Source organism: Neodiprion virginianus, chromosome 1 (assembly GCF_021901495.1).
Source record: "Neodiprion virginianus isolate iyNeoVirg1 chromosome 1, iyNeoVirg1.1, whole genome shotgun sequence".
NCBI lineage: Eukaryota > Metazoa > Arthropoda > Insecta > Hymenoptera > Diprionidae > Neodiprion > Neodiprion virginianus.
In genome coordinates, this window is record NC_060877.1 from 33,415,084 (window position 1) to 33,647,278 (window position 232,195).

Sequence of the window (232,195 nt, forward strand, 5' to 3'; positions counted from 1 at the left end):
TTTCCTCGGCGTGGTGAGGCGACGCGACGCGATGCGGGAGGAGCGATCGGTCAGACATAACAAGGGATCGAAGCTTCGGTCTCCGTACAAACGCGCGCGCGCTTTTCCCGCGGTCAACTGATAGCCGATAGGCCGGCTCCCGTGCCTCGGAGGAAGGAAGGGTGAGTCGCCGGTTGTGTGTATGTATGTACTTTGGCTGGTTCGGCTTCGGGACGCAACGCGGCGCGAGCTCGGCTCGCAGCTCAGTTCGCACTAGTCGTGCGTCGCGTGCGCTTCTGTCTCGATGAACGAGGCGCGATCCTGCCATACGAGCCGAGCGTAGGTACCGAGACTGATCTCGCATTCGCGTAGAGTTGTACGAATTTGTTGAGAGTAAACGAGAGTAAACGAGAGTAAAACGTTTCTCATTCGCACGCGTCGCTGAGCCGAAGAGCAGCGGAACTTTCTTTACTTCGGGAAAACGGTAGGAGACAGCGGAAGAGCTGCGAGGGCGTTGAATCCCCGACAGCGAGCGTGAAGTTAGCCGAGAACGAGAACAACGCCGATACCGAAACAAGAGCGCGTCGTCGAATCGAGAGAGACTATTTTCACGCCGAGGAAGATACTGGCCTCTCTCTTTCTCACTCTCACTCTCTCCGAGGCAAAACAAAAAAGTGAGCGACTCTTTTCAGCCCTTGTCACACATCGACGATGATTTTTCGCCGCTTCGACGTCAGCCGACCCGCCGTCGGGTTAACGACACCGCGTTTTTACCGCAGCTTGACAAGCCTGCCGCATCTTCGCGCCCCTGCTGCTGCTGCGTTGCTCTGCACAGAGTTCCAGTGAAAACGGACGCACGCAATCGTCGTCTCAACGAATTCTAAAGCTTATCGTTGGCCCGAAGGGTTAAACACCGGAGAGTGAAATACGAGGAGGCTATAACAGCGCGGAGAGTTGAATAAATTCTTAACCTAAACACAACGGGCGCGTATGCGTATTTTTATTCGTTATATACTCGGGTATATGCGGACGTATCCGACTGAATAGCTCGATACCTGCCTTCCTCTTCCTGCCTTTCTTTCTTTCTTTCTTTCTTTCCACTCGACACCCGGTCAACTTTTATGCATAATATTACTACGCACTTGTTTGACACGGATTGTTGAACCCCCGGTTCGAAATTACTTCGCAAGACGACTTTGTTACTGTGCGTGTGTGTATATCGTAAACATTTGCCGTACATACACAAAATCGTGCGCGTGTGCGTTGTTGTTATGTATACGGCGGTGGGAGGGTACGCAAGGAGCTGAAACAACGACCGAGTGTTTCGATCTTAGGCGCCTGGGCCGAGAATATTACATATTTACAGTCGAGCGTTTGTACAAACGCGTGAGAATCTTGTTGCATGCGTGTTTGATACTCTTTTTGTTAACACATCTGGCGATTCAACCTGCATAAGATACGGTGGAGTCTTGTTGTTGTTCTTCGGGTGAAGTGAATTTTGACGGAAACAGCAACGCGTCGAGTTTAACAGAACAAACAAGAAAACAAACTGAATAAACCAATGACCCACTGTGCCACAGTACAATCTGCATCTTCGTCATTTTACACCAGTGTTTAAAACGAGGCGAAATAGGTCAAGAAAGAAATAAAGATTAATATTATAAAAAAGTCAAAATAAAAAAAATTATACACATGAAACCAGCCACGGATACGAGACGAAAAATCTAGTGCGTTTAGGAGTAGAACGTTAAACCTTTAAAACTCCAAGCATCGTCGGTTCGTCTAGTCGCCGGCTGCGTCTCGACGACACGACAACGCGTAACGTAAACGCAAGGATCTTGTTCGGTCAAGGAGAAGAAGACGAAGTCGGAAAGAACGAAATAAAAGACAACGAAAAAGAAAAACGAAACAAACAATAAAGAAAAAGACTAAAACGTGCAGACGAGACATCCTGTGGCAGGAGATCGGAAGAGGGAATCCCCCCCATTTCCCACCACTTCCGAACCACACGTTTCACCCCTCGACGCCGCTCCTCCTTGCACCTTATACTCCTTACAGCGAAGTTGTGTTTGACGACCGGCAGACGCTGTCTCTATCTCTATCTCTCTCTTCTCTTCTCTTCTCTCTCGCGAGCAGAGTTTTTCCGGTATCTGTGACCGGCGCCAGCACCGATTACATATATCGGAGTGGTTCTACGGCCCTCGGAGGGTGCGGCAGCGGTTGGCTGAGAGTATAGAAGAGTGAAGTGAGGAGGAGAAGCAGTTTCGACGAGGGTTCTTTTCGTTTTCGATTGAGTGAGAAACGGCGCGGGGTGGCGGCGACTCATAGACGGTTGACATGATTATATCAAAGGATCTCTTCCTTCTTGGCGACCAAGATTACCTGCGGCTTCCCAGCAACGAGAAACGCCAGCAGCGGGCGATGGGCAGGCCGGCGGTCGTCAACACACCAAGGTAAGAAAAGAATCGGATCACGATCCAACCTTCCTCGATTTGTCTACCGTTCGTCGATACTAATTTATCGACCATTTGTTAAAACTATAACTTCTTTTCTATCGATCAATTTACTGACTCCGATTGTCGAAAGTTGGCTTGAGACTTTCGAGCTTAAACTTCGTAAGATTTTACTGACGATTCGATATGGACGGTGTTTGAATACGTACTTCGATCAGTGTAGATCGGAAATATTTCTAATTTGAGGGTCACGATTGGGACGGTTTTTATTGTGTCGTTTGTTTGAATGATATTTCGTATGTTCGTGGTACATGTTCGATTATAAGATTTGAAGCGACGAATATTTTACCAGGATGTAATTGCTAACTAGTAACGTTACCGTAACGATGCATATATGTTTTGGAAACATCGCTAATTCGCATCTATGTAACTTGCCGAAATTTAGTGAACCGTTGTAAAGAAAATATACACTGATTCTGAAAAGCCAATTCCTTGAAAGACATCCTGAAATTGCCCAATAATTTTTTCTCCTCGTTGGTGTATCGTTACGTTGACTTTACTAACCTCACAATATTTTACGATCTATCACTGACTGCTTGTATATCAAAATCGTGCTTAATTAACGAAACTTGACGAATGGGCTCTGAAAAAAGTTTATATAACAGTAGATACGCCCCTTCCGGTTCCTAATCAACTAAGTGAAAGGACCGGTATGTATTTGATTGTGAGTTAACTTTGTTAAATGAGGAAAATTTCGTATGTACCGATTCGGTTGCGTCTCCTGTAATTATCATTCGTAAATGGCAAATTCATGTAAATAAAAATGAAATCTAATTTCTTGGAGTAATGACCGAAATTCGGTGGGCTTTCTGAAAAATTCATTCTCGTTTATTCGTCATCGACGATTTCGGTGAGACTTGTCCGAGGCTTCCAATTTAGTCCAATACCAATTGTAGGAGTTTTGAAATTTTTAGAAAGGAGGCACCATCGTTTACGTAACAGAAATGTGTAAAAAATTTCGCATTGAAAGAATTATTTCTTAGAAAAATAAAAACCGCGATTCTTCCTTCACATCTAATTTAACGAAGCGTAACCCGCGTAATTACCAATCTGTGTTTTTCAGCAGGCCCATTTGTCAAACTCAAGTCATACTCAACGTCGCTTTAATTAATCGTCATCTTATTCAACTTGGACCGAATGTTGTATTACATAGGAACAACGGGTCCCTTTTTCATATCTTTCATAACTTGGCGGGTTAAAATTTTTAGAGCTTATGAAAGAATTAAACGTGGGAAAGTGTCGAATAAACTCTTTATTACATCCCGTGATCTCTTGGCTCGTACGACGTTAGTAAACTTGAGAGTATAATACATTTTCTTAATTGCTTACGGTATCGTTTAATTAGTACAAGAAATTAATTGCGTGTAAAAGAAAAAACAAAGAAAAAAAATAACACAAGTCGGATTATAATCATGGGGTAACGCTATGCATGTATTATATCCTCGGCCATGCCATACGAGCCGATAGAAGTTTGGCTCCGATTTTTCGGCGCGCCTCTGCACTCCGGACACGATTCGGGACGAACGAGCGCAAAGTCTGAATAACAATACCGAAGGCTTTTGTTGATCGTAAGGATTTTGACTCGGGTGCATAGGCTGCGCAAGGTAAAAGAAAAAAAGAAAAAATTGCCGAAGAATTGGATATTTCGTCGAAGTTTGATGTCCGTGCAGGTGTTTTTTTTTTTTTACATCATCCAATTCCTGTAAACGGGATCATCGATGGGGAAAAATTAGAGTAGAATTTTCGTACGTTATCACGCGCGTCTCGTGACTAGATTTGGCATTTCAGACTTCCCGTTTATCGGCAAGTTCGATGACAGATTAATGAAATCTAAAGAAGGAAACAAATAAATACCGTACCAACGTACGTACGTAGGTACGTGTTGCGTTGCGTTGCGTTACACACAGCCGCTTCTCGCTCTTGTGTCATCAAAACAAACGCGCGTGTAATAAGCGAATGGTTGTTACACTATAACGTAATATTATACGTAGAAGTATATCTCGCGAGTGAAGCAGCAGTGCTAGCAAAGTGGCACGATATACGCGCGACTTGCTGTGAAGGAATGCGTGCCAAATGGGAATTGACACCGAGACTCGGTGTCTCTCCCTACGTATCTTGCACACCCCCCCCCCCCCCCCCCCCCCCTCCAACCTTCACCCTCCACCCTTGTCGTATACCCATATTACATATTAAATTGCCGTTCGCGTCAACGATTTTCCTTATTGACTGCATTGTTCGCCGTTGTCGTCGTCGTCGTCCGATTATCACTTCCACGGATGCACGGCACGGCATGCATTCGTGCATGCGTATAAAAGTTGAAATGCTCCACTTACTCATCGACGGTGCAATATGGCATCTCCTCGCCTCGGTTCAGAATATGTTAACGTACAGAGCGGTGATGGAATTTTACTCTTCTCTTAGGTTTCAAGTGATTCCGTTATATCATTTGCCATTAAATTGAAAGCGTGATTTCAACGATTTCGTGTCATTATATTTTGCAACTTGAATCCAGGGGTGCGAGACAGTGATTTCACGAAGCGTATACAAGTTGTATGTATATGCAGTATCACGGAATATACAATATACAAGTATAACTCTCACACTCTACGGAGGAATGTTTATTTGACACAAATTAATTTTCTTGTCTGTATTGTATATTCTATAGATTAAACTCACTTATAATTCATATGTATGATATGAAAGAAATGATCCAACAGGCGCAAATAAATTAAGCAATGAAAAATTCTTTTATTAGCGATACGTGTTTCGTAGATAGAAGTCAGAAACAAGACTGTTTTCACAATAATGTCGGTTGACGCAGCAACCTTATTCATTTTGTGACATATGAAAGCTGTTATACGTCTTTTATCTATGATGTCTACTAGATCGGGGGGGCAAAACGAGTGATTTCACCCTTTGTAAGAATATCTTAAAATGTGTAGTTTTATTCCATTTAAGTAAAACTGGCTTGCCGTTGTAACTGAGCGATCACACAAAATGTCGTTCAACCGTTGAGCTTGAATTTATAGGTCGATGAACTGTTAATAGTTCCGGACATAATATAAGTATCGAAATCGTTGGAAATGTGATTAAAAAAAAAAAAGATGTTGATAGTAGCAGTATGTAATTAAATTGAAATGTTTGTCAATTTAGCAATGAAGATTTAAAAGAAAAAGCAAATGAAATGTTTCTTTCCTCCAGTATCCAACGTTATCAGTTTTTACACAAGATCAAAGTTAGTAACGTCAACGTAATAACGTAGCATGGAAATAATAACCATTGATTTACATTTTACAATTTTCGAACGATTTTGAAAGAGTTGCTTCCGTAATACGAGTCTCTACAATAAGTTCTAAATGCACCGTTACATTAACGACACAAACATCAACCTCCTGTTTTTACGAGACTGAAGTTAGTAAACGTTAACGTAACGAAACATCAGTAAAAGAATCATTATTACACAATTTTAGAGAATGCCTTTCAAGGAGTCGGCTTTACAAACATCAGTATATTTTCTTTATCATTGTTTAATAAATTTTAGACATTCCTAAAGGTGCGGAGTAACGCTTATTCTTGATATTTTTTCTCAACATGCATCGTTACAGTAACGTTTCCAACTTCGTCCTCACGTGTTTTTACAATTGTACCCTCATATCCCCGATCACATATAACGATACCTTCTTTCTTTCGCTCTTCGTTATTTTCTTACACATATTGCGGCGCGCCGAAACTCCGAATTGCGGTCCGTTGCATCGTAAAGTCCGATTTCAATCGTTGGTTAGGTAAGTGTACGGACTTGTTGCCGCCTGAGAGGCGTTCCAAAGTATATAAATATTAACGCGGCGGGTCGGCGACCCGCCTTTTCTACGCTCCTGCCCATTTGCCTGCACCGGGCGTTCTTGTATGCGTCTACATATGTATATACGTATATGTATAATATATATATACTTATATATTATACGTGTATATATATATATATATATGTGTGTGTCTGTATAAAATACATCGTATGCATACGTCGATAGTAGCCACGTTGTTGTTTATTAAACTGACGTGTTAAGGGGCACCCACACCGGGGGCTCAATGGCCCCGCGTAAGTGGAGCAGTCCATGCATATAGGCGCGGCCATTCGCGTGTCCGCGACCAGAACCTCCACTTAGATACGCAATTTACCCGATATTTCGCCTAAATCTTGCACTAGCTGTATATGCAGACACGCTCTTTTAACCTGAGTGCTTCGCAGTTCGTCAGTCGGTCGGGTCGATACGCAAAGCTCTAATATCGAATATAAAACTCACGGCTGTGCTTGATACGCATGTGTAGGTATATACGTGTACATATGTGTTCATGCATATGTCGTGTAACGCACTTACGTCAACGTGAACTCTGGCTGGGCACGGATTGAATACATGCACGTGTATTAGATACATGTTAAATACGTTACATGTAACTTATATGTACACGCGCGGTTGTTGGAATGAAAAGACGTTTAAAAAAAGCACGATATTGCGCATGATGATCGAATCGCGTGGTTCTAATTGTTTCAAATATAGATGATCGGTAATTCTTTAACTTCGTACACTGTCTCATTGATTTGTCTCTTTTTTTTCCCTTCATTTTCCTCGCACTGTAATGTTTTGCATGTAGTTTTGTATTTTTTAAAAATCCTTTTTGCATTTAATTTTCCTTCACACTCTTTTTATACATACTTAAGAAACTTAATGAGAAGTTTGTTCACGCGCAAAGTTGGCAAAGTTATTAGGCTACAAAGTTCAGGGCCGGTTCTTCTCGCTGCGCATTGGCGCACGATGCAAGATAAACGACGACTCGGTTAACGTTGCTGCACCAGGTAATTTTATGCGCTAGCTGAATCGCCCTTCTGGCTTCTTTAAATATGTTATGCATGTACCACAATGCGTGTGGAAAACTAGGAGATAGTTCTGTTTCTCTATACGCGGATCTTTGCAACTGTTACACACGTTTTATACGCTTTATAATACACGTATGATCTGTGTGTTGTAAAAATTTATGCAAAACCATGCGAACGGAGTTTTGAAAAATATTGAAATCATCATTCTCAAGGGTTTCGATATAATGGATGCCGGTGTGTTTCGCGAAGTTCCTTATTATAAAATTATCCCGATGATTCACAAAGTATAAAAATCTTGGGCTTCTTTTTGGTCTCGCTTTAATTTTTGTTTTTCTCTTTTTCCTTCTGTTTCTATAATTGTCACACGTGATACGTTTTGCGGATACGATTTGAAATAAAGTGGTAGGAAAGTCGTACGGTTATTTTAAAAGAAACTGCGCCACGAGGTACAAAACAAACAATATTCCCGAGGTAATAATTTACGTTTTCTTCAACGCTACGATCTTCGTCAAGAATGGAGAAGGAGTACCTGTTGGATCTGTAGATTACAGTCAACGTGCCAATTTCCCTGCGTTTCGAAATCGCGGTCGATAGGATGTTAACCCTACGCTGCATGTCGGCTTCAGTAGCTATATCCAACCCAGAAATCATAATCGTACGGAAGAGCGGAGAAAAACAAAAGAGAAAATTATCTTCTCGATGCAGCTGCCGGTGTTTTCACCGGCGTTGAAAAATGAGCGCTTTTCCGTTCGCCGCGCGGCGCGCAGTAGCCGAGTTCCACTTCCACTTCCTCAGACGAGGGTTCGGGGTAGAGGAAGAGGATGGATGCTGCGCGACATGGTCGGTCCTGAGGGCTGAGGGGGAAAGAGGATAGGGAAGAGAGGGCCGGGGAAATGGAGCTCGCAGGAGAGAACACCGGTAACACCGGCACACCTTTTCGCGAATAACTCGGGGAGAGGAGAGGAGAGGAGGAAAGGCAGGCAGGCAGGCAGATCTCTCGACTCGCGAAAACACAGAACCGGTCCTCCGGTCGTACCGTGGCACGCATCTGTGTATACAGTGTGCATAACCACCTCATCGGGGATGGATAGTAGTAAGTGCGTATATCCACCGGCATTTCGCTCGTTCGTGCGTGCGTGCACGCGTGCAACGACGAATCGAACGCCAGATGCAAAGCTCTTCTGGGTCTAATATTCCTCGAAGGGTTTTCTCCGTATACAGACATGCGTGCGCACACGCGAAGCCCTGCGTCGAACGACCGTCGATCGGTCTCTCTGTGCCCCTTATCCGGTTTAATCGCGATTATTTCACGAATCGTCGCTTGCATTTACAGCGCTACCTCGTTATAACGCGGTCTTCGGGGCTGTAGAGGGGGAGAACCGCGATATAAATAGTTCTCCCACTTCGCGATGCACTGCCGCCGTAACGTAAGCCAGTACACCGGTTGTTCACGCAAAGTCGCGTAGTATGGGTGGGGCCGCGTAGTAGTCAAGCGAGTGAGATACGAGTGGCTGGTGGGGGAATATGGGCTCCGAGGAGAAATTTACCAACCGCGATATAACGAGGTGGCACTGCTTTAGGTACTACAGATGGTCAAACTCCGTCACGTACGGCGTTGGTTAATTATTTTAGATGAATAACTAATCGGGCAGGGTGTCGGCTCACTGAATGATAACGGACTGAAAAGAAACTTGATGTAAAAATTTGTTTCTTAATTTTTTACTTTGTGAATCGAGAGATGAGTTTCAACGAAAAGTGCAGTATCGTCACTTTGTTTTTTTTTTTTTTTGTCGAGAGTTTATCGAATACAGATCGGCAATTCTGACGAAAAGCAATCCGATAATTCACATGGTATTTTATTATTTATCGTAATTTGTCATGTAAAGAAAATAAATAATTGTATTTTGTAATTCTGTCTAGCTGCTAATCGGTTTCGGTATAAAAGAATTATATTTGAATTTGGATTTTCTTCTAGTCGGGACTTTGTGTACCATCGTGACTGGTTGAAACATTTACTGTAACATTTATTTATTTTTGAACTTTTCATCTTCGAGGGTTTGAAATTCCTCAGATCTACGAGCAGAATTGTATTGCTTTGTCGCATAACAGAGTTCGACAGATGAATCTGTTTAAAAATGTTTACAGAAAGAAAGAGTCAGACGAAACACGTCAACCTGCAATCGTTAGATGTGGTTGTACCTACAGTCGGGAATCCTTTATAATTCTAGAACGTACGTCACATGTATTTCGTAATTAATTTATTATTAACACAGAAGCTAGAATAAAGATTTGATTCTTTTACATTCGTATTCTCATAGAGAGAAAAACGACACCTTGAGATCTATAATACGTTGTTCTAATCCAGCGAATTTAAAGTCAGTCTCGCGAGGCAATACGAGATCGTAAAAAAAACAATAAAACCTGTCCATTTTTTTATTTATTCTCTCGCAGTTCCAGGATATAATAATCTATACGTAAGTAAATAAATTATTGGAAAAGATAGAGAAAAAACATTTCCTGGCAACAATTGCCGCGCGAAAGGCCGAATGAGTTGAAAATTTGATATAAGTTAAAAAAAGGGTATTATATGTATTACGATTTATTAATTATAACGCGAATCGGCGCGACTTGTGATAAATTATGTGCATGATTAAACTGCTTTCGACGCTACGCCTGCGATTCGCAATCAGTTATTGCGAATTGAATGAGAATATTTTTCGCGTTGCAGGGATCAGGTGGGCGGTGGGATAATCGGGGGTGGGGGGCGGGAAGGAGAGGAGAGGGGAGGGGAGCCTCGACCTGGAATCCGTAGTCGGAGCAAAGCGAAAAAGACGAAAATCTGCGCACTGCGCGAACTGTGATACACGAGACTATGCTAATAGAAACGTAGTATTTTAACAACACTGAGAGCGGCGGGTACCTAATTGGTTCGACGCCAAAAAGTGCTAGGCGTACATTATTTGCCTTCCTTCACTTTATTTTTAGGTTTTAAAGGTTCGATAACTCTCGTTACTCCCACTACAAAACGGAACCGATTGCAGTTATTATAGTAGCCTGGCTATGATTTTTTTCTTTTTTTTTTTTTTTGTCGACAGAATCGCTCTCGACTTCGGCATATTGTGTCATATTGTTATACCTCTATATATATTACATGTTTGTACCATATGCAGATTATACGTGTAGCGTAATTCTTATTCGCAATAAAAGCAGCACGTGTATTTTTCAGCTTGCAAAGCCTTACGAACAGATTTTATCTCGTAGTTTAGTAGCGTGCTAGAATTTTTCCAAGATATTTTATAAACTCGGTTCTTGTTCACTGTTTTACTCGACAAAACAGCCCCGGGAGTTGAGAATTTTCTTATTTTTATTTTCACAGTTTATCTCTGCTAATAAAAACTCTATATGCGTGACGGCGAAATATGGAACGTAATAAATTATACTGCAGATTATTTTTAGAGTCATCACTTTGTAATTATGAATTTTATTTTCTACTTGCTAATCTTACTTTTTCCATCGAGACCTAGTTCGAGAATTACATTTTTTTGAAATTCCAACATCTCAACATTTGAGCTCACAGATCAAGGTTTATAACTTGGCAACTCGACTTGTATATATATACCCTCTAATTTTGGATTAACAGCTGAATATTTTTCTGCAACGACTCTCAAAACATCAACTAGCGCGAAAATCTATGACTTTGGGTCGAGTTTTCAACCACATTACCAACCGTGACCGGCAACCTCTAACAAACCGAACCGTCGAACATGTCTACTGACTATACAGACACGACTATTCTTTGGTGTACATGTACATCTATCTATTGTAAATACGCGTGTACGTAAATCGTAATAAAAACCGTCAAACTTGATTAAAATTTGAAATCACTCTTGCACGGGTCCCGCCTAGATTAGATTTCGTAGTATATACGATAGCAGAAATATGTAGATGTATCGTAGAATGTATTTGCACACGCACACACACATATATATATATATATATATATAGATAAGCAACGCTCACCGGTTTATTTATTTATATATTACACAAAGCGCATAAATATCGCAACGCGCAGCGCGCGAATTCGTCGCGATCGGCGTGTGCAAAAGAACACATATCCAATATATTATCTATAAATGGCATGTGTCGGTGTAACAAAACCTTAACGCGCCGCGAAATATCCGTATAACGCATGATTTGCAAACACTAATAATATAATGTACTGTATACAACGTACCGAACACGGATATATTATTAAATATTAATTTGTCATGTGTAACGCCATTTTTTCTCTCTGTCTCTCTCTCTCTCTTTCTCGCCCTCGTTTTTTTTTTCTTCCACCTATCGCACGCATCGGTGCCGAGGTCGATGAAGTTTTTGCGATTCTCACGCTGCGAAAATTATTCGAAGGTACACGTGTCACGTGTAGGTAGAAGTCGAAAGTTTCGCGATAATGCCCGAGAGCGTGATGAGGGGAGGGGGAGGGGGGGGGGGGGCGAACTTCTTTCTTCTCCCTTAGTCGCAGCGGATAGGGAAGAGGAAGCGCACGCGTTGCGGTCGGTCGGTCGGGCTTCTGTATCCCCTTCCGCAAACTCTACACACGTCGTCCTCGTCTCGCCATCTCGCCATCAGCTATTTCCGAGCTGTCAGTCAAAACCGAAGGTTATACCTCCCATTGAGCTGCTCAGATCGAGTTGTCCTCCTCGTCTTCCCTCCTCTACCTCCACCTCTTCCTCGTCCTCCTCTATCCAACCCATCCCGTTTATGCGCTAGCTAGACAGCTGCGTCACGCGATTGATTCATCGGCGTTTCTCCCTGCAGCGGAGGAAAGGCAGAGAGAAAGACGCAGATGGAGATGGAGAGAGAGAGAGAGAGATTAGAGAAGAAGAAAATTATTTTCATAGCACAAGCTTGTGTTTAATTTTTTGGAAAGATTATTGACACTTCGTGTGTTGTACAATTTTTGCAGGCTTATTATTTTACTACGCAAACACTCCAAATTGTTCTCTTGGCAATGTAATACTATTTACGTATACCTACACCATGTGTGATCGCCACTGACGAGAAAATTTACAACATTTATCCGATGATTATTCAATAATATGGATTGATTCACGCAGTCTAGTTTTGTTATACCATATCTGTATGTTCTGTACAATTATAGGTCTGGTGAAATATAACAATATCGGGTGGAATAATGCAAATTAACGTTTCGCTGCAGTCAAAAAAGGAACAATGCGTAAATGCACTAATTAGAAAATGCTTTGTTCATTGCTATGACGCGGGTACCAACGAATCGATTATTTACACCTAATTTTATGCGTTTTTATACGGACAGGTCTATTTATGTTAGGTATTGTTTTTGTTTATTATTATTACTTTTGTAATCACTTGCCTTGTGCAAACTCTACTTTCTGTGCAATTACAAAAATCCTGAGCGGTGCATGTTTCGATGTGAAATATAACTCTTTATTATTACACGCTTATACCCATTCGGCTTAGATGTCAAAGAACCAGAGTCCGCAGTTCAGGGAGCTAATTTTGTCACAAAATTCACGGCGTTGGATTCGACATTTAGAAAAAAGTACTAAGTATATATGTCTAATACCTGCGCAGTTCGAATTATATGGCTGAAAATTTCTTAAATTATTCGTCTTCATCGGCATCGTCGTTGTCGTCATCGTCATTATCATCATCTTTTTCTATGTCGTAAACCGAGCTGCAGTATACTTCCGCCGTAGTTATGATCTCTAATTTTAGATTGAAACCCGGAGATGGTTGGGGGGAGGGGATACTCCGCGCACTTGGTAATGTCATGGCTGACGTTCTCAAGGACCTTTTGGCGCAGCGGCAAGGAAACTGTATGGAGATGAGAGTAGAGAGAGAGTGAGAGAGAGAGAGAGAGAGAGGAGTTGGAGATGGAAAAGGAGGATGCAGGACGCAGGGTCCATGTTTTCGAAACGTTTCTCTCGCAGCGAGGATAGGAGTCAGACTGTACCTCCTACCTACTGCACTGCTGCAGCCTTACAGCAGTCTTCTTTTCCTTGCCGTGAGGCCGAACGCTCGTTAAGAAACGGACGAGCCTCGTCTTCGGACCTCCAACTCCTCCTCCCCGTGTGCAGTATAAGCGGTTCTCGCAAATAACGTCACTGACCTGCCTTACCTGCGGCTTGATGATGGTTCGTCTTTCCGTAGGCAGCGGCTTCGGCCGCCCTCCGTGTGCCGTGTCTCCCTCTTTTCACCGGCTGCTGAGACACGGACGTGAATCACTAGGAGAATATGTCGGAAGTAATTTTGGATTATACAAAATTTGTACGCACGTGACGTCCTAATTATATATAGTATTTGATTAATGTCGGTGGTAATTTTGACAAGTCTTGACAAAGATGAAACTTTCATCGATTCGATGCGAATTTTGATTTACGTACATTGTAGTTGATCGGTGACTGTAATATCTTCTATTTTTCCTACACTTTGACGATTGATTCGCGCGGTTTTTAATCACGTCAATTTTCAATAGCCAATTACACGCGGTGTAATTGCCTTTATATTATTATACTTACACAGTGTTCGTGTGTGTGAGCTGTGCAGTACCTATAATAAAATTATTGACTTCTCATATCTGAGCGCCCGCAGATCTTAGTTTTAATCGTAGAACGTTTTATTGGCCTTCCAGAAGCACCGGCAGCTTTCAACTCCCGTACAATTAATACACTATTCATTTTAATTGGACACACGTGAAAGTATACAGACACGTGTGTCAAGAATACAAGCTCCAGATATAAACGTTCTTTCGGCGTTGTTGGAAAATTTTAACGAATTGGTCAAATCAGCGTTCGTCGATACGGATGGGCAAAGGTCTCGATGATGTCGTTTTAATTCCGTGCTTATATCTATTGTTCAATAATTGTCTAGGTACACAAGTATGTTTGTTATACGCAGTATGAGCGATGTTAATTTTGTAATGTGACAAAGAGAATGTAGAACTTACGGTTATTTCTGTTCTTGCTTTTCTTCTTTCTTATTTATATTTTAAGAAGTGATAGCCGCAAGTGCGAACAGTTCAAAGAACACTGTGTTCAATGGAGATTTACAATAATTATTGAAACGAATTCGCGCTCGCGGTGAACTTTTTGATATAATTTTCAAGCTATTTTTTTTTTACTTTTTTTAAAATTTTATTCCTTGGCGCAAACGTAATGATTTATTCTGATATATATAATAAGGAGAAGAAAAATCTGCAAAGGGTTTTCTTACAGTGTGCTCGTAAGCCTTTTTAATTTTTTGTCGGTGAAAAAAAAAAAAAAAAGAAGAAGCACCAACGGCCATGTAAAAATACCTAAAATGCGTGACTGCAACCATTTCGGGTAATTACACGTACTTCGCATATGCAACTTACATATATGTATATTCGCGTGCAGCTTTTTAAGTTTTGCTTTATGGAAATGGCAACGGTTTACGAAAAGAGAAGACAAAAAAGAAGAAACGCAAATATATCTTCATTGTAGTCTTCCGACGACGGGATGAACCGTTGCTTTGCACTCTCTTTCCTTCGCCGCTGCTGCAAGCAACGGTAAGGTTGGTGTCAGATTTGGGTCAGGGGGGTCGCAAGGGTCGGGCAAATGAATCCTGATTGATGTACGACACAACTGCCGCAAGTAATATGAGCCTGAATGATCGTCGTACGAGCGCCAGTTAATAGCCGAACCCGCACTGGAGACGCATGGTTTTTTTTTCCCCCATTTTTATCCTCTTTTTGCTGAGAAGCCGTGCTGCTGCCATGTTCGGAACATCTCAACCGCGTGGGAAAGTCTCTTTTTCGTCTTTACGATTCATTAAATTATTATTGTACGATTGGAACCCTTGACGAAATAATTTTCACAACGGTTTCTTCTCTTTTCATATTTTAGTCCAGAACGTACCATCACGCGCAAGAGTACCAAAATACACACGTGAAACGAATATATGTATAAGATGTAATGTTCTATAAGGTGTACGATGCGTGAATTTTGACCCAAACCTCGACCCCGATTCGCGAGTGATTTTGAGGGTTATAAAAAAAGAAAAAATATATGTATGAGGAGACGCTGCACGATATCGGGATATTCTTTTGTGCTTGTTAATATCACGGCAGGCACTCGTCCATATGGGGCTGGGTTGAAATTCCGAGTTTGAAAAAATCCGACAGCGCCGAATTTTTTGGTAGCGAAACTTGTACTTTGTCGAAACATTTCGAAGTTTCGAATGGTCCGAAACCCGACGTTCGAAGCACCGACAAGTCAAAGTTCCGAAAGTGCGAAAATGAGAAAATTTAAAAAACGGGTACATCGAAATTCCGAATGGTAGAAAATTTTTAGTTCTGTGAATTTCTGGCTTGTTGAATTTTCACCACTTTGATCATTCTTTGTTTTGGATTTTCGATATTTTTACGTTTGAAATCCTGGTCATTCTGATTGTTGGAAATAATTCGGAATTAGGCGCTTTCGGAACCTTTCAAATTCGCAACATCGTTTAACGGCTTCGATTGTGTTTCGTTCGCTCATAATTCGAAGGTCACGCGTAGAAGAAGGGAGGTCTTCTCGCCTAACCCTTTCGTCGTCTCGTTATGTCCACCACCTCGTCACTGCAGTTTCGTTGCATTTGCAGGACATTGCGTTTTATCCACGCCCTCGCGCCTTTATTTCGGCAGTAGAAAAGCGTTGACGTCGTGATCGTCGTCGTTGTTGTTACGGAACCGCGCGGCGATTATCGCCACGCCGTTTAAAATTCACCGTAAGTACAGTAACAATAAGTCGAAAGGTGTGCAACTAGGGTATGTGTACGCCGTATACGCGAAATGAACCGCGTGCACGTGCGAGCGAGACGCGGCCCGTTATATCTATTTGCAAAGAAATGCAAATCTCGAATATCCGCAAGCGAAAAGCGAGCCGCAGCGCTGTTGGCGATATTCTCCGGCTGCGTTTGCAGGAACGGCGAAATCGGCCACGTTCGGATAAGCCGCGAGGCCTGAGCGCGCACCGTTTTGCCTTACAGCTGCACGCGTGTTACGTCGTGCCTCCTTGCCGATCGCGAGTCTCGTCGAGAGCCCCTCGAGACTCTTGATTCTCGCCCCAGAAGCCACAGCGGATCCTCGGGAGAGCTGTTAATTGATAAAAACGGTGATTGGTGATTGTTGATTTAAATTGCGGGGAATCGCCCCTCGGCTAAGAGGCCCACTTATACTTGCGAGCTCAACGTGCACGTCGCATATCGGGGATGCGCCGTGCGTGTAATGCACTTTTCGCCGCACGCCCCCCGGCTCCGTAAATAAATTTATACACGCGGTATAAAGTACAATGGTGCCGGGTTGCAGGCAACGCTGCACGTTCGTTCGTTCCTGCAACGTTATCGCTCTTGTTGCCGTCCCAGTTTCTCCGCTTTCATGCACGCGTGCGAGAATCCCCCTCCCGCCCCTCCACCCCCTCCTGTCGGTACGCGTCGTCCGCAGCTACGCACCGTCGTCGTCAACGTCGACGTCGTTGTCGGAGGAGTCACTCTCGTCTGTATAATGCCGTTAGGTACGCGTAATAATTTGTGTTATTGGAGATTAGTTTGAAACGAGGTGATTTATATTTGTTGGTTCGTTTTACTTTGTTCCTTCGACGCTACAATTTTTTTTCTTATCGAGGTCTCGCGATGCGCAATCGTGCGTGCGTGCCTGCTAGAGGTCTCGGATTAACCCGATTTAACTCTTCTCGAACCCCTTTCACAGCACGCGTTTTTTTCTACCGCAGTTTTCTCGAAATTTCGACGTAAAACTCGGAAGAGACCTGCGTGTCTTGCAGTTTTATTGAGCGCTGTAGTTTCGTCAATTTATCCGCGGTTTCGCGCAACGAGTAGAAGTTCTCGGATCGTGAGAAACGGCCAATATCAGTTTTGAAAAAGGCCAAAATATTCGCAGAGTCGTCGGAGTCTGCGGCACAAGTAAAATTGTCGACGAAAGTTGGGTTTCGGTAAAAAAACTTGACTTTGATGTAGCTATTGTTAAGCTTTTAATCGTGACGATGGGGAAATTATATGCACCAGAGTGCGCAAGCGGCTCGGTGTTTCGTTTGCTGCTGAAGTTGAACGAACCCCTTAAACCGCAATTTGCCAAAAGTTGCAAGCAAGCTTTCGTGTAGTTGCGTTGAGTTGGGAGTGGTGATTTACGACGGGTTCGTTGAAGTTTGCTGCAGGGTTAAATCAATTTCGGAATTTAACAGATCGCCTGCCGTAACGTTTTATAGGGGAAGCCGACGATACTATCAATCGACTGATACTCCAGACGAATTATTAGGGCCCTGTTGAATATGTATTTAAAATCGCAAAACATGTACCTACGTGTAATGTAGACTTAAAAAATTGAAACATGGAAAAAAATATGGAAAATAAAAAGTGCATTTTCTGGCTCCGAACATCATACTTTATGTAGATAATCAAATAAGGAATAAAAAGATTTGAATGAAAAATATGTATTTACATATTAATCAGGGCTCTACTAATCACCGATAAAAACGAAACAAAATCGTAATTATTGCTTAGTTCATTCGCCGAAGATCGGAATAAACGAATGTAGGCCGAAGATGAGTTTATCGATATAGCAATTAGCCAGACGGGGAAAAATTTTAGCCATGTTCCTTCACTCTGACTTTATCGCACCGTCGTGCTTTAAACAATTATAAAGCCAAAATATTACAAGTTGGTTTTGGATATATCAGCCTTAATTGTGACGCAAAAGGCAATCGATATGAGTTTGAAACTTATCTATCTATAGGTAAGTACCACTTATTCGTAAAGCCGGCGGTTAATAATCCAATGTACAAGCTTTGCTCAATCCTAATTGAGTAACAATTATAGACTTACCGTCGTCAGTCGTCGCGCGGTCTGAGTTATCAATTTGCCCATGGTCTCCGATATACCTTACGGCTGCAAACCATCATCTATTTTGGCACAATAATTCTTACGCAATCAAAGTTCAGTGTCAACGGTATGATGTACTATGCTGCAATAAAAATTGGCCATCGTTTAAAACGATTGAAATTACAGTATCACTGTAAGATCATCTCATTAAGGTTCTACTTCAATTACTGCACGTGTTTGTGACAACGATAAGCTATTTTTCAATTTTTTTTCGATCTCATTCTCTCCGAATTTTTAGAATGTTGTCAAAAAACTGTCTCTGGTTCCTAGTTGCGACAACGTCGCGATCGTGATCGTGCAGCAGCCTCGTCGCAGAGAACAACGGGTAGCTATGCTGGGCTATGCTGGGCTATGCTGGGATATGCTACGCTACCCAGCTCGAGTGGTTGGCTATATCGTGAAATTTTTCTTAACCTAGTCCCCACCGCGACTGTTGTCGGCCAGTCGGGTAGGTTAAGTGATTTTATCCTCCAAGGTCACGCCGGTTATGAGTCAGTGTGTCTGCGCCTACCTGTCTGTCGGTCCGTCCGCGTGCCGTGTCTGAGCGCCCGTGACCAAGGTGTACGCGTCTCTCTCCCTCTCCTCTCCTCCGCACTGCTCCCTTCTCTCTCTGCCTACCTCGTCGACGCCGCCAAACTTCGGAGGCAATGACTCCCAGTTCCGAGCCTGTACAGCCGAAAGCGGTCCTATCCCACCTACGGGAGAGAAAGAAAGAGAGAGATGGAGAGAGACGGAGAGAGAAACCAGCCGACGCCGTTTCCAGTCTCGGACATACAGTCAAATTTTCGCCACGGTTTTACACGTGGTGCTCGTGCCGGCATTTTCCCAGGGACTGTTTGTGCAACCGTCTTACAATTTACATTCGCTCCTAATTTTTACTACGGATATATGTTACAACGCATGCCGCAGAGGCACATCGCGGGAGTGGAAAACCCTGAGAAGAGAGACCAGCAGCCTCTGGTCTCTCATCTAATCACGAGTCGAACCAGCTCGTGACGCGTCATGGCTATTCTTGTCATTCCGTTCCGAACGCAGACTGCGAGCCGGTCCATTGCAGCCTCCGCTACCATTTGCAGAGTTCATGCTTCTTCGATGACGATTTTTTAACTCAGGGGACTCTTGATACTCTTTAACTTTAACTTCCAAAGATTCCTGACGTAGAATCGAACCAACCTCGTATCTCGTTGTTTCGATCAGTGTTTACTGTTCGTGCTGCGGTTTTGTACTAAAAATCAATTTCTCCGTTTTTACGTATGTGGTCTCGTTTCCAGACGGATGATCGTTAACTTCGAGATGTGTAATCCTGCAATTAGGCTGTTAATTCATCGGAAATGAGCCGATCATTTTCTACACGATCCGTCGAGCATCTCTCGGAAAATAATTACACCGTGACTTTACAAATTCGCATTATTTTCTTCCAGCTCGTTCGTCGAATAGTCAGCTCATAAACCCTGCAGTTTCCTTAATTCGAATGAAAAAATAAAGAAATCGTTGAAACGCGACTGCAGTGCTGCGTGAAATGACTGTAATACGCATGCCAAGTTACGTCGAGGTCAAAGTGTCGTTGGTTGGTTAGCTTGTGCTGCAGCACGACGACGAGTGCAGCTCAATTGCTTTATTCCGTTTAAAATGCACTTACCCCGGTGTATTGTGTGCCGTGCAACAAATGTAGCGCATTCGCACACTGCACGTACGTTACATGTGCTTTCGTTATACATACGTCTGCGAGGTATGTAATTTAGTTGTTGCGTGCAACGTGGACGACGAATTAATACAGCGAAATTTTCTGGGGCTTACACGTGAATTTAAGTATTGTCTGTTTCAAGGCGACCTGACCTTTTCTCCTCTCGAGGTGCACTTTTAAAAAATCCCGCATCTTCGAGCCCGGCTGCTTTTTTTAGGCAGGAGATGATGTACGAAAATTTCTCAAGAATATCCGTAGCGCGATATGTTTCACTTAATAATTGACTGCAACGTTTGAAGAACGATCGTGCCAAAAAAACATCGTTCTAATGCAGTATTCGGTTCTCTGGAATGAACTTTGAGAGTTGTAACAAATGTTTTGAAATAAACAAATATTCTCACCTTTGTATACTTGTACTTGTACTGCAAAGGATGTGAAATAAAGCTTGTTAAAATTCCAGTAGACATATTTCATATAGCACGGGCAACTTTTGAGAAATTTTTAATACGCACGAAGTTATGAATATTTTTTATTATAACTCGGGCTCACTTTGAACTAACCACATCAATATGTTCTACCTACCCAGCTACACGATGACATTCGAGGGTGTATCGCGACTCGCGGAGATCCGACCGTGAAATTAAATTGAAAATCGAGACGAGTATTAATCCACGTGTCATTCTTTTGTACGGAAGCTTCCGGTGCATCAGGGCCAATAATCTTGAAACCGAGGAGAGGCTCGTTAGAGTTTTCTGCAATCGAGGGCTGTGATATATTAAACCGTATTAACTTAGCTGCCTGATTTTTTACACCCTACACACTCGGCGGCGAAAAATTCTTACAATATTTTTCTCTTTCCGTGCTTCGACGTTCTGGGTATACCTCTACCTACGTGAATACGAAGAATTCAACGCTTCCAACTTACATATTCATGATGAAGAAAAACGGCGGCAGGGGGGGAACCAACAGACGATTATAACGGAAACTGACCTGAAAACAGGAAAAAAGGGCATCCAAAAGCAGCCATTGCAGCAAGGGCGACACATTTTCACATCTCGTTACAACCTCAAAGTATTTCGGTTGAATTACGCTGTATTGAGGGAATTATATGTACCTATATAAAGTTTCCGTATAAAAGAACTTTGCAATCCATTGAAATCGAAAAAGAAGCTTAGTATTATTTTATCCCTTCGTGGTTGACAGGGCGTAACTAATTTTCGCCTTCCAGTAATTACATAATTCCAGTAATTCGGAAAGGAAAATTTCTACGCGATTTTGTCAAAAACAATATTTATATATTATATATATCAAGATTATTCCAAGTTTGTTCGCGGCCCAGCAACTGGGACTGTGGACCTGCTGTGCTGCTCATTGTTGATAGTGTTTTTCACGCTGCCAACGATCAGGATGGAAGGACGGACGGACCGGTGGACGGTCGTCTGCCTTTCTCGAACGTTCGCTCACAACTGACCGTTGTCGACCCCGTCTGCTGAGCGGAATTTAGTTGGGCGTCTTTTTTCTTGTTTTTTATTTATTTGTTTATTTCTTTGACAATGAAAAATTAATACCTTGTTTACTGCCGATGGAAATTGCGAAGTTTTTGGTGCACGGGAGAACTTTTGCTTTTGAAACACGTGTACACATACATTACGGGTTTCTTTTTATGCTTTTGATGGACGTGTGACTGTAATTTGTTGTTGGAAATGACACGATATAGTGAAATAATGCGAAAATAATCGGTCAACATTCGTATCAACGAAATAATTCAACTTCGAAGGAAGTTGTAAGTTTAAGTATAATTCGTTTTAAACGTTACTTGAATTTGATGCCGAATTTCAAACGTGTTATGCGTCTATTCCGCATTATTTATCGAACGTCTGTATAACTTATAGGTATCATAATAACTGGTCGGGCGTAAAAATTTTCGTTTGTAACCAGTTGTATGAAAAACAGGAATAAATTCTTGGAATTTGATCCTCGATATTCGATCCCCCTGGCGCAATATATAATATTAAATGCCCGTGCATCGCGATGCGTCGAACACCTGGAATTTCGTAATATCATAATTTCCATACGACGAGATTCGGTGTCAGGGACCTGCAGGTATAATAATCCGGAATAAAATTCCGTGGAAATATCATTCACTCGAAAGTTGCGAGTAGCGACGATACTTCGAATCACGTTACACTTCACCATCTACAGCTGTACAATATCCTCGGTTTTTCACACGCGTGTATATATCTGGCCAGATCGGAAGAAAAATTTCCAAACGAATCCCGTCTCATTCTGAAAACGTAGGGTCGTCGACCTTGATAATCCGGCGAGGATTGAGCCGGAGCGAGGTGATCGACCATCGATAACGATCGATCCTGCGTTCGTCGTGTGTACGGCTCGTTCGTTTGGAGGAAGGTTCTTCTCTCTCGCAGGTAGGTAGGTAGGTACATAGGCCAAGTCCCGGGTCCCATTGAACGCGGGATATTATACTAGGTACCTACGCTCGGCTCTTTTACGACTCGGCCTTTCCCCCGTTGGCCGTCGAGTCGAGTCGAGTCGAGTCGAGTCTGCGGCACTCTCACTCTCACTCTCGGCGCTCAGTCTCAGCCTCAGCCTTAGCCTGGACGCTCCGAAGTGAGGCTGTGCAGCGCAGACCGGCATCGAGGAGAAAGAGAGAGAAAGAAGATTAGGAGAGAGAGGAGAGCGTTGAACTCCGACGCCGCCGCCGCCGCCTGGAGAGGAGAGGAGAGGAGAGAGCGGCGGGAGGCGCGAGCGAAGCAAGGGAGAGTAAAGCCAGGCCAGTCAGTAACGATGCCATTAGTTTAGTCAGTCAACGAGTCAACAACTGCACCGTTTCGCCCATCTACTCGAGAGAGGAGACGCGGCATCATCCCCGATTCCCCTTGAGCCGCAATACCCGTTTTTACAAAACTTTGGCGAACCGGCAGCTTCTGTTCAACGTTTCTTTATTTCTTTGTTTCTTTGACATTTTCGTTTTTACTTTTCTTTTTTTCTTCCTTCGATACCTACCTTTACGATTAGAACGTCGTGTCGGGTTAGCGACCAGAGTCACTGTACGTATTTTTCCAATTTTCGAAAGATGATCGATCGCTCGCTTGGCTCGTTTCTTTTTCTTTTTTTTTTTTCTTTTTTTTTTTCTTTATTTCCTCCCTCTTATATGCCCGTTGTTGCGAGCATGCCTTTTTCGTTGTCTCGTTCGACCGCGAATGCGACCGTCAGACTCATTCGATCCCTACACGAAAGGATTTGGTACGAGATATTTGCGGTGCGAAAAAAGTACCGCTGCAGTTTTGTCTGCGGTTTCGGGTTTAATTTTGGCAGTTAATGCAGCCGCCCGTACGAACGCGTGCAGCACTGTTGTTGCGGACGTTATTTTTCACTGTATAACTGGTTTCAAAACTGACGGTCAGAACTCGGAATTTGCCGTTAAAATGTGAGATCCGCGTGTAAAAGAGCACGGAAAAGGTCACGTGATGATTTTTATACAAATAATGTTTCGTTTGATACCTCGCAGGGTAAAAATGTTCGCCATTGCGCACCTTGTACTGCGATAAAACTACCGGCGTACGTAAAGTTCTATCTTATCAAAAATAAAAGATAAAAAATTGAATTTGTCATTGATTTAATTCAAACTGCGAACTTTGCATAGTGAAATTTTGAACTCTCACGGTTCATCAGTTTTCATCGGGTATTATACACGTTTGTTTACGTGTGAAATATTTTGCGGTCTGCTTGTTATTGTCTGCACTGATTCGCGAATTTTACCGGGAAGAAAGACCGCGGATACGAGGCCTGTTACACCGGTAGCGGCTTGTAACAGCAGAAGCAACGACAGCATGGCAGCGGCACCGGGCGACATCGTTCGTTACATGCCTACAGAGCTCCGTGGCATTGAACGCTAGAAGACATTTTTGGGAACTAAGGTCATGGTCGAACGTAAACGCCGATTTGTTTGCTCGTGGTCAAGTGATAATTATTCATAGGTGTCGTTTGCTACCGCTCTGCCACGATGCTCGGCGTTATAAAGAGAGAGAGAGAGAGAGAGAGAGAGAGAGAGAGAGAGAGAGAGAGAGAGAGAGAGAGAGAGAGAGAGAGAGAGAGAGAGAGAGAGAGAGAGAGAGAGAGAGAGAGAGAGAGAGAGAGAGAGAGAGAGAGAGAGAGAGAGAGAGAGAGAGAGAGAGAGAGAGAGAGAGAGAGAGAGAGAGAGAGAGAGAGAGAGAGAGAGAGAGAGAGAGAGAGAGAGACAGACAGACAGAGAGAGAGAGAGGGAGTGGGAGAGAGAGAGAGAGAGGGAGAGAGACAAAGTTTATGATCCTACGTAGAGGTTTTTTTTTTTGAATTTTTTTTATTCGTTTACTTCTCTCTTTATTCTCATTCAATCTTCCTCCTTTTCTTTTTGACCATTAATTCCTACCGTGTGGCTGCGTATTTAATTTGTTAGGGAAAATTACAACGTACCGTCAGCCATTTCGTGATTGTTCTCAACGTGTGTACAATATTTGTTACGAACACTCGCGTTGGTGTTACACTTTTAGTTACTATGCCTGCAAGCTGGATATGACAGACGGTTTAAGAGAGCTTTTTAGATTGAGGTAGGTCTGACCGTGTATCAATACAAGTGGATCGTACAACTTTGTCGCGTATGCTTTGATGAATGAAGATTAATGGAATTTGGGTTAATTTCGAAGCAGGAAAGGAAAACGTTGAACGTATCGTCAGAATGATGAAACGACGAACGGAATTGTCAAAGTTGGCGAAGAGAATGAATGCGCGAGAACTTCGAATGGAACGATAAACAAAATCTGTACCATTCGAAACTTCTGCCGCTACACCTGTGGAAATATTATACATACTATAATATTTTATATAACGTATACATATATATCACACTAAGGTACACACAATATATTTTTGACAAGCGTATAACCGGTCTCAATTAATTGCTTGTGGTACAAGAGGTGGGAATATTTTTTTTTTTTTTACGATCATGAGAGTGAAAAACATTTGAGCTATTTTCATTTGGTTTTTTTAATTCAATTATATTATCCGAAAATTTTTCTGAAAGTGGGTTTTTCGCTGTTGTTGCGCATCGAGCGATTCATACCTGCTGAATTTTTAATTGTCCAGCTTTCGTTCCACGAAATGCAGTAATGCCGGTTTCGTATATTCGACGTTTATTGAATCGATCTAATTCTAAGCGATCGCGTATACATTAGCTGCATAATACAGAGATATGCGGATCAAGTACCTGATAAAAGTTCAAGGAACTCGTTTTCAAATCCGTGTAGTATAACAGTCATCGAATCGAAAGAGTCGTCAACCCGATGGAATACACTCTATTTCTACACATGTTCAATTGCAGCGATATCGACGTAGTAAATCAATTCATTCTGTATTCCAAAGACCCTTCAATTTATTGCAGCCAAATAAGTATCTGCCTGTGTGTTATTCGGAAAGAATACCTAACAATAAATGACAGGATACAAAAAAGTTGACGTAGATGTCAGAGGCAACGACTTGGTATTTGATAGATCAAGTAAATTGTCAGCGAAATTAGTAGGTGTATGGTACTGTATCGTACCTGGATAAATGTAACTCGTATTGGTATAAGTCTGCGTTATGCTTTGCATACTGTACATAGAATAGGTGTATAATTTGAGAAAAATGAAATGATTTGGCTAAGTTGTTTTTATTACATGCACATACGAGCGCGGGCTAATAGTTTTCACAGAACGACGAGTAATCAATTTTACGGAGATAATAATGATTTGAAAAATAACAGTCTTACTTTTATTCTTATAAAATTCTCGCGACGATGCAAAGCGTTGCACGGAATCCCAGCTGATAAATGTACGCTTCTGATGCATCGCATTATTCATCGCTGATCTTTGAAGTATTTTTCAGTATACGCGTTTCACGTTGTATAACGTGTGGGTGTATGTATAGAGATAGGTATATAATGTACGGATGAAAAACAGAATATACATGTATACGTATATACTAAGTATGCTTGGTTTTTTCGTTTTTTTTTATTTTCATTCTTTTCTTCTTCGAGTTCAACACATGTTTATAATTAGAGATGAATCTTCGCGTCTCATCGTCTTCATCTTGACAGCTGCTAAAAGCACCAATTCTCCTCCCGCGTTCTTTTCGCGTATAACCCGCGATACGACCAATAACAATTTTATAACGTGTATGTATATATATATACACGTATTTAAACATGTATTATTGATTGACCGACCTGCTTAGCCCGGAGCGATCAGAACGCGACTTACTCACTCGACTTTCTTCAATTTTAAGAAAAAAAAAAAATTCACTCGGTACATACATGTTGTAGAGGAATAAGCATATATGCGACGTTCCCTTAAGATCATGTGGCAGTCCTGCCTTTACCGACCGAGAAGACTCACCCTTTTCTTTCTATATTAAATCTTATAATAATTATAACGAATGGTAAGAACGATTTTCAAATTCCCCGCACTTCAGGGACAAAAAGTGCATAGTTGAGATACTTTCCACAATTCCGAAAAGAACGATGAGTAAAATGAGCCGTCGTGAGACTATGTTCATGCAATATTGAGGTCGCTAAATGAAAATTAGAAATTACAATAATTTCGTAAATGAAAGATTCTCGGGATACGAGTAACTTTTCTGAATTTCGCTACGAAATTTGAACACTTTCCATTCGTTTGTATATTTGATGGTATGAAGAAAAAGGGTGAGTTTGCTCGGTCGGTAAAGGTAGGACTGCCACATGACCTTACACGTAGGACGAAGAAGACAAAGTTGGGGAAAAAAAACTACGATATGCACATTGCCGTAACGAATCGATTCCGACACTCGGCGCAGTCTAATATAAATTAAAGCAAAACTTCCAGACGTTCCTTGATAGTCGGATAATTCCGGCGCGAATATCTAATTAATTATAGGCAAGGCTGTTTCGTATTCAGAAGTCGAATAGCTGCCTGCACACGATGCAGGGTCCTATTAAATTCGGCAATGCGTATTCGACACCCGTCGTATTCGAACTATGTTGGTAATCATGTTCATTACTGCACAGCCTTTGACTCGCGTACGCGCTGATCGCCGAGGCCGGATCCACACGCGTGCTTACCAACTTGACAATTAGTAGTCTTCTTTCTTTGCACGGCGAAAGCACGCTTTTGGGCTGCGATCGTGTATGCGGTACACGTTGTCATTACGAGATATCTCCTCGAGCGTAGGAGTGCAGGCGATAACGGTCCCTTTGCACCGCGATTTGAGGATCTACAGGCGTAAAATGGTAGGCGTGTAATGTGGGGTGCTAGGTCGATGAAAATCACGCACAAATTGTTCTCGCTTTTATTTTAACCCTTCGCTGACACCCCTGTGATTTTGACCCAGACGAATTGTTCAATGTACGCCCAGTTTTCCATAGTTGAAACTTTTCAATAATTTTTTTTTAACGCTTCAAGTATACTATACCTGAATTTTTAAATTAAATTCCGACCAACGGGTTTTTATTGACAGGTGGACGAAGCACCATTCGAATCAAATTGACCGGTGTTTCAAAATCGTAGCCAGAAGTAAATGGGTCAAATACCTGTATAATATTTTACAGCAATTGACTAAACCATACCGGGGTTATTTTACTATTAATATTTCGTGATTTCACCCAATGAGATCCTGACACTTTCCCTTGATAATCAAGGTAAAATCACGAAAAATTTCAAGTAAAATAACTCCGGTGTGATTCGTAAAATTGCTGTAATATTTTACACAGGTGTTTGATATAAAAGCGAGAACAATTTGCATGATTTTCATTGTCTTGGCACGATTCCCACCCACACGCCTGTACATCCTTAACTAACGATGACGATGACGATGAGCCGGATGTGGAGTACAGGCAGCGAGATAGAAAAGAAAGTGATTTTAAAATTGGGCTGCAGGGTGGCGGCGTTATTTCATGCCGTTTGTGCATACCCAACGTTTTTTTTAAAAATACTACTACACTACTGCTATTCAGATTTACCTTACTCACTATACGGCGCTTCGTTAAACATATTTTTAGACTCGTATTATACCGGCTAAACGTAGTCGCGATGAACATGTTGGAGCTGCTGAGCTGACTGCACTCGCTGTTCGTTCGTTTACGTTGTGTAACTAACCTTACCCAATTTTTTGGTCCGATTTTTTGTCGTTACCTTTTTTTGTTGCCCCCTCGATTTTCTTATTTCTTGTTGGTCTCGTCGCACGGCTGACTACATATGTATATAATAATACAATTATACGGGTGATCGACTTGTACGAGCGATACCTGCATTCGGTGATGTGCGTAAAGAAACAAATAGCAATAGTAATGATGAAAAAAAAAGAAAATAAAAAAAGAATACACACAGTTTTGTATAGATACTCGTGACTTTTTTCTCTCTACTACGATGTGTTTCTTATTTCTTTTATTCATTTTTCTCTTTACAACTACAGTATATACACGCTGCAGTTACGACCTTCACGAATCCCTCGCTGTTTGCTGCTTCCCCCCCCCCATTCTCTCTCTCTCTCTCTCCCTCTCTTTCTCTGCGCATAGACGGGGCCTCTCCTTCGCTGGACAGGCAAACAGAGGTATATGTATCTCATACTCTACCTACACCTCGTCACGTAAACGCCTAGCTCGTCTGGGAGAAAAGCAACGAGTCATTCTCTCCCGGAGTGAATGAATCCCCGATGGTATGAACAAAAGAGTCTCCGGTGATGTTTCGGGATGTGCGGAGGCTCGGCTTCTGACCCGGCGACTGTATACGCGCAGCATGTGACGTGTATCAACGCCTGCGTGAAAGTGATGCGAGACGAGGGAAGAGAGAGAGAGAGGGAGAATGTGGGAAAAAATGAGGTCTTCCACCTCCCGCAATGAAAGTGAAAGATAAATAAAGTCGAAAACGGTGTAAAAATAAACATTTAAAATAATAAACGTAAACACGCGTGCATAGTTGGGTAGGTAAATACTAAACGTTGTACGTATGTTACACGCATACGAATAAACAAACGTACACGCATGCGTACGTGCATACATATTATACATGCGACGGAGAGACGGTGTTGCGCGGTGCTGGATTCAGGGTAATAACCGACTGCGTGAACTCGAAATGACCAGGCTTCGATACGTATGCATTCGTAACGACTGTTAGAGATAATCTTTGATAATGTGTTAGTTTTCTCTCTTCCTCTCTCCCTCTAATATCTCTCATACTTTTCCTGTATAATATACTTGCGATGTTTTACCATTATACTACGCGCGGCATAGACACGACTGGCGCCGCGTCGTGGCTCCAGATTTTCTAAACTGTCGCCAGATAGCGGCGACGATTAAACGTCGTCGCCTCTTCTCCCGTATTTATGCGGCGCAGTTGTTGCAGGAACGTCGACGACCGCGATGTTCGACTCTGGAGAAATGATGCAGCCTGCTCTTGGACTCCGGAGTCCAGCGAGAGCGAGGGATACGCGTGGTGCATGCGGCTGCCAATTATTAGAATGTATTCCTTTTTCCTCCTGCAACACCCCCCCCCCCCCCCCCACCCTGTTTCTCCAACGCCAACGTGACCTCTGGACCTCCTCCCCGGAATCATGACCGATGTTTGCAGACTCGACGAGCATAGTGCGGCAACTAACCCACCCTACAACCCTCGAATTTCATCTTGGGTTCTTGGCTCGGGTGTCACAATGTACGGGTGTAACACCCACCTGCAAACCTATCCTTTTTGCCATTTGCCGGGATACCTGCAACCGTGGGGACGCCCACGCATCAGATAAAGATTGTTTACGATAGAATCGTGTCGGTAAACCCAACTGTGTGAATTATAACCTAACGAGACACTCTTTTCGTGGTAATTAGATTCGCGATTTTGCTTTTTTATCTCCAGTAAACCTCGTTTACGCATTAGTCGGATTACGAACAAGTATTTAGGAAATTTATTCATGCTAATTATAGATGCACATGTGCAAAATGATCGTGTTCGACTTTTCTTGTTCGACTGCATGCTTTCGTGTGTTTTATTGGCATTCGATCAGTTTTCCGATGATACCGTGAAGACTTCGCGTTATTTTAGGCGATGACACGCTCGGTTAAATTTTAAGATTTTTCTTATCCAAAAATTTTACTATCATGAATAATTTTTCAAAGAATGTTTGTAGATTTCCAAATGTACAATCATTTCACACAACCTAATCACCGATCGAAGTGTACAATCTCATTTATTCACAAGCTTATGCAGCAGAATGCGGTGAAGAATTGCGGTTAGAACAATTTCTTTCGCTGCCCAAAGTAAAAGTAACAATCGATTTGTTTGTTTTGTCCTTTTATTTTTCCACTATGTATTACAACGACGCGGAGTGGTGGAAACCTTCGGCGATGACTCACGCAGCGGCGGCATCATGACCCTCTTAAAGGTTCTTATAAGGTTATGGCGGTGATTCGTGGGGCCGCGGGAAACGGAGAAATTGCTTTTGGTAGCACAGCGTCCAACGTCGAGTTTTAAAAGATTAAATTCACAAAATCGCGCGTAGGCTGGTTAACGCAACGTAACCTATCGGTGTAAGGATTCAAATTAACACCATCGTGCAGATATTTTAGTATTGCATTGCTATTTTTGTCATACTGGCATTATACAGCATCGCTTTAAAAGCTGAAAATATATATGGTCTACACACCCTGATCAGTACGATAATTTCTTTACTTTTCTCATTTTTCCTAGAACGCTATACGACCTGTATTACATTATACGTTTAATGCATGAGTTCTGCGAAATAGTGAAAACGAGCATCGTATTGATAGTTCGTTTCAAACAATGTCACGCGTTACATTTTTTTGATCATTTTTCCATTTTTTCCCATACCTTATGCTTTGATTATCGATAATTTTATCAGTAAATACTCGGAATTGTTGAAACGGAACCGAAAATTAGTCCTTGAATCACGAATGCGGAATTTATTTTATACTTGACTCGCTATTTCCAACTGTCAAATTCCGAGTATTTGATCAAATTTAATTTCACATCATATCATATCGACGAATTGAGATCACAATATATCCGGCTGCACTACCCGCGATGGAAAAATTCTTTTGAAATGTATTTGAATTCCGATGGAAAATTGAATTCCGTTGAACGGAACACGTACACGTGTATCCGGTGTACACGAGATGAAATTTCTCTCGTGAGGATGTTGAAAAAGAAATGAATAAAACGGAGGAAGAATCGAAAGCAAAGAAGATAAGCGAGTAGACGAATAAAAAAAAAAAAGGAGAAAAGGCAAAATCGAATAAAGAAAAAAATAACTAAATACGTTGCAACTTCTACTGTGTACGGCAAATGCAAATGCGAATGCTGGTATCGCAAAAGGGAGTTGCGGTGTGCAGTTCGAGTTCTACCGAGGCGGTAGGCATATATTTATCGAAGGGTTCGAGGCTGCACTTCAACACTTGTGTATATCTATACGTACGCGTACCAAACCCATGCGGCGAGTTAATTAAGAGAAAACTGTAGTTGAACCCGGCTTCTCGTCTCTCGCATGCCGCGGGTTCCGCACACTGCAGAAATGATACATGTATTGTTTCGCCCTTTCGGATGGCTAGTTTTTCCCGAGGCTTACTACCGTAGCACACCGTATGTGTGATAAAAACGCAAGTTGCAGGCTGACGCGTAACACATACAGCTGGTTATACATACAGATCCTGGTGAATACGTGTCGCGTGAAAATACTGCACGCGGAGTGATTCCGTATCTAGACGCGCGTACGCGTGACGTTTGATTCGGTGGGCTAGGTTTCTCGTTTGGGAAATATATTACCAAATCGTACTTATATGGGCGGCTGTATCGCGCGTGGCGAAGCTCGTCGCAGGGCAGCGTGACATCGCGTACTTCGTTCTGACGTGCTTTGAATTTACGGGTCGTCGGGCCCTTTCCCTTAAACGTGAGTTAAAGTTCAAACGATTTCGTTTGCGCCAGACCTGCTGGACGGGAGGTCTTGTTACCGGTGAAACTAATGCCCGATATTTAGGACGTGAAACGGTCGTCGACACTTGTCGTGTCCTCACTGCGAACAGAGGCAACAAACTAAGCCTCACGAACTACGGAGATACATGACTAGACTTCTTATACATAGATCGTCCTCCGAATATCACGCGGCGGTGATGAAAAAACCGTTTTCGTGACGGTTCCAATTTCAACAGGGCGTACGGATGTCTTTTTCCTTGATGCAATTGGCATCACTTTAACCGTTATTTATCCGTTTGGATTCCGAAGCTTTATTTCTGCCAGCGAGACCGTCGCGATCTTAATCAAACTCCAGTTTATAGTATAATGCGCAACGATCAGGGTCAGGTCTTCGATCATCTCAACCATGTATCGGTAGAGGAGTAATTTTGTTCGCAATCATCGTAAATCAGCGATTATTCTAATCGTAATTATATTATAAAGTTCAACGTACTCGATCAGCGAGTTAACGGTAAGCCGATTAATTATAAGACTCTTAGCGATGTTTTGACTGATTGAAACCCGGAGAGTGGGTTAATATTTTTTTACCGCGAATGGAGTCACCCTTTTCGACCTTAATTCCGACTCGTTTCCAACATCATACCTCGTTGAACCTTCTGTGAAATTCTAAAGTTTGAGCAGAGATGCTAATACCAGCGTGTCGAAATGATTTTATGAATCGTGCAATGGGATTGGTCGAGGAAACGACGCACAAACTCCATGGTTTGGGGAACTCTCGGGCTGGACGATCGTCGCACGAACTTTATACGCGCGGCTTCGAGGCGGACACGTGTAAGCACACGTAACGTCGACTGCGAACGTACCTAGGATCCTTAAAAGTAGGTTGCACGCGCGATCCCGGCGGATTGCATCAACTGCAGTAGCAACAACAACAGCCGGGTGGATGGCGGAGGATGGAATGGAATGGGATTGGATAGGATAGGATGGGACGGGACGGGTTAAGTTGGATCGGGTCAGGCTACCGCAGGTTAGAGACCGCCGTTACTTTAACCCTTAATTAACCGTACCTCGATGACTGACTGACTGATTGAGTGAGTGAGTGAGTGCCGAGTGACAGCGCTGAGAGAAGAGAAGAGAAGAAAGGAGGAAAGAGCCGAGCGTGTCTTAACGCGTTGCGTTTACCAGACTATCACAATCCTCCCGGGCAATAACAATTACGGCAGAATTCAGCAAGTCGACGCGACGGGGGAGAACTTAGTCAACGGATTGTGCAACGACCCCGTCACACTCCGCGTGCAGCAGCAACGCTTTTTTAACGTCCCGCAGCTGGTTACAGTCTCGGTCTACGACTACGCATCTCATGGCGTTTTATGCCCCACGAGGGGTCAACGACTCGGCATAGGTGATGGCCTCGTAGGCTTGGAATCGTCGTCGGTTTGTCGTTATAGTTGTTGCGCACCGTGTCACCGGTAAGTTATGTTAATTTATTAACGCACGTCGTGTGACTCAATAGACCATCCATCGACTCTCCTATTGTCATATCGATTTAGGTCCGATGCGCCGTCTTTGCACCACCCTCCGCACCCTTCCCTTCCCTTCTCTTTTCTTTTCTTCTTTACCGCTGTGCTCGGCTCGGCTCGGCTTGGCTTGACTCGTCTTGGGATTGCCTCACCTCGTTCTCATTCCCCTAGGGAACCAGTACGACTTTACCTGTCGTCCGACCGAGCTTCACCTTTCGTCTAACGGGTAACGGGTCCAAGATTTTTATATCCGATATCCCCACGCCCTGCGACCATCAGCTATGCATCCGTATCGTATCGCGACGCACTCTTCCTGGCTTTGGATATAATTTGCCCGGATCTAGCTCATCTCGGAAAACCACCGCGGTGAGCGAGGCTGCAGCACGCACTGTGTCGCACCTTCCGAACGTTTTCGCTGCATCTTTGTACGAGGCAGCGTAAAGACCGGTGACTCCTTCACGGTGCTTGACTTCAATTATCGTCCCCATTGTATTGCAGCTCGTCTTGGATTGCGAAATTTGCATTTTCCTTCTTAATTTCATTTCATGCCGCGGCATCAAGCGCAACCAGCCGGGTCGACCCCGGGTACGTATTGCGGTCTCGTTCTTACTAAACGGACTGCTAATTCAGAAGACGTTTTGCAACCTCCTGCAAAGCCCCGCTTATTTAAGGATCGTTGCACTGATCTCATCTCTGTCGTCAACCACTGCAGACGGCGGTTTATAACGCTTATATCTAGTTGAAAGACGATTTTCTCTCGAAAATTCCTGACGTCATTCGAGCAACATCGCCAGCGTCTTTCGCCGTTCAACACCACGTGCAGATGGTATTTTAATCTTGTTTGTTTATCGAACCGGGGCGATTATTCCTTCCCGTTCTGCCAGCTTGAATGTGCAACGCTTTAAGCTTTGTAATATATACACCGATAAACTGGGGCAAACTCGGAAAGACTTACAGATTCGTTTTAACGAGTACTTTGACTGCTAGTTATATAATTGCGTAGCTTATCGCAGAAATAAAAAATACGATTTGCCAGATTCGTCAGTTGCGCAATTTATCTGTAAACACAATTTGATCTGGATTTCGAACGATATTCGGTAGTTTGTTTTTTTCCGCACGGGTTTTGTTCGCGTACTTGTATGCGGTAATTTGTTACCGACAACTTTCCATTCCGTCTCGTCCCTAAACCCTCCTGTCGTCGCTTCGTAGTGACCGACGTGATTGACGTTTTTGCCAATTGAATTCACGCACCGTACACAATTGTATTAATTCGATTGCCGCATTGCTGAGTTCTGAAAAAGGCTTGCTTCCGATATCTAATCGCTTGTATGCATTTTTTAATCCAAATTTGGAACAGCCTTTGTTGCGCAATAATCAAAGGTCGATAACCGACTATCTACGGCTGATCCGGTATATGGCAAAATTTCCAATGTTTAAATTGGTGCGCGAGGCCGATAAGTGATGAAGGAAGCGCGAATCCACCACGTGGGGGGAGAAAGAATCGGGTTTATGACTTTGGACGGAACAGGCGACATGGATCGGTCCCGGCTAACGAGCCTGTAAAATAAGCCTCAGCCGCAAGCGGCTCCGCCGATTCTGTCAAAGAGTGTAAAGACGTCGAGGGACGCGAATTATTGCGCGGTTAAACCAATTTTTCCATCGCGGATTCAAGGAAACGCGTTTCGCCAACACCCGCGGTATAACCCGGATTGCCGTTTCACCCACACGGCCACAGCTGCCGATCGGTGGAAACGAACAAAGACAAAAAGAATCTTCAAGGTATCCCAAGGAAGCATAATTCGAACGAGTTTGCAATATTCTCTCTCACGTTTTATCGCGGGGTCCAGTGATTCCCGGGACCTTGAATAATTATCAGGATTGTCAAAAACCTGGGCCCAGAGATATTCATTTTTAAACTAATACCACGACTATCGTACACATTTCTCATCACAGACCTGTTTTCTGAATAATTTGTTCGGAAGTTCACCTATCGTATTTTGGGCTCACAGACAAACGAAAATTGAAGTTTGACGCGAACCACATTTTTCTTTCACAGTGTGAACCGCAAAAGCTCTCCGAAGCACGGGTTTGAAATGAGTTTCCGACAACGACGATCGAATAATTGTTCAACAAAAACTTTGGAAGACCTTCGCACTGTTCAGATGATACCTGATGGCATTACTGCGACCAACGCCATGAGCCGGGATCGATTTCCGCATCTAATTGCGTGGCACGAAATTACTCGGCCCTTTTGACAAACACCCTAGAGTTGTGCACGCGATTCCCGCGCAAGGAACGTTCAACCGCTGTGTATAAGCAGGAGACGGTGGTACAACGATTATACCTGAACACACGCACCCACACAGAAGCGAAGGCTTGCGTAATTACACTTCCAAAGTTTGTTCAAGGTCGACGCTGGCCGCCGCGCGTGCAAAAAAGCCGGGTTAGCCGCCCTCCCGGACGGGGACTCTCGCTTCAAAATAACACTCGAGTTCTTATCCCGACCCTGAACCTTACAGTCACACCGCCCCGTATGTTCGCCCGATGATAATTAATCCTAGGGTGATGAGGACAAGCTTTTTGATTAGAAAATTATCTCACGACGACGAGAAGGCTGAAATTAGCAGACAGATATTCCAATGTTCATTTGAATAAGGTAATGAAGTACGAAAATGAAATTTTTTTTGAAATATCTCGAACCCCTCATATTTTAACAGAATTATGAGGATAAAATTGAACCGCATATTCCTATTTTCAAAAAGCTTAACACGTCGAGCTGCTGGATTCAGCTTCGTACGAAAGAAGACAACTGTCTAGTCGCACCGGCAACGCTCGTTTTTTGTGATGACCGCAACTTTAGCACCGGAATATGTACGGTATTCATGCCGCGGCACGCCTAAGTCAGATTTCTGGCGATAAGGTCAACGCCTGGAATACCCATTACAGAATTTTGCGGGGGTGGTTTCGCCGTTTCGTGAGGGAAAAATGGGAAATGGCACTTCGCTCTTTGCCGCGTTGACGTGTTCATAGCGCTCTACGACGGATATAAACCTTCGACGATAATATAAGGTAGGCGGTGCGGCTACGAGGCGTCGTTTGAATCTCATTGTCAGACGGAAAGGAGACTCGCGTTTTACAGGCTCGCTCGGATAAGTCCTCCTCCTCCTCCTCCTCTACGAAGAGAGGAAAGAAGGGGTCGACGGACCTGGCGCTATGCGCCCCTAGCCTCACCCTCTACTTCCGCTCCGCAGTCGCTACTCGAGTGTGTGAGCATCCTGACCACGACACCGATTCTTACATGCTCACGTCTGCACCAATCACGTAGCACAACCAACACTCAATGTCCAATTGCCGGTCCATCATCCCCGAGGCGTGGAATAAAAAATAGCCTTGGATATTTTCGGGGAGGTTGAATTCCGAGAATAGAATTCTATTATACTCTGTCAAACAATGCAATCTCGATTAATTCGTTATCGGTGTACGTTATCTCGGTTTTCGTACTCGCTCTTTCCTCAAAATATGACAATCGTTACCGTACAACCCTCCACCAGGATTCTTTGTCAGAAGCAAACTTCTCACCCGGTCTCGTCGAGCGTCAAGTCCTGGACTTTCGGAATGTGGAGGTTTCCAGTTCAGGTAGTCCGGCACCTTTTCTACCGTGAGGTCGCCGAGTCGAAGATCTTCCGTGGTCCGAGAATCGGTTCGTCCGAAATCTAACGTTTCGTTTTGCCCGACGACGCCGGATACAGGCATGCGGTGTATCTGCTTCTGCGAAACGATACGCGTTCGATTTGGCACGAAGAATTATAATGTACGGGCGTATCCGCCGGGTTACGTCGCAGCGACGACTTCTTTCCTCCGTCCGCATGTAACATCCAGGAGGATTTATTTTAACGGCAGCTGTTGAACCTCTTGAGGTAGGTCGCGATTTACTACATCCTTTCTCCTTTAACCGTGCACGATTTACGTCAGGACACACATGCCGACGCGAATAATTCTACAACGAAATCGTCGCACACCGGCCGCGAGACATATCGCGCAGGCCAATGCGACTGTGCGTACGGTCTGCCTGCCTGCCTGCTTCCTCTCAACGTGCGATGAAACTTAACGCGGTTTTACTATGTTTTCAAGGTCGGTATAAGAAAAAGAAGAGAAAAAGAAAAAAAAAAAAAAATCAGATCCGGCACAAAATTTCAATTTATTTTATCATTCCGACGAGAAACTTTTGCAGATGTGGAAGTATTACGTAACTGGTGCTTGATGCAAGCGTATGCATCGGTAAGCTTGGGCTTCTTCGGACATGTTTGGAAAAGAAATTCACGAATCGCGTCGGTTGTATTAATGCAAAAATCCAGAGTCACGCGTCGCAGGGTTTCCTTAATTTTGTTCGTGACAATTTGGCACGGATCGTAGGGTTCTGAAAAAAACAAAAAACCTCGCGCCGTGGGAAATGGGGTTAGTACGTGGAGTCCGCACATGACGAGGATAAAGTCCACAAGGTATATAAATTTATATATGCATGAATACGTATGCAGGGAGCGAAGCGTGTGGATCGAATTCCGAGGAGTTTCGGAGATTTACGAAATTGTGAAACGGCATATAGCAAACAGTACCGTATAACGACCGATCGTACTCGTAATACACAGCCCTCTGTACTTTACACAACCCGGTGTTATTCTCATCACGTGGCATCGGGTATACAGCTATACGTAGTATACGTCAGCTGGTGCACGGTCGTATTGTGCACTTTTTTATTATACAGGTACCTACGTGAATTTGACGTGTGTTCACCATTTCATTTCTCCATTTTGTAACCGGTTTAAATGATATTAATGTATCCACATGACTGAGTACTCAATGACTTGGCCTACGGGCTTGTAGACGACGACAACGCATAAACGCACTGCAAACATGCGAGAATATAGTTAGAGAAGTTTAATTAATCAACTACCGAGTCAATTTGTCACGCTCTTAATTGAGTCACGTCATTCCGCTTCGCGACGATAAATAACATACCTTATAACTGTGCCCATTATGTTACACCGTCAACTCTTCAACGTTTTGCGATGAGTCTGCAGTCCTTTTCTTCCTTGCATTTATAGCGCGGTTCGTCCCGTTCATAGGTTCATCCAGCCAACGATATAGGCACTTGTTCAGAGTCGTCAATGTTACACCGATCATCGGCGCAACGTCCGCCTAACGTCGGAAATCCATCTTGCGGAAGTCGACGCTGAGTGCCAATCCTGGAATGCTCGTTCAGCGCTTGTGTATTGCCTTCGAAAGATGGCACGGCACCGTCTCGACTTCGCTCACGGGTGACCCTAGGGTGATAAAATTTACGTCGTAGACGAGTCGTTGTCGGAAAGTTTAACGGAGATCTCGAGAAGAGAAGGAGAGGAGAGGAGAAGAGCTTGGGTCGATCGGCGAGAGTCACGCGCGAAGAAACGCGAATCGCGATTAGACGAACCGCACGGAAGCCGTTCGAGACGGGAAAGTCCGAGCCGAGTCGCGATAAGAATTCACGTCGAGTCGGGAGGGCGCAAGGCGTGATTACGAAACGTTGCCCCTCTTACGAAGCCCAAAAATTTTATTCCTCGGTGGGCACGTGACGAGAGGCTTCGATGCCGAGGCGACGGGTTGCATTGAACGAACGTCCGTCTCTGCAAGGCCAGCACTCCGTCTATAGGCACGTACATGGCCTGCGGATTTACGTGCTCGTCGCCATAATTCGTCCCCCGTTAACAATTTTGTTTTTACACTATCCGCTCCCCAAGCTCGTTTCCACACCGGGGCATCACGGGTTGCAGCGGTAAAAGTCTGGTCTATGCTCGGTCGTTTTGGACCGCCTGACAAACAAGTTTTGACGCAAAGTAACGACGCGTTCGTCCGACGAAGCGACGGTTTAGTCGTCTATCATTTTTGACACCGCCTGCAAACCGTTTTCCACTTACGTACATCCATCTAATGCCTACTTACGGCACTCGGCATCATCCTTCTAGCCAGCGGCTATCGTATGGACCACTTGATTGTAAACAGTAAAACTGTTGTGACAGGGACGTTGTAGCGAGTAGCTATTTCGACCCCCGGATGAATTATGCAGGATTGATTGGCCCGAGGCCGTTTTGCACCGCGTTTATAGTTGCGGTAGGGCTACGCCGGCGAGCATTGTGTCAAGGTTAAATGATCTTTTTTAATCCGTCGCACCACGTGCCGCCTTTTCAAGTTCATCTCGTCTATATAACTCTGCAACAACGTGTAAGTAAGCGTTTCGACCGACCCCACGCGCCGCGTGCCGACGACGCCTAGACCACCAATCACGTCAATTTGATACACCGGTTGTACCCTTGGTTCAATTCCATTCGGAGTTATACGCGTCGTGACCATTCATGAATTTGACCACTTGGAAATTCGACCCTTTCAACTTTTCGCCAAACGCTTCGGCCGATGATCGATGTTTACGGTTAATGGCTGGTCGAACGTGACGACCGTACAGTCGATTACGAAGATTGCTATTGAAAAAGCGAACGAGACCGTAAGTGTTTCCAAGTTTTTGCTTTCTTTGACATGTTTTCCAATCTATTTCGGTATCCTGCCGCTGCCGCGCTTAAAGTCCACCTTCGGTTGAAGGCTACGCAAAATTTCCAAGCTCGCACTTAATACCGCAATTTCAATGCCACGACGTACCCACGGGAGGACCGAGTTGTAATGGCCAGAGTTACTGCCGGCTTAAACTATTTTTACTACCTACTCTCCTAGAGAACTATTCATATATATGCGTATACCTCGAGGGAGTAGGCGAAGGTATATAGATGTATATATATAACCTGTAGAAGACACGCGAACTCCTCCGAGCTTGGATCGCAGGCTTGATCTTTTTTTCACCCGCGGGACTGGCGAGAGATGCGGGCACTAAAATTTCTCGTCTGTGCACCCACAGCTTCGCGTTGCTCATCTCTGCTATATAATGCCTCGTTGTAATATATTTCATCGGGGATGTTTACCGACGACGTGGCAATTGTCCGCGAGATTGACTTTGAGTAGTATATTACACACACGCATACACGCAAACACAAATTATATATATTATGTACATATTATTTTGAAAACATACAGGCGGTGTTCGATGAAAATATGATTTTTTATTCTTACGCTCAGGTTTTATAATTTCATCGGGAATTTGACGACAGTTTTTTCTTCTTTTTTCTTTTACGTTTTTTTAATTTATTTATGTACGTTTGGCAGGATGATTCAAGGCTCTATTTAAATTGTGCGCTCGTATCATAGATTCGATACTTGTTAATTTTTTTATTTCCACTACGCATAAAATTAAGCCTTGAATTTCGGAGCTTTTTTTTACTTCTACCTTTTCACGGAAATGAATTTTCGAGGGTGACAAACTGCTGTGCCGTCGTACACAAAAGTAAAAATAATATCGTGTACCTGTCTGGATGTTTTAGAAGCTCCGTAGGGTTATTACGAATGACAAAAAACTCGTCTAGCGCCCTACGTATCGGCGAAGTGTCGATAAATTGATAAAAAAATAAGAAACATCAAGCCGCTCTTATTCCTCTAAACCCCGTTATTATTTTTTTTTTTCTGTTCATCCGATGCGTATGTATTACCTAATGTTTTTTTCTTACTTTTAGTTTCTTTTTTTCATCCGATTATCCAACAGGCCAGGCAGAAGAGATCGACGAGGGGTTCGGAAGGACGTATAACTAATCCGGAAGATTGAGTTTGTTCGATAAGATCTTTCACGATCTTCGATCCTTTCGATCTTTTTTTTTTTTTTATTATTATTTCCTCGTGAAACGCCGGGGGCGTTGACGCGTGATCGCGTGCGGCGATCTATGAATCAGTAGGCGGTTATATTTTTCCCGTGTATGACTTATAGGTATTCATACTTGTGCGTACGTGTATACACGTACGTCATGTAATACCTCATCGCAGGCGGAACTCGCGCCTTTTCGGTGAAAGTGAGAATTTTAGCACTCCTCAAGGTCGCAGAAACGTACACACGGATATACATGCATACGTATATGTCACATGTATGTATGTATATACAGGTTAGCGAATGAATACATTTATATTTTAAGGAACAATTACTTATGCACGGTGAATAACCTGACGTCGAGGAGTTGTACCAAGAAATCTGGATAAAAAAAAAACTTGCTTTATGGCGGAAAAATGTTACGGCAATAGTAAAATTGCCTGTGGGCGAATAAATCCGTTTCTCATAAAAAAAACCTTCCATCTCGATGTGCTTCATTAAACCCACTCACCATAGAATCTTAATTAGCTCGCGTACTCACTCCTTATCCTTGTATAATATGCGTACATACTCGCGTTTCGTATCGTCGTTTTACGGAGAATTATTGCTCCGTATAATTTAACGAAGTTCGTTTTCTTTTTTTTCCCCCCCGTCACCGCGATTCGAGTATGCGCGTAAAAATTGACAAATGTAATATCTGTGCTAAAATTCCGTTACCGCAACCTTGAATTTTTTTTCTTTCTTTTTTTTTTTTCTGTCCCACGCCACGCTTCCTCTCAATTCCGCGTTCGTCTCGAGTCGCGTGAGTAAGCATAGTAAAAATCTAGTTCGTTCCTGGAAAAATTCTCGTTGGAATTTTTACCACAACTTACACGTACCTACCAGCTGGTCTTGAAATATCCGCCAATATAAGTATTTTACTGATCTGCGGCCATCTTCTTCCTTCCTGCCTCTACTTTTCTTTCGCTACCTCTTGCACGCTTCTTACACTTGTCTAAGGTGTACGACCTGTTCTCGTCACGCAGGTAATTACTCTCCGTCGTCGGTAACAACGGTCTCTGCTTCCGCAACGCTTTCGAAACATCTTTACGAATCCATCACCGTCGCCCTTCAGACCGTTGCTAAAAGTATCAGAGGTCGCAGTGGTTGCACAGTAGCTTCACAAATTCCTGCAAAGCTGACGCAAAGAACGTTACGCTGCAACAATAAATTCAAGCTCTGTGAGCGAAGACCGATCCTTTCCAGAACTACGTAATCCAGAGATGACGGGACGAAGAGGAGGGATTTCGTTATTCGGGAGAAAATCATAAAGTCACGATGAATGGAGAACCGAAAACGGATTGGGACTCGAGTGGTATTCTGCCCTGGTAGAACGGCGGGGGATCGTGTTGTGTAAAAGATTTTGCAGGCTAGCCGTACACACTAGTGGTTTATTTTTCAACTTTTTTTCTTTCTCAACGCGCCACTCGAAAAATTTGTGACAAATAGTGAGACAAACATTGTCGTAAAACCTGAAGGAAATAGGAAAATATTTATATCAATATTAATAATTTATATCAATCATTGTTCATAAAAATCAGTACTGAAAATAAAATAGGGACATTAAGGTGATGCGATACTTTTCTTTCTTTCGGATAAAAGGCGACAACAGCCGACTGCAGAATCGTTATACGTGGTTGGCTATTGTTGATTGGCGAACGATTAATTAGACCACGATAGGAAGAAAATAAATTAATGCAAGCCGTAAGATGAACACATTAAAATAAATGTCAAAATATTACAATAATTGGTAGCGACCTGTAAATATTTTCCTATCTCCTTCAGGTCTTGCGACAATTTTTTTTTTTCAGTATTTGTCAAAAATTTATCGAGTGCAACGACTGCAGGTAGTATCATGGATGAAACGGCGAAGGAGTCATCATCTCCGGGTCACGTGCGGGAGTCGGATGGAATGCCGGGAATATTCAGTACGAATCGAAGAATATCGCGTCGATGTTGGATCTCGAGGAATTTGATCGCACGTACGACCCTCGCCTAGTGGGTGGGAAAAAAAGGTGCAGCAGGAACTTTGCTCCGCGGTTATTATAAACTGCAGGATGATAACGCGCGATATGAACGGCGCCTCGGATCGTCGCGATTATTAATAATCCAAAGCCGGTCCATTACCAGTCGAGTTTGCGGTTGGCTCCGCGGTCGAAGCAGCCATAATTCAGTGTCTCGTTGACCGCGCAACCCATTAATCTCGATATTTGGGCATAATTCGTTTTCCGAGTGACCTTCGCCTCTGATCTTGAGTGGCCGCGTCATCTTTTGCCTAATTTACGCATCTCGTCTCGAGGGGATGGAAGCGAAAGTGCGGGAGAAGACGCCTCGGTGTCACTCTCCTAGTTTTCTCCCTTCCAGGCGTTCCTTCCGCAGACTCCGGAAGACCGGACACAGAAAGAACGAGCTCTACCATTTACTCCGGCAAACCGAATCGCACTCCTGTCCGCTACCTACAGTCCATCGCATTACGAGGTAGCAACACGATGGTGGCGGTACCTGCAGCGGCGAACGAGGCACGTAGGTATAACGAAACGCGTTCGACTCCTCGGTAAATGCGTCAGTCTTGTCGGCTGTTGCTGCATGTGCGTGTGCGTAAATCTTACACCGTGTAGCGGACGCGTTGCACACTGAGAGAGAGAGAGAGAGAAAGAGAGACTGCAGCTCCCTTCACCTCGGACCACCTCCTCCATACGTACCTGCACTCGGAGTCGCGCCGGTCTTGTCTCTTCTCTCTTCTCTCTTCTCTCTTTCGACGTAGGTGGCAAAAGGATCTTCCGTGCTTCGTCGCTCCCGTACACGTCGATTTGCTCGTCTTCTCTGCCGTTGCCGCTTCTCCAGTCTGCCCCGGAGTCTCCGGCCTGCTTCACCCTTTGCACCTGCACCTCTCTCAGTTCTTCGTTCTCCGTTGCAGTTAGTGAGATGCAGTCCGTGCCTTGTTTGCACCGATTTACACGCGCATACTGCCTCTTTACTCATCTCTTTCTCCCCCCTCCCCCTCCCCTTTCTCGCGGATCAGACGCAGAAGCGGCAGACTTCCTTCTCCGTAATCGACAGTGCCTAATTCACGAACCTGGGCCAAAACTACTTGGCGCCCCTTGAATCATCGCTATTCCTCGCAGTAGCACGTTTCTCGTCGCTGTAACTTCAAGTCGTTTTTTTCACCCGTTGTTGCAGAATTTCACAAGGAATCGGTCACTGCCTGACATCGTTTAATGGATGTCGTTTGATAGAACACGCAGCTGATTACGAGTTTAGAAATGTTTTTCCAGCTGCTGAATTCGGGGGGGTGAAATCGCCTTGATGTAGCGGCACTGAAACGACGACCTTTCCTGGGAGTCCTCAGAGCCGTTGAGACTCCCGGCCTTTCGTGGCATTTCTTGGGCCAGTCATGCCCGCAATCTAAGGTTGTCTTTCTCGCACTCCGCAGGCTGCTAATCTGCGACACTGACCTTGGCAGGTAACGGCTGCTGCAGGTGCATTTGCAATCAAAAAATCGTTACACCATTGTGTTGGTGCCCCGAAGCGCTGGCTCTCTTCCCCCACTCCGAAGAACGAGAGAGAGAGTGAGAGAGAGAGAGAGACCGACCATCGCGTCGACCTCTTCCTCAGCTTCGCCTCCTCCTTTTTCATCCACCGCACGATCGAATCGGACGGATCCTCGTTGCATGTATTCTCATGGAAGCGAAGGGATTATTTTTTTCGCGAAACTTCCGTCATCGCGGCGTATGAAAACATCATACCCCGCTCGTAGACAATCGCGTAGATTGCGCGACGGTGTTTTCAATTTTCGATATTATTATCAACGATAACAGGTAGAGCCTGTGTATCTGTGTCGGCCTACTCGCGCTGGTTCAACGCTCGACACTAAATCACACAATATATGTGTGTCGATAATCTGTTCCGATGAGGACGCCGGTTGGTTTCAGGGTCGCTGAACCTTAGAATCCGTTTTATATCTCACAGTCAGCTTTTGTCCGCGATAATCGCCCCGTTATCGCAAAGGTAACAATATCACGTGTTGGGGGAAAAATCCCGCAATACATACATACACGGAATCACACCACCGATAACGTTTTCGATCCCCGGTGTCTGAACCGTGTCAGAAAAGTCTCCGTCTTGTCGGTGATGTCGGCGGAGTTTGCCTCGTCGTTTCTGCAATCTCAAACTCTGCACAACTCGTTCGTCACCTGCACCGTATATGTACCTAAGCGATGTTTCACGGCAAGTGCAACGCGGTTCAACACCATTGCACGGCAGGTTATACCTGCCGCAAAGTGCACGTAACAACAAGATGTCGATGTTGCGACGTCACCTGCAAGCTCATGCGCTCGAAACGTCATCGAATAACTTTCGATCCACTTGCTTAGAGTTTGGCTGACGGTAATTTTACGCGATAGGTAAAAAAAATTCAATTTCACGGTGCGGTCTGTTATTTCCGGAGAAAGTAACGAACGCCCTCATCAGCCGAGTCTTTGGACCCCCAGACTGCGGAGCGGCGGTTATTGTTAAGGATTGGCCGCTGCATTGGCTCAGGGGCGGCTCGCTTGGCAGGCTTAATTTAAAACTCGAGCTTCGTTTTGCTCCTTTGGATAGGTTTTTTTTTTTATTTTTTATTTTTTTCTTATTTTTGTTGTTTTCTCATATACCCCTTTCTGTAGCATGGCTGGGATGAAATTGTTTAGAATACCGGGGCTGCGGTGGTTATTAGTATTCCATACCACGTTTCTCTCGTCACGCGGGCCTTTGCCCTTATAACGAACATTCGCACACGTCCGCGAATCCCGCGTAGGTACGTACGTATAACGCGAAACTCTCGACGCATGCGAACATCGCGCCAGACAGAAATCGACCATGAACTATAACCGAGCATCTCTCTCTTTCTCTCTTTCTCTCTACGCGAAGGCGGTTTTCGCCGCAAGGTAGTTCCACGACATTGGTACAATGACACGCTGCGCTATTGCATCTGAAAATGAGGACTTGACCTAAAAGTCGTCTCGGTCGTGTATAACATTATTTACTCGTACCCATCTATACATCAGGCATGGGAATCCCCGTGACACAACGATCCTCCTTATTTTCAACGTAACGTCGAATCTTGCAGCCATACATTTGCATAAGCTGTATAAGTTGTAGGTGTTCGCAAGAATTTGCGAATCTTCGGAGGTTCACGCGTGATTCACGTCAAGGTATCGGAAATAGTAAGGCTGAATTCACACCGACTAACGCGAGTGTTTATCGCGCGATCGCCATTAGGATTGTTGGCTCGGATCCATGGGAGTAACGTGGACGGACTCGTCGAGTTTTCACCACCGTGTAAAACACGAGAGGCGGTTACAGTACTCCCCGAAGCCAGAGGCCGAACAGAATTCTTCGAATCATCGCGGAGCCGATTAATCTTTAACGATATATGTATTAATCGTTGTATAATAGAATTCAACGTTGACCGTTCCTTCATACCCGGGTTAATTAGCCAGCCAGCAGCGGGTTTTAGCGAGCAATTTGCGCCGCGGAGGCGCAGGAGGACGACGATCCCGCTCGCATGCCGCGAGTATCTACCACACAGGTCTTATTCTCTGCGTCACCGCATACGTGCGGTGCGTCATTGGAAGAAATCATACTTTCCTGCCGGCGCCGCGTGCCAGTTGCGGTCAGTTTTTACTCTCGATTCGATTTATTCTTACTTTCGTTTGAGCAGCGTGGCTGGCAGCGATCGGTGGTCACTGTTTTGTTTTCGTCTCTCGTGCTCACGCGGTTTTAGTCTTGGATTTGGGGCAAACCAGTCGGAATTCGCGCGCCTCTGATCATCGCCAAGATCGTCGGTGTCGCCAAGATTCGCGATGCACGATTACTCGAGACGCGTCGTCCAGGTCCAGGTTCACACGTTCGTCCTCGTAGGTACATCCCTGAGTTAACCTGCCCGGATTACAGCTCGTTCTTCGGTAAAAACGAGTTTAACGCACCTTGCCGCGGCTGTTCTCGATAAGTCGACGACACACCCGGATCGAAAGACGTTCGCGCAAACCATCCGGCTGATCCGTTCTCGCGAAATTCGAAATTCAAATAACCCAACGCGACGATCGTCGTAGCGGAGAGGGAAAGAGGGAAAGAGAGAGAGAGAGAGAGAGAGAGAGAGAGAGAGAGAGAGAGAGAGAGAGAGAGAGAGAGAGAGAGAGAGAGAGAGGCGGTCGTCGCAAACTAGCTGACCTTGACAGGTGGATGATACCTTCGAATACACGGTACGCTAGGTGCGCGAATCGGCCAACGTCTCTCATTTTGCTAATTCGTAATCTCGCTGAGAGAGACGAGGAAATTTCCTCGCGATTATACGTTACCATCCACGTGAAAAATATTTCCGAAATTTCGAAACGATCATCGTGCGTTTCCTGTATTATTATCGACGAGGATAAAGTTAGTAACGTCGATGCAACGAAACGCCAGTAAAGACATCATTATTGCGCAATTTTAGAATCACTGTCAAGGAGTTGGATTTGCAAAATATGATTATATTTTATTCGTCATGGTTTATCAAATGTCAGACGTTCTTAAAGGTGCGAACTAACGATTTTTCCTCAACACGTATCACGTGTTACGGTAACGTTACCAACTCCGTTTTCATTATTATCGATGATTCGTCATTTCATCGAGAACGCTGAAGCATCAGGGATATGCAGACGAATGTTTCGCGTCTCGAGTTTGTCAGACGTCGATATCACCGCACGTGGTTCTATGAATACCTACCTACGTATTCATAGACTTGTTAAATGGCGATTTGTACGCCGTGTGACGGCGGGTTGGGCAGACATGCACTTTCGTTCGTGGCCGATGCTTCTTCATCCGCGCGCGGTAGGTAGTAGAGAAATTTTCATTGTCCCTTCGGACGGTTGGGAAATAGTTTCTACCCGCCGTTTACGGCGATGTATCGCTGTACCTGTGTTCAAAGTTTCGTGACAGTTGTAACTATACTTACTGTAACAACGAACGTGACAGCCTAAAGGCCTTCAACTTTTGTATACCCCGCAATGCGGAACGCCTCGCGCTGTTGCGGATGTAACGATTAAGACTGACGCGACACATTGTGCGTTACACGTATTTCATGCAGATTAAGATACCAAATCGCCGTTCAATCTATTTTGCAGAGACACGAAGCGATACGATTGTTTTCCTCTTGTAAATTAATCTCCCTTCAAACGTTAATCGTCTTTTTCTCTTCTTCTGATTTCAGGTACGTGTCGTTGTTTTCTTGCATCAGCCTTTTCGTCATCCCGGGCATATCGTATTATTTCTGCCCGCGATGAATCGCCGTGGCAGCTGCCGCCGATCGCGAGCTCTACTGTAATTGGGGAATTGGTGAGTTCGTTGAATCTTAGAATCGGCCTTAATTAAATCTTGGCAATAACCTCGAGCTGATCGTGCTGCAGCTCGAAACTCTGCACACGCGGCATACCTACGTGTATTCGACGTACACGCATGCTTCACCTGCGTACAGCTGTCGGGATATTTCGCCGCAAGGTTAGCCCGAGAACTCGGAGGTTGTAATTTATTCCCTCCTTGGCATCGATGGTCCCCTCGTCTCTGTCAAATATATCTATCTGACACGAGGATATCTCGCCGCGCTCTCGAGATACTCGGCTTTAATTGATACAACGAACCGAAACGAAGCAAAATTACGGAACGACCGAATATCGCGTCAGTCGAAATTATTCTAGCCTATATCGTCTATGATTCACGCTTTGGGCTCGATGTATGATAATATAATTTTATCCTACGTAACGGCGTACGGCGATTGATACAATTCTTTATTCGGCCTCAACGAGACTGAACTTAATCAAGTCGGTAAGTTTTTATGGCGGTATTATTTTTCAAATCGTATAGCGTGCAGCGTAGTTTCAGAGGGGGTGAATAATAATAATAATAATAATAATGATAATAATAATAATAATAATAACAACAACAGTAGACGAACGCTACGCGTCGTCTACAAATCTATTCGATAATACCTTGTCTCGTACCTACACGTTATCGATACAATATCAGGCGCGATATTCGATTAGCTTAATCGCAAGATAATGCGCAAACCGCAACTGCGTATCGACCGCAACGGTGATAATTTTAATTGAATAACACCGCGTCTCCTTTGCCACTGTACTTATACATACGTGTCGATAATTATAATGTATTTATATAGGAATTTATGATCGTTATATTGTCGTTTCAAATAATTGAGTAAGACCGCGCACCGAGCAACAACATAAATCAACACTGCACGCATTCAACTCCATGATTATAATTGTGTAATAACATCTTTCTCGAAGAGACTTTCACGGCTTGTAAAATGCGCGGCTTGGATTATATTCGTAATTCCCCTTCTCGAATACAACGTCCGGTACAACGATGAGATTAAATATCGGTGTAAGCAATAAAGTTTAGCGAATAATTTCGAGTCAATCTGCACATTTGTTCCCGCATATCGTTGCAGCCGGTGAGGTGAGTAGGTAGTTACCAACACAGCTTCCTAATTATAGTTCCGTACGCTGGGTCAAAGCTAAGAGCCAGGCAGGTTTGCACAACCGGCCAACTTGATCCAACCCCCCTTTAAGCCGGACACGTGTCTTATTCGCGATGGCATTCGGCCAGTATACGAATGTCAACAATTTCAAACGCGTTCCGGTTGAATATTTTCTACCTTCGTACGCATGCGGGAACCGTTGCGCTTCCTGGTATAGCGCATTGCTGCGCTGCGGTGTATCTATAAACGTTCGAACGGACGCTGCGATCAGACGACACCGAGATCGACGAGGATTTTTTAAAAAATTTGATAATCAAAGTTATTGAATAAAACGCACTCGCAGCTTCGAAACTGGGAGTTTGAGTGTAAAAACATGACAATATTGAGTACATTTATAGTTGAAAGTTGTTTTCGTGCGTAGGTCGAGTTTCACGAGAGCGATAACGTGATCGCTTACAATGTGAAGTAAATGGATGATATATCGTTATTTTCTCGCATTACAAATCATTCTTTTTTTTTAACCTCTCTTGCAAAGAAATAAAATAGACAACTTATGAGAATAGAAATTTTTTTTTTTTTTGAGAATCATTATTGTCCCCCGCAGGCGCGAATCGAATGAATTTTTCTTTCCCCGATTGACCCAGCAGTCTCGAGCGGACTTGACGAATATGCGGTCCAATTTCGGTACGTGAGAAAACATTTTGGCTGTACGATTTATATCGGCAGTGTATCGCATGTGCTTATATATCATGATTACTGCCGTTCAGTTAGTATATACATATGTATAAGGAGATAGAATGAAGCGAAATCGAATTTATGATTGTCGGTTATTAAGAAGAGTCAAAAACTAAACAGCGAGAAGAATTGATCGGCACTTCGTGCGAATTGGCTCGCCGGGTTGCGTAAGGAGGAATTATTCGCCAAGGGCATATCTAGCGTCTAGTGTGCTGCGCACAAAGTGCCTCGTCGTCGTCGTCGTTGATCCAAAAAAAAAAAGAAAAAGAAAGAGAGATGAAAATAAAAGAAAAAAGTACCGACCAAAGCGAATAATTAGTTGGTGCACGTTGACGGGAATGTGGGACACGCGAAAATTCTCGTTTAATATTTCTGCCCGAGTTAATGTTGCATGCAGGCGACGCAGGGTGGTCACAACTCTGAGTGAAATTATTCAGATTAATTGTATTTTAACTTCGTCCTCGATATTGTATCGCTGGAGATCATGTACGGCAAGAACAACGCTATTCGTATCGTGTGTCGAGCGTGACATTGTGCGGTGCAACCCGTGACGTCAACTATGTGTGCGGACACGCGGACACGTCGCAGCATCCGTATCATTAATCGTAATTTTGGACCAGGCCTCAAATGGATTCGGCCTGCTGCAGTCCGGCTGATTTTATTACATAGATTCGCCTCGCGTGCGAATTTACTGCGTAATTGTCTGCTGCATGTCAATTTGTCGCTAATGTAGCGTAGTACGCTTTGCAAAGTCGAATTTTGCAAATATTCTTTCGCTCGTTCTTATTGTTAGTTCCTAGTTTTATTCGGTGTAATAGTAGTTTTGCAAAAAAGGTATTGTAGTGACAATTGAATCAATCGCTGTAATAATACGGTGACCGACGTATATGGTGGAAAGTCAGCGCTCAGGTCAGCATCGCATCTGCTATTTGTGCACCGGCTTCGACCTCGCAACGTTGGCCTCGCAGTGGCGTTGAACTCTTTTCGACGAAACTGGAAAAGAAATTAACAACTATTCTAATCAATTGCTAAACTTCTTTTATACACGAGCCGTTCTCAATGGAGATTAAATTTTGTGACGAGTATCGCTGCCCGGATTCATATCCATGCACGTGTCGCGTACGATGCAAAAGACAAAAATTTCCGGTTGATCAACAAGCACACCCAATGTCATCCGATCGTTTGTAATTAATGATCGTTTTAATTAGCAGCAGAGGTGTTGCCGATTATCGTGAGAAATCTTTACGGTTATTCGAACGAGGCAGTAATATCTGTACGCCTATTTTACACGTGAAAGAAGTTGGGTGGTTATCGATCCGCGAGCTATTTGACGACGGCAATTTAAAAAAAAATTTATTTGTACTTTTAAGCAGCTTATAATATTCTTTTTTTTTCAATCTTTCAAATTGGAGCCGACTGATCAACGAAGTATAATTAATGAGCCAGTTCGATTTCTCTTGACATATCAGCGGATCAGTCTATCATCGGTGAAAGTTTGCAAAGTTGTTCTTTGAGCTGAAAATACGCGGATAATCGTATGGGTATGAGATACGTACGTACAATACCACGTGTAAATTGCGAATACCGTATTGAGTTATACCTTGTACGTGATAAAGCTCACGAGGAAGACGCGTCAGTTTCTGAAATCGAGCACCTCGATCTTGATTTAAACCTCTAATCGTGCAACACGGAGTATCGATTTCATGAGCCTGTAAACATACGTTTCACGTAACAGCGAAAGTGCGAACTTTACTCGCTAAAATATCAGGAATTTTAATAAGAAAAACAAATAAGAAAGAAAGAAAGACCGGTGTGCGTAGTGAAATGAAAATAAACGATATGCGAAAGATGCGATGCCGAACGTCGGTGGAAGTATGGTTACGATACGCCTATTCGTTCGTTCAACTCGACCTTACAATTAGGAAAAGAAAGAAAGAAAGAAGCAAGAAAAAATAAATAAAAATAAAAAAACACGTGCTTCTCTTCAACAGCCGAGTTTAATTATCAATGAAAAAAGTGACTGGGCGTGTTTTCATCAACTGGTGTTATTAATCTGCAGCTACAACATATCACGTTAAAGAGGACGAATGAATTAGTGGGATTCTCTCTTCACCGAATTAAATACGTTTAGCAATTCTTTTCGTTTATTCGCTTCGTCGTTCCCGCAGCTGATAACTTTTGTATTCGAAATCAGACACGTGACTTCTTAACGGATTTGCGAATATTTATTTCTTCGGGACAGGCGTGATAAACGGTGCGAAAATCGACTGCGTTAGCCTAGGAGGAACTTGACTAGCCTACCTGTCCTATGTCATCGACGTGCCACACCGAGACGTAGCGAAACGAGAAGAGCGAGATTTGTGGGGACAGGTTCTCCTCTCGGCCGGAGTTCCTCTTCCACGTGCTCCTTGCGATCGGCGAACGGTGGTCCGCATGGCTCACTCACTCGCTCAGGATTGCCCGGCTAACACAGTGCCACACTGACGCCGACGGCGACGACGACGCGATCTTTCTTCCCCGTCTTATTCCACGCGGCCAACGGTATCCCGTAGCTTGGCAATGATTTGCGAGTTTCTTTCCCCGGCCCGAGAGACAGGGCAAAGTTGTCTTGGATCAATTCTCATCCGAGGAAATTTCATATACGTACAATTTTAATTATATTTCAATAGCGGATAGTTCTACTCGGTTATTTATAAGTTTCTGTCCCGGTCACTGACGCCATATTTGGTTTCAACGTACTAGCATCGACCACGTCCATGAGTTACGTACTTCGTTTTATACAAGATTAAAGTTAGCAACGTTAACGTAACAATGTAGCGTAGAAACAATAACCATTGATTTAGAATTACAAATTTTAAAACGATTTTTAAAGAATCGTTTCCATAATAAAAAAAGAAAACAAATTTCAACCTCTTGTTTTCGGTTTTTATTGTCTCGTTATTAGTAAAAACTGACGAGTTGCCTCGTGCAGACTAATGAACAGTGCCATCTTTTCAAAAATTGTTAAAAAACTGTTTTATATGTTCGCTTTTGGTTTTTGACGGACGAAATTCCAGATTACGATTATACAATCAATCATGTCTAAGAAATTCTTAATTTTTCTCCGTCGTTTCTACGCCTCTTGCGGCTAAGGAACTGCGCTTCGGTGCGATCAGTGCAGCCAATTGCGCCAGAGTCGTGTACGTTACTTTGTGTGATGGAATCTCGTGTGAACGACCTCGGATCAGCGAGATGTTGTGTAGTATTTCTTGGCATAGATGTAATTTGCCAGTAAATACAAGCAATTACCGCGAACTCCGCTGAGAGAGAGAGAGAGAGAGACAGAGAGTAAGAGTAAGAGATTAAGAAAAGTATGCCTTCTGTTCGTTTTTACCCTATTGATAATGTACGCTCCATTTTTCTTTTTTTCTTTTTTTCTTTTCTTTCGTCTTCTTACTCATTTCTTCCCGCTCGCATTTACTTATTGTTATATGAGTCGTTGTCGATACATTTGCGGAGATACGATACGTGCAACGTTATGTTACGCGTGCACCATTTGCAAATAAAACATCGAGTCGACGCTTAATGCTCCGAGCGTGTGTTTGCGAAAAATTTCGTGCGAGTTGAAACATATTCTATCGAATAGTCATCTTCCTCGCTAATTATACGTACATAATGGCGTCTAGATATCGCCTTGAACCAACCCGTGATGATCGCATGTATACCACGCAATGTAATTACGGCAACGGATACGTCGCAACAATTCCAGATGCAATGACGCTAATGGTAAAAGCAATCTAGATTTTTGCCAAGCCTCCGCGTTCATTGTGTGTGCGGTGAAGGAAAACAACAGCTGACAACGAGTCTCAGGTGTACGGGTATGCATACGAATCTCATATGCTTAAATGTCAGCCGGCAGCAAAAGCATCCTGCGGAGAAGCGAAGAATGTTGAGGCCGTTGTGGCAAATAATTATCATTGTATATTATAATTAGCTAACGATTGAGCCGAGCGTAGAAAATAGAGAGCTAATATATCATCGTCCAGGCCAAGAGTCACGCGGTGGAATCTAATTTGCGATTCGTATAAATAAAGTGATCGCTGCAGCTGATTTTCTACGGGAATGTCGATCCGGGTAAGAAACTTGGGATCGGGTTTTGTATCCCCATTTGGAACTATGTATTTATCTTCAACGCGGTTTCATGTACAACAAATGATTATCACGCACGTGGAACTTGGAATATGACTGACGTCTCGTTTTAACCGCGGTTATTATATGTATACCTAGGGGTTCAATTCTGTGGGTTCTAAGATCAGACTTACGAGGTTTTAAACTAATGATATATCGTTCACAGAACTGCTCGTCAAGACATGTGTCATGTGAACGTTAGAACTTCGTCTATTTTTTTTCTCTCTCTCTCTCTTTCCGTCTACTTTTGCTATGTTACTTCTAGTTTTTTTCATTTCCAAGCAACCTTGACATTAGGTCAAAGAATTTCAATGCAGGTGGTGATTGGTGGGAATTTTTAACCGCCCGTTGTACTTAAATTGCGATTTTTAATCAAAACAGATATATGTATAATAGGTACTTCCTCGAAACTTCCAATCGTGAAATAATTATATAGCTCTAACATATTATTATACTGACGAGACGCCTTCCTTTTGGGACAAATTTGCCCCGTGCCCTATTCGCAAGATTATTTTTATTCTCAGTACCTGTAACTTTGAATTTTTGACTGTCGTGTGAGATACGCCTCTGTCGAAATAGTATTTAAATTTAACACACTTCGTTTTATTTTCAAATCAACTTTCCATAATCATATTTATCACGTGCCTTATATTATACATGAATAAACGATCGTGAATTTTTCGTATCATCGACCGTCCGAACGTACCTCGAATTTCATTTTTGGACACCCGCATGCTGTGGCGCAAAGGTGATTATCTTTAAAAGTGATCTTTTTATCGTTCACGTTTGCAATGTTACTTATAAATTATGAACGTCTTGTGCTAATGAATCAGCCGAGAAACCCGTTAAATGTTCGAAGCTCCCTTCCGCAAAAGGTGTACGAAATTGTGCGGCTCGTTGCTCCGCGAATCATGGCAGAAAGTCGCAAGAATGCTTCGCCTGATCAAGTCTCTTCGTACCGCTGCTCGACATCAAGGATCGCGGTAACTCGATATAAATTTTTTTAGCCCAATGTCAAAAACAAGATTTCTTCTCAATTCAATGAACGGACAATTGTTCCTAATATTTACTAAAACAAATGAAAGAGTGCACTGCAATATTTTGGCAAATTTGCCGATGGGACTGCATCGTTATTCTTTATACTCATATGTCAACGATTCGTCAGGAAGGTGAATAGATTTTCAGAAAATTGTCCGTCGAGGCGGTAGTCGGAAGGCCAGGTTAAAGAAGTGAAAATAAACCTGTCGTTTTAAAGTTTCTTGTTGCAGCAGGTCGTTAAATAAACTCAGCGTGACACCGAGTGACCCAACCTACATATGCGTTTGTCATAAAGTACCCGATAAGTAGAAACCTGCGGCAGTCCGCCATCGCAACTCCTAGGACTTTATACTGGCGTCGCGAGAAGAGAGAGCGCGGCACGAGATATAAGCAGTAATTTTCACAGTACGTTTTAGTTCTTCACGAATCGTAAGCATTGTTTATTTATTCTTTTTGTAAAATGGTATACTTTTCCAATTGTCGTTTACATCCAACTCCCATTGTCAATCCGTGTTTTTCTACTTTTTCTCCTCTGCAGATGGTCTGAATTCATCGAAGTGAACGCGTAGGAAATGGCCCGTGAAGAACAGGCGAAGAAAGAAAGAGTCAGAAACTTAGAACGACCGTATACTCTAACCGAGATGTAAAATTTCGTGAAACCTTCTCGTTTGACTGAAATTGACAATTTGAAAAACTTTGAACTCCGTTCGTGATCCGTTTTACAAAGCATAAAGGAAACTTTTATACCGAGTAAAAATCATCACGAGCTTTTAAAGAATGCTGTTTCCAATCGCGAATTGCCGGTAGAATATCAGCGATAGCTCGATTATTGAATTCGCTCGAACCTCGATCGCTGCAGCAAACTTAACCCTCTGGAATTTCGCGCGCTGCAAGAAAATTCTGTACCTCGAAAAGAATTGATTCTTCCACAATTCTGCAGGCTAAGAATCGCGTGGGTATCGAGTGACTTGTCGGTTCTCCGTTTTCGAAGTTGTTTCTTCTCTTACCACGTATAAATTGTTGGACCGATTTTGACATTCACGATCTCGTGGGAGTTGGTCAAGTATCGTAAAAAGGTTGAAAAAAATCGCCTCCTGCAGGCAGTTTTGACACTCGGCATTTGGCGTTGTTTCGCACGCCTCCGGAGTGCATCTCACGTCGAGAAGTATGCGGACGATCATTGTGAGCTGCATTCGGTTTGACGGCGATTCGATTACCGTACCTACGTCGTGTGTTGGAACACATGTGCCTGCAGCAGCAGTACTTTCACACTGAGGTGAACAACATCGGGACGGTATCGAGGCCAGGGGTGGCCAACCGGTGTTTGCACAAGTTATATGACCCCTCGGAAAAGTTGGTTGTAGTTAAATCATCCGCATGTTTACGCCGATCGACGTTACTCATTTTTATCATTGTCACGCGCGGTTCCGCGCTTCGGGATTGTATGGATCAGCTTAAAACCCCCGACTCCCATTCTATTTCGGACCGGTGAAAGAATTATTCGGGAATTCGCACACGAACGCCCGCTGATTTTTTAATGCCTTGAATGATTTACCGACTTGTCTTTTTTTTTTTTACTTCTCTTCCTACCTTCGCTACATTTACGATCGAACGTTCACACGTTACAACCTTCAAAAGCAAACGGCTGTTACACCCGGGTCGGCTAGTTAGATAATACCGGAACTGCGGATGCAGTGTCGTAACGAATGTATAAAAAGTCTCCGAGTTGAGTAAACTCGCTGTTTTCATTTAAGTAACGAATTCCGATTAACTTTTGCACCGTACGCCTGTCTTTTACACATGCGCTTGGTGTGTTATGATACACGTCGAGGAATTGTCTCTCCACGCGGTATACATTTCAATTCCATCATCCTTTCTTACTCTTCGACGCTGCTGCAGTACTGCAAACTTATCGTCGTCATTTGCCACGCCATTCGATCACTAATTGCGACCGGCACGTATCGTCTAGATTCCGTATGGGAATTGGGATACAAATGTTTGCGTACGCAGGAGGCGGTTCATTTGATTTGGCAAATCGTCGTTTCCACTTTGGGCAATCAAGCCGCGAAGAAAATTCCCTCGAAACGTCGAGTTGTAGTCGTTGCCCCGTTTTCACTCGCCGCAGCTGCCGTTTTATATGCTCAGGAATTTTCGGCGAGTAATGTTTTGGCCGAAAGAAAATTCCGCAAATTCTTTGCTTATTTATTTATTTTTTTCCATCTCTTAAACGATTTACCTACATCAGCAAACTGAGGCGACTACGCTTCAGGTTTAAACCTGACACCTATCAGATCCCGGATAGAAATTATTTGACCAGGTTATCCCCAAGCGATTCGTCAACAATTTCATGTGTAACGTAACACGTGTCTACTTGGGTTTCCGATTACATAGGCAAAGTTATTCCAATTTTTTTGTTGATACCGAGCGAGATATAATAGCTCAAGAAGTATACAGAAACGATTAAAAATCTTAGAAATCATGCGATGAATAAACCGCTGACGATGAGAGAGATTCAGCGTCCGTTTTTGTCATATTTCAGTTTTTTTTTTTTTTTTTGTTATTCGAAATCTTTTTGTTTTCTCCGACCGAACAACGCGTCGAATATTTTTTTGTTTCGGCGAATCTTTGTTAATTATCATTTCCATTTTATTTCGTTTAATTTTTATTTTTTTTTTATCCTTACAGATCTATCGCGAGTATCTTGTATTATACGTATGCACGCGCGAGTAATCACTCCACACGTGTCTGTTACGTGGCAGTCACGTAGCTTGTACAGAAATTAGCAGTGTTTACTAAACGTTTGGTATTACGTCAACGTATACAGAGTGGTCGATTTCATCTCGCGGACTCGATTCGCTGAAGAAATCGAAATTTTTAGTCAGTTGCGAATAAGGGGGGGGGGGGGGGGTTATACGGTTCTCACTTTCGTAAGGCATTCGTCACTTCGTCTCATCTTCGGTTCACCGATGGTTGATATCTCGTCACTTTTTTCTTTCACTATTGAAAAGAAAACCACCGATACCGTGTCACCTCGATTTAACGTACACTCGGTATAAGACATTAATTAGTTGGGGGTTATTCACGTTTGTGCCGTAGTATTCCAATGTGTAGGTATACATACATAACGCAAGCATGAAACGTATACACGTTTTGAGCTCGTTGCGTGTTTTGTTTCCTAACTTTTTTCTTGTTAATTTTATTTATATTTCTGTCTTTCGCTCTCTTTCGCTTCCTCTTTGCCTCATGTGTGTATAATAGGGTCTCTAAGGATACAACATTTTGCCATTTTCGTTCATGGCCTCCTCCCCTCTAAAAAGTTTATTCAGGTTGAAAGAAGGGTTTTGTTAAAAAAAAAGAGCATTCCACGTCATGTGGAAGATCGCGCTCAGTTAATTTTTTACTTTTATACATCGTTTTGAATTTATTAAGTATCGTGAAAAAATTTGCTTTTATAAGTCGTTCTCTAAACTACGTATAAATGTATAAATATTGTATTATATCGGCACAAAAGCGCACGCACGAGGGATGAATCGTATTACAGCACCGATGCTTGAGTCGTGACATTTTCTCTTTCTCTCTCTCTCTCTCTATAAAAAAAAGAAATTCAACTCACCGTCGAACGATGATGACGAAAGCATCAGCAGGCATGCAGAAAAATGCGATGCAGTAACGAGAAGCGAGATGTTTCTATGGAACGAAAACGTTGAGATACCATCAATTCACTCGACGAGTATCGTGATTTATCGATGTTTAAATTTGGCAGAAATTTGAATTTTATTGACCAAACAATTCGCAGTCGCATTGACGCGGAGAAATATACAACAGCATAGACAAAAGTGTGCGGCATTTGGTGTGTCGGAAGTTTCGTACTTCGGCAGAGCTCTACATTCATATCCGTCCCAGTGTTTGCTCGAAGTGCACGGTGGGATTCGAAGCTGCCAGTTGCGGGGTTGGATGTCATTTCTCAGCGGTCTTCTTTTTCTCATGGGGAATTTTTGTAAATACTTTGGGCACACGCGAGAGCGTCAATCACTGTCAAGACCTAGCCTACGGAAAAAGATCCACACAGGTCAACGAACACCCGGTCGTATAATTTAGGAGATATTGCCGGAGTCGGTTCCCCGTCTAACTTTTTCTTCGCTACGTCTGTAAAGCACGTCTTTGCGCGTGCACGTCTATGACTAACACACAAATCAGAATCAAAAGAGTCGACCTCGAGTTACCTTCCGCCGAAAAACGCGCGCCTTTGAGTCGTATAATTGTTGAAACCGTCGAGGAGTCCGCTGTTGGTTGTCGCACGTATCCAACACACCGCGACACCTCTCCGCGTATGTTGCATACTCCATTAATACCCGTGCACACACGACGTATATCGTAGGCGCCGTTTTTTATTTTACCTAACAGACTCTGTTAACACCTCCGGCGTTGGTTTTATTTATTTATTCTTTTTCTTTCCCCGCCGAGACGACGGCAGCGTTTTTATAATAACGTCTCTACAGCGACTTCATAGAAGAAGAAGGTTTTTTCCCACCTCTCCTTGTACTGTATACCTATACTTGCAGTATAGCTCGAACCTGCAGCATTACGGTTAGATACTCTGCAACACCTTAATCAGAATACACGTGAAAGTTACCAGATACTCGGACTCGGTTTCTTCTTTTAGAAAAAGGTAAAGATGGAAAAAACGAGAGATGCTCCTCTTGCTTGCTCTCCTCTCGTCTTCTTCTTGTCGCGGTGAAACTCCGCACGGGTAGAGGACGGAACGTTGTATACTCGACGCGCGCAACTCGTGGGTGTATTTTCCATTCTAGTCAATTGCAGGATGATATAGTAGTGTAGTTGCACTTACCGAAAAGAAAAGAGGGAGAAGAAAAAAAAAATAAAAAATTCATCTCCCACGTGAAGGTATAATGTCACGAGAATGACGAGAAAGCCTGGACAGACAAAAATGTTTACGACCGGTCGGAGCTATCTTCAGGTCATATATAGCTTATAGAACGAGAATCTGAGAAAACTAGCTGTATAACAGCAGATGAATTGAAAGAAGACGCGGACGACGCTCGGCACGAAATCAGACCTTCTCTACAGGTATCGTATAACAACGGAGCTACTTCGTACGGTATCGTAAAAAGAATAGCAGTACTCTCGAATGCTCGCATCATTCAAGGACGTACGTAGGTAGGTACGATGTACCGAGTTAAAACCGGATGAACCGTAAAGGGGCCATCGGCCTTCGGAGACAATCGGTGCCTGTAAGCTACGTAGGCTGCACTCGCTGCACCTCCTTCCTCCTGCGTGTATCTTTGTCCCGGAGCCCGGAACGGAAGCTGTGCCCTTACCGCCGGACCAATCAAGGGGTTTCCCCTCTTTAACAGGTGTCTCTCTCTCCCTCTCTCCCTCTCTCCCTCTCGAAGACTGTTGCGGTGACACCCGTTCGCGTCACTTCTCGCCCGTCGGTGCAACGTCCCCGTCACGAGGATGAAGATAGAATCGTCTGCAACCACCCTTCGTCGGTCCGGGAGGCGAGGCGCGCGCGTCTCTCCCGCAAACGGTCGTTCCAGCACCGACGCGGCGTGCTATCTTCTTTATTGTATGATTATACCGGAGCTTACGCTGCTTCACGCTCGCTCCGCTGTTGATGCAGAGGACCAGTTCGGCTCAGGGCCTGATAGTTTAACGTCCGCGCCAGTCGGCTTGTACCTGTAGCTGTACGATCTCGCACCACGATTGGGCAAAAGTTTATACCTGTCTGTGAAGCTGCGCCGATGCTGCACCTTTTACAGAAGCGCCAAGGCCTCGCTATCGCTTTATGTCATCCTGCAACCGCACGGCTCGGCGCTGCTCTCATTCGAACTCAGCTATGCAGAATCGAGCCAAACCGCAAGAATGTCGAACGCTGCATGGGCGTGCACGCGTTTCTACCGTAGAGTTAAACTGTACGGGAATTTTCATCATGCCAGACAATTATCTCTGCTATGTTTATCCCCTCGTGTTTCTACCCGCCGCTAATAGAAATTCGATATTCAGGAATTTCATGATTTTATTGGTTGAAAATTTTTTAGAAAAAAATTAACCGCGTGTATTGAAATTCTTCGTAATTACGCGTATATTGAAATATGCGCAGGCTAACGAAGGTACAGCTATAGAATGATAATGTAATTGATACTTTTTGCAGGTACCAGTGAATTGAAATGCTAAAACATTTTACGAATATATTACTGACGGTTGAAATTGCGCTTTCGGGTAATTTGACGGTGTTAAAAAGAAACGACAAGACGGAATTAAAGAGAAAAACTTGCAGAAAACATCGTCTGCGTTTATGATGAATCCTGCAATATAGTTTCTCGCTTGCTGGAACAATTAATATTATGTATTCATGAAATTCATTATTCGATTCACATATATGTGTGGAAAGTGGTGGCTGCGACGGCGATATTCGTGAATTACGAGAAAATCGAGACATCGAGAAATTCTGCAAATTTTGAAAGCTTCTCTTTACGTTCGTTTTACGTGCTTGTATATCATGTACATTACACATACCTATACGTACAATCGATCGTACTTACAGAAACTCTGTCGTTACTTCTTTTTTCTCTCGTAATTCGTTCTTGTTTGCTTATGCCAAAGTGCAGGTTTCGATAAAATTCAACTCCTATATCCGCAAGCTTTCAAAAGTTACCTGCTCGCATCCTCGTGACAAAATTTTATACTTCCATCGCTGCACGTTTACCCTTCATCGGCATATCCGTGTCTCGACATCCGAAACCGACATCCGTACCGAAAAGTTACAACGAAAGTCTAAGATGGTTGAAGAGAAGAAGGAAGAAGAATTGAAGAAAAACGTAGAAACGAGCTAATTGAAAACGAATCAAAGAGCAAATGAAACTTGGCACTTACCCTCCGAGATTTCCTGCTGACTACGAGCTAGATCTCGGTTATGTATTCAGGGCTTAGTTAGCCTGCGGAACTTTGCTGACTCCGCGGTCGCTCGGTACCTACTAATCAACCCCTTTTCTTTCGCTCGCTCTTTACCATTCACCACTTGGCGGACGAGGCTCAATTCGAATTGCTCGACTCTCTCCGGTATAACTGAACGTGCAGTACGCGCTTACGTGGGGGAGCGATGCAGCAGCGTCAGTCTAGACGGAGAAGCTTGCGGGGACGGCAGGGGGGCGGGGAGGGGGGGGAGAGGAACCCGGGAATAATTGAGCGGACAGGAAATTCAATATTACTACCGATTTAGCAAACGCACCATCGATTGGTCCTTCGCGAGGTTGTTTGCACGCTGCACTGCACGCCGTTGCTGCAACTTGTTGTGGGTGGGGAGGGGGCAATAAACGCAAAGGCGGGTAAAAAACGAAAAAAAAACAAAAAAAAACGGGGCGACGTGTCTACGTATTTTCTATTTCCATTCCTGCTCAGGTACAGAGAGTTGGAAATGTACCCGATGGAACGGATGCGGATCGGGTTTGGCTGGATCAAATTACGCTTTCGCCTAGACGTCAACACCCTTCTCGATTCGATCTTCGATTGCGAATGCCTCGGGGTCGTTTTCGCGATACTTCTCAGATGCTGCATCGTAGGCAGGTTGGCAACTGATACGCCACCGAGTGTATACCAAGGCTGCACCCTGGCTTCTTGCGATCTCGTCAAATGCCAGACAGCGTGGCGCTCTCAAATGTCTAGCTGTGTAGGTATAGCTCTAATCCTTGTACATACATATGAAATTGTAAACGGGTGTTGGACTGCGTCGAGCGAAACTTGCAAAATTAATGACGAAGTGACAGTGAAATTTTACGAGTGCGTACTGTAACTGAGTTTCAGGTTTATCACTGTCTGGACGAATCTGGCATTTATTGTACATTTGATGTAAAAGTTGAACGCGCGTATTCCATATCAAATCAGACTGCCTGGTAATCCGAACGTAAAAATATCAAAAATCCAAAACAAAGAAAGATCGAAAGTGCTGAAACTTCACCGAGATAAAAATTTACAGAACTGAAAGTCTTGGATCATTCGAAATTTCGTTGTTTCAGATTTTTCATTTTTGCACTTTGACTTGTCAGAGTTACCCCCTTTTGGCATTTTGTTCTTTCGGAATTTCACCCTTTCAGAACTTTGCACTTTCGGAACTTTGAGCGACGGGCATCGGACCATTCGAAACTTTGACGGTTCGTCAAAGTTTAATTTCATTACTTCAAGTTTCGTTACCAAGAAATTCAGGAAGCTGAAGTTTATAAAATTAACGTATCGAAACGTTGGAACAAAAATTACTATTTTGCACCTTTATAGTAACTCGAAAGATTGAATTTACAAAATCTGAGTTTGTTCATGCTTCATTAACGGTTTCATAAATCTCAGGTAATCTTATGAAGTTGTAAAACAACGAGCTTTTCTGAAGATGCATCATTACATTAACGTTACAACTTAAGTCTGATAAAAATTCGGATTTTAGCATTTTCGGAACTTTTCAAATTCGGAATTTCAACGCCCTCGCACATACGAGTACACCTGTCCGACGTAATAATAATTATAGCCATTTATTTTCGCTCTGCGTCAAAGCTTACTTTGCACTGTGGAAAAACGGACGTGCAGACCAACGGGCAAGCACAAAAAAAAAAAAAAAAAAACCAACAAAATGTTCGTTACATGTGCATTCAACTTGCGAGCAACGGTAACAGATAATAACAATATTATTCCCATTATCATACGTAAAATCTGCATACGTACCGCGCGTATAATATATTTTACGATAAGCCGTGGTTATACGCGACGTCAGGCCAGTGCAAAGGGCTTTCGGACTTAATCCCGCGCACGCGGCGCATATTTAAACGAACAACGACGATGACCGTCGCTGCAGCAGCCGTGGAACGAACGGCCGTTCCCTCGTCCTCGTCGTCGTACCTCGTAACGTTACCAATTTTTTTGCCAATTTTATTCCGTTTTGTATCGCGCCCCAGCAGCCCCCCGCTTTCTCTTCTCTTTTCTCCTATTTCTTTCGGACTCGGAGACGAGACGAGGCGAGAAGGGACGACACGACACGAGACGAGACGACGACGATGTTGGTGGTGGTGGTGGTGGTGGTGGTGCGAGATCGAGCGTCGGTGTGCTTCGAGGCGGGAGTGGCAGGCGGCGGCAGGGGTTGATGCCCGGGTCCACTTCCTAGTCTGGCTGCCTGTATCGACCGCCGGCGCGGCGTTCCGTCCCCGTCGACGACCTCCGCACCCTCGGCACCCTCCGTCGCTCCGTCTACTCGACGACGACGACGACGACGACGACGAGACGAAGCTGCACACGCGAGCGCGGGATGTTCGCTCGCGCTTCTACAGCTATAATAATAATGATTATCGCTATTGTTATTATTATCATTGTTACCGATGCACTCTCACCCCCGCCCCTCCCACTCCCACCCTACCTATCCTCCGTCTTCGTTCCTCCCTTGCGTCGTTATTATTGTTTTATTGTTGATACACCGCGTCGATCGTTGGACATCAACCATTCCGCATATATGCACTTAACGAAATTGCGAGTAATTGCTGCGCACACTCGAAGACGCGACGAATAATATTGTCTGTATATGCGCATATTTGTTAAATATATATTATATGTGTGTGTATGTACACGTGTAATACAGACGGTATGTGATGGGGAAAAAGTTTTAGCGATGATTGATTCGCGAACGATATTTAATCGGCCTTTCGTCGCGATGAAGTCGACGGTTAGAAAATTTGGCGATGCTAAACGAAATATGATGAAATACGTTTTTTTTTGCTTTCCGTTGTACATCCACCTTCTTCATTATATTCCTGAATCTTCTAAATTTGTACAATCGCTTTCGTGTACATGTACGTAAGTAAATGTTACGTAACACGACGCGCTCTGAGTTACCAAATTTTCTTGAAATTTAATCTACGTTTCTTTTTATTACTTTCATCGCATCGGTAGCAATGTTGCAGTGGCGGTATTTTCCTGACGACTGAGAGGTAAATTATACTACTGAAGAAACGAACGAGAATATCGTGAGATATGCATAAGAATAGTAAAAATTGAAATAAAATTAGACAAACGACGTATTCAAATCTTATCAAGTGAAACGGTCCGATTTAACACGATTATTGAATAACTATAATGAGTGAATCTTATTGTTTTTGCGACTTTTGTGATTGAACATTTTTTTACCCAGAATCGTTATACATTTTCGCGCTAAATGGTTAACATTGATACTTGGCATGTGAAACACGCGTTGATTACAGCTTTTTTCAAAACCGGTCGAAACTTTGTCGAAGATCGAAACGTACCTATTTAAGCAGAAATATGGTTTGGAAAATCCATAAGTTTGTTTTTGGTTTTCATATGCGGGTGACTGCGAGCGTGATTGTTGAACTGACTGGCAAAATAAGTTTCATGATGCAATATACTGCAAAATTTTATCTACTGTCTTCGTACCTGACGCGGTTACCGTATAGCAATATCCTACAGCGTGCAGTGTACGGCGGATATTGTCTATTACGGTGTGGTTTTTTGCTCCTTCTGGGGTATGCTTACAGTGAATATTTGATTGAATTGAATTGACTCGCCGCGAAATCTAGTAAACCCTGAATAGAGATGCTTTCATGATTGCATAAGCGGGCATATAAATTTCCTTCTGTCCTTCACCCATTTACTTGTGATATACGACGTCGGAATAAACTAAAAACAATTTATGGTTTTGTTGTTGAGGAACGAGCTTCATAAAAATATCGATATTGAATCCTTTTTACCATATGGAGTTCACACAGTTCTTTTCACAAATTTTTGGTTCTTTGGTTGTGAAACAGCAATAGTTATGCCAGACGTGTGCGGACGTACTAATTTCGGTAAAAATTATGTATTCAATTCATTTCCACCTCATAAATTTTCACTCAAGCCTACAACCGCACTATTCGCTGGGAAATTAAATTATGTATACCGGCAAGTCTGCAACACTTCCTGCATGCAGTACAGCACCTACCAACAAGGGTTTAAATTTTCCGTGGAAGACAAGAATAGAAAAAAAAAAAAATCGTTCCCACAAATCCGGTGAATCAAAAATTCATAAATGGCGGGTAGGCATCGTTCCGTCATCCGTATAACGAAGAATTCGCTAGCGTGCGATCGTGCAAATTTAAAAAGTAAACTCGAATAATTACAGGCTGACTCGTGTCGAGCTTTTGACGTCGAAACGAAGCCCGCGCCCCGAAAGCTTCCTCCACGTTGGTAGGCGAAGCATCCGAAACAAGCTTGCCGGACATTTTGACAGACCGTTCAACTTGGCCGGTTGCGTTCATTGTCCGGTTAGTTTTGCAAAGCGTTGATCAACATCCTTTCGCCGCGCCGGTCCCCCATGTCGTCGTAGCCTCTGACAATCAGCCGTCGTGTGCGTGCGTAGGCGAGAGCGAATCAGTGCGACCTGTCATGCAGCGGCGTGCTAATGTTCTCCAATTGCGGGACGCAGCAGCCATAATGCACGCCGTGTACGCCGGCACTCGCCCGGTGCACTTGCATCCCGGGTAGTAGGATGGATATGCCCACCTGCACGTCGCGTAGCGGCCGCGAGGGGCGGACGGGCGGGGTTGCAAACGTCGGCGGCGGGCTGCAGAGGACGCATGGACCGCTGCTCCAGCGGCGAGAGGAGAGGAGAGGAGAGCAGCGAAGCGCGGAGGGTCGCCGACCCCCGGGTCGATAGCCGACACGGCAACTACCCGCGACCAACTAAGCAGCCAACCACCCCGGACTCCAGACAACCGCCGTCGCCGCCTCCCCCGACCTTTTAGATCCAGCGTGAACTTCCTTCCGTGCGGGACGACGCGATGTGCTGCAGCCTCTGTGCATCCAGAGTATAGTAATGGTACAACGTTCAAGGGTTACAACCGCGTGTCTCTCTGGCTATATCCGACTCGCCGTGTGCATACCGGGTGTTTCTCTTGTACGGGTAAAAGGGACCATCGAATATCGTCAGGTTTAAGGGTCAAACTTCCGGTTGTTCGGCGAATTTCGATCATCGGATGATCATGCTGATCAGGAAGATTGCTGTGACGACGATCGGTTGTGACGATCGGTATATGTACGTTAGACCTGTTCTTAAGAAGAGTGAAATCGAATTTCGATGGTCACGTCTCTCGCATTGGTTAGAAATAATTTATAAAAAAATTGCATTTTTTCTTTCGTCTTTATATTTACCCACCCCTAGAAAGCCTTATTTTTTCTCATAAGCAAAGCATCGGTTTTGCGATGGTCTTATTCAAAAGTATGTTTTTCTTATGAGACAAAGTACGGCTTTCTAAGGTGGTTAAATATAGAGAGGGGGAAAAAATTCAAGAATGTTTCTAAATTATTTCGAACCAATTTGAGAGGTGCGACCATCAAAATTTCATTTCACTCTACTTAAGAACAGGTATAATGTATGTACTTATACTTTCACAGAGTGAGTATTCATCGAATTTATATATACGTAAGCTAAAGTAACTCTTCTGAAAACGCAAGGAACGGTAATAGGGTAAAATCTTTAACGAGAGTTCGGATAGCAATTTTTCACTTCAACTTGTTTCAATGTCGTAAAAATTTAAAACGATTTGTTCCATTGCAATCTGCGATTCATTATTTTATTCGGAGTACTGAATTTTCTCCAATTTCACTCGGACCTTTTTTCTTTTTATTACATTGGTATCGCGAAATATCTAATTTTTCGAGATTGCACGGATATCGATTCCGACGGAAAAAATAGCAGTATTGAATTAACGATTGAAATTGAAGTCGTCGTCGAGTGAAATTCAACAAACCTACCAGATGTTTTACTATTTTAAATGGATTCGGAATGAAAAGGCGATATTTAATTTTTTGTTATCAAATCTTAGTATATTCTTGTTTGTGCATTTTCAGGAAAATCTTTGTAGCTTATGAATACATTATTAGATAAATACTCAGTGTGCGACTATATGGCAATAAAACAAAAGAACTTCTAGGAATCGGAAATGTTTCGAATTTCAACGTACCCACGTAATCTCTAATCAGACTCACTTGCGAGGGCTTATTTTCCCTTTTACCCCAGACGAATGGTGCAGACGACCAGTCAATGGTTCTTTAGAACGCGCAGCCTGGACGCCCACGTTCACCACAGTTTATAAGATAGTCACCCTCAAACTCAGACAAGGATCTTTTGAAGGAGCGTTTCTAACGAGGCGAAGTTTTCATCTTTACCAAACCAATTTGTTCAGGACAATTTTTATTTCGACTTTACGGTTTGAGGCTCGAGGCAATCCTTCAGTCCTTAGCTCCTCTCAATTGAGACTTTCGCAAGAAACTAACCCTTAAATTGACCGCTGCCTGCGTTGAACTTGTTTTTTATTTTATTCGTTTATTTGTTTTTTTTTTTTTTTTATACGAAAAATTCAGTATTTTCAGCGTTGAAGTTTGACAGACGTGTAAGCTCCATATGACGTCGTTATCAAGCTTAATACGATCGACTGCTAATTCTATAGCTGTTATACCTTAAGCTTTAATCGAAGATCCATATTCGTCAATCTCGGTATTTCACAAATCGGTCTGATTGTATGATCTACTGCAAAAATTCTGAAACGGCTGCAGTATTTCGGTTCAACACGATAAACCAAGTATTAGCGATTTATCATATTTATTAATTTACATAGTTTTATACAGATGCAAAGAGAAGGCTACCACGAATAAGTAGCTCACAATGGCAGGTAGATATCCGTAATAATAATAATAATAATAATAATAATAATAATAATAATATACTGCAAGGATATTTAGTACAATCGTGCAGGTAAATGATCACATCTTATTACAAGTAATTTGGTGCTTGTATCACGTGAATGCCAAGGACTTCCATGGTGCCTGGTGGCTGTTCGCAGTACCTGCAATGTGGCAGGTTGAGTCAGATTCAAATCGGTGCACCCTAGTCGAATTTTCCTGTGTTTGTGCAGGACCAGATCAGGCATGCCTCGAAGTCGATTATGTAATTTCCCACTATCCAAGCATCCTGATTGGTTTTGCAAAGTCTAGTAGAAAATCCGGCTTTCCCTATGAAATTTCTTCTCGGAAAAGGTTTCGAGGTTTCGAAAGACTGCATTATTCCGTACCATGTGAAGTTTGAGACGTGATGCGAAATCTGACCGCTTGAGATGAAACCCTGATTTCTAAAGTTAATAACACCCGACTTGCTGGCTCGTGAATGGTTTTCCTTGATTTTATATGCGGCCGCTGATTTCAGCTGTGCGGAATCGGGCTCGTCCAGCTGTGTTGCGTGCGTTCGTGCGTGCGTGCCTGGATGCATTTTCGCACGCATGATCTCATCCGTCTTGCCATCGGCAGGAGTCTGCAGCAACATCCACAGGCGGCGGAGGACCGTTCGAAGTTTGCGGAGCTCGCGGTGCAGAGATGTAGCAGTAGTAGTAGTGGTGGTAGTAGTAGCAGTAGTAGTAGTAGTAGTAGGAGCAGTAGTAGTAGTAGTAGGAGCAGTAGTAGTAGTAGTAGTAGGAGCAATAGTAGTAGTAGTAGTAGTAGTAGTAGCAGTAGGTATAGAAGTAGTTAATTCCTACGCCTTATCCCGTTAGCCGAGCTGTACGCATGAAACAGTTAAGGTACGTTCTTACAAAACGGGGTTCGAGCGAGCGAGCGCGCGCCATAGTATTCGTAGCGGCGAATGTAGAGCTGGAAAGACGAAGATGGAGAAGAAGCAGAAGAAGAAGAGGAAGAGGAAGACGAAGACGAAGACGAAGACGAAGACGAAGACGAAGACGAAGACGAAGAAGAAGCAGAAGAAGAAGAAGAAGGAGAAGAAAGATTCTAGCAGGGCCGTTAGGCCTCGAAAAAAAATTCCGATCCTCGAACCTGAATAGTGCCAAATTTTTTTTTCTTCTCTTTCTCATCCCTTTTTTTCTCTCTCTTTTCCGCCTTATTCCTTTTTGTTAATTTTTTCGCCCTGGCGCGCGTGACGAGCAAAGAACCGTAATATCGTATGAGTTTGGAGAATTTGTCTCTCGGTGAGTCGGTGGGCTGGTATAACACCGCGGCATGGGATGAAAAATCGAAAAATGTGAACGCGATCTCGGTTACGTGTCGCAAGTCGGGTGTGAAACATAATTCGGGACCGTAGCTGGACCGAAACGTTCGTTACGGTATCCATCTCTTCTCGGAAGGTTCGTCTGTTGCAGTGGTTTGGTCGACGACCGGGTTTTTAAAATTTATGCTTATCCTCATCCGGGAGAAAGGCGGTCTGCAAAACCGTGGACTTCCTGTGCAGAAATAGCGCGTTTGTTGAGCCCGCAGGAAGGTTGATACGCAAAGGGGGAGGGGGGATGATGAAATATTTGACCTCGATTAATTATGAAAGGCATCCGGAGACCTGGGTCTGAACCCTCTGCTTCATGTTGTGTAATTGTGTACCGTTTCCGTCTTCACTCAGACCTTCGGCTTCATATTACCAATGCTTCGATTAACGGTTTTCACAAAGTTATTCAACGACCAACTTTGTATACGAATTGCATAGCTTCTATTAGCATTCAGACGGCGTCGACTTTCCGACGGATAGAAAGATTCGTTCAAGTTATTATGTGTAATACATGCAACGAGATGGAGGATAATCTCACGACAAATCGCAACGAACTTGCCGCTGACTCGGAATCAGGCGAGGCGACGCGACGCGCATCCAGTCAATTTTAGAAAATTGCGAAACAGTGTATTGAGTAGGTCGCGTGAAATAATAGTTCGGATTGAGCTCGGTAATACCTACATATACATAAAAATTGCAAGAGAAGAACCGAAATAACTTTAATGTATATACTGTAAAAGAACACGGGGTGAATAAACTTTTCTGGTAGTCGGCCAAATAGAAAAGTTTCAAGTTTTGTTGCTACAGCAAACTATCGGGAAAACGAATGCCGAAGGATCGGAAATGAGCAGCTCATTGCCTTGTTTCTCTCTCCAAATTTATACAAGGAATTTATTTTATACCTAAACGAGTATGTGGAGCACAGAAATAACAATCATGACTGAAACTAGATAGCTATGTGTATAACAAATACCATAAATTGTTAAAGAATCTTCGCACGTAATATTCACCAATGAAATATACATTTTCAGACGTTTAAGGACATGAAATTTCCATGTATTTTTTTCTTATCTTTCGCATATCCCACTTTGCCAGCGCGTCGCGAAGTAAAGAAAAAATAAAAGAAAGAAATAAAAATCAACAAAGAGAAAAAAACAGTATAGGCGCTGACCGCGGAACAAATTCTGAATCCTCGGTCTAGTGTAAAAAAAAATAAAAAAAAAAATAATAATAATAATTCAACCGCGTACCCGATATGTATCTATGGATCAGTAGACAGTTTCTTCTTTAAGAGTCAAACGTTGCTGGTGATTCGAATGACTTGGCGGTTTAGCTTATCGGGTCAAACTTGAATCGGTCATTGACCACACGGTCCTAGAGTAAATTTTGCAACGCCTCGCCAATGCCGGCGTCACCGGTCCGCGGCGAACGATGGCAAAACATTTGTCAGAGATTTTTGCAGATTTCACCGGTCAATTGTTAAATTTTTTTCTCAACATTTTGCAAACTCTACGGTAGCAATTGCTCGCCCGCAATAAACTCGTTTTCATGCGAGCTGTGGCGAATCAGCTGACTTACAGGACACGATAATCCTAACAGTACTACACGTATACTCATATGCCAGCGAACCTATTCAAACCTCCGGGATGTATGAAACGGGATTTCAGAGATTAAGATTGGAGACCTAGTCGGCGGGCGTAATCACAGGGGGGAGAATAACACGATTAAAACGTTGTTCCTCCCTCCGTTATCGTCGGGATAGACGGCGACTGCAGTGTGCAGTACGTCGGCCGCGCACCGCGGAATGACGGTATTATACCTACACAGAAGCTTTATCCGCAACGCAGATACGGGATATTACATTATTATAGGGCAACGAGGCCCTCGGCGGTAGCTCGGCTCTTATGAATGGGGCCATCCTGCACGGCGCACGCTGATTCAGAGAGCTCGTGACTCGTCGATTCGAGATCGCGGAGTCTCGGTGCCGCGGTGCCGGGTATGAAAAACCCTGGTCAATTTAGCAGAGAGAGAGAAAAGTGATAAGAAACAACGTGGAAACACAGCAGCGACGGCTTCGACGTAGTTGACCATTACTCAGGTATTCGGACCGGCTGATTAACCCAGTAACGTTATACCTGACGTGTTCCCTCGGCGATGCAACTTTTTTCGTTTAACCCCCCGTATGGTACGGGTTCAAAGAGGTGTACGAGCTGCACGAGCCTTGATGATTTACGGATGACCGATGCCCGCCGGATTTGTGCCACCACGCTTCGAACCTCGCGTCAGTCGTCGGCCTGCCCTGGAAGATATTATCGGATTCCGCGTGGTATATTATAATCGCGAGCGGCTGAGAGAAGGCGGCTGGACGATATCGCCGGATAGAATCAAACTTTGGCTATAAACGAGGAGTTATAAACCGTTACGTTAGGTTCGCGCGAACCGGGACTAAAGCTCAAACCTGTAGAACGGAGGCAAATCTGCAGCTCTCGTCCCACCGATCTTCTTGGGTTTGCTTGCTCGCAAGGCCGCGACACGAACTGCCGATTTTAAATGATTAAAATGATTACCAGTTTGCGTAACGGTTCACCGAAACGCTCTTGTATACAATCAGTCTTCGCGCTGTAGGTGTATCCAGCTTTTTGGATCAGGACTAAATTGAATCGTCGTTTAAATAAGTCGACGTGCTATGCCGCGAAATGTACCTGCGGCACGGAAATCGTACAGACGATACGTACACGCGTCCAATGTTCGTTGAAATTTTTAAATAATCCAACGGTGAATTAGAAATAACATCGACATTCCCGTCTTCGTATCCCCGAGCTGTAGAAGGCTATCAGCCGTTATAAGAATTGGGATATCATAGTCTCGGTACGTAGTTATGCAGCTGATTTATTATCTCGGTTTCGTAAATTACGTGGATAAGATCAAATCTTTTCATTATACTAACCGAGAACCCATTACCTACTTATTATTCCGGGCGCCGTCGGATCGACGCGCGGAAACCGTTACAGTTATTGAGCTTGTGCGCAGAAACCTTCTACATTAACTTACACTCTGGATGATGATGATGATGCTGCTGCTGCTGCTGCTGCTGTTGCTACTGCTGTTGCTGCAGCAGCCGGTGAAATCAGTTTCTTTGAATAATCAGCTATAAGGTTGAATCCATTGTAACAATCCCGATATTAATTCCGTTACGCGGCGCGTTACGTGATCGGCCTAATAATACAAGTTACTTGTATATTCGTACTTTTGTTATTCGATTATTACCAAACATCCGGCTTTAAGGAGTTTCCCTGGTTGATTTCGACGTTGATGTATATGTCTCCAAATATCGAAAATAGCCTATCTCAAACGCGAAAAAGGGTTCAACACACCCATTTTTGTTCAGAATTGCGTATCGAATGGGGCTGTTGAACCCTTTTACGCGTTTGAGATACGCGGACGTCGATATTTGGAGATATGTACGTCAACATCGAAATCGACCAGGGATACCCCTTAAATGGGCGGATATGTTTTGGAATTACATAACTCGGAATTCTATTTCGCGATAGCATGGAATTGTAACACCAGACGCTAGTGACTGAGCAAAAAAGACGTTAATTAAGCTTCATTTCTCGGCGTTTTTTCGATCTTAAATTTAGTTGGAGAGAATGGATTGCCACCCTTAGCCTTCCGTATCTGGTGTAAGACACAACCTGATTGAACGAGCAGCATGACAAGCGACGGCCGAGCGTCTCGAAGCCTGCAATCGTGAAACCTGTTTGTTTAATCGTGTGTTTTCGTGACCTGGAATTACGATATATTATAGCTATAACGTGTGCCTGATGAAAAGAAAATAAAAACCCGTCAAACACGATTGTCATAATTAGCGTGGCGCTGGCTCGCTCATGTTTTAGTACTTAAGAACGCGTATATATATATATATATATATATATATATATTCGTGCGAAGGAGAAGAAGAAGAAGAAGAACAAGAAGAACAAGAACAAGAAAAAGGGGGTGAAGACGAAGGCGAATGCATAGTAGTTTTGACGCGCAGTGCTTATATCGTTCTTCTTCCCCTTCATCGGCTTCTGCTTCTTCTGCTCCTTCTGCTCCTTCTGCTTCTTACCCGAGGATAAGCTAGAAGCTACCGCAACGATCTCGCACACGTATCGCGTGTCTAAATGCCTGAAACGCACGACGGTGTGTATGAAATCGGTACCGAGAGAAGGAGGAGCGCGCGCGTAAGAGCGCGTAAGAGCTCCGAGGTCTCTGAACCCAGAATGCGCCTCCCTGGTATCTTCTATCTAGCTGGCAACCAACAACCAACCGTCTTTTGCCTCCTCTCCTCTCCTCTCCTCTCCTCTCCTTTCCTTTCCGCTCCGTTCGACGTCAGCCGCCTCGCTCTCACCTCCTCGCAGCTTCCAATCACGCGCGATCTTTCTACCACTTCATCCCCCTCCTCGCATCCCTTCCCCTTCCCCGGGTGAAACTAAACATTCCGAATAGATTTGGTTTTCGTTGTTTTAGTGATAAGAAGCAACGGAGGAGTCAACGCACGATTTTGGAAGGTCGTCTACCTAACGGCTCGCCTCTCGGTTCGCCACCAATCGGCGATCGTTATTCGCACACAGGCCAAACGCTATCGGTCCGTGATGTATGTCACGTCCGTGATCGTGTGGTTATACGACAAGATCCGTTGACGACGAGCGAGAAAAGAGCGAAAACTTTGGAATCCTGATCTGAGTATACAGACGGATTGATGAGATCATTGTAATGGCTCGGTTTTTGTTTTTTCGACTCTTTAAGGCTGCATTTGGTCCGAAGGAAGGCCATCTGCTATTCTCACGGACTAAACATGTGACTCAAACCCCATGACTGCGGGCCGAGAGCATCCGTGGGATGCGTATTATATACATACGCGTAGTGTATATAATATGAATATATACGTCCGTGTGTGTGCGCGCGCGTGTATATAATAGCTAAGAAATCGGTTTCTAGAAACTTTCTAATTTCAACGCAGTGTGTATAGGAGCGAAGGTCCTTTGTGAGAGATTCTAGAGATCAACGTACGGAGTAAATGCGTTGAATAATTCCACGCCCGGTATTCTTGAGAGCTCGAGGTGCCCGCATATGAATTTAACGCTTTAAACGCACACACGAGACCTACAACCCATACATGCTCACGTGTTGTTTTCGTTGTGTTTCCTTTCGGCGCCTCCTGTGTTTTCTTTCTCTCTCTTTCTCTCTCTCTCTCCACTTCCTACTCTTCTTCTTCTTCTTTTCTGTACACTCATAGTAAGTTACTTCATCGATTTGCTTGTGTCATCATCGCCAACGAGATAACAGCGCAATGCAACTCGGCGGTTGTTGTTGGTATTGAAAGAAAGAAATAATAACTCCATCCTTTACGCATAACTCGTGGGCAATGTTGATCTGACTTAATGACAGGGTATTTCCTCGTTTGTATGTTCCAGGTAAATACTATCTTCATTATTCTACCCCCCGAGAAACATACCGGGCACACATATGACCGTTGGAGTTTTCTTCCCCCCTACCGGTTCTCCGTGTCTTTTCGACTTATTCAGGTAAGTCCGTTGCAAATGTTGTTGCATACTACCGAAATGCAAATATGTCTGTAGACCATGCACATCGAAGTTCCGCGAGGCTGGTGCACGGTGAAAATACAGGTCATTCAGTGTTGCTGAGGGCACATATCAGACCTGGCGTGCGGACGCCTGTATTGTCAGCACAACACCGTCGTAGCATCGTGTCAGCTCTGCAGCCACGGGACACAGACATGAGATTGACAAATTTGAACGGCCAACTCTCGACTCCCCGTAAACAACTTAACAGCTACCCAACCTCTGGTGAGAGTCTCGTTCCCTGCGTGTAGCCTGCATGGTGCAGGCCTTAAGGTTTGCTTTAAGCCGTGGCAGCGGGGGAACGAGGAGGAGAGATAAATATGTGCGAGTCGATGCGCTGCGTGAAGCGTTTGCTCGGTCTGCAGCGGGATGACGTCGATGATCGTTGGGAAACGCGATTTCACCGTCTCTGTTTCTCCCATTCGTCATTCTTACGCTCCTTATAATTTTCCTGCAGCAGGCACCGTTTTACTTGTTCTTTTCCAATTTCGTGTACCAACGCCCGCCGAGGCTCCATGCATTCACAGCGGCTATGAAAGTACGAACTTTGTGCAGTAAGAACGGTTGCGTACTTTTGTGCCGAGAAGATATCGAGTCGAGTCCGGAAAGATGCAGTTACGCGGATCGCATGCGGGCTGCACGAGGGGCAGGCAGTTTTCAGCGTGAACGATACGGGGCCGAGCAGCCGCATCCTGGCTGAGAGGGCGTTAACATTTGGGACAGGGACCGGTTTGGTTTGGCGGACCCCATTAAAGAACCGTAACTTTTATATTGTTTCGTCCCGTCGTCGCCGCGTCGTTTCCATCCGTCGGCCGAGAAGACAGCTTTCGAATATTTTCACCCGCCAAGTTCGAACCGCGGATCATGGCGCCTCGACTTTGTCCGGAAACCCGTTCGTCGGTGAGTCGAGGACGAGGGCGGATCAACGCGTGCCTCGAAGATGAAATTTACGATTCAACCCCTGCTCTTCGATTTTCCCGGCGTTACGCCACGCCGACATTACAGGAGAACCTTCCTGGCAACCGGGTCAAGGCCGTGACCTAGTCCGAGGCCATCGCCTTCGACGCCGCTCCTTCGACGGCCCCACTTTGCTTCCTATGCCCGTCGCCCCTCCGGTTCCTACCCCTCGTTAGGTGAATTCCGTAATTTATAGATCGCACGTGCAGCCGAGGTATAAGGCGTGTATCTTACGTCGGCCGTGGTGGGGATCGCCTATCCCGAGCACAGACTGCAGCAGGGAGATTGGAAATTTCTTATTATACGTTGATAGGAGATCTTGAATAACATTTGTGTATTTTTTACGCGTGGCAATGAACTTGGAAGAAAGCTGAAGAAGTATTTATACGACGCAGGCATGGCCGTAGCGAGTTTATTAGAAATTTCTCACGATTTTATAGGATTCTTGCAAAGCCGTTGTAAAGAAACGACGAAATAATAGAAGAGAGAGTCTTTCGGATGAATTTTCTTTTGATTTCTTCAACATCACCAAGTCTGAACAGCGAATCAAGTGTACACGAGTTATTTGACACACCATTTTCGGTTCAACTGTTCTTCAAATCGTACTCTCATGGCAAAGTGCGATGCACACGTTTTATCGAACAGTTGTTTTCTTTAAATTGAATTTGTAGAGAAAAATCAACGCGCTTCGTAGGCGGGAATGCATGGGCGGTATTTCCGATGGAAATATCGACGATCATTCAATAGCTAGGCGCGTAGAACCGTGTGACGTGTTTGATAGGCGGTTTTGAGCGAATGGTCAGTAAATACTTTTACCGCGTTGGAGTCAACGTGAAAAATTAACCGTGTATAACCCATATCGATGTGGATGGTCATAGTGTGAAACCGTGATCTCTCAACGAATGGCGTATAATTTGTTAGAAAAGAGAGCCTCGAGCGTTATTTGCCGATACGAAATTAGCTAATCGGTTTCGACAAAAACTGTATAACAGTCCTACTTATTTGTGAAGCTATTAACATGACGGAGTGCTACATAACTTACATTACGGGTGAGTATAATCTCTTTTATCACGTTAGTGTGAAAGTAACCATTTCCCGCCTATGTCAACGAGCAAAGCAGTCGATTCTAAAATCTAACACGTCCTGAGAAAGAAAGCTAAAATCAAATTCTGATGATAATTACCGGCCATTAACGGTTACCCCATTGAGTTCATCGCTCGCCCGCTTATTACAAATTGAATAAAAGAAAACAAAAGAAAAGAAAATACCTACGACGTTGCCGTCAGCAGTACGTATCATGCCGCAACGGTGGGTCGGCTTACCTATTGGTGTCAGATGTGCACCGGATAGCGTGCCTCGCGCACCTACATTCTATCTCCGGGGGCTCGATGAAAAATCCGGAGAAAGGCGCGAGAGATCTGAAACATCGCATAGCTACTGTGAAACGAGACTCTCCCGTCCCCGGGGTTTTCTCTGACTCCGCATATTGACTTCGGGCCGAAGAAGGATGCGGCAGGGCAGGGGTGCGGCTGCAGCAGGAGCTAGAGGCAGAAGCCGGCGACCGGGTAATTGGACACTCCCTGGAAGAACGAACGTCTTTCTCAACTAGTCTAAAGTCGTCGACCCCTGCGCGTGACCTTAACCGCCACTTTCTTACGAGGATGGATCCACCGTCTGGTCTCCGCTTCTGTTCTCTTCCCTTTGTCCCTCTCCCCCGTGCATCCACATTTTATTCGCTTCGCCTCGGCTTTCCTTTACGTTACAGTCAAATTTCCCGGAAAATAGTTTTAATTTTCCTTCATAGACTCGCCTCGGGCCGACCGGCGAGCCGATGCAAGGCCCAGTTCGTAACCCCAACGTAGGTCTTTTTCTCAATGTCAGTCCGCGCCTGAAGGGGAAACGGCGGTCGTAGGTGCCCGATAGGTACCCGCGTACCTACCGCGTCAAGACCTGAACAGGCAACGCACCTTCGGCACGCAGTGAGCGCACCCCCGTTGGAGAACGTGCAATCTTACAGGGTGCAACAACCTTCTGTACATCGCCAACGGGGACTCCGTTTTGTGGCAGCTTCGTGGCGGCGTCGGCGGTTGAAAATTATTCCGAATTTTCCGAGAAATTGGTTATGGAAATTCTACCTGACTATGACATGAATTTTCCAGGCTGGTAGCAGGTTATTATTATACACTCGCCGCTTCGTCGCTGCGGTGAAATTGCTGTATTCAAACAATCTTGGAAACATGAACCGAAAACTCCTACTAAACTTTTTGTTACGTCCTCTACCGGAGTTTATGCAGACATCTTGTAATTGGGAAATTTCATCAGAGCAGTGTAGGAGCAGAGCATCCCGTAGGATGATCAAATGCCGACTTCATTGAAATTGACTCGACGTAGATATGCGAAACTTTTACTGAACTGATCTTAGAACGCAACCTGAAGGCATACTAGTTTTGAAGAATACTCCTTTCCAAGATGTGCACAGCTATCTCTGGACTGTTCTCGGAATTCATTCTTCACGAGAGAGTGCACGACGTATATGTAGGTATGCGGCATCGGATTGCAAGGGAAAAGAAGACAGCGAGAGAAAGAATTTAACGAATAGAACGATGCTCGAAGGTAATGGGACTCCGTTGCATCGGTGCATCAAATTGCGACTGTGCAGCTTCCAGGTGGTACCGTACCGTTTCATGTAAAGTTGGACAAATTGCTCTTGGGTATACACAAGACGTAGAAACGATTCTTGGCCGAGCGTTTCGCTGAATACGCGGCCTGGATCGAGAGGACGATTACGCTCACCGTGGAAGAAGCAGTTTGTTTCAATCAACGGTGCGGGTTTCCCTGTGTTCGCGTGTTTGTCTGTGGAGGTATCAGAAGCATACGTGAGACGCCATTATACCTGGGCAGTAAGCCGTGCAGGGGCTAAGCAATATTTACCGGTATTTGGAAGGAACGTACGCCTCCTGGGACCTGCCCTGCTTCCGTGACTTTAGCCGTTGATTGCTAGCAAGGTTTCGCTGGGACTTGGGCGAACAAATGGCAAGGTGGAGGAGCGCGGAGATGGCATGAGCCTTGAACGAAATCTATTACGTGCTGCGGAGATATTCCTGCTCTCTGAATAGTCGTGAAATCATCTTAATTCAAGACGAGTGCCCATCAACGTAAGTAATAGTTGTAAAGAGGCTGTTGTATATACGTTTGGAGGTTAACGAACCTTGCTCGAGGACGACAAATAACTTCACTTCTTATTTACGATGTTGCACGTGCTATTAATAGCGTGCAGGGACTCTATGCATCCAAGATTGGCCACGAAGTCGAGTCACCTACTTATTCGCGTCAACATTTTTTCAACATATTATTCCGATTGGAATGTAAAATAAAAGTTGACCAAATTCATTGGCAACATCTTCATTATTCGTGTGAACCGATTTTCGATCTTCTTGAATTGTTTCACACGGATTTTTACAGCTAGAACGGATCGGTTTTGTAGGATAACGAAACTGCCTCAATTCTCGTACAGTATTGCGAAGGTCCAAAAACAATTTGATTCTTCTCTTAACCCCGATTAACCTTGTCCTTGGGTTAGGTTAAGGCCAGCGCGATGGTGTGGCTGACTTACGCAACTCTTATAGATTCTATAGTTCTCTTACAACGCTATTCTACGCGGTTCTAAAAGCGACCTCAACAACGCACTAAATTGGTTGAAATTCAGTGCCCAGAGTCACTGCCCTCTTGTCTCTAATAACAATTTCATCTTGAGGATTGAGATTCCTAGACGGTGGTTAAATTCTGCTGCCTCCGTGAGTCTCTCAAAATTACGCGTGACTCAGCCTCGGTACATCGCAAAGCCTCAAGAGTACGAAGGACAATTTACTCTTGACTTACTTCAGCTTCTCTTTTCTCTTGTGAATCGATATTTTCTCACGTCTCCGTCGACTAGTCTCCGTTCCTCTTTGCATATACCACTTTTTGCGCGACATATTTAACCAGTCCAATAAGAACAAGTTGAGATATTTAACGATGTTCAGTCATCCGGAGCTCCGAAGCGTAATAGCGTCGCTTGGCTTCTACAAATCCTCGACGCCACGGGTCCACATCTGACGCCAAAGATGACATTCACCAGGATTTTGATTCTTCCTGCGTGGATATTACACATGTATATTCCTTTTTCCCTGACGTTGTACGGTGTTGATAGGTCGCGTGCAACGGAGATCGGTTAATTTCATATTATCAGCAAATGTTGTATTTTGAAATTATACGTCTTTCATCCTCTAGAGTAATACGATAGGTATTCTTAGGAATATCAATTTATAAGACTACGTGCTAGTTTGGATTCCTCTTTTGTTTCATGTTTCGCCTAACTGGGTATCTTGTAAAAGTCGGATGGCAGGACTGTCATTACTCACCGATGAAAGATACTTTAAATAATAGTGAAAAATCATTATCCTGATTGGCACGTATCATAACCAGGGACGACGGATGAGTGGATCGCACTCGACCCTTTGCCGACGTCCTTCGAGGTACAGCGGATAACGCAACGGACCGCAAAGTTGGAAAATTCCACTACTGCCTCCTTCTCTCTTCGCTTTCTGGCAGGCCAATCATACAAATATTGCACTTTTACGTGCACGTGTACAATGTATACCCTTTTCCTCTTTTAATTTCGTTTATTGAAATGTGAGGCATGGGTCCTCTTCTCTTTCCATCGCGTGTCTTTCCGGACTTCGACCTTGACGCGATTATTGTAACTATTGCGCCGCAGTCAAAGGGAGAAACAATTAAGCTGAAGGCCAATACCGACAAGTTGCGAAATCAGCGAGAAGGAAAAAGCAGCGGATTGGTACGTTCCCTGGCTATCGGAGTGTCGGCGGTGGAACGGAAAAATGGCGTTAAAAACAGTATGATTTGATTTCACCTCAAGTACTTTTTTCCTCCATTGCTTTTCCTCGTTCGTTCCTTTTCTCCGTAATATTCAGATCGCTCGGCGAGGAGTAGGGAGACAGGGCAGAATGTAGTTGTGGCCCGGTACGGCCGATTTCTCCGAGGTCAAGCACCGCTTGGTTTAATATGTTGTAGGGAGTAGCGACCGTAATAGGCTCTGAACGCCTTCGTACGCAGCGGAGAACGCCAACTGCATCAGGCCTCGTTGAGATGTATTCACGTTGTTACTGGGTACTCGTCCGCTGCACCCGGAGGGAGGGGGGGAGGGAGGGCCAACGAGCATTAGTATTGTTTGTTCATTTTTCAAGCCTCGTCTAATTTCGGCCCTCCGTCTCCCCGTCGCGCTTAACAACATCGGTATTCTCTTATTCGTCCGAGCGATCGTCAACGGTCAAACCGTCTATCTCCCTTTCTCCGAAAGATGTATCGTGTAAGAGAAAAGCTCGGAGATAAATATAATTCGTCAAATCACTCAAACCATCGTCTAACGTCTGTCAGATCAACGCAACGTACGACTCGATCGTGTATCCAATTTGCAAATGTGCGAATAATAATTACCAAGGAATACCCGAAATGACAGGTGTCCTTTTCCTCTCAAGGTCGCCGGGCCGCTTGTACTCCGGGCATGCACGTTGAAACGCGGTTGGTACCTTCTCAGACGTAAGATGAGGCCAATACCTGCCTGCCACCCCACCAACCAAGAGTCGTCCTGCTTGGGAGCATCGGCAGCCTCGGGGGAAGTCGCGGCAGTAGGGAACGAACCGGAGCCAATAAGATCCGAAGAGGAGGCCTCTCTGGAATTATTTTGACCCAGTGTATATAGTTTAGCGGCAGAAAGGCGAAGCGTATGCATCTTACCTGCAACCGTCGTTGGTCGGTGCCGGTGCAGCGAGCGAGAGCGAGTCGGCATCATCTCGCCGTGTTGCTGCCGCGCACAGAATGTAGTCACCGAACTGGTTGCTCTCCCATGCCAGTTTCTCCCGCAGCTCTTTCATCAGGATGCAGTTCTTTTGGCCGATGCTAAAACTTCTTCTACGTCGTTGCTGCTGCTCCTGTAGGTGATTTTAATTCTTATTATACGTACTGCCTACTTGCAACCCTCGAACGAAGTATCCTTTACTTGTTCCAACGCAGACCTGCGCCGCGTGTAGAGCGTCACCTTGATCGCGCGAAGTGAGCTTTGTCTTCATCGAAAGCTCGACTTGTTCCTACGGACAATGACTTATCCCGCGGTCTGACACACCCGGAGAAGGAATCATTCGCAGGAGACACTTTCCAGGGTTTTACACGCGGCATTGACCACGAGGTTTGCGTTATTCATCGCGGTTATTATTAGACTACAGGCCTATCTTTCCTGCAAAGACGGTGCTGCCTACCTCCAGTCCGCCTGCACACCGCGTTGTTTGTTATTTTTAGCGATTCGTCTGAATTGTGGCTTTTCCGAAAGTCGGAGGTCAGTGTCGCCAGCTGTGAGTGAGACTCTCCTCGATTGCCCGAGTAAAGTCGGCGCCGGTTTATCGCATCCTCATGATCCATCCGCGAACCTTGTTTCACTTCGGGACGAAGTTGAGAACTGCGTTACTGCGCAAGGTCCACCATGGAAATGTTTTGGCGATGACTCACTGTTGTTGCGGCAAACGTTGTCGTCCACGGTCAGACTCGTTCGGTCTCAAGTTGGCCATGCACGTAAGAAAACCGAATCTCTGCTCAAGACTCTTGCTTTCATGGAAGACCGGGCTCATTCCACATAGCAGGGGTTGAATCTATCGATCGCGGAAAGGTTCTGCAACTGCTCAACCACTCTAGGTTCACTGGTCCCTCTCGACCAGCAAGGGGAACAGCTCCGTGCTGTTATGCAGGTTCATACGGGGTGTCTCATCCGAACAGACCACACCTATATCTCTTCGTATTAGGTACCGAAATAATAGAAAGCTCGTTGCTCTCATTGCGTAATCTGCGATGATTTTCTGGAAAAGCGTTGAATTGTGTTGAAGAAACCCACCGTTGGTGTCCACCTTTGTTTGGCAGTTACTCAGGGTATTTACGACAACGTTTTGTTCGCGTTAATTAAATAACGTCGTTGAAGAGGCACGATGACATTATAATTCACAAGAAAATGTTCCCGACGTCAAACATGGGCGTTCAGATCTGAGAACGAAAAAATTTGATAGTTGGAACTTAGATATATGCAGCTCTTTCCTTATTTTAGGATTGAACACTTTTGATTCGAGTTAAAATTACTCCTCAACAAATTCGCGCCGATTTGCCAGACAAAGAGAGAAAGAGAGTGAGAGAGAGAGAGAGAAATCCTTCTAAATTATAACGCCGAGCAGCCGCTGCCAAGACGCGATAAATTTACTCATATGAAAGTTTATGTAACGCCCTCCGCGCGTTCCGGGGTACCAACGTTGAGTTATGTGTTTCGATGGTCTCGGTTATTCAGCGTAAAAATCTTCAATAATGGACTGGAGAAATTCGGTGTACTTCAAGCCTCTTTTTTCTTGACCAAGAGGGTTCATTCGCTCGGAACGTCAAAAAGCCGTCGAAGAAATGAAAGGTGGCCCGTGTTACCTTGAAAAGAAGGAAGCGACGCGTCGGTGAAGGGCTTCGGTTTCTCACGTCGTCTTTCGCGTCGCATTGAATGTTATAGGACGAAACGGGGGCGTACTTGTTCGTCTCCGCATTCCAACTAGTAGATCCATTCGAGTCATAGTTTCTCTCAAAGATTCCTCCCGCCTCGAACCGACGACGGCCAGAGATATTCCGTTCGCTCCGGGCGACTCGCTTCGTCTTTGTCCGTCCTCCCGTGCAGAGGGGTCATTCAAGGTCAAAGTCAAAGTGGGACAACGTATCGAATGTATTTAAAGAGGCATATCGAGTTGCCAAAACAATAGTATAGCGATCGCCGAAAGGTGCCCCTCATCGAATCAGCGTTGAACGGGTTGCGGAGAAGGAGTGACGAGTTGGTAACGCGGAGCATGGCAACATGATTTGTATGTCACGTTCTTTTATTGTTAATAAATAACATTGGCTCAATCTGTCGAGGTTCTTGAACTCTCGTAGAACCATTTCTAATCTCCGGCAACCGTAAGTAGGAGGCGGTAACTATATGTATAGACGTGTAGTATCGATCGTCCGAGGATCGCGATCAATCATCGTTTACTATGAAGTTTGCTCACGATACTCTTTACTGGTCTGGCAACATGTTTTCAACACCGTCAAGGAATGCTCTGGACCATGGAAACTCGTCGGAGAGCAAATTATTTGCAGGACATTCAACATTCATAAAAATCATACGCTTATATGGTTTCTGTGTGAATTTAATCGAAGATTCTTCTTATACGGCGCGAAACGAATGATTGTAATGTAACGAGAAGAGCTAATAGACAAGTTTCATGTACTACGAGATGGCATCTGTTCGAAATTTTTATTGCAACACGTTATATAATCAGGATATGGAATATAAAATTTCGCAACATTTGGCGTATACTTTATTCAGTTCTATACGCAGAGCTGGCGGCATCTCTCACGGAGGCCCAATTAGCGGACGTTACATGTCACCGAATCGTGTCCTGCATCACAACGACCCGTGAGCGTCGGGAATTTTTATTTGGCGGAAAGTCACATTGTACCGAACAGATTACGCGTTACGTCTTGCTTCCTGCGCTTCGGTGAGCGGGGGTGGGTGTACGGACAATGAAGCGAAACAGCTGCTCGAGGCAATCCGAAATCAAGAGACGCAACGAGAGTAGCGGCTTGATCTTCTCCGGTATCGTTCACGATGATACAGACAAAGCGGGCGAACGAGCAAACGAGGGAACCAAGTAACGAAGGAACTTCGGACCGACAGACGACGGGACGAAAGAGATTCACTACGCTGCAACTGAAAGTATATTTTTGGCGCGTGGGCCTCTTGTGGTAATAGGCGCGAGCTCGCACCAGGGCATTTTAGCGAGATTACTAGAGCGTTGACCCCGTCCCTCTTGTCTCTTTCCAACGCTAAGCCCCGCGTGAACCCCCGTCACAACTGCCCTCTCCCTCCCTCTCTCGTCCTCCCTTCTTCCTCGCACACCATCGGGTGTTAGCTGCGGGCCGAATGCACTCCCTGCTGCATGCACGTATTGCGATCGTCAGGCGTGTGTGCGGTAACGCAACCCAACCACTTCATTCCATTTTGCCTTTTCGTCGAGATAGAGATCCCTGTGTGTAGGTACCTTAACGCGGAGAGTATAAGAACGACTTGTGTACAGGAGTCGGACCATCTCGCTTTGCGACGCAGATGCACCCGGTGGATAGATGGACGTAGTTCATTGGAGTCTTGCACCTATGCTACCCGGCACTCCGTTCGCTGAGGGTGCAGAGCAGAGGGAGACCGAGTTTCAGGGAATCCCTGCTCGTGGAACTTGGCAGTAACTCAAAGAACCGTGCTCCTCGCATGGTCGCTGGTAGGCCCTGGCAGTTGAGGGTTGTGCCGTTGGTATCGATGGATCTCTCATAATGTTCTTCGTTCCCGATGTACCACTCGGGACTCGGGAGAAAGCGTCGCTCAAACACTCCGACTCAATCTATACGCTCAAACACTCCGACTCAATCTATACGCTCGTTCAGTGACAGCTGCTGCTTCTGCATGGATGTAGGTAATTGCATATTCTCTGTGGCGTGTTATGCATGCGCTCACTCTTCAACGTATGATTTTTTCGGACAATCTGTGATCCGTTACGACCTAGTTGTGGTGCAGTATACGTCTCACCGAAGACCGTTCTACTTCACAACCATTGAAACCCTTGTGATATAATTTCAGTGATTTCGATGACCAGATAACTCGTTTGAACCAACGCATCGGCACTAAGAGATCTCCGACAACTGAGCGCCACTGTAGCGGTCTTTGACTGGACCGACGTCCGTGACGCAAGTCGAGGTCATTCGATCTACCCAACAGTGTAAAGCTTTCATCAATTTATTCCTACAGCTCTGAAAGTTTGAATATTTTTTATTCGCAAGGTCCAGCGATGTGTCTATCCGGTAGTACTTGAGTGGTTGGGAAATATTCCTTCTTATGGATTTGTCTCAGAGTATAATCTTTGAGTTCGACCATAAAGAGCAGCGACGAGGAAGAAGCAGACATTCCCGGACGCAAACGTATTGAAATTCTATATGGAATAAAAATTGTCGAAGCGTGTTCAAAGTGTAGTCGAACGGAGCTCATTCGCTTTACTTCTTTCCGTTAGTTTAAAATTAGACCCTTGCCCGTGTCTAAGTACCTGCTAATTTACAACAGATGACAGTGATTAATTGCGAGCGGTTCGCGGACCGGCTCGTTCCTGTGTCAGCTCGTATTCTTCGGTCGATTCCATTTTTCAACTTGGTTCCAACAACCGCAGCCGACGAACGAAGAAACGAACAAAGTAACAAGACGATGCGCTTCATAGAGTCTCTTCGGACCAGCCTCGGCCTCCGTCGTCAACTCCACACCACCTTCGAATTCTTTCTACCGCAGACAGTCCGACTCTCTACTCCGGTAGGCGGTGTAAAAAATTTCTCTAGCGGATGCACGAATGGATTTTTACCACCACCAGCGACCCGTGCCCTTGAAAATCCTGCTTGGATCATTAACTAATTCAAAGTGAAAGAGCAAGACGGGATGAGAGAGCGAGAGAGAGAAAGAGAAAGAAAGAAGGGATCAACAGCGGAGGATAGAGGGATAGGGTGGAGCGAGGAGAGAAGGAGATGCAGACGAAGACGGAGAGCGCGGTGTCAACGACCCTCGTGTATTTAAATCAGGTCAACCTTTCCTAGTGGGCAATAGCTATTGCCCAAGGGCTATTTTTCTTGATGCCTCTATAATACGTGCTTCTGTGCTCATGCTGCCGCTGCTGGCTTGGCCACCGCGTCGACCACCTTCGAGGAGTTGCTCGTTTTCAACGCGTATTATATGTCTCGTTTCGTTTCACCCCACCTGATGCGATGCCCGTAGGTAGGTACCAGGATAATTTTTTGACTACGGCAGTTTCTCGGGTAGACCGCATTTGAGACCGTACAGCGTCGAGTTGAAATTCATGAAAAAATCCGAGTCACCCACATACGTCTGTTAACCAGCAATTACCGTTGCCTACCGCAGGGACACTGAGAAAGACAAGCTGCTGGAAGTGCAACGTTTACAGGGTGTATGCGTATATAGGTATATAACACAATTCGTGTGCAGCGTGTACATTTGATATGCAGTGTGCTTCATACTAAACGGTTAAATCAACCCACGGAATCACGTACGGTGGATCGTGGGCAGCGCTGTACCACGGCTTGCAAGCATACGCGGTACTTGTTGTGTAGGTACGACTACTCGCGTTGGTACGGTTACAAAAATAATTATACACGCCGGCAATGGAGCGTGTCGGATTCTTCCGGGCTTCAGTAACCATGTTACGATACTACAAGTTACGTTACGTTCGCCACCGTACGCCGAGAGGTCACGCGTTATACTCGAGGTGTAGGGTAATAACATCCACGGAATAATGATAAGTGCCTGCTACCTGCAGATTCGGTTGCGCAACGCGACGAGTAGGTACACCTGCTTCTCCGTCCGTCTCTGAACCGACTACGCACTTCCGACGCACTATTAGTCCGCTTTGCGATCAAAATTTGTATCGTACCCACGCTTCGCAGGATATTGCCTTGACTCCACAACGATACCAGTTTCACAAGCGATTTCAGCTCGGTGACCCACATCGTCGGATTTTCGGCGAAGAAGGTACTACACGTATGTAAGTCGGAACCGTTAAGGTTACGTTATTTTCCGTTGCCTTTGCCCTACGCTCTCTACGAGCCCCGGGGACGATTGTGCAAACTCCACGCCGTGCCGTATCGGGGGTCAAAAAATGATGAGGTGAACTCGGGATAGTCTAGTCCGCCGCATTTCGACGTTACACGCGAGGAACGTGATCTCTGCTGTTGCAGACTTTCTACGGATTATATGTGTATGTGCAGGTACCGGTTCAAGCACGTAGGCACTGCAGCGATGCAGTTTGCTGCGATTCGCCGCAGTTTGAAATCGAAATGCAGTTACGTACCAGTGTCCTGAATGCCCTCGAAATTTCACCCCACGATAAGAAGGGGGTGTCTTGTGTCAGTTTTCCAAATTATTTCACGGGTGGAACGTTGCCAAATTAATTTTTTCATTCCTGATATCACTCGTCCGCGTTGTGAGTTTTCACTCAACCAGTCGCTTCCGCGATCAATCGACAATCTTGATTTTTTTTACTTACATTTCTTTTGCTTTTCGCAGCAAAGTGACGAGGGTTAAAATGATCGTTGGGACAGCTCGTAAAATCCGTGACACACGACTTTGAGGACGTAAACGAAACTTACAATCTGGCGGACGGACGTTGCGCTCGCGCAGTTGGTCGGACGGGTCTGGTCTTGTAGCTCGCGACTGTACTCGGAAGGGAAAACGTGCGGGCGCAACGGCCTCTCGGCATTCGCATCGCGGATGTGCCATAAAATCTTCGTTTTATGCGAATAGTAATAATATATTATTAAAATTTAGAGTCGTCGTAGACTTTACGGTCTAGTTCGCTTCACCTCGTATTCAGTATAGAGTATCTCCTCTTCTTTGCTACATGCTCCTCCTCGGCTATCCGATGAAACTGGCAGACTCCAGACTCTTCTCAATCCCCAGACGGTATACGACTAAAATTTACAACCTCTTAAACGCTCAAATTGAACAAATAAATAACCTCGAATAATGTTTATCGATCCAGATTACACGGATACTGTGTCTCTCCTGGACTACTCGCTACTCAACCTTTATACCTGCACTTCGGCCTCAAGAGAAGTGCTATCAATTTTTCATCAAGCATTCACGTGTATGAAAAAAACCTCTCTCAAACACCTTTTGACAAATTTATGTACATCATATTTTTTTTTTGTTGTTTAACGTTTACTACGTTGCGATAGGAATACAGGTCATTGTCAGATTTGTGACACTGTGAGATCGTAAAACGAATCGTTGCATGGTTTCTTCAAAGAATGATTCGACGGGATGTAGTGGTCGTAAATCAGGTAGACATATATCGGAGCTTGGAAATTTTCGGGTATATTTTCCGATGATCCGATCAGGGTCCAACATGAATTATCGTAAAACCACCCTTTCGAGGAAGAGAACAAGCTAATCCTGCCGGCATCCCGACCCAGAAACACGACGTCGAACACTCGAGATCAGGTTCCAGAAGCATTATACCGTAACGCGGGTGAAAAGCGGTCGGCCAAAAACCGGGCAGATTAATCAGGCCTCGATGGCGGCGGCACGTGCAAGCCCACAACTGACGTCTTACTACTTTTTCATGGAAGTAGCCCCAGGTTGGAGGAGGGAGTCCGGAGGTCCAAACGTCCGGTCTCTCGTACTCCCGGTGGAACTTTGACCCGCGGCTAACGCGCGGCAGATCTCGAGCACCGTCGAGCATTCCTTCCGAGACAGAGTGATCAATGGGGCAAAATCCTCGATGCATCGATGCGGATGTGCGGGTCTATGGCGCCGAGGAAGCGGTTATTTCATCGGGCGGTCGCCCACGGATGCAGCAGCGACCGCGTAGCGAGTGGGAACACCTTGCTATCCTCGCCGGTTGCGTCGGTGACCGGGGGACCAGGTAGGGGATGCAGGGAACCGGGAAAGGGGCCGGGGGGGCCGGGGGAGGGCAGGCATCCAGGCTGACACACACCCACGCCGGTATTCTGGGCCGAAAAATGAGAGAACGCCGTTCTCTTCCGCGTGGCCTGCAGGCTCGATCGGTTCTCTCTCCTCTCAGTCGACGGCCGGGGTTCCGGGTCCCGGTTTTTCGCCCTCAAAACGTCGCGATTGTTCAACCCGGCTTCGACTCGGCGCTACACAAGGCGAGGGCTCCGCGGCGCAGACCCGTTTTCCTTTTTTTTCACCCGCACCTTGGTTTCCCGTTTCGTCCCCTCCGCTTGTCCCACTCCATTCGCGGATTAGGATCGCCTCGTGCGTTTAGACGCGGTTGGGTTAGGTCAGGAGCTGCAGGATAGGTTAGGCTTGGCCTCCATTCCCCGATGGTGGGCAGCGTATACATTGATTCTTCTGGATCCCGTCGCAATAAATCCCCCCTCCATCCTTCTGTCGTGGAACCGCCGTTTATTCCATCTCGGTGGTTATTAGAGGTGCGTAATGCACACGGAATTTACGTCGGGATATTCACTCGAGAGAGAGAGAGAGAGAGAGAGAGATAGAGATAGATGAAGAGATATGTAGGAGCACATGGAGTATGTAAAGAGAGAATCGCTGCGAGTCCCGTTCGTTCTGATTTTACGTACATTATTCGCTGCGTGATCGTATTATATACATTTATACCGCACACTCGATGCTATCTCGCTGAGAATTTCTAACAAATTTCACCGTCTCGGTATACCTACGAGATCGCCGCTATCGAACGGCTTATCTAACTCTAAGCTTTGTCGCCTGCGAATTATACTCACGGCGCGATCAGGCCGAGTATTACTCACTTAGTCTTATCGTCGGTTGATTACGGTTGCTGCTGCAAAAATTATACGTATTAATTTTCTACCACCGCAGTGTTTTCGCTCGGTGTATACGCTAAGAGCGTGCATTTTTTGCCCACCGGTCATATGATCCGTGAAGAAATTGTAATTCATGATTTATTACCCGTACTTGCATTGCTGTTGCGGCATGACGGAGGTGATCCTCCAAGCCGCGGCAGCAACTCTGTAACGATGTGTAACCCGCTGTTACTGCATGTTAAACTTGAAGGCACGCCCTAGTTCTGCAGTAGGGAACAACTTGACCAGCCTGGCTTTAATGCACTGGTAGCTGCTCCGCGTTGCACTCTCGCAACCCAGTGTATTCTAATTAACGTCTCAACTTTGCGGTTTGCTCCGCAACAGCTTATACACATCGTGCTGCGAAATACGGGACTAGTGATGCGTTTCGTGCGAAAACTGCAGGTGACTCTGGGATCTATTATTTCCCTTGTATAACAATACCGTAGTAAACCATATTTATAGGCTTGAAGTATTGTGCGCGTTATATCGACAATTAGTCGGCGTGATTGTACGTACGTGTGCATCGGGAATTTTTTCTTTGAAGTAGCAACGACACGCCGTTTAATAACGCAAGTTGACCCGATGAAATTGGCGAATCAGAGATTGTAAATCTAAATGTTACGTGTCGTTGAACCTGAATAAATAATATGCAAAGAGACTTGTTGCGTCATTCAGTTCAATAGTTTTCAGCCTGACCAGGCCGCGCAACGTGAAGTGCATAGAGAAGAAGCTCAACGCACTCGTGAGTGGTGATACAAAACTACCTAGAATTAGATCTCAGCGGTCAGGACAATTAATCGAATGTCGGGACGCGTTTGAAAATCAGATAAACAATTATCCGCCAGATATCCCAACTTTATTGAGACTCATTGCCATGTGTTATATCTGATCTATAAATCGTGTACAGAAGCAATTATTTTTCGAATTCTCTTTGACGTTAAGTCGCTTTGAACGACCTAAGAGGTTATTCGAAACACATCCGTATGAGTAACGTATCGGGCGGGAGTTAATTTTGATAAGAGTTTGTCGTCTGAAAAATTCAGGATTATTCGTCGTTGGCGTGCTCCTACGGTGTACGAAAATTCACAAGATACTATCCGCAGGTTTCCATTAACAAATGAGAAACTCGTGCACGGACACGCGATCCACACTGCGAAGTCGTACTAAAAATGAGATAAAAGCGTTAAGTCAGCAGTAAAGTGGCGGTATCGGTCTCTCGGGGTATCTGGTTAAGTTATACTTAGGTCTTGGCTGGGTGCGTTTGTGCGTAGAGTGCAAAGGATCGACTTATCGTCTCACAATCGCGCCACACGCTGCCGGAGCGACGGGTGGTGACGCGGTGCGATGCGTGAGACCGGATGTACCGACATCTCGCAAAACTGCGTGCGTGCGATGCGATGCATGTGATGCAGAGTCGCCGATGGAAGAGTGCAACTGTCATGTCGTCGTCCTACGGTCACCCCTTGTCCATTGTCGTCGAACTGGGTCACCGAGGCACTTTGTTAGAAGCCTTGTTATTTAAGTAGGCTTCTGTATTACGGACGTGGAGCATAAGGAAAGCGTAACTGATGATGATGAAGAGCTCGGCGTGGAGGAAGAAGAGGGGAGCGGAACGCGGGGAGGCCTGCCGAACGTGAGATAAGAGGAAAATAATGGAGGAACTCTTTGTGTCTTCTGCCTTGTGCAACGCTCGACTTCCAACGCATTTCTTTATGTACATGCTGCTATTTATTATTTTTTTTTTTTCATTTGAATTTCAACCGTCAAAAGGCTGCATGACACATTTTAACGGTGCTGCGATAACTGAATGAGTTGTTACACCTTTTGAATGGGCCCATATTGCGGAACTCGTCGTCGAAAGCGTTCACGTTTTAAACCAAACCGTCTGCAGCGAGATCTAGTCTTTGTACAAACCTGTTGCACGAGACTCGGTACGTGGTCCATGACTAGAATCGCAAATTATTTTTATCCGCATGCTTCGCTCACAACCAGACTCGGGACGAGATAGTTTCATCAGTTGTGAATCCGAGATGCAGTTGGAATCGGAATTTGGGTAGAACGGTTGATTCAAGTTCGAACAGCCGTAATTAGATGACATTTCAAATTGTTGCAAATTACGAAATTCTCTTTGCAGTGCTGTTTGTGCGCTGTTATAATGGTTTTCCCCTCAAAGTGTGCTTTGAGCTGGGACTTGATTTCCCCGTTGTTCGGATTGATGATAAAAAAGAAACTTCTCAGCTGGTGTTTGGTCCCGATAGCTAGACGACAACTGCGCACAAGCCTACCAGTGTACGTACGTGGGAGTGGTTTCGGGTGGTAGGAAAAAAAGGTTTCTTCTTCACGAACCGTGTCGCAATTCGCCAGAAGCATACCGATGGTACATATGGAGGAAAAAAACTGATGCCCACATCCCGTAACCTAGATCAAAGTCGCACGAGTTCCTACAAACATCTGTGTATGTAATAATATAAACCCGTAAGGGAGTATAAAAAAGATGAAAAAAACGAAGGCAACGCGTCTTCAGGGGTGTTTCGTAGCCAAAAATAGAAATCGATTCAAGAAGGAGGGTAGGGACGCTGTTTCTAATCGGTACAGGGTATATGTAATTTCTGCGGATGAACGGTGTCGGTCGGATCTCGTTTTCTCAGCTCTACGTACTCTGCCTAGGTCGAGTGTCGCCTATGAAGTTCCGTGCGAAATCCCATACAGGTATTTCCGTCCGATTTTATGATCCTCTCGGCTCTTTTTGTTTCGGTCTGGTCTGAGGCTTCGTTTCCGTTTCCGTTTCCGGAGACTTTTGCACTGTCAGAGGACTCGGGTCAAGATTCAAACGCGATCTTTCTTAAATGCTGATTAGCCGACTCGGCTTTGCGACAATGACTAGGCGTACTCGGGAACGACGCGTTGCCACACCGAGATAGGCACGCAAGCACGCACGCACACCTCTCTTCCTTCCGAGCGGACTCCTCCTCGCGCGGTAGGCTTTGCGGGAATTTTACCGATGTGCCGAAAGTTGGGAGTGCTCCTCTCACTGTCCAGCGAGCGGTCATTGGTGCCGCGTGTCTCGACGCAAGTCTGCCCAGTGCCCTAGTGACCAAAAGCCCTGTTCGCAGTGCGAGTAAACACGGCGTCGAGTTAACTCGCGTCCAACTCTTTTTTTCCCACGATTCTCGTTCAGTGATCCTTTCACGGCAATCGACTACGTTGAATTGTACTGGACAAAAAGAAAAAAGAAAAAAAGGAAAAACGACAGAGCGTGACCGCGTATATTCGCAATATTGCTAATGCGGCCGTTTCGCGACACCAGCTTTGGAGGTTTCTTGCCAATTTCAACAACAAGACCAGTGCCAATGTTCGTGCTCGTGTCAACGACTCCTAGTTTTATAATAATGAAATGATCACAGTGTGTAATATCCGCGAGATACGCATGGATTGTTTCCTATAAACAGTTTGTTTCGCTACAGTGCTGTTACTTCGTATAATTCTTACTTAAATTTGCTGTAAAATTTCTGCACCCGATCAGTGAAGTGGTGAAAAAAAACTTTGTGAAACTGTTTCTTGAGAGACAATCGTTCGTTAACGTATAATACACATTATAAAGTATGCGTGTGATTACTCGCTGAAGCAACAACTTCGGTTGTAATCAAACTTTAAACCCGACTCCCCCCCTCACTAAGCGTTGACGCTAATTTATGCCATACTTCAAGTAAGTGCGTTCAGCACGCCAAGATGATTGCCGGCGTAAATAGTTCTCTCACAAATCCATCCGACGAGAGATAGTCGATGATCCTAGCCTCATCACTTGCTGCGATTATGTTTAACGAGATGACCGGGATGAGACAACCGGTCTGAAATTAACCAACAGTGCAGGCTAACAACGCGAGTCAGAAAAGTGCTTGAATGTTCCCTTGAATAAATGGAGGAACTGCTAGCTGGGTTGTTGCAGGCACCGATTCTTCTTCCACCCAAGTAAGACTTCTCACATCACACTATCGATCGTCGGTGAATAACGACTTAAATCTTCTGCAAATGATACGGGTTTTTGTATTTGACAGTTGAAACAACTGAAATACAAATTGACACGGTATTTTCTTCCCTCGATAAATCCTCTATCTTTGGTTACGAAACTTCTCTTGTCGTAATTCGAAATCGTGCACCTAGCCGATAGGTGGATAGGCACACCTTGTCAGTCTCACAAAGATGAGGTAAACACAAAGTTTCACGTGACTTACAAACTCTCTAACGACATTTTAAGTAACTCCTATAGACGGAGCAACTCTGGCTGTATTTGAATTTCAGCCGAGGTTTCGTCAGATAAGTTTTTATCCGAACTGACGAAAATTGAAAGGGTTCAACGACAGGATGAACGCAAAACTGTCGTTCGCCCGCAAAGTCTATGACCTATCGATTTAAATACGAGTAAAAAATTTTCGGTTTCCAACTACATATCGAGGATTTCGTCGGGCTTTAGCAATTTCTTGCGCATACAGAAGGTAAAAAGTTTTCTGGGCTTCGTTCGGTTTCACCTACAGCGGTTAATTAGACCGCCCGCCCTCCAAAACTCTTGCTTTACGAAAGAATTGCCATCGGACAGCCGTTGTAACAAATCTCACCCTCGATTGACGGGGTGAACGACTGTTCGAGGTTCGCCATGGTCTTTGTTGCGAAAAAGTGGTCAGTTCCCCGGGCAGAACGGACCCAGATACCCAGTAGGCACGAACACCAGGCATAAGATAGTGGACGGGAGTAGTTGTTCGATATATTTACTACATCTCCCAGACATTGCGGAGTCGCCGTCGGTGCAGCAACGGTGCTAATTGAATACTGTTTTTATAAACATCGGATCTGATCGCATTGGATTGACTGTCAGCCGTGTCGGTCCGGTTAGGTTCTCGCTAAAAACGGCACGTGCAAATCGTTGCAAAATGTACCTTCCGCACATGCACAACGACAACCGATAGTCGGTTGGGGAGCCGAACCCCGGTCACCCGAGCATCGTATCGGTTCACCACGGAACCAATCGGCTTGGGTAAAATCGTAAAATCATGCCGCTATCGCGGCCGTTGATGCGGTTATTACACACTCGTGATAGCGTGTATGTATAGAAAAAAAAAAAAAAACCTGCGGTAGGCGCGACTCGCCGCCTGCCTTACTGACTGACTGAGTGACTGACTGACTTACTGTGCTGCAGCTCGGCTATGGCTGCCTCGGCAAGACTCAGTCTAACCGAGTGGTCATATTATATAGGTGTGTACGTAGCCGAGCCCGGGTCAATACCCCCGAGATATTCTCGGCCTTTCCCTCTCCCCCGAACCCTTCTATCTTCCACCTTCTCTTTCGCTTGCTCTTTCGAATCATTGATCAGACCGCGACGCCGATCGGCTCACTTCTCGCCTTTGAAACACCTTCCCGAAACCCCGATCCTGCAAGAACCATCGACTCCATCGACGGATTTCCGCGATATCGTATCACCGAATCGCTCTCTCATCTGCTTCGAAACCGACGAATAGATGCTATTAAGATTACACGCTGTTTTCTAAGACGCTCTCGTGTATTATACGTCGAGGGGGGAAATGGCGGGGGGGCAGAGGTCAAACGGAGCGACTAATCGCGCAACTTGTTGCTCCGGGAAATAGGCTAGGCTCGTTTAACCTGGAAATATTTCCCGCTGGGTCTGAACTATCGCACACGCTTATATACTTAACATACTCTTGGCTTGTAGAAATATGGATGTAAGAACAGCTCGTGTTACAGGCAAGCCCTTATCATACGCACCGCAAAGGTGAGAGAGGGTACATATATATATATATGTATACATGTATATATATGTATATATGTATACCGATTGGACGTCTCGCGGTGAATCGAGAACGCCGTCCTCTGACCGACTTCTGCAAAAGCATTTACGAGTTTATTTCTTTTCTTCCGCCTTGGTCCCTGCATCCCGGGATTCGAACGGAGATCTCCGGATCTCCAATAATACACTACTCCGTACATCTGCAATTGATACGCTAACTCGGTGATGCACTGTAGCTGATGGAAAGGATATTACGGTCGAGATGTGGATACAGAAATGAATCGCGTAGGATGGTAATATAACTGCATTTTATGTATAGGAAATGACGACGCCCGGTAGACTCGGTGAAATGTATTTTATCGATGACAGAATATCAGTTTTCTCTCGGTTGAAACGATTTACTGAAATTATATAAATAAATCTGCCAGGCAGTTACTTATCTATGTAATAAATAGATGAAGCCCGACGTGAATGAACGGAACACACTTGGCTCACGGCTTCACCGAGACTCCTTGAGGTGTACATATATATATTCAAATACGCACTTCATATCCGTCAAATAAAAGTTTACTTATCGTGAACGAGTTGTACGATTCGTGTCGTTGCAGAAATTTTCTTTCTCCTTTTATTCGTATAAGATTTTCCCAACGTAACATGTCGATTACAGTTTTTATTTCAATGAAACTCCTACTCTTTTTCTTACAAATATCAATTTGCGCAATGTAGGTATATACGTGTAATACGCGTTTGAATCGCGTGACTCGACGAGGCTCACGAATGTGCGTATTATACGTACGCACTGCGATTGAGGGGGGAGGTTTTTTCATCCCGCGAGACACCTGTACAAGGTGTATAATTTACAGAGAACGAGTCTCCCGCTTCTGCGGGTCGTTCGTTATACGATTACCTACCGCTTCTCTCATCCGATCACCGGGTGTAACGAACCGAGTAACGAACTAACGCAGCACCACAGTGTATGCGGCGCGATTAAGTTTTTGTCGGAACGTTATTTCGATCCACGCGGCTACTCTATATAGCCGGGTGGCGGATAGACGAACGTGAAACGCGTAGGTACACCTATACCTGTATAATATGCTCGTCATACGTATACTAGGTGCAGGTATAATCGGCCGGCGGCAAGGCGATTGCCCCAGATCTATTGTAATTGTTCTTTAACAGCAGAATATTGAACCCGACAGAATTCGCGCACGATGTTTATTCGCCGATCGGTTGATCGGCCGACTCCCAGTTTTATTTCTTTCGCAATCGTATCGCGAAACGAAACGTGTGTAACGCCGTAGAAAACTTTTCGGCCGATCAATTCGTAATCGATTATTTCCGCCTTTGCCCGAGCCTCCGCGCCGCGAGTTCGCCAACGCGAACGGCGTAAGTGAAATTTGCATCGGCTGCGAACGAGGAATAAACGCGATTCAAAAACGCATTAAAACCGAGGTACAACAACGATTCTTTTTTACTCGCCGTAACCACACGACGCGTCCTTTTCAACGCCTTGTAAAGATACATACAACATATTGCACTCGCGGCATTACGTTTATCAATTTGCGAGCCCATCCAGCACGTGCCGATATAGCTCCGCAAACGCCGGTCTCACAGCCGCATGCATAATACGTGCATAGGTACAACATTCACCGTGTGCGTCGCGTATTATAATATACGTGCGGAACACACATGAACGGACGCGAATCGAGGCTAAAGTGATATCGAGATTCTTTTCTTTATTTTTTTTATTTTTTATTTGTTTTTTTTCTCTTATTTTTATTATTATCTTATACATGTAAAGTTGTATACGTATTTGCAACATACGTATATATCATTACTTATACATATATATATATATACATTTTGTTTTTTCCTTTCTTTCTTATTCCTTGGTTCCTTTGAATAATAATCCCGTTACGCGTTGGGTTTTCACCGTTTCACGCACTCGTCGGCGGCTGTATTTCATTTCTCATACTTTGCACGTATTCGCGTTTTAATTTGCAGTATAGGTGTAAGCTCACGGGGTATCGGGGTTCCGGCAAATATCACGTTACGCGAAAAATCGGGATCCCTCCGTTTGCGGTGGTAAAATTAATTTTTACAACCGCCGCACGTTCGTAGACTCTATTTTTTCGCATTTTTACTTCTTACCCGTCGTATCTTGAAACGCTTGACCCCGCGATTTTACGTACATACCGCATGTATGTATTGCCAACTATCGAACCGCTACGATGCAAACGTTCTATTTTTGTGTATTTTTTATTTATTTTTTTTTTCTCGCATCGTCGAACATTTAATTCTTTCGTTCGATACGTTCGTATTCGTCAGTCAATATAATCGATTAATCAACCCAGTTAAACTTGTTTCGCTTCTTGTTACCGGCGTTCGGCCAATTACCAAGCGTGTTTGGTCCTTTTTGCACGGACATCGCGCACGTCCTCGTCTCCTTTATACATCGTATGTATGTATGTATGTATAAAGTATGTTAACACGAGTGGTTGTGGGGGAATTTATACCTGTAAACGAAATCCGTGACTGAGAACCGGCATTTGTCGCACGTAAAAGTGTATCCGGAGAATTTCAAATTTCTTCCTTCCTTTTCGTTTTCTTTCTCGTTTTTATTTCTATTTATGTTTCGGTGTTTGAAATTTTTACAATTCCTCCAGCGTCACGTCCGCGTTCGTGTAGTAACCGGTGGGCCAAATTCATCGGTTCGCACGGTCCGGGCAGGGAAAATAAATTTTGCGTCACTCGCTGAAACGCGCGTAACGTGCAGTAGCGGACGTATTTGCGCCGTCCGATGTTGGCGATCCGGCACGTAGCCGCGGGAGGTCGCGGAAACATAAAGTGCTTAACGCTGCTGGAACAACGTGCCGGGGGAATATTTTTGCGTGCGTGCATAAATCGCGTCGCGAATATACGGCGAGTGGGAAGAGAGGAGGACGGAGGGACCGGTCACAGGGAGGATGTGAGCGGTACATCGGTGGCGGCGAAAAGATACGCATGACCCAGTTTTCGCGTAATTTTAGGAGGACTGTTTTTTGAACGACAGAGCAACGCTTTATACCTGTAACAGTCAAACAAGATCGTTGTATGCAAATATGCAGCAGTCTTGCAGTGCGACGATCTTACGTTCCTTTCTTCATTAATTTATATTCAAAACGGTGAGAGGGATTTCTTGAACTTGACGAACGAAGTCTCAAGAGGGTTTCTTTCGGCGATAAAGAATATTCAAAGGGTACTTGTCAAAATTTATACCGCGTAACTTGTTTGCTGTACATAATTTCTGCGTAGGTGTAATGATAAATAACGAGTTGAGTTTCGGTGATTGCACTTTTGTTAGACTAGCGCGATGACTTAACTGATGCGATAATTCGAGCTCTGGTTGGGGTACCTGGTAGTTTTATGTTTACATAACTCTAACTCTTTGCTGTGTGCGGCTTGAGTATCGGGTTACAAAAGATAATTAAATTTAGGTTCGAGTTACAGTTCGCGTGTGGCTATCGCCGATTTTCACCTGTGTGTGGGTAAATATATACCGTATACCATATAACGTACGATATTTGCACGCATGTATAACGTGTGTGCGTACATCGATGTATATCCAGGTATACAACAGAGCATCGTCAACTCTTCGGATTAAGAAACTCCTTCCACTTTGCACGGTTTTAATTACCGCTCTTAGCAATTATCATTTCAATTTGTTCCGTTATCTCACTCCGCGCAACGATAGCTGCGGCACACGTGTAAGTTTGTATTATAATAGGTATCCGTATATAAATATATAATATTCTGCGTACATTTGCACGTACGTATTATATATTACGAAAGTTTTGGCTTCGTTTTCCGCTGTATTAATTTCGTTTCGTTAAAACGTTTTACATGAATTGACTAGGATGTCTGCGTATAATTATACCTACCACATGTCGTATATATATCCGTGTAGATTAGACGGAGTGAGGAATTCATTTTCACGCGAGCTTATTTGCGCTTGGTAAAATCACCAACGGATCTTTTGCCGCGTTATACACAGTAGAATTCCTTGTTTTTCTTGCTCGGAAAATTCTACGTACAATCGAGGATCGAGTCTAAAATTGCGGAATTTGAATCAGTAATCAGAATACTAATTAGCTAAGTCATGTTTTTCTAGTTACTTATTCTGCAGAAGTCATTGGAGTGACGAAAGTAAAAAAAGAATGATAAAACGGTGTCTCGCAAATTCGTCGGTTGAGGAAAGATTACTCCTCCTCTGACTGAAAAAATCACTTTCTCTGCGTAAAGTGCGTTGAAATTCCTTGCAAAGGAGAGAGTGAGAGGGAGAAGATAAGGGTGAGGCGACGAGGATGACCCAGTGAGAGAAAAACAAGCTTTCCTGGGGGCACGTGCCGCACCGTCGGAGTTCCTCCGCGAGTCGTTGCCCTCCTCGAGTGACGTGATTCCTAGATATAAAAAACAATATTAAAAACAAGTTGAATGTACACACACACACACACACACACACACACACACACACACATATATATATATATATATATAAAATACAGGTATAAATAAATTATAGAGAAACGTCAAAAAAGGTAAAAGGTAAGAGAAAAATATCCCGTTCGCGGCGAATTGTTATGCAAATTAATTGGCCGTTCGAGGAACGCGAGCGAGTACCCGTCTCCTAATTGAGGGAGAGAGCAGCAGCAGTAGGCCAACGGTGATCCCGGAGTCCCGACGTCCCAACGTCCCGGTCCCTTGGCGATCGGCAACCGCGCTGTCAGGGACAGGCGACTGCCTGGCGCCTTCGCAATTCACAACTGCAGGGGCCAAGCGCTGCGCACCGTGAGCGGACAATGACTTTTGACATTAAGGTTTGTCAATGTTGATAGTACGGTGTGGCGCAGAACCGAAGCCGTCGTTGCCGCGAAGCGCGGTACAGTCGTGCTTTTCACAGGCAATGAAGACACGCCGATCGACTTGTGGGGCGGTCTTTTTTTTTACTCTTTCCATTTCCTTCCTTTTTCTCACGACACTACAGTTACGCAATCGCGGCGAGGAGCAGGGCTTGGCGATTGGTCGGGAGATCGTATAGAACCAGGAAATGTTCGAATGGTTTTATCCTTTTTTTCTCCTTCTCTCTTTCTTTCTTCCTTTCCGTTCGTTTGGAGGAATATATTTAGCGGTCAAGGCTGCAAGGTCGCATTAAAATTACAACGACATTCTCTCGTCAGGAATGGCGCGGTTCGAATTACCGCTCAACGGGCTTCTTCTCTGGCGAGCCGGTGTTCCTTGTTCAGAAACACAAGGTTCCATCTTTCCGAGACCTCTCATCGATGCCCGCTGCCTTCTCATTCCGAGAGTACGTGCGACGCCTTGCCTCCAAGACTCTCCGTTCTCGTCTTCCTTAAAATTCAAACCCACTCCTCTAGAACATGGCGAAAGAACGAGTCAATTTTAGACGGAATGGAAATCAGCTGATGATGGTATCCATCCAGCGGTTTGGTAACCGCGCCTCGGGCTATAAAAGATTATACGCCGCGGAAGAAGGTCCTCAACTTTGCAAGCTTGGAAATGTTCCGAAAGACCGTGACTACATCGGGCAAACCACCACGAATTAAGGTCGAGACCCTACAACGTGTAACTACATGCAGATCACTGAGTATGTCATATTTCTCTCTATCTCTCTCTCCTTCGTCATAAACCAGAGCGCGTTACAGTCCCTGAAAGAGAATTTCATCTCGCGTAATCATACTGTCCCCGATATAACAGAGAGCCAACACGTCGTTCCTGGTGTTTATACACCGGTGTTGATGTATTTGTGCGGTCATCCCAGGTTCGAGCGACACGAATTTGACACTAAACAGTCTCGTATAGAGGCATGTGCAGGTCTTCGATCCGCCATAGTAGAATGGCGAGTTTGGGCGTCGGCGTGAACGTTTCTGTTGTGACACGGACACCGCTGTCGTTTAAATACGTATTCGTACGCGAGCCCGAATGCATTTGGTCCCGTTTCATCAGACGGGCCAAAGCTCCAAGTCGTTTGACAATGAGCGAAGAACGGGGGGGGGGGGGGGGGGGGGGCGAAACGGCAAATGTTTTAAAGTTGAAGTTCATGTACTACCGACGGGTTCGTCGACCCTCTGCGGCATGACGCGACTCGTTCACGTTGTGAATTTATTGTCTTATACGGAGTCGTTGCTCGGGAGTTGTTTGCTTTTTCCGTGTATATACAGTATAACACATGCCTACGCGTACCGTCATCCAACGTAACACTTGCCCTCCATCTCTATGTGTGTTCGGATACTTCTCGTGTGCAAATCTACCCGTCCTGACGGACGACGGACAAAGGACGTAACAATTAGCTGCATTCGTACGTACGGACGTGACACACCCGGTTGTATTCCATCGCGGACCGTCCGATAGTACCGATCATGGTCGTCCCATGCAGGTACACCTCGTCTATTCGTATTTCACGTTGACGCGTTTAGTCTGTCACATGCAGCGCAAATTGATTCAACGACATTCGTCCTTTCGTAATATCGTAGGTTCGACCAACTCTCATCGCTCGAAATCCGACGCAATCAATACCGTCTTGCGATGAACGATTTAGAGATGAATCAAGCTCGTTGATGAGAAGGATAACTGATCTGTCCTTGCGTTACTGTCGATTAATCAAGACCGATCAATACGCGGGAGTCGTGCTTAATCCGACACGAATCACTTTTTCCGGTGTACCCTATCATTCTTGCTTTATCGAAAGTGCAGGAAATTGTGTGGTGCAGATTGAATATTAATTGATTTGGCTTTCACACGGTGCGGAAAAACTTTCAGTCGTCACTGCAAGCAACAGATCATCTCCTATCCTCGGTCATTGCATCGATAAAATATCATCTCGAAGATACCGGTAATTTCCATGCCTCTTCGGAAAGGCGAGTGAAAGTGACAGACCAGCTCGGTATGCTCGTTATGTGGTTCACTGGGATTCTGGACTTTCGGATCATCGGGTTTACGCTTTGAGGTTGAACAACAGATTTCCCCGAAGATGCTGCGGAGGTTTATTGCCCACGGATGATGGCTCCACACTTGTGTCTACCTACCCTGAACCACCACAATAACGAAATTGTCCATTCAATTTCGGACAAAGCTCTTTCGCCGAATCGATGTACCATATCTTAGTTCGTCTGGTCGAAGTTACTTGCGTCATTGCCGCCGGGTCCCTTTTCATCGCGACTAAAAAATTTTTATTGTAATAACCCAGCGTGTGCCGCCTGCTGCAGACTCCAGACTCACGTGAAGTTTCAGAGACCCTCTCATTGTGTATTCCCCTCACCAAATAACGTGCAGTTTCGTAACGTCTGAACTTGACGTACGAAACGATACTCGTTATACGATCAATTTGTTCCTCCTACGCGCACTCAATATCTATGTATTCTCCGTGGTTACGCAAGCTGGACCAGCGCCGGCATCGACTATTTCATTCTCATTTTATCTCTTTATTTTTGTTCTACTTTTTCAGAGTGGAAAGTTCGGCGCTGCAGCTGGTATGTCCGCTGGAGTCACGTCCCGTTCAACTTGTCTACCGGAATCTCCAGGTGGTCAAGGACAAGAGGGCTCTCCTCCGCGACGTATCAGGGGTCGTCAAACCGGGAGAGCTACTCGCCGTCATGGGACCGTCAGGTAATGCAGTTATCCAATCCGGTTCGTACCGACGTAATTTAACTAACGACGCCAACGAGCCACCCGCAGCAAAAGTCTTGGAGAACGCAGCGACTACCCGCCGTTTCATCAATCAAAGATGCGCAAAGTTGACGCATCCAATATATCACCAGCTACAAAGTTCAGGGATGACTCGAAACACTCTTTATTGGTGTTTCAGCGTCAAATCGTCGCGTTTATTGCGCACCTTTTACCACGATGCTAAATTTCGTCAATTGCAAGGATTGATTGCTTCGATTTTTGTTCGCTTGATATATTGTATCTAATTTTATCATTTTTTTTTTTTTTTCTCGAATCGTTTTTACTCTTTTCTTCTTCTCTACTTCTTTCACATCTATTTTTGCTTATACTTTATACCGCACTCCTCCTTGAGTATGTTTACGAAACGCGCGAACCGATTTATGGCTGATCGGAATTCTCGGGTTAATCCGTTTTCGACCGAACTGCTTTAATGTAATGGATCGCAGCTTTCAAACCGACTAGTTGAACTCAATCCGAAATTGATATGCGCCGTTCTTGATTAATTGAACATCAAATCGTTGGAGAGATTACAGTGTCTTCTTAAACTGCAATTATATTAATTTTCTCATTCTGCATGAGTAGACGTATCGACCTAAAACGCTGTTAAATTTTTGAACAAATAAAAAAAAAATAAATAAATAAATAAAAAAAATGAAACAAACAAACATATATTGAAAATAAATTGAATAACACGATTCACGCGCTGAATCGGCGCTCGCGCAGCAATGCAGAGCTGCATCGTTCTATCGTTCAACGACTCATGTACACGTGACCATCGATGATGAGAAGCATTGATTATTTTCTTGCATAACAGGCTGCGGGAAAACAACGCTGCTGAATTGTTTATCCGGACGAGTTGGTCTGGACGGTGGTGAGATTTGGCTAAATCGAGAACGTCTTACGAAGAGGTGGCGCCGAAGGATATGCTACGTTCAGCAACAGGACGTCTTCTTTCCGGATCTCACCTTGAGGCAAACACTCGAGGTTCGTACTGTCAAAGGTTACTAATTTTCATCACACGTTGAATATTTTACGGGCATGCGGTGTCATGCTCCAACCGTGCCTTCAACATCGCACGTTAACGTCTAATACTCGCGAGGGCAGGTGTTTAGAAAGTGGGGTGAATTACCATCTCATTCGTTCTATATTTCTGATCCCTTGGCAACTCGCATAAGGATAACGTGTCAACTTTATAATGTTATGGCGTTGGTAGGTATCCGGTTTAATGCCGCTCTCGGGAAAACTCGAACGTATGAATATATCGATTTATACGTAGACGTATGTGCATGCAATGCAGGCAAGAGAAAGTGCACGAGACACAAAACTCTTTCCTATCCTCGTTGCGGATGACTAGCGTTCACTTTGTCCAATATTCGTATACATAGTGTGATCGAGAAGTATCAATCGTTAACGATACGTCATGTTCTGTTTTGACGATCATTGGGATTTAGACATGCCCTTTATCCTCCAAGCTTCGTCTTTCCGTTATACCTATGTAACGCGAAATATGCGATGTAAGAAGAGTTATGAGAAATATAGGGGTCAGCGCGTTTGAGCCCGGAATTGCATTCGCCATGCACGATTCAATTCTGCTGGATAAAAAAATTGTGTATAAGAGCAACGTAAAAAAACGTACGTTAATAATGAAAATTGTTAAAAAAAAAAAAAAGACGTGGGACCAATCGTTTAAAGCCGTGCGGTTTCGGAACGTATGGAACTGTGGGACAGTTTTTAATTCATTTAGAGCATTACGTGCAGATACATATACATAGATTCGTACAAACTCGCGAATATATTCTGCATGCGAACGACCGTCCCTGTCCTGATGTACCCAGTTGGTGCAGAGAAGTAGGGTGGGGTGGAGATGGTGTGACGTCATATAACTTTACTCGGTCAGTGAACCGCATATATTACGCGTTTCAAAAAGTTCTGGCATCATTATTGCGAGATACCGATCCTCGCCTTTATAACACATGCTCATGTGAAACGTACGCGGTGGAAAAAGTATTTGTGCACCCGGCGTAAAAATCGCGTGTACCTATATAATACGCAATTTTAATATACCGCGTTATTTTATTGTTGTCTTAGCGTCGTTCCCTACTCTTTCCTTCTATCTTTCTATTTCTCTCTCTCTCTCTTTGGCTGACGGCTATTTTAATCGACCACCAATGCGTATACATGCAGAACCCAAGTAGCTGATAGCAATTAATTGATAATTCACTGCACGTACGCACGCATCATGAATTCCCAAGAAAACAGCCTCTGTCCGAGATTGTGCGATGTGTATGTATATGTATAGATATTTATATAGTCTATAACCGCCTGTCTAGACCCCATACGGACTAATTTCCCAATTTTCTTTCGATCTCGCTACTATCCGTATATTTCTTTGAAAGACACCTACCTTATGCCTTCAACGACAGTAGTGATCTAACGCAGTCTTGAATCTTTCTCCGGCTCTATATTATCTCCCGTTTCGCATACGAATAGACTGAACATGTATACTCATACTATCTGACACACTCGCGTGGTGCGATGCAGTTACGATTATATGTAATATATACCTACATGTATCTACGTACACATAGCCCGAGCAATAACTCTCGCGTTAGCGCGAATAGTAATAAGATAAGGAATATTGTAACGGAGAGAGAATGAAAGGAAGAAAAAGAGAGGGTGTTGTGGAGAAGTAGATGCAAGCAAGGGCTTTGATAAGATTGCAGGGCGCCATCCTTCTATACCATGTACGCAACATACGTATCTCTAATACGCGTATACACCGTACGTAGGTATGACATAGGTTATATACGACGAGGCGTTCTAGCTAGTTGTAAAGAGATAAGTGCAGCAGGTCGAGCTGCAAGGGACAAGTTGATTGTTTGATTGTATCCGCTGCACAATGTTGCAGCATATGCGAGCCGTTGTTGATACGCAATTGTTAAACCGTTAAACTACGCGGATACGGCATTAGGTGAACAACGGGGAATATCTTATTATTATACCTATATATCTTACCCACCTTTCGCATTTTCACGGCATCTCTGGCAGCGCACCCTTCTTCGGATTGCGCCTAATTCCATCATCCTGCGGGCTCGACGACGAGGTCGGTCACTCGCCCCCGCTTTTTAGTTGTTACGCGCGTGCATCGGACGGTCGCGTCGTCGGTGCAACGGGAACGCTTCCTAACTCGTTTCTCGATTTTCTCTCCTTGTCACTCTTGCACGCGCTCGACGCGACACTTTCGCGCTGCAAAACCTCTCTTTAAACTTTAAAGAGAGAATTGCAACCCTCCTCCGCCTCTGCGCTTTGCGCTAATCCCTGGACCCGCGAACGACGTACGGTACAATTGCTCGTTGCGACACGCCTCGATGCACTTTCTACACTGCGTCTGCACCAACGCCCGAACGCCGGAGGCGGGGGGCTCCCCATTATTCACGCATGCATTTACCTACGCCCGTCTGATCCTCGGTGAGCCGATTGCTTTCTTTCTCGCTTGATTTGTTATTTTTATTACCACTATTATTTTTGATGTTATTATTATTTCTGGTCATATTTGTTTCGTTCGGAGGAAATATTCACTTGCCAAGAACGCCGATGACTTTTGAGACAATTTGTTTTGGAAATTATTACTCGAGTTGTATACGGTTGTAGGTCTAACGCAAGAGAAAGAAAAATAAAAAAAAAAAAATAAACGAAAGAAAGAAAAAGAGGAAAAAGAGAAACGACAGAGAAGACCAGAAAAGAAAGAGCACAAGGAGAGATGAAGGAGTAGCGTTACTATTATTGTAATAAATAAATGGTGCTGAAGAGACATATAATACGTGCGATGAAAAATGCAAAAGTGAAATATTTTGTCGCTTGTGCAATAGTCGAAAAAAAAAAGATTGCTTTTTTACTTTTGTATTTCCTTCTCCGCAGTACCAGGCTCGCCTCAGGCTGCCAGACACGCTTTCACACTCTCAGAAGATGCAGTGTGTAGACCACATAATCGAGGTTCTTGACCTCGCCGCCTGCCAAGACACAAGTAAGTATGGCTCCCGTAAACCAATAGCCTCTCTGTGTAGAAAACAAAACACGGTCAGCCGTGCTCGTACTTTACATCTGGAAATATATGTACAATGTAAAATGTACATTCAGCGTGCATAAATATACGTATACGAGATGATACGACACATTGTGCAAAGCTTCCAAGTATAAACCGCTCGTCAGCGAATATTGGGGGCGTAGTCATGGCGGAACGACGGACGAAATAACGAAAAAACGAATCGAAGATCTCTCGAGCATCGAAGCTGCTTTCTTTTCTCGTTCCCGTCCATCGCGTACCATTTCTCTTTCTTTTCTCGCTAGCACCGCACTTGACCAACCGTTCTTTGTTTGATTATTTGTCGCAGTTATTGGAGACTACACGAAACGAGGCCTTTCCGGCGGCGAGAAGAAGAGGACAAGCATCGCCTGCGAACTTCTCACCAATCCTTCTTTAATGCTCCTCGACGTAAGTATACATATATATGCATGCGTATCAATTCGAATCGATTCAATTCAATTTCACCAGTCTCGAGTTTTCACTTTTGAAGAGGCTTGGATGAGGAAAATACCAATTCAGTCGCTTTGCGGATTATTGTCGAGAAACCCTGATAGATTCGGCTAACGGAAGGACTGAAAATCAGTGTCATGAAGCGTCAGGTTTTTCTGATTCGGTTGATATTCATATAGAGATGAACAAATTACTATTATCCCAGGGTAAAACAAGCAATCAATCATCGGTATAATTTCAATGGGAATTGTGTTTCTATACTTCAGGAGAGAATTCTTCATAGTACGATCGGAGTAAAAATTTCGTGAATAAACTTGATTGACAGTTAGAGGCCCCGACAATTGAAAATTGGACCAACGAAGCCCCCGTAAGTTGCCTCGCGCCTTTCAGCTGCCGGATTCCAAATCAATTGAATGAACGTGTAGCGGGTCGCACAATCGGTTACGTCGAGTACAGATCTAATCCTCTTGTGTACCGAAGTATGAGAAGCGAAAAAAAAGGCATCGCCACCTCATTGTTGCAGGGTATTAAAATTATCTTACCGTTTACATTTTTTGCGCGGCTCAATACACCCGCACACGTACGGCATGTTCGGGTATGTCTGGATACACGTAAACGTGGCCAGCACAGAATCGTGTGTAGATCTACCGTTAGAGATTGAACGCATTCCTGATCTCATTTCGTGTCGCTCCTATCAACGAGGAGTCAGACGCACACAAGGATCGGGTTCGGCCAAGACTGGAATAATCGCGCGTGGGTGTGGATCTACCTAGGCTGCTGCCGCCGAGTATCGATGAATTATCGGGCATCCGGTACAACGATCCTCTATGTTGGCATTTAGAACGGTAGATTGAACGCTGTATACCTAGTATTGAAACGTACTACCCACAAGATTAATCAGTGTCATTCACCGGGAAATTGCAACCTACGTCAAACATGTTTCACGTAGATAACGAGCCGAGCGAATACAACGCTCTCGACTCTCTACGCGCCTTTATGCTTCAATAATAATATAACTGTTTGAAAATTCGCTGGTATATTCGCCGTTTTATATGCGAAAACTGTCAATCATCCATTGGCTCAGGGAGAGACCTACGCTGTACTCGTTATTTCGTCATCGATCTATCGCATCCAATTTGCAAAGTTGCAGCACGCATGCTGTGCCTCTTATTTTCTCTGCATTAGAATATTGCGACAAAGATACATAATTCTATTAGTGTACGAACGTTTATTGATTGGCAAAATGTTGTGCAACCGTATAATAAGCAACTATCGACAATATGACGAAAAACTCGGAAAGACCGGAATAAAGTCCAAGAATTACGTAGTTCATCCCTGTAAAAAATGCAATACTCTTTCTCAATCACCCAGAGTAGTATCTCGTTAAGAACTGTTGGGCAGGATAATTATTTTCCGGACTCGTGAAAGGTCAGAGGAAAAAAATTGCACGATTCGATCTCGATCCGAGAATCACGCAATGTTCACGAACGAGGTTCTAAATTATTATTCCGTGAACAGTTCGCGGCCTCGTAGCGTGTCCTCGCATGATATTCTCAGAAGAAAGAAGGGGTTATAGGTATATCAGGCGGGCAGATAAGGCAGGCAAACATTCCAAATATTGACCGTTGTATGATATTATTCGACGAATGTGTGCAGAATCGGTCGGTCTTGTTTGCTTTTTTGTCCTTAGTTTGACATATCGGAGGACACATTCATCAGCATTTGGTCGTCGTTTTACTGACATACAGTCAAAGTTTTTCAGCTGTCGAAATAGAGAGTCGACGTCGTTGACCGACGTCGACTCACTCTGTTGATTCAGCCACGATATTGTATACCTTTCGAACGATGATCCTTCCCGCAAGCGGTCGCCGCACCGACCACCGTTTACCTCTTATCTCAATAATTCTCATTTTTTCTCCCCTTCGACAGGAGCCCACGAGCGGACTCGACTCCCATTCGGCCCAGGCTCTGATCTCCCGGTTGAAGAAGTACGCCGAACAAGAAGGAAAGAGCATCGTCGTCACGGTCCATCAGCCCAGTTCGCGAATGTTTCACAGCTTCAACAAGCTGCTCCTACTCAGCAGAGGCCAGGTAGCATACTACGGGCCGACGAACAACATCGGCAGATTTTTCTCCACCATCGGCCTCACCTTACTCCCGCATTACAACCCCGCTGACTTCATACGTGAGTTGATATGTTCGGACTATTTGCTATTCATCCATCGCTCCGCATTTGCCGATCGAAGCTTCGGCACGAGGGCCGCTTCAGAACGGTATTTTCCACTCTCGCTAATCCCATGTATGCGTCTGCGTTACAGTCGAACAAATAAAGGGACCGGAAGAGGTTCGAGAGAGGATAGTGGCTGCGGCTAGGGCGGCGAGGCAGGGAATCGACTGCCCGTTGGAACTTCGACCAGACTACAACCCCAGCCAGCATCCGCTCTGCGATCACCTGATCCATTATCACGAGCACCATATCACCCACAATGGTATGCAAATGTATATGATATCGTAAATAGAAGAAACCCTGCGGACGACCGAGTATCGATTTGCCCTTCTGTTTGTCGGACGATCACTTTTTATTTTCGTCAAATTGACACATTTTTATATGCGGCCCGATGTGCTGTCATTCTTGTGACACGAAGCCTTTTTCCACGCACTTTGTAAATAGCGTATATTGTAGTCGTTTTTTGAAATCAATGTGACACAGTTTGTTTTGGATGTTGCGTTTTGGTATCAGGAAACGGAGAATGCAAGGACATTACGAACCGAGGAAAACTGGATATGTGTGTGGTCATTAACCCCCCGAACCACAACACCAGCAGTCACGTTTACAGCGCGATCGGTAAATGCATTTGAGAAACCTAAACTAATCATACTAATACTACAACTACCACGTGCTGCATTACTAACACTAGGCTAGAAGATCCGCTATCGGACCGGGAAGAGAACGCTGCTCAACGACATAACTTGCGTTCAGCGATGATCCACAATTATTATTTTCCGAAAACTAACCACACACGTTGATGTCGCCATTCGCCACTAATACGTATTATAATACCATTATCATTTGCTCGGTTTCGGTTCAATATCTCGTTGTCTATCATCATCCTGCGCAATTCTCTCAATTCCTGGAATGAAACGATTTTCGCTCTTATTGCCCCAACAGTAAAGGAGGATGACGGAAGGACCCTTTGGCTCGATACCCAAAGTCACGCGAGTAGCAGCACAAGTTCTTCGGACGACGATTACTCCTGGCACTGGCCAACGAGCTTTTGGTCTCAGTTCAAAGTGAGTTAAAAATTTAACTTTCGTTTTCGAATGCAGACACCGCGCTTGGCCAAGGGAATTCAGGCGAGACCCGTCGTCTCTTCGTCCTTTACATTAATTTGACGCATCGATTTCTCCAGGTACTGTCTGAGCGGAACTTCCAAGAGGCCAGACCCAGAATGCTGTCCCGGCTGAACTGGCTCCAGACAGTCGCGTTGGGTCTTTTGGCGGGTCTCCTTTGGCTTCGCCTTCCAAGAACAGAGGCCGCCCTCCACGACATCCAGGGATGGATGTTCTTCAGCACAACTTACTGGATGCTGTTCGCCCACTTCGGAGCGCTCTCTAGCTGTGAGTTGTTTACATTTGACCGAGCGTCTCAGGCGTGCAACGAGCCTGATGCGTTCCGTTCTCTTTATCGGTCGTCTAATTTCGTTACCCTATGTTCAGTTCCTCCCGAACGCGAGGTAATCAACAAGGAGCGTCTCTCGGGATCGTATCGCCTCTCGGCTTATTACCTCGCCAAAATGGTCGGCGAGTTACCGTTGACAATCACACTACCGGCGGTTTATCACATAATCAGTTATCCAATGCTGGGTTTTCACAGTCCGGCTGTGTTCGTCACTCTTCTGGCGTTTCTCCTGCTGAACACGGTCGTCGCCCAGGTAAGTTAGGAGAGTTCGCTAATTCTCCCAGTTATTCATTGCTCGTTGCTTACGATCGTCGATCGTCCAACCGTCCTCTTCGATTCTCCACTTCAGAGCGTGGGCTTCTTCGTGGGCGCCTGCTGCCTCGACCTCCAAGTCAGCATAACGGCATCGGCGCTCTACACTCTGGGGACGCAATTACTTGGCGGGTATCTCGCCACCGCTGTACCCCCGTGGCTCGCCTGGGCGAGATACGCCAGCATGGTTCACTACGCCTATCAGAATATGCAGATACTCGAGTTCGGCGTCGGGGAGCCAATCATGTGAGTGCAGTTCGTACAGGAAGACCCTCCTGATGCCTCTTAATTTTTATAAGACAATTTCAATTTTATCACAGGTGTGCCCAACCGAGCAAGTTTTCCGAGTGCAAGAACGGAACGACGATACCGGTATCAGCGATCTTAGAGGGACCGGGCGGTGCTGCCGGTCCTGGGTTGCCGTTGTGGGCAAACACTGCGGTTCTACTAGCATTCTTAGTCGTATTCAGGACGCTAGGATACCTAGTTCTACGTTATTATCGCGTACCCAAGTGAGCGTAATAATGAAACGCCACCTAGAATCCAATTTTGTACACAAGTTTTCACGGATCTTTATTATTATAATATACTATACTGATATCACTGTTATAAATACAATGTAATAATGCGAAGATATAGTACTCAGCAATACGATTTAATGGATAGTAACGCGTTGGAGGGTCCGATTAGACGAAGAAAAAAAAATTATCGTAGACCAGATGGAGAAAACGATGTTTGACGTTGTGGTAATTTTTTTTCTTCTTTCGGTTCCTTTTTTTTCTCTTTTCATCGTGGTAAGAATGGTATGATCATTAAATATTGCCATGGCGTGAAAATAATAAACAAAAAAAAAACAAAGACAATGAATTTGAGGAAAAAACGAAAAAGTATGGAAAAAACATGCTGAAAATCGACTGACATTTTTACGAGCGATGGACATTTTTAAATGATTTTAGGATAGACTTAATGTAATTTTAAGTATGTAATAGGTATATCATAATACATATTATATGGATATGTATAATAATATAAGACGCGGAGAAGCGTTAATAGTGAAACATTATGCTGCCAACTTTACAATAGTATCAATTCTCCTTACATTGCATATATTTATATGTGTAATGTGAGTAGTATATAAACATGTATATTCACGTAACTTGATCACGGGCTAAAAGTTCAGAGAGAAGAAGAGAAAAATATCCAAACTAAACTGAAAGAAAATGAAGAAAAAACAATAAAAAATCAACGTATACTTATATGAAATCATTAATCTGTACATATATACATATATATATATGTGTGTGTGTGTGTCTATATAAAACAAATTGTACGCGAGTGGTATAAAAAGATGTGAGATCGTTTGACCAGTTGCGGATAACAAATAAACAGTGAAAGCGAAAGACCGATGTCAGATGCTTACCTAGATCCTCTCCGGATTCTTAAGGACGTTGAGTTGCTGTCTTGTTCGCAGTTCACTTTGCTCTGGCATTAATGAGTCCCGTCACTGATGTCACTCTGATTCGAATGAGATAAATCGAAGTGTTTGAACTTTGTTCTCACTTAAATTCAATTCGTTTCACTTGACGCATTAGATCAAATATTACGCTACGTATGTACATGTATATGTATCTATATATGTAAGATATATCCGCGTACATAGTAGTAGACCTGTATTATAATAATAATAATAATAAGAACAACAACAACAACAACAACAACAACAACAACAACAATAATATTATTAATAATAATAATATTACATCGGACCGTTTAATATTATAATACAATATGAATACTTTACTGGAATATTTAAACGAGAGAACACAAGGAAACAAAACAATTGTTTAAACAAAGATTTGGCTGTGTAAACATTGTAATAATTATTGATTTTTATCAGTTTTTTACTTAAAATATTTAGAGAGAAAGTAGAAGAGCGACAGAAGGAAAGAGATAGATAGAGCGAGAGAAAGAGAGAGAGAGCGAGATAGAGTGAGGGAGAGATAGTGAGCGAGAGAGAGAATAAATGACTGCTTTTTATTATCGAGCGAGTGAATGATGATAAATAAATTTCGGTGGGGCGTTTGACGGATAAATGATCCGCTTTGCGGCCGGAAACGCGAATGGGGGGTAATTGATGAGTAACGGCGCGTGATTTCACGTGATTCGTGTTATTGAGACCCGGGTTTGAGTCAAGGTTATTTTATTTCTTTTTTTTTTTCATTTCGATTTATCCTTACCTTTTATTTCTTATTTTTCCTTGCTACCCGTCAGCGGCTAACGCGGTGACATGATCAGAAAGAGAGCGCATAAAGTTTAGACAAAGTCTAAGGTGCATAAAATTTCGAAATAAGACGAATTGTAACACTACTTTAATCTATCATTCGCTACGAAATTTCTTCTTGCGTGCCCTCAGATCTTCCGTCTTTCAACTAAATTTGGCTTATCTGCGTGTCGATTTCATTGCGAGCTTTGTGCTATTTTTGTCAGCGTCACTGCCATTGGTCTGAAGCTGCACGACGGTGCTGTATTCCTTTTTCCTCAGACTACGTTTCATACGGAAGAGATGGCGTACATTTATTATGACAGATAGGGGAAAAAAAAAAAAAAAACTTCTGACCACGTATAAAATTCGAAAGTAAATGACAAACAGAGGGAAGAATAAGACTTAGCTTTGCTACAAGTGCAGTCGTTTAAGGAGCAGCTAGCAAAGATCGCGATTTATATTTAAACGTACACTGAGGTAAACTTGATGAAAACTTTTTTGACAATATTATAATGAAAATTTTTATTGACCAACTAAATCCCAACGGAGGTATGACATAACGTCACAGTACTGTATACCTTCCGATGGCAAAAGAAAAATATGAAAAATCAAATAAAAATAAACATTGAATAATTGAAGTAAAGTAGTTGATATTGTGAAACCTACACGGGCGTTTTTTGTCGAGAAAATGAAACCGCTACGAGCGAGGTGCTATTAATTTAAAAGTTGGATCAGGATTTGGTACACAGGTAAATACGTCGCTGAAGTTTGCAGCAGCGATGGAGTGATTAGAAGAAGAGGTAGATAGATAGATAAAGAAAGAGGGAGGAAGATAGAGAGAAACGTGCGATTGAAGGTTCTGAAATTCAAAAAGCTACGGAAGCTCCACGTCTTTGCGCGGTTTTCTTCTACTCTTTTTTACACTTTATTGTTAAACTTTATTTTTAAGTCGTTTATTTTGAGGATTCCATTAACGTTTGTATGATGTTTATATACGCGCACGTATAGCCGTATATATATGATAAATATATGATAAATATATACATATATATATCTATATGTGAGCAGAAAAGCAGTGCCTTTTTTTATTGAAAAAAAAAGAAGAAAAAAAAAAACTTTAAATAGAGATGTAAATTGTGCCAAGCAAAACTAACGAAAGAAAATAAAGGATAAAAACGAAATTAGAGTGAAAATTTTAGCGAAAATTGAAAAAAAAAGCGAAGAAACATAAATAAATTCCGACAAAATGAAAACAAAAATATCGGTAATAACATAAAAATCGTAATGAAACGGATTGTACGGATATGCATGCGTACTTTGAAGAGGAACATGACTGAAACATATGTAATGAGAACTGCTGCAGACGGATAAAAGAGAAATAGGAATGATCACAAAACTGCAAAAACGAAAAAAGTATATAAGTTAAAGGATACAATATACGATCGGTAGTAAAGTATTATATTATGTTTTTTTTTTTTTATGGTCGACAGGCGCAAACAAACGAAATAAAACAGAATTGATGATAATAACACTAATGTTCCGATGTATCGAGTCAGGTCTGCAGGGTTGCATCGAAAAATGAAAGTTTTTGTGGACATGATTCAACAATAACAGGCGATAACGAACAGAAAACATAATACGACGATTGAATAAGAAACACTAGTAAATTGTCATCACGTTTTTTTGTCTTTTCGTTTTTAACTGGTTACCAGTACGCATAGGATAACATCTTATAGTTTCTCCATCAGTTTTAATGGCAATCATGCGAACGATACGGTAGAATGCGCCACGGATCTCTGTTTTCAGAAAAATCAATCATGTAATGAATAATGAATTATTATCTAATATACCAAGTGGTGTAAATAACAAGAATTAATCACTGTTCAATCAATTCCGCTCGACTCTAGATATACATATAATATAGATATGTATACTCATGTAATAATGTAATAATCTCTCGTAAACGTTCGCTATACTATTCTGCATTATACAATATATACATTGACTATCGCGCGTTGTATCGACGTGTAATTGTAATAAACATTTATTGTGTAATAAATAATACGCATTGTACACAGCCACAACGACACGCACACACATTTACACAAACACTCATAATCCAGTATGCATTATGTACCAACCAACTAATCAACAAATCAACATATTTATACACGCAACATAATGTACTATATTATTTTTACTTTAATACTGACCAGACGTTTACCTTTGTACATATAACACACACACACACACACACATATATATATATATATAAACACACATTACATTATTACGTACATACATAATACTGGAGCCGTAACGTGTATTACCATATATGTATGTGTATGTATGCACATGGTACTACACATATATTACATAGGATATATCTATTATTAATATTATTATCGTTATTATTATTATCATTACTGCAGACATATAGATTATTGTAAAAGATCAATGATCATATTATTCCTGTTGTCTGAGTAGCGGATATGGTTCGCAGCACTGCCTAGAAAAAGAAATCATTTGTAGCTTGTATCGAACTATTATCATTATTATTATGATTAATATTAGCAGCACTATTATTATCATCATCAACGTTTATTTTATATTATGATAATAATAATCATGAGATTTATTGTAAACATTATTATTTTTATTATAAAAACAAAAACAATGTTTCATTTTTATCACCGGAGCCCGTCCAGCCTTGGCCTCGCGTGCGTTGAAGTTCACGATACGCGGTATAAAAAATAATGTTATGTACGCCAAAGCGGTCAGTTGGCGTAACTTAATTTACGTTTTATTATCTCCCTTTCTATGTTTGCGCCCTTTTCGATATATTTGAGGGATGACGAGTCGGGGCATGCGAGGACAAGGCGATGACCGCATATTATTCACCACAGCTACTGCAGTCATAACGTGTGTATACCATATCTGCAACGGTGTATGAAATTTTATGACAAAGCGTGTAATACAAAGATACAACTATACAATATACATAATATACGTCACATATTGCAGACTAGAAATGGTTTTACTCTATTAAATTTATTAGAACGATATTCAAGGAGGATGTACTATATACTCCGAGAAACTTTTATCATATAATCAAAGAATATCGAGGTACGCTATAATACGCTATCCATTTTTCCACCGTTCACGTATACGGATACGGATTCACGCTCGCTTATAACTTACCGGCTCGGGGTAGTTGAGTACTTGTTACAAAGACGTACCTACTTTTAACGACCATCGCGAGTCGCGAATCACGAATTATACTTATAGCGAAGGATATAGGGATAAATAAAGGAGAAGAGAATGAACAAGATGAAAACAATACGCAGGCAGAAGCAGGTATACCTAGATACGAATATCGCGATGCCTCCTGTAATCTTGACGCGATCTTATTATCCTAATTGAATATTCGCACTTTATAGCAGTTGATCTGCTAATTGAAAGTTTATCGTATAATACTATATGGTTCGCCGGAGCGCGTACTTGTTGAGACATAAATAAATAATATAAGCCTGGAGAAAGGATGATAATTAAATGAATGACGATGAATAAATAATGATAGCTGCAGTTGTGTCGTACAATATTTTGTATGTCTATCGTGATATATATTAGACATAAACACACGCCCGCGTATATTTGTGTAAACTATATACGTTTCAGGTTCTACCGACTGTGAGTATATCTGTATGTATCTCCGCAGATGTATTCACAAGGCAAAGGGAATAACGGTAGCATTACAAATAAAGTGAAACAGTCGGTCATCCTTCCCCATTAGTACGTCCTTAATGAATCTTTCTGTCCTCTACACCTTTTCACCGTCGTACCAATTCCCTCGCCCCGGCCAACTCACCTTTATTAAGCATATAGGTAGACGTAATTAAGAGCTGAAAAAGCAAAGAAGACAAATGGAATATCACTCTGATATTATACAATTTATAAATACATATACATATGTGCATATATGTATGTATAAGGATACCCGGTATCTCTGAAAAGGTACTAAACCGTAACTCTTTTCTTCCAAAAAATGTTCTCATTGAATGAATTATTGATATCAAAGAAATAATAGTAATAATAATAGTAATAATAGTCTTAGAGATACCGGGTTTTTTATTCTACTGCTATGTAGTGATAATTTTTCCATTAAGTTTATTAATTTGCGTACTCTCGGAGCTCGGACCAGCGATCTTACTTATTTAACCAGCATGTGTATTTAAAATATATGCATGTATGTGTATATATAAATATTTATAGTATATTTATTGTTGCTGTTCTAAGTGTAAAGAAAAAAAGAAGACGAAGAAAATAACAGCTATTACACGTTATAATATCATACATTATTATATGTATAGTCTTGAACTCTTCCAAAATGTTAGATACCGTATGTTGTCATTATTGTGAGGTATATGATTCACTGTGATTTAATACTGGGTCGTTCTTTGGTCACTTAAGGGGGTATACGCTGCATTTTTATTAATTTTAAAAATATTATTATTACCACTATTATTATATTTACAATTATTATTTTATCATTATTATTATCATCATCATTATTATTTTTAGAGAAATAAATCTAGAATTTATGCCCAGAATTTCTACCTATCTGGATAACTGTCGATATCTCCTAAATTTATTGCGGATAAATCGCTGATTATCTTCGATATTTATCGCGCATTATTTGTACGCATAGGCGTCGACTTTTATATAACCCAGATGCTGCTTTATAGCAAGTGACTGGGAGCGGAAGGACGGGCACTGTAAAACATGAACCATTTTGAAAACACAAATCTTAAATCCAGAAACTGACAACTTGCCTTAAAAATTAACAAATTATTGGAAACATTAAATACTTCGAAACATGTAACACAATATATTTATAACTATGAAATCCTGGTTTTGTCAGGGGTTGCTCGAGCACGTGAGCAACCCCGGAGTTGGCGCCTATGTATGTATATGTTGAAAATAACGTTTTTTTTTTCTAAAACTAACTCGATATTAGGCTTTGTCTCTGCATAAAGTAATTGTTTTTTTACGAAAACGTAGCCAGAAACAGTTGTATAAGTACGTTTTCGCGGTGAAAAATTCAAAATCTCACAGAAGTTGGTATTTGCCAGGTGAGTTTCAAAGGTTCATAGCGGTGCAGAACATTCCTGAAACAAAGTTTTAACTCAAATTATTGTTAGATATGTACTGTAAATATGCATACTTCAACGATCATACGGCAGTCAATGCCAAAGTGGCGTTTTAAGATTTAATTCTAAATTTTCAACTCAAGTTTTATTGATAATACTGAACATTCAAAATTAACGATGTCTAGATTTCATTTATTTATAGTTAGAAACTTGCATTTATAGGTATAAGTAATCGGGGAAGAAATTGGGTTTCGCGCTAAATTGACGATGTGGATTGGTTTCATAACTTGCACTCGCTTCCTGAAAATCGAAATGCGATATTTCGAAGGCTTTGGCGTAATTGAAGTGTCAGATTATACCCCCTTAATTTGAGTAAAAATGTGAATTCGAGGATCTGCGGAAACCTTCGCAGACAATATGTCGGGAAACGAGGATTCCTCGGACGTATCTATAGCCGAAAAGCACTCGATAAGCTGCGGCGATACTAAATTGCAAAGTCACCTAAAATCTAACTGAATTAATCACCGCAAGCCGGTTCTTTTTGAAATTTTTCTCCTCGTCAATGAACTAAAATTAATCAAACCTTATATACGGTTGTGATTATTTATTGTTCCACGATAATACGAGAAGAGGGCTCAATATTGGCCTATATTGGGTTCTGCGTATTGATTGAAGAAATTTTTTCACAAAAACAGGTCGGTGTAGTATAAAATATAAATCAATCTTACTGCGAATCAAACCAAGGGGCCGAAGGCTTCTTAAAGTACGTTGTTCAGGTGTGCTTAGTTACCATTAGCCGCCCCATTCTATGCGAATATAGGTAGAGGAAAATTAACGACCAGAAATTTGTTTTCAATACAAAACTATAATCGCTCTGGCGGTGAAAATCGTTCGTTCGACGTGCAAATCATGCAGATCAAATACCGTACGTCGTTTGAAACAGACTTATAAATATATATTATTATTACTATATATACAAGTGTCATCCAAGTGAATTATAACATCTACGTTATGTATATTTCGTCATACTCAATACAGCAGGTGATAATGAAACGTGTTACCATAAAATACGTGATTTCCACGCATATTTCATCTTAATAGTATAATCTAATTTTTTTGTGTACGGCTTTCCAATACTTGTCTAATAATATTAATATTGATACTTGTTCTTCTATTATTATTCTTATTATTGCCGCCATTATTATTAATATTATTACTGTCGTACGCCTGTGCGTCACAGCAATCTTTGGTAAAGACATCATTATCGGATATATTGAGTACCGACTTGATATTTGTACACAACGAAGAGATGTGGAAATAACATATAATGTGCGGAATTCGATACAGTAACAAATCTCGACTCTATATGTGTTTCACGACGCCATAGCGTCGCGCCTGGGCTCTTATTTATTTATTATAATTGTCACTGTAATAATTAAACATAATAATAATAATATTAATTATTATTGTTATACTCAGAGAGAAAAGGAGAAATACAGAATTTTAAGAACCTACTCCTATTATATGGCCGTATACAAGAACGATTACCGCATTAATATTACGCATATAACACGTCGACATCACAGGGACAAATATAATTATTATCCTTATTGTAGGAAGTGAAGAATTTGTGTCGTTTTCAATATATGGCATTTGAACAGTGTGTACTATATAATGCGTAATATGAAAAATGTATACAATGAAAAAGCAGCGGGAACTATTTGTCCTAGTCCTAGTATTCAAACTCATCATAATTCATAATCGATTTGAATTGAAATATAATAAAAAATAATGTTATCATAAATAATACTCATGTCAATCGAAGTAATTATTTATCCACATTTTTAACGCTATACGATATACGTTTATTACATTATACATTTGTCGTCCGATCTCTATATTCAATAATTAATTCTCGTTAATGTAGTAATTGACTTGCAAATCGTTGATTAATTGATCACATATTCTACAATTAATCAAATTTTATCTTTATAATTCACTTCAGCTTTAAACACAAATACGAATTTCAATCGTCTTCAATCGATTTAATTGCAGTATAAACACTTTAAATTAACTTATTTACGTATATTCAAATGGCAAAGTGATAGTTAAATTTCAGAGGTAAGAAATTGAACAGCAATTGGACATAAAATGAAAAAGCTTCCCCCTTTCGCTGACGTTCTGTTTATATGTATACGCGATTGAGTTCGCCCTCTGCGATCCACAGGTATCTATTAACACGGCGGTGTGTGTAGAAGCCTCCGTGAGAGCCGTTTGCTCGACCAGGTTCCTTTCTCTGCAACTGTAAATTGATGACGTCATCGAGCCAGAGCCAGTTTACTGGTGGCCATTTTCATTCGAGCCAGGCGCGTCACGCAGCGAAGACCACGCTCGATAGATTTATTTAAGCGTCTTCTTGATCCTCCGTCGAAGAGGTGGTGAACTTGGTGGTTTACTCTACGTCCGTTTTACTCATATTTTGTTCGTATCGAAGAGTAATTGAGTGCGCTACGCGCTGCGGTACGCAAAGTGAGACAGTACGGTAAATTCTTCGAAATATATTCGGCAGAGGAAATCGGTGCGGTCTGACCGAGGAGTGACCGGCAACGCGAAAGAGGCCATGGATCAGAAGTACAGATCGATGCCGGGATTTAAACTGAAAAGTTAAGATACGGTAATTATTACAAGAGTACAATTACGAACGGACATCGGTTTCTGATCGCTAAGACGAATCAACGTTTTGCCGATTTGGCAAAAATCACACTGCGGTATAATTTTGCGAACGAGTGCAAGTTGCTGAGATTTATTTTTGCATGCGGATGACCACGTACGTTAATCATTGATGCTTCGAGCACGACGATTTAATACTGTCACTTAAATCTTTATTAACTTCATTATTTTATTCGCCTGATTAACTCGAACTGCACTGCAACTCTACTCTGCAGTCCACATATAATGCACTTGCGCATTGTTACTTTATTATCGCGTAACACCTTCTTTTTACCGAAAAAAAAGTTAATTACCATTGAATAATTAATTTGAAACTGATACGCCGCGTTCGTGAACCGGATGCTCCAGGGTGCATTGACCGAGGTGATGTAAGGAAAATAAAGAATAGGATATTTTTTTTATAAAAAAAAAAAGAAGAATTTTGTGTGCATGTTATACTAGTTGTACAAATTATTTGGAACAGTGGTATAATGGATGTTGATTTTCCAGATTGCAGGGCTACGTAGTTGGAGATATGTTTGGTTTTGGTCATGACCTGCGAATGACACGATAACGTAATAAAAATATTGCGATACATTTAGGAGGGAAAATTATCAGAAGCGCGCAACTATCATTTGGCATTGAGTCACTTGTCAGAGATGAAAAAAAACGGCACGTAACAGTAGCATAAAAATTGTGGGAAGGTCTCGAGGTTTCTGGACCGTTTATCAAGATGTTGCTGCCAAAAATGCGAAAATTATTCCGCGTCTGGCCCATTTTATTATCAGTAGGGGTATTGATCAGCTTGTTCGTGATCTGGCCACGCCAATCTGATCGGTCGAAAAATCCTCCCTACGATCCAGACGATGCTTCCCTGCGGTAAGTGACCGTCGAATGAATTATGAATCGAACGCTACGATAAGTTCAAGTTGGAAACGAATGATACCAATTTCTATGTTGCAGACTTCTCGACAGTGAAAAGCGTTACATGGACAACCGCGGCATACAAGTAATCGTGGGTCATTACATCGGGGATTCTGTGGACCCGCTGCAGAGCCCACACATTGACCAAGGTAAAGGTCTATTACGTAATGTCAGATCTCACTGTGAATTCGAAACAACGCGGTTGCTATTACTGTTGGAACCGTCGTCGTAGTTAAATGAACTCGGCAACCCAACGTAACCGTATAACTAATGGGATTGACGGACGAAGCATTTTTTTTTACTGGGATGCAACCGCGTGTACGAATACAAATGAAATATACGGTCAAATGTCAGGTATCAAAGGTCAAGTGGGCTGAATCCTCGAGAGCGACAAGTTGATCACTGTCGAATAGAAATCGCTGTTTGAAACAGAGTTGCTAATTCCGAGCCGCAGCCCAAGTGTACCATTATCGCATCGATCATTCATTTGAGCTGTCGTTTCGTAGGCAGTAGTGTAATTTATTAGTTGAAAGATTTATTTTCAGATCTGTTGAACAAGAACATGTTTAACCCGCGACCCTACGAGGGTAGGGATGGCAATCCGGTGATGATACCACCGAAGGACTTCGTCCTGATGAAGCAGCTCTTCCAGATCAACAGATTCAACCTTCTGGCGAGCGATCGAATACCGCTCAACAGATCGCTACCTGACGTGAGGAAAAAAACGTACGATTTCCCGTGTCTCCTTGCCTATATCCGTCACATCTACTACGACCACATGCACTAGATCCGTGCATACACGTCTAGCCTTCGCGTCGCTGTAACGAATTCCGCAGTTAATCCAATTGACCGTACCTACGGCTTAAACAACCATTTGAATAATTCACTTCTAGGTGCATCGCGCGATATTCAGGGTCAAAGCACTTGCCATCGACCTCAGTCATCATAGTATTCCACAACGAAGCTTGGAGCACATTGTTAAGGACGGTTCACAGTGTCATCGGTAGATCGCCGAGGCATTTGCTGCACGAGATAATTCTTGTAGATGACTCAAGCAATCGAGGTAAGCCTTGATTATGTTAAGGCTCTCGTGTACCGTTTGTCAATTTATCGATAAACAAAGAGAAAGAATGCAAAAAAACTTTTTGACGATAGAATTCCTGGGTGCCCCGCTGGACGAGTATGTTCGGAACCTTGAGGTACCCACCAGAGTTTTGAGGTCTGGAAAAAGAATTGGACTTGTGAACGCCAGACTTCTGGGAGCCGGAGACGCGACCGGACAGGTTCTGACGTTCCTCGATGCCCATTGCGAATGCACCGTTGGTAGGTAGGTCAACTCACTTAGATGACGACTTGCTCTGGTCTTCGAAGAGCAAGAAACTGCAACCGATGTTTGATTTTTCAGGTTGGCTTGAACCGCTATTGGACGCTGTCGCTCAGAATAGAACGAGAATCGTTTCACCTGTCATCGACATCATTAACGATGACACGTTCAGTTACACGAGGTAAATGGCCAAAAGTTTGCGCCAATGAACCCAGCTTCAGTAATTACCAAATGTTTCAGATCGTTCGAGCTTCACTGGGGTGCCTTTAACTGGGATTTGCATTTCCGATGGCTGACATTTGGTGGCTCAAAGCTGGAACAACGTCGCGGTGACATGGTGGCCCCTTTCAAAACCCCGGCAATGGCCGGAGGACTCTTCTCCATGAACAGAGAGTACTTCTTTGAGCTGGGCGGTTACGATGATCAAATGCAAATTTGGGGCGGAGAGAACCTCGAGTTGTCTTTCAGGGCCTGGCAGTGCGGTGGCAGCGTTGAGATCGCACCTTGTTCCCACGTTGGTCATTTGTTCCGAAAATCTTCTCCGTACACATTTCCAGGAGGTGTTGGCGATATATTGTACTCAAATTTAGCACGGGTCGCCCTCGTTTGGATGGACGAGTGGGCCGAGTTTTACTTCAAGTTCAACCCCGGTAAGTTCATCAACAAACACTTCGCGCTGGCAGTTAATGATCAGGAGTTTGAACACAGAACTTAGTCGATGCCTCTTAACTTATCATACAGAAAATGCTCTTCTTCTTTGGTATGAAATTAAGCGTCAATCGCGTTTATGTCATCGGTGAAACTGTTTAAAACTATTCAAGTGTTGAACTTTGGTTACAGCGGCAGAACGACTCAGGGACAAGCAGCAGATCAGAGGACGACTGGCAGTACGTGAACGACTACAGTGCAAAGGCTTTGAATGGTACCTGGACAATGTGTGGCCACAACACTTCTTCCCGAAGGATGATCGATTTTTCGGAAAGGTAAGCTCACGCCTCTTCGACGGACATTTCTTTCACCTTGAACTGTTTCATCCAGATCCTTTTTACGTAGATAATTCACGCCGTCACTGGAGACTGCCTGATGCGTCCTGTAACCAAGGGCACCTACACCCAGCCCTTTGGTAACGCTGATATGGAACCGTGCATCTCGCCGCCCCAACTTAGCCAAATGTTCGTGATGACGTCTGATGGTGTTATCGTCACAGACGAAAGTGTATGCCTCGATGCTCCGGAGCGTGATACTCGTCATGAGAAACCAAAGGTCAAAATTATGGCGTGTAGTGGTCTTCGAAGGCAAAAGTGGCAATACGATGCTAAGGTTAGTCGAAGTCGAAAGCCAAGTTACAGATGATCTATTAGTGGCTATGGAAATTAAAAAGTCCATGTAGCCTACCGAATTCCTACAAAGACACTAAACGATGCCTGAAATATGTTTCTACTTTTTCAATCATTGAACAAAATCTCTCGGACATCATTAGGCAACCAGTGCATGCAATATCATCGCATTCCAGTTGTACGGACTCTAGGAATTTGTCAGCTAAATTATAGTACTGGTGATTTTGGAACGATATCTTCGCATTTGAATTTAATGTTTGTATTTTAGAGAAAGACCCTGGTCCATCTTGGCTCTAAAATGTGTCTTCAATTGAGTCTGAAGAAGTCAGACGGTTTAGTCATCGCGACCTGCAACAGAAGCGCTGAGCAGCAATGGGAGCTGGAAGCGGTACCTTGGAAGTAAATTCCGTCCTTTTCATGCGAGAGAACAAATTTTTGTAGATAATATTCTTATTTACGTTTGTACAATATTTACAAATTTTATCAGCACCTGTGTATACAATTTTTTTCTATTTCATCTCGACCTTCGATAACACGATCTTGGAAACCTGGGCGGTAGATAAAATGACAGGAAAAGTCGATGGCTGTTTACTCTACAAATGTTAAGTAACGATGACTGTTTTCTGATTTTACAGGTAAGTACTCAATTTTAATATGTTGATCATTTCCGTACAGTAGCTTTAGCGTTTGCGAGTAGATGCTTTATTATATTTACTATTATAAATATTATTATTATTATTATTATTATTATTATATAATCTTAATACATGCTTTCGTAGTCGTATCGCGAGTAATGTTTTATTATAAAGTGTAATGTCGGTACACTAGCTGTTCTGGGTTTCAGTTATCTCTGGTAGGTTTGAAATAAATTTAACGGTGATGCAAATCCGTTTATCGACTGCCAGCATAAGTCGCGTTCAACAAAGGTCTACTTCTGTCAGTTATCTTTGGAACAGAATTACTTGCGATGTTGTTTAAACAGTTATCACCTTGCGGAATGAGACAATGGGTGTAAAGTAATTCTTAAGCTAATCAACTATCGTTTATACCGTAAGTTTACCTTACCAATTTGCTAAAATATGATCAAGGATGAGTGTTTTTAGACTATACAGAAGTAGCATAATACGTTGTTCAATCCTTTTGAACGAGATATTGATGTAATTTTGATCGCATTTCATATAAACAAGTTTGTTTTATCGATCAATCCTCCAACTTACCTTTCATGTTGATCAGTGAAAAACTAATTCTGTGATGAGTGTAAATATAACATCTAGATACTACAACTCCTTTATGAAATGATTCATCGGCAGTTGCTAATGTTCAATCCATTGTTACAACAGTTTGGTGTAATTGAATTATCATGTTTTGACTTAAATATGTCATAAATGAGGTTCTGAATTAAATTGCGAAAGTAAAACCAGTTTGTCCGGCTGTCGAGATTAGCCGCCACGCAAGTCGTAAATTGCAATTAGACGAGGGAGTTTCCATTTTCAAACCGTCATCAATTGCCGAAAATATTTCTAATAAGTCTGGATCAAACGAGGGAACCTTTCACAACGCGAAGTTCAATCTGTGCTTGAAGGCGTTGGTTATACTTCGCTTAAGAATAATATGCGGGCCTGCAAGTGTGTGTGCAAATTTATCTTCCACGCGTGCACCGTTTTCAATTTGTTTCAATCTACTCTGATATAAATAGCGTCTTGATTCGGCAAAGGATTCACGCCGAAAGGTAGTCGCGATATTTCGCAATCTCGTTCATAAATTCGCTTTCTTAACCGAGGACTCGGGGCGACTGCGTGAATTTATTATCATTAGCATTACCGGGTCCGCCTCGGTCAGCAATGTAGATCATATTGTACCCACGAGATATGTGAGCTAAGTTACAAGCTACAGTTCTGCTGCCAACCGAAGCTAAATTATCACAAGCGAGGCGGGGTTGGAACTGGGAGATGTGCGAAATGCTCCTAAGCTCTGTAAACAAAATGCCCGTCTTTCCTTTGCGAAAATCTAATTTGAAAAAATTTATTTTTTATTATTATAATTTCATACTATCTTCAACTTAACTTTGTTGTGATTCATTTTTGTCGTTCCTTTTATACTGTACCGATATAAGAGTGAAACTTTTCGTGATTTTGTCCACAATTTTGCACCGAGGTATATCGACAAAGCATTCAGGAAGAAATTGTATTTATAATTTTGCCAGGTTAATTGCTTTTTAAAGTATCCTGCACGATATATTATTGTCATTACGCAATATTTTTAATTGCTCGTTTTGCCTCTGGTGTAATTGCAGCCCGGGGGATATACTTGCAAGAATTTGCGTAATACGGATATAGTTTCACGTGAATAAAAAACACGTGTAAAAAATTTAGTGCTGCCACTTCCTAATCTCGTATCTATATAATAATAATAATAGAATTAATTTTCTTTGTAAATGGATGTATTCTGTTATAGATAATCAATGTATATAATCGACGACCGTAACAAGAAAAGAACGTTATTTAGCTGTGGATCAAAATGATTTAGCTTCGTTCGGGAAAATAATTTTTCGAAACGGATAATCCATAGCGCTAAATACTGAAAAGTAAGTTCACAATTTACTTTCGTCGGAGTACAAGAGTTGAGTATTGGTTGTTCACCTTTCACGTCCTTGTGCAACGAATCCGCTGTGCAGTCTATTACACAGCGGAAACACGATATATTTTTGTAATTCTGCAAAAATCGTTGGAAAAGAAAAAGCGCGATGCGGTTAAGCCTTCTTCTTCGGCTAGCAAGTAGGGTGAAATCGAAAGTTTCCTTCCATTTTTAGTCCATTCATAGGAAAAGTGCAGTGTAGTCTCCGGGTGATAAGAAAGGCGTGAAATTTCACCGCAACGATGAAAAAGAAAATCGATAATATAAGTATTCTACATTATGCGCCAGGATCACGCTTACAGCGTGCACGGTACCGTTTAAAGTAGCGTGCGAAGCTCGGCGTCGAGTCGCGAAGCGTCGAAGTTTAGCACGGCTGCATCTTACGAGACCGACACAGTTTGGATCTGGGTCAAAGTCACGTCCTCGTGGCAGTCCGACTCGAGTCGACCGGGCTGGACTCTCAGGACGTACGGTCCGCAGGACGACCTCCAGGACGCCCCCCGCGTGCGGCCGAGACGGTCTGGTTTCCTCGCGAATCGGAGGCTGTTCCTGCGGCGACGCGTCGCGCATACGAGAGCAGCCCGCGAGGAATTGCGACCTGTCGTTCCTCGACTCCAGGAGCAGGCTGTCGAGGAAACTGGTCCGGTTATTACCCGGCCTTACTTTGCCTCGCTGTTCATGGGACGTGAGAAATTAGAAGGACAAGAAGAATTGTCGCGGTCGAAGAGTTTAGAAAGATGGACGACGCGAGGACGAAACGACGCGACGAAGGATGAAGGGCTCCTCGTTCTCGAGCGGTGCAGCGATTGTTCACCATCACCATCATCATCATCATCATCATCATCATCATCATCATCCCGCGGAGCACACGTGAGGCCGCGTCGTTCTGGAGGCTGATCCACGTCACCCGTCCAGTCCGTGCTGTCCGCGGAGAGCTGTTCCGGTTCTCACACACCTGTGACCCTAGCAAACAACTCTTTTCTCACAACAATTACTCGGTTCAAATTTAATTTTTAAGGAAAGGCAGCAGCTCCGCAGCTGGCTGCATCGAGATGACCTATGGCCCAACTGCCGCCAAGGCGAGCTTCGCCGTGAGTCATACCTTGAATTTTGCGACTCTTTCGGGCGTAAGGTATAAGGTATAAGGTATGTATACAATTTTTGGTCGGCACGCGCAGTGAAAGCTCCGTTGCAATTATATGGTACCGATGTGTTTCCCTCTTGTCGGACTTGAAACGATGCGGACAATGCGTCGGACCTGTCGGTTCTGGCAAAACGCCGTTGTTGTGTAAACACTTTTTTTTTTTTGCTTTTTTACCGCCAGTCTCGAGTTTTCCAAATCTTTCAGTTGAAGGAATAATTAACGGAGACGAGGGGAAATGCATTATAGACGACACAGGAAATATTTGTAAACGAATAATTTTCTTATATTACTAGGGAATATTACATATCAACATATATACAGACACCACAGTGCTACGTTACACGTGAAAAAAAAAAAACAACAAAAATCATTACGATGGCTTAAACGTTAAACGTTAATGTAGAATACAGAAATTGGTAATCCGCTTGTACATGGCTGCACGCTTTGTTTGAAAATTACAAATAGGTTTACAGCCACTTTATTTTTCATACCGAATAGAGAAATGCATTTGAAAATTTGAATTTTCCAAAATTAACGAAAACTGTATATCTCTACAAAGGAATGATGAGACCAATCCGGTGGCAGCCCCGAATGAAATAATCAAGCGACAGAGTTTGAAACCTTTGAGAGTAATGACTCAAATTTTCCGAAGATGAATGAATACATAGGTGGCAACTCGAGCAATTATAACCGGGGCTGTTGTCTGTTAAATATTTCGACAGGTATGCGTATATATATCGGTAACTTCGATAAAATCACAATCACGTTATAATTTATACAACTCTTACAGTACAGTAGTAGGTACGTTACACACATATAATACAGTTCTAATTACATCAAGGAATTAAAAATACGTACTTAACTTATAGCGCTAGTTTGAAACATCTAAACATCGTTTTTTAGTTTTTTCTCTACAGTAAAAATATTATCGATGCACTAATTCACCAGGGCGAACACAAATTGTTATATCACGACGTTAGTTCGAAACTATTGGGATTTATCCCGTTAGTATTACCGATTTATAGGTATAAACCAAGGAAGAGAATAGAAAAGAAGAGAATAACAACTTGTGTTTGCCCTGTGATTACGAGCCAGCTCGCTAACAATCGGTTACTATTTACATACAATATTGTAAAAAAATATCATTCTTATTATTCGTAAAATCTTAACTTGAGCCAGGACACAACGCGTCTGCAGCGACGATGGTATGAACTTTCAGCTACACACACACACACACACTCACACACACATATATATACGTATCATACTTACATTATGTTTATATTATATTATCACTAGGTATATTAATATATTAATTACTTTATGCACGCAGGTTTGCTTAGAAAATTACGATTAAAGGTAACGAAGATTTGCACGGTTTGGTTGGGCAACTGTAATAGTCATCCCACTAACCTAGGTATATCATAGGCATGCACGTACGTCGAATACGTCGGTACGTGTGTATACTTGTGTCTAATTGAAGGAAGCCTACCGCGTTCTACCGAGTCGGAATTAAATCAAATTATACAAGTTTATTATTATTGTAAGATTGCGAAATCACTTCATTCATTCCATTCGCCCACGGATCATCCATCTTGGACCATCCCAGCTCCTATCCATCCATCACGAGTCAGTCAGATGTGAATTCCTTCCGTAGAAGTTTGGAAGCTGTTTCGTACACGTATTTCATGTATATCCTAAGTGAGATCTGCTTCACGCTTGCAATCAACGGGATATTATTATACAAATAGAATTATGAATCAGTGGGATGTGGAACGCGATGAGAATTCATCGGCATCCCGCGATAGGTCGAATTAGCCTCGTTTTCAAACGCGTTTCGGTTCTCCGATCGGAGTGACATCTTCCTCCTCACGTGTTTACAGGTCGAGAAATTCTCTCGTTCCTATCACAACGGGGGGATTCGATACACGCGCTTGTTCGTGAGTCTCGTGATCCAGACTCCGGCTCGTAATAACTGGTACATAGAATCACGTAGCGGGAATTCTGCAGCGTGGAGCACGTCGATGCCGACGAAGGTGTGGTCTGAATATTTCCCTCGCTCGGGATGACCTCCACGCAGCTACCATCTTCACCTTCGCGACTACCAGGCTGCAGTCTAGTGCATCGTGTAACAGATCGCCGCGTGTATTATACCGTGTACCTATAACTTGAGCACGATCGAACCGAGGCGGTATACCACCTAGTTACGGGAAAAAACGAGCGTTCGATTTCGCCGCGAGGTGCAGGGGTGTACATAGGTGTAAACGTTACGGTATCCGACCGTCGAGTTTCTCGCAATTTACAAGCTTATAATTCCGTGTCAAAATTCGAAAAGGTTTTATCGCGCGACGTCGCTCGGCTACCATACGGCTAAGGAATCGATTTCCGATGGTGAAAAATGAACGCACGGTGCCCCTGATCTCCGCCGCACGGTCACTTTCCAAATATCAACTCGGTTCTAACGAGAGTAGGTGCTGTTCGCGGCATCGGTCCGAGCGTTTCTCTTACAGAAGCGAATGATGAATGCCTCCGGCCGGCGATCGAGGCCTCTGAAAAAAGGGTTGAGAGATGATGGAAAAGAAAGAAAGAAAGGAAAAAAAAGCAACTTAATATCGAACCACTTAAGCGGCGTGCCTTCCGTTCCGGCTTGCCGTACCGCAGTCGACACACTCGCGACGCCGCTTGAGAAGCGCCAAAACGACTGCAGAAGCGATGCGAAATGAGCCAATTATAACCGAAACCATTGATGGTGTGTACAGAGTGTGCGATATACTCTCATCGATAAACAAACAGGAGAACGCGGTTTTAATTGAGATCAATCGGGCGCCTCCCGCCGCCACTCAAGACCGGCGTTTTATGTGTGTATGGGTACCAGGCACGTACATTATTTTCTTTCTCGTACGGTCTATCGGTTCGTTTCACTTTCGAGATGAGCCTCGAACGGTGGCCTCGCGATCCTCGAGTAGGCAGGTAGGTAGGTAGGTAGGAAGGCAGATATACACATGTACCTACTGGGTGTGGCGCGTGCGAACATTTTCAAACGAGAGCGAATTCTTCCGACTTGAATCTGCGAGAGCAGAAGGAGGCACCTACGGAGACCGCGGTCCTTAGCTCTGCTCCGAACTAGTTCTTCGCATCCATTCAATGCTCTCTCGCGCAAGCATCTTGCACGTTCTAATTGCGTCATAAAGGACGTTACACGTGAGTCGCGTTGGTTCCCTGTCTCCCGAGCCGTCCGGGATATTGGCAATTTCCTTGCGAGAATCGTCGTCACTCCGATACCTTTCGTACTATAAAATAAATCTCGTATTTCCCGTCGTGGGAGCACAGCCGGTCCCAGGTATGCAGCCATTCTGGCTCGGATTATCGCCGGATGTCAGTTTGCTGATTCACGCGCCCCGCCGTTATGCCGCGATTTCAGCGGAAGTATCACTGCTATCCGCGCAATCGACTTCCCGGCGACACGTGCAATCGCGAGGTGAAACGATGTCCCGGTTATCTACTCTCGGAAGATGAAGAAGAAGTAGAAGAAAAGGAGCAAAAGAAACGATCGGAAGCTCTGGAAAAAGAAAATGAGAGTAGAACGTACGATCGAAACTGGCGAAGATCATACTGCAAGTTTGGAACACCAATTATAGGATTCATACTAGTTTGGAACACCAATTGTAGGGTGCGTACGGGCCATCTGTACACGAGCGCCGCGGTTACAACTGGAGCATTGTAGCCAGTTGAAATAGTTTCGCTCGCGAGTGGAGCAGGCGTCACTACAATTGGCGTTACTGCAGCAGTTCATCTTCTCTCCGATGTATAAAGACTCGCACAAAGGTACATGATCTTCGAAAGACAGGAATTACACAGTCGAGCATTCGTACAAAGGCATACACACACACATACACTGTCACTCTAGCGCACAGTAGGGTATTAAAAGATAGTAGTAACGCAAACGATCCCATGTATACAAGAAGCGTACACATGTATCGCCTACAAGTGTATACTATGCATATGTGTATACGTATATACGTCTACGGAAAGATACATGTATGTAGTATTATATGTATTTATATAGGTAACAAAGAATGAATAGTCTCTGCACAGTCGTCGGGACTCGGACAATGTGCAGGTTTTGCTCGCAGGTTGCCGGTCGTCCGGCTATCTATCGCCTTACCCTGTCCGTGTGTATACCTTTCACCGAAACAGTTGGTCATCCGGGGTCCATCCATCCGTTGAGCACCTTCGATTCACATTCACTCGGGTAGTCCTCTTCGCTCTCTCTCCCTCTCTCTCTCTCTCTTTCTCTCGCTCTCTCTATCGCTCGCTCTCTCTCTCGCTCTCGCTCGTTCTTTCTCTTTCAGGCCGTTTTCTTTTTTAATTTTTTTTTCCCACTCATCCTCTTCCGTTCATCTTCTCTCCCGTCGATCCGGTATAACGCAAATCGTCGTCATTCGCTCTTCACTGCAGTGTTGGGGGGAACGGTGTGCGACGCCGAATGCAACCGACTCAGGTGTTGTTGCCCGGCGATAAAGGCGGCGATGCGACGTCCCTCTGCTCCTCGTGGATGCTTTCCGGTCTACTCGCGGCCGAGCTGCTTGACCTGGAGCTGAGGTTATCCCGGTCGCTGAAGTAGGATGAGTCCCCGCGTTTCTCCTCGAGCTGAAGCTGCTGCTTGTCGGTCTTGAAGTCCTCCGCGCCGGGGGCGAGAAGACTGGGAAAATAGGAGATCCCCTGACGCTGGGATGTGATCTTACCCATGAAGCTCCGTATCTCCTCGAAGTAGGACTCGTCGGTACGCGGCAGCTGGCTGTGGTATCTGGAGCGTACTTCGTCCAGGATCGTCGGTCCGTCGGCGTCGTGCTTCTTCAAATGGCGATCGAGGTTCGTCTGCTGCCCGAAGCAGCGTTCGCATAGCGGGCACTTGAACGGCTTCTCCTTGTTGTGAATGTTCCTAACGTGACGTTGGAGGTTACTCGAGATGCTGAAGGACCTCTCGCAATACTTGCACTTGTACGGCTGCTCACCGGTGTGGGTCCGAAGGTGTCTCGTAAGGTTTGCCGAGCGAGGAAACACCTTGCCGCAGAACTTGCAGGAGTACCGATCTTTCGGCTTGAGACCGGCCGTCACCGCCGCTGGGTACGACGGCAACGACGAGGCCTGTGGCTGCGAGGGCAACGGGCTCGAGGGTCGCGGCGCCTGGGCCTGAGGCAGAGGCACCATCGTCGGAAGGGCTCGAACCTGGATCTTTGGAAGTTCCGCGACCGATGTGTGGTGGTGCGAACGGTACATGGCCTCGAGGACGAGCGGGTGGACCGCCGGATGCTGAGGGAAGAGCACCGCGTGGTAGGGGAGGTTCAGGCTGTTCTGGTTAAGGACCTCGACCTCGTTCTGGTTCTCGTCCTGGAACCGTTCCTTCTTGTGGTCGACGCGGAGGTCCAGCGGCTCGCAGTCGAGGTCGCGATGGTGGTGGTGGGGTCTCGCCGCCGGACTCATGTGCGGCTGCTGACCGATCACCGGGCTTCCCCGGCTGTGTCCGTGGCTCAGGTCGTAGGGGAGGTCCTCGGGGTCGGAGACCCCAACGCTCAAGGGGTATATGCTCGCCTGTTTGGGACTGATGTGGCCCGACATCTTTCGCGGACTCGAGTCCTTCTCCCTCATGGCTGGGGAATATTGGGGGTAGTGATGCAGCGGGGAGGGAGCGGTCACGCCCAGGTATCCACTCATCACACTGCTGCTGACACGCTTCACGATTCTCCGGTTGACCCTGAGCTTATCTGAAACACAAACGATGGCCGTCGAATTATGGCGAATCGTGAAATGGTATTATAATTGGCAAAAGTCCCGCGGACCGTTTCTTTTCTTAGTTTCACGAGGGGCTGAGTGCGTCAGCGGGAGAACGAACGGCCGGGAGAGAGAGAGAGAGAAAGGTAAAGAGAGTGAGAAGAGAGACCGCGTGCTTGATGGGGGCTTACGTAAGCTCGTAAATTTCAGTGATTACAGTCAGTCGGCTCGGCGCGCTCCGCATTACAGTCGACGACTAGCTTCGCCAGGTGGTTTGATGGCCCGTTCCATTCAACTCCACCCAGATAAGCGCGGGTACGAATATCTTTACTGCCCGCCTGCTCGCGATCATACTTGACATTCATCGGCGGCGAAATATATCGGGGTTAACGTAAGTATTCCGCGCCCAGGAAAAAAAAAGTAATAATGAGAGGATGAAGATTAACGAGAAACTCGAGCCGTAAAGAAGGCGCAGCACGGTTTTCGAAAGATCGACTTCGCGTTATCGCATGACGCCGGTACGCGGATCCGTTCGCGGTGCAGCGGTATTATTGAATAAAAGACGGGCGAAAGGTGAAAATTATCCTCTCTATAAATCCACGGGCAAAGGCGTAGCTCGAGGATCTTCATCTTCACGCAGGTATCGGTGCATTGAAATTAGAATTTCATTGAATCCGCCACGCCGGGGAACCACACGCTTCCTAGACGCGGTGCGAGTCACGAACGCGAAGAATCTGACGTTGGCGTGTGAAGCCCATTACCTGGGATAATTACGCCAAGTACCGTGCGGCCGGGTGGTTCGCTGCTGGCTGAGTCGTAGCAGCGGGTATGCCTGCACTCCGGCAGGATTCCGCGGATTATGGTAAACGTGATAATAGAAATTCCGAACCGAATTTGCACCACCTGTCCGCAGATGTATAATGGTGTCGGTAATGCCCGCACACCGTAACTACATGTGTGTAACGTTACCGCGTTGCGTCATAACGCGCAAAGACGTTTAAAATGTGGAGCAAAAACAGTGGTTTGTGCCTGCATACAATTTTCCTCATTACAACTGCTGCAGGCGTTGAGAAAAAGGAAAAAAAAAGAAGGGAAAAAATAAGTAAACACCACCGTCCAAGTTCCCTTACACCGGCTCGTGAATAAGATCGTATAATTAGCTGGCACTAGAGGCCCATATCGGGAAAGCGGAGAGACATGGATGATACCTGCATGCACGCTGTAATAATTTCGTAAGTAACGCAAGGGGAAACGGCTTAGAGGAAGGAACGGTACTTCGTCCATCCGTGAGCCGCGTAAGCCGTTCGGGTCCCACCTACAAGGCCCGCTTAATACCCTGTTCAGATTTTTATCGGGACTCAACTACAAGCCGACCGTGGCAGTAGGAACTGACCTTTGATTGACCACCGGAATGATCAAGAACGCCGGCACCCTGTAGATCTGTCGTGTTTGCTTCTATAATTTCACTCGTTACACCTACAAGAAAATAAAACGCGAAGGAAGCGCGGATGCCGGGATGAGAGAAAGGAAGAGGGAGATCGAGCGAGAGAGGGAGGGAGAGAGTGAACCAAAAAAGGAAAACAAATAATAAAATTAGTCTTGAAAGAAGTCGGCAATATCCGTGAAATTGCGGCAATAAATGTAAAGACTATCGGAACGTCAGGCTCGTAAATCTTTCGGCTTGGGAAAAGACGGACCTGCATAATAATGTGTAAAGGTTCGGCGGTTGCGGTTCGGAAACTGGTTCGCGCTATTAATTAAGCCGACAGACTAAACTGCCCACCGGTTTCGCGACCACACGAATCTTGGGCCAATGTATGATATACTCTATATTATAAGAAGCACGGTTGTTGGATATAAATTTATGCGGACTTAAATTGAATTCTCTCCCGTTTTTAGGAATTATTGGTAAACCGTTATCATGCAAGAGTTAATAAAAGTCGGGCAATCGCACGTACGTTTCATCGTAGTGTTTCTGATTATTTGAAACATGTATTGCGTTATTTAACGAGGCCGTAATTGGGTGTATAGTTAGCATACACGCTGCATCAGGTTTAAAGGACGGATGACGGGTCAGACATCCTTACGTCAATTCGGATGGATGTTCACGCATACATACGGTGCGTACACACATATGCGTATAAATTATATGTCGAGTAAATTAACAAACTGTGACGCGTGAATAAATAAAATTTCGATATTTCATCTCGCGATGCATATTATAATTAGCATCGAAATACCAAAGGTAAAGTGGTGGAGGTAGCGAGGTTGAAAAGTGTTATAATTCGCGGGATGATTGACAGGCACGGAAATACGTTCGCTCGGAATTCCAAATTCCATATCTGTTCAAATATCGCGACGATCTATGAGAATAAATAATGTCCAGAAGGGTAAGAGCAGGTGTAATCTACATAGGCGAATACGATTAATATAAATCAGAAATAACACACTAAAACGTGTTTACGCGAAGATAAAGAGGTAAAAAAGAAGACATATCTAAAACTAGAAGAAAAGAAAAAGAGAAATTGAAAGACAACAAGAAATGCCTGGACGCTCAGAGAGAAGGCACAGCAGGACGTTGACTTTGATTTCAAAAGTGGTCAGCGCAATTCGGATCATCCCGGATGATTAAGTTTTGCATCAGCTTTGGGTATACCCACGAGGCCACGCCACGCTGGTCAAGATGTCGTTGACAAACGTGAAATAAGAGCTAACCGCACCCATGAGAAACATCGAGAGGGGGTCGGGAGGGGCGAGGAGGATGACAGAAATGAATATTCAAATTAAATCTGGTTTTCAATCCATCGTTTCTGGAAGAGCGCACCTAATCCGAGCCGGTCGCATACTCACACATATTCATACACATTGAACTTGATCGCGTCCAACTTTCGGCCCACAAATCTATCCCAATTATAAAAATTCGATTCAATTCGCGGTAGTAATCGCGGATATTATTGAAGCGCCCGATCTCGACGGATTATCTCCGTCTGCCTCGGCGGAATCGTTGTTAATCAAATGTGTTTTTTTTTTTCTACCTTCGCTCCAAATTAATTTTATACCCACGCTTGAGGTTGCGCGTTTATGAAAAGATGGTTCGAGACCAAAAAAAAAAAAAATAAAAAAATTGGCACTCAGTCCGCACGATCGCATGTCGAACGTAATTGCCGCGATTGTTTTCCGTTTTTAGCGAGCCCGGGTAACTCAACGAAATGCATCGACGTGGGCACCGACAATTCAAAGGTTCGAACGATGGTGAGACTCGATCTTTGTCACAAGATTCCGAGGCAGATATTATGACTTCTTACGCAACCAATGTTCGTCTAAATTGAAAATAAAAATAAACGCGAAGGTGAACGGGACGTGTTAAGACGAAACGTACCAACGGGCCGTAAAGTCAGTGCGGTAGAACTCGACAGCCTTGATTAACGTTACGACCGTATTTCATCCGCTAATCCTCATCCCCCTATAATTCATATCGCATAAACTTGATTTGCTGAAACACGGAGAACGGAATACGCAGTCGTAAAATGCGGTCGTGCCATAGTCGGTTCAAGCGAATCAGGGGTATCGTCATTAGGGAATAAAACTTTCTCAGTCATTGGTACAACACCGACGACGATACGGGCACGTCTAGCTAATTACCGACTCTCGAAGCGCAGCCAGCAAACACACCTATACACGGCAGTTTTCTCATCTCCGCGAGCGTTTTCCCACAGCAAGTAGCGGAAGACCCGCGTCTCTGGCTCTCTTTGCTCGAATCGGCGAAGGGGTGTAAGCGACGGGTGTGCCTCGGCGTTGCGGGTAATTGATAAATGAGCCCTGGCTATATACGGAATCGGCGAACTGCCAGAGCGGCGGATTGCACCTCGCGAATTGGAGCACGCGGGGCGCGGCGTCGGCGCGAGCGATTTTCATCGGTCTACTCGTATGTTCGTACACCTACACCAGCACACACCGCACACTATGGTTGGCGGTGCAAACTAGCCGACTGGATGGTAAATCTTTCTGAAATAAATCACGAGATTCCCGTTGCAGCCGTGATGCGAACGCCCACACAAGCTGCCACGTTTATATGTGATTATACGTATCACGCTTGTCGGACATGCACACGCGACGTCGTTCGCGAATTTGCCGATTGTCGCTGAGAAAAAAAAAAAACAAGAAGTGCATTACAGGCATAGACGTGGGCGGAAAATTCTCGTGCCGATGTATTGGTATTCCGCATCGCGTGGTAGACGAGTGTAGGCACAAGGACTGGAAGAAGACTGGTATAACTGAGATGGGGTACAGGTCCGAGGCGATAACCGCGAGTAGTACCGTTGCTCTGCTCCAGTTAGACCTCGTCGGTTGGACTCCCGTGCTGCAGCAGTGAACGTCGCCCTGCCCCTGATGAAAGAGAAATTGTCTCGCCTTGATTGTTGCAAAAAGACACCTCACGTCGTCGCAAAAACTTGCGTACGTCGACGGTCCGTATACTCGAGTTCGAGCTAGCTCAATGCAGTGAAATGCTTCTTCGATTTCTTTCATCTAGTAACTGTGCGTGTTTTTTATACAGATGAGACGCGCCTGATACTTCTACTGCATGGAATTGCGCAGAAAATACGCTACTTGCTGTCTTATACATCTTTTTCGTCTTTGTCCTTTTTTTCACAGCGAAATTTCTGTACCGACATACAGTAACGACATATTTCCTATATGGATTATAGACGAGTCGTAATGATATGACCGCTCTGCCTGGTAGACGGTGAATATAAATCGGGCCGTTGTAGAGCTGCTTTCGCAAAAGTAAGTCTGATTATGATAACAGTTTTATACCGTTGTGGAAAAATTGAGTGTGGATAAAAATAAAGTTGATCGCTGTTTGAGACACTCTGTTATTTATTGTTAATTTTATAAATTTCTCACGTGTATACTAAAACTCTAATTTCTTTCGGTAAACACTGGAATTCGACAGATTGAAATAACGACACGAACACGATAACAAAAATACCCAAATTTCATAATTCGTTTTCACAATGGAGACACATTTTTCTAGTTGTTTTGACACTTCGATACATTACCAAAAGAACCGAGTCTCCAAGTTGAAATGAATAAGATCGAGTGTCGGTGTAACATCGAGCAGAATAGATTTCAAAATATCCTGCAACTGGCGACAAAACGAATGCTCATAAGGCATTGAGAATACGACAAAGCACTGAATGCCATTCAGGTGGCAAATGTGTTATGCTAATGAAATAGCGGTGACTTGACGTTTGTCATCCAGTAAAAATGACGATTCGACTCTGTAATTGGCTCATTTCTGCAGGGTTCATCGTTCAAGATGCTTCAGAGTAGTATTAAAATCGGGCTGAGTCTCGGCCGGCTGAACCGTCCGTTTCGGGGAAGATCTTCGAGAGCCGCGTCTCCGTCCCAGCATCCTTAAAAGTTCGTTATCGTTTTGGCGCGGTGGCCGCAGTATAGGTGCGTTGTTTTACGTATCGAGGATTGCGTAAAGGCGTAAATCGGAGAGGGGCCGGCGAGGCTGAGTGCGGTCCGATGTGCGTGATTTAAGGCCCGAGATAGAGCGGTCGCGATGAGGCAGACGTGATCCAGTTTTCGGTTTGTAGAAAGTTGGGATGCGCCGGGCGTGGCTGCGGCTGCGGTTCGAGATCTTGAACAGCTCCGTCGTCCTTGCTGCGGCTGGATTTCTCCGGTGAGTATACGAGACGTGAACGGTGCGCGGAGCACTTCTGACGATTCGCGTATTAGTGCACGTTTAAGTAAGACGTGCCTTGAGTTTACAGAGGCTCGGAGCACTCACACGCGGAGAGACGCAGGCGCGTAGAACGCGTCAGTCAGTTTCGTGCGCACGGGTATAATGCTTTTCATACCGGGCATTGAAATCACCGGTTCACCACTCGGTAATTTAAACTCGCTGTCCTTTGCCTGTCCGTTCGTTATTACGACCAACAAGATTTCAATTATATTTCTTAACGATATTTATTCTGCGCCGTCGCGTTTCAACGTCATACATATGCCTGCGTATTATACAGCTGTACGCCTTTGCCAAGGAACACAGGTGAGGCACGACCGCGTGGTTTATATTATATCAATATACCGGACGTAAAAACGAAGGAATCCTCCTCCTCGGCACTTAACCCGATCCGCGATCGCATTTCGTATTCGGTTATACGCCTTGGACCGCTTAATCAAAGTCCGGGCCCGTTGCACGCGGTATATACGGACGTCCGAAATATATAAGTATACTAAACACGTTCACCGACGGCTAATTAATTATTCCCTCGCATCCTTATACATCTCACCTCACCTGCTTTATAGAGAGCGCTTGCCGCCCTTCCGATTGCTCCACATATATGTATATATACATAGATATTACGTTCAGTAAGTATATTTTAATTATACAAAGGTCATTTTACTCAGTGGGCGAAGACGGACCGATGATCGTCCGCCTTTGAAAGAGTATCTCGCGATGAAGAGTCGACGCCGACAGAGTGCAGAAAGGAAGTCAAGGAGGATGGACTTTCACAACGTCGAAAAGCACCAAGTGCGGTCAAAGTCGATCCGAGGGCCGAGTGCCGTGCTCGCTGTTCGGCGTGAAAACACCCTCGAGTTGAGCCGAACTCGACGATAACGCCGAAACGCGACAATTGCGCACCTTGCTCAATCACTCGAGTCCATTGAAGTGAAAGCTGCCGCTCGTCCAACCCTCTGAAGAGTCCAGTCAAACCGCAAGTGAAAAGGAGAGGAAGAATTTCCGAGACGAAACGAGAGGCAGGCAGATTGAAGAGCGCCAGGGATCGAGTATTGTACAAATACTAATTGCGGTTTCATCACACCCGATGATTTACATGCCTGTTTGAAACCCGCGTCCGTGGACATGGTAGATGAATTGTCAGCGCGTCACAATAACTCTGCCCACACACGCGCACATATTTGCGTTCGTCCGACAACCTTGTCTCATATCCGTCTTTGGCATACCGTTCCAGTTTGTTATCCGAGAATTAATTATATATCGACCCTACATGGAATTCCGTAGCCGCAAGTAAGAATCGCGCTCCTGGGCTTCGGGAATATCGAGTCGATGGTAATTCTTTTTTGGCGCGTCGACGAAAATCTCGGCGAGGATCTTCTATAATATCGAACGCCGGCGGGAGCGGATTCGGAACAAAGAGTATCGTGTTTGCTATCGTAAACATTTAGTGCAATACCAAGTAAGTATAGTTATAAGCTCAATCGTAAAATCGGCCACGAATTATTTGCGTCAGTCGAGCTGAATCCGAGTCCCAGCTGTTGCAACGATGATTTATACACAAAGTTCACCAGATCGCGTGAAATCCTTGTGGAAATGAAATTTATCAGCGATATAAACCTACGTTTATATATAATATATAAGAGCTGCAGAGGAAGACTTCGACGTTACTATGAACTCCGAAGTTAATTTCACTTGCTGTGCCCAAGGTGTATTCGTGAGATACTAATCGATTCCACTCCCTGTATATACCTTGCGGGCGGTGTTGCTTGCCACCTTGACGACCTCGATACGTATACCGTTGAAAATACGGTACCAATATGACTAGCGGATCGGTGGCTTCCTGCAGGATCGTCTATAATACCGGAGTGAAACCGATCGGTGCACCGGGAGATGATAGGGAAAAAGGTGAAGAAAAACGAATACACCGACGCAACCGAATCGCATTGATCGTACTTCCTCTTTGTTTTTTCTCGAGTGACTTCCTCCGCTCCAAGTGTAAGGAAATTGGGGAAAGCGAATGAAGTGTAAACTAACGATGACACAAAAATATATAGTGATGATTATACTAAACGGTACGAAAATAATAACAAAAGGAGAGAAAAAACAGTATTGAAACGAGTAACAATGAAGAGATGCAGAGTTGCGGTGCGCGATGGACCAAAACCGCGATCGATTGCATAAGCGATCTATAATTCTATTGCCTCAACAGATAGATCTGCTGGGTTCGCGTTGAGCAATGGTCGTTCTGTAAGACGCGACCCGGCTGACCAATTCGTCGAAGCGAAACTGCGTCCCAGCTGGACAATGTAATTTCAATTAATTTTTAATCCGCCGTAGTTCCTCTTCGGATTTCTCGTTGTCGTCGATCGGGGATGAACGAAAACGGAGGTGTACGTATGCTGCGGTAGTGTTTTTCCCTTCCTTCTTCCGCCTCTGTTCGCTATTTTTATTCAGCATTTTTTCCCTTGTTCAGAAATCCCGATCTCGATGGGCAAAAAATGATCAACTTAGGTATATCGACGTACGGTACTTAATGGAATTTTCTTTCGATGTGCACTTTGGAAAGTTTCTCGTGAGCTATTTCACGGTATTATCTTTCTTTTCGCATCTCAATTGTCGTAGTTGCCGGAGTCTCTCTATTCGTTGATTTTAGTCCGGCTGCGAGCGGACTGCTGTATCGGATTCTTCGTACAAAACGTTTTTGGCTCAAGTGTTTTTTGTCCAAGTGTCGCACCTTCTCCTCTCTTTCACCGTGCATCAACCGAGCTGGCTATATGGACTATTCGCTAACAATGTAGGAATTTCACTCCGAAGTAGAGTAAGAAGCCTTTTATTGGCTTACATCTGAGGCGATCACGTGAACGGTTTTTTTTTTGTCTTTTGCTTCGCCTCCTTTTCGCCGTCTTGACGAAGACTTACAATTAGTTAACCCGTCGTACTCCGTGCATGGTTGACTTGACTTCCTTGTCGCGAATGAATTTTTGCGTGTTATATTATGATGTAGAAAAAAGAGAATAGCCAGTGTACCGCAAGTGCATCTCCGAACTTGAAAGCCATTCGACCCATACATTCCCAATTGTGTCCACAACGCACAACGCTAACTTTCTGTTTCTTTTATTACAACATATACAACATCAACGAGTGGGCGAAGCAAGCTCAGCCAAATACGCACGGTAGAAGCTGTACCTGTTTAACAATACATGCCATAATCATTACGTTTTCATTATCCGACATCGCATTGATCCACACTTCTTTATCGCACAATTCAGACAAATGACACACTGCCGGCTAGGCCAGTACTCCGACAATCGTCTTAGCGAGTCAACACCCTCATTTGCGGTAACGTAACAGCTTGTTAACAGGTGGACACACGGTCACGTGTATGCGTGCAGTGAGCGTCGTGTCTGTTTATGGTGGATGTGTACCTCCGCCTGCAGCAGGGTCACGACAACAGCTCGACTGGAGAAGGTAATTTTCTTGGATTAGTTACAGGAATTATAATATTCCCGTACCTACAACGGATGTCCGATTGTGAAGTGCGCTGGTAGTAAAAACAGAGAAAGGATCTAGCGGCCGAGAGTATTAGAGGTGTGTGCAGAGTAAACTCTCGGCTAATCTGAATCGACTGACAAATTAGCCGCAACCTCTTTGCCTCTCGACGTTGTCCATCTCTCACTTATAGATTTGCTTTTGTTGTGCCGAAACTTATACAGTGGCGTTTTACAATGCGATAGATGTAACCAGGAAGAAGTCGAGTGCATTATTCAGTCGTTGAACAAATGTTTTATTCTCTACCGATATTCCATCCTCGGGCGTATTTCTGTTCTACATCCGGTGAAATGCTTCGAGCCAACCGGACAATTAGGTTATTTCACGCTCACTGGGTGTTAAATCATTGATTGTTGTAGGTACGCGATCTTGAGATGTTTTCGCGGTTAATTTATATTTTTTCATTCAATTATTAATATTGTAACTGGCTTAAGTTACAGTGAGAACCGCAACATATCACAAAGTCCATCATTTTACGGGATGTAATAAGCGTCTCATGAATCGCTTTTTGTTGATGTTTTCTGCCTCATTCAGCAATTTAATGTTATTACTGCGGTCTTTGCTGATTCACAGTTTTCTACTGATTCCCAAGCGTAAAGTCGAACTGAAAGCCACTGTCTCATAAAATGCGAATCACATCTTTGATCGAAATCCAAACCATAACAATATTGCAATATCTAATTCGTCTCATTCTCTGGATTATTCAGCGCTTCTCATCACAAATATTAACGGAACATATTTTATCGCCGATTCACTTCTAACCGCACGATATAAAAATTTTCATCAATATATCAATTTTACGTGGTGGTCAGTTTATGATTGTAGAACTAATCGCACGAAAATATGAAGAGCTACTCGTACAAATAGTTACAGCTCAACACAGATTTCATTCGGGCGCACTGCGGCTTGCCGTAAGTATAATGTAAAGAAAAAAAGACGAATAAAGCACCTTTTAAATTAAATCAATCAAGAAGAACATATTCGGAGCACGCAGATCCGGATGTTGATAGCGTATTTCAAGCGGCTTCCGGGGAATGTATTACGCGTAGTGTAAGGCGCAATGCGCAGGCGATAATGAATCAAACGAAGGTTTTATCGAAACTACGGTACTGCTTATGTCACTGATCACTGTCACACCGGGCGAGTGGGCCGATGTGGGGAAGCCCCCTTATCCATAAAGATAAACGGATCTGAGATGTTGACAAGGAAAGTTGGCGGGCAGAGATCGTCGTGGCGCGAGGAAATCACCATAACGCAACGGTCGATCGCTCCTGTCGTACGGGTCATTCTAATTCACGACAGCTGTCGAATAGATTTTCATGCGTTTTCCTCTCTTCATCTGTTTTTCTCCTTTTCCTCTTTCTCCTCGTCTCTCTCGGCGCCCGATCCGCCGTCCATCGGACGTTTCTCGGTCCCTCCATATCTCGCGGACTCCTCTCAATTCCTCTCGGTATCTCCTCCTCGCCTGTTTGCAACTCATGAAATATTCATGCGGTACGACGAAATCATCGTTTGTTAGTCAACGCAATCTCTCTTATTGTAATCCGTGGCCCATTTCTTTCCAGTTCGCTTTATTTGGACAACGGTTTACCCCGACCGATGAATTTCTACGACACGTGGACACGAAACGCGATCTCTGGACCGGACGGAGCTTATACGAATGGATGGATGGATGGAGATACCGCGAAGAAAACACTCCTTCCGGAAATGCTTATGACCTTTTATGCAAACACTCGGGTGATGGCCAAGTTAGATTGTCGTGATATTATGCCGTTTTTCCTTATTGACGTCAAACCCTTTCGAACGGTCTGTAAAGGATCTATTCGAAACGCTCGCCGTTTGCCGATGATGATTATATGCAACTGGAATACATCGGTATAAGATTGGAAATTGGGGTTTGGACTCGATTCGCATAATTCAAGACTCTTATACCCATACAAATCGGTCAAATATTGCTGAAAATAAAATCGACAATTTGCATACTCATTGCTTGCGATGAAATTCTGATACGGATATTACCGTCCGCAACTTCTCGAATGTTTTTCAAGTGAGATATTATTAGAAATTTCCAGAGGACAGTGCACTTCTAAGTTTTATCGAAACTGTGCCGGTATAAGGTAACTGGTCCTTGCCGTCGAGCCGTTTCGAATATCGCCGAGCTGGTCTTTCCGCTATCTGTATGTTTGCCCGCAAGCCTTACGGTCCAGTGCCGGTAAACGCGGAAACGAAACTTGCGTGGTCGTTGCAAGTCGTAAACAGCGCCCGATAACTAGAACAAATAAGCAAACTGCGCTCATACTTTCTTGCTGCAGTAACTAATGGGCCTCTTCCTCCGCAAGTAATGCTATAGTCTCCACTCGACCGTCTCCACCACGCTGCCGTCTTTAGCGCGAGGGAGCAAATCGTCGTTTCACAGTGGTTTAACCGAGTTGCGAGCCATAATATTAGGCGATAGAAGGCGAACACGGTTTGAATCGTCCCATCCGAGACACAGGTGCTAAATTCTTAAGTGGTTCGACGGCGCGTCGCGAAAACCTGAAAGAATAGCTACGGTTTGGCAAGATTCTCATGCGATTGTTCTGCCGCATGGTTAACACCGCGGGGATGGGAAATGGCGCTTCTGCACCTCTAAACGTTTCGCGGGTCTCGCAATATGGATGTGTTCATCCGCTCGCGTGGACAACAGGTTGTCTCTGATCGCCCCGCATTCGCAACCCAAAACGCATCGATCTCCGTTTCCGTTCCGTGATAGAGCGACGCAACGACCTTAGGCCCAGATGTCAGATACGACGAAGTACTCTTCGCGCTCTCAAGTGCCACTAAACCGAGGTATCATCTGCCCAGCTGTCTGTCACTCCTGGCAGTTCACTGTCTGCGATAGCCAGGCTGAGCGGATGGGCATTGTCTGAGGCTGGGAGTATCTCAGGATTGTTTCACCTATGCCGTAGTGCAATTGGTGTCTCCTGGGCAAAATTCAAATGCAAATAACGCCAAACCCAACGATCGGGATGCGCGTGTGTTGGTGAGCGTTTCGCCGTGTCTTCATCGTACACGTGCGTTTTATTGTAGGAAGGTACACGCTTTGGCGCAATGTTAAGTAACCTCACTTACGCCAGGACGGATTTATCTGCGGACGGATGGTGAGACGTGTCATATCTGACACAATATTTTTCAGTACGCGATGGCAGCGTGTGCCAAAGGAAGAAGGCTCTTTGTATTCCGGTGTTTCCGATTCAAGTTCACATGAGGTACTTGAGTCTAAGAAATTTGCTCTCGCGTCGCTTGCGGAACAACAGCCCTTGTCTCTCTCTCTCGGTCGACTGTTTCATCCACGTTACTTAATGGGACATCGATGTGAGTGCAGTTCCTCTTTATACCGCTTTACAGAGTGGAAATGTATCGAGAACACAATAACGACGATCATTCTCTCCGCGGTTTCTCCGAGGAACATATCGTGCAAGTTATAAACATTTTCTTGGGATCAATTCACACGACGATCGTTAAAACTGTGATGGTTCATATCCGCAGTTACGTTTCACTCAACAAACTAATGTCGTTGCAAGAACTATAATGCACCGCTTGATGTTCTAAATAGAATGGCGCGATTCTACGTGACGGTTGTATTATTTCGAAATCAAACTATAACAACGCGTCCGGTCGTTACAATCGTCTCGTAAGGCAAGACAATGATCATCGCATCGGAAGCAAACTCGAGAATCTATACTCATTTTCCAATTGAAGTGCCACCAAAAAATAGAATGAAACGAAGACAAATTGTCATTCTGTTATAATTAATAGACTGTATTTCGATTTTCACACGTTTCGAACGATCGATGGGCATGAATAACACCAGATGTTGCAGTTGGCTACCAGTTACTAGCGTGTAATGCTCGTGTTTGGATACCTGTCACTTCGGTTACAGACGTCGAATCGTTAAATTCCCATTTCCACCGTTATGAATGGAAATGTTAGAATGGATTTCAGCAACAGCCTAGTGCTCGCGGCTCGGTTAGCACCCGGCCACTCATAGACTATGAATGGTTATTTATTGCGGAGGACGTTAAGTGTGGTGACAGACAGGTGCCGTCGCACGTGCAGCCGAGTGATCGATGCAGATAGCGATTTAGTCCGTTTCATTTCAACGATCGTTACGTGCACGCGAATTCGCGAATCTCGTGACGAAATACTGCCAACTGGTCCGACCGTGGTGGAATTGCCAAAGTCCCTAATAATGCACCCGCGAGTGAATCATTGAATTGAGATGAGCAGTTTATACAGGTGTGAGTTGCATACGGTGATTGGCATTGTTATATTTACCTTTTCTGGCATTCCACAATCGAGGAAACGGCTATAGAACACTTTTTGACACCTCTCCAATGATTGTGTAAAATCATTCGGTACAAGTATAGTCAGTCAAATGATAATTCACATAGTTTGTCGTATTTTCACTGTCAAACAACTCTGTCCCTTTTCACAGCACTTTCCTAACACCTCTTTATCGACGGGATCCTCAGACTCTGGCGCAGCACGGTCGGGTGAAACAATCGTGCCAAAACGGCTCAAAGGCACTTTGGAAACTCCTGGAACGTCTTCGTTCGGATGAATAAAATCTTCTCCGCAGTTGTTGTCTCCTTGCCGATCGCGTCTTCTTTCGGATCACCACATACGAATACTAAATCGGCACCCTAACGCCTCCGCAACAGACGACGGCCGAGACGCAGGGAGGGTCGCGTCTTCGGGGGTGTAAACACTGGGTGGTGGAGGCCGCGTGTCTTCGGCAGGACAGCTGAGTCCTGACTGTCAGATGGCTCGTCGAAGCGGGTCGGTATGCCGGGTCCAGCAGCGCCGAGGCGGCAGGCAGCATCGGTCTCGCGATCTCGCGCGGCGTTGGTCACCGTCGTCCTGTCCTGTTCCGTCCAGGTGTCTATGACGCGGTGGCAGGGCGATGCGCGCGTGTTAGCGGGTAATCGAGAAACAAGAGTCGGCGGTACGAGGTGAGGCTGAGCCGCTGTGCGGCGGAACGGTGTGTGGGCCCCCCGGGCTCTAGGCGGGTAGGAGAACGGGAGGAGAACGGGAGGAGACCGGGAGGAAATCGGGAGGTGCCGGGAGGAGACCTCTGCGCGTTTACTTCGCGGTGGACCAAGTAAACCGGGTAAAAGTCGGTCTTCGAGTCACACCACGGCTCGGCACGCGACCGACCGATCGGCCGAGCGACCCTCCCTCCTCAGCCTCGGCGCAGCTTCCTCGCCGCTCCTCCCAGCCTTTCGGGCACCGGAATACTCCCTCCGTTTTCCGCCGCGGGATCCCGTTCCCTTCCCGTTCCCTCACCGTTCCCGTGCCTAATCATTTTCTACGCATCCTGCGGACCGCGTCGCGGGCAACGGGGTCTCGTGTCGTCGTCGCGTCGAGCAACGGGAAGCGAACGGGAAGGCAACGGGAAGGCAACGGGAAGGCAACGGGTCCCCTCTTCTTCGTCGGATTGTCGTAGGACCGCACCTCCCTTCCCACTGCACCGCGTCCACCTTCTCCTCCCTCTTTTCCTCCTCTTCCTCCTCCTCCCTCTCCTCGTCCTCGTCCTCCTCCTCCTCCGCCTCCTCCACCTTGGGACTCCTTCTCCTTGTTCTCCACCTCCTCCACCTCCGCCTCCTCCTCCTCCTTTGCCTCTTCCTCCCCCACCTCCTCCTCCTTAGCCGTTTGATCCTCGTAGCAGCAGTGCCTACCTATCGCCTATCTATCTAACCGGGGCCCAGTGTCGTGTTACAGTTTCGGCGAGGAGCGCCTCGCGATCGCTTCAGGACGCGAGGACGCACGGCTGTTTCTTCGCCTTCGTCTATCTTTCTCTTTCTCTAGCCGTCTGTCCGGTGCCCACCAGCTCTCGCCTTTTTGTGCCTGCCAGTTGCGCAACCTCGAACTGGATCGTCTTTAGGATCTAGTTTTCATGTAAAACCATCTCTGGCGTCAACTCGCCCACTTAGCGACCGGGCCCTCATGGCTGTCAGCTGTCTCGCGAGAAGGCTGCACCTTGCCCTATGTAACCGAAGACCCTACACCAAATCTCCGCATGTCTATTTTCAGCTTGACCTCTCTTCATCGTCCCTAATTAGCCCATCGTGGTATCCCCTAGATTTCGGTATTCCAAATGCAAGAAATTTGTCGTCTATTCGTTCACGCGATGGTGTAGCGAATAGAATTCATGCCGACTAGGTACACGGGACAAGCGCGGTGGATGCGCCTCAGGTAGACCGCTATCGCATAAAATTCTTCAAGCTGCAGCATCGTGACAGTCGTATGGGCGTTGCTATTGACAGGCGAAACGTCCGCACGATTGGAATGGGAGGAGACAGAAGACACGTTGATCGGTACGTCGGTGTGCGCGTCCGTGCAGCACATCGTGTACCTACACCATAGAGTTGCGCAAGTCGCACACCCGCCTATATGCATAACATAATGAGAGTACTTGACACGCCGACATAACTGTTGGCATAATGTTTATAGATTGCGCGCATTGACCGAGTCTGTTCTCCGTGTTCGCCTCGAGAGATGTTGTATAAACATCCGAGGAAGACGCACGTCGATGGGACCAAGGATCGTCATTACGCATATTGATTGCGTCGGCTCGCGTTGCGGCTGCGGCAGCTGCGCGGCTGCCTTCGAATGCGAATAACATCCCGTCGATGCAATGTCACCTGCTTTGAGTCATCAGCAAGCGCGCCTGCAGTGAGGTGTAATTTGTTCGTGGCCGCGAAATGGATTGAACGGGCTCACCGCGGGTGCAAGATGCGAGGTCTCCGGTATACGAGGTAGGCAGTCGTTGGAATCACCTAACGAGGAGGGATCATGAGGCGACTACCGGTGTTGAGCATCCCTGTCGGCACCGGGCGTCTCGGAGTAAACGGCGGGTGTCTTTCTAAATGAATAATTATACCTCCAAGGTGTACGGGCGATGTGTTGCTGCACGGCCGGGAGATTACAGGTATACCTGCGACGACGCTGAAATTGTCCGCTCCTCGCTCTCTTCGGTCCCGCGTCGCGGGTGCGCGCATGCTGCATATCTGTATGTGTAGGTATGCGTGATCCTCAGTAAATGTGACTTGTCACTTGATCGACCGATATCTGCCCGAGGTATCTAGACGCTGTCAGGCCGCGGGGGCCTTGAATCGATATAGTTATGGCGTAACGAGAAAAAAATCTCATAAGCTACGCGATGGGTCCGGCACCACCCACCGAAGGAGACGAGGTACCACAGCCGGGCCCCAATATCCGTCTTGCTTGGTATGAGTTTGGTAACTACCGGTGAAGTAGGGCATTATTCGACTATCTTTGCGTACTACATTATTACACGCTGCCTCCGTGACGTTCTGCAATGGCCGCGGTACGTGTACCAGCATTCGGGGCCTCTTGTGATCTCCCTGAACCGCGAGCAAAACAACATCGCCTACCTGTCTACGCAATATTTGTAATCGCTTGGTCCAAATCGATCCGCTGCAGCTGCTTTTGATCGAAATAATTGAATCCCGAGGTGGAACAACAGCCAACTGTATATTCAGGGTGTCGCTATTGCAAACCAGATTAGCGCGATACACATACTCCTATTATACCTGTATTTCTGACGACTCCCTTTCCATGTCGGAGATACAAGTCTTGGTACATTATCGTAGCAATTCTTTTACAGAACAGACGCAATCTTTTCATTCAAAGTTGGTGAAAGATCGAGAGATGCTATCTTTATATAACATTTTTTTAGAATCGAACAATCTTTGACTTCACGCAGAGTGTGTGCCATTGCTATATACCATGAATTGGGTACGCGAGGGTGGGGCGCAAATTTCGAATCTATTGCAATACATAGCTGTTGTCATTTGGAGTATATCACGTAACTTTGATTATACAATGTTTTACGACGTGAAACACACGCATTGGCGGTTGTACCTACTAGTATGGAAACACAGCCAAGCTGTACGGTATCTGTAGGGAGGAGTTTGACTCGGCGTAACTAATTCGACGAGACATTTATGAATTCCTGTCAAGACTACATCGAACAACATAGTCAATATAGCTGTAGATCCTCGGTCCGAGGCTCGTAATTCCGCCTCGCGAATATCAGCGATAGAGGCATGTGCCTACGCCGGTACACAACGAGTGGGCAGGAATGTGGCGGAGTAGTACAGACCTAGCCACCCGGAGTAACCTACACGAGAAAGCAGATGCTCAGGCTCGATACGGTCCTCCGAGCTGCCGTGGATACCGCATTTCAATAATCTCGACTCGACATATCTCCCGTATCATGCCCACCGTATCTCCTCAACTCCTCAGCGTGGTAAATCGTCGACCATTCCGTACGAACGATGGTCCAGATGCGACCAGGCCGGCACCGATAATTCCGCTCATCAAGCCGCATCGCGAGACGGGTGGAACGGATACCGAGCTGTAACATGGATATGCTGGGCCGAGGTGCGTTCGGAGAAGACTGATGACAACCAGTCGCACTCGGGCCTCTTCGTGCGTGCGGGAAAATGGAGAGAGCAGAAGGAGCGTGAATCCGTCGCAGGGCAGCTCGAGCTGGGATCTGATACTCGGAGTCTGCATGGTCGGTGTTGCTGCAAAATGCGCGAACGTACGGCTTGGGTACCTAGACCACTCCGGCCAGGGTGGGGTCCTGCATCCGACTACGGCGTGCCGTTTTCAGTTTCACTTTCTAAGCCCCCCTACACGACAGGCAGGCAGGCAGGCACCAGGAGGCACAGCTCACCTAGGCGAGCCACCCCGCCCTGCTCTACTATCCCGCAATACCACGACTCATTCGGCGCGGCGCTCGGAAGAGAGATGCCACGAACTTCCAAGCCCGGCTCGAGTCGGCGACGGGCGAAACTCTATATCTCGGTGACTCGGTGGTCTTACGCCACTGCACGGGAGGATCAACAATGTAGCCGTGAGGCTGAGCCGCTCTCGTGCCTACTTAGGTTGTGTAAACTCGCTCTACAATCGATCAATTCATCTTTAAAGCCCTCTTTAAAACCGGAGATGATACCAATAGCTCTCCGCCTCGCCCGATCTCCACCTCGACGCGATAATCTTATCTTCCGACACCGGATCGACCGGTCGTAACGAGCGGGGCACCGGACTACGCGTCGCATCCGCTCGCGAAAGTCGCCACGGCTCGATATCTTATGCAGATTAGTTTCCTGGGGCGCCTCGTTAGGATGACGCTGCCGCCACGGCACAGCTTATGCCTCTTGCCTCGATCGTTCAATTAAAGTCATCTCGTTGAATTATTTCAGGTGTCCATACGTGCGGCCGATACTTCGTCGTATACACGTATATGCCGCGTGGCTTTCGAGAGTTATTTTTCAACCATTGGGACCGAAACCTGCGGTTCATCCTTGATGTTCCGATTTTCGTCTCAAATAACAATGACGCTTCCTAATCAACGAGTTGTTGTTGTTTTTCTTCTTTTTTTTTTTTTCGTTTCATGGAAGAAGCTCGATCAAGTCTGATCGCCCGGAGCTATCGCCGCATTAATGCCCCCGTGTTCAGCGCAAGGCGACCCTGAGAGTGTAAGAGCTATGATGAGTTGTAGTCAGCGATCATAGAAGGAACCCATACACACCGAGATTGGCGCGTGTCTAATCGCGAGGTCCTTGAAAAAGCGGTCGTCATTGTCGTTCGAAAGAGTAGTCGGTCACACAGCAGTTGGTCGCTCTATCGCCAATTTTAGCGAAAATGGAAAAACGCGGCGTAATGCGATTTTCTGAAAAGGCATAGACCGCGGCCTTTGGGCTCCTTCAGTGTCACCGCGGACGCGGTTTACGGCTGACACACAATGCCAAAGGCACATGCGGGGCCTGACACCTGGCCGAATGATGCATGGCACCGTACAGGGCATTTCCTGCATTAGTGTATCATTTACATCCACACACACACATGGATCGCTCATTATCTGCCTACGTATTCGCCGCTCTCGGATCCTCGGACAGCCGACTCTGCCTCTAGCATGCTAAACAGTTGATCATCTACCCATCCGGCTGCAGGCTATAACCATCATCAATTCACATGCGACTTTCCTCTCTGGATCCTGGATATATCGGGTCATGTACCATCTCGGCGACATGGGTTGCGGCCACAAAACCCGTCTCAAGTCACTCTCAATGAATGGAGATCATATATAGGATGTCCGAGCACAATATTTAGTCTCCTCCGGTGATTGATTGTGTTTCTTCCTCCCGCTGATGCTGCTGATGCTGCCGCTGCTGCCACTGCTGCTGTTGCACTCATTCGTGATTTTTTTCTTCTTTCCTTTTTCTTATTGTTCTGTACAAGTGCCTTGGTTTGACAGACAGTGTCTTATAATTTGAAAACATACACGCGGCGAGCGATTAATTGACCGCTGAGCTGTCGCTTAATATACCTGTGTTTTACCGCAGCGGTGCGGAATTATTCATCTCTTCGTATCCGTGTATACTCACAGCAGATCTACCGTTTCAGTAGATGTATTCATTCGTTATTATATATTAGATATGTCGTGACATAAAAATTTATTCCGTTGCAAAATGTACTGCACAGATCACATGTACATATTTACACAGTGCAATAACCGGTCTTTGATTACTAAACGAAGAAAAGTATAATATATGGGTTATTATATAACACCAAACGGTATCATATAAGTATAATACCGACCAATGAGAAATACGGCCGGTGTTGTACGGTGGCAAAGTTTGCCCGATATTCCCGATCGAAGCACGGCAACTACTCGTAGACGACACCGACAATTAGTCTCGGGCGTTTTGTCGGCCGAGTGACGTGATGAGGACACATTTTGAAGAGCCTCACGGCCGACCTCGGAGTCCTAAATTTGGATCAGCGTTGTTTTTGTCGTTTCGAATACCAGTAGACCTCGGGCAAAACACGTTCGCACGCAAATGAGAGCGCCGCTACGTAAAAACGCAAGTACCTTGTATACGTACGAATAATATAATAAGTGCCGTAAGGAGAAAAAGGAATTCAACGCGATCGTTTCGACGAGAGAAATTCGAGAACGAGATAGCGTGACACTTGAACCCTGTTTTTCGGCGGAAGATCTCAGGACCTCTGCACAGCGGCGAAGGAACAGCGCCTCAGCCCTAGGCGAGTTAATGACCGTGTCTAACCGCGGGTTCCACGACAGCCGTGGTGACCCGAGGCCGCGGGTCAGAGTCGCTGTTGACAATTTATGTTTGCTTTTAACAATGACAGGGTACCTACCGTAATATACAAGGAAAGCTGGAAGCGGATTGCAGGCCCGCTATTCCGCACCCTCTTTCCAATCTTGACGTGCAGGGCGAACGGCGGCGGTGCTTCGGGACCGATTACCTTTAATTGCAATCGTCCGAACAGTTATACAACGTACAAAGGAGAGGAAACACCGGGACAAAAGAGTAGAAACGAACGAGTGTGCGAGGTATACATGCAGAAATGGAGTATGCGAGAACATGATCTGCAACTCGTCAGGCTTAAGCTGTGAGCCGCACGCATGACGAACGAGCGAACAAAACGACTCGGTGAAGGAAAAACAGCGGCGAGTTCGGAGTTCCTCCTTCTGTACGCGGAGCGCAACCAGCTGGCAGACTTGACGGTGATCAACGCGGAGGACAGAGAAGCCGGTACCTGGCCTGAGGTCGGAGGGCAGAGTTCGAGGCACATTGGCCAACTCAGCCACCGGGAATCGCACGCTCCAGAAACATCCGTCCTGCAGAAGCGATTTTCACCGGACTGCCGCATGAATTTATTTACTTCTTTTTCTCGTTTGTTTTGTTTTATATATTTAACACTTCAATTCGAAGCACGCGAATCGATGTTCACCCTGGACCACGCGGTTTGACCCCGGTAAATTTCTCGGCTTCCTCGAGGCATTATCGTGATTTCATGCGGTGCAGCTCTCGAGGCTGTGGGCTAAAAGGTGCGCATCTATTCGCGATCACTCATCGACTTTGAATAATTGCCTTCCGATGATGTGGCAAAGACAAAGGATCGGCTAGACCGGAGGAGGGAAGAGTCAGTGCAGAGGTGGAGCAGAGGTGGAACCCTGATCTGCCGGGATTGCGTCATTCTGGGAATTTACAATTACAAAAGTGTTCGCTCGTTACTCGGGGTGGCTTTGCGAGAGAGAGAATCTCACGCATTGTCTCTGGATTCAAAAGTTCGTTTTAACAGCATTAACGCACGTTATGCACGATGCGTGCACAACAGACCTTGCGAAATTAATCTTCCATCGGTAGTTCAATGACTAGCCTCGTGCACCATGTGATGCTTTCAAATGCAAGTACACAAGTGCTCTAAGAAGTCGCGAGGTATTTTTCAATCGTTTGCAACGCGTTACGCGAATAATTGGGCCACACAATTCATTCTATGCAGATGCGTTGAGTAACGATGTAAATTAATCGCTGCAATAAGCGTCAACCGGTTCTATGACCACTCGTTACTACCATTCCACTGTCCAGGGATGAACTCATATCGTTGAAGATCTTGGAATGCGAATGAACGTGTCACAAATTCCTACATATTACGTCTATCGTGTCATCCGAATGACTTGAGAATGAGAGAATAAAATATACGATTAGATATTCCGCCTAAAAAATGCAATAATTCTCAGCGCTAATCCGAAATCGAGGTAACGTACATTTAAGATGTAGTCAATTTCAATAAAGAATCCAACAGAACTACAGCAATTTTAGCAGAAGATTAGCAATTTTTATCTGCGTGATGGAAATTTTGTTTGTGAGTGTAAAACAATCAATCTGATTTTCATGAAGTAATCGCAACGCGACCGAGTCTGTACTTTCTCCATTTGTTAAAGTCGACCTATACAACGCCCATTCTGAATTTGGACAAAGCAAGCACAGTATTTCAGACACTGCCTTATAACAGCCATAAATCAATTTCCTCGCATAATATGTTGTAATTGAAAATGAAACGAATCATACATTGACCAGCGTCACGGTGTCTCGCTGCGATAATCTCACCAAGTTTATGCAACGGTACTGCGGATTTCTGCGGACTGTAGAGTAAGACTGTAACAGAAACAAAATCCGAAGTGCAATCAGTTAGATTTTGCTCCGAACCAGTTTCCCTTTCTTTACATCGACGCGGTGTAATTACGTTAGGTACGTGCGGTTGCATTCGCGACGCGTGACAGTGCACCACGGTGCATTTTCGACCGCCGATTTCCCGCCGCTGCAGTCCGATCCGATCTTCCCTCTCCGGTCCATCCGCGCTGCCGGACCTTTGGACCTCTGCACCTCGCGGAGGACCAGCTGCCGCCGCCGAGTGTCACGGGGTCAGAGGGTCAGGAAGGTACGGGTAGGATTGGCGCACGGGAGGCGGTTACGTAATCGCGGTAACGGATAACCAACCGTTTCAGCTTTCGTAAAAAGGATTATAAAGAAAATTAGCGCTCGGCACAAAGGCGAGAGTATTTTTTTTTCTTCTCTTGCCGTCATCGTCATGTGTAAACGAGTTTAGAAGAATAAATTGAATAAGACAAGGAGCAAAAGAAGCGTGTATAATTGCGAAAATACACGCCGATCGATATATTTTCACAATCCTATAAAACCGACCGCGCGTTTCGCATCCCTACTTCGGCCTCGCGGATATCGCGACGATTGCAGCCTGCTGCGTGGAGACGAAGCCTGGAAGTTCCTTATCAGTACATAAACAGTTTCCGCGAGGACGGCCGGAGGAAAACCGCAGTACTAATTAACTCGCCGCACGTGGGGTCCGTCTGTCCGCGCAGAGGATTTCCTCGACGAGCCAAATAAGGGCTGCACTCTCTTACCCGATCAAGGACCCGCGGGCTCCTTTGTTCGCGCACATATCGACACTTTTCCCGATCTCTCCCTGCAACCGCGTACGTTTATATTCTCTGCGTCCGTTGCAGAGCTGTATTGGAGCGATTGCATCGCCGTAACGAAGGCCTGATAATAATTATATCGTTCCGTAGGTCCGCGAGCCGATCGTAGGAGAGTTCAGGGCGATATTACCAGGCTCTGTGCACCTACACGCGTTCACAAAGGCGCAGGATTCCAGTCCGATTTCCTACGTCCTGTTCGGGCCACGCACATACATCACAGCCGGGCGAGCATGTGTGCGGGTAACACGGCCGCGTTGCGAAACGGCTAAACGACCGGGCGCACATCTATTCGTACGAGATACTGCAACGTTGATACCGAGGCTCTCGCGGTATCTTTGCTGGTGTGGGTGTTATCAGAGCCAGAACAGGGCGTGTCACGGCAGCCGCGGTGGCAGAGGAAAGCGGCCGACAAGACGGCGGACAGCCGCGCGGTGGCAACGTGACTGCAAACTGCACCGACATCGAGACCAATCCGGGTTCTGCACGTTCCTGTTTTCATATACACTTCTCTGCGCCAGCTTATACCTGCGGACGACTTCGCTCTATATATCCAACTCCTCGACCGAGTTGCGCAGGGTACCTACACGTATCGTAGATTACACAGAGAATATGCACGCGGCGAGTGTATCGTACGTGGTGCGGGGAAAACGCGGAGAAGAATCGCGGCCGAAACTCCGGAAACACGCGAAAGAACTGCTGAAGTACTTTTTCACTTTACGCGAAATTCTATCCTGCGGTGGTTCGCACTGCGCGGCATAAAATTCAACCAAAATCGGTACTGGTCGCAAGAATTTGTATGCAGACTTGTAGAACAACCGAAACAGCGAATAAGAGTTTTTGGAGCATTCTTGCGAGTATTCGTCACTGCGACTTTCCTTACTCGACAATTCAGTTGTAACAACAATTCGCGATATGCGGCGTCTACAAAGAGTTTGAAGACCGTACAGCACTGCACTCGGAAAGGAATTTAATCGTTAAATCACGATCATAGAAAAGAGACGACGACGACGACGTCTATCAGGCTCGCCATGTTTGTCTGGTGAGCTCGATGCTCGTTCGATGGATATACGAAAGGGCAAAGTACAAGCCGTATACGTATTATAATACATTTTCTCTACGGGGCTCGTGTAATGAACGTAATAATGCGATCGTACTCTTACTCATTTCGACTTAACATGTTAGGCTCATTCATACTTTAGTTGAAATAAATGGATTTGTAAAGTGGTTTAGATTGTTTGAACTATGCACCCTGCGGTGTGCTGATCTCGCCGATGGGAATCAGTGAAACGAATCGCACTGCGTACTTGTCACGCTTCGATTACTCAGCCGTCGGTACGAATAAATTCTTATACATATATATTGTTAGCAGGCGTTTTTCGGTGCGAGAGAATTATCACCTTTCCCCAATCTTCCATTTGAATAAATTCACCGTTGGCAAAGAAGCGTTCGTCCGACAATCAGGTACCCGCGAAGTGGCTAACCGTTGAGTCGACATTTCTTTTTCATTTGACGAAGGCTGTCTTGCCGACAACGATCTTGACCAGGTCCAGAGTGACGTCCTCGATGGATTTCGGACCGGGCGCGAGTCCGCGTCACAGGCGTCTCGATGACGTCGACGAAGGCGAATCGGCCTCTGAGTGCAGCAGGAAGCCGACAAGGCTCTGGACAAAGGATTGGGTAACACGCAGGTTACGCAGGTCGTTATAACTCTGATATCTGTCGGTACACCCGAGCCGAATCACAACGGTACCGCAATGAGCAGATCCGTTCTAGTGTCGCGCAAAGCGATGCAGGTACGCCGCCTTTTGCTGTTATACATATGCAGTCTGGATATGTGGCGGGTACAAGGATCTCGTGTCGCGACACATTCGCGCCTTGCAATCGCTCATGTGTGTACTGAACGTGTGTAGAAAGTCCGCCCACTTCGTGACACACCGATTACAAGATAGAGTCCTTCCAGCTGTCTTCGTCCGTCCGTCCGTTCGTCCCATTCGCTCCGCGGGTACCGCCTAACACACGTGTTCGATACGTACCAACATAGTAAGCACTGCATACCTTATAGCATCGTTTCTTTTTTCTCATGTTCTCTCTCTTTCTCTCTCTCCTTTTGTAACGCCAATTAAAAACTTTTGCTTTCCACAGGAGTCAATTCACTCCGGCAAATTACATCTCGATCGATACAGCTGCCTTTTTTTTCGTTTGATTTGAAATTATCTTCTTTTTTATCACCTTTACCCTTTTTCTTTCTTTCTATTTCTTCAATTTCTCAGCTGTCTGTACGTCGCTTTTGACACGCGGCAACCGCTATGCGATCTCGCTTTCAACGCTTGAACGCGATTATATTACGTGGCAATATTTATGCGTACGTTGAGCCTTTGTCAACCTGCCAGTATAGCGGTACTGCGGTTAATCTCTGTGTCGATCAAGCACATTTATTCCAAGATTAGAGAGAAACAAGAAAGGTTCAGGCAATCGATTACGCCCAAGGCTGTTCACCTAAATTAGGACCAAACCTATAACGTGTTTTTTGCGAGGTGCGAAAAGGCCAATTGTTCTCTAGACAGAATATACCCGGGAGAGAAAACTGGTTATCTCTGCAAATATGCGTAGGCTAAATCCAATCACTTGTTGGGTGGTTAATTGTTTCGGAAATGTCGAGCTTTTTATGGTGTTAATCAATGATTAATTGGTGGGAAGCGGCGACGTGCGGTATAAACCTGTTCCGTTGGTATTGCATGTCCGTGTCTGTCGAAATGGTAGCGCCTTCGTATAAATCTTGATCAGCGCCAAGTTTGGAGCGTACTGATTAGGAACAGGATTTCACGTAATTTTTGTTGAAAATTGACCCGCTCGACTGCATCTAGTCGTCTTAGGTGTAAAACGAACGGGTGCTTAGCAGAGCCGAGGATTCGCTTTGATCTCCGACTTGAGTTACTTGTACCGATAAATTGTGTTCCGTCAATTTGAAATTAGCGCTTAGATCGAAATTGAAATCCATTGCAGAAGAACACACTCGCGACTGAGTACCTACGCATTGGCATATCAAACCGTTGAGACGCGAGACGCGGCGCGAGCTAATATAGAATCGTTGCACATACATGCATACGTACACACACACAGTCACGATCCAGTCGCATAACCGTACACCGTAAGATTTATACAATAATTGATGTGGCTAATATTTTTGAACAATGGCTCCGGCCCGTGGCCTTGGGAGTGATCGACGCCGAGAAAAGTAATGAATAGGTAGCAGGCGATCAAGGAGCTCTCTATAGCGGTCCACCGCGCTCGCTCCGGCTAGGCTGACTTAGGTAAGGCTAGATCAATCTGGGTGCCTTGGAAGTGGGCTAACTAGGGCGATAGCTGCTTTGATCCAGAGTCTGCGGCCAGTTGCATCACGCCAGTTCTTGCCCGCCCGTCCTCAAACCGCACAACGACGCGACGTCCCCTCCGCATTCCTCTTCGCCCCATATCGCCAGGATGTTGCCGCCTCACACACGCCTGCGAGAGGTCAGCTCAGGATACACGGTGCATCGGGCGGATCGAAGGCAAGACGAATGTCGAGTCCGTTGATCAACCGGTGAAATGAATGGGCTGGATGATGATTTTGGCGAACTTTAAGGCGGCGGAAAGACCCGCTCAATTATACGAGTATATAATACGGGCAGGCCATCAGATTTAATGGGAGTAAATCTCGACGGGTTGCCGGAGGAGGTGTGCTATCCATCTTGTATCCGTCTGTACATCGGTGCCAATTACAAAATAACACGCGGGGTAACTCAATTTACGGTACTGTGAGAATTTTCAATCCAACTTTCTTGCTCGGCACCGTTATGATATGTATACCTGCGGAGCATTCTTCTTACCGCAGGCGAAATATAGAGGCTGGATAAAAGGATTACCCGCCTCATGCTCGATCTCGGTCTAACATCGACTCGTTCGTGTTCTCGGGTTGACAGTGAAAACGGTTAAGAGGTAGGATATTTACAACGTCGAGATGATTTCGTCGAAGCACGGTAGCGGCCGAATCTACGCTCGGAACTTTTAATTGGCTCATTAGAATACCGAGATATATCCGCTTCGCTGATGCTTCAACAATATTTCCAACGAACGCGGATCAACGTTCCTTGCGGGAAATTGACGTCAAAAAATTCAGCCACCTATAGTTTGCGGTTGTACGTGACAAGGTACTGATCTTGATAAGAAGAGAAAAAGCAAAAACCAAATGAAATGTCATCTCGGGATTTTTGTCCCGGTCGATGTTTCTTCGTAAGGTGAATACGCGGACGTGCGAAACCGCGCCGATGGTTATTTAAATCAGGTTCCATAGGTTCCGCACCCCTCCGCGAGTGAAAAATGCCGCGTCTATATATTCGACAGTATCATTGATCACAAACCTGATCCGTATAACAGTTCGGTATGTGCACTGCACGCATGGCATTACCGTAATCGATTCCGAGCAAAAAAAAAAAAAATTTAATACTATAATGAAAGCGGCGGGTGAATGATGCATTGGCGTAATCCTATGTTGCCGAGATTATTGGACAGCTGAGGATGGAGAATTAGCTTCACTCGGATATGAGCGGGGTGAAGTACCGTGCGTTGCTCATGCAGGTATACCTACCTACATACAACATAAAAGACGCGAAATCGTAAATCCTCGCGCGAAAAGGTTGGTACATACTCGTACATGGTACGATGGTACCACGCCGAGCTTAGACATATCGGTGTAGGTGGTTGGTTGTCTGCCCGCGAAGAACAGTCTCGGCAGTAAAGGAAGTTCGCCTTATAAATCAGCTACATGACTGCACTCGCCACGCCTTTCCCGTCTTGGGGCCATCACGAGGCGTCAGGGTATCTTCTGCGCGGCGCCCTAGGTTTCCTTAAGCTTTACGTAGGCTTGCCTCGACGATGCTTTGCGAAACTTACGACGTACAAGAAGCTCGTGAAATAGATGCAATGCTCTGGCATGTGTCTATCGGCGGAAGAATGCTTCGCGGAATTTCTCTTTCGGTGCATGGCATTTTGGTATCTGTAGATGCTCGTTGCTGCATTTTAATAACTGAATTGTTCCTTATCAATAAATTCAATTCGTTCCCACGAACAAGTTTCTCTTAGCGTCATAAACGAGAATCGAATTCATCACTCGCGAAAGCACCGTTATAGGTATAACAGATACTTCTGCTTCACGGAAGATGGGAAACAGTAGTAACTGATTTTACTGGTTCTTCTCATCGTTTGTGAAGTACCTGACAATTGTACAATTTTTAGTGCAAGAGACCCGTCCGAATTTGGAAAGCTTATTCGAAATGTTTGCAAAAAAATGAATAATTCGGAATCTCATCAACGCGCTCTTTTATTCATACATTTTTTCAACCAGTGACATTGTATTCGTCGAAGGGACTGAGCCGCGTCCTTCCTGGTGTCGAAGCTCCGCCGGGCCTTGGACCATTAGTAGGGTCGACAAGCAGCGTGCACGTAGGTATATTATATCATGAATATGAATAAAAGATAGGAGATAAAGTATATTGAGCATTATCGGATTAAGGGCCATTAATCAAATCGACATGCAGCGAGCACAATTCGAGCACGTGGCGAAACCGCGTCACTCAGTTTGAAATCGATTTGTATCAATTAATACCTTCCGTGAGCATGGTATTCCGTTTAGTAATGCGCCTAAAATACATTACGGGCCCGTTTCTCAAGCTCTGCGAAAATAATTCATCGAGTCTCGATGCGAAATTATCCTTCGGACCCTGCAGCGGTGCTAATGTCGAGATTTACGATCCGCTCGCTGGCCAAAAGCCACACCGACGAATACATACGGCCCAATTAAAATAAGTCAAATTTAATAGCATCATAAGCATCATACTACGGCAGATTGTAGAGTGTAGGAATCGCGACGTCACAGAGTTCCGCCACAAAGAACCTCCCGAGCCGAGATCCACCGAGGCCCAATTCCACCTACGTATCTGCACATCGCAGACTACAACGGTGACGTCACTGCTCCGCGAGCCTGGACCACGCCTTTCTAGGCCCAGGGCCGTCTCGCGGTGCGGTTCCTACACTACCAACAGAGACGCGTTTAGGAGCATTAGAGCACCCGCAGGCGAAGCATCCGCGGCGGCGGCCTTACATAGGCAAAGAATCAAACTGGCCGAGATGATAATAATAACAATGGTAGTGGTTACGATTATAATGATAATAACAACAACAACGCGGCACCGCGTTGCGCTGACGAAGGCTAATCTTTGGTGAATCTTTTATTACCGATCTTATATGAGCAGCTCTCTTATGGTGCCTACATGCGTGCCATGCGCCTCTCTCCTTGTTTCTCGGTCCCTTTCCTCTCCGACACTCTTGCCCGAGCGGTGATTTGATCAGATTTTGATTCATCTGCTACCTCGCCTTGTCATTCGGACGAATTTCGTCGGCTTTGATGTCGTGGCGTGAGTGCACTTTTGGACCGCAGTCTCCAACTACGATTTGGCATAGAAAAATCGGGTGCAATGTGCAATATGCAATTCTCAACAATACCTGAACTGTTGCGCAAATTCCTAGTCGCGTTTAAAAGTTTTCCCAATTTCAGCTAACGATACGCGTTAACAAGTGACTACGCACGTAATATCAATGCCATTAATTTATTATCTTCTACCCATTCATGTTCAAAACTTTTGTTGACAATCAGTTATCGTATTTGCATTAGGTGGGTATCCCGTATCTGGAAACAATGCACGATGAAATGCATAATCGTTGTACAATATAGATTTAAGTCTAATGAATGGTGTGGGATAGTTAGTATCTTGCTTGAACAGATATCTGAACGGCAGGTAACTGTATGTGTATGATATACTGCTGGTGTACCATAATAGTTCCTCGTTATCATGAAAGATGGATTATTCGCCGTGAACAAAATTTTATTCATTTTAGACTCGAGGCTTGAGGCGATGACTCTGTTAAGCTGCGTTATTCTTATGCACAACGTGCTAGTTGAAAAGTCATTCCTGCGAAGTGATTGAGTGCGGAAGTCTAGGTATAATACGTAAGCTCAATTCATGGACGCAATTATATGGCGTTTATTCCTCCCTGATCACGAAACGGAAGAATCATTGTCACGTTTTGCTTTTTACGGAAATTGTCGAAATTTCACAGGTCTACAGAACCGTATTCGGCATTTATCGCTCAGCTGGCTCTTATTTTTATATCGATTTTATAATCATCTATCTGCATTTGTGTGATAACTGCTGCTTGACAATCTTTAGCAGGACAGGGTCTATCAAACGGCAAATATTTACGTTGAACGATTTGCAAATGTGATGGAAATTTTTAAACTCATTGCCCCGGATGCAAGCAAAACAAAATTCGTGCGATACGAAATCGGCACGAAAGGATATCCAGAAATTCACGACAATTCAAGACTGCTGATCCAGAAGCGTATCGTGGTCAAAAACGATATTTTGGACTGATGATCGCAAAATGACTAAATTTCATACTATATTTTCAGCTGTTGGCCCAATGCTGTTCTAGCTTCTTGGCATTTCTAGGGGTCCAATCAGTTGAAGGAGAGTTGTACGTATCGATTACCAACGGAAAAATTCCTGAGTTCGCAAGTCGCAAGAAAAAAACTAGGCGACCCCTTTCCATAATGGATCGAGAGTTGCGGCTGAAAAGCATCATATTTGCTCAGGGAATTCGAAAAGGTAAAAAAGAAAATTACAAATTTATACCTATCGAGCTTCGGCTCTTTATTCAATATATCTTGATTTTAGTGCAAGTGATTGAGTATCAGTGTGTAGTGATGTAACAAGTGACCAAATAGTATAAGAGTAAACGACAGGATGAAGAGCACGAGTATGATTGAACATGACACGATGATTCTGATTGTTATAGCATACCACAAAAGTGCAATATACATTATCTTAAATAAAATATAAGGAATATTATATCAGATGGTCACTGTTGTAGTGAGTAAGTGTAGATAGGGTACCGACTTGTGAACAAGCGTAACACACCACTGTACGATACGATATATTATGCTTAAATTTGTATTATTACTACTTTACGATATCTGAATTGGAATAAATAAATATTTGAGTTTTCCCATATTTGATTTTTGATTCTTCTGCTGTAAGTCCATGACAATAGAAATAATTTTTTAAATCCTTGACCCCATTATTCTAGGGAAAAGCGTAAATAGATTCTGAGACGTAACGGTATAACAGGTTATTGCTGCGAGAAATCGGCATACAAGTGAGCTGCAACTTGGCAATGAATTTTTGTTGGAAATTTCGACAGTTTGGATGTTACTAAGATCACTTGATTTATGCATTATATCGACTGAAGTACGGGATGTTAATTGTTTTGTCTGGTTTCCTTGGGGTGCAATTAGTCAAAAAAGGGTGACAAAAATCAAATCTGAGACCAAAAGTCTTTTGCCCAAAAAAAAAGTAAGGCTAACCCCTTTGTGTTTTTGGTGAAAATTTTTGCGATTTTGAAAAGTGCTGAAATCAATGCTTTGGCGCATTATATCGACGTAAATTTGTAAGAAAAATCGATTGGGCGCAGTCCCAAAACGCTGCGATCAACGCATCAAAAGTTACAGCCAAAAAACCAGAACCTAAATTTTCGACATTTTTCAGCAGGTGCTTTTTCGCTCGCCATTTCTCTCCTGTTGGTCCTACGCCCTTTTCGCTGCGATTTCTGAGTTCCTGAGGGTCCAATTGGTCAGCTAAGGGACATTTAAATCGAATCTGAGACCAAAAGTTTTTTGCCCAAAAAAAAAGTAAGGCTAACCCCTTTGTGTTTTTGGCGAAAATTTTCGCGATTTCAAAAAGTGCTGGAATAAATTTTTTGGCGCACTGTATCGACGTAATTTTGCGAGAAAAATCGTTTGGGCGCAGTCCCGAAACGCTGCGATCAACGCATCAGAAGTTACAGCCAAAAAACCAGAACCTGAATTTTCGACATTTTTCAGCAGGTGCTTTTTCGCTCGCCATTTCTCTCCTGTTGGTCCTACGCTCTTTTCGCTGCGATTCCTGAGTTCCTGAGGGTCCAATTGGTCCGCTAAGGGTCATTTAAATCGAATCTGAGAGCAAAAGTTTTTTGCCCAAAAAAAAAGTAAGGCTAACCCCTTTGTGTTTTTGGCGAAAATTTTCGCGATTTTAAAAAGTGCTGGAATCAATTCTTTGGCGCACTATATCGACGTAAGTTTGCGAGAAAAATCGATTGGGCGCAGTCGGAATACGCTGCGATCAACGCATCAAAAGTTACAGCCAAAAAACCAGAACCTGAATTTTCGACATTTTTCAGCAGGTGCTTTTTCGCTCGCCATTTCTCTCCTGTTGGTCCTACGCTCTTTTCGCTGCGATTTCTGAGTTCCTGAGGGTCCAATTGGTCAGCTAAGGGTCATTTAAATCGAATCTGAGACCAAAAGTTTTTTGCCCAAGAAAAAAGTAAGGCTCTGTGTTTTTGGCGAAAATTTTCGCGATTTCAAAAAGTGCTGGAATCAATTCTTTGGCGCACTATATCGACGTAATTTTGCGAGAAAATTCGATTGGGCGCAGTCGGAATACGCTGCGATCAACGCATCAGAAGTTACAGCCAAAAAACCAGAACCTGAATTTTCGACATTTTTCAGCAGGTGCTTTTTCGCTCGCCATTTCTCTCCTGTTGGTCCTACGCCCTTTTCGCTGCGATTTCTGAGTTCCTGAGGGTCCAATTGGTCAGCTGAGGGTCATTTAAATCAAATCTGAGACCAAAAGTTTTTTGCCTAAAAAAAAAGTAAGGCTAACCCCTTTGTGTTTTTGGCGAAAATTTTCGCGATTTTAAAAAGTGCTGGAATCAATTCTTTGGCGCACTATATCGACGTAAGTTTGCGAGAAAAATCGATTGGGCGCAGTCGGAATACGCTGCGATCAACGCATCAAAAGTTACAGCCAAAAAACCAGAACCTGAATTTTCGACATTTTTCAGCAGGTGCTTTTTCGCTCGCCATTTCTCTCCTGTTGGTCCTACGCTCTTTTCGCTGCGATTTCTGAGTTCCTGAGGGTCCAATTGGTCAGCTAAGGGTCATTTAAATCGAATCTGAGACCAAAAGTTTTTTGCCCAAGAAAAAAGTAAGGCTCTGTGTTTTTGGCGAAAATTTTCGCGATTTTAAAAAGTGCTGGAATCAATTCTTTGGCGCACTATATCGACGTAATTTTGCGAGAAAATTCGATTGGGCGCAGTCGGAATACGCTGCGATCAACGCATCAGAAGTTACAGCCAAAAAACCAGAACCTGAATTTTCGACATTTTTCAGCAGGTGCTTTTTCGCTCGCCATTTCTCTCCTGTTGGTCCTACGCCCTTTTCGCTGCGATTTCTGAGTTCCTGAGGGTCCAATTGGTCAGCTAAGGGTCATTTAAATCGAATCTGAGACCAAAAGTTTTTTGCCCAAGAAAAAAGTAAGGCTCTGTGTTTTTGGCGAAAATTTTCGCGATTTTAAAAAGTGCTGGAATCAATTCTTTGGCGCACTATATCGACGTAATTTTGCGAGAAAAATCGATTGGGCGCAGTCGGAATCCGCTACGATCAACGCATCAGAAGTTACAGCCAAAAAACCAGAACCTGAATTTTCGACATTTTTCAGCAGGTGCTTTTTCGCTCGCCATTTCTCTCCTGTTGGCCCTACGCCCTTTTCGCTGCGATTTCTGAGTTCCTGAGGGTCCAAATGGTCAGCTAAGGGTCATTTAAATCAAATCTGAGACTAAAAGTTTTTTGCCCAAAAAAAAGTAAGGCTAACCCCTTTGTGTTTTTGGCGAAAATTTTCGCGATTTCAAAAAGTGCTGGAATCAATTTTTTGGCGCACTGTATCGACGTAATTTTGCGAGAAAAATCGTTTGGGCGCAGTCCCGAAACGCTGCGATCAACGCATCAGAAGTTACAGCCAAAAAACCAGAACCTGAATTTTCGACATTTTTCAGCAGGTGCTTTTTCGCTCGCCATTTCTCTCCTGTTGGTCCTACGCTCTTTTCGTTGCGATTTCTGAGTTCCTGAGGGTCCAATTGGTCAGCTAAGGGTCATTTCAATCGAATCTGAGAGCAAAAGTTTTTTGCCCAAAAAAAAAGTAAGGCTAACCCCTTTGTGTTTTTGGCGAAAATTTTCGCGATTTTAAAAAGTGCTGGAATCAATTCTTTGGCGCACTATATCGACGTAATTTTGCGAGAAAAATCGATTGGGCGCGGTCGGAATACGCTGCGATCAACGCATCAAAAGTTACAGCCAAAAAACCAGAACCTGAATTTTCGACATTTTTCAGCAGGTGCTTTTTCGCTCGCCATTTCTCTCCTGTTGGTCCTACGCCCTTTTCGCTGCGATTTCTGAGTTCCTGAGGGTCCAATTGGTCAGCTAAGGGTCATTTAAATCGAATCTGAGACCAAAAGTTTTTTGCCCAAAAAAAAAGTAAGGCTAACCCCTTTGTGTTTTTGGCGAAAATTTTCGCGATTTCAAAAAGTGCTGGAATCAATTTTTTGGCGCACTGTATCGACGTAATTTTGCGAGAAAAATCGTTTGGGCGCAGTCCCGAAACGCTGCGATCAACGCATCAGAAGTTACAGCCAAAAAACCAGAACCTGAATTTTCGACATTTTTCAGCAGGTGCTTTTTCGCTCGCCATTTCTCTCCTGTTGGTTCTACGCTCTTTTCGCTGCGATTTCTGAGTTCCTGAGGGTCCAATTGGTCAGCTAAGGGTCATTTCAATCGAATCTGAGACCAAAAGTTTTTTGCCCAAGAAAAAAGTAAGGCTCTGTGTTTTTGGCGAAAATTTTCGCGATTTTAAAAAGTGCTGGAATCAATTCTTTAGCGCACTATATCGACGTAATTTTGCGAGAAAAATCGATTGGGCGCAGTCGGAATACGCTGCGATCAACGCATCAAAAGTTACAGCCAAAAAACCAGAACCTGAATTTTCGACATTTTTCAGCAGGTGCTTTTTCGCTCGCCATTTCTCTCCTGTTGGTCCTACGCCCTTTTCGCTGCGATTTCTGAGTTCCTGAGGGTTCAATTGGTCAGCTAACGGTCATTTAAATCGAATCTGAGACCGAAAGTTTTTTGCCCAAAAAAAAAGTAAGGCTAACCCCTTTGTGTTTTTGGCGAAAATTTTCGCGATTTCAAAAAGTGCTGGAATCAATTTTTTGGCGCACTGTATCGACGTAATTTTGCGAGAAAAATCGTTTGGGCGCAGTCCCGAAACGCTGCGATCAACGCATCAGAAGTTACAGCCAAAAAACCAGAACCTGAATTTTCGACATTTTTCAGCAGGTGCTTTTTCGCTCGCCATTTCTCTCCTGTTGGTCCTACGCTCTTTTCGTTGCGATTTCTGAGTTCCTGAGGGTCCAATTGGTCAGCTAAGGGTCATTTCAATCGAATCTGAGAGCAAAAGTTTTTTGCCCAAAAAAAAAGTAAGGCTAACCCCTTTGTGTTTTTGGCGAAAATTTTCGCGATTTTAAAAAGTGCTGGAATCAATTCTTTGGCGCACTATATCGACGTAATTTTGCGAGAAAAATCGATTGGGCGCGGTCGGAATACGCTGCGATCAACGCATCAAAAGTTACAGCCAAAAAACCAGAACCTGAATTTTCGACATTTTTCAGCAGGTGCTTTTTCGCTCGCCATTTCTCTCCTGTTGGTCCTACGCCCTTTTCGCTGCGATTTCTGAGTTCCTGAGGGTCCAATTGGTCAGCTAAGGGTCATTTGAATCGAATCTGAGACCGAAAGTTTTTTGCCCCAAAAAAAAGTAAGGCTAACCCCTTTGTGTTTTTGGCGAAAATTTTCGCGATTTCAAAAAGTGCTGGAATCAATTTTTTGGCGCACTGTATCGACGTAATTTTGCGAGAAAAATCGTTTGGGCGCAGTCCCGAAACGCTGCGATCAACGCATCAGAAGTTACAGCCAAAAAACCAGAACCTGAATTTTCGACATTTTTCAGCAGGTGCTTTTTCGCTCGCCATTTCTCTCCTGTTGGTTCTACGCTCTTTTCGCTGCGATTTCTGAGTTCCTGAGGGTCCAATTGGTCAGCTAAGGGTCATTTCAATCGAATCTGAGACCAAAAGTTTTTTGCCCAAGAAAAAAGTAAGGCTCTGTGTTTTTGGCGAAAATTTTCGCGATTTTAAAAAGTGCTGGAATCAATTCTTTGGCGCACTATATCGACGTAATTTTGCGAGAAAAATCGATTGGGCGCAGTCGGAATACGCTGCGATCAACGCATCAAAAGTTACAGCCAAAAAACCAGAACCTGAATTTTCGACATTTTTCAGCAGGTGCTTTTTCGCTCGCCATTTCTCTCCTGTTGGTCCTACGCTCTTTTCGCTGCGATTTCTGAGTTCCTGAGGGTCCAATTGGTCAGCTAAGGGTCATTTAAATCGAATCTGAGACCAAAAGTTTTTTGCCCAAGAAAAAAGTAAGGCTCTGTGTTTTTGGCGAAAATTTTCGCGAATTCAAAAAGTGCTGGATTCAATTCTTTGGCGCACTATATCGACGTAATTTTGCGAGAAAATTCGATTGGGCGCAGTCGGAATACGCTGCGATCAACGCATCAGAAGTTACAGCCAAAAAACCAGAACCTGAATTTTCGACATTTTTCAGCAGGTGCTTTTTCGCTCGCCATTTCTCTCCTGTTGGTCCTACGCCCTTTTCGCTGCGATTTCTGAGTTCCTGAGGGTCCAATTGGTCAGCTGAGGGTCATTTAAATCAAATCTGAGACCAAAAGTTTTTTGCCTAAAAAAAAAGTAAGGCTAACCCCTTTGTGTTTTTGGCGAAAATTTTCGCGATTTTAAAAAGTGCTGGAATCAATTCTTTGGCGCACTATATCGACGTAAGTTTGCGAGAAAAATCGATTGGGCGCAGTCGGAATACGCTGCGATCAACGCATCAAAAGTTACAGCCAAAAAACCAGAACCTGAATTTTCGACATTTTTCAGCAGGTGCTTTTTCGCTCGCCATTTCTCTCCTGTTGGTCCTACGCTCTTTTCGCTGCGATTTCTGAGTTCCTGAGGGTCCAATTGGTCAGCTAAGGGTCATTTAAATCGAATCTGAGACCAAAAGTTTTTTGCCCAAGAAAAAAGTAAGGCTCTGTGTTTTTGGCGAAAATTTTCGCGATTTTAAAAAGTGCTGGAATCAATTCTTTGGCGCACTATATCGACGTAATTTTGCGAGAAAATTCGATTGGGCGCAGTCGGAATACGCTGCGATCAACGCATCAGAAGTTACAGCCAAAAAACCAGAACCTGAATTTTCGACATTTTTCAGCAGGTGCTTTTTCGCTCGCCATTTCTCTCCTGTTGGTCCTACGCCCTTTTCGCTGCGATTTCTGAGTTCCTGAGGGTCCAATTGGTCAGCTGAGGGTCATTTAAATCAAATCTGAGACCAAAAGTTTTTTGCCTAAAAAAAAAGTAAGGCTAACCCCTTTGTGTTTTTGGCGAAAATTTTCGCGATTTTAAAAAGTGCTGGAATCAATTCTTTGGCGCACTATATCGACGTAAGTTTGCGAGAAAAATCGATTGGGCGCAGTCGGAATACGCTGCGATCAACGCATCAGAAGTTACAGCCAAAAAACCAGAACCTGAATTTTCGACATTTTTCAGCAGGTGCTTTTTCGCTCGCCATTTCTCTCCTGTTGGTCCTACGCCCTTTTCGCTGCGATTTCTGAGTTCCTGAGGGTCCAATTGGTCAGCTAAGGGTCGTTTAAATCGAATCTGAGACCAAAAGTTTTTTGCCCAAGAAAAAAGTAAGGCTCTGTGTTTTTGGCGAAAATTTTCGCGATTTTAAAAAGTGCTGGAATCAATTCTTTGGCGCACTATATCGACGTAATTTTGCGAGAAAAATCGATTGGGCGCAGTCGGAATCCGCTACGATCAACGCATCAGAAGTTACAGCCAAAAAACCAGAACCTGAATTTTCGACATTTTTCAGCAGGTGCTTTTTCGCTCGCCATTTCTCTCCTGTTGGCCCTACGCCCTTTTCGCTGCGATTTCTGAGTTCCTGAGGGTCCAAATGGTCAGCTAAGGGTCATTTAAATCAAATCTGAGACCAAAAGTTTTTTGCCCAAAAAAAAGTAAGGCTAACCCCTTTGTGTTTTTGGCGAAAATTTTCGCGATTTCAAAAAGTGCTGGAATCAATTTTTTGGCGCACTGTATCGACGTAATTTTGCGAGAAAAATCGATTGGGCGCAGTCCCGAAACGCTGCGATCAACGCATCAGAAGTTACAGCCAAAAAACCAGAACCTGAATTTTCGACATTTTTCAGCAGGTGCTTTTTCGCTCGCCATTTCTCTCCTGTTGGTCCTACGCTCTTTTCGCTGCGATTTCTGAGTTCCTGAGGGTCCAATTGGTCAGCTAAGGGTCATTTCAATCGAATCTGAGACCAAAAGTTTTTTGCCCAAGAAAAAAGTAAGGCTCTGTGTTTTTGGCGAAAATTTTCGCGATTTTAAAAAGTGCTGGAATCAATTCTTTGGCGCACTATATCGACGTAATTTTGCGAGAAAAATCGATTGGGCGCAGTCGGAATACGCTGCGATCAACGCATCAAAAGTTACAGCCAAAAAACCAGAACCTGAATTTTCGACATTTTTCAGCAGGTGCTTTTTCGCTCGCCATTTCTCTCCTGTTGGTCCTACGCTCTTTTCGCTGCGATTTCTGAGTTCCTGAGGGTCCAATTGGTCGGATAAGGGTCATTTAAATCGAATCTGAGAGCAAAATTTATTTGCCCAAAAAAAAAGTAAGGCCCCTTTGTGTTTTTGGCGAAAATTTTCGCGATTTCAAAAAGTGCTGAAATCAATTTTTTGGCGCACTGTATCGACGTAATTTTGCGAGAAAAATCGATTGGGCGCAGTCCCGAAACGCTGCGATCAACGCATCAGAAGTTACAGCCAAAAAACCAGAACCTGAATTTTCGACATTTTTCAGCAGGTGCTTTTTCGCTCGCCAGTTTTCTCCTGTTGGTCCTACGCTCTTTTCGCTGCGATTTCTGAGTTCCTGAGGGTCCAATTGGTCAGCTAAGGGTCATTTCAATCGAATCTGAGAGCAAAAGTTTTTTGCCCAAAAAAAAAGTAAGGCTAACCCCTTTGTGTTTTTGGCGAAAATTTTCGCGATTTTAAAAAGTGCTGGAATCAATTCTTTGGCGCACTATATCGACGTAAGTTTGCGAGAAAAATCGATTGGGCGCAGTCGGAATACGCTGCGATTAACGCATCAAAAGTTACAGCCAAACAACCAGAACCTGAATTTTCGACATTTTTCAGCAGGTGCTTTTTCGCTCGCCATTTCTCTCCTGTTGGTCCTACGCTCTTTTCGCTGCGATTTCTGAGTTCCTGAGGGTCCAATTGGTCAGCTAAGGGTCATTTAAATCGAATCTGAGAGCAAAAGTTTTTTGCCCAAAAAAAAAGTAAGGCTAACCCCTTCGTCTTTTTGGCTAAAATTTTCGCGATTTTAAAAAGTGCTGGAATCAATTTTTTGGCGCACTGTATCGACGTAATTTTGCGAGAAAAATCGATTGGGCGCAGTCCCGGAACGCTGCGATCAACGCATCAGAAGTTACAGCCAAAAAACCAGAACCTGAATTTTCGACATTTTTCAGCAGGTGCTTTTTCGCTCGCCATTTCTCTCCTGTTGGTCCTACGCCCTTTTCGCTGCGATTTCTGAGTTCCTGAGGGTCCAATTGGTCAGCTGAGGGTCATTTAAATCAAATCTGAGACCAAAAGTTTTTTGCCTAAAAAAAAAGTAAGGCTAACCCCTTTGTGTTTTTGGCGAAAATTTTCGCGATTTTAAAAAGTGCTGGAATCAATTCTTTGGCGCACTATATCGACGTAAGTTTGCGAGAAAAATCGATTGGGCGCAGTCGGAATACGCCGCGATCAACGCATCAGAAGTTACAGCCAAAAAACCAGAACCTGAATTTTCGACATTTTTCAGCAGGTGCTTTTTCGCTCGCCATTTCTCTCCTGTTGGTCCTACGCCCTTTTCGCTGCGATTTCTGAGTTCCTGAGGGTCCAATTGGTCAGCTAAGGGTCATTTAAATCGAATCTGAGACCAAAAGTTTTTTGCCCAAGAAAAAAGTAAGGCTCTGTGTTTTTGGCGAAAATTTTCGCGATTTTAAAAAGTGCTGGAATCAATTCTTTGGCGCACTATATCGACGTAATTTTGCGAGAAAAATCGATTGGGCGCAGTCGGAATCCGCTGCGATCAACGCATCAGAAGTTACAGCCAAAAAACCAGAACCTGAATTTTCGACATTTTTCAGCAGGTGCTTTTTCGCTCGCCATTTCTCTCCTGTTGGCCCTACGCCCTTTTCGCTGCGATTTCTGAGTTCCTGAGGGTCCAATTGGTCAGCTAAGGGTCATTTAAATCAAATCTGAGACCAAAAGTTTTTTGCCCAAAAAAAAGTAAGGCTAACCCCTTTGTGTTTTTGGCGAAAATTTTCGCGATTCCAAAAAGTGCTGGAATCAATTTTTTGGCGCACTGTATCGACGTAATTTTGCGAGAAAAATCGATTGGGCGCAGTCCCGAAACGCTGCGATCAACGCATCAGAAGTTACAGCCAAAAAACCAGAACCTGAATTTTCGACATTTTTCAGCAGGTGCTTTTTCGCTCGCCATTTCTCTCCTGTTGGTCCTACGCTCTTTTCGCTGCGATTTCTGAGTTCCTGAGGGTCCAATTGGTCAGCTAAGGGTCATTTCAATCGAATCTGAGACCAAAAGTTTTTTGCCCAAGAAAAAAGTAAGGCTCTGTGTTTTTGGCGAAAATTTTCGCGATTTTAAAAAGTGCTGGAATCAATTCTTTGGCGCACTATATCGACGTAATTTTGCGAGAAAAATCGATTGGGCGCAGTCGGAATACGCTGCGATCAACGCATCAAAAGTTACAGCCAAAAAACCAGAACCTGAATTTTCGACATTTTTCAGCAGGTGCTTTTTCGCTCGCCATTTCTCTCCTGTTGGTCCTACGCTCTTTTCGCTGCGATTTCTGAGTTCCTGAGGGTACAATTGGTCAGCTAAGGGTCATTTCAATCGAATCTGAGAGCAAAAGTTTTTTGCCCAAAAAAAAAGTAAGGCTAACCCCTTTGTGTTTTTGGCGAAAATTTTCGCGATTTTAAAAAGTGCTGGAATCAATTCTTTGGCGCACTATATCGACGTAAGTTTGCGAGAAAAATCGATTGGGCGCAGTCGGAATACGCTGCGATCAACGCATCAAAAGTTACAGCCAAAAAACCAGAACCTGAATTTTCGACATTTTTCAGCAGGTGCTTTTTCGCTCGCCATTTCTCTCCTGTTGGTCCTACGCCCTTTTCGCTGCGATTTCTGAGTTCCTGAGGGTCCAATTGGTCAGCTAAGGGTCATTTGAATCGAATCTGAGACCAAAAGTTTTTTGCTCAAAAAAAAAGTATGGCTAACCCCTATGTGTTTTTGGCGAAAATTTTCGCGATTTTAAAAAGTGCTGGAATCAATTCTTTGGCGCACTATATCGACGTAATTTTGCGAGAAAAATCGATTGGGCGCAGTCGGAATACGCTGCGATTAACGCATCATAAGTCACAGCCAAAAAACCAGAACCTGAATTTTCGACATTTTTCTGCAGGTGCTTTTTCGCTCGCCATTTCTCTCCTGTTGGTCCTACGCTCTTTTCGCTGCGATTTCTGAGTTCCTGAGGGTCCAATTGGTCAGATAAGGGTCATTTAAATCGAATCTGAGACCAAAAGTTTTTTGCCCAAAAAAAAAGTAAGGCTAACCCCTTTGTGTTTTTGGCGAAAATTTTTGCGATTTTGAAAAGTACTGGAATCAATCCTTTGGCGCACTATATCGACGTTTCTTTGCGAGGAAAATCGATTGGGCGCAGTCGGACCACGCTGCGAGCAGCAGATCACAAGTTACTGACGAAAAACGAGAAATCCCCTTCGGAACTTCTGAGCTTTTGCTCCTACGAGGTTTCAATGTTTTTTTTTTTTGGTTATCTCGCGATGTACTTAGTCTCGAAACGGTCGTATAAATCGATTCCTAAACCAAAATTTTCGGGCTTCAAAATCGTCTAAAAAGGAAGGCTAACCCCTTTTTTTTCTATCTAAAATTAGCCGATTGTCAAAAATGATAAAATTGATGTATTGATACCCTATGTCGACCTTACGTTGCCAGAGCATTCGATTGCGCGTGGTTTAAAGACGCTGTAAGCAGCGGGTCGAAAGGTACTTCCGAAATCCTACACTTCTTACCATCATTTCAAAGAGGAGGGGGAAATAAATCACAATCACACAGGTACAAAGTGTTAGTGTCAGCTCATTTAATATGCCACTATTTCAGTACAAGTGTTCTAGTGTGAGTGTATAGTACTTCAACAAGTTGTTAAATAGTATACAACGGAAATGCACACAGAGATACAACATTATGAATTAACATCACGTAATGATTACAACGTACATACTAGGGAAATAAAGTGTCATGTATTTTAAGCAGGATCTGAACAGTGTTGTATCATGTAGATTCAGCAGTTTGTGAATAGTTGTAGATCCAATACCGTAGAGGTGCAATCTTTATCTGCAGGAAACGATATCTGTGACATAGTATAATATCATTACAATTTGATTTATTTCGCATTGAAATGAATAAAATAATCAGCCAATTTGTTTGTTTAATCTTTTTATTCTCTGAATTTTTGTTCATATTTCAAATTTGAAATCTCTTACTCCAGATTTCGCTTTGATTTCGCGTTCATGTGGTGTGATGAAGGTCATTTGAATCGATTCTCATCGTTAAATGAAAAGGTTCTGGCACCAACAGAGGAATATATGCACATTGAACACCTTTTCCTTTTTTTAGTAGAAATTTGATCCAGTTTGAATAATGCTACAGTTAATTCATTAGGGCATCATATCGACGTAACGTTGCTAGAGGAATTCTTTGTATGCGGTTGGAAGCGACTGCAACCAACAGATCAAAAGTTGTTATCCCACAAGAAAAACAATAAATTTTCACACATTTTCTTTACATTTTTTCAGCTGTTGGTCCTACGATGCTGTGATTGCCAATCCTGAATTTTGCCGGCCAATTACTCTGAAATGGGTCATTGTATTCGATTCTGGGACAGTCAATTATCCAGCCCTAAAATTTTAGAAAAAAGATGGCTCTGGAATAGTCCTTTTGAATTTCCGCAGTTGAAAATTTGCTGAATCTCTAGGGAAGGAATGTCATTTTCATTAGGATTTTCTTCTAAAACTCCGAGTTATTTTGAAGTAGGGTTTACATCCACTGCCAAATGATATATTGTTTGTACGTCCTTTTCCACAAAGTGTTGCTATAAAGACGTTTAATTTGTTATTTTTGAGTCTTATTGGTCGTCATCATTTGAAGAAGTTCCGAGTTTTTGTTAATTGTCAGACTTCAGCAGCGAATGGTGTGTGTCAGCCGAGTTACAACAAGAATTTTGTTATTGCTACTGTAAATTTTTATATTTGTGTATTCCATGTGGCATAAAAGTATAAAATGGTAACGATTAAATATTTTTGAAGTGTTGTTGATTGGTAAATAGTCTTAGTATGTTGATCAGTAATATTATATAAAGGTGTATTTCCTCCCAGATGAATGTACAACAGTGTTCAAGATAAGCACCGTCATTATCACCTTCAATGTTTCTTTGTCGGAATAAATGAAAACTTTTACAAAAGATCTGATTCTACTTGCTTTGCAGTTACACCCTCAAATACTTCAGTTACAATACACAAATTTCTCATTCGATCGATCACACCCATTTAATGTATTGAATAAACTTGTCAAAGTACCTCTCATGAAAAAAGCCCCGTTTATCGTACTGCTGATTATCTAATCTGACAGAAGCTTGACCGTCAAAATCATTCGTATTCTGAACTGTACGCACAATTAACATGCCGTCTTAGAACGATCCCGGAGTTCCCGAGCTCTTGCGTAAAGAGTGGCATTGTGTCCCGACCATGAGGAGTGGGTACTGGCAGGGAGGGAAAATAATATTGACAATAGAAAAAAACGTTTTATTTTCATCTCGACTTAAATTAGATTACAATTTGATTTGCAAAAAAGGTGAGAACGACGAAAGCCTGACCGATGAAGTAATGACGCAGTAATACGCTGAACCAGACGCCTCTGGCTGACTGCGGTGACTTCGACGATGGAGCACGTCCCTCCGCCCGAGGTCCTTGGTTCGACCCGATTGAGCGAGGCGATCGGTTGGCCGACTGACCAGTCAAAACTCCGTCGCGAATTGAGCATCGATTGACATGGTGCAACTTTGCGACTGGGCACTGAGAGAAAAGAGAAGGAGGGCAGTAAATCGAATTCGACACATTCCTACGGGCCAAATTATACACTGTCAGAATAATTAACTTGTTGAGTGATTTACTTGAGGAACCATATGATCCTAAGAGAACGTTAAATTAGTCGTTTTAAATGCCGGTTATTCGGAAAAAAATTTAAAACGCCGACTTCTTTGATCGTCTACGTATTGATCGATTTGAAGAAGCAAAAAAAATTATTGAAGATAGAAGTCAACGAAAGTACAGATGCTCAGAGTCTGAGCGAAACGCAAATAGCTGTACATTGAACGATACTAGGATTTTCGGTCGATTGAGCATCGGACTCAGTTACTGTAAAGTAAAGTCATTTTCATAGAATGATATGTATGTAGAACGTTCGAAAGTGACTGGAATGCAGCCATACGTACCAATCGAATCAGTCCTGGAACGTTGCGGGAGATTTTTAAATGTTTTCATAACTAGTCCAAAGATGATTTTGTATTCATTGGTACATCTCGCTGGATGGAGATAATTGCACGATTGGTTCGGCGTGGTCCATTCGATCGTTGTTATCTACCGGAGTGAAACTGGCCTTTGTCTTCTGTTGCGGAGCTACAACATGAGAGGGATTTTTTTTGTTTCATTCCTTTTTCGACGTAATCTAAGTGGCACATCCAGTAGCCTCAGCAAAGCCCTATAGAAAACGAGCGAGCACGCTGACTCGAAAACTCGAGGCACTGCACGAGCTGTTTCTTCCAGCTGATTCTCCGGGACACCTGACTCCATCCGGAGCGCGTCGTCTCTCGGGCACAAACGGCGTCCTTGGAATCGTCGTTCTGGTTAGGGTAAAAAAACAGTGATAAACCCGCGGAACGTCGGTCAGACACTAGCTGTGCGACTGTCGTCACGGTGGCGGTTGCCTACCGGTACCGGACCTGTGCAGCCGGACTTATTTACGCAGATAAACAAGGCAGATATTAGGAAACAAACGTAAGCGTGACGTTGATGGTTATCAACGGGCGAGTCTAGATGTCCGAAGGTGAGGCGTGTCCTTAGGATGGCCTTTCTTATCAAGATACTTCTCGAGGACATCTCGTTGAGCAATGGCTCCACCCACTCATCCATGATCCGTGGTACCTACCTCGTGCCTCGACGCCTCCAGCCATCAAGGAGACTTTGAACGGGCAGCCGAAGTAGTTCTCGAGCAACGCAGTATCTCTACACAGCTCTGATCCGGCACTCACACAGCCTTAATTGCACTGTACGTACACGATTCCTTTGCGTTGGACGAGATGCGGAACGTACCGGGAAGCCGCGATATTCCATTTAAGGAGAACGGCGTGAGGTTACTTTTGATAAATGGGAAAAACACATCTTGTTATTGTTACCTCTGGGAAAGGCAAATTGTTTTGCCAACGAGTAAACGGCAGTTCCAGCATTGTGGAACTCAGTTTTGGTTTGTTCGTCATTAGCAAGTGACAATCTAGCACCACAAAAATTAATGGATTGTTATTTTTCGTTAAGTAATGCGGTTGTTGAACGGTCTAAAGTCAAGCTGTTGCCAAATCCGCTTACACTTCAAAAGGGAATATCCTTCTGTATAAGCATGCTAGATTTTTACGACATTTGGTCATAGAACATTGACGGAAGTTGATACAGTTGATAAGGATCTTTTCTAATTATTTGGACACCCAACAATTGTTCCGGACTTGGAACTTGGACTTGAAACACTACCAGGAATTACTGTCAAAGATTATGAAGCTCCAATCCTACCAAGCAAGATGGTTCTTCTCCAGACCGTGAGAAAAATGATGGCTTTCGCAAAACCATTGAAGCGGACTGAATCTCTAAAATTTTACTCGTTTTTTAAGTGATACTTATACTGATCCCTTTCGGCTGCAGTGAATATGAAAGAGGAGTTAAAGTTGCGGATGTGGCAGAACTGGACGTCTCGGAATCGAAACCTTAGTGAAACGTAGCTGGAAGCGTATTCCGGTCCAAGATCAGGAAGCTGGGTTGATTGCAAGTCGGAAGCAGATATATGTACATACATCCACCCGACACTCCGATCCGGAGACCCCGAAGCAGGACCCGTTTTCCGAGATCAGAAGGCTAGCTCGGTGGACGCTGATCTGGTGAATTCACCGGTTGGAATTAATCCATTGGATGTCTACCCGGAGCCACCGTGTATATAGCGTAATATCAGTAGGTACTCGCATTGTGAAGTTGTGTAAGAAAGTTTACCGCGGTTGGAAGGCGAGCACGCCTCGGTGTGCGGAGGGGCCAGTCGCCCTTGCCGAGGAGCCCGAGGCGCGGGCGTGGGCCTTTCACTCTCTGCCATCCGCATCGCTGAGGAGCGAGGTGGATAAGGACCGCTCGCCGGGCCCGTTCTTGGGCCCAGAGACCCAGGGACCCAGGGACCCAGGGACCCAGTCGCTCCGCTCGCTCTCCGGCAGCGCCACCCTTCGCCAACCACGTTGTACTCGCGATTGGATCTTTTTCTTATTATTTTGGCGAAGGCCGCACGGCGTCGGTGCCCGGACAACACGTCTGGCATTTTTCGTCGTGCAATTATATCTTCTTGTCTCTCTGTATCACGGAAGGCCGATTCTGGTTTCACCGCTGAAATTGCGAGAAAACGAAGGCCTGACCTCCGCGAGGAGTTTGAAATTACTCCGGCCGATGCGGCGCGGGTTGTTTACCACTTGTATAAATCAACGTCTGTACGCGAAAGTTTACCGGCCATACTTCGTCCTCCTGACGCGATGCTGCAGAAGACATTTAACTTCGAACGAACTCGTTGCCGGCCACTATTTCGGCCGATGTCTTACGAACATTGTACGCAGCATAGACGAAATTTCCTCGTTTAATTGTCCCTATAGTTGCCTCTCCCACCTCCCGACCTTTCTTTCACTTTTACGCAATCTCTAACTTTAAATTAGTCTTTTCTTTATTACTCTCTCGCACAGATCACGTCTCACTTTCATACCCGTGCTGCACTTAAATACCTATGCGTGTGATGATGGATCTGCAGCTTTTCACGCCATTACTTTCCACACTCTCGAGTCATGGAAGCTTTGAACCTTTTCACCTCATTCTAACGGTCTAAAACATTCCAAAAGGTTTGCCTCCTTAACGATTCATTGCCACGTCAAATTTTATTCCAGACTTGTCGTTCATTCGCTTCAACCTGTCCAGTAAATACGCTCGGTACTTTTATTTTTTTTTAACGGTTTCCTGAACCCATTACGATCTTGAAGAAAGAAATCCAGTCCTTTGCCCTTTCATGAGAAAATAGGCGATCAGCTGTTGCTTGGATTTTGGATTTTGAGGTCGTAATTTATTCATAAGCCGACCTTTTCGTTAACGAACGCACCGTGGGTTATTTAAATTTCATGAAATTCAGTTTTGACTTTGACATCGACGTCTCCTCCATCAGATCTGCGTCGACGTAGACACGGACCAAAGGTTATTCGCACTGATCGCGAGATGTACGAGGGGGGCTTTGGGGCCCTTCTAACGGGCGGTGAGCAGCGAACTCCTCTTTGATCTCCGTGGTTAGAATCAATTACATAAATCCATGGATACTTTCAGAATATCGAAGAAATTATGGGGCGATTGCACGAGGAATCGGCGCGCAGCACCCGCCCTGGTGCCCCGCAGGTCGACCCAGCTTTACCATCATGGGCGAAACGGGGGCACGTGGACCCAGCCTCTCACGTGGAATATCTTCGTAGTCGTTACTTTTGCGAACGGCGATAATATTCGCGCGTGAAGTACGCGGAGGCATTCCGTAACCGCGTCGAATTTCCTCAAGTCGTGCCTGAGAGTCGAGACTCACAATCAGAGGCCGGAGTATCCGCACTCCTGCCTGGGATTAAATGCATTAAAGAGAAATTAAAACGCCCCCCTCGCAATTCACGGCCGCAACTGTCAAATTACATTAACGTTATTTTCGCCCTGTCAGTCCACGCGATAAACCGTAAGACGATGGTCCGCAGGTGTCGGAACGAAATTGGTCTGCAGCCCGGTTTCGTATTTCGTGAAGACTCGAAATTCCCCCATCACCGCGTCTCGCTCTCGTCCGGAATTTAATCACGAAGTTTGCGGTTAGGCAAACTACGTGGCAATAATATTTAAGTTATTCGTTTGCGGTGCGTGCCTAGTGGGTATGTGTGAACTCCGGGCTGTGTTCCTCATTCTGGTACACACATTATCTAGCCAGGCACGTAGGTGCGTTATGGACAGAGATTGCTGTCAGTCAAAAATGACACAGCAAACGGCTGGCAATCATCCCGCGAACAGCTCTCCAAGGCCAGGAATATCAACACGCCTTGAAATTCTTCGTTTCAAATTGCAAGGATAGACTTTCGAGGTCCGACCATAACTTGACCTGTATATAATATACATTTATATCGCGTGCCATCTGATATAACATGTGTAACACTAATATTGCACCGTTTTCTCTTGTGGGGTACCTGATTCATCCACAAGACGCTCGCCGAATCGATCTGAGTTTCAAAAATTTTGTCACGCCTCACGCTTCGCCTTCCCCTGTAGCCGATAAAATGAAATACCCTATAACTTTTTTTTAGGAATCCTCATACCGAATGAATTATATTTTATCGTTGTAATTCCCACATATTTCGTCAGGGAAAACCAGCGGATATAGTCAATTATGTATGGAAAGAATACGATTTCTCTTCACTGACGAGATTTTCCGATTCAGTGAAACGTTGTTTTTTTCTCAACGCTTCACTTCGTTACCGTACAAATTTTGTAATCATCATCGCTAAGTCATCACACTCTTCGCTTTGAATGCCGTGATGATACAGCGTTCATCTGGATGGCGGAAATAAATTAACACCTGCAACTTTAAGGCAATCAATTAAGACAGATTGCGACGCAAAGTCGTGTTAATTGATTATCGAAGTCGTTTTTTGTCCGGACATTTCATTTGCAAAGCTCATAGATTTGCGAAATATTTGCAACGATTCTAAAGCCAATCATGGGAACGATCGCAAAATCATTATAAAAAAATACTTACAAGCAAAACTTTGGTGTATAATTTCTCATCATACGGTCTGAGGCAGGGAAATCTTGTCAGGTTATGAATCCGTGAATCGTGTATCAAACTGGATTCGAATTGATCATACGAGATGATAACCGAATTATTTGTAAAATTTCAATTAATCGTATAACGATATTACGCGTTCACCGAAGACTTGGTTTTCGGTTTTGAATTTCCGGTGATTCGATATCTGATTAATGTTACCTTGAACGAATTTTGTCTGCGAGTATAATAAGAGGCTTCGACATTGCTTGTCACTGTAATAAACGAACCGCAGGGAAATTCCAATATAAATCTTATGTACCTATTAAAATGGAAGTTGGCTCGCTCGTCCGTAGGAATACTGCACTGCAACTATCAGGACAGTATTTCAATGTACAGTTAGAGATAGACTGAATGCTGGATGTTGGATGTTGTAAGGTACATTGAGCGAGGAGAAGAGAGGAGAGGAGCGCAGAGGAGAGGAGAGGAGAGGAAAGGGGAAGCGAAGCGAAGCACTAACTCTCGCGATATCGGGGCGAGTGTATCGCTCGCTACTTCCCCATGTGCCACGCCTGCATGGAGTCCCCACACACGACAATGCACCAAGAGCTTATTATGCACCGTAAGACCTGCGGTGCAATCCTGTATATCGAAGCTGAAAACCCATACGAATAACCAGCTCCGTTCGCATCTTCGTGTCCTGAACAAACCGGCACGAATGGTATGGTGGTACGAGAGCGGCATTTGTACCTTACCTCGGCATCTGTCCTTTTCCGCTTTTGACAAGATCTCACCGCACGTGTTGATTTATTGTTCCATGCTCTATCTATCCTCGGTTACTCTATGACTTCGTTCTTGTATTTATAAGCCGGTTTTTCGATTGGAAGGCACCAATATTTTAAGTGATCGTTCTACGCTTCATTGATTCCATAGAGCGAATTACGAATCCTTTATTCAACGATTAATCGATGCACTGCGTGAAGTCAATGAATCAAGGAATCAACTCATAATTCTCTTTCCAGGTCAAACGGTTTTTTTTCTTCTAATATTTAACTATGCGGCTTCAAAATTTTTGCTGTAAACGGTAACTGGGAAGGTATAGCACAGAGAAATTATCCAATTGTCGATCGGCAAAAAGGAGGACAAAAGTTTGATCCTGGAATTAATCTCTGTCTTAAAATAGTTCTTCCATGATTATTGCACGATGTTTTTTCCCCTCACAAATTTTGGCTCAACCGTAATCATGAACGAAAATTCCGTGTAGCGGAACTGGGCTACAATGACGTGTTTTTGTCGACTTTGCTACACCGACACACATCAAACCGTACGTCGACTTGTCACTAAGAGGCCATGAGTAGTAGAGGAAATGCCGAAGGATTATATTCACGAACTAATTAATTTGTCATCAAACGGCTAAATAATATTTGTCCACCGTCCGTGAGTTATTGAGCAATACGGCAGACACCGTTAAAAAAAAAATTCATCGATGAAATCGATCAAACAACCGGGCGCGTCGAGTCGTTTAAAATTTGACGTTATCAAGCATGAGACAGCTGAAAATCGAGAATTTCGAGACGCTTTCTTTACGATTGAAAAAAAAAAAAATACATATTTGGTGTAAGAATTAGACAGACGTATTTTGATTAAAAGGCAGTGATCGTGTGTCGCGGGTGGAACGATTTTGCTTTCTTTTCGGAATGAAAGTCTGGAGCGAAATCGAGAATTAGTTTCGCTCGCACAGCCTTAAAAAGATAGGTTTGTAGATTGAAAAAGTAGAATGAAAGCAGGAGTGGAATAAACAAAAACATCACATCCTCAACAGGAGCCAGTGTTTTGGCCACACGAGCTGCGGTAGCCAAGTAAACAAGGAGCGAAACTAATTTAAAAAATACGCTCGATGACTGTCAGTCAGCTGTGCCTCAAATAAGAACTTACATATGTTTTTGTACTGTTATAGATACGGTAATATAACTATATAAAGCGTCAGCTATAACTTGTTTACCGTGGTATGTTGCACTTTGAAGCTTGTATTGTAAAGTTGCCAGTAAAAAAAAAATGAAAAAAAAAAAAATTGAAACAAAACACACACATACGAAGAATGAAACAGAACTGAGATGTGTGGAAAGAAACCTGAAAGGTTTTGTACACTGTATACGAATAATATGGAATCGGTATACTCACACGTTATAGCAGGAGCTAATGTGTATTGATATCTTGTTGCGTTTTTTGCCTATCAATGCGGTTATGCTGTCGGAATAGTAGGAATGCGCGGCGGTGAGAATGAATTCCTTAAAATAATTCGAATAATCGTGTAGCGTGCATGTTGAGTGGAATATCGATCAGCCGCAATCTGCAGAAGTTATGCAATTTATCTGAAACAGAAACTGGTATGAAGACACTTTCAAGCAATCAGGCTGGTTGCTTTAACGAAGGGCAAAAAACAAAAAAAAAAAAAAACAATGATTAATGCAATCCTTATGATTATCGTATTGGTGATCAATGCGCAGAATGTTGTGATGTTTTTTTGCCCGAAACAGTGCAAGTCGATTTCGAGACACGAACAGACAGCTGGGCGGATCCTGTGAGACAGTGATATGGTGGGTAATAGGCAATTATTCAACGATACGGTGAATTGAACGCCTGTAATCGCGGGCTGCAATAACGGCCTCGGTATGTGGTGGAATTAACGTTTTTTTCTCCTTCCAACTTTCCGCAAGATAATACCGCGCGTATTTCAATCCCTTCTAAACGACACGTAACGTTTTTATCTTCAGCAGCTTGTTATACAGCTACTGCAACGCTGGATATCAGAGGATCGTCGGAACAGCTTCAGATAATTCCAACGCCTTTTGAGCAATCTACATCAGGAGAAACCGAAGCGTCACCAGCTGCGTAGCGGGATTCCAATTATACATATGTACGAATTTGCATAAGTGTATCGGACGCTGTATTACATAGTTGCATATTTATCGAATTTCCACATATCTGCATACATGGGGATAATGAACTCACCGACGTCCTGCGATTCTGAATTGACAACATTAACGATGTGAATTATCGGCAATGGCTATGCCGCGTGCGCCTGGTACATACCTGCTCAATTAAAAAGGGGAGTCTCGAGTGCAGATAGTGCTTTCTATACCGATTTAATTCGACTTTTATACACTTGAAAACTAGTCCGATGACAGTCACACAGAATCGGATATAAATTCTTGATTACTTCGTATTTCTCTTGCACAATTATACTCGATCTCTTGCGATTTTACTTTTCGTCACCCAGAGTGATATTACATGATGAATGTTTGTTTCTGAAGAAAATGACTCCTTCTAATGTCAACGAATGTTTACGTTTTCGGATCTTCGGTATCCGAATAACAGGTTGTTAGAATCATTTACAGCCTGTCTGTCAGTCTGTCAGTCTTTCTGTTTGTCGATCTATCTTTACGTCCCGAGAAACTTCTGCGGTGATTTTCCGCCCGAGATCAACACGGGTATCGTTGTTGAAATACCACACGTGATTTCATACGTGTTACTCGTTACAGGTGTCTCCTTCACACTGCAGTATAATTACTGTTGAAATCCAATTATTGTGACGACTGTTTTTGAATAAAAATGGATTGTAGGGCGGTTACTGGGGGACAGAAATTTTAACGTAATTGTTTCGGAGTTATTAAAACTGATTTACATCACACTGATTTTGAAATCGACATTATTGGATTTGGCGAATGCAATATTTTTTCCTCGTGCACCGATTTCTCAACTATTAATTAGGACTTCAAGAACTCGGAAACCGCAGAATTTTTCGCAAAAACATCGCAGCTTTGTGTCCAAGAGAACAGGGAAGTTCTAGCAATCGCTCCTCGAACCGTTGTCGGTTTATTTGTCTACGGATTCTTTTCCATTCGCAATTAGTTAAGATCGACTTGATTGTTAGTTTTATTGTTCTTAGAACTGGAAGAGAATTTTCGCGAGTGCAACAACCGCAGCGTTGGATAACTATAAGGAAATGTAATCTGTCGAGTGATGATTCTGGTTGTAATTCGGAACCGATGTCACGAGGATTACTTCAGAACAGAGTCGGAATGATAATTCTCGTGAAATTGATATCGGAATAGAACGAGAAAAAAAATTTGCCTCCTCCGTCGAAGCGTACGGTGAAACCAGTTATGGCATGTAAAATGCGGTGAAACTATTGCGTGAATTACGTAAGGATCGAATCGAGACTACAGAAATCCATTTCGTACCGCAGCCTACTGATCGCAAAAAACTTCAACCGATCAGCCCAGTTAGCGTGAGTGAAATTTCGGTAGAAAAGAGATTCGAGCAATTGATGAAATTCTAAATCTGTCGACCTCAGGCTGGACCATTGTCTGAGCGAGGAATGTGTTTTTGCAAGCGACCCGAGGTAACGGGGTAAGTTGCCGCACGCCGAGAGCGCGGGATTTCAATAAGCAATCAATACGTCTCAAGCAGTATGAGCTCGTTGCGTATTCATTGAGCATATGATTATTTCCAGCGTACAGGTATATATTGATGAGACGATGATGTATCAGCGTGGCGCTCCCGCAGGGGAATCGGAAAGTTACGTGACGGCTGTTGGATCGGTGATGAATAGATCTCGCCCGGAAAACAAGGCTGGTTTATTTAATCGCCTGAGTTTTGCATTACGAGCTTATTTCCAATGTTAGAATATTACGGCCTACGGACGAACCGCTGCGTATGCGTATGCAATCAGACTCGACACGTGTCCAAACCGAACGAAGTAGCCGAAAATCCGGCGTCGATTCAAATTAACGAGAATCGACCCAAAGAGTGACAGCCGTACAACGGTCCGCTCAGAGTTCCAATTACACGAAACGTCGCCTTCCTCTCGCGGGTGTACCGCGGCGGAAATCACGGCCATAAATCCCCGCTCGCATTAGCATCTCGCACGGGACGCGAAAAGATCCAACGGATACGCGCGGGATAAATAATTATGATAACTTTATCCGCCGCGGTCTCGCGGTGCTGCCTCGAGTCGATCGGCACCGTATCCACAGCCTCCAGTGAAAGGGTCGGACCACCGTCATCAGAACTCGCTGCTCTCGGTGCTCACCAACACGCCAGGCACCGTCCGCCTCGGACGCCCTCACCGACACTCCCATGAGCTCCGGTACCGCACCGACACGCACCGCTCGCGCGATCCTGCGGAGACAAACCACCTTAAACCACCACGCCTGAGCTCCGGATCCATGGATACCTACGTACCTATCTACCTACCAGCAACAGCTCGACCCGTCTTATCGGGCACGTCGCGCGCCTCGAGAGCGGGTATTTCGTACAACCGATCAGCGCCCTCGCATTCTCGACTTCTCCGCAGCACAAGGCTGTGAGGACTCGGATCGGTTCGTTCGGTGTGGAGTCGGAGGGTGGCGGCTTCGTTTCCGGTCCCCCGCCTGCGTTACGGTTTCAGCCGTAAACGAAAGTCGACCCGGAAATCGGTCGAGTCACTTCATGGGCTTCTGGTTTCACCGATCACGATTTTCATCCGCACTAGGGACACCTTGTCACACAAAGTTCACGGGGTTAGCCGACTTTGCTCGATTTCCAATTCCCTTCGTTGATCTTCGATCTTTCGTCACTTCACGGCAGTGACTTCTCACCCTGCTAACTTCATCCATCATCCGTTGAGTTTGGTTCGCTTCGCAATGACGTGGCCACGTTTCAAGCAACGTTTTCAGGAAAAGAAACCTTAACGCGAATATCGAACGGCAGAAAAGTGTGCCACGAACCTCGGCCTCCTCGAGTCCGCGGCGTCAAACCGTAATATGGATATTGAAGTACGCTGCTGCTCACGTTTGTTTATGTACTTTGTGATTTATAAGCTGCACTCTGTTCGAGCGTGTGGTACATAGCTATCGGTATTATATACACCCACCCATAACGCTTGTCTGAATAATTATTACCGTGTGTATTATATACCAGCAGTGTAGTAACGTATATATAGAAACGAAGATTGGACGGCAAGTGGGAATAAAATTGAACATAAATTTGCGTTGTATGTCGTACATACACGCAAGCTTCTCTAACGCCGTCTACGTATATTCACTTAGTATAGATCGCTTGCGTGTATAATGCCATTTCGAAAATAAAATTGTTCGAATATTGTGAATATGCTGCCATAAATGCAGTTGCAAAGCTCCGGGCACACCTCATCGAGAATACCCCCGCGTAATTTAAGATAATGGTTCGAAGCAAAACCCGTAAATTTTGCTGCGATCAGAAAACGTCAAAGATAAAAATGAAAAAAAAGAAATAAGCATTCCCTTAGCGATGAGAACCGTGGCAGCGTCGTCCGGCGTGGGTGTGCGGCGCAGGTAGTTTAACGTAATTCATCGCGTTGATGAACGTAAAAAAAAATCGATGGAAAAATCTACGTTGTAGGTTGTTGTAAGCTTTCCGGATTTTTTCTATGCAAACTACCTATAAAAACTCTCTATAAGCGTTCGTAAGTTAACCGCGAATATCACGTGGAATGGTGCAAAACATTTGACTCGTGTTTCGCTCCAGTGAATAAGTTATTGCAACTATTACGTAACGTAGAACAAGATAACAATCTCCATAATTACCAACTCCCGCGTCCTCCTTTATACCTCATGTTTTTACACCCTAAACTTTAACCTGCTGTTAAAATTGTGACACACGATTACCACTTATTTCACTCTCCATTCCAGCTTTGTTTAGGTATAGCGTAAAGAACTATTGCACCAAAAATTGGTACCAACTCTGTTTATTTTCTTCACACGCCAGAGCTTTTTCCAGTTGAATGTTTTTTCTTATTTTTTACTTTCTTCCCACGGAGTGCCAAACGTCAGGATTTCGTAAGCGATACAAGCCCGCTCTTCTTAACCAGGCTTAACTTACGTGTTGCTACCGATGGTTCAGTCTTCGCCGCCACCAGCATCACTTAACATGTCGTAAAATGCTTTTTCATTTTATTTTTTCCCACTCTTCCATGCACGATTTCGTATAGTAAAGACAGTTAAATCAAGATCCAGAAGCTTGCGGATCGACTTTGATCTTCTCGGCGAATGAACTATACACTCGAAGATCGCTCACATTACACCGGTACAGTGTACAAGAAGACGTTCCGAATCGGCAGTGTACCGCATGAGTTGAACGAATTAAATGGGGCGACGAAATACGAGCATTGAAATAATATGGCACGGAATTTTAATGGTGTGTAACCAAAGGGCTCGGGTCAACTAGCTCTCGACGTAGTAAAAAGCGTTTTTCTTCATCGCGGTGAAATCGAGGATATTTTTTCCCACATTTTTACTGTCAATTGGCTCATTGTTCGGCGGGTGTTCCGTTGGGTGTCGCGGCAAATCGGTGTTCGGCTTCGACGCGAGCTGTGTTCGGTTCTTCCCATCTCAGTTTTCTTTTTGCGACGAAATTTGATATGCCCCAGTTTACACATTCTACACAAGAAGAATATCCTAGGATCGTAGAGAAGGCTCGCTGCAGAGCCGCGAGGCTAGAGAAATTCGGCGAACCGAATCCGGAACGGTCGCTCTATGTGGACATTCCCAGCTGGTTACTCAGCTAGCTCGAGTGGGCATCTTTCTCGTCGTTTTTCTTTTATCAGCTGGGGGAAAAGAAGATTGACTACGCCAAGCTTGCCTCATGGGCACGATCTCTCAGACTCATCTAGAGTCATTGCGATTGGATTCAGACCAAAGGATCGACGGGCACAACGACCTTTTTCCATATGGATCCTAAAACGACGTTTCGTACCAGCTGGTGGCGGAGTTTTCTGACGTAGGTTAAAGAGGAGGCCAGCTACTCGCACCATATGCGAAGATGGCAAAAGTCCTCGCGGCCATACGCGTGATCGGAGCCCGAGGTCTGCTTCACCTCGCTTCGGGCAAACTTGACGGACAACCGGACTACCGTTCGTGATCGACGTCGCGCGTGTCTTTCTTTTGTTTGACTTGCTCATGCCGACGAGACGCGGGGAAAAAAAAGAGAAAAAAATGGAAGCAGGGTAAAAAAAAAAAGAAAGAATCGCCGAGATCATTGAAAAGGAAAGTTGATACTGCGATGCTCGCGAAATGGGTCAGGATTGCAAGACGCCGAAGGTCTTGTCGCGGCAAAAGCCCTTTGCGTGCCGCATGACACTGCAAAGAGAATCGCGAGGTCTGTCGCGTGAGAAAGTTAGAAAAAAAAAACCAAAATAAAATAAATAACAAAGCATCTCGTCGCTTTGAATCTGCGGCAGAAGTCGAGCGTCCGAAGTAGATCTCGAAAATGAAAAGTATCGGGTTTCAAGGGGTTGTTCAGAGTTCGCGGACAAGATACCGCGGCGCGATTACAATGCGGATGGCGGCTCGTTTTTGGCTTGCCGCAGACTGCACCCACAGGTGGGTTTTGTCCGCGCTGTCATCGTCTCGTCAGGAAAATCGTTGCGAGTTAATCGCCGCTGCGAAGACGCCGTTTGGAGAACGTGCCGCTGACCTCCTTTGGACGGTGATCAAGATCGTGGATCCAAGAGGGCTGGGCAGTCCATTGGATGGATTGCTCCACACATGCTTCGCGAGCTGCAGCGAAGAGGAAGAGAAATCCGCGAGGCGGTCCGCAGCGCTTCATCTTCTTCAACGCCGGGGCGAATTTTCTCGCGCTTCTGCTCCGCGTCCTCGGGACATTCGTAACTCAAATCTGAGGTGCACAAAGCGCCCGGGGAACGGGCGTGGATGTGGAGAGACGACCGCGCAACGCGGTGTCCCTGACGGTAGCCGTAAGCCATGCTCCAGCAGCAAATGGCCCCACCCACATAGAAAGGCAAATCTTACCTAGGTATAAAGGAGGTAAGGTACCTACCTAACTTACTTCACCTGACTTACCACATCGCCTCACAGAAATATGCACGAAACTGTGCCCAATGCTCGATGCGTGTCAAAACCGGCCGGGATTCCTGCAAGTCCTCGCGGAGCTGGGGAATTTCGCCGAGGATCCACTGCAGGAGGTTCGAGCCACGCGCGGAGTTAATGAAGCGCGATATTCGGATCCCGGACACTCGGTCATAGCTACTTACTGTGTTTGCTTCCAAGTAAACGTGAAATTTTCACCTTGAGTCCGGGAATCAGCTTGTGCATACTGGATATCGTATCGAGATCAAGTGTCGGCGTAGCTATTTTTTTGTCCGCCATTCCCTCCCGAGATGCCGCGTTACGATCGTTACAATTGGCGAAGGACAAACGCTCGCCTCGTTTGAATCATCATCGCTTTTTGCCACCAGCCTCCAATGTTTGTCTCGCGAAAAAAGGAATGATATGCAGAAGAATGGAGAAAAGGAAAAAAAACGTATGAAAAAATAAATAAATCAAACGATCAGCAGTCCGACGTGTGGCCGAGGACGCTGCTCGGTTTTTGTAGGCTTGCTTGTCACCGATTCCCGACAACACGACCTCAGGTGTACTTCGTTGTCGGCGACGCACTAAATTTGGCGTGATTCTGCAGAACTGAAGAATTGGTAGATTACAAACGCAGAAAAAAATCATGAAACCGGTATAACGCGTGGCCTTTCGATACGTGAAGAATTAATTAGTGTATCAGAGGGATGTGTTCATCATTGATATTGTATAATGTATATTTTTCAACGCTCACCGTTTTCAGTTCATAATGATTTTTACTCTACCTTTTTATATGTGTAGAAATGCTAATTTCTTATTACGTGCAGGCATGGTCATTTGAATATCCGTGTACGAAAATTCGATCAGCATCACAATGTATACATATAAATAATTATTAACACACCGCTCTCGTTTCGGCTGATTGCGTTGTCATCTGAGATCGCATGGAAAATCGCATTCGCATAAATATTTCATTGCTACTGTATAAGACTTTGTCTAAACAGATCCGATGTACAAATTTGGTTGAGCTGGTGGATTGTTGAAGGCACTTGTCGATCGGATGTATTGAATAATGGCCAACGAAAGCGACATACCGGCGACCCATCGACATTTGAACTCGCGGCTGATTTATGGGATTTTAAACGAGTAGCCTTGACATCATCGAACTGGGTACGATTAATTTACTTCAGGCGCGGATCTCTCCTATCAATCTCACGCCAGATTGGTCGATTCCCTCGCTGATCAGTCGTCGCGCTCACTCAGACGTCGTATTTCGACACATTAACCGCCTGCAACCGTGATCCGCAACACCGCAGATCGTCGATCGATAAGACGATCCGGTATTTAGGAGCTCTGGATTCCAATTGCCTCAGAAGGGAACAGTGAGTGGAACCTCAGAGGCGATCGTTGGATTGATCGATCGTTTCGGGAGTAAAAATTTGAATAGAAATTAGCATCGATATGTTGAATCACAGCTCCTTAATCTCCTGATTCAAAATTTTGAAACGCTTTTACCGTTTCACAGGTTATTCGCGACTATCGCCATTGTAAAACGTGTCGGTAGCTCGTAAACTGAGCTGGTAGCAAACACACGTATGCGGCAGGTAAAAATGTGGAGCAAACACAGACTAGAATGACGCCACCGGCGATTTTAAGTGCGTCGAATTTCCTAATCCCGGCTATATTATCAATTATCGATGATCGGGCGTATCCGGGCTTTGTCGTCGTCCTTGAGCTCTACGGCTTTGAAGAAATTCAAAGGTGAAAAGCAAATTGGACGGCGTCCAGTTATAACTTGCGATGTCACGGTTCTGTTAATTACCGCGTATATAAGGGCAAAGTACTGCAGCACGATACGAGTAAAGGATTTAGGAACGCGGCTGTCAGATTATTCCGAACGTCGAAGATCGACCGATTGGATAACGCGACGATCGGGTTTCCGTTCTATCCCGGCAAACTTGTTAATTGTTCGGAGATTAAACGTTGGAGATTGATCCAAGGACATCTGGTTCTATTGCAATTGATTAGACGGAGCCGAAGCTATATTAACAGATCTTGACTTTCGAGACTTGCCGACCCGAAACGGGAAATAATTTACTAGGCTCACATTTATCCGAGCAAATCTAACGGATGCATGAGCCTGCAGTTATCCACATCTTATATCAGACGGCAAGAACATGATTCGCTCCAGGTTATAAAACTGGCGTAACTTAGCGTGAAAGATTCCGAGACTACATAAGTCGACTTCTTTGTGTGATACTGTCGGAAAATGCGCGAGCCTATTGATCTTTTATAAAAATCAACCGTAACAAGTAAAAATTTCCAGTTTCGTGATTTCATTGGCTATTTATACAGCAATGTATCGATCTCGTAACACCAAATTCAGCTGAAGCGAAGACCCTGTCTCGATCTATTAATGGGGAGAATTTCAATGAGAAACTGGCATACAATCTCGAAAATTAATCAGGCTTTCGAACCGTTTGAAGCATATAAATGGTACCAGTTCTCTGAATGAATGTTGCGAGCGCTGGAAGAAATTGTTCACTATTAATCCCACGCCAATACAGAAATATCTCTACTGACCGTGGAATATGTGGTAATAGTCTTGAACAATTATATAATATTCGTAAAAGCATTTTAAGTGGCGTACATATATACCGCATTCAGTCTTATTTCCGATGCAGTTATTACAGAGTCATATCACATGTGCAGTAACGATGCTCAGCCACACGTGGGTTCGAACAGCAGTGTATAGCGCATGCAGCACGGAGATTACAGTATTAACAGTTATTGAGCTCGGCAGTAATGGACACTAACAATCCTCTGAATAGTCCCATCTTTTCACTTTATGGATTGGTAATCACTTCTAGCCTGCTAGAAATCGTCTAATGTACCTACTATTGCTCAAAATTAAACGTTCCCACTCGCGCTCAGGATCTACTCGCTCATTGATTCTCCCGACTATCTTGAGATTCGAAAATCTGCTAAGCCTACTGTCACATAACAACCAGAATGACTTCACTGATGTTACAGTCGAGCTGCGGGTTGAGAAAAACTATTACATGATTATGCTCCGCGGTATAAAAGATACAACCGGCGTATCCGGAGCAACCGAGCATTTGAGCAAGCGCGAATGGCATAAGAATGAAAAAGCAGGTACAATGCAGCTCATAAAATTGGCTGTTTCCAGTAGAGGTTTTTTCGTTACCGTTTTCCGAATGACAGCCAGGACTGTTACTCTTTGTTGAACGAGAATACTGCCCTATGCTTCATAGGCAGAGTATGAGTCAGCCGGAAAGAGTAGTCCGTTCAGTTGGCGCGCGATCTTTACGAGACCCCGCTGACTGCCTCAGCAATTACGGCCGGCATGCCGGGACTCATTTCGCAGTCGTTAAAGCTTAAAGTGTTGCACCGGCGAGGATTGGGCCTGGTCACGTTACGCGGCTCTGGGAGGCTGGGCCCGACGCGATCCTTGCTTGTTCTTGACACACATGGACCTACGAATGAACGTCTCCCGCGTCCGCCTTTATGCGTACGTTATGCACACGTTACAGGTACGCAAGACCGTACATAAAGCGAATTCTGAATCGCGAGATAAGTGTCCGGTGCACCAGCCGAGCTGCTTCAGCGGCGGTGGTGCGGCTTACGAAACAGCCGGCCGCGTCGGCAGTTGTACGACTCAATTGCTGCACCACCGCACCGCCGAGCTAAGTGTACCTACCTGCATTATAATGCCCACATAGCGTCGTTACCAAGGTACGCACGTATCACGGCTGTAGGAGGCAAACGTATCTCTTCATCGGCATGACTTGCCCCAGACCGTGCTGCAGAGGAGGACTGCAAGGTACGCGACAATGCCGCGCATGTCTTCTTCTGCATCTTTACGCTCCGCGGCTCAACCGGTCCGGTGCTCGGTGTAAGTAATATCCTTCTCTCGGAAGAATGAGGGGCAAACTTTTCATCGTTTCATGACAAGCGGCCGTCATTTCCAACCTGGCAATTTGTACTTGGTTAAAATGTAATTCCGACTCCAAGTCGAACGCATTACTCTTCGGTATCATTTATTTGGTGCCATCCTCGTACTCGCGTTACGAGCAGGTACCCTGTGGCAAATAGGTGATGGACGAGATTCGTTGTGATTTTCAGAATCCAAGTCGCTGAATGGTGTCACACTTTCCAATTGATCCTTTTGCCGACTGAGCGCTGATAGATCAGTGACATATTTTGTTGATCAGAGCGTGACGCGATGTTTCAATTGTGAGATATCGGATGCTTCGCATTTATCAATCTATAAGAAAACATAAACAATAGAATTAAAAAAACTTTCGAAAATGTGAACACTGAGTTTGTTAAAACTTGCGAATCTCTGTTAAACGCACCGTTTGGAGCATTCTGCAAAAGCTATTTTTACTGGTGCACTTAAGACGTAAACCGAAGAATTCTGGCGAAGATTATCAACGTTTGAAAGCTGCATGGTTTTCCACTGCAGTGATTACGATCGACCACTCTTGAGTGGCAATAAGTGCCACGGATATTAATTAGTCAGGTGATCGTTAATTGACCGCACAAGTTGGGTAACCCGTAGCTTAGGTAACGGATGTGAAACTGCAGCGGCGGTTGACGTTCCTTGTGCCGTTCGTGGCTCTGCGGAGAATCTCGTTGGTGGTTACGGCGATACTTGTTTAAATGGGCGCACTTCGATTCTCCGCGTAGATAAGATTCGGCACCGTCGTTTTAATTGACGCTTATAATTCGGCGAAGAATAATGTAAAGCTGTGCAACGCGTATACACAATCGAGCACGTGCAGACCTACGAGTGTATCATCGAAATTTATAAACGGTGAAAGTTGTACCCCCTGCAGGTGAAATCAGAAAAAAATTAATCAAGTCATTGATGAAGCGCAATTGGAAGTCCAGTCTAGGCGGAGCTAGAGTTCTCTGATAATTGGTCCTTGTAGCAATTAAATGTTGTTGAACTATCTCTTCATGTTTGAAATTAGTCAACGGTAAATGTTTCTCTGGAACCATTGATGGACCACCGGTCATAAATCTTTCATCGAAAGCGATTGGTGCCTAAAACCGAACGCGACCATTCCAACACGCTGTTCAAACTGAAACAGCTGACACATGTACACGCATATATACGTGCACGCATACGCGCCACCATCGGTGAACAAACTAAACATGAGGTGCGCGGCTGGACTTTGCGACTGAACCGTAGACGCGAACTTTAAGTGGTAGTTTTACATAATTAATAAGGTTTATTATTCTAATCTCTCGTCGCACGGATCATTACGCCTAGACTTCTCTGCCAATTTTTATCTGCACCCATTTTTTATTCCACTTTTTTTCGTATCAACTTCGAGTGCAATGCAATCACGGACCCTATTTATCGATACATAGATAGGGCGATTAATCATTAGCCTATACACGATATGAATCTCTGTATATGAAAAGGCCGACACTCTCCCGATTGGTGATATTCTTTTTATTTTACCATTAAACCCAGTGCAGAACTCCGCTACAGGCTTGTTATCGCGAGCTACTCCACGCGCGCGGTGCTAATGAGGGCACTAAAATTTATTGCCTATAAGTAGATAGATATATCGCAGCTTCATTGACAGTGCTACTGTACTGCATGTGTCGTTAATCCCTTTTATAATCGTAGTTTACTCATGAGCAAAAGATTTTTCTTTTCCATAGTTGCTCAAATTTTTCCTTGTACCTATTCTTCAATCTTAAGACTTCTTCGAGCAGGCTTACTCCTAGCTTTCAAGAAGCACACGTCTATGGACGTGTTTGCCTGGAACCCCACAAGTGTGACGGACATGGCCGAGCGGACGGTACGCGTTTATCTCTTCCTTTTTCAGTCCTCATCAAATTTTGTTTATTCACACAATGATTTCTAACGCTCCGGATCTCATTGTTAGGCAATTCGGCCGGCCTTCGGGAGCGGCATAACAAATCGAACCCGAAGCCAACCCAAGTCTCGGCGTTGCTCAACGTGAACACGAGCCTCAGCATCGGCGGCAGGAGCAGAATCGGCAGCAACGGTAGTAGTAGTAGTCCGCAGTACTTAGCAGTGTCGGCATCGACGATGACGGTAATAGTACAAGGCAGCTCCTCCGAGAGGTGGAGGTGGGTAGGTGGATAGGTGGGTAGGTAGGCTGTCCGACTGCCAGGTATCACCCGGACGCACGTTTTTGCGTGCAAAGAGGCGTGAGCCGAGGTGTTGGTGAAAAAACTCAGCTCGCTGACACGATTGTGAATTTCACTTTCCTGGACGTGACGGGGTCCGCGGTGTCCTGGCTTTTTCTGTCTCGCACTTCGTGCTACTTTACGTAAGAAGCCCTCCTGATCTACACGCGCGGGTTCATTGGGACTGTTCCACTGAAATGAAATTATTTTTACTCGCGTTTCTTCCTAATTCGCTCTCGACGTACCAAAACTAGTCCGATCACGGATCCTCGCAAAGAACCACGAAGGATGGGCCGAACGGGGGTTCCAATAACATCCGTCCAATTACGTTTTACGGACGTACCTGACACCTTGGATCACCGCGCGCAGACAACCTCGGCCCTTTTACACCGGGAAGCGAGCAGTTAACGCACAGTTATAAATAGCCAGCATCGCACGAATGCCCGTGCGCACTACGTGTTGCCTCTGGGTTGCCTCGAATGAAACGTTAACGATCGGAAATCTAGCGAGACGCGCACCAGGAGCTCATCAGTAGTTCCGTAATCACTTAATTTTAGGGGCGTGAGCCGTTGCGGGCCGTTCGGTTCTCCGGGACCACGCAGCAGCACCTGTCTCACCTCTGCAGAGCTTCGTCTTTCCTGCTGCACGCTTCGCACTCCTGTATTGTACAAGAACAAAAACTCGCACGCCAGAACGAGATCAACGCGCACGATAATCTGCTCGGGAAAAAAGCCGTTTCATAACAAGCAATGCACGAAAAAAGAAAATAAATAAGTAAAAATAACTGAGATGAAATTAAAAAGGATCGGATACCTAGCGAAATGTGCCGTACCCGCTCGTTTTCTCGTTTCATCGTTACACACAGTCGCGCGTTTCCTTGTTTCCACGAAGCTCCAGAGACCCGGTAATCATAAGCGATACGCGTGGACGCCCCGGGCTTCTTGGACTAGCGAATCCGAGACGGCTGCGCTCACGGCGAGAGATCTCCTGGGATGCCAGTGGCACCATCCGACTGTCGCCGATGGTTCGGAAACGCCCAACCTGCCGATCGACAGATGGTCAACGCGGTTGACTTTTCCTCGGGTTCGAGTGGCCAACTCCAATTACCCGGGACGGATTCTGAGTAACCGTTTCGACGTCCGCATAATGCAGGGTATGTACGGCCTGGCTGTAACGCGCAGCGCGTCGTTTACCGAGGGTATCGCGGTATTTTTCGGCCCCGATGATGCGATCGCGACGCCGATGACGATGCGGCGGGATCACGCTGATGGAGAGCAGATTACGTTGCTTCGGGCGCGACGCCCAGCCGTAACGACTGACAATTAAATCCTCTTGGGAGATTCGAAATTACCTCAGAGAAGGCCGCCGAGAGGGCTTGCGAGAAGGCTGCCGCCATCCGACGCGACGTTCCTTCTTCTGTTCTCCTCTTCGCTGCCACGCCTCGTTTCCCTTGGATCTGTCTACAGAAAAACCGCTTGCCACGTTACTCGCTAGTTTGTCATATTCAAAATTGATCACCTGAAATCTTTTCGACGCACGAATTCACCCATCACTTTTTATACTCGCAATTAAAAATTATCGGACGGAGGAACGCTTTTCGCTCCGCGGTGTGTCTGCACGTATGGCCAGGTATTCGTGCCGATTAAGCATAATTTACTCGATTGCAGTTCGGGCATTTAGCCTCAATTATACGATCTGACTTCCAGGTTCCAATTTGACGCGCAGAAAAAGTGTTTCAGCAACGATTAAACCGTTCTCGGTTATTACGGATGGGGGAATTGTTGAAGAATTTTGCAATTTTGCCAATGGACTTGAGAACAAATCCTTTAATGTGTTATTAAACGGTGTCTGAAAATGCAAATCTTCATATTTTTAAGGCAATGATAAGTAAGATAAAAATAAAAAAAAAAACAAGTAATAAATACATCCAGAATCGGAAATTATTTTTATCGTACAATCGACAAAATGTAATGTATGTAATGTAAATGTAAAATGACCAATCGACAACTGTACTGTGATGTTAAGAAATCTGAAAGTCTTTGGCGATACCAAACAACGTGAACCACTTGCAGAGAACGCGTTGCAAAAATTCTTACAACGTGCAAATTATTCAACGTTCACACAAGCAGTACGGCGATCAGGCTGAAAAAGTTCCATCGCACGATTGTGCAACGAATCACCTAAATTCTACTCTGTTCAATTGGTACCGCAATTCTCCGATTTAAGTAAGCACTGCAGCAATCGTAAGCGAAATGCGATACCTACTAGATGATTGGGAAAGATTGGGACTGAATATAAGATGACTGGGAAGAATGATGGTATCGGAAAAAAGGAATTGAACAATACTTGTACGGGAAAGCGTATTCCATCGAGCGAGAAATCGGTATCCGAACAGCGATCGGCGTTCGGAATCAAAAACGATGTTAACTCGGTGTGTAGACGAGGAAGATTGCGTATCGAGGTGACAAATTCCGGCGATACATCCGCCGGGAAGCAAGCGACTGTTCGACGTTAGAAGTCGCACTCTAATCGTAAGTTCTGCAGGAGAGCTCTTGCGAGGCAAGTTAGGAAGCCTCGAACCCGATGAAGAAAACGATCGTATTTACCATCAATCAACCGAATCCGGGTCGCAGCTGTGAAACATTCGACTGAATTGTCTAGTGCAACCGAAAACAAGTCGGATCACGGTAGCCGCTAATCGAGCCGACATCGCGAGTCGATTCGAGAAGAGAACGACGAACCTTGGGTACGAAACGTCCGTCTGGATCGCGCGACTTATTAATAGCGCGCTTATCCACCTCCGCGTATATTCGTGGAGCCCGATAAGACCGCGAATCGATAACATCGACGCTATTGAGTAGGCACGGATAGGTGTAATACTACGTACGACCGCATCGCCCCTCCTGCTACCGATCAATCGATCGAATCTACCCGCGCGAAGGTCGGCCGTGATCTGCAACCGTGAAATATTAGTATTGTACCAACACGGTTTTATTTTCAATAGATTTTTTGCCACCTACCTCATTGTTATCGACACTCTGGCCGAGGCTTAAGACCACCACAGCCAGTCGTGCAAACGTCGACGTATAACGTAATGCCTCCGTGTACTAATTTCGTTGCTGGATCGAAAATTTATTCGAATGATCAACACGCCCGCGTATCATTGCGACAGTAATTGGGAAGTGAAAAAGTTCGGCGAGACGTCGTTCTGTCGTCAGAAGGCAGCCCAGGTCTGTCACTGTTTCAACAGGTTTCGATTAATGACGAATAACACGGATAAATTTTTAGGGTTAATACCGAAACTCGGACAGTTGGATAAAAGCATACTAACCAGACAAGGTTCCGCAAGTATTTGTATCGTAAAAAGGTATACATTGTACGCTTCATTGTCGGTTAGTGACAGTCCCAACCTTCCTGCAAGAATTGTTGCTGTTTCTCGCTAGACGAATTACAAATTGGGCAGATCTTAGACGAGATCTGAATGATGTTAGAATGGGAGAAAATCAACATGCTTGATAAGTGGTAACGTCGTCCTGTTTCAGCCCTATATCACCGTTGCTCCGATCTGCATTGAATGGCGAGCAAAAAGCAAACAAGGTTGTGCAAAACCTCACGTCGGGTCGAGCAAAGGGTGCGCGTGCATGTCGAGCGCACCGCAAGTACAAGGAGTACATAGAGACATGCATGGTCCGAGAGACTTGACATCCGCGATCGCCGATCCGTTCACTATTGCCCAAGCGAAGATAGATATTGCGTCTACTTTGTATTGTGTGTGTGGATACAATACTCGTACAGTGCATGCTCGCAACCATCAGCCGATTCCGCCAATGAGTCCGGTCCTGCGGGGTTCGGGCTGTTCTCGGGTGGCATGCAACGTGACTTCTGACTGGCGGGTGGACGTGGGTTGAGGTCCCCATCCGCCGGTCCTTTACAACACACCCTTGCAGCAATGAGATTAGCCAACAATACAGTAATGCGTGTAATCGCAATCGCCGATACGCGGTCGGGTCAATCACGAGTGCCGCGCCTTGCTTCCCAGCCTCAATTGGGAATTCCGAAGCGCAGAACGCGTGGTTGTCGGGCACGAAGAAACCGAGGAGTTGGTCTGATTCCGGGTTTTCGAAGTTGGAAAGATACCGAGAGGACTGGCTGTGACAAGTGCCGTACATGTCCTAAGGACCCGATCGAGTCATATGGGTTGAGTACTGTTATACTGACAATAACACTTTCTTACCGTTTACCTTCGACTCGGCGTCGCTCTCGCGGATTTCGATCAGCTCCTTGACGAGTTGAAAGCAATTAACGTTCTCACTCGCATAGAATATTACATGCGGGGTGCGGCGGGCTTCCCGGCCATTAAAAGCACAACTGGACCTCGTCCCGTGTGGAGGAGTCCCGGATCAGAACAAGACCGATTATTCTGCACCGCGGCCATCTAGGTACTCAGCTGGTCTAGTTTTTACTCGCGTTGGTGCAAGCGGTGCATGGCCGGATGCCCTGCAGTATGGTCAGACTATAGAGCACCTCGACAAGTAAAGGTGGAACCCAGTGTCGAAGGGAGTGTCCGTGAGTGAGATGAAGTAGAGGTGAAGTCGAGGTGAAGTCTAGCCGACTGGCTGGCCAGGACTCGGATAGACGTTGACGATTCCTAGAGCGGGAGTTTCAAGGCGTGAAACACCGGGCATCGTTTCAAGGACGCACCGCCAATACGCGAGGAAAATAGTAACCAACATCCGCGAGGATAACGCTACTTGCTCCGGATGGGCTGTAGCGATGTGAAAACCAAAGTCATGCAGGCTCAAGGAGATCAGACCTCGATCTCGTGCTTTAGTCAGAGTGCTACATCGCTCCGGACAGATTCAATATCTCTTGTCCTTTTACTCTCGCTTTTTTCTTCTTCCTCTTCGTTCCTTGCGGTTTTCTCATTGACCGTGCACCGTATACACCGACGCCAAAACGCGGTTCCTGCGGGGATTGTCCATTTTCAAAATAACAACTTTTCTTCTCTTGTTTTGCGCTTCTGCGAATCGCATTGACAACAGGAATACCGGAACGAGATTGAATACAGCGCCGTTTTTACCTCTGTTCAAGGTCTTGATTAGTCGTCATTCCACGGCATGGCCAGCTAGCTAATTCAGCCCTGAGCCGATCATTGAACTCGTTGATTTTTTCGTTACTTTAGAAATCAGGGAATCTAGCTTAAGGACGATAACAAGGCCCCGACGTTTTGTTCCAATCGATGGAAAAACCGCGTAAACAACGTTGACCACTTGTCCAGCTTGTCCTTGTTGGATGAAGAGGCTTGGTTGTACCGTCGATGGCCCGCGACGATTGCGGCCTTGTGGCTTAAAACTTGACCTCAAAACAATTAGCACAGGAAACCTGAAATGAGACAAACCTACCCGCTATTTTCCAGAGAAGAGTGGATCGACGTCATCTGATCGAGAATCGGAGGGTAGAGAGATTTTCTCGACGACAGTTTTAGCCTCTCGTGAGTCATCGTCGTCGCCACAGTTGTCCTCTTTAGTTCCACGCGCCTACTCGTAACCCAACACCTGTCAATTATCCATTACACCTATATGTGCGAGTACGTACCGCGTTTTACCACGCAGCATAAATAAGGCAAGGTTGTCGCGTTTCCTCCTTGGGTTTCGCGCTAGGTACAACCGCGTCACTTGTGCAATGCTCGGAGAGGTCGCATCCGATATCATCCACCGATCTTTTTTCCTTCTCTCTTCGCTTCTTTCCTTTTCTCTTCCCCTGGGGTTTCACAAGCTGATGAGAAAAATCAAGAGAGGGAGAAAAAAAAATATATATATCGTTGGTTCGTCTCATACCCGTTAAACAGTAATTGGCGGAATTTTTTCACCGCAGTTTGCAGACAGATAATTTATGGCGAGCAGGCTGACGCGGGTTCGATGATCCCCGATGTCCCGGACACACCCAGACTCTTCACCACGGCTGTCAGAAGTCAAAACAATTCGAGCTGCTGCACTCTTATTTCTGCAGTGTTAACGGTAACGTAAGTCACGATTAACCATGGTGGTGAAAATGTTGTCGCAAACTTTCGAGCGTTCTCCGATCCCCGGGGGACAGCTTCATCTCGATCGAACGCGACGCGACTAGTCGGGCCGGGGCGCGGAAGAGCTTATGACTCTGGATCCTGGCGATTTTCGAGCCACGCTGCTGGTCAAAACCTTCTCGGCGCGTCGGGTTAACAGGAGACGAGGAGATGGACCGGCCGGAGGAACCGACCTAGCCACTACGCCGTGGCATACCGTATACTTTGGAATTAATTCGAATCAGTTCTGCTTTTTAGAATCGAAAGTTTGACGAGTGAATCAGCGTTGCCCGACGGTGCTGTGTAACCGATCGTGCAAGCCGCATACATGCGAGGAGAGAATCGATCACCCATAAAAAGATTGTAATTTATTATGCGAACGAGAACTCAACGTTCCTATCATCTCTTGATCACCATCAGAGTTAATAAATATTTAATTTCAAATTATAAACGGTTGAAACAGTTTGGTTATTTATGTTTGCAGATTGCTTTCTTATATAGCAGTGCCTCTGATTAGCAACGTGGCGTTTGCCACTGAGACGGCGAGAAAACAGTCGGGAATTACGCGTGTGCATTAATTTCATCGACACCTGTTACATTCCTCGAGTGAATAACAGAGTTTTTGCAATAGAACTGCAACCGCTACCAAGACTAGGAAGCGGGCGATGAGTAGCTGTCACATATCAGGAAAAAAGTTACGCATTGCCCGTTCAACAATTCAAATGATTCCATATTCATCTAACTCAATCCATTGATCGTGGATATTAGTCAAACTGCGCTCTTTTTTCAACGGCAGATAATCGCGATGTCTTGATTTCGGTGTCTACAGATGAAAAAATGTCACGCGAGTCAGAAGTGCATCGTGGTCATCTATCGTACAAGCTTGCGTCGAAATAAGGAAGAAAAAAAGAATTCAAGTTTTGGAAAGTTTGAAAAATTTTCGAGCTTATGCAGAGACGTGGATTCGAAGCTGCACGGTGGTCCCGGCGTTTTGCCGAGGGTTTCGGAGGGCGTGGGAGTTTCGGTTTCACCGATTTTGATAAATCACGGTATTCCGTATCCCCCGTGAGCACTCGATGCCTGGGCAGCGTCGTCGATGGAGAGCGACAACGAGCCGAGGGGAGCTGAGGATACGCGATTAGCATAGCGGACCACCCATAGCTCGACCCTGCCGAGGCGGGCCTGGGCCTTATTCTTATACCGCAACCTTCTCTATACGAACCTTATAATAGCCCGCTGGTTCATGTCGGATGCTCCGCGTACATGTACCGCCCGTGTACCCATCGGTATATCTCGATTTATAACGATATCGATCCTTTATTGGCGTCGATATATCCTCGTGCGGACGAGCTGTGTTTCCCGTTCACAATACGCGCCCTCTCGTCTCGCACGGCTGGTATCGAGGTGCGCGGAGCTTAAGGAGCTTATAAGAAACCCGTAGGAAGAAACGGGAATGAAGGAATACGCCGGGAATCGTGATAAACTTCCTCCAGGCTCGTAACAATACGTCTACGCGCCTTGCTTCGTTCTATATTAGTACTTCCTGGACTGGCACGCCACATGCGTGTGCACACCGTCCCGATCTCCGCACCCCTGCAATATGCCGCAGCTTCGCCTCTCCTCCAGTTCTACTCGGAAGACGTCGTCCTGCGGTGTGTATCTCTGTATTTCCATTTGCTCCGTGCCACGTGAGACAAAAGCCCGTTACAGATTCCTCCGCGGAATTATTTTGCTTCGCTCTCACTGATTTTGAACCGCAGATGTATTTCCGACTTTGGAAAGACGAAGAGAATATCAAAGTATGTTGATATCAAGAGACATTCCGGAACCTAAGAGGGTCTCAATTTGCAAAATGGAAATCATTTGAAACCATGCTCATTTCTTTTCACCCTTTTTTCATTATGACGGTGAATGGTTCTGGAAGATACATATATATTGAAGTTGATAATCAAAATCGCACTCCGAGTGCAATCACTAATTTTTCCGAAGTTTTGATGACGTTCATTCTGTAATCAGGAATCTGCAAGCTAAACGATTTAATTGCTTTATGCGAAAATGTCAATTCAATTTTTCACTCAATTGCAAGTCACATCAGACTTAGTCATCAGGTCCCAAGTCAATCTCAGTACAAGCTTTCCAAACCTTTTGACGCAAAATTTGAGAGTATACAAAAACCGAGTAGGTATCCGAAGATCCTAGAATCCGAATACCCGAGCAAAAAAAAAACCTGCTTTCGAATAAGAGAATTCAATTCCCATCCGAAATAGCTGCTACGGTTTTCGTGATTTGAAATCTACGAGCCACGATATCATCGTGGCTGCTCCGCCCAGCGATCGTGTCTGAGATTGTTTGCGGGGGATCAGGATTAGCAGGATGGAAGTTGGGACGTCCCGTTACCGCGAGAGATAGTGCTTTCGAGACGGATAGCAGAAGCAGTGATAGGTAGCCAGGCCGGCGTCTACTTAGGATTAGTTTAGCGGACTCCAAGTCCTGACATCCTGACGACGACGGGCTGATTCGCCGCTCGGCTCCGTTCGACTGTTGAAATAGCCGTGCGGCTTGTCGATCCGCCGAGAGATGCCTCTAGGCGATGCTGTCCACGGACCGCCACCGCCAATCTCGCCGCTCCAATTTAGAAGGCGGGGTGGACTCTCTACGAGCCACGTGCCCAGCTGATCGCGTGCCTGCGGGCAAGGAGGATCGTTTGCAACTCTATTGGCAAAAAATTTGCAACTCCTTGCTCCACTTTAGCTATGAGAATTGTTTCGTCACTCTGACAATATATTTCGCAGCCCTTTTTGTGGAGCATGGCATGCACTTAATATCGGGTATGATGATTTTGCACGATTCAATTGTTTCTTGTGTACCTATCACTAGATTAACTCATGTATTACGTTAGTTTTCTTTTTTTTTTTTGCTATAAACACTGATGTTTTATGTTATTCGAACGGTGATTTGTTTCTCGACAATATATTGTTCAAACAACTTTGAACCAAAAACAAATAAATACTAAACCTATCGAGTTTTTAAATTACGAGATTATATCGAAGTGATTCAGTTGATGTTAACCATTTTTTGTGCCTTTTCAAAGTTCGATCAAAGTGAATATTTTTTTTTTTCTTCTTCACTCGTCAATTATAATGGAATTCGATAAGAATTAACAAAAAACGTGTTAGAACTAATATGAAGGTCAGAATAAAACCTGATTTACAAATTATATCGTTACATTTCGCTTTACGTTCAATGGAATTTTATATAAATGGTTGTGACGTTTGATACGGTTAAGAAAAATTGATTGAAAAGAATCTATCCCGATTAACTTTAGCTGCACCTTCTGAATATTGTTCTATATTCAAATTACTTTTCACCATCAGCTATGCAGGTGATGTAGAAAAAGTGTTTGCTTCGGTCGAACACAACGTTGTCTGATTTCAACGAATCCTCGCGTTTTTAGACCCATAGTATCCGAAAAATAGGTTTTTAGAAAAATATTGGTCTATGTGTCTATTCTGACAAACTTCCACGATGATCTCGTAAATGGTTTGATGAAAACATATCTAATTTACAAGACTTCGCACGGAAATGATGAATTCTACAAATTTAAAGCAGCGCCAAACAGTTTACACGACGTATATTTGTATAAATTTTTCAAGTTTTCCACATTTTATGACGTTAAAAAAAACGTATTAACGACATAAAATTCTCATCCCACTTGACGATACTTCCAGTAATTGAATGTTTTTTTCAAAGTAAAGAAAGGTAGCGCGAAAAATACTGTTTCTACGGCTTCTCTCTGTCTAGTTTCGATACCGTTTCGAAATGTTTCCTCCGTAACAGAAGCGGATTCCTAGAAGACACCGTGTCTCGGGGGGCTTTAGTAGGCGTGAAATCGTCCACTGCACCTACTCGTTGCGTCACGAACGAGATATATTATCTTGGAAATGAAAAATCGACGAAACAGAAAGTACAACGTGCAGTAGTTTAATAAGTGACAATATCAAAGACCGCGGCGTGTCGAGCCGGTATAAATGATGGTACCTCGACGGCGTGGCCGCCGCGCCGCTCCGATTTCGCAAGACTATATTCCTCTGACCGCGCGACGTGTCCGCAGGCTGCGAAACGCCCCGCTGCGGTGCCGCTTCCACCATATCATCGGCCTTTCCCGTAGGTGTGTCACGCGTACTCCACCTCGACTCGGGGGCTCCGAGTGCGTCCGTCGAGCGGCTCTGCGCTTAAACGTCAGCGGCCGTCGTACGCCGCGGACAGGACGCGTGGCCGTCGCGGCTTGACGGCCGATTTGCCGATTTGCCGAGTCCAGGACTCACTTTCACTCGCGGCGTTCGCTCCCTCCTCGAACCACCATCCTCCGCTTCCATACTCCGTTCTGGAACTCTTGCAAACCCGCCTTCACCCCAGGCTCCTCGCTGCGCGCTCTAGGAATCACTGATCATTGATCGACTCTTCGTTCTCGGTCTTGCGGAAATACCCTGTCCGAGAATGTTGCAACCGATTTTCCACTCGATGAACAATTTTTTTCCGTATCGAGTCAACTCATTTTGCTCATTTACGAAACCAAAATTGAACCGATTTAAATGATCCTTTTTTTTCACGCAACCGATTCTGCTCCTACGTGAATCTGAAATTAAACCAGTTGAACTGGCCCACTTGCTTTTATACTACCAAGTTTCGTCTCGTTTAATTCAATTTTGGACTGAGCCGATCGATTGTTGCCTCGGTTGGAGTGATTTTCGTTTTCACAGAACCGATTTTTTATGTTATTGAAGAAACTTTGTGATTGTCGTCTCAACTGAACCAATTTTATCCAGATTACACCCACCTTTATTTGAATTCAACAGATTTCTTCTGATCTAAACCAATATTCGTTTTAACAATTCAGAGAAGAATATAATTACGTGATCAGACATCTAAATTTTACAACTAGGATAATTATTCTTCTATTATGCTGAAAGTTAATATTGTCTGAGAATTCAAAATTTTAGTACTACTTACCGTAAAAGTGGTTTGTACGAGTTATAATATACAAATGTGTCTCTTTTAGTCTTTGCTGTGTGCGTTGAACCAATTTACAATCTAGCTGACCAATTTTTAACCGATCAACCTGATTTTCGTTCTGATTGAACAGATTTTGATTTTAATTGAAACTCTAGTTTAATCTGAACCGAAATTGTCCAGATCGCACAAACGCATTTTTCATCATTCAAACGGATATTCGGTTCCATCGAGTGGATCCGCGAATCAATGAAATCAATTTTTTCTCGATAGTAGAACCTATTTCCGGCTCGACCAAGGATCTCGCAGAACTCCAGATTGACCAATGAAACCGCCTCCGCGATCGGATCGGCTTAACTCTCGCCGTAAGAGACAAGCAAAAATCGGACGGTTCGGAGGCCTCGAGGGTATAATCGAAGCCTCGCGTTTCGTCCCCACGTTGTGTCGTCGTCTAAATGCGGCGCGATGAAACGCGGGAAACCGCAGCTGCCTGCTGCGAGTGGTACCGAGCCGAAGTAACGACGGCGTTGGTGTTCTTGCCGCGTCGTTCGCCTCGGCGACGTCGGACACGGTCCCCTTCTCTCGGCGTCGAGAGCCGCCGCCCTGGCGTGGTCCGCTGCACGAAGTGATCTAGTTTGGGCATCGGCTGGAGACGGGTATCGGACGGCCTTCGAAGCGAAGCGGAGTCCGTCTTACGGAGAGCGTCGAGTAGTCACCCGCAGCCAGAAGAGGCGGACGACAATTCCTTGCACTCCAAAACGAGAGGAGCCATTTTCTTTTTATTTCTCACCGCGGCGTCACTCCTTCGTATTATTTATCCGGCCTTCAAGCTTTTTAGACACCCGATCATTTTCGCAAAAGGCCGTACGCGCCGGGCTCGAAATATTCATGCGCTTAACGCGCGCGCTGGTACTATGAACGACGGGAGGGGGGCGGGAAAGATATTGCGAGAAAAAAATATATCACCTACTAATGGGCTTCACTTACGTACATATATATCCTTATACAATGCGTAATTACAGGGACTATAAATTACTTAAACGCCTGTACGAAAATGCTCTTTGCGCCGCCGCCAATTCTCGACGTCTGTCACTTCCGGTCCATGAGCTAAAAATCTGCCGAAGGCAGGTGGAAACGCCTAATGAAATTTAGTTACACTTCTTTCTTTTCGTAACCCCGTTCAATTTTTTATCGCTAATTGACGAGAACCTTTGAAGGATAAAAAGAACTCACGCCTTAATATTTTTTTCTTCTAGTTTTTTCTATCTCTGCAACGGAGCAGTATCATTAACCGAAATTCCGTCGTAAATTTTGACAGCCTAGTACCACGTGTCGATGTACAAAATTATGACCACAGACGTGAGATAATATGGTGGTTCCTTACGGACCTTGGAATATGTATACATACCGCACCGTGTAATATAGTATCATAAAACCTAGTGACCACTTTAGAAATCGGCACGTGTTATAGTTGTGTCAAAATTCGCGTTTAGTATCGAGTGGCCTCTGCTCGACTACCGAAAGTTCTCAAGTTTTTGCGAGAGTACGTACCTACAATAGTATCGAACGATCGTCTAATCCTTCAAAAGAAAAACCATTCTGTTTTTCGATGATTATTTCTCAGCTACCGAACGTCACTCCGCACTAGTGTACATTATCGAAACTTTAAGAGAGCAATAATTTTTCAAGATTCGATTAATCGATACATAATTTTCTATCCCTCTTCCGTCTCTAGCATTGATCGTCAGTTTTACATCGTTGCTCCATTTGAAAACATGTTTATCAGATTTTCAGAAACATATCGGTACAAGGATTTTAATCCCAATTATTTGTATGAGAATACCGATAGTAGGCTTCTGGCAGGTCGATTTTACTCAGGCTAATTATATCGCGATATCCTGACACGTATTTCCATCGCACAAACGATCTAATCTGCTAATCAACGAGGAGTGCATAAAACCGCAAGGTGCGTGACTAGTACGTATAAATCTTGCGAGTCTGTTACAGTCTGTGAAGCGTCACAAGCACAAAAAGAAGAGGAACAAGTTTAAAGCTGTTGAAAAAAATTCAAAACACGAGCAGATTCGTCAATTGATAGTTCCGGTATATTTACAGCGCTAAGTTTCGATGGGCCGCAACGCTGCAACGGTCGGGCGGGCGTTCGTTAATGCCGTTGAAGGACCTACGCCGGCATTAACGAGGAGCTAATTGGAAACACGGTAGTTAAGTAAAGTAGTGGGTTCGCCGGCACCCGGGGAGCCTCGCGTTACGGGCGTACGTCGCGACGCGTAGGTGGGCGCGGGGCACCACGGGGGTTCCGGGGCGCCGAACGGGGCCTGATGGGGCCCAGGAGGCGAGGTGCTCTTGCAGAGAAAGCTTCGCCTGGCCGGCAGCGCCGCGGCGGGGATACGAGCGCGGTCTAGCCGTTCGGTGCCACCGTAAGGCGTGTGCCGTTTTTTAAACTTCGCGAATAACATATCCGCCGGGAGTGCGGGGACCCGTGCCCGGCGTACGGCTCGAGCAACACGGCCAGGAGTCCGTTCCGCAAAAATCTTCGGACTACCGCGATATTCCTATAAATGCGTGGGGGAAAGGAGCGCGAGCTGCAGCTAATGCAGGCCCGTAACCAGCGCGATGTTGCGACTTGGTGTTTCCACCGTCATTCAGCCTATGATTGTGACTTGTGAGAGTTTCTGATCGTCGCAACGTGCCGTTGCGAGTTTCTTATGCGGTGATTTTGTAAATCGCCAAGTTTGTACCGAGATTTACTCTGAAAGAACCGAGTTGAAATTTAACGCCCACGTTTGACCTTACCAAGATTCGTATGAGCCTACTTTGAAGGAAACTGAACCTAGATACCCTGCATCAAACTCCTCCGACTTCTAAGAATTTAAGGACAAACCCTACATTGACCCTCCGACTCCTAAAAATTAAAGTACCAAATCGTACTTTGACGCCATCCACAGACGATTGAACCTATTTTGACGCTATTCAATCTACAGCTTCCCCATTGGATCTGTAACTCCTTTTTCACAAATATATTATTATAGCGACATTCATCTGATCAGATTGAATAATCCAAGGGCTATTTCGACGTAATTTTGATAAGTTTCAATAACATTGGAAAATTAAGTATTGCATTTCAACTGCATTTATTCAACGTGCTTACGAATGCAGAAACCCGTCTAACGAGAGGAGCTTCGAGTTAATATAAATATAAAATTCCACAATTCATTAATACATCGAATCGTACTACCTCTGGAGGGTTAAAGGAAGTTCCTTGGTAAACTTGGTAAATCGGGAAACTTAGGACATTTTTGGCCCCAAAATCGGGTTTGATATTGCATTCAAATAGAACCTACTTTACTATCTTTAAGCCCTACGTAGGAGCTCCTACGCTTAGAGTATCACGCTTTGTTTTTAATGGTGTGTATTTTTCTGCGGGGATACGATGAATGGAAAATAACTGACAATGAGAAACAGGGGCTTCTCACCCTAACTTTTTTTAAATCACTTGCACTCGGTGAGGAGTAACAGAAGATCAAATTCGGTAGTAATACTCCCAACTTCACACCGTTTAATAATACATTGCAAAACGTATGAAAATTATTTACTGTACCTTTCATTGTCCAGATGAATTTCTTGGCATCCAATGGGTTCTTGTCATTTCATTGAAGCGACAGGAAACATGACACACCGCTACCACGACAGGCAGCCACCAGATGTCACCGAGCAGTCAGCTCTCTCTCGCGAGATGTAGCTGATTGCAGAAAACGATGAAGAGTCAATAACTCTCCCTTCGTGAAACGAATCTGCTGATTCGAATGAATTTTTGCTACCGTAACTTACGAGTTGGTACGCCTTCATCAACTTTTCGCGTGACGGTAGCACGCGGAAGCGGAAGCGTCGAGATGTAGTGCAAGCGATGAATTCGCCCCTCGTTGTGTGATATAAATATGTGCGAGTAGCGGTGTTTGCTTTTTCATCATTATGTCTCAGGCCGTAGCGGCGATGGCCGAGGATCATTCCTGCAGAAGTTGAGGTAGGCAGGGGTATACGTAAGGCTGGAAGTACCAATCAAATGAAACTCCAGCGGATAGATGTAGGTGCAAGAGATCCATAGAATGACCGCAGGTGGCCGGCGCAAAATAAATATTACGTACGTAGCGAGGCGGCCGTACAAGACGAGCCCAGCCTCCGGTACCTGGTCTAGGTACACGTAGGTGTGTAAGTGTGTGTAATCGAGCTGTGTATCGCCGAACGGAAAAGCACGCGTACAGCCACACGGTGATCTAGTTCCAGTTTATTCTGTAATGAAAGCGAGGAGACTCTACTCTCGGACTCTCTACTCGGACCCAACGCGCTGAGAGTGATACTGGATACATCAGAGCATGGCTTTGAAAGTATCGAAAGTGAAGCAGCAGGCGGCGGGGAGGAGGCTAACAATATCCTCGAGAACGTTATGCGCTGACAAAAAAGTCGGGAATGTTTATAGACTGCACCGACGATGTCTCCCTCGTCGCAGCCTGTGCTCTCCTACGGGCAATAATCGGCTAATACCGGACGATCGATCGGCTGGATCTAAGCGTTCGAAAATACCGAGAGGATCAACGTATATCCGATGTGAGCGGCACTTGCTGCGAATTATCATAAACAGCCAATTTTCGATTAAATCGGTTATTTTTTCCCGGTTAATCGAGTATAATCGATTATTTTTCACACCAGATCAATCGACCAACTTGATTATTTTTTCTCACGATCGGTTTTTGATTTTTACTCCCATGAACGATGCAATACAATAATAATTTATGTGATTAAAATATCGATTATTAGCATTGTCTGACCTAGCAAGTACCTATTTGACATATTCAGTGAAAGATCAATGAATATTGTCATCTGAAATTGAAAAATTTTTGAATGAAACTGTGAATTATTAAAAAAAAATTTCCGCTATCAAGACTTATACATACCGAAAGTTACGAAATTTTGTTTTCGCATGCACCGTTTAAAAAAAAATACGAAACAATCGATTAATCGGTTAATTTTTACCGATTCAATCGAGTCGTGTTAGATTACTCATTTGAACTCGATTAATCGATGCATCGCTTATTTTAAGCTTAGTGGCAATCGGTGGTACTCACCATCCACTCGCTGGGAAAGAAAGGGGTGCGCAGATTGTTGCAGCCTGCAAAAAACTGACCGCTAGAATTGTGCAACGGCAAAGAGCTCTTTTCGCGATTTTTATAATTACAGAGTGCAGCTCGGCGGAATCATCACGGAAGATATAAAATTCACCGCCATAGCGGGGTGCTATAAAACAGACATTAGGCTCTCCTCTTGTTTCGCTCGCGTCTTAAGACGACTCTCGCTACTTTCCAACTGTAGAAGAATCGAGCTCGCTCGTCCCTGACGGATTTGTGGAAAAATGATCGTTTTTATCCTCTTTCTCTTACCGCCTGCACGTCATCCACCCACTTCTTCTTCCGCTTCTCCTTTTTTCCGGCAATGCGCAAAAGGGCGTCGTCGCGGTTCGCCATTTGCGGTACGCGAAGAGATCGCCTCGTCCATATAGGCAGAAAAAGCTGAGCGGGTGTATACGTATATATATATATATATGTATGTATAGATATATGTATAACGACACGACGCGTTTATTCTGTGACCAACAGAGTGCGAATGCCTACAGCGGTAGAGAATTCGCGAGCTTTGAGCTGTGCCGAATATTGTCTATCGCCGAATTTGACGCGATGAATAATTAGGCGAGCGAACCAATGCGAATGGATTTCACCGAAGAGATATTGCGTCGCGTTGGCGGCGAAGACGCTGAGAAGAAACGAGATGTATATGTACATTTTCAAGATTAATCGACAGAAATAGTTTCGGGGCGACATGAGCCGCGTATACGCGGACCCAGAATTGCAAAACGACTTGTTTCAATTATGTCCGTGAAATAATAACTGCACAATCCTGTTAACCGTAACGCGAGGCATGTATTATCTTACGAAATGAGATCTAGCGGGCGAAGAGGATCACTCGCACACGCGCAAACACACACGCGTGCATGCCTCGGAGCCGAGCATTCGTCATGTCAATTCTTCTCAAGATATATATCACAGGTTTTTACAATAATGCCCCGACCTGTCGGTGGACAGCCTTCGTCGGTTGGCTCGCGCATACTCGTATTAATACGTCACACAGTCCTCCGAGGCTTGAGTGAATATTTTATTTCATCGTATTACGCCTAGGCCGCCTGCCATATACCATCTCGCCTTCCTTCGTCCTCTCTGGAAATCTCGTTATTTATTAACGTTTTTTTTTTCATTTCTTATATGCCCGCGTGTTTACTTCCGCGGAGAACTCGAGTAGTCGGCTTTTCCTCTACTCGCTTCTCTGCCTACATGGGTCGGTTTAACAGCCCGCGATGCGTTCGAGGTGTGTTAAAAAAATTAAACTGAATAAAATGAAGAAATCGAGGTAGAAAAAGAGATCCTTCTAGAACGGCGCATATCGAGAGCGGATTAACCGACTGATTGACGTTGGGTTTAATCGACAATTTGTAAGACGTTATTATTATAGAAACAACGAAGGCGTTAGATAGCCGAGGCTTCTTATTCAGCTTCCGTGTCGGATGGGCGGGCTATCCTCGCGGATAGCTGATAATTTATTAGACAAACGAGAAATCGTTCGCGTTATATATACACACGCATATGTATATATCGTATAATTCCCTTCGCGAGCACATCGTACAAACAACGTCGATATCTCGTTCGAACTGTATATAATAAATAAGCAAGAGTTAATATATAACGAGGTGCGGAATAATAATCCAGCGAATCGCGTCGCTCTCAACTCTAATAGTCGTTATTAAACAGCGATCCCGGCTCTCTCAGCGCCCTCGCAACGTAGCGCAGCCGGTACGAACCGATCTCGGTATAAATCGTAGATCGCAAATGGCACACGGGCAGTTTCGCCTTTCCGCAACAATTCAAGGATGCTAAAATCGGAAAAATACCCCCGATCGGCGCGTCGATTTTCTCAATTGGCAGCCTCTCCGCGCCGATCTCTCATCCCGGTCCGCGCAACAGCGCCGAAGATATCGTACAGTATCTCGTACAAACGCGGATCGCGTGGCAGGCGGCAGTCGCGACCCACATCCCGGAAATAAAGTACCTTATACTCCGGACCTGGGTTCGCGGGCAGAGGTGCTCAGCGCAACCCCGCCTTTACGCTACGCGGATCGTTTCGACCCGGAGCCGAGCGCTTCTTTCTCTCCTCGAGCCCTCGGGCCGATCGGGTTCCGACGATTGCGTAAACCGGGCGTCATGGCCGCCGGCCGCTGGCTGGGACAACGCCCGCGAAACTAGAGCAGAATCGAGAGCCACTGGACGTCCAGCGGTGCAAACGGCGGTCCGTCCACTCCCCGAGGCCGCGCTACTCCTACATTTTTGACGGCTCGGCATCGGGCACCGCGCGCATTCTCCGGGCTACCGATGCCCACTTTCCGCCCCCTCGCCTATCGGTGCATCTGGGCCTCGGATTACTCGCTCTCCTCTCCGCGGCTCGCCTAGCCGCTCATGCCTGATCCGACTTCTCAGCTTCCACGCACCTCTCGGGTTCCATCCTTCCTCGTCGTCGAAAGCGATTTCCCATCCGCTCGTTCGCTCCTCGACGCACCGTTCCGCGATTATGCTCGGCCTCTTCACCGCAGGGCTTTTGCCCACGACGCCCACCTCCTGGTCCCATGGGGTTTCTATCGTCCGTTTCTACGGAGCTTGAATCGACCATCGTCCGCAGCAACGGAAATCACTGCCGCGAACAGGGCACTGTCGCAATTAGGATGTTAAACGTGCCTCATCTTTCTCAAATGTGGTCAGCGAAGAATTAGTTGACGAATGTTGAATCGAAAATCTGTATAATCCTTGTCTTATTAAACTTTTATAATTAAATCGAGTTACAGTTCATTTTCACACCCTCGACCCGACGTATCGTGCATTATTTTCAGGCATCTTGTAACTCTGTGTGCAGTATGACAAACTCAGGGTCGTGAAGCTGGTTTACCGGAGATGAAAAACCGCCCTGACCATACCCACGACTAAAACTGCGAGTTAACGGTTGACCGAGAAAAGATTTACGAGCGGCCATAAAATGAGCACCTCTCCCCTCGAAGAGAGCGGACTCGAATAATTCTCCTCGAGGAGCATTCCTCGATCGAAGGATTTCCAGGTCGGTGGATCTTCCTCGGGATAGGCTCGTTCCGGAGCGCGAAGCGAAACGGTAAAAGCGCCGGGCGCCTGTCTCATTGTTCGCGACACGGGGCGAGGATGGAATAACGCGTAAAACGTGTTTGCGTGGCTGATGGATCTTAATTGGCATCTTTATCTTCGTAATTCAGGTATCGGCGTGTATCGGGACGTCGGAACGGTCGCCTGCCGTTGCTGCGGTGGTCAGCTTCGAACTCGTTAGGCTTACTGCATACGCGGCCGCTTTCTAAGCTCGAGTCGTCGCGACGCTCGCTCTTCCCGCGCTCCGGCTCTGCAAGAACCCGATTAATGAAAGCCGAGCGCCTCAAACCACATGGGATATTTCTTCTAGATTTATTTTCGAGGAAACTGCGCGAATCTCCTCCGACATGCCTTCCGGTATTCGGCGTCGCGCCGATTTCTATCTTCGTTATAAAAGTCTCGCCCGCTCGTTAAAATTCCGCTGATACCCGGCCGGAATCTCATCGATGCGAATGCATCGTGACGCGATCTGCGGAGAGGCGTTCACACCGCGCATCGTAATTCGCGCACCACTTTGCTTAATCCTTAAAGATGCCCGATTCCGATAACGCCAGGCGTTCTTACACGCACAGGGCAACCTTTGCATATTTCTATCTGTCTCAACTTTCATTGCCTTTGGGAAGATCAAGCGGCACGATAGTTGGATCGATCGATCGATCGATCGGTATAATTAACTCTCGAGATCTTGATCTAAGGCACATACGGGCAGATCGCCGCGATTGCTAATAAATCGATCGGAATGTCCAAAAGTTCAAACAAACGCTTAATAATACTCTCAAATCCCGGCGTCTAGCCCAAGGGGTGAATTATATTTTCGGTAACGATTATCGAGGCACGAGCTTACGGAGTATAATGATGTTCCTGACCAGTTACACAAATAAAACGATCCACGCAATTTACACATCTGTATAACGATTGGCTAACCACCGTATAAAACTAATTACATTTCATTGATACGTATGTATATAAGAAGAAAAAAATAAAACAGAACTTCTACGACCAGTCGTCTCTGCAGTTTTACACTCCAGGCTAATTTCAGTCGCCATTTTGTTTTTTGTTTTTTTCCTTTTTATATCCTCTCTACTGCGGTAATTGAAGTTGACCGTATTTTATTATACAGGCACGTTTCGCTCAACTTTTCCGGTCATTTATTGTTTTAATCGAGACATGACCAAGTGCCTCTGCTTATGTCCAAATCGCATTTTGCTTAAATCCCATCGAGCTCCATGATCGAGTGAAGCTGGAAAGAACCTCCGTAGCACCGTCCCGAGGTGATTCGTATCGGTGGCTGGCCGCTCGTCATTTATCCCGATTTCGATACTCCTCCGTAGCTCTTCCACGCACGCTCCGTGGAACACATTTATCTTCCGTTTCATCTGGTATCTAGAATTTCGGGGGCAGAGCAACGAGTGTCCTTTATGGCGTGTGGGCCACGGCTGTGAGCCTAGACAATGAGCCCGTGGGACTTGGCCGCTGTTCACCGGCAGCATCTACCAAATGCTGTGGCAATTATACGAACACACGTTCCCCCGTATCGCTCGCTTCATCGGATTCACGTAACCATCGTCGACGATCATCGGTAGGACCTCAAACACTCTGTGGCATCGATGGGTTAGGTAACACCGGTTCGCCTACCACTCGGTTAAGTTTTATTTTTTTATTTTATTTTTTTTTTCTTCTTAGTTTTGTGTGTTTTATTTTGCTTTTGTTCAGTTTATCTCTGCATCTATCCAACGATATTCGCTGGCGATTACGCCAGGGATAATTATGTGTATGTCTTTCGATAATCGTTGATCAGAAATAAAAAATTAATCGATATTTTCGTTGTAAATCCTGTACCCCTATATTTTACCGCGTGTTTCGTTGATTGCTCGTCGTTAATCGCTTTGAAACCGAATATTACTCTTTACCGGTAAAGTTTTGTTTTATTGAATGCACTTTGATACCCAGATGAAGCAACAGCTCTGGTCAATTTAAATATATTTTAGAAGTAGATTCCGTTACGTCTTTACACCTTTTAAGCATAACAGAAGAAGAACGACGAACATGATGAAATTGTGTAGAATTAGGGATGCTATTTTTCTAGTTTTCAGTGCAATATTTTCTGTTTCATCTTTAAACTGTCGCTTTCGTTCAAAGTTGTTGGTCTCTTAAAATCAAAGGAAGCATGGTGTACACATTCTGCTGATAGAAAGGTTGTCAGTGTAAGCAGATAACGATTCAGATCCCCCTCAGTTCCTTATAGCTGAACAACTTGATTGGAAACTAGCAAGGTGATTTTTTGATTAGCTCCGCAAGTCGGGATCAGACCGGTGCAAGCATCTAACTCTTGATGTTCCGCTTATCGGGTTCAAAGCTACTATAATTTATAAGTCAAGTAACTCGGCAACCGCTGCCAGAGCTCTTTCCAGCTGCATTGAACAAAAAACGAGTAAAGGAGGCATACCTGCTGGCTGTGATCCAGTTGAGGCCTCGCCGGGTGGAGTCTCCTATCTTATACCTCGGAGACGAGCGTTCCCATATTAGTCCTCGTGACCGGTCTAGGCGTCTTGGCGAAGTTCCGCGCGAGCTGTTCTCATCGCGGCGACAAGGTGAGGAAGAATAAGAATAAGAAGAAGCAGCAAAAGAAGAAGAAACAAAATGAAAAAAAAAAAAAAAAAAACGAACAAGAAGAAGATGATGAAGATAAAGGCGAAGATGAAGAAAAAGAAGAAAACGGCTTATCGTTATTCGAAATCGTCGAGTGTGGCGGCGATTCGGCTAATTAATTAGGGCTGCAGCCCGGTCTTGTCGTCGCGTTTACGTGAGAATCACGATGTCGGATAACCCGAAGGACCGCGCGACTGACCTTCGGTCCCCCTGGAAAAGAGAGAGGCTTAAACAGCCCGACACTTGGTCCTCGAGCATCCCCGTAAGGATGCTGATTTGGCGCCGACGCATTGTCACCCGAAGCGAAAAACAGGCAATCGTCAACTCGAGTCCTCCGAATCCTAGATCTCCAGGATTATCAGCTACTGCTCGAACTCGCGCTCCTGCAAAGTTCCGTGCAAAGTGCGGCGTCTCCCGCAATCATAACGGGACCGCATGCAGTCCTTATAGAGATCCAGCGGTTGTGTTGGTCCCGTGTATACCCGGTGGTTGCTCCGAGATGTCGGTTCTCCACTGCCGCTATTCATCTTCTCGATCAGGGTTACGCGTGACCTTTTCCGAATTGACCTCCCGATCGATCCAGTCATCGGTTCAAAGCGGCAAAGCTGATCGTTCGAGCCAAAGGTAAGCAGGAGCGACGCGAAGGACGCGGATGGACTCGAGGGAAAGCCACCCTGATCCTTTCGCGAAACTTACGTCTGTGCCACCGGGTATGCATGGGTAGTTCTCTAAGGCGTACCTGCTCACGTACTCTCGGATTTGAACGCGCACACGGACCGCGTCAAGTGTGCGAAGAGATCGTGTACGAGCATGTATTATAAGCGAAGGTACGGTAGGTGGTTGGCGAACATCTGAGGCTGTGCACGAACGATCTCCATTCCGCATCTTGGATGTGTTGGTGCGCACGCGGCGCGCGCGCGCTATCTGGCCTGGTGAAAGTGAGCGCATTCCATGGCCACCGCGACCACGCCCGACGCACACAGCCGCATTCGGAGCCGCCTGCATCTTTGCGAACCACCGCGCCGCCGCTTCCTACGACGACGACGATGCCGAGGGAGGACGCGGCCGAAAAAATTTATGCACTAAATCTTTATACACCGTTGTGCAATTCCGGACCCTAGTTACGAGTGTGCAAGACTCACTTCGCTCCTGCCACCGCGGTCGCTTCGGTCTTAGTTTCCCCACCCCCTCCTCTCGCCCTTTTTATCCCCTCGGCCGACGCTGCACTTTGCGACTTTCCGCCAGCAGCAACCGTAAGGGAAACGTACCGCGTGCAACCATAGCTATCTGTCTCACCTGTGTGTACACGTATAATCACGTTATGGCTCCACTGCTCCGTGCGGAGAGGCTCTGGCGGTGTTTCAGCGCTCGTTATAAAACGTTACTGTTATCATGATTATTCTTGTTATTGTTACAGAGATCTTAAGGATTGGCCCCGTTCTTATTTCGCGTACGGACAATTGCGATTGGTCGTTGTTTAACTCTTAAAGACGATCCGGCTGATGATTAAAACCAATTACTTGATGAGACAGTTAATGGCACACTGGAATGCAGGATTCTTTTCCTTCTCAAGAACTGTATTCCATCCACGTATTATATTAACCTGAAGGCATCACCTCGACACAATTCTTCGCATTCAGTGTTCAGAAGAGTTCAAGTCACAAAAAAATCTTGTACCCATACTGTGGTACGAACGAAAAATATTCGATAGGCTGAATAGAGTACATTTTTCTCAAGCGATTGGTACACATTCCACCATCGGCATCGAATGATCGGGTTTCGCAGTTTCGTTGTTTTGAAAGTTTAGTTCAGATATAGGATGCACCCCGTAAACTTTTCCACGGTGATTTGTTGGTCTTCTCTGTTCCATGCATCATCTCAGCCGAATCGTAAAAATTTTCTCTCCAAGGCGCGCTATTCCGATCATCAAGCTAATTACTGTAGCGTCGCGTAGCTTCGCCACGTTATTACGAACTGATCGATCAAGAAACAAATTGACTCGAATGATTTGAGGCCAACCCCGTTACGATATCAATATCCTCTATTTATCTTCCAGAGCTCTCCTATATAATACACCGGAGCTCAGTTATGACGCCCCGTAACCGGCGGTTACACGAACAAAAACCAGTCGAAGAAACAAGACGGGGCGATCTGCCTCTAGGATCGTTTAAATTAAACTCTCGAGATCGAAGCGGTCGCAGCGTCGCCTCCGTAACTCCCTAATGATCTCGTTATTAATTCCCGAATCGTTTTGGGCGGCGATTATCGTGATTAACCGCGTGCGTTTCAATCACATCGATTTTTCATCCAAACAGCTTATCGCCCGATATCCCGGTCCAACATCGTTCACGACTACCGATCCGCAGGACTTGAGCAGCTTCGGTACCGAGAGCGGCTCGCAACTCGGTCGAGATAGACTCGGCAATGCACACATCCATTACCCCAGAGGTCACCTATGAGGCCGTAAAATACAGCCAGGCTAGAAACCAGGAACCCCGGATAGCACACGTGCACTGGCATTAGTCCTGGCATTGCAAATGCAGGGCGTGGTCGGTTTATGTAAGGCACGGAGGTACGTTTTTAGCACTCCTGGTCCTCCGACCGATACGAGAGACACACGGCCAGCAGCATCGAGCAGCCCGACTCCCGCACTCGGTTTATCTCTCTGGCCTCGAGCGTGTAGATCACAATGATCGACGTGATCCCTTGGCATTTCATTCCTCATCGCGATCCCGCGGGCTCGGTGTTCGCCGAATTCCTCGCTCTATCGGCTCGCTTCAGCGCATTGTGGTAATAGTTGTGATAACCGCGTTTCAGCACCTGCGGATCACGACGCAGCCGTCTGGTCCGGATTCCGAGCTAATCCCTTTTTTCTTTCATGCACTTCAATTCGCCGCTTTATCTTCGGTGTAATATCTGATCGGATTTGTTTTGCAGAGCTGAATGAGCGGGTTTAGCATACGCGTCGAACGATCGGCGGATCCTGTCACAGTTCGGGGGATTAACTTTTTCAAATTTCAAATCCGCAAAGAGCTCACCCAGCGGCCTTTGGACACCGAGCCTGGAGACGGAGTGACGCAAACGCTGACGCATGGCGTTCGCTGTGTCGTCGATGCTCTCCTTGGCTCGGTCGAGTTACGATTTATCTAATTTCAAATGTAGATTTCGCGATGCAAAGACGATTGCGCAACCGTCATCGTCGCGCGTACATTGCCCAATGGAAAATAAAGCGCGATCAGCGTGCGTCCCTCAAGGTCAGTGTGACAACGTTACGCGGCTGATCTTCAGCACCGGGGATACGCAATTGCAGAAATATCGACGATTTCACGTTGCGGCATAAGCAATTACAGCCTTTGCCGGTGCAGGACTGTAACAATATAGGTTGGCATGTATCGGCAGATCATCCGCATAACGCGTTTTCCAATAACGTATCGCACGGCGGCCTCGAACTCAGCACCGGGTGCAGCAACGAGCGCTTTTACTGTCCCGCGAATTATCACGCGATCTTCCACTTGTTAATGCTTTTCTGAAATAATAACTTTGCAGCTCGTAGGTGTGAAGTGAACTCGTTTCTAATTATTACCCCGGCACGAAATGGCATCTCAGAATGCCCGCTACCTCGCGGTATTCTATTACACATTTCGCGCAAACTTCTCCGTAGTTAATCCCGCAGTCCGCACTGTTACTGTTTACCGCTGCATATTATTATCCAATGGGGCAGAACTTACGATGCACCTTGAATGGTCGTGAGAAAAGTTGTGTCCAAGCAGCGAGTAAGTATATAGGATAATAATAATAGTGAGTCAAGCGATAACGATTTCTCGGGGACAGTAGAGCCTGAGGATCGTGGAAAATCGACGAAGACGAAGCTACTTCGGAGCCTGGCGCTAAATTCGAAGGCTCACCAAGGCATTCGATATTCAGACTCACTCGCGGCCATGAGCCTATAATAATCTAGGCCCGGAGCGCTCTTCGATTCGCGTCACGAGCTGCAGGAAGGACGCTTTCGGTTCCGGTAGAGGTTGCAATTGTTAGAAGGACTGTTCGCATTCGTCTCTCTATCTGTGTACCGTCGTCGGTCCTTTTTTCTCGATCTTCCCACACCTAGCCGCGCGTTCACACCTTGACTGATCGCGCGTTGAGCGCGGTCTGATAATTACGCGGAAACCGCCGAATCGGCACTGGCCTGCATGGTGAGATCTGGTTAATCGCGACCAAGGTCGGTATCGGCTGGCGTCTCTTCTCCTGCAGGTGTCCGGGCGACTCCGATCCCGGCTTCCGGCAGTCCTGGGGATTTCCACGAGGTGTTACACACGCGGCCACTTTGTAACTTCCAAGTGATTAAACGCCACCTTACCGGGCGCGTTAATCGTCCCGTCGAAACAAGCGAGTCGTATGTTTGCCAGCGCGAACTCGGACCGTGAATTCGATTTGTCACTAGCAGGTTGTGGCCCCCATAAATTATGGCTCCGGTTGGCGGGCTGCAGCTTACCAAATGCCCGATTTAAAACTCGAATTTCCTGCTCACTCGCCCGGGATTATTATGTTATCGGTGCTCAGTTGTGTGGCAGCTTGAAGAATTATAACAGAGAAAGAGAGAGAGAGTGAAACGAGCTTTTACTTGACATTTCCTAGGGCATTAAACCTCCTAAGGTCAACTACCAAAGGGTACCAAAGTGGCGAAGCTGCCCGATCCGGAATATACGAAAGTAACAAGGGTACAATATTTAAATAAAAAAATTATTCGAATTAAATCACGCCATAAATTAACTGCGAAATCGCTAACGCATGTTCTGATTGACCTGGATTATATATATCAGATATAAAATTACCATTGGGATGAGAAAATAATACTAATATCTCCACATCTACATACACTGACTTACAGTGAAATCAGGACGAAACAACACCTGCAGCCGAGCCAGAATTCTGCGACACAATTTTGCGCGCTTGAATTACACAATCATGCTGCAATCCTGATTCGCGAAACGGCGTAGGAGTAATTCGCGTCACTTTAATACAGCGCGAATCAGCTCTTCTCGATTTCTCGTCGACAGGAAGTCGACGATAGAAATATCGATGTCTTGGTACACCGTGCTCCGATCCCGGGTGACAAGATTAGCGTAGGAAGCGGCGCACCGGTTCGGATATGGCGCAAGACGTATGGGATCCTGTTATCTCGCGCATCCTGGTCCAGGAGATGAGTCGGTGGCGCGGTGGACACTGCCCTGCGGAATCTAGTCGACGAGTGGGAGCAGCAGCCGGGTCATTCGCTACCCGTAGGTCCTTGCCCCGAGGAAGCCAGACATCCGTTGTCGCAGAATGAAGACGGAGCTGCATTGGACGCGGTGCAGGTATGGAGTAGGATCGTTTCCACAAACCGGCACGATGCGTTTCTTCGTTGCACCGATACTGGCCGACCTCAGAGATGATCGTATTTTCCACCACTCGTGGGTAAGAGGGAGAGGAAAGAGGTGCGTGATGCGAGGGCAGGCAGAAGCTCGATCGATGAAAGACATGCAGGGATCGCGAACCCGCGACGCGGCTAAACGTAATACGACACTTTCTCATTTTTGATACGACAACCTGTCGGTCAGCCGATTACATGGTCCGATAGGATTGTAGGCGGTGATGTATAAGTATTTTTGCTCGAGGGTCTTTATCTAACGCAAAGTGCTTTCCAAAGTGGGTGTCGACAAATTTCGATTAATGATGAAAATATTTGATTGACGGTTACGCGATCGGTTTCTCTAATCACAAGTTTTACCATCGATGATTCAAGGGTGTGGGTTTGAATTTGCTCAACAATTGTAACAATTTCACCGCAAAGCTTACGTGTACGGAAAACGTTATAATTATTATCTCAAGCATGAGAAGAGAAAGAGCTTTAAACTTCTAACTGTCCATTTAACAGTTTATCGCTCGTAAATGAACACAGCGTTGAAAGATGGTACGACTTGGTGCCGTGTTTCCTTCGCTCGGTTCTCTGTTTTATTCAATATTTTTTGCTTTTTATATCACCATTTTGCCGCCGATCCGTCCGACGGGCTGCTCCGTGTCCGAGAGCGGATCACCGAAGAAAGGATGGAACTTGTGGACTCGGTGAACCCGACTTCGGTGAGGCTAGGTTGAAACAGACTGGAACAGTTTCTTCGGAAAAACTCTGGAATGCAACAGGATCGTCGCAGCGTCGTTCTATAAATGTCTGCCTGACCATCCGCACCACGCAACTTGGCGTGCTTGCTGAATCACGCAATACCTCTGTCAAATATGGTGATAGCTGTGGAAAAGCTGTGCCTCTTCGACGTTTGAGCTCCGAATCCGGCCTCGCTTGTCACGTCTGCCAAAAATCTGTCAGAAAACTTTTCATCCGAATACAAGATGCTTCGCTGCATTCGGTCACACGGTCTACCTGAAAGAGATCACAGTACCCACGGTGTAAGACGAACCCCTTTCAATTAGTCATGCGGGTAAATAGCCGCGGAAACTGTTTGTTAGAAAGGCTCGGATTAGTGCTTGCACGTTCTGCTTTACTCGATGCTGAATCAAAGAAGTAGTTTGGACTACGTTAGTGGCAGGTATGACAAGAAACGATCGCACTTCTCGCCACTTTCCCGTATCCGCGGTTCGCGGTTCTCCAAGTCTCTCAACCGCTCGATACGCGTCTCCGACTTCCACAATAATCGTCAACTTCCACGTTCGGAATCACGTCGCCTTTCCCGGTTTTCCGGAAATGATCCGTTCTCTGACATGTCCGCGCCTCGCCCCGGAAGTACCGCTGCTCCAACTACGAATCAAAGATATCGGTCGTGTAACGTGTTCGGTTGCCGATCCTCAGGGTCCACGGTCCGCCGATGCGAGCCAACCTTATTGGCACGTAGATCGATATTGAGAGCGCTCATGCGTTGAAACGAAAGGAAGCGTGGCCCTCTAGTCACTTACAGTGTTATCCTTCCTTCAAGCTTTAAGCTTACAGTTTCTATAAATTGTTGGGAAAGTTGATTGTAATGTTTTTCAGGTGCCTTCGAAAGTTTCGAACGAGTAGCTAACCGTTTTGAATTGGTGAAAATTTACATCAGTCGTCACCTACAATATTGAAGAGAATAATTGATATGACGCCGAGACGGAGAATGAAATGTGAAAATGTTTTCATTTCACCAGCCCGAAGAATTTACATTTATTGAACATTGAGAAAACCGCAATATAGAACAGCGACCCTACTTTCGTAGAGATTCGAGTTTTACGGGCATTGTACAGGGAGTACCGATATTCACGCTTTTGCGTAATTCGATTGTAGTTTGGGTAAGTATACCGACTCGAGCACAATGCGACTGTAAGGCACTTTCACGCATACCGACGGTTATTTCGTCTCGGTAGGCCTTTGGACTCGGTTTAAAATTTTTTGGAAAGTTACAAGACACTGGAGAACAGAGGTGATTGATGTGTCCAGAATATAACGCACTACCGATGCCTTATAACGCCGAATCGAGCGAGGCTCGATCTGTTCGATCGAAGATTGATTTTTTCCACTTTCTAGACAGGGACGTGCGATTTCCTGCACGCCGTGGAATTTCGTGATTAGTTTTACTTTTTTGTCGCATTGCGTTCGCAATAATGTTCGTTCGCGCGTAGAATATTGCCTCAGAGCCCGGCCGAAGTGAGTCGCTTGTCTCAATCAACACGCGGCCCTCTTTTGTGGTTGAAAGTGATTGTTAACAACAGCTCGCCGCTGTTCCCGCTGCCGCTCTGCTGCCGCTGCTGCCGTTGCTTATGACACGAGAGGACCTAGACAACTATTTTTTGTCCAACTTCGTGGGCATTCGGTCGTTTGGCCAATCGCTCTATCGGCTCTGGGATTGCGTTCTTTTTTCACTACTACAATTAATAACGCAGGCTGCAGGTACCGTCTCAACGTATCATAACTGTTAAATCCACCTCGCGTTGATATCACACCTTCGCACACACGGACCGACTCGGTATTATGGATATTCAAGCAGACCGGGATTACTGCGAGACATATACAGGAGATCTGCGCCCCTCTCGATATTCCGGTAAGGTGATATCGTTCACTATGGTCATTAGATTCTTAAACAAGTAGTGCATGTATACATACAAGATAGTTCGAGGCGACTCGATCACTTTCTGTTTCTATATCGTAAAGATATTTTATTATCGGCACGTTAACGGGAAAATTAATAATTATAATGATCGTGCGGGAAACATTATATTTAGAAAGAAACTGCGGCGTTAAGCCGAATAAATAAAGAATGGGGAAGTTTATGATTCGAGGTATGATTGTGTAGTTTACGAGGGCTAGATACGGATGGGCGGGCGTCGTTTTCTCGCATTCCTCGTCTC

The 232,195-nt window shown here is 44.7% G+C and overlaps 3 protein-coding genes and 1 long non-coding RNA gene across 8 annotated transcripts; 2 read left to right on the forward strand and 2 right to left on the reverse strand.

Annotated features, from left to right (window-relative positions):
* The first annotated feature begins 1,958 nt into the window (after positions 1 to 1,958).
* On the forward strand, positions 1,959 to 116,281 carry LOC124308250 (ABC transporter G family member 27). 3 transcript variants are annotated; one of them, XM_046770805.1, is made up of 13 exons: positions 1,959 to 2,432; positions 105,220 to 105,380; positions 106,255 to 106,424; positions 109,359 to 109,464; positions 109,832 to 109,932; positions 111,904 to 112,159; positions 112,293 to 112,463; positions 112,715 to 112,819; positions 113,144 to 113,265; positions 113,385 to 113,592; positions 113,692 to 113,906; positions 114,003 to 114,211; positions 114,286 to 116,281. In XM_046770805.1, the coding sequence occupies exons 1-13, from the start codon at positions 2,317 to 2,319 to the stop codon at positions 114,479 to 114,481; spliced, it is 2,136 nt and encodes a 711-aa protein (XP_046626761.1). In that variant the 5' UTR covers positions 1,959 to 2,316; the 3' UTR covers positions 114,482 to 116,281. The 3 variants fall into 3 exon arrangements, with proteins under 3 accessions (XP_046626761.1, XP_046626780.1, XP_046626770.1); XM_046770814.1 differs by lacking the exon at positions 1,959 to 2,432 and adding an exon at positions 94,973 to 95,890; XM_046770824.1 differs by lacking the exon at positions 112,715 to 112,819.
* Positions 116,282 to 123,722: 7,441 nt separating this feature from the next.
* On the forward strand, positions 123,723 to 128,169 carry LOC124308261 (polypeptide N-acetylgalactosaminyltransferase 3-like). Of its 3 annotated transcripts, none has more exons than XM_046770837.1 (11): positions 123,723 to 124,052; positions 124,605 to 124,966; positions 125,051 to 125,160; positions 125,545 to 125,737; positions 125,905 to 126,074; positions 126,167 to 126,334; positions 126,417 to 126,516; positions 126,576 to 126,985; positions 127,176 to 127,318; positions 127,389 to 127,655; positions 127,941 to 128,169. In XM_046770837.1, the coding sequence occupies exons 2-11, from the start codon at positions 124,821 to 124,823 to the stop codon at positions 128,073 to 128,075; spliced, it is 1,842 nt and encodes a 613-aa protein (XP_046626793.1). In that variant the 5' UTR covers positions 123,723 to 124,052; positions 124,605 to 124,820; the 3' UTR covers positions 128,076 to 128,169. The 3 variants fall into 3 exon arrangements, with proteins under 3 accessions (XP_046626793.1, XP_046626804.1, XP_046626813.1); XM_046770848.1 differs by having other exon boundaries at positions 123,724 to 124,052; positions 125,557 to 125,737; XM_046770857.1 differs by lacking the exons at positions 123,723 to 124,052; positions 124,605 to 124,966 and having other exon boundaries at positions 125,538 to 125,737.
* Positions 128,170 to 132,205: 4,036 nt separating this feature from the next.
* On the reverse strand, positions 132,206 to 151,667 carry LOC124308270 (transcription factor hamlet-like). The gene is made up of 2 exons (XM_046770870.1): positions 150,841 to 151,667; positions 132,206 to 137,215 (listed from the first exon to the last, which is right to left on the reverse strand). The coding sequence occupies exon 2, from the start codon at positions 137,163 to 137,165 to the stop codon at positions 135,948 to 135,950; it is 1,218 nt and encodes a 405-aa protein (XP_046626826.1). The 5' UTR covers positions 137,166 to 137,215; positions 150,841 to 151,667; the 3' UTR covers positions 132,206 to 135,947.
* A 28,099-nt stretch (positions 151,668 to 179,766) lies between these two features.
* Positions 179,767 to 189,073, reverse strand: LOC124308338 (uncharacterized). The gene is made up of 3 exons (XR_006908968.1): positions 188,928 to 189,073; positions 180,116 to 180,349; positions 179,767 to 179,982 (listed from the first exon to the last, which is right to left on the reverse strand). It is a non-coding gene; the product is annotated as an uncharacterized LOC124308338 (long non-coding RNA).
* Between the last annotated feature and the right edge of the window lie 43,122 nt (positions 189,074 to 232,195).

What these genes read in the sequence shown, in the direction of transcription:
- LOC124308250 (XM_046770805.1), top strand. Translation starts at nt 2,317, where the DNA reads ATGATTATATCAAAGGATCTCTTCCTTCTTGGCGACCAAGATTACCTG. An exon ending in CGCCGCCTGCCAAGACACAA is followed by an intron (nt 109,465 to 109,831) that starts GTAAGTATGGCT and finishes TATTTGTCGCAG; the next exon opens with TTATTGGAGACTACACGAAA. An exon ending in CTTCGGAGCGCTCTCTAGCT is followed by an intron (nt 113,593 to 113,691) that starts GTGAGTTGTTTA and finishes CCCTATGTTCAG; the next exon opens with TTCCTCCCGAACGCGAGGTA.
- LOC124308261 (XM_046770837.1), top strand. Translation starts at nt 124,821, where the DNA reads ATGTTGCTGCCAAAAATGCGAAAATTATTCCGCGTCTGGCCCATTTTA. An exon ending in GAGCCCACACATTGACCAAG is followed by an intron (nt 125,161 to 125,544) that starts GTAAAGGTCTAT and finishes ATTAGTTGAAAG; the next exon opens with ATTTATTTTCAGATCTGTTG. An exon ending in CCATTGCGAATGCACCGTTG is followed by an intron (nt 126,335 to 126,416) that starts GTAGGTAGGTCA and finishes TTGATTTTTCAG; the next exon opens with GTTGGCTTGAACCGCTATTG.
- LOC124308270 (XM_046770870.1), bottom strand. Translation starts at nt 137,165, where the DNA reads ATGAGTGGATACCTGGGCGTGACCGCTCCCTCCCCGCTGCATCACTAC.